Source organism: Manis pentadactyla, chromosome 9 (genome assembly GCF_030020395.1).
Source record: "Manis pentadactyla isolate mManPen7 chromosome 9, mManPen7.hap1, whole genome shotgun sequence".
NCBI lineage: Eukaryota > Metazoa > Chordata > Mammalia > Pholidota > Manidae > Manis > Manis pentadactyla.
The window spans coordinates 54,815,423-55,103,780 of NC_080027.1; the positions used below are offsets into that span (position 1 = coordinate 54,815,423).

General features: G+C 42.0%; 2 protein-coding genes across 2 annotated transcripts; both read left to right on the forward strand.

Moving 5' to 3' along the window:
• The first annotated feature begins 69,416 nt into the window (after positions 1-69,416).
• CALCB (calcitonin related polypeptide beta) lies at positions 69,417-74,398 on the forward strand. The gene is made up of 5 exons (XM_036877051.2): positions 69,417-69,693; positions 70,740-70,834; positions 71,073-71,216; positions 73,193-73,373; positions 73,954-74,398. The coding sequence occupies exons 2-4, from the start codon at positions 70,749-70,751 to the stop codon at positions 73,350-73,352; spliced, it is 390 nt and encodes a 129-aa protein (XP_036732946.1). The 5' UTR covers positions 69,417-69,693; positions 70,740-70,748; the 3' UTR covers positions 73,353-73,373; positions 73,954-74,398.
• A 27,290-nt stretch (positions 74,399-101,688) lies between these two features.
• On the forward strand, positions 101,689-238,119 carry INSC (INSC spindle orientation adaptor protein). The gene is made up of 12 exons (XM_036877055.2): positions 101,689-101,767; positions 129,566-129,666; positions 176,670-177,015; positions 177,954-178,006; positions 179,160-179,283; positions 196,138-196,263; positions 212,941-213,112; positions 217,111-217,289; positions 227,545-227,611; positions 231,291-231,446; positions 232,878-232,954; positions 237,510-238,119. The coding sequence occupies exons 2-12, from the start codon at positions 129,611-129,613 to the stop codon at positions 237,636-237,638; spliced, it is 1,485 nt and encodes a 494-aa protein (XP_036732950.2). The 5' UTR covers positions 101,689-101,767; positions 129,566-129,610; the 3' UTR covers positions 237,639-238,119.
• The last annotated feature ends 50,239 nt before the right edge of the window (positions 238,120-288,358 follow it).

A 288,358-nucleotide genomic window follows, 5' to 3' on the forward strand; every position in this document is an offset into this window, starting at 1 on the left:
AAGGCTGTGTTCTGAGACTTCTAGTGATTCCTGAGAAATCACTATTTCTGCCCGCCTCCCCAAGGGCTTGTAGGGTTGGGGGAAAAGGCATCTCATCAGTGGTCTTAGTCAGACTGGTTAAGTCATAGGTTGAACTCTCCTTTGCTAATATAGCTAGGGGAAAAATGCCAAATAAGGAGTGTGCTTTAATTTAAGTGAACTGGGGGATATTTACAGAATGGAAATCAATCTTTTTTGGAATTAAAAAAAAATGATCTGACCAAGGATCCTCTCCTAATCTATGACTGTGGCTGGACTGGAGTCTACTGATAGGGATTTCAGTCAAGGATGACTTCGGGATTATCCTTTTCATGTCAGTGTCTTCTGCTGCCTCCTTTTCCACCTAAGGTCCAATCTGAATTACGGTCTCATGGAAACTGTCTAATGGCTTTATTCCAGACTATTATTTGGCATTTTAACAAAGCTTTACCAAAGGCTGTATCTTGGAATATCGGGCAGCTTGACAGACAGTGGAGAAATCCTCATTTAGCACCGTTATACAGCCCTCTGTCATAATATGCCCCTGTAGTTAATTGTTGCCAAAACAACTTTAAGATATAGACTATATTAATCAATGACTATAAACAACATGAGCTCAATGAGCATGGTGAGTGTTTACAAGTCTGGCTGTATATGTTGAATCTCATTGAAACCATGGTCTGAAAACCCAAGGAAAGTTGACATCTCCTAGCGGTCAAAAGATAACAAGGCAAAAGTTGCATATGTCTTAGTCCATTTAGGCTGCTATGACAGAATACCATATAAACAACAGAAGGTTTTTTTTTTCACATTCTGGAGACTAGGAAATCCAAGATCTGGTGAGAGCCCTCTTGCTGGTTCATAGATCGCCATCTTCTCACATGGCAGTAGGGGTGGAGGAGCTCTCCAGGGTTTCTTCTGTAAGGGCACTAGTCCCATTCATGAGAGCTCAAACTTCATGACCTAGTCACCTCCCAAATGATCCACCTCCAGGTACTGACACATTGGGGATGAGTTTTCAACATATGAATTTTGGCGTTGCAGGGGGACACAAACATTCAGTCTACAGTGGCATAGAGCTACTGGAAGTTAAGGAACCAAACCAGCTGGGTGACCTTGGCTTATGCTTAATACCACCCCTTTCATTCACAGGGTACCAGTATGGATGTCTTATTCTGTTTGGGCTGCTACAACAAAATTACACAGGCTGGGTAGCTTATAATGAAGAAATTTATTTTTCACATTCTATAGTCTGGAAGTCCAAGATCAAGGTGTCAGCATGGTTGAGTGGGGGCTTGCTTCCTGGTTAATAGATTGCTGTCTTCTCACTGTGTCCTCACACGATGGAAGGGGCTAGGGACCTCTATGGAGCCTCCTTTTTAAGGCACTAATTCTATCATGAAGGCTTCACTCTCATGATCTATGTATCTTCCAAAAGTCCCACCTACTAACATCATCTCTTTGGGCATTAGGATCGCAGCATATGAATTTGGGGGATACACAAATATTTCAGACCACAGCTGGCAATGAATTCTATGGTTGCCTAATACATACATCATCAGTCTGGGGCATATGGTCAGTCAGCAGAAACTCTGTGAAGTTACCATCTTTAGATGAGAGCTAGTGCTGTAGAAGACAGGAAAGACAGACTGCCCTAGAGGTGGCAGGAGGAAGGCAGGCCCAGAAGAAGATAAAGCTGCTGATAGGTGAGCCCTTTCTTTAGTTTCTATGCAACAGAATCTAATACACCTTTGACATCTGAAATAAATATGTCACGTATGAGAAGTATGAGAAATGTTTGAATGAGAGTGTGTAATTTTGTTAGGATACATACATATTTAACATTATTGAACCTTTATTAAGTATAATTTCTTAGCTCCTAGGAATAGAGAAATGAACAAGGAATTCCCTAAGGGAACACTAGATCTTCTTCAGTGTATATTAACAAGCCCTTCTCAGTCTTGGAGTAATGTTCACAAGCCTAAATCACAAGAAAACCTGATTCCCCAAATCATTTCCCTTAAGGGATTCTACCACATATTTATAAAAGGTCTTGAACCCCTGATGTATTTAGAAAAGCAAAAGAACATCAAGATGAAATTGAAAAGCTTCAGGCAATCATTTAGAACTTTCTGTCCAGTAGAACTTTGAATTTTCTGTATTGGTGTAAATCTGTAATAGTGTTGTCCTATGCTATTGCCACTAGCTGTATGTAGTTATTGAACACTTGACATTGGCTGGGACAATGGAAGAACTGATTTTTTTAATGTTGTTAAGCTTAAATATTAATTGCCATGTGGCTAGTGGGTATTGTTTTGAACAGTACAGATCCTAGACCTTTTTTGCTACTCAACTAAAATAGTCAAGGTTTTTGGTTGATATTTTTTATTCTTGCTTGGACGTTTTGGCACCTTGGGGATATACCATATGTCCTGAATGAAAGTGAGTAAATAACTGGAATGACAATTCGACAGTGTCCATATTCAATGAGAGAAATGTATTTATTCACTCAATTGAAAGAGATTTATTGAATGTTACTGTGTGCTGGTCCTAGTGATGGGAAATGATGTATGAGGACTTGCCCCCAAGGGTCATAAGGCCTTAAGATAAATAATTCATCAGTGCTGTTAATGGGTATCATTTGGTGCCCCCATGTTGGAGTAAGTTTTTCTACTCCTTACCTTTTCCAGACGCCAAATCTGGCATGTCAGAAGTTCCTGGCTACTTAAGCTTCAAAGTAAACAGAGGTCAGGCAATATCTCTGTATTGTAGAAAGGGGACTCCCATGTTCTGATGTGACTGAGATTATAGAGTGTTTAATTTCCTGTTTAGGAAAGAAAAATATTGAGAATCCCACGCAGGAGAGGTGAAGAGGCACTTTCAAGCAGATTAATTCACCAGTAAGGTAGTATTTACAGAAATAGGGAAAAAAAATTTAAGGAAGTGACAGGGATTTCATCTTTTTCTTGCTTAGTATCTGTATTTTGCAAGGAGATATAATGATATTCCTGGCACAGCAAGTTTTCTGGAGACCGCTAACGATGTAGATGTGATTAGGCAGGATTACTTAAATATATCTTTACCTACTTGGTCAGTCATAATTTCAGGTTGTTCTTTTAAATGAAGGAATTTTGCTTTCGTTGTTGTTGTTTCAATGTGACACAAGTGTTTCAAAGTTCTTCAGCCCTTTGGGGTCATTCTTTTGTTTAATATTCAAGAAAAAATGATTTAAGTTCCCATTTTACACAACAGCAAGTTCTAGTTTTAACACACCTTTCCTTCTTAGTTTACCTGTTATTTCATATTTTTGTGCATGTTTGATCCATGCACATGCTCCTTAAAAAGATTGGAAAAGGAGGAAGAGTCAATTACATCAAATATGATCTGCCCAAATTGAGGATTTTGTTAATTTTTAAAAATGGGCTTATTCTGTATATACTTCTTTGAATCTTGGTCTTCTCACTTAACAGTACTCAGTAAAAATTATTCCAGGTCATCCGGAAAACCATCTATATGATGATTTTTAATGGTTGGATAATATTATATGGCAAAAGTTCTCAGAGTTTCTCCATTCATGCTCTCATTACTTGCTCAGTAATTTTTTTCATAGCATCCATAGGCCATAAGAAATACCTAACATTTCCACTTATTAAATAGTTAGGTCCACACAACTTAGAGTAATTATGTCCTAACAACTTTGTAGCTGTTTGAAGTAACAACACATGTAAATTGGAAGAAAACACAACATTTTAATTAGATTTAACAACCACAATTTTTTTTACTAATAGTATGTATGTGCCTGTTGGGTATTGTACAACTTCTCAAACTTTGGAATCAGATCAGACACCACCTTCATTGCCTGTATACACTGATTTTCTGTGTGATACTTGCTTTATATCACAGAAGCTACAAGCTTCTTAAGATATGACACTAGCAAAAGGAAAGGAGCGTGATCTAATATTGAACTAGTAACTACCTCAAGCTAGTAGTTCATGTGATGCCTGTTAGATGTCAAGCAGTATGTTTCCCTAGCAGTTTTGCATATCCCATGGTGCCCCTGTGAGTTTGCTACAGTGTCCCTGGGCCACTCAGTAGACAGTTTGGGAAACAGGTCTGTGGTATGGATGTTTAAAAAAATTTTTTCTTTAATTAAGGTATCATTGATATACACTCTTATGAAGGTTTCACATGAGCAACACTGTGGGTATTACATTCACCCATATTGTCAACTCACCCCCTCCACCCCATTGCAGACAATGTCCATCAGCATAGTAAGGTGCTATAGAGTCCGTACTTGTCTTCCCGGTGCTACACTGTCTTCCCTGTAACCCCCCACATACCATGTGTGTCAATCATAATGCTGCTCAATCCTCTTCTCCCTCCCTCTCCCACTCCCCTTCCTTTTGGTAACTGTTAGTCCCTTCTTGGAGTCTGTGAGCCTACTGCTGTTTTGTTCCTTCAGTCTTGCTTTGTTGTTATACTCCACAAATGAGGGAAATCATTTGGTACTTGTCTTTCTCTGCCTGGCTTACTTCACTGAGCATAATACCCTCTAGCTCCCTCCATGTTGTTGCAAATGGTAGGATTTCTTTCTTTTCTATGGCTGAATAGTATTCCATTGTGTGTATGTACCACATCATGTTTATCCATTCATCTACTGATGGACACTTAGATTACTTCCATATCTTGGCTATTGTAAATAGTGCTGCAATAAATATAGGGCTGCATATGTCTTTTTGAATCTGTGATCTTGTTTTCTTTGGGTACATTCCTAGGAGTGGAATTCCTGGGTTAAATGGTGTTTCTATTTTTAGTTTTTTGAGGAACCTCCATATTGCTTTCCACAATGGTTGGACTAATTTACATTTCCACCAGCAGTGTAGGAGGGTTCCCGTTTCTCTGCATCCGCACCAGCATATTTAAATTATTTTTTAACTTTTAAAAAGGATAATTAAATGTTCAAAGCAAAAGTAATAACACTATGTGTGGGGTTTCTAACATAAATAGAAAGAAAACATGATGACAAGAGCTCCAAGGAGAGCTGGAAGGAAATGGAAGTATATTGTTGTGAAGATTTTACAGCATATGAGAAAAGACATATTATTTGAAGAGAGACTGTGATTTAAGTTAAACAAACATGTTGCAAATCTTAGAGGAACCAATAAAATATGACTAATAGTAGAGATAAATGGAATAATAAAAAGACTCAGTTAATCTAAAAGAAAATAGGAAAAAAAAGAAGAAAGTTCAGATAGTACAAATAACAAGATAGTGCGTTAAAAATACAACAATATCAATAATAACACAAAATACGAGTCATCTAAGAACTCCAGTTAAAAGACAGATTGTCGGACTGCATGTAAAGTTACAAACAGTATAGAAGTGAAAGACTGAATAAAAATACACTATGCACATTCTAATTAAGGGTAGAAGTCAGATAAAGATTTCAGAATAAATAATATTAGCAGAGATGAAAAGAAGCATTTCTTTAATGATACTAAAATCAATCAGTCAAAGAAACATAGCTATCCCCTCTGTTTATTCCCAATAACAGAGCTTGAGAAAAACATGAAACAACACATAACAGTACTGGAAGGAAAAACGGACAAATCTACACTCATAGTTCAAGATTTCAATACTCCTTTCCCAGTAATTGATGGAAGAATTAGACAGAAAATAAGAAGGGCTAAAAAAGACTTGAATGACACTAACAGCCAACTGGACCTAATTCACATTTATGGAACATTTTACCACCAACAACAGAATACACATTGTTTACAAACGTGCACATAACATTAAACAGGAGAGATAGTAGGCTGGGCTATCAAACAATTCCCAATAAATTAAAAAATCATACAGTGTTATACTATTTTGTGTCTCAATACTTTTGGAATGATGGAAACAATAAAGAATAAGTTTTTCTGGTTACAATGGAATTAAATTAGAAATACATAAGGGACATATTCCTGGTAAATTGCCAAATATTAGAAGTTATAATTCACTTCTAACTAACTCATGGGTCAACGACAGAATCACAGAGAAATTAGAAAATCTTTTGAATTGTGTGAAAATGAAAAAATATATCACAATTTGAAAAATATAGCTAAAGAACTGCTTTATGGGAAATTAATAGATGCAGATGTTTGTGTAAGGAAAGAAAACAGTTCTAAAATCAGTGAACTAAACTTTCATCTTAAGAAGCTAGAAAAAGAGCAAATTAAACTCAAAATAAAAGGGAGGAAATAATAAAGATAAGAGCAGATATCAATATAATAGAAAGCAAACAAATGATAAAGTCAATGAACTACAGCTGGTTCCTTTTAAAGATATTAAAGATATTAAAGATATTATCTTTAAAAAGATTGATAAGCCTCTAGTGAACCTGATCAATAAGAAAAGTAACAAATTACCAATATCAGGAATGCTTGAGAGTCTTTACTATAGTAAAAGAATAATAAAGGAATATTATCATGACCAAATTCATGTCAGTAAATTAAAAATCTAAATTAAATGTACACATTCCTTGAAAGATACAAGTTACCAAACTGGCAAAACTAATAATCCTTTATCAATGAAGACAATTGAATACATAACTATAATTTTCCCCATAAGAGAACTGTAGATTCACATGGCTTTTCTGGTGAATTCCACTAAACATTTGAGGAAAAAATAATACCAATCTTGTACAAACTCATTTTATGTATCCAAGTCATTTTTCAGGGCAGAATTATCTTGATACTAAGATCAAAGTCATCACAGGACAAGGAACCTATAGATCAAGAATACACTTAAATGGGTGCATTTAATTGTACATAATTGAAAATTACATACAATTTACAATGTGTGTGATTATACTCAATTTCTGGCAAACATGGTTAGCATTTGGTAAGAATAATTTCAAACATACCTTTTGCACATAATCAGACAAACTATGCATATGGATATGTAGGTGGTAGGTAAGTAGGTAAATAGAAATAGTTTTATAAAATAATACTATACTATAGGTGCCTTTTAAATGTATTACATTTAGCATACTTGAATTTACTGGAAGAAATAAGCTGAAAGAATTGCTGAATTGCAGATATTTACTCAATGACACCATCATAAAATTGGTATGATAAAAGCTATACTTTTCCCCCATTCATTTATTTTATTGAGGTATAATTCAAGTAAAGGAAAATTTACTCTTTTTAGATGAAGAGTTCTATTAATTTTTAAAAAGATTTTTATTTTTAGAGCACTTTTAAGTTTATAAAAAACAGTCAAATGTATGGGAGTTTCTCATAGGCTTCCTGCCCCCACAGATACATAGCCTCCCACATTATCAAATCACTTACTAGAATGGCACCTTTTTTACTTAGGTTTATCCTACCTCAACACATCACAATCACCCAAAGTCCACAGTTTACCTTAGCACTTACTGTTATTGTACAGTCTGTACGTTTGGACAAAAGTATAGTGACACGTATCTGTCCTTAGAATATAATATGGAATATTTTCACTGTCCTAAACATTTGATGCTATATCTTCATTTTTTTCAATTATATGTTTCCTTTTAGGCAGTATGAATTTTCTCCCTGCTATAAAATACTTTCCTCATACCTTTTCACTTTTGTTGCATTATTTTTATTTTGTCAGAACACATGGTCTTTTTTTTTTCAAGGAGGAAAACAGGATTTAATTAGCAAAAAGTTTGACATACACATATTTAAAATGTGTATATTAAAGTCTTGCATAAAATGTGCCAGATGATTTTAGGAGGAATGATATTGAGAATAAGATGTTATGTTTCTCTCTGCTAATTTTTTTCCAGTTTTATTGAGGTCTCACAGTGAAATGCACTTACTTTAAATATATAGTTTGATGATTTCCTCATATGTTTTCTTCTCTAAGTTTTAGTTTTAGTTTTTATGTTTCAGTCTATGATCCACTTTAAGTTAACATTCGGGTATGGTATGAGATCAGTGATTCTGTTTTTACCATATGGATGTCCAGGTGTTTCAGCACCACTTGTTGAAAGATTATCCCTTTCCCACTGATTGCCTTGAAACTTTAATCAAAAAGCAAAAAATATATAAATATATAGTTTATATGTACTTGATATATTTGATATATCAACTCTTCAATAAATGTAATCATACAGTATATACTTCTTTATCTGGCTTCTTTTGGGGGCTTGTCCATATTGTATGTACAGTAGTTTTTTTCCTTTTTATTGCTTAGTAGTAGTTGATTGTATGAATAGCCACGTTGTGTTTATCCATTCCCCTGTTGCTAGATGTTTTAGCTGTTTTCAGTTTTTTGTCTATCATAAAAAAACTCCTGTAAACATTTTTGTACATATTTTTTTTGTAGAAATATGTTTTAATTTTTCTTGGGTAAATATCTAGAGTGCAGTTGCTAGGTCATATAGTAAGCATATGTTTAAGTTTGTTAGAAACTGCTAAACAATTTTCCATAATGACGTTGTAATATATATTCCCACCAACTATGCATGAGAGTTTTATGTGCTCCTTATTCTCACAACACTTGGCATTGCCAGCTTTTAAAAATTGTAGCCATTGTGCTGGTTGTGTATTTGTATCTGATTGTGGTTTGAATTTACCTTTTCCTTATGACTAATGATATTAGCATCTTAGGATATGCTTACAGCCATTTGTATATCTTCTTTTGTGTAGTGTTTGTTCAAATCTTTAGCCCATTTTTAAATTGAGTTGTTCGTCTTCTAACATTCAGTTGTAAGAGTGTGTGTGTGTTTGTGTGTGTGTATATGTGTGTGTATATTTGTATCTACAGTATATCTTTATCATCTATCTATATATTTAACATGTTGGATACTAGTCCTTTGTTATATATATATATATATAATATGAATTTTTCTCCAAGCCTATGGCTTTTGTTAATGGTGCCATTAAAAAAGCAGGAGGTTTCGATTTTTATAAAGTCTAATGTTTCATGTTTTTTGAACCTAATCTAAAGAAATCTAAAGATTTTCTTCTCCAAATTTTAGTTTTAGTTTTTATGTTTCAGTCTATGATCCATTTGGGATCATAGTTGATAATTAACGTTAAGTTAACATTTGCGTATGGCATGATATCAATGTTTCTGTTTTTACGATATGGACGTCCAGTTGTTTCAGCACCATTTGTTGAAAAGATTACCCTTTTCCCATTGAATTGCCTTGGAAGTTTTATCAAAAAAGCAGCTAATTACATACATGTGTGTCCATTTCTGGTCTATCTACTTGGCTGTATTGATCTGTTTGTTTATCCTCATTCCATCAACACTGCTGATTACTTTAGCTTTATATTAAGTCTTGAAATTGGTTAGTGTAAATTTTCCTAATTTAGTCTTCTTCAAAATGGTTTTGGCTATTCTAGGTCTTTTACAGTTCCATTTAAATTAGAGAATAAACTTGCCAGTTTTGAAAAAAATCCTGCTGGTAGTTTGATTGGCACGGTGTTGAATTTATAGATGAACTTGGAGATAATTGAAATCTTAATGATATTGCCTATTCCAGCCCATGAACTTGATATTTCTCTCCTTTTCTTTGGGTCTTCTTTAGTCCTCTCAGGAGTGTTTTGTAGTTTTCACTGTAAATCTGTTCCTGTTTTACATTTGTTGATCTTATCTATTAATTACTTGAATATTGAAAGAAATTATTTTGTATATTGGTCTTGAATCTTGTGACCTTGCTTAAGTCATTTACTAGTTCTCACAGGTTTTTTTGTAGATTCCTCAGGATTTTCTACATACACTGTCCTGCCAATTGTATGTAAAAGCAGTTTTACTGTCTGCATTAGGAAAAAACTCAGTTTCCTCCTGAGAACTTTTTTCATTACTTTCACACTACTACCATACTCACTACATGTCTGACCTAAGTGTTAGTTACCTAGGTCTTCAATGTGTCGGGTTTTCCCACACCATGCAATTCTCTGTGACACCAGTGGGGTGTCCCACAGTTTAACTCAATTCTGGCACCATTTACCTTACCTGGAGAGAGCATCAGATCTCACAGGTTAAGGGCTCAGTCTCATGAGATTGACACCCCTCTGCCCCCACCCCACTCGCACCCATTCAGATGCCAATTGCAAGTAATAGGTCCCCAGGTCATCACACAGTTGTACAGCTCGGTTGTAAATCGCAGGTTCCCACGACCTCAGCATGGTTGAGGAGTAAGTTCCAGGGCATTTACTGCCTCCTGGTTGTGGGCCCAAACCACAGCTGTGCTTTTGGCTGTCTTCTGAAGCAATTTTTTCCTAGTTGTTTAGTCTAAAGTGTATATTTATATGATGCCCACCATTTATCATTTCACATCTTTGGGTTCTTAATTTTGAATCAGCTTTTGGTTAGCTGATTTTATCAATATGAAATGCTTTTTGCTGATGGACTCATTGGTGCTATGTGTCCAGAGAGCTTCATGTTTGGAAACATCTCTTAACCTTTTTACTTCAATGACAACTTATATGTGCTTAGTATTTGTATTGCAGTAATTTCCACCTTGTAATTTATAGATATTTCTCCACTGACTTCCGGCCATGAATGTTACTATGAGAAGCCAATCTGATTTCCAGCTTCACTCTTAGGTGATTTCATTTTTATTTTTGCTCACATGTTTGAAGTTTTGGTTCTTCTGTTTTCATCCTTAAAATTCAATAATAATCAGGATCTGTCATTAATTCCCTGTATAATTTTTTTTTTGGTATGTGGCATACCTTTTTAACTGCAGATTTTGACTTATGGATTTATTTCATATTTCAGGGAATTTTGTTTTTGTATTCGACCTTAAAAAATAATATATATATATTTTGTTCTCTTTGTTGGCTTTACCATTCTGGGGATATCTAAATATTCTAATATCCTAATGTGAGATCTGTCCTTCTCTATGTCTTCTATGTCTATATTTTACACCATTTATTTTAGTCACTATTTTTCTATTCATTTGTCATTATCATATTTGGATCTTCTTCTGCCTTCAGTTGAGTTTTGACTGCCCTGTCAACGCAATTTCTAATTCATAGGTAATGTTGTTTGGATTTCTTTTTATTTCTTTAGTTCTCAAATTTCCATTTCCTGCTACTTTATTTTCCATTTAGTCATTAACCTCTTGGTTTATTGAATTCACATTTACTAAGTAGTTCTATAAAGCTCAGCATTTGCAGGTATTTTGTTTTTGTATCTTACCTTAAGTTATTTTTCAGGCCTGATTCTTTGGCGGTTCTTGCTTACCTTTTGGATCATTCGTTTTCTTTGAGTGAAGTCTCCTTGGTATCTCTCTGCTTATCTGAGCACCATTCTCCTGTTGAAGGTTTGCATATTTCTTTCCATCATTCTTCTGGAGCTTATTTATCTCCTGGGTTTTAACCTAAGTGTTAGTGACCTAGAGCGGCCTTTTCTCATGCCCCAGTCTAAATCAGGACTCACTGCTGCTCTTTCTCCCAGAACTCTGGTTGTTCCCCTTAGAGCACTTAACAGGATGTGTGATTTTGACCACAATTTGAAAAATAAAGCTCCTTACAACTTTGAAGTAATTTCTCCCATCCTCTAAAAGGCCTATTAAGTGCTGTCAAGGTGTTTTGTTTATTTGTTTGTTTGTTTTGAGGCATTAGGAGTTTCAACTTTGTAACTAGCTTGTGACCTGGTGAAGGAAAATTAATCACAGTGAAATTTTCGAATAATCTTAAAGAAAAGTAACTGCTTTATAAACCACATAGATGACATAGCTTGTTGGGACATGATTATTAAATGTCTTAAATGCATTGGAAGCTTATTGATTTTCCCAGCTACTTTGTTTGATCCTTTTTATCAAAGCTCTTACCAAGTGCTAAATGATCACCTCAATATCACAGCTGAAGAGTGTTCTCAGAGCATCACAAAAAAAAGATAAAAGGATGGAGATGGACGGAAAAAACAAAAATCTAAAGCTCTTTTGTGGTCCTTTCTGAAAATAGGTTCTTATTTTACTCTATCCTTCAAGTCTATTTCATGCAAATTCTACAAATTGCTGACTTCATCTTTTTCACACACACACACACACACACACACACACACACACACACACACTCTGTATGTAGCTGTATAACCACTTTTTATTAAGAGTTGTGGCCAGATAAAGCATGAGAGGAATTTACATGCTTGAGAAAAAGACACTAGTATATCTTTACAGATATATCTATAGAGCTAGCTGAATAGAATTTGGAAAATAAATGCAAGCTTCAATCAAAAAAGAAATTAGTTAACTCCAAACTGGATAAAGTGGTTCAAAATACCATCCACCCAAACTGACTAACTGTAAAAGCAACTCCCCCATCCCACACAGCATACCTGAGGAAAAATAGAATCATTTTAGGATTCAAACAATATCCTTTGTTTATTATGGTTCATTCCCCTCAGGGTGTAAAAATTTCTGGGATGCCCAAAGGGTTATTTGGAATTTTTGGTATTGGTATTGAGAAGGTAAATTTCTGAAGATTGTGTTAAAGATCTTTGGTAAGTCAGATGGTTTCCAATTATTTTTTTTCAACAAAACTGAAGAACTACCTAATCAAAATGCTGTATCTTACAGATCATTACATAATACTTTTGATGCTAGATCACCAGATGCTTCTCGGCATTTAATTCAAAAGTAGTTCAAAGAATTGTGATTTTCTATGACAAAATTCTTCCATTCCCATTTATGTGAATGAGGTGTCTTAGGTCTTACATCTATTAAAACAACAACTACAAAAGTAGAAATATAATTGCTGCTGAGCATTTTTTCATTTTAGTAATAAGTAAGAATGTCCATAGATACTGGAACAATTTAAAAAATGTCCTATCCATCTTGTTAAAAGATGTATTTTCAGTAAAAATTTATGTTGTATACTTCATAATTATTTTAAAATATGTAACACATTTATAATTTAATCAAATCTATTTATGAATAATATTCATAATGGTAATTCATTTCAGAAGAAAATTTTATAGAGTATTATAGATACAAGAAAAAAATACATTCATCTTTTTTTTCCAGAGAAGAATATATTGGGACAAATAAAATACTTTCAGTCATAAAATATAACACATTGTGATAAAATTCAAGGGAAGAACAACGTAAAATTTCTGACAGTTAAAGAAGAGCCTGTTGTTTTCTTTTTAAAGTGAATGATGTCATTATACATGTCTATGGTATTTAAATTCCAATGGACATATTCAAAAGAGCAGTGTAATAACTTAAAATGTTAATATTTACAATATACTGTAAAGTACATGTTTTACTACTATTTAAACTTATGACAAACTTTTTAGATATATCTGAAAGAGGGCAGTGAGCAAAACTGCTTGATAATCATTGTACTAAGCTATGGGTAATAATCTCACTTCATTTAAATCTTCTAATCTGAAATAGATGGCGTAATTACACAAAATTGACGGAGTACTTCTGTTAAACGAAATAATAAATGCAAAGGTCCTGGCATGAAACAAGCTCTCAATGTATGTTAGTTCTGGTTCTTCTCACTCTTCAGGTGAAGAAATCAAGTTGAATTGACCTGCCTAGGAAAGAGGGTGTGAGGCCAACTCCAGCTCTAGTGGGAGGGGTTATGGAGGTCCAGCCCTGGGTCAGCAGGTGGGATACAGACAAAGAATCTCAGAGACAAAGGGACTTCTTGGGTGCCATAGTCGCAGGACCATAACAGGAAAACAAGCATTTCTTCCTTCCTCCATGTACTTTCTCTGTGTCTGAGATACTTTCTAAGTGTTTGGTGCTGTGTGTTTGTGGGTAAAATTGCAATATTTCCAGAATCTCTCACCTGGCCTTAGTGCATCTCCATATCAATAGGTGTTTCCAAGGGGTGGAGAGAAGTAGTTCATCTCCATATCAATAGTTGGTTGCAAGGGTGGGGAGATGAGGGCATATCTGGACAAGAGAGGTCTGATGGGGTCCGCTTTTTGCAGCAGGATTGCAAGAGACACAGGTGAGCAGAAGTGGATGACTGCTTGTAAGCAATAAACTGGTTTCTCCCACTTTATTTCTCCCTTTGATTGATTTCGGCTTCAAAGGTTATTTGCCCTGGGCTGGGAACGTATTTTCCCTCCAGAGTTACAGTGTTAAACTCATTTCAGTCATTATATAATTTAATCTTATGAACTTTAATTATAATTTAATCTTATGAGAGTTTTAAAAAATATTTGTCTCCAAACTACAGATGGGACAATGAAGGATGAGAAGCCCCCTACAGGCTAAGGGAACACTGAGACATGGGGAAAGGTGATGAAAAAGGTGGGGAGAGGTCAGTGGTCTTCAGGGAAAATAAAGCAGGGGTTAGATGGTGAAAGGCCTTAATGCTATGGTCAGGAGTCTGGACTTTACCCAGTGCAGTATAGAGCAATGAAGTGTTTTAGGTCACAGTGAACACCTCCCATTATGTGTGAGCAGATATTGGAAAGGGATTAGAAAGGGGTGGAATGTTGGGACTAATTTAGAGATTTTGGGTAGAAGTCGGGCAAAAATGGTAAGGATTCCATTTAAGTTGTGACAATGGGATTAGAAAGGAGAAGATGACAGAGTTTAAGTGTTATCCTGTTTCAAAATAAGCTGGAAGTATATCCAAAAAAAAAAAATGTGGATTTCTAGACCAATCAGAGGAGAACTCTTTGATGGATAGGGTCCAGGAACCTACATTTTCTTCAAGCAACCTTTGTGATTCTTGAAGGTGTTGAAGTTGGAGAGTCACAGGATTAGAAAAATGTTAAGAAGTAGCTTGGACTGTATTTGATTATAGTGGTAGGGTGGAGGTGCAGATGGGGGACAAACAAATCAAGGTTCACTGCCAGAATCTGGGTGTAGGCAACCACCTATCTACTAATTGGATAAAAGGGGGCCTTAGACAAGGGTCCTCATAAGCAGAGGCTGAGATGGGGATTCCTCTAACCTAATTTATTGAGAAACTGCTCTCAAGAGAGTTCTTTAAAAAAATGGAAGCAAGCAAGTTAGGACAGGGGAGGAAGCCAAACAAAGATGTGGATTTAGCTAAAGTCTAGTCTAAACCTGATCTTTGAGGTGCTCTGCTGTGTGAATGACTCCACAAGTTTTCCTACCTTGAGGTAAGTGGCTGGGTTTTTGTGCTCTTTAACAGTGAGTTGTTGGCTAACGGCCCTGCTGGGGGGAGCAATCTGACAGCACAACCAAAGCAAAAATAAACAAGTGGGACCACCAAAGCAAAAAGTTTCTGCACAGCAAAGGAAATGATCAACAACATGAAAAAGCCAACTATCGAATGGGACAAAATATTTGTAAGCCATACATCTGAGAAGGGATTATGTCCAAATAAGTAAGGAAATCTTATAACTCAATAGCAGAACAAACAAAACCCAACCAAAAAACAGTAACAACAAATATCCTGATTATAAAATGGGCAAAATACCTTAATAAACATTTTTCTAAAAAAAAACGTTACACAAATGGCCAACAGTTGTGTGAAAAGATGCTCAATATCAGAGATCACCAAGGAAGAGCAAAATCAAAACCACAATGAGAAATCACCTCACACCTTTTAGGGTGTCTATTATAAAAAAGACAAGGTAGAAATTGTGGCAAGGATGTGGAGAAAAGTAAACTCTTAGACACTGTTGGTGGGGATGTAAATTGGTGCAGCCTTTATGGAAAACAGTACGGAGTTTTCTTAGAAATATTGAAAAGAGAACTACGAGACGATACAGCAATCATATGCATCCTTCATATGCATCCAAAGAAAATTAAATCACTATCTCAAAGGGACATCTGCACTCCCATGTTCACTGTGGCATCATTCATAATAACCTAGACATGGAAACAACTTAAGTGTCTATCAGTGGATGAATGGATAAAGAAAATGTGATACACACACACACACACACACACACACACACACAGGGTGAGATATTAAGAAGGAACTCCTGTAATTTGTGACAGCGAGGATGAAACTGGAAGTCATTTTGCTATGTGAAATAAGCCAGAAATAGAAACACAAATACTGCATGACTTCACTTACATGTGGGATCTAAAAGAGCTAAACTCATAAACAGAATAGATTTGTGGGCTGAGGGCTGAGGGCTGGAAGAAATGGGGAGATGTTGGACAAGGGTACAAATTTTCACTTATAAGATGAGTTAATTCTGGGGATCTAATGTAAGCATAGTGACAGTAGTTAGTAATACTGTATATACTTGAAATTTGATAAAAGAGTAGATTTTAACTATTCTTATACATGAAAAAAGTAACTATGTAAAGTGATAGTAGTAATCATTTTCCAGCATACATGTACATCAAATCATCAGGTTGTATACATTTTAAATAATCAGGTGGTACACCAATCCATAAGGAAGCTAAAACATCTCTAGACAATTGGAAATAATGGTTCCTGTTCGTTCTGTTTTCTAATACCAGATGAAAAGTGGTGAAATGAACATTGTTCCCACTTCTGCTGAAGTAGATAGTGCCCTCTAGTGGAATTAAAACAGAAATACCCTCCTTGCTGGTGTCAACTTACTAATAGTGTTCTCCACTAGCCACTGTGGTTATTTAATTTTAATTTTCTGTGAATTGAATAAAATTAAAAATTCTGTTTCTCACTTTCACCAGCCACGTTTGAAGTGCTCAATAGCCACATGTGGCTGGTGGCTGCTGTACTGGATGGCAGAGATATAGAACATTTCTGTAATTGGACATCATGTGTTATAAGCTTTGCCACTAACTCTGATGCAACCTGCAGACATGCCCTAAGTCTGTGGTCATAGTCAACTGAAAGTTCCTAACCACCTAAAACACATGGCATTGTGTGCTTTTTATCAGGAGTAAATGATTTACTTTGTTATCTTAGTTTTTCTTGTCTTTACCTCTTAAGAAGTCAGTTTCAGAAAATCACAATTCCAAACATTTTAAGTAAGCAAAAATGTTACAAGTGTAGTTTTCAGCATAAATAGCTATACTCTTTTTTGGCATACTATTTTAGCATAAATAAAAATTCTACCCCCACAAAAATACTATAGAACAATTTTTAAAGGCATTTTGGCTTGAAGTAGTAGCATATTTTTAGCTTTGTGTATTCTCCATTGGACCCTTTTCTGCGTGGGCTGTGTCTTTCTCAATGACAGTAAAGAGTAGGGTGAGTTGCTGAGATTTCAGGCTTTTATTATTTCTGGAAATGCAAGTTATTCACTAAAGCCATTTGGAAAGCAGGCTTTGTCATATACAATCCATGATATTTCCCCTGCCTAAAAGCTGAGTAATAACACAAGAGAACAAATGAGGATTCACAAATATTAGTCTTACTCGTGCTGGTCATGACCATAACAATAGAAGAAACAATAGGTAGATACTATTCCTCCGACATTTCTCATCAGTTAAAATCCTTTCATCTGTTGTTGAAACCATTAAAAAAAAAATCCCAGTCACTGTCCTTTGCACACACTTCTTTCAAAATCCACCTCAAATCTGCCCTCTCTCTTTTAATAAACAATATTAAAATTATAGTTTCATTTTCTCATACTTTTGTCTTCAGGTGTCTTGCTAACCAAGATGTACTTTTCATGCTCATTAGGTTAAATTATTTCTTTCTATGAGTCAATTAATTATATTTTTACCATAAAGCACAGCATGCAAAATATTCCCAACAATGTATAACCACATAATCATATATTTTACATACTTTTACAAAATACTTTTTCTTTGTATATTCAGTAGCCTAATGATTTCCCCCTATTTTAATGTAATATATTTCCTTTTGACCAGCACTTTGAGAACTGGCATTTCTTGATCAGGCTTTAGGAAAAATGAATATCAAAGAGATGTGAAAGATATGTTACCTCTAATAAATCAAATGTAAGACAAATAAATGCAATGCTTTGTAATTTGGTCTCCAAAAGCCACCTGTACACATGTACAGAAAGGTTGGGAGTGACATGGCTCTGTGATGATGCATTTGCAAAATTTATTTTCATTTTTTATTTTTTAAACGCCAATTATTTCATAGTTTTATTTACATTTGATTTTAAGATATTTTGGTAATGTTGCAGTGTAGTAGGTATTAGTTAGGGTTACTATCTGACTATCCCCTCTTCTCTCTGAGAACAACAATAGTACATAGAGTTACACTTATGTTGGTCATGTCTGAAATAAATTACCTGCAGCCAACTGGCCCCAGTTGGGGCACCTGGTAAAGACTAGCCAGCCAAAGTCTGTTTCTAGGATTTGTTGCTTGAAACTATGGAAATGGACTTAGTGGTTTCTGTTATTGAGGTGTTAGATATGATACCTGTCATTCACTATTTTTCTTGGCACAGGTGTCCTGGAAGGAACTAGCCTTTGTACTAGCTCAGAGTTTTTGCCCTTTCTGTACCATTAAATATGTTATTGTTCTCTGTACAAACTTCATTCAAAATCCTGTCCTGTACCCTTTGTCCTTTAAAGTCCTTTATCTTTCCAATAAATTTCTTTTTGCTTAAGTTTACTTCATTTGGCTTTCTATCACTTATAACCAAAGTTGAGATTAAATGTCATTGTCAAAGGAACTAATGCAATCTTAGTCTACAGTATTGTAAGTATTTAGGACAAAATAAATGGTATCATGTTTATTCTTAACTGTAGCATTATATTAATTCTGGATGGTGAGGAGATTCAAAGTCACATCATATAAAGGAGGTTGAAGAAATCGGAAACTTAATTTAGAGAAGGGGAGATTACTTTGGAACAATGATAGCCTGATATAAGGCTATTAGATTTGCTTTATACTATTTAAAGGCTCTTAAAAATTATCTATGTTTCAATGCCTAATCTCCTCTATAGAATACTTGCCTAGTAGATATCTGACATATTTGTGACATATCCAGGGATTCAACAATTATTCAACAATTAGCCATTCCATATCCACTGTGTGCTAACCACTGTACTAGAAACTTGTGTTTCAGCAATGCAGAGAGATGGCTCTGCCTTCATGACAGCTAGGGTCTCATTGAGAATTAAACTATCACTTGAAATATTCTATCTTCAGACAATTATAACATTCTTTCTGGGGCCAATGGGAAGAAATTTGGGGACTATGTGATGAGTTATTTGAAAATGGCCAGATCTGAATGAGAGTAGATATTTAGATGCATTTAGATAACTTTTCAGTATGGAGACTATCTGAGAATAAGGACACTCTTGACACCAGTGTTTTCTGATCTTTGGGCTATGGACCCAAAAGGATCCAAGAAATTATTTCACAGAGTTCAAGAATCCATATGTCCTTTGATGACTGTTTTAAATTGAATAAGTAATACTGTCAGTACAATTGTGAAGAAGCCACTGAAATTTCATTCATTCATGTATTCATCCATTGAATATATATTGATGACCTGCCAGGTCTCAGGGACTGTTCTAAAAGCTGGGGAGAGAAACAGAACAAAAAATATTTGGAAAGATTGGGAATCACAGCTTTGGGCTACTTGCAGTATGTAGCTTTATTCGCTGTATGCTTTCATCAGAAGAACAGATGGCAAATCCATGAATCTGTTAGCTTTTTTTTTTGCTAGGTGGGGAGCCTTAGCTTTCACATGCAAAGCTAATATACAGATTATTAGGATATAAATGGAATTCTACAAGCTATGTGATGCAGGGCAATTTAAAAATTCTAAGAATTTTATTTTGACCTATGGCCATGAGTAAAATTTAATTTCACTGAAAGCCACAGTATTTTTGCTCTACTCACATGAAAAGGAATTTCTTCTTTTTTATGGCAGTTAATTTAAAGTGAAACAGGTGCATTAAAAAGTAATGGAGTATCCGTTTCCATGGTAGTAGTCCAAGAACAGCTCACAAAAAGGAAGATTTTAAAAGCTCCGGTAATCTGTCCTCAAAATTCTGTGGTTGCTAATATTCTCAGAAGACCCTAGAATGCTAGGACATGCAGTGTCAGCATGAAAAAAGAACAGATTGAGCTCCATTCTTTGCCCCTTTCTTTACTCAGCGCTAACACATAAGGGCAAGACTTTGGAGAACCATTAGCCCAAATGTTTCCTGAAAATGAGGTAATTAAAACTAGTGAATGGAGCTTAGTATGCTACAGTGGACATAACAGCAGGGCTTTCTCCCAGCATTTCCAGTTATACTGGTAATATCAGCATCTAATCCATTGATATCTGTGCAAATCATTTTAAAAGACAGAATGTCTTCTAGGCTGTAAACACATATGGAAGGACTTGATGTTATTAATATACTTAAAGGAATGCGTCCAAAAAATGGAGAGGTCGGCATGAAATATGGTAAACATGGGGTCAAAGAGAAAGATTTGGGCAGTATTTATCCAGTGCTATCTAGGAAATGAGATTGAATCTGAGGGAGAAACACTGAATCTGGAGAATACCACATGGTCATCACTTCTGTCTCTATCGTTGGGAGATATATTTTTTATTAGGTTTTGTCATGAATGAGATCTCCCTTTGGCTTATACAGTTTCTGTACTTTCCAGATCATCCTGAATTTCTAAATTTGCCTCTTAATTAAGCAGTTGCCAGGAAACAGATGCAACTATACTATTCATGATGCAGGAATATCCTCCACTGTAAATTAATGTATTTTCAAGGAGTTAGAAGGTCTGATCAGTGCTCTATAGCCATGGTTTTTTCTCTAAATGAGTACATTTGACCTCTGGCTTATGTATCATTTATTGAGATTTTGAGGTCCACCAGCTTGGATTTATGGATAAAATCACACCAGGAAAGGAGACCATAAACTTGGACGATGATGCTTCCTAGAAAAAGTCTGCCTAAACAACTAAACAGTTTTTAACTCCAGATGAATTCTCTTCTACCCACTTATTTTTTTAAATTGAACTACAGTTGATGTACAATACAACATAGTGACTTGACATTTATACATATTATGAAATGATCCCCACGATAAGGTAGTAAACATATGTTACCATATAAAGTTATTACATTATTATTGACTGTATTCCCTATACTGTACTTTTCATCCCTGTAACATATATTTTGTAATAGAAGTTTATACCTCTTATCCCCTCCACCTTTCTCATCCATGCCCACTACCTTCCCCTCTAGCACCCAGTTAGTTCTCTGTATTTATGAGCCTGTTTCTATTTTTGTTTGTTCATCTGTTTTGTGTTTTAGATTCCACAGATATGTGAAAACAGTATGGAGGGTCCTAAAAAACTTAAAAACAGAAATACTATCCAATCCAGTAATTCCACTTCTGAGTATTTACCCAAAGAAAATAAAAACACTAAATTGAAAAGATAAAAGCAGCTTTATGTTTATTGCAGCATTATTTACAATGGCCAAGATAATGGAAGCAACAGAAGTGTTCTTTGATAGATAAATGGATAAAGAAGATGTGATATATATATATATATATATATATGAATATTACTCAGTTATAAAAAGAATGAAATCTTGCTACTTGTGACAACATGGATGGACCTAGAGGGTATTATGCTACATGAAATAAGTCTTCCACCCACACTTTCAAAGTGGTCCTTTGGGCTAGAGAGAAGTCAAATCATTGGAAAAGTGAAGAGTAGTCTCTCTTGATAGTTGCTTGCCAAAAACAGAATAAAAACTAAGAAATGATTCTTCTGTCCACATATATGGTTTTAATCCACTCCACCTGTGAAAATCCACTTCCCAAAATGGTATCTATGTATGCAGAGACGATTCAATATAGTATGCATCTCACTGAGGAGAATTGAATTTCTGCCTTATACATGCCAATAAAAATCCCCAAACTTCAAACATTTATCTTTAATGAACTTTAGGAACTTTTTTTGTGGTTAACAGTCTTAGTGGTTTGATTAGAGGAATTAGGAACAATGAGTAAAAATGTTTTTGGAGATCTTTCTTAGGCTTAATTCCGTTGCAAATCTGGCTTATAAATTATATTGATCATAACAGATTATCTACAAACTAAACTCTGGCTGTGACAAAATATATTAGATTAAATGGTGTATCTGTAAATAACTTTTAATTTTAAAGAGTTAATAAACAGGATGAGGAGCCCCATACAGAGTGAGTTGCATAGATTAGGAAGCTTCGAGGTATTATTTTTATTGAATGCTTGGCATATGATGTGAAGAAAGATTAAAGGCAGAAGAAAACCCATGTCAGTAAGAATCTATCCCACTGTATCTAGGTGGGCTAAAAATGATAATAACCCACTGATTGCACATTCAGAAGAAAACCAGATTGTTCATTAGAAAAATCCATTTCCTGGAATTACTGTGAAATATCTTTTTAAAATGGATTTTATTTTCAAAAATGAAAAAGGCTGTTTGTTTGTTTCTGATTATAAAAGTAATGTGATTAATGGGAAAGAGGGTGGTATAAGTGCACATTTTTCCATGCCTAATATTTACTGAAAGGAAGCAAAACAACCAACCAAGAAAAAGAAAACTTCATTAATGTTGGAACCAGAGCCAGCTTCCTCTTTGCAAATAATGTCTGGAGCAAGGATGCCAAGGGCAGGCATATCATTCTGCTCATGAACACAGATGGGCTAGGCTCTGGGAAGTGGATGGAGGTGGGGGAGACCCCAGTGGTACTTCTCAACTAGGGGAGCAGATACCTGTGGTAGGAGTGGGCTGAAGGAAGGACTGCAAACATCTTTTTTTGGAGTGGATGGGATGCTGGAAGAGAAACTGTGTGGATAAATAGTACCATGCTGTTTCTCTGACCTGACTCCCAAAGCAACAGAGATCTACAGATGAATCTTTATTGGAGCTGTGGGCCAGAAATAATAGTATTGACCCACAAAATTAAGTGTGCACTCACCCTTTAAAGAGAAATCTCAATATTGAAAATAGATTCTATATCAGAAGTAGTAAAGTAAGTACAAATTTAAGGAGCTCCCCCCATGGAATTGGTCATAGTACATGATCTTTTCAGTAAATTCAGAAAAAAGATCAGAGTTAAAATATCCAGATTATAGTTATACACAGATTCAGTTTTCAACCCACCCACTTATCCATCCACCACAGACAACTACACTAAGTAAGGAAGAAAGGATATTTACTTTAAAGTCCATCCCTTTTTCTCTAGTGCTAACAGAAAGGTGAAGATAATGCTTGAATAAATAGGAAGGAACATCGAGGAGATTCTATCCATACTGATATAAGACAAATATAAGGCCTACCTTCTGAGTTAAATATGTGAGAAAATAACAGCATGCAAATAAATGTTTTATACCAAAAAGCAATAAAAGGACATTTTATGCAAAAGATGGATGAAAATAACATTTTGGGACATTTACTCTAGGAAACAGAAAATTTCAGCTCTCAGCATTTTATGCTTTCAAGGAAATTAAAATGGAATTCAAGTAGATTTTAAAATACAGTGAATTGAAAAAACTATTAGAAAAACTAAGCAAAGAAAAAAGATCACCTTCTAGCTGTAAATAATATTATACCAATATTAATGTCCTGTTTTGGATGTACTATGTTTATATAAAATGCTACCATGTGTATCACTGTATGTAAACAGTGGGTCTAGAACACTGGGATACAGTAGGTGCTCAATAAATACTTGTTGAATGAATGAATGAATTTTTCCCATAGTGGTGTGGTATAGTGGTAAAGAATCATCATTAGAATTATGCAGGGAACTATTTAAAAATAGAGAAATCAAGGTTTCACCTTACATCTATTCAATTAGAATGTCTGATAACATAATAGCAGTGAAAGACTTCCACATACCTTAGCCCTTGACAGATTATGTAAATAAGAAAAGCCCATAGAAGAAATCAATCATATGACTAACAAGTTTAATCCACAGGAGTGATTTTTAAACATTCTTAGAGCTGTTGAACTTTTCTTAAAAATTGATCTTATGTAGACTCTCAAGGATTAGGAGCTGCAGTTCTGATCCTTGATATGGTGATCGTGATTCAGCAAATGCATTCTTTTCAATACCCATAAGTAAGCAGCATCAGAAGCAGTTTTCATTCATTTGGGATAAACAGAATTCACATTTATGAACTTGTTCTCTCATTTATGATCTGTGCCTGCCCTCTGTCACACTATAGTAGTTTGAAGGGACTTTGATACCTGGACATTCTGAAGAATATCATGTTAGTTTAATATATTGATGATATCCTGTTATTTGGCCCTAATGAGCAGGAAATAGTAAATACTCCAAATGCCCATGTAAGGCATGTATACTCCAGAAGTGGGAGATAAAACTCTATAAAAATTCAGGGGCTTGCCACATTGGTAAAATTTTTAAGGTCTAATGATCTGATATAGACTTTGGTACAGACAGAATTGACTTGAGTTCATGTTCCATTACTTACTAGCTGTGCATCTTTGAAAAAGTTCCTTGAACTTTTAAGTACAATAAGGTTTAAATGATGCAATTTATGAAGATCTTAGAATGGTGTCTGGCATATAGTAAATGTTTAATGTACAACATATTCTTATTATTACTCATTTTAGGGATTAGAATCTTGACTGCAATTGTTATAGGGTCCAGCCAGATGAGAAAACTATTTATAATAACGTCTGGGAACATTTTGAAACTCAGGATTACAGAATAATAAAAAAGACATAACAGAGGATAACTGTGTCACATTATGGAATGGGAAACTGGTATGACTTAAATTATATGAAAGACTTCAAATTACTTATTTTTATTTTAAATTTAATTTATTATTATCCAGGCATCAGGGATGAGCCTGGACCTCTCTCTCACTTCCTTTTCACTTACTCCTCCCCATAGCAGGAGGAGTGATTATTTTATGGATGTAATTTAGGAGAATATAATAACAGTTAGACTGCTTTAATAGGGGCAAGATCATTGCATTAAAAACTAGGTTTGTCTCTCTTCCTCTCTTGGGCTCCTTGCTAATAAGGAGTCAGCATGGAGAGAGGATGCTGAGCCCTGCCTGAGGATTTCAGCTCTCTGGATTTTGGCTTCTTATCTGTCCCTGGACCTTGGACCCAGGTTAATCCTTCACCTCCAATTTAGGAGGAAAGGCCACTGTGGCCTCTGGTCTAATCCACTTTCTTCAGTCTTTTATAAGAGCTGATTGATATTTTGATTTAACTCTTTGTTAATCTATAACAATGGTTACTATAAAATGAAATTCTGATGTTCATTTCCATTTCTTTGCCACTGATTGATCATGCATTAATTCATTCACCCTCTCATTCATTCTGGATATTTATTACACAATGTCTATTGAGTAGCTATTATGTACCAGCAATTCTGTAGCTACAAGGTGCACACACAAAAAAGACTAAAATTCCACCTTCATGAAACTTATAGTAGGGAATTCAGACTATAAATGATATACATAAATAAAATAAAACATAGAAGTGTATAAAGTATAAGATCTAGGTGGTGATAAATACTACTGAGAAAAAATAAAGCAGAAAAAACTAGGAAGTATTGTTGAGTGGGAGGGGATTGAATTTTAGATGGGATGGCCTGGGAAGGCGTCACTTAAATGGTAGAGGACTGAAGGAAAAGAAAGGGCAGGGCCTGAGGCTCACCATTAACTAAGGTGGGGAAGACTATGGGCAGAGCAGGTTCTGGGAAACTTTGGGAACTCACTTCGAACCTCTTTAGTTTGCAAGGCATATTAGATGTCCGTGTAGAGACGTCGAGGGGACAGTGTGGAGTGAAGATGGGAAAGTTGGCATGGATTTTTCCTTTTCAGGTCATGATTATCTTGAGCTGTACTTTCTTACTGGAAGGTAGTGAAGATCATTGGGTCTATTGTTTGATTACCTGGGCTCAAGTCTGGCTCCAAGATGCTCTTGGGCAATTATTTAGCCTCTGTATGACTCAGTTTTGTCATCAGTAAAATGGGAAATAATTGTGTAACTTTTAGGATGGTTGTGAGCATGAAATGAGTTCATCCTTTTCACTCTTTTTGCAGTGTGCCTGACAAATAAGTATCCAGAACAAAAATGTGGGAAGTCATGAGAGCAGTAGCTGACACCTATGTAGCCCTCATTTTATGCCAGGAACTCTTCTGAGAACTTTATATATATTAACTCATTTTATCACTCACAAAACCCTAGCATATATATACTGCTACCACATAAGGCCTGAAGATGACATGGGAGGTTCATTTGCAGAACTAGCATGAGGCAGAGTTCTATTCCAGGCAGTCTGGCTCCAGAGTATACTGGACTCTCAAAACTCTCAAAACATGTTAGTTATGGACATTATTTCCCTGGGTTGTTCCTGCCTTGTATTAGGGCTTCCATTGTTAATCTGCTTGTGAACCTGCTCAAAGTTCACTTGAGTCCTGTATTTATCAATTATACTTCTAAGGAGTCTTGTTACCACCAATATACTTTGCAAAGTATAATTTCTAATTGCCCTAGGAATGACCTAGTTTTCTACTTGCCAGGTTGTGTTGCTTCCTGTCCTCTAATTGGAGCCCTCTGCCTTCTGTCTCTGGAATCAGCATTCAGACCTTACAGTAGAATGCAGGGATTCAGTCCTGCCTGCTTCAGTGGGAAGTGTCAACTCCTGGTTGAGATTCCATCTCCCATGACTTCTGCCACTTGGGGGCATTCTTGTTTTACCATTTCATGGCCATCCTTATATGGACAATAATTGCATAGTTAAATCGTACCTCAAATACTTGAGTTTATTCTTGTCATAATCATACACATCATGTATACTACATATTATTTCTAACAGATATTTATAAGATCCCTATCCAGGATCTCACTAGATTAAAATATGATATTTAAATAGTTAACAGATTATTATTTTTTTTGTAATTGGTAATATTTTATCTTTACTTATTCCTTCTTTGATACTCCTTTTTTCTTTTTGCGGAGTCAAGTTGCTGACATATTATTTTCCTCTTCTCTAAAGAAATTCTTTTAACATTACTTGTAAGACAGGTCTACTGGCAACAAATTCCTTCACTTTCTATTTGTCTGAGAAAGTCATTATTTCTCCTTCACTTTTGAAGGATAATTTCACAGGGTACAGAATTTCTAGATGGCTGGACTTTTTTTTTTATCTCACAGTACTTTAGACATTTCATTCCACTCTCTTCTTGCTTGCATAGTGTCTGAGAAGAAGTCATGTGTATTCCAACATCCCTGCATGTCCACTTCTAATGCTTGCTCTGTCTATTCATATTGTGTTCCCTGCCTGAAGCACAAGGAAATTCCCCCCCAATATTTATGGTGAAAACCTGGTCAAACTTTTGGAGGTAAATCTCACAAAACTGTGGGCCCTCCCCACCGTGTCTGGGTCACCCTAGAGTTTTTAATTCTTGGAGTTGTCCACATGGTGCTTCCAGCAATTTGTCAGTTCCAGCTGAGGTTTTCCTCCCCAGCAGTGGTTCCCAAGCTGGTTTCCTAGTTTCCCCTTCTGAGTCTCTGTAAGCTGTGACTCCCTGTATCTGTCTGTCTCTCTGGTTTTGGAGGCAGCAGTTTACCCTGTGTCCTCACTTGTCTTACAGATCCTAAAAAAGTGGTTATTTTATGGTCTGTTCAGCTTTTTACTTGTTGGGATGGAGTGGCAACTTCCAAGCTCCTTACATCCTAAACTAGCAACTGGAAGTAGCAGTCAGTAACTTTTAATCATGTAAAGATTCTATTTAGGCATAATCATAGTATGTGTACAATAACAATTTAAAGCAATGGCTTTAATATATGTTTCTAGAAACAATAGAGCTATATTTTTATAAAGAAAACTCTGTATCACATAGTTGATTAAGAGTGAAAATCTTCTATTTGCACTCTTTGAAAAGAAAACGATAGAAACTAGAGGCTGACAAACTATGGTCCGTGGGCCAAATCCACCTTCTGTCTGTTTCTTTAAGGACTATGAGCTAAGAATTCTTTTTCCTTTCTAATCAGTTGAAAAAAAATCAGAAGATGAATATTTGGTGAGACATGAACATTATGGGTAGTGGAAATTCAAGTGTCTACAACTAAAGTTTTATTGGAAAACAGCCACACTGTTTAGATGCTGTGATTGTCTGCTGTCACACTACAATGACAGAGTTGAGTAGTTGGACAGAGATTTTATAGCCTGAAAAGCCTAAAATATTTATTACCTGTCCTTTGCAGAAAAAAATCTGCTGACCACTTAAATAAGCTAATAAGGAAATATTGCCATAGGCATCCTCCGTATGGTCAGGCTCTTGTATCAACTGGTCACGATCTGTTTGCTCCTCTGCACACAACATGCAGAGCTTTCATTTGACTGTGGATGTTGACTGCAATTAGAGGAGACAGTCAGAGAAAAACATTCAGCCTAATCCCATATAACACTCCATTCTTATCTTAATTTGCTTTTCCTTTGAAAGGAAGATGGTTCTTGTAAATTGTTGACTTGTTTTCCAGAAACAAGACTATCATTGAATGTGGAATTGCATTTTGAAAGCCTAGGTAAAAGAGGAGATTTTTATCTGGAATGGAAAATTATTTTTTCTCATTGTAAAAATATGCATTTAGTGTAAAAAGTTATAAAAACACAGACAAACATAATATGAAAGGAAAAATCACCTGAAATTCCACCTCTCAGAGATAACTGTAATTCAACCCCAATTTATCCTGTGCCTTAAGAGAAAGAGCTGATGTTTAATAGTCAGACTGCCAAAGCCACCTGGTGTTGGTCTGGATGCAGCCGAGGAGACCCTTCCAAGGCTGGGATGGCAGGCAGCCTACTTTCCTACCCCAAAGTGTAGCTCATTGTCTCTTTGCTGGTAGTCAAGGTCAGGTGCACTCTGTGAGGCTTTTGCCACTGAGGCTCAGGCAGGAAGTCATTAGGTCTGGCTGCTGTCTAGACCTCAGGTAGCTTAGTTTATATCAGGGATGAAAGCAAGAAAATGCTCTACAGAAAGCATTGCATATACATTCATTCATTCAATCAGTCAGTTGAATAGTAAGCTTATTACTTTCCTATTGCTGCTATATCAAATGACCACAAATTTAATGGCTTAAAACAACACAAATTTATTCTTTTATAGTTGGTTGGAAGTCTAAAATCTGGGTGTTGGAGGGGCTGTGTTTCTTATGGAAGCTTCAGGAAAGAATCAGTTTCCTTGCTGTGGGTAAAATTGTAATATTTCCAGAATCTCTCGCCTGGCTTTAGTTCATCTGCATATCAATAGTGTTTTCAAGGGTTGGAGAGTGGTAGTCTACATTGATTTGTAGATGACATATCAATAGATAATTACAAGGGCCTGCCAGGGTTTATCTGGACTGGAGAGGTTGGGTGGAGTCCGCTTTGCAGCCTGGTCAAGAGATGGGACAACTGCTTGTAAGAAATAAAAGGGTTTCTTAACTTTATTTTTCCCTTTGACTGATTTTGGTTTTAGGGGTATTTTGCCCTGGGATTTCCCCCCGGAAGTTACACTTGCTTTTTCTAGCTTCTAGAGGTCAGCTGTGCTCCTTGGCTTGTGGCCTCTTTCCCCATCTTCAAAGCGCATCACTCCAACATCTGGTTCCATGGTCACATCTCCTTTTTTCTCATTTTTTTTCAACATCTTGCCTCCCTCTTATAAAGACCCTTGTGATTACTTTGGGCCCACCGAGATAAGCCAGGATAACCTCCCCATGTCAAGATCCTTAATTTAATAACATCTTAAAAATCCCTTTTGCATGTAAGGTAACATATTCACAGGTTCTGGGGATTAGGTTGTGGACATCTTTGAGAGGCCATTTTTCTGTCTACAAATTAACACATCTACAAATTAACACAGTATGTGAGCACCTGCTTGTTTCTGACATTGAACTGGGCTCTAGGAAATCAGAGATGAATGAGATGAAGGAGCATAGCCCCTCCCCCTTGAATAGCTGAATTCTGGGCCAGAGGAAAGAGCCTGGGCAAAGGCACAGAAGAGTGGAGTGAATGGTGTGTCTGAGAAATGGTGCTCAATTCAGCACTTGGCAAATCCTGCATATTAGTTAGTACTCTTTGGCTGAAGCATTATATAGCAACTTGATCAGGCTTAAACAAAAATAATTTTCTTAAAAGGATGTAGGGTGACAAATGTAGCCTAAGGGTAAGAGTGCATCCAGTCCCCAGGAATCTCTGGACCAGGAGCTGGAAAGCAGACAGAAACCTAGGCAGCTTCTCTCCATGCGTCTGTTCCTGGTGTCCAGTCTGTGTGGCTAAAATGACCACACCATACTGCTTAGCTTAGCTTTTTGTTTTTTCTTTTTCTAATACAGTTCCCTCTTTGCACGATTTCAGGAAAGAGTCCATTTTACTTTTAACTTCTGGTCCAATTCACTCCAACCTTGGTGAGAGCACATAGTGATGTCACAGGGGACTCTTGGAGAAAGTTTTCACCTTCGGGGTTTGAATGTCATATTGTAGTGCTAAATAATGATTTTTTGTTTCTCAAGGGCAGGTAGGTCATTAATTTATTGCCATTATTCTTAGATTGTGGAGGGCCTAAAGCCTTTGGACAAATGTCACTGCATACTTTATAAGATCTCTGATTGCTCTGAGAGAAAATAAATAGCATATTCTGATTCTATTCCTTTCTTTAGGAATTTTGCTAGGTTACCTTACTGAAAGCATGTCTCTCTCAGCCAGTGGTTCCCAACCTAGGCTGCAGAGTCACACGGGGAAATTTTTCTAAAATACTCATGCTCAGACTCCATCACAATCTGAGGTGGTATCAGAGACATGTGTGTTTTTAGAAAACTTCCTGGGTGAAAGGAGTACACATAACAAGTGGTGAAATTGAATAAGGTCTGTAGTTTAGCTAACAGTACTGTACTGATGTCGTTTCCTGATTTGGTCCTGGGGGAAGTTGGTGAGGCATACAGGGGACACTCTGTGTCATTTTTGTAACATAAGTCTACAATTATTTAAGGATAAGAAAGTAAAACAAACAAATCACAAAAGAATCCTCCCTCTCCTCAAATAGTTATGACTTTGGTAAATTTATTTTTGAAGGTATTTAAAACAACAAGATGCCCCAGGTGATTCTGAGGAGGATTGAGAAAGGTTGCCTGAATGCATGTTAAGAGAAGTGAGTACCTTTGTATAAGATCAAATTGGATTCCCTTAACAGGACTGTAACCAAACAAAGTTCCGATGGTATTAAATTTAGGAGAGATTCTGGGTAGAATTTGTCTTCTGCTTTTCAGTCTTAGGGAGTATACTAAAAGGTGAGAGCACCTCTTTTACCATGGTGTACAAATGACTCAGAGATTTCCTACAGAGGCTCAGTTGCATCCACCCAATGCTATTTGTCCCCAACATGAATGAGCAATGTAGCTTGGGGTTTAGGCTGTCTGGCTAATTGATTATTTCCAGCCTCCAGGCAGTGCACTGAATGCTAAGAAGGTGATATAAGGGATTATTTGGCGTTGTATTGAATATGGAATAAAACTGCACATGAAACCCTTCACCCTGTTATTTTCTCCTAGTGTCCTGAGATTTCTATCTCAAAGCAATTTAACAAATCAAAGGGTAATCAGGCCTGGAAAGGAGGCATCTTCTTCATCTGAGGCGGATTCTTAAATAGAGGGAAACTTGTTGGGTGAAAGAGATGTTTAAGGAAGTGATTTTGATCTTGAAAATTAATTTCATTTTTAATAGAGCTGTAGATATTAGGAATGTGCATGTTTTGTATTAGATTTCAGGCATTACAAGCCAAAAGTAGGTAAAATTATTGAAGTGCAGTAGTCAGGAGTATTTTTGTGTATAAAATGATAGTAGTTTTAAGGAAAAGAAGAGATTTAATGACTAAGAGATTGGGAAGTTGAAGGCCCCCCTGCCTTCAGATATGGCTGGATCCAGGACTGAAGCAATGTCTTTGGACTGACTCTGTTTGTCTACTTCACTCTGCTTTCCTCTACGTTATCTCCTTCCTCAGTAGGCTTTTCCCAGCATGGTGGCAAAGATGTATGCCAGGAGCCCGACGCATACATTTTTCTTTCAGCTAATGATCCCCAAAGAAAAAGAGCACTATTTACCCAGTGGCTCCATGCAAACCCCCAGGTGTGGCTCTCATTGTGCTGGTTTAAGTCGTAAACCTATCTCTGAGGCAATCACTGTTTTAAGAGGGATGGGAGTTCCTATTGGTCAGGCTTGAGTTACATGTCTACTCTATAACCAAGATGTGAGGTCAGTTCTCCAAACCACATGTGGACTGGAAATGGAGCAGAGGTGGTTCTCCACAAAGAGCTGTTGGTTAGATAAGGAAGTGATGGTTCCCACCGAACAAGGCTCGACTATTGGCTGCAGCAGTAGACATCATCAAATAAATGGGCGCCAAAAGGGAAGTGGTGCTGGATGTCCTGTGGTGACCAATATGTCTCACTTGTGAACGTTCATGAGAAACTCCCAACCCCAGGGTTCCAGCAATACCATGTTCAGGGCAGACATGGTTAGAAGCAAAGAAGGCTGTCCACTAAGATAAAGAGTCTGTGAAGCATGAGTTACATGCATGAAATCATAAATGATAAAGCGGGAATTCAATACGATTTAGACATTGTAGAGCAGGGCTTACTAAGAAATTGATTTGTATCAAAAAGCTTCATTTTTAATATTTGCCTATCTTGTGAAGTGTCTTTTATACTCTACACACTGCTGTTTGGGAAGGTGGAAGCTGATTTCTCATTGTGGAGAGGGGCAAGTTAGTGGGGAAAGAGGAGGAGGGCAGGTACAAGAGAGCCGGGGGGAAGAGGAGCAGAGAAATGGTGTGTCCTTAGATTTAATTTAAATGTCACATTTGTGTATTTTTATGAATGAATGTCACAGAGCAGTGGAAAGTTTAAAAATGTTTTGTTTATTAGCTCATCCTTAATAGTTCCCCATGAATTGTCCACAGGCCAAAATGTTTCCACACATTTGAAAAAGCCCCAAACCAGCATCACGTCTTGCTGCTTAAAGATGGAATGAAGGTATGGTTGAGAGTTGAACCTTTGAGGGGCATGCAGAAAACCAGCAGCCACAGTCTGGTCTTGAAAAGAAAAAGATGTCAATAGCATGTTATAGCACATGCTAGACCACACTGCTACCCTCAGGATAACTTAGACACTAGGAATTTTAAAAAATGGAGAGTAGTTTTCTGAGATAAATGTGGAGACCTATTGCAATCTCTTTGTAGGATCAAGAACAGATTCACGGTTTTAGAGATGGATCAAGCAATCCTCTATTTGCTGGGTTTCCTTGGGCACTGAAATAAGCCCAGTTCCCCATCAAAAATGTCCTCTGACCCTTTTTTTAAATTTTTTTTATTGAAGGGTAGTTGACACACAGTATTACATTACATTAGTTTCAGGTGCACAACACAGTGATTCAACATTTATATACATGATAATTCTAGGTACCAGCTATCATCATACCAAGTTGTTACAATATTTTACTATATTCCTTATGCTATACATTACATCCCGGTTACTTATTTATTTTACAATTGGAAGTGTGTACTTTTTTTTTTTTTTTTTTGTGAGGGCATCTCTCATATTTATTGATCAAATGGTTGTTAACGACAATAAAATTCTGTATAGGGGAGTCAATGCTCAATGCACAATCATTACTCCACCCCAAGCCTAATTTTCGTCAGTCTCCAATCTTCTGAGGCATAACAAACAAGTTCTTACATGGAGAACAAATTCTTACATAATGAATAAGTTACATGGTGAACAGTACAAGGGCAGTCATCACAGAAACTTTCGGTTTTGCTCATGCATCATGAACTATAAACAGTCAGTTCAAATATGAATACTCATTTGATTTTTATACTTGATTTATATGTGGATACCACATTTCTCCCTTTATTATTATTATTATTTTTAATAAAATGCTGAAGTTGTAGGTAGATACAAGATAAAGGTAGAAAACATAGTTTAGTGTTGTAAGAGAGCAAATGTAGATGATAGGTGTGTGCCTGTAGACTATGTGTTAATCCAAGCTAGACAAGGGCAATAAAACATCCACGTATGCAGAAGATTTCTCTCAGAACAGGGGGGGTGAGGTTCTAAGCCTCACCTCTGTTGATCCCCAATTTCTCACCTGATGACCCTCCTGCGACTGTGCCTGTCTTAGGTTGTTCCTCCCTTGAGGAATCTTACCCGTCTCTGGCTAACCAGTCATCTTCCGGGGCCATACAGGGAAATGTGAAGTTGGTAAGTGAGAGAGAAGCCTTATTGTTTGAAATGGTTAGCTTTTTACTTCTTTGCATATTTATGCCCTGTAGCTTCTATGCCCAGCATTTGTCTTGAGGTATCTTTACCACTTGGAAAAATTATGATACTCGGTAAATTTGATATGAGGCACGAATTCTATTTAAGGGTTGTAATTAGGAAGGAAGAAGAAAAGCTATAGAAGTAGCAGGTGGAAGAAAACATGGGAAGATTGATTATTTCTTTGACATACCTTCTTGTAGAGTAACTTCAGCATGTATAGGTTTTAAGCTACTACTTAAATTGCACACACATTAACATAATAGGAGTATAGTTACATAACCAAAGCATACCTGTAATTACCAGCCATCTCCAGTGAAACCAAGAAAACCAGTTAGGCACCTTAGGCATTTGTGAAAACTTATCTATGATATGGTGGATATTGCCCAACTGAACTTGAACAGTCTGAGAGAAATCAGACAAATTAAAACAACCCCTTCCTGGGGACTGTTCACATCCCATATGTTCTTTTAACAGTAAAAAGTCTGCAGTTGTAAGATTTTGGAGCGCTACAATTTGCACTTCTCCTAATTCTCGGTTGAGTTCCAACAGTATAGATCCAGTCAAATTTGTTGTTTTACTGTATGCACAGGCCAGCTTAGATATCTACTTCTTCATTCCCATGGCAAGTCCAGGAACTGGTGGGATGAGTGCATCTACAGCTGTAGCAGTGCGTGGATCTTTGTTGGGGTTTTTTGATGATCATCTTCTGCCATGAGTCTTCCAGAGAGTGCGATGTTGGAAGTTCTTTTTCATATCGTATCTTAGTTCATTTTTGGGGTAGCCAAATTAGGCTTTGATCCTCTGTATAAACACAAACAGACCCTTTGCCTACACTTTTATATTCCCTTTATACCCTTGTGTAGAACTCATTGGAGGTTTCCACACAGGAACTGCCTTTTTTTTTCTTCTTTTTTTGGATCATTAATCTACACTTACATGACGAATATTATGTTTACTAGGCTCTCCCCTATACCAGGTCCCCCCTATCAACCCCTTTACAGTCACTGTCCATCAGCATAGCAAAATGTTGTAGAATCACTACTTGCCTTCTCTGTGTTGTACAGCCCTCCCCTTTCTCCCACACCCTCATGCATGCTAATCTTAAACCCCCCTACTTCTCCCCCACCTTATCCCTCCCTACCCACCCATCCTCCCCAGTCCCTTTCCCTTTGGTACCTGTTAGTCCATTCTTGAGTTCTGTGATTCTGCTGCTGTTTTGTTCCTTCAGTTTTTCCTTTGTTCTTATATTCCACAGATGAGTGAAATCATTTGGTATTTCTCTTTCTCCGCTTGGCTTGTTTCACTGAGCATAATACCCTCCAGCTCCATCCATGTTGTTGCAAATGGTAGGATTTGCCCTTTTCTTATGGCTGAGTAGTATTCCATTGTGTATATGTACCACATCTTCTTTATCCATTCATCTATTGATGGACATTTAGGTTGCTTCCAATTCTTGGCTATTGTAAATAGTGCTGTGATAAACATAGGGGTGCACTGATCTTTCTCATACTTGATTGCTGCATTCTTAGGGTAAATTCCTAGGAGTGCAATTCCTGGGTCAAATGGTAAGTCTGTTTTGAGCATTTTGATGTACCTCCATACTGCTTTCCACAATGGTTGAACTAACTTACATTCCCACCAGCAGTGTAGGAGGGTTCCCCTTTCTCCACAGCCTCGCCAACATTTGTTGTTGTTTGTCTTTTGGATGGCAGCCATCCTTACGGGGTTGAGGTGATACCTCACTGTAGTTTTAATTTGCATTTCTCTGATAATTAGCGATGTGGAGCATCTTTTCATGTGTCTGTTGGTCATCTGTATTTCTTTTTTGGAGAACTGTCTGTTCAGTTCCTCTGCCCATTTTTTAATTGGGTTATTTGTTTTTTGTTTGTTGAGGCGTGTGAGCTCTTTATATATTCTGGACGTCAAGCCTTTATCGGATGTGTCATTTTCAAAGATATTCTCCCATACTGTAGGGTTCCTTTTTGTTCTATTGATGGTGTCTTTTGCTGTACAGAAGCTTTTCAGCTTAATATAGTCCCACTTACTCATTTTTGCTGTTGTTTTCCTTGCCCGGGGAGATATGTTCAAGAAGAGGTCACTCATTTTGCCTATGTTTTCTTCCAAGAGTTTAATGGTTTCATGATTTACATTCAGGTCTTTGATCCATTTTGAGTTTACTTTTGTATATGGGGTTAGACAATGGTCCAGTTTCATTCTCCTACATGTAGCTGTCCAGTTTTGCCAGCACCATCTGTTGAAGAGACTGTCATTTCGCCATTGTATGTCCATGGCTCTTTTGTCAAATATTAATTGACCATATATGTCTGGGTTAATGTCTGGATTCTCTAGTCTGTTCCATTGGTCTGTGGCTCTGTTCTTGTGCCAGTACCAAATTGTCTTAATTACTATGGCTTTATAGTAGAGCTTGAAGTTGGGGAGCAAGATCCCCCCAACTTTATTCTTCCTTCTCAGGATTGCTTTGGCTATTCGGGGTCTTTGGTGTTTCCACATGAATTTTTGAATTATTTGTTCCAGTTCATTGAAGAATGTTGCTGGTAGTTTCATAGGGATTGCATCAAATCTGTATATTGCTTTGGGCAGGATGGCCATTTTAACGATATTAATTCTTCCTAGCCATGAGCATGGGATGAGTTTCCATCTGTTAGTGTCCCCTTTAATTTCTCTTAAGAGTGACTTGTAGTTTTCAGAGTATAAGTCTTTCACTTCTTTGGTTAGGTTTATTCCTAGGTATTTTATTTTTTTTGATGCAATTGTGAATGGAGTTGTTTTCCTGATTTCTCTTTCTGTTGGTTCATTGTTAGTGTATAGGAAAGCCACAGATTTCTGTGTATTGATTTTGTATCCTGCAACTTTGCTGTATTCCGATGTCAGTTCTAGTAGTTTTGGGGTGGAGTCTTTAGGGTTTTTTATGTACAGTATCATGTCATCTGCAAATAGTGACAGTTTAACTTCTTCTTTACCAATCTGGATTCCTTGTATTTCTTTGTTTTGTCTGATTGCCGTGGCTAGGACCTCCAGTACTATGTTGAATAACAGTGGGGAGAGTGGGCATCCCTGTCTAGTTCCCAATCTCAGAGGAAATGCTTTCAGCTTTTCGCTGTTCAATATAATGTTGGCTGTGGGTTTATCATAGATGGCCTTTATTATGTTGAGGTACTTGCCCTCTATTCCCATTTTGCTGAGAGTTTTTATCATGAATGGATGTTGAACTTTGTCAAATGCTTTTTCAGCATCTATGGAGATGATCATGTGGTTTTTGTCCTTCTTTTTGTTTATGTGGTGGATGATGTTGATGGACTTTCGAATGTTGTACCATCCTTGCATCCCTGGGATGAATCCCACTTGGTCATGGTGTATGATCCTTTTGATGTATTTTTGAATTCGGTTTGCTAATATTTTGTTGAGTATTTTTGCATCTACGTTCATCAGGGATATTGGTCTGTAGTTTTCTTTTTTGGTGGGGTCTTTGCCTGGTTTTGGTATTAGGGTGATCTTAGCTTCATAGAATGAGTTTGGGAGTATCCCCTCCTCCTCTATTTTTTGGAAAACTTTAAGGAGAATGGGTATTATGTCTTCCCTGTATGTCTGATAAAATTCCGAGGTAAATCCATCTGGCCCGGGGTTTTGTTCTTTGGTAGTTTTTTAATTACTGCTTCAATTTCGTTGCTGGTAATTGGTCTGTTTAGATTTTCTGTTTCTTTCTGGGTCAGTCTTGGAAGGTTGTGTTTTTCTAGGAAGTTGTCCATTTCTCCTAGTTTTCCCGGCTTGTTAGCATATAGGTTTTCATAGTATTCTCTAATAATTCTTTGTATTTCTGTGGGGTCCGTCGTGATTTTTCCTTTCTCGTTTCTGATACTGTTGATTTGTGTTGACTCTCTTTTCCTCTTAATAAGTCTGGCTAGCAGCTTGTCTATTTTGTTTATTTTCTCGAAGAACCAGCTCTTGGTTTCATTGATTTTTTCTATTGTTTTATTCTTCTCAATTTTATTTATTTCTTCTCTGATCTTTATTATGTCCCTCCTTCTGCTGACCTTGGGCCTCATTTGTTCTTCTTTTTCCAATTTTGATAATTGTGATATTAGACCATTCGTTTGGGATTGTTCTTCCTTTTTTAAATATGCTTGGATTGCTATATACTTTCCTCTTAAGACTGCTTTTGCTGTGTCCCACAGATGTTGGGGCTTAGTGTTGTTGTTGTCATTTGTTTCCATATATTGCTGGATCTCCATTTTGATTTGGTCATTGATCCATTGATTATTTATGAGCGTGTTGTTAAGCCTCCATGTGTTTGTGAGCCTCTTTGCTTTCTTTGTACAGTTTATTTCTAGTTTTATGCATTTGTGGTCTGAAAAGTTGGTTTATAGGATTTCAATCTTTTTGAATTTTCTGAGGCTCTTTTTGTGGCCTAGTATGTGGTCTATTCTGGAGAATGTTCCATGTGCACTTGAGAAGAATGTACATCCTGTTGCTTTTGGATGTAGAGTTCTATAGATGTCTATTAGGTCCGTCTGCTCTACTGTGTTGTTCAGTGCTTCCGTGTCCTTACTTATTTTCTGCCCGGTGGATCTATCCTTTGGGGTCAGTGGTGTGTTGAAGTCTCCTAGAATGAATGCATTGCAGTCTATTTCCCCCTTTAGTTCTGTTAGTATTTGTTTCACATATGCTGGTGCTCCTGTGTTGGATGCATATATATTTAGAATGGTTATATCCTCTTGTTGGACTGCGCCCTTTATCATTATGTAGTGTCCTTCTTTATCTCTTGTTACTTTCTTTGTTTTGAAGTCTATTTTGTCTGATATTAGTACTGCAACCCCTGTTTTCTTCTTGCTGTTGTTTGCTTGAAATATGTTTTTCCATCCCTTGACTTTTAGTCTGTACATTTCTTTGGGTTTGAGGTGAGTTTCTTGTAAGCAGCATATAGATGGGTCTTGCTTTTTTATCCATTCTATTACTCTGTGTCTTTTGATTGGTGCATTCAGCCCATTAACATTTAGGGTGACTATTGAAAGATATGTACTTATTGCCATTGCAGGCTTTAAATTCGTGGTTACCAAAGGTTCAAGGTTAGCCTCTTTAGTATCTTACTACCTAACTTAGTTCGCTTTTTGAGCTGTTATATACACTGTCTGGAGATTCTTTTCTTCTCTCCCTTCTTATTCCTCCTTCTCCATTCTTCATATGTTGGGTGTTTTGTGCTGTGCTCTTTCTAGGAGTGCTCCCATCTAGAGCAGTCCCTGTAAGATGTTCTGTAGAGGTGGTTTGTGGGAAGCAAATTCCGTCACCTTTTGTTTGTCTTGTAATTGTTTAATCCCACCATCATATTTGAATGATAGTCGTGCTGGATACAGTATCCTTGGTTCAAGGCCCTTCTGTTTCATTGCATTAAATGTATCATGCCATTCTCTTCTGGCCTGTAGGGTTTCTGTCGAGAAGTCTGATGTTAGCCTGATGGGTTTTCCTTTATAGGTGACCTTTTTCTCTCTAGCTGTCTTTAAAACTCTTTCCTTGTCCTTGATCTTTGCCATTTTAATTATTATGTGTCTTGGTGTTGTCCTCCTTGGATCCTTTCTGTTGGGCGTTCTGTGTATTTCCGTGGTCTGTTCGATTATTTCCTCCCCCAGTTTGGGGAAGTTTTCAGCAATTATTTCTTCCAAGATACTTTCCATCCATTTTCCTCTCTCTTCTTCTTCTGGTACCCCTATAATACGGATATTGTTCCTTTTGGATTGGTCACACAGTTCTCTTAATAATGTTTCATTCCTGGAGGTCCTTTTGTCTCTCTCTATGTCAGCTTCTATGTGTTCCTGTTCTCTGGTTTCAATTCCATCAATGGCCTCTTGCATCCTATCCATTCTGCTTATAAACCCTTCCAGAGTTTGTTTTATTTCTGTAATCTCCTTTCTGGCATCTGTGATCTCCCTCCGGACTTCATCCATATCTCTTGCGTATTTCTCCGCATCTCTGTCAGCATGTTTATGATTCTTATTTTGAATTCTTTGTCAGGAAGACTGGTTAGGTCTGTCTCCTTCTCTGCTGTTGTCTCTGTGATCTTTGTCTGCCTGTAGTTTTGCCTTTTCATGGTGATAGGAATAGTTTGCAGAGCTGGGACGAGTGACGGCTGGAAGAACTTCCCTTCTTGTTGGTTAGTGGCCCTCCTCTCCTGGGAGAACAGCGACCTCTAGTGGCTTGTGCTGGGCGGCTGCATGCAGATAGGGTTTCTGCTTCCTGCCCCGCTGCTATGGAGTTTATCTCCGCTGTTGCTGTGGGTGTGGCTTGGTTCAGGCAGCTACTCCAAAGTGGTGGAGTCGCATTGGAGGGGGAGCAGCTGGGAGGCTCTTTATCTCCGTAAGGGGCCTCCCTGCTCCCTGCAGCCCCCGGGTTAGGGTGCCCAGATATCCCCGGATTCCCTACCTGTGGATTGTGTCCCGCCCTGCCCCTTTAAGACTTCCAAAAAGCACCCGCCAAAACAAAACAACGACCACAAAAGAAAAAAAAAATTTTTTTTAATTAAAAAAAAAAAAAAAGTGGCTGCTCGTTTTTCTTTATTCCCCGGCACCAGCCTCAGTCATCTGCTGACCAGTCTTGCTGCCGTGTTTCCCTAGTATTGGGGTTCCTATCTCTTTAAGACTTCCAAAAAGCGCTCGCCAAAACAAGACAGCAAAAAAAAAAACCAAAATCACAAAAACAAAAAAAATGGTCGCACGCTTTTCTGGTGTCCTCAGGCACCAGGCGTCCGGTGCCCACTCACTGTTCTTGCTGTCCTGTTTCCCTAGTATTGGGGTCCCTATCCCTTTTAGACTTCCAAAAAGCGCTTGCCAGAACAAAACAGAAAAAAAATAATAAATGGTCGCACGCTTTTCTCTTGTCCTCCGGCGCCCGGCCTCTGGTGCCCGCTCACTGTTCTTGCTGCCCTGTTTCCCTAGTATCCAGGGCCCCCCGCGCATGCACTGTGTCTGCTCTCTGGCCCGGATGGCGGGGGGCTGGGTGTTCGGCAGTCCTGGGCTCCGTCTCCCTCCCGCTCTGCCTATTCTTCTCCCGCCGGGAGCTGGGGGGAGGGGCGCTCGGCTACCGCGGGGCCGGGGCTTGTATCTTACCCCCTTCGCGAGGCGCTGGGTTCTCTCAGGTGCGGATGTGGTCTGGATATTGTCCTGTGTCCTCTGGTCTTTATTCCAGGAAGGGTTGTCTTTGTTATATTTTCATAGATATATGTGGTTTTGGGAGGAGATTTCCGCTGCTCTACTCACGCCGCCATATTGGCTCCCCTCCTTGACCCTTTTATAGGAGTCATTTCAAGCAGTTCCAGGTGAGAAGGGGGAGAAAGAAGCTTATTTTCTGGGAAGATCTTCTGTTACTCAGTAGTGCTGGGGTAACTCTTGGGTTCAATGGACCTAAAATGTTTGACGTTTTGGTTGATTTAAGAAGCAGCTGGAGTTGGTAAATGGAGAATGGAAATGGAAGGGAAGGATAAGAGCTCCGTTCTTGGCTTTACCATATACTAGATGTCTATGTTTGGAAAGCTGATGAATGTCTTTCAGCCTGGATATTCCATGTGGTAGAGTAGATATGGGAATACCTACTGCAGAGGCTTGCTTTGAGCATTAAAGTATGGAAAGAATCCTGCAAAATGCCTGGCACATTTTAGGAAACAAATATGGACAAAACCTGTAATGGGATCATAGAAGGAATAATCTCACATCCAGCTGTGGCACAGATTCCCACAGATCTACCCGTGGCGTGCTCTTTTTTGATGATTTCCCGAGAGCCTGTGATTTACTACTTGAAGCCCCTGAGAGTGGTGAGCTCAGAGAGGCTTTCAGGAAATACATCCACCACAGGAATTTTAGTAGCCTGTGCACTGTCCCAGACCTATTTCATCAGGGTTAAAGATGCTGGACCATCAATCTGAATATAAATACATACTTCTTTTTAAAAAACCCTGGAGACAAATTACAAATTATGACCTATAAATGAACCCAGGGCATTTATGCTTCTTCTTGGAGGATTTCCAAGATGCCATTAAAGAGACTTGCAGTTCTTAACTGGTGAATTTAAGCACTACCCTCCCCCGACTCACCATGCCAAGGTATAGTGGTTAAGAATTGATCCGTGTGTTTCAGATGGGCCAGCAAAAAATACTTTAAAAAAAAGTCATCAGGGAAGGTAGATATAACAATGTGTGCTCTGATGGCAGGCAACATTTGTTTTAGTCTGCTCAGACTGCCATAACAAAATGCCATAGATTGGGTGGCTTAAACAGTAGAAATTTATTTTTCATTGTCCTGAAGGCTGGTAAGTCCAGGTTCAAGGTGTTGGCAGAATGGGTTTCATTCTGATGCCTCTTCTCTTGGCTTGTGGGCAAGACAGCTACCTTCTTATGCTTGCATGACCTCCTAGTGTGCAGAGGGAGAGAGCACTATTCTCTCTTCTTAGAAGGACACTACTCCCATCATGGGGGCCAACCCTCATGACCTCATCTAAACCTAATTATTACTCTAAGGACCCTCACCGAGTACCATCAGCTTTGGGTGTTAGGGTTTCAACATATGGATGTGAGGGGGATACATTCAGTCTTAACAGTATTTGTGAGTGTCAAGAGGTATGGGAAACTATGGCCACAAATCCAAAAGACACATAGTCTGCTGAATCTGACTGTTCATCCCTCCACTGCAAAACTAACTGGTTATCTCATTGTTACCTTTCCCTTCTCCTAATCCACCTAAGCAATTCCAAAACCTGTTCTATCTTGCACGCAGACAATTATTTTAGAATTTACTCTATCATTCAACCACCACTTACTTACTCATCACCAAATATTGTGATTTTGACTGACAATATTAATTTGCTCTTTTGGAAGGGGAACATAATATTTACAATAAATAAGATAAAAATGTATTTGCATAAGTAAACATAAATGGTGCAATCTGTTTGAAGTGTTTTGTTGGATTATCTCACATAAAGTCTATGAAAAGGAAAATTGGAAGATAAGAATTTGTTGGTATTGGTTCAGTGTTATCTAAGGGGCACAAAGACCATGTCTGGCAGAGGATTCTGATGAAAGAAGTAACCTGTATTGTGGAATAGGATCTTACCAGGCTTTGCCAGGATGAAATCAAATATCACTGTTGGCCATCAATTTTTTTCACTTTGTTTTTTTCTGCTTACTAAGAAAGATCCCGGTAACTGATTTGTTTTCTAGGTATCTCATTGAGGAAGAGCTATCACCAGAAAGTGACATAAAATTTTGGTCCTTGGAAAGTGGAAGGAGTATCTTTCATTGGAACTGAATTATGTACATTAGCCTTTGGTGAGTTCAATTCATGGGGGTCGGTTCCCTCAGCCCAGTCAACTTTGGGTGTGCTGAAAAAATTGAGTTTCTAGACTTCAAAACTTAGAAATAGAGCCTGGGTATGGGGACCACACCCAGACCCCGACCACGGTGAGACCTTGGCTGCATTGCCAGCCAGTGTATCCATGTCTCTTATAACTTCTCACTTGACAATCTGAATGGGCATGTCAGCTGCCACCTGAAAGCTGCTGTGATCATCTTCACATACACAGTGAGTTATCTCCCGCTACCAAACCCATGGAACAGCTCTGCCCCACAGATAAAATATTTGGTAGCATACGAGGTAACTATGCCAGAATGCTGCAGGACATAAAATAGACTTGTTTTTTTCAGGATCTCAGAATTTCTTCATATGCAACATCTACCTCCCCAAAGAGACTGGATGACAGCCTAATTTTAAGGGGACACATTTTATACCAAGAATCAGTGGAGGTTTTTAGAAGCTCTAAGAAAGTTTCGAAACAGTTTGTATTCCTCCTTTGAGTGGGAGGTTATATACAATACAGTTACAACACTGAGCCCAACAGGGCCTGCCTCTCTAAGCACAGTTAGCAGCTGAAGTTAGAAACTATTCTGTGAAGGACTCTGGTTGAATATTCTGAGGCCAGTTAACTAGAAGATATTTTATTTATTTGTATTGCAGATTAGACATGCTGGTAGTTTTCTGGCCACTGACCCAGTTAATACAGATATTCTTGATTCACTCCTTTTGCTTGGTCTTTTGGATTTCCCCCTATTCTGTTAATAGAATCTTGCTGTAGGTATAGTATCTGTAATTTTTCAGGGTACGAGTTCCACTGAACTGCATGCGTTGTTATAATCCTTTAACTTTAAAGAGACCTTTGTCCTTCAAACAGCTGTCTCTATGAATATTTCATTGGTGAATGTTAACTAATGACACTTTTCAAATTCTCCTTTTATTTTGAACAACTTCATGGGTTCTCCTTTGTCACTAGGTTCATATCTTTTTTTCTCTTTAAAACTCTTGCCAGAGACCATCTTTCAGATATCCTAGGGATTAATAAGTGTAAGTTATAAAGCAAAATTTATAAGTGTACTTAAATTTTCTTTACGTAGGTATCAATGATGTCTTACATATGATTGACATAAAATAATCCTACGGAAATAATACGTCCTCAAATAATGGACTAGTGAAGTGTTTAAAACACAAAAAGAGAATTCAAGAATACATCTTCCAGATAGTAAAGAATTGAGGTTCCCAAAATATCCTTAGATATAAATGTATTGATAAAGCCAGAGATGTCAGTGTGCTCACTATACTCGCCCCAAACATCAAGCTAAAGTTCATGCTGGTACTAACACCATCTGTTATGTGGTGACAAATGTCCATCCCTTTGAGGACTAGAGAGTCCTCTGAATTTCAATTATTTCTGTTGAACAAGTCCTCCAGTACATATATGAAAATCATTGATCCAAATGCTCATGTAGCCTTAGAAATGTCACTGCAAATTTCTCTCTAGCTTGATATCAACCAATATCCTTTAGTTTTTTTTTTTCATTTAACCAGTTGTCCTTCAGACTGTTCAGGTATCTACTTTTTGTTCACAAAGATTTCATGAGATCCTAAGGTTGCAGAGACAGGAAACACAAATTCTATCAGTAGGTCATTGGGAGTAATAGAGGACACAGCACAATGTATAAACTGTTGGCTTAGTACATATGTTGCATCTTGTAGGACAGCACCCAATTAACAGAATGTCCATGAAATTGTGCCTTACCTGAGCCTTTCAGAGGCCATTCCATCATTCCATAAACTGGCTACTTCTGGGGAGGGGTCTATGGGAAGCCAGTTGCTGCACTTTCCTTCAGGTAACATGGATATCTTTGTCCCAGGCAATGTTGTGTAGGACATAGTATCACTAGATCAACTATATTCTAAACAGAAGTAGTGCTGAGTGGGGAAGGCAAACTTATAACCACTGTATGGATCACTTGCAGTGAAGACAAAGAGCTATCCCATGGAGGGAGTGTTCTCTGGACTGTAAAACAGGTTAATCCCATAAGGTTGTACCAATCAACTGAAGCCACGTGATAATCTTAATACCAAGTTTCTTGCTGTTCTGTGTCCCAGTTGACCAGAGGTGGAAGAAAGCCTCAGTTACTGTGATGGCCTGCATGTGAGGGGTCACCATCACCCTGTTTACAGCCTCCATGGAGTCCCTGTTTCCCTTAGATCAGTGAGTAGTCCAGTCCCAAATCCCATTCTGAGGTCTGCTTTCCCAGGGCTGCTGCTGCGATTGTCTTAGCATGGGTTTCCTAGAAAACGGGATCTGAGGCAAAAACTGATATCCTAGATTTCTAGAGGAGAGTTAATCCCAGGGAAGTGAGGCAAGGGTAGGAGGGAGAGCAAATGCACGGCAGGTGACCCTGAGCTGGCCATCTCCCAGTGGATAGCAAACTCAGCTGATCGCCTGGCCTCTTGGGATGTCTTCAGAGGGGACAAGTAAGCTCTTGTTGCACCTTGAAACAGTCTATTATAGTGTGGGGACTGGTGGGGGCTGGGAGAGGAAGGAGGAAAGGGGGACACACTTACTGGCTCCCTCCCATTTTTTCTCACTGGTTACCCCCATCCCAGGAGGCATCACTGCTCTTGCACTTTGGGGTTGCATTGTCTCATCCCTACAGGCAGTGGCTGGAGGGGCAGAGATTTTGTGCTTCCTTTTTTAAAATCCCAATGTCTAGGGGCACTTGATCTGTGTGTGTGTGTGTAGTGGAGGAGAGGGGCGGCTTTAGTGACCTGCTCTGTGACCATGGGAATGGGTTTAAGCCTGCTTGGTTGGGGGTGGGGGTGGGGCTGTGTACAAGCAGTGAGCAGGACGTGTGCCCATAAGAATCTGGGGTGGTGCAGAAACTGAGTCTGGTACAGATTGTTCAGAAAATAGTGATTTGGTCCAGACCTATACCCCACTAGACTCTTCTCAGCCTGGAAAATTCCATGGGAATGATCAAGAATACATTTTCAGCATGAATCCTGATGAAACATTTATGCTTCCTGCTTCCCTAGGGTACCTAGCAAAGTGCCTGCTGCATAAAAGGCTTTGGGCAATTTAGCATTAGAAGCCTTATAGTTCTTTTGAAGCCATTTCCAGTGTCTGATGGACCCAGTGAACAAATTACTGCACTAGTCTATGGAATTAGCTTCTCACAAAGTGTACATATTTGGCAAGAAAATGAAAAAAAAACCCCACTGTTTCTGACATTTAATTTAATTACCTGATTCATTTCTGTAACTTAAATCTCAACCTACTGAAAATGATTTCTGTCCTTTCTTAAACAACTTTACTATTTTTTTCCTTGAACATATGGGAATTTAAACCATTTTTCCTAGTTAGGACAAGACATTTGAATTCTTAAGCCCTTTTATAATTTAGAGCTGCTTAAGTGTGGATATAAAGCAAGCAGGAATACCCACTAGCTCAGGTTATATGTTTGGTAGCTGCATTTAATATTTAGTTTTGGGGAAGAATGGGGACTGGGGGTGATAGAAGATAAAAGGGAATCCTAGAAGGACTAGAGATACATTGATTGGGATTTGGAAATGGGGGAAGGTTTTTTATTTGTTCATTCTTTTTTTCTTTTTCAAAACCAGGGAATCCTAATATTACAACCAATTAAGATATTAAGAGTTCTTACCAGTAGTGATAAATTAGCTTTCTCAATCAGTTTTTCAGGTGTAAATCAGAGAATCCTAATATTACAACCAATAAGATATTGAGAGTTCTTACCAGTACTGATAAACTAGCTTTCTCAATCAATATTTCAGGTGTTTGTACTATCATTTTGTGAAATTTACTCCACACCTAGTAACTTATATCCTTTGAGAATTCATATATCACTATAACAATAAAACAATCAGTAATTGGTATGGTTTAGTTAAATGGTACCATTTATCCACCATAATTTGTATTACATCAAGACCTTCACTATTTTTTCAGTGGTGAGGACATGTATGGATGTGGGATGCATCCAAAGGAATGCCCGCCTAGTCTCTTCAGTCAGACCACTAGCACAGGAACTAAGACCTCAGTTCTACCTCAGTCAGGTATTGCTCCTTATCAACAATTTGAAAGGTTTAAAAAAATATGTTTTTCTTACTAAATGACAACAAAGTTTTATATGACAAAGACGACCTATATGAAAATGCGAGCTATTTAGAATTTGCTCACATGTTTACTACAGATAACATATACTACATGTAGTTTATATCATAAATAACTTATATTGTGTATATTTCTAATATTGCCTTATGTTACAAATTCTATTTAGGCACTCCTATCATGTGTATTGGGGCTAACTACAATACTGTCTCATTAGGGCATTAGTGAAGCCCTCAACTGGAATGATAAGAATTGTGGATCCTAGTTTCTAATCCTTCTGGTTTTACTAACGAGGTTAGGAATTTCTACCCCATATGCTGTGACCTAGACTAGTCCCCCTACATAGCATAGTTCTTGGTTACTATTGATAACCAGCTTTTTACTGAGGATCCTCAGCCTGTCGGTCTGCTGTTGTCTGAAGTTCCCTCCTGGAGGCAGAGTTTATCAGCAACAAACATGTGCAGTAAAGGAGATGAAGCTTTGGATCACTCCCCTTCAAATGCCTGACAAATACCCTTTGCTTTATGCCACCACTGTGAGAATTATTTCCACAATTCATTCATTCAACATTTATTTTTTATATTTTTCAACTTTATCAAGGTGTAATTGATAAATCAGATTGTCAGATATTTTAAAGTGTAGAATCTGTTGATTTGCAATACATTGTGCCAGGGGTTGTGATAAGTGCTGGGAATACACAGAAGAGTGAGGTGTGCCTGGGTCCTGCCAGACCCTACACTCAAACAGGTGTTATGGACAATAATGAGCAGCTGCTGTAGTGACTGCTGGGTTTGGGGAGCTGCAGGGGGTTTTGGGGTTAAATAATGGGAGGGGGCATCATAGCAGGCTTCTTTGTTGGAGGATCTATGATATGTGAGGGAAGAACATGTTGGGGTTAGCTAGATGTGGAGAATTTTATAGTTCTCAGAGGAGTAAGTGATTAAACAAAGTTGGGTTAAGTGTTGCCTGAAAGATTCCCCCTGCATTTATGATTGTCCCTGTCCCTCAGTAAAATGCAGATTAGGTGCTGGGCTCCAAGTCAGACAAGACCTGGGTTTGAATCCAGCTCTCACTGTGGTTATGCTGGGTTTTTAGTTGTAGATAACAAAACTCACTCCCAAAACATTTAAGCTGAAAAGTGTTTGTTCCTGGAGATGGAGATTACGTAGGTTAAGAAAACTTTGGGAAGGCCAAGGGACCAAGCCTGGCTACTGCACAGGCTAAGAACACAACAGCTTGGGAAACTCAGGCATATCACAGGGCTGTTCTAGGGTAGCCCCACTGCCTCTACTGCTGTTGTACCTTTGACCTTAGGGACCAGAAACTGAACTTTCTGCACAGCTGCTCGAAGAAACACATGAAGAAACCACATACAGTCCATACAGGGAGGCTCCTCCTCATCCCTTCTGCCTCCAGGTTTTGCTGTGTTTGGAACTCAGTTTCAAGGGGGCCTGGATAGTGAAGTTTATAATTTTCCTGTTCTCTATGATGCTGGTTGTTATACAGAAATGAGATGGACTGAATGTTGAATGAGCCAGATTTCCTTGTATGCCCCATCCCGTTACTAGCCATGTGACCTTGGGAAAATTGCCTAACCTTTCTGAGCCTGTTTTCTCATCTGTAAAGTGGGACTGGTACTGAGAATCTCATAGGGTTGTTGTGGAGATAATGCAACAGATAGCAAATGATAGCACTTCACCTAGGTGTGAAGCACGATTGTGAAGAAGATAAAATTGTGAAGTAGATGTGTTTCCTATAGTTATTGTTATTAGTGTTGCTATTATAAGGGGCCTTACTTCAAAGACACTGCCTGCCCTTGAATAAACAAGTGAGGTCTCTTTGGGCTTTGCTGTTGAACTACCTGTTTGGTACTGGACACAGATGGTACCTTGCCAAGCCCAGGGACAAAGGTGCATCATTGGTAGATGGAGTAGTTGAGATTGGTCATGGAACAGGGAAAGGTAGAGAGACTTGAAACCTTACAAAAAACCCTGACTGGAGGGAGGAGCCAAGATGGCTGCGTGAGTAGAGCAGCGGAAATCTCCTCCCCAAACCATATATATTTTTGAAAATACAACAAATATAACTATTCCTGAAAGAGAGACCAGGAGACACAGGACAACAGCTAGACTACATCTACACCTGCAACAACCCAGTCCCTCGTGAAGGGAGTAAGATACAAGCTGCAGTCTGGTGGGACCCAAGCACCCCTTACCTCAGCTTCTGGTGGGAGGAGAGGAGTCAGAGTGGGGAGGGAGAGGGAGCCCAGGACTGCCAAATACTCAGCTGTAGCCATCTGCACGGGAGCACAGACACACAGTGCATGGGGTGCTGGGTACTAGGGAAACGGAACAGTAAAACCTGCAAGTGGGTCCCCGCAGCTGTGCCCCTGGGACAAAAGAAAAGCGAGTGCTTTTTGAAAGTCTTAAAGGGACAGGGACCCCACAGCTGGATGGAAGTGCCCCAGCACACTCAGCACAGCAGCTGGGAATCCTAGGGAACTCCGGGTGCCCTAACCCCCTGGGTGGCAGTGCAGCTCGGAGGCCCCTCACGGTGATAAACAGCCTCCCGCCCGTTCCCCCTCTGGCGCGGCCCTGCCATAATGGAGCAGCAGCCTGAGAGCAGCCATGCCCACAGCAACCGCCGGAGCTTACTCCACAGTGGCCGGGCAAGAATCAGAGACCCCGTCTGCACACAGTTTCCCAGCACAAGCCGCTAGGGGTCGCTGTTCTCCCAGGAGGGGAAGGCCACAAACTAGCGAGAAGGGACATTCTCCCAGCCGACACATGTGCTAGCTCCCCACAACTACCTCTATCTCCATGAAAAGGCAGAAGAATTTGATCCAGACCAAAATCACAGAGACAACCTCTGAGAAGGAGCTTGGAGAGATAGTCCTAACCAATCTCACTGAAAAAGAATTGAAAATAAAGGTCATAACCATGCTGGTGGAGCTGCAGAGAAAAATACAAGAGCTAATGGATGAATTAGGGGGGAAGACTACAGAAATAAAACAATCTCCGGAAGGATTTAAGAGCAGAATGGATGAGATGCAGGAGGTCATTGATGGAATAGAAACCAGAGAGCAGGAACACATAGAAGGTGATGCAGAGAGAGATAAAAGGATCTCCAGGAATGAAACAATCTTAAAAGAACTGTGTGAACAATCCAAAAGGAACAATATCTGCATTATAGGGGTACCAGAAGAAGAAGAGAGAGGAAAAGGGATAGAAAGTGTCTTTGAAGAAATAATTGCTGAAAGCTTCCCCAAACTGGGGGAGGAAATAATTTCTCAGACCACAGAGGTACATAGAACTTCCAACAGAAGGGGCCCAAGGAGATAACACCAAGACACATAATAATTAAAATGACAAAGATCAAGGACAAGGACAGAGTTTTAAGGCAGCTAGAGGGAGGAAAAAGGTCACCTACAAAGGAAAACCCATCAGGCTATCATCAGAGTTCTCAACAGAAACATTACAAGCCAGAAGAGAATAGCATGATATATTTAAAGCAATGAAACAGAAGGACCTTGAACCAAGAATACTGTATCCAGCATGGTTATCATTTAAATATGAAGGAGGGATTAAACAATTCCCAGACAAGCAAAAGTTGAGGGAATTTGCCTCCCACAAACCACCTCTACAGGGTATTATAGAGGGACTGCTCTAGATGGGAGCACTCTTAAGGCTAAACAGATGTCACCAGAGAAAATAAAATCACAGCAAAGAAAGCAGACCAACCAAATACTAACTAAAGGCAAAAAATAAAATCAACCACCCACAAAAGCAGTTCAAGGAAACACAAAAGAGCACAGAATAAAACACCCAACATATAAAGAATGGAGGAGGAGGAATAAGAAGGGAGAGAAATAAAGAATCACCAGACAGTGTTTATAATAGCTCAATAAGCGAGTTACGTTATATAGTAAGATACTAAAGAAGCTAACCTCGAACCTTTGGTAACCATGAATCTAAATCCTGCAATGGCAATAAGTACATATCTTTCAATAGTCACCCTAAATGTAAATGGACTGAATGCACCAATCAAAAGACACAGAGTAATAGAATGGATAAAAAAGCAAGACCCATCTATATGCTGCTTACAAGAAACTCAACTCAAACCCAAAAACATGCACAGACTAAAAGTCAAAGGGTAGAAAAAGATATTCCATGCAAACAACAGTGAGAAGAAAGCAGGGGTTGCAGTACTAATATCAGACAAAATAGACTTCAAAACAAAGAAAGTAACAAGAGATAAAGAAGGACACTACATAATGATAAAGGGCTCAGTCAAACAAGAGGATATAACCATTCTAAATATATATGCACCCAACACAGGAGCACCAGCATATGTGAAACAAATACTAACAGAACTAAAGGGGGATATAGACTGCAATGCATTCATTCTAGGAGACTTCAACACACCACTCACCCCAAAGGATAGATCCACTGGGCAGAAAATAAGTAAGGACACGGAAGCACTGAACAACACAGTAGAGCAGATGGACCTAATAGACATCTATAGAACTCTACATCCAAAAGCAACAGGATATACATTCTTCTCAAGTGCACATGGAACATTCTCCAGAATAGACCACATACTAGGCCACAAAAAGAGCCTCAGAAAATTCAAAAAGATTGAAATTCTACCAACCAACTTTTCAGACCACAAAGGTATAAAACAAGAACAAAATTGTATAAAGAAAGCAAAAAGGCCCACAAACACATGGAGGCTTAACAACATGCTCCTATATAATCAGTGGATCGATGACCAAATTAAAATAGAGATCAAGCAATATATGGAAACAAATGACAACAACATAAAGCCCCAACTTCTGTGGGACACAGCAAAAACAGTCTTAAGAGGAAAGTATATAGCAATCCTGGCATATTTAAAGAAGGATGAACAATCCCAAATGAAAAGTCTATCACAATTTTTGAAATTGGAAAAAGAAGAACAAATGAGGCCTAAGGTCAGCAGAAGGAGGGACATAATAAAGATCAGAGAATAAATAAATAAAATTGAGAAGAATAAAACAATAGCAAAAATCAATGAAACCAAGAGCTGGTTCTTCGAGAAAATAAACAAAATAGACAAGCCGCTAGCCAGACTTATTAAGAGAAAAAGAGAATCAACACACATCAACAGAATCAGAAACGAGAAAGGAAAAATCACGACGGACCCCACAGAAATACAAAGAATTATTAGAGAATACTATGAAAACCTATATGCTAACAAGCTGGAAAACCTAGAAGAAATGGACAACTTCCTAGAAAAATACAACCTTCCAAGACTGACCAAGGAAGAAACACAAAATCTAAACAAACCAATTACCAGCAAAGAAATTGAAGTGGTAATCAAAAAACTACCCAGGAACAAAACCCCAGGGACAGATGGATTTACCTTGGAATTTTATCAGACATACAGAGAAGACATAATACCCATTCTCCTTAAAGTTTCCCAAAAATTAGAAGAGGGAATACTCCCAAACTCATTCTATGAAGCTAACATCACCCTAATACCAAAACCAGGCAAAGACCCCACCAAAAAAGAAAACTACAGACCAATATCCCTGATGAACGTAGATGCAAAAATACTCAACAAAATATTGGCAAACCGAATTCAAAAATACATGAAAAGGATCATACACCATGATCAAGTGGGATTCATCCCAGGGATGCAAGGATGGTACAACATTCGAAAATCCATCGACATCATCTACCACATCAACACAAAGAAGGACAAAAACCACATGATCATCTCCATAGATGCTGAAAAAGCATTAGACAAAATTCAACATCCATTCATGATAAAAACTCTCAACAAAATGGGTATAGAGGCCAAGTACCTCAACATAATAAAGGCCATATATGATAAACCCACAGCCAACATCATACTGAACAGTGAGAAGCTGAAAGCTTTTCGTATGAGATCGGGAACAAGACAGGGATGCCCACTCTCCCCACTGTTATTCAACATAGTACTGGAGGTCCTAGCCACGGCAATTAGACAAAACAAAGAAATACAAGGAATCCAAATTAGTAAAGAAGAAGTTAAACTGTCACTATTTGCAGATGACATGATATTGTACATAAAAAACTGTAAAGACTCCACTCCAAAACTACTAGAACTGATATTGGAATACAGCAAAGTTGCAGGATACAAAATTAACACACAGAAATCTGTGGCTTTCCTATACACGAACAATGAACCAATAGAAAGAGAAATCAGGAAAACAATTCCATTCACAACTGCATCAAAAAGAATAAAATACCTAGGAATAAACCTAACCAAGGAAATGAAAGACTTATACCCTGAAAACTGTAAGACACTCTTAAGATAAATTAAAGAGGTCACTAACAAATCGAAACTCATCCCATGCTCTTGGCTGGGAAGAATTAATATAGTCAAAATGGCCATCCTGCCCAAAGCAATATACAGATTTGATGCAATCCCTATCAAATCACCAACAACTTTCTTCAACGAACTGAAACAAATAGTTCAAAAATTCATATAGAAACACCAAAGACCCCGAATAGCCAAAGCAATCCTGAGAAGGAAGAATAAAGTTGGGGGGATCTTGCTCCCCAACTTCAAGCTCTACTACAAAGCCACAGTAATCAAGACAATTTGGTACTGGCACAAGAACAGAGCCACAAACCAATGGAACAGAATAGAGACTCCAGACATTAACCCAAACATATGTGGTCAATTAATATATGATAAAGGAGCCATGGACATACAATGGGGAAATGACAGTCTCTTCAACAGATGGTGCTGGCAAAACTGGACAGCTACATGTAAGAGAATGAAACTGGATCACTGTCTAACTCCATACACAAAAGTAAATTAAAAATGGATCAAAGACCTGAATGTAAGTCATGAAACCATAAAACTCTTAGAAAAAACATAGGCCAAAATCTCTTGGACATAACATGAGTGACTTCTTCATGAACATATCTCCTTGGGCAAGGGAAACAGAAGCAAAAATGAACAAGTGGGACTATATGAAGCTGAAAAGCTTCTGTACAGCAAAAGACACCATCAATAGAACAAAAAGGTACCCTACAGTATGGGAGAATATATTCATAAATGACAGATCCGATAAAGTGTTGACATCCAAAATGTATAAAGAGCTCATGCACCTCAACAAACAAAAAGCAAATAATCCAATTAAAAAAATGGGCACAGGAGCTGAAAAGACAGTTCTCCAAAGAAGAAATTCAGATGCCAACAGACACATGAAAAGATGCTCCACATCGCTAATCATCAGGGAAATGCAAATTAAAACCACAATGAGATATCACCTCACACCAGTAAGGATCACCACCATCCAAAAGACAAACAACAACAAATATTGGTGAGGTTGTGGAGAAAGGGAACCCTCCTGCACTGCTGGTAGGAATGTAAATTAGTTCCACCATTGTGGAAAGTATTATGGAGGTTCCTCAAAAAGCTCAAAATAGAAATACCATTTGACCCAGGAATTCCACTTCTAGGAATTTACCCTAAGAATGCAGCAGCCCAGTTTGAAAAAGACAGATGCACCTGTATGTTTATCACAGCACTATTTACAATAGCCAAGAAATGGAAGCAACCTAAGTGTCCATCAGTAGATGAATGGACAAAGAAGATGTGGTACATATACACAATGAAATATTATTCAGCCATAAGAAGAAAACAAATCCTACCATTTGCAACAACATGGATGGAGCTAGAGGGTATTATGCTCAGTGAAATAAGCCAGGTGGAGAAAGACAAGTACCAAATGATTTCATTCATATGTGGAGTATAAGAACAAAGAAAAACTGAAGGAACAAAACAGCAGCAGAATCACAGAACCCAAGAATGGACTAACGGTTACCAAAGAGAAAGGGACTGGGGAGGATGGGTGAGAAGGGAGGTATAATGGCAGGGAAAAAGAAAAGGGGCATTACGATTAGCATGTATAATGTGTGTGGGGGGCATGTGGAGGGCTGTGCAACACAGAGAAGACAAGTAGTGATTCTACAACATCTTACTATGCTGATGAGCAGTGTCTGTAATGGGGTGTGTGTGGGGGACTTGGTGAAGTGGGGAGCCTAGTAAACATAATGTTCTTCATGTAATTGTAGATTAATGATAAAATAAAACAAACAAACAAACAAAAACAAACAAACAAACAAAAAACAAAAAACCCTGACTGCCTGTTTAGCTATCTAAAATTTGAACTTGAGCTCTTTAGGCTTTTGGGCCTCTGGGGTTTTGTTGTTGAGTTCTTTAAGGATGATAGGAAAACCACTGTCAGTGTCTGCCTTGTACTCCCTATTTTATTAGGAATCCTCCCTGGCAGAGTAGTCTCACTGTGGCAGAATATATCTTGATAGTGTCTGTCCTGCCATCCTAGAGGGCCTGGAATTGTCCTGCTCCTCAGACCACTTGCTACTGCTCAGCTCCCATCCAGGCTCTTTTAGATTCTTTCCCTGCACACCTCTGATTTTTTTCTCTCTACTATTTATAACTAGACCAGGATCCTCATCTAGTACCAAATTAGTAATCTCCTAACTTCTCTTGTAACCCCACATAGTACTGAACTCTGATGTGGGTCCCCACTGATTAGCTGCCTAGGTCTCTGCTCCATCATCAGGGTACAACTCTGTTACACTGATTTTCAGCACAGTGGAGGGGAGGAAGTTGGGTCCAGTACCCCCAATTTTCTGGTTGGGTGTTGGGGTAAGACCCATAATCTATGACTTGAAATATTTCAGACTCTTGAGTGGTCCCTTCCCTTATGGATTCCTGATAACTGTTTCACCAATGAAATCTGACACTTTATGCTGATTGTTTCTGGCATTAAGAATCTGGAGCCATGTCCTCTCAGACACCATGAGGCTAGACAATCTAGCGCTCCTCTGCCTGTCTCTGTATTTAGGTCTTATTTCCCCAGACCCTGTGTAGAAGTCCACTGTCCCTGGGTCTACCAGCATCATGACCAAAGTACAATCTTTTTGAGCACCCTAGGGCAAGTTGTGTGAGAATGAGATCGAAACAGGGTGGATACCTTTGGAGGAAACAGCCAGCAAACATATCTGAGAAGATCTTGGTTTGCGTCTTTGGGCTGAATGGCCAGCCTTGGTGACATCATTGTTTAGAATTTGATGTACAGGGCAGTTTGTATATACAGCATCCCTCCATCTTTCATTTTCAAAAAGGATTTATTTTTATCCCCCAGATATCCTTCAATTTATTTATCCTAAGGAGCCCTGCTTCTTTGGCAGATTTCCTCTGGCTGCATTAGCTGGAAATCTCTCTGAGCACCTCTCCTTCACTGCTGATCCCTGTCTGACTGACAACGTTTAAGAATGACCTCTCTCCGGGAATAAGCAGACGGATTTCTCAGGAATAACTAAAAGTCTTTTAGAAAACAAAGCCTTCTTCCAACCACTTATGATTTTCCTCTGAGCGCTCAGCAAAGAGAAATAGCCCATGGACATCTCCCTTGTTACAATTTGCCCTTTAAGAGCCAGCAAACCATTTTCTGTCCATTATACAGGGATGTCTGGGCAGAATAGTAACTCAGATATGTCACCTTTTCATGGAAAGGTCCTGTCTTTAATATGCAGAGCAGATGGAAGCCTGTGGAAATGTGAGTACAGTGCAAAAGATTTTACACTGCAATGTGTATGATGACATTTTTAATTGTGAAGAGCATTGCTGTGCATGAGCCAAAAGACTCTTGCTCCGGCTGTTGGGTACTGTTTCTTCCAGGACTCATCCCACTAGCCCATCAGGTGAGTGTTTTTGGGTAACAAGCCAGTTCTTGGATGGCTGAAACATTTGCCTGGACTCTAACTCACTCACCCCACAGTGCTCTCTGAGCACAGTCACTCAGAATGACTCACATAGAAAGCTGTTACCTCATTTTGTTGACTTCCAATGTGTGTGGGCTGAAGGTTGAGTTTAGCTTGAAGGATGGAAAATAAGGACCAGAAATGAGGTGACTAATTGATAGTCTCAATTACCAAATGACACATGAGAGAAACTCTTAATAAGGAAGAGCTTTGCCCTCTTCTGGATTTCTTTTGCTATAAAGTACTTGTGAGTCACAGATGAGCTAGGGGCAGGCACAATGTGTTCAGGGGGTTGATGCAATGGCATGCAGATTTTTCAGTGAACAACTCCCAGTAGGATTCACAGAGTGGAAGGGTAGGGGATGACCCCCATTTCTACTGAATGGAAGGAGGTAATAACCTTGAGATATCTCTTTTATTGAGTGGCTGTCCTGAAGCTGGTGTAGCCCAGAAGTGAGCTAAGCTCTACCAACCCCTGCCAAGGCACAGTGAACTGAAACCCTTCCTTCATGCCTTACTGTCTCCAGGCTCCTGTCTGGGTGTGCCATCTTTGATTCTGCCTCATGTGGACTCTGAGATAAAACTCAATCCCTTCCTCAATTTCTCCAAAAATATCCAGCCCAACAAAAAAGAATAAATTAAAATCAATCTTATTAAAGATATGGGGGAAAAGGGAGAAGTCACATCATGGATTGCCAGGTAAAGAAGCTTAATACTCATGAGAGGCATATTCTTTTCAATGTTCTTGATGTTTTTGTCCCTCACCACCTCCCCAAACTACCAAGAAATGTTTCTCACTTGCTCTTCACCCTTCTCCTCTTTCTCCTTTCACCTATCTCTATGTGACTTCCCTAAGGGAACTTCATTTTTTCCCCTCTATTATACAGAACAAGGCAGTTTTCCCTAACCCCAGATCATAAGCTTGGATATTCAAACATATTAACAATACAACAAGGCAGAGGTAATGGTGAGTAAATAAATAAACAAACAAACAAGCAGAAAAAAAATTGTTATACCCTTGTTATTCATTTAACAAATATATGCTGAGTGACTTCTTTGTGCCAGTCACTGTCCTATGCACTGCCCATGTCTAGATAGAAATTTTCATAGCATCTTTACCTTCTCAGGATTGGCACCTGGCTTAATTGGAGTATCACATTTGTTGCTCATGGGCCAAGACTTTTGGTTAATTCTGACTCTTGCTCCTGACAGTTCATCCATTCATCCAGTTCTGGAAGACTAATATCATCTCTGGCTCATGCAGTCAACCCCCTATGGAGAAGCAGTCAGCAAAGGAGTGACTGGGCTCTGGTTTGGGACTGTAAACTCTGTCTTTGAAAAGTTCTAGGATGCTGCATGGTCTTCAGATATACTGAAGAGATGAAAAGAGATGATCAGAGGAGTGTGATGGTCTATAAAGGAATGAATTTGGTCTCCCAAGAGCCTTTTAGAATGATAATGACTGGGAGATGGTTGGGGCTGCCTGGGGTTTGCTTTACTCTCCATACCTGTTTGACATGATTGAGCTCAGGAGACAATTTACCAAGGGCTTCTTGCTTCTCCTTAAATATCTACAATTGCTGTGAGAGAGGCAGATAAACAAAAATAAAAAGTGGGCTATGGAGTCAGACTATTTATGCTTAGATCCTGCTCTTGAACTTAGTAGATGTGACATTGGCCTGGTATTTAACTTTTCCATCTTTGGTTTTCTCTACTGGGATAACAGTATCTGCTTCATGGAATTGTTGTAAGGTGTGACGGTTGGTTTTATGTGCCAACTTGGCTGGGCTACCAGGTGCCCAGATATTTGTTATACATGATTCCTGGGTGTATCTGGGCAGGGGGGTGTTGTCTCTGGATGAGATTAGCATTTGAATCAGCAGACCAATAAATGTGGGTGAGCCTTATCCAATCTATTGAAATCTGAATATAATGAAAAGCTGGGTAAGAAAGAATTCTTTCTCTCTGACAAACTGTCTTTGAGCTGGGACACCAGTCTTCTCCTGCCTTTGAGCTCAGGTTTGGATTGGAACTACACCAGCTGCTCTCCTGGGTCTCCGGTTTGCTGACTGCAGAGCCTGGGCTCTTGGGCTTCTCAAACTCTGTAATTCTGTGAGCCAATTCCTTGTAGGAAATATATCTCTCTATTGATTCTGTTTCTCTGGAGAACTCAGATTAATGCATAAGAATTATGTAAAATGACCTAAGTAGAGCCCTTAGTATATTGCTAAGTGTTGCAGAGTCAGCATTCATACATGTCCATGATTCTTAAAGGTTTATTAGGCCCAACCTTTGTGCTAGGCACTGGAGGTATAGTGGTAAATGAAGTATTCTAGGAGGCTGCTCTCAAGGAACTTATGTTCTAGTTAAAGAAAACAAATAATATACTGTAACTCTGGGGGGAGACTCCAGGGTGAAATACCTCTAAAACTGAAATCAGTCAAAGGGAAAAATAAAGTTAAGAAATCCATTTATTTCTTACAAGCAGTTGTCCCACCTCTCTCTTGACAAGGCTGAAGCAGAAGAGGACTCCATCCAACCTCTCTGGTCCCGGTAAACCCTGGTAGGCCCTTGTAATTATCTACTGATGTGTCATTTACATATCAATGTAGACTACCACTCTCCACCCCTTGGAAACACCTATTGATATGCAGATGTACTAAAGCCAGGTGAGAGATTTGGAAATATTACAGTTTTGCCCACATATACAAATAAAGAGATTTCAGAGATAATTTTAGGGAGAGTTAAGTTCTGTAAATTAAGTAAAGCAAATTAATATCATAGAGATTGAAGGGACTTCCTTAGATAGAGGTGTTCAAGGAAGGTCTTTTTAAGTAGATAACATTTGGTTTTTAAGTTGAAAACTGAAGAGTGACAAGGAACCATCCATCAAAAGAGTGGTGTGGTGTGTGTGTATGTTTGTGTAAGATAGGGGTCTTATCATAGAAGTGAAGAATTGGCAGATAAAAAAGCCTTTTCTAGGCAGAAGAACTGGCAAATGCAACAGGCAAATGGGAAAGGTGTTGGTGTGTTGGTTCTAAGACTTTTCAAAGAGCCAGTGTGGGTACTTGGGTATATGGGACTGGAGAGAAGACTGACATCAGAGGATACCATGCAGACAGAGAGGAGGTAGACCAGTCTGTCTTAAAATCTCTGTAGAAGTATTAAAAATTTTATCCTAACTATACTGGGGAGTTGTAAGGAAAGTGACTCAACATAATCAGTGCCTTTAAAAGATCACTGTGAGAGTTATGTGGAGAAGGGATTACAGAAGCAACAGTCAAATCCAAGAGACTAGTTAGGAGACTAGTTAGGAGACTCTTGGAATTTTACAGGCAAGAGCTGATGGTGGCTTAGACCAGATCCCTTGTTGCTATGGTCTGAATGTTTGTGTCCACCCCCCCATTCCCCCACCCCCCCATTCATATATTGAAGCTCTAATAACTTGGATGATGGTATTAGGAAATGGAGGCTTTGGGAGATGATTAGGTCATGAGGGCAGAACTTTTTAAAATGAGATTAAGGCCCAGGATAAGAGACCTCAGAGAGCTCCCTTGCCCACTGTCGCCAGGTGAGGATATAATGAGAAGTCTGCAGCCCAGAAAAGGGCTCTCCCCTGACCACACTGGCACCTTGATCTTGGACTTCTAGCCTCCAGAACTGTGAGAAACAAATTCCTGTTGTTTATAAGCTACCTAACCTGTATTATTTTGTAATAGCAGCCCAAATGGTCTAAGACATTAGTGAAAATAAAGAGAAATGGATAGATTTGGGCTGTGTTTTGGATGCAGGGAGTAGAGTTAATAGGACTGACTGACAGATTGGATGTAGATGAAGGAGTGATTAGGATGATGCTTAAACTTTGAGCTGAATACACTGAGTTATTTGTGCTTCCATTTACTATTATTGATAAAAGTGGGGAAAGAATAAATGTGGATAGAAAAATCCCACATTTGCTTTTCAGACATGGAATTAGAGAGCCTTATTAGGCATCGAAGTGAAGCTGAATGTGGCTTATTCCATGCCCTTCCCAAACTCCTTATGCAAGCTTTCCTTTAAAGGTTTGCAAATTAAAAAAAAAAATCTTCTTAGGATCTCTTGCAGCTAGAGTTCAACAAAATTTAGATTCTGGGAATCAGAGGCATTCGTGAACACTTGGAATACAAAAGTGAGCATTTTAAGATGTTGGCTGTTTGAGAGGAGACTGGATATTCCAGAGCACCCATGGAATAGTCACCTGGAGTCAAAACTGCTACAGGTAGGCACCAATGAACTTCCTATTAGAACATTTACAGGTGTGGTTGGTTTCTTCTGACTGTATGGTATCCAGACCTTATTCCTTGGCCTTTTAAAAAAAATTCTGTAAGCTACTCAATACCTTGTAACAAATACTGTCCAGTTTAAATTAGTTTAGCAGATTTTGTTATATGCAGCTAAGTACCCTGATGAATACAATGTCAAATGTTAACAATTAGCATTATTGCTTAGAGTCATTCTGCCATCTCCTACAGCCCTTCCTCCTTTCAGGATTGAGTATGAAAGTTTAATTTTAATCAATCAAGGTAGGGAGCTGAGAACATCCATATACAAAAATAAGCTTGATATAATTATCTTCTACAACAACAACAACAACCTCCCCCCCAAAAAAAAAAATTCCCCAGTAATTTTCTGGCCAGGGAAATGTCTATGATGCTGGATTTGAGTAAGGAGGGTCTGTTGAACAAGAAATAACAAAAAGATTCATGAAAACTAAAATCAGATTTTAAGACCCCCTTCTTACCCCCAACAAACATCCATCATTTAATGAGTCTTCAGCAGCATGTTTTGTATATTTTCCTTTGAACAGAGGGCTTCTGTGTAGGTTTGATTTGTTGTCAGGAGAGAACAGAGAGCACTGATCTTTCTGTGTGTTTGCCTACTGATGAAAGGGGCCCCAAAGATAGCTAGCTCTAAGACTCAGGGGCTGCCAGAGGGCTTTCTAGGTACTTTGAGAACAGACTTTAAGAATCAGATGGGTGGGGGTAGCCCATGAGGTGTCATCAGCATGTCTCAGCCTTTAAAAAATTTTTCATAACATATTATGGATGGAAAACCTATTCCTGCCTAGTTCTAGATAGGGTCATTAAGCAGTGGCAGACTCTTTGTAATAACAATATGGACTACAGCAGGCTGTCTTAGTGCTCCACCAGTGTTAACCACTCCCGTTTTCATCTATTGCTTTCTATGTAAGCACCTATGACTCTCTATGTGGAAATTTCCTCTGGCCACAAAAATTTGGCCATGTAGGAATGGCTAGATATACTGGGAAGCCAGCATCCCTGGGAGCACCCATAAACTGGTGAGGGACTGGAGTGGGCAGATAAATAACCTATCGCTTGTTGGGTAGGACAATTCTGAGGCTCTCTTTAGTGTCCCAGAGGGTTTCAAGCAGGTTAAAGCCCCAGTTGCCTGCAGCAATAACCTGCTTATTCTCATACTCTGTAATGACTATCTTCCCTTCCCTATCTCACTTCTCTGTTCCCTCACTAGCACAACTCCTAATGAAATTCTTTGTACCCAATTCTTTTCACTGGTTCTGCTTTTGGAGAAACCCAGTGTAAGACAATGGCTAACATTTGTATAGCACTTACTAGTGGCAATATAGTGTTCTAAGTACTTTATATTTATTCCCTATTTAATCTTCACAACAGCCCTATGAAATAAGTAGTATTAGTATCTGCATTTTGCAAAGAAGGATCCTGAGGTGCAGAAAGTTCACACAATTTGTCTATGATCAGACAACTACTAAAGCCAGAATTTGAACAACAGGCAGTACCATTTAGCTATTACTCTATACTGTAGAGTTTGATGTCCAATACAGTAGCAACTAGCTAAATGTGGATATTTATATTTAATTAAACTAAATAAAATAAAAATTCAGTTCTTTGGATGAACCAGCTGTATTTCATGTGCTTTAAAGCAATGCATGGCTAGTGGCTATTATATTGGACAGTGCAGATACAGGATATTTTCATTATTGTGGGAAGTTCTGTTGGACAGCATTATTATATAAGACCCTCTTTCAAGCCTAGGTCCTATCTCAAACTTCATGAACACCACAGAAATACTCACTTATCCAGAAACATCCTCTATATAGGATATAGCTGAGGGTCAGAAAAGATAAGAAAATGCATTAGAGCTGTTTAGCATTCCTCATAAGAGAAACACTCAGATCCTTCCCTCAACCCTCCTTACTTCTGATTTGCCCCAGCTAGCTCTATTGAACTTGCTTCTGTTGTTTTCCTGATGACACTGAATTAGCAGGTGAAAATTAAAGTAGGCTGGGCCTGGGGCTAGAGACAGATATATTAACAGTGACCAGAAGAAACCACCAGAAACTAAAAATGTAATCCTGAGATCCCAACTATGAGAATCTTGTAGTCAACTAAATATGAATGACTAATATGCTAATATAAATATACACTAACTGGAAATAATGGACCAAGAACTCAAAAGCATAACAGCTGGGATCAGCAGGTGTGGAGGTAAACAGCCCACCTAACTCAGGCCCTTACGCAGGATACAGCACTGTGACTGATATTCTTTTTTGTAGATAATTATTTTTTATTGAAGGGTAGTTGACACACAGTATTACATTAGTTTCAGGTGTACAACACAGTGATTCAACATTTATATACATGATAATTCTTGATATTCTTTTAATGATGATTCTGAGTCATCCAGAGAAGGTTAAGCGGAGAATGCAATGCATTTAAAAAGGGTTTCCATCCAAAATAGCTTTTAAAAAGGTGTTTTAAAGTACCTTTTCAATGTATGTTTCAGTTACCTGGGAATTTACCTCAGCAAAAACCCTCATTCTTCTGAGAGTGTATTCAGCAGGAGATTTTACTATAAAAGCTGTACATGAAAGTTTTAAGGACCTGTATATCTACTTCCTTTGCAGTGCAAAACAATGCTCTCAGACAGGGAGGAGAGAGTCAATTTGGGTCCTGTAGTCTGAGCCAAGAGAGAATTTTAATCATCTCAGAGGAACCCAACCTGAGTAATTCCTTGACGTCATTCACTGAGTCTGCCCATCTCTCAGAGTGACCAGCTTGGGTCTGGGCCACCACACTTTGCTCATTTTCTGGCAGGCACAGACAACTCTAAAAATACTCTCTAGAAGGGACTTCTGTGGGTTAAATGTTGGCATCTCTACTTCTCTGGGTTTTGGAGGAAGAAGCCTCCAGGAAGGTCATCTGTGATGGAGAGTGGTAATCAGCTGAGGTCAAGTGCCCAGTAGATTGAGTTTAATTTGAGAGGCCTGCAAAGATTGTCTGCATCTTCCACCTTCAGTCAGCCCTCTTACTGGCTGAGCAAGAGAAAGCAGTGTAAAGACATACATTTCTGGTGTAACCTCTAGTTGGACAGGGAAAGTCATTGAGAAGGAAAGACCCCAAACTCAGGACTTTGAGTAATTGGTTGCCTCTGTTGATGGAGTTATAGCTTGGGCTAAAAATTGGAGTGTTGCAAGCCATTAAAAGAAGTAGATTCAAGATTTATTTCTATATACTATGCAGTTAGATGATTATCCCTTCTGCGTCCCAGAAAAGACTCAGGGATTACCAAAACAAGCAGTAAACTCTCAGTCTCCTTCCTTACTTGTGGGCTTATACTTTATCCCAAATGCATCCCAATGACCCATGCAGGGGAGTGGAGGAGTCCTCTAGGGCAACAAAGAACCAAGGGAATAGATTTATGGCTATTCGTAGGATAGGGTCTCCCCAATGAAATGGCAAGGTTGCTTCCCATCTAATCACTCTATTTTCAGGCCCATTGATGGACAACTCAGTCATCCCCATCTTCTGATTAGCACTATCCTCACTCTTAAATATAGATCAGCACCTGAGGGGAACTAGAAATGTGAAGATATCCTCTTATATGAAAAAAAAAAATACCAAATAACCTATATTTAACAGCTTCAGGGAGTGAGGAGACAATGTTGCACCCATTAAATAAAAAGGAGGACATCAAAAGTAACACAGATGTTTTAAAAAAAGCTCTTGGAAATATGATCAATAGAATTAAAAAAAGATTTTAATTTTGGAAAAAGCACACAGAAAAATGAACCAGAAAAAAAAGAGAGGAAATTATCAAAGAAATAAAGCAAGAAAATTTCCTTGAAGTGAAAGACATGAATTTTTAGACTGGAATTGTTCTCTCAGTACTCAGAACAATAAATAAAAATAGTCCACACCAAGGCACATCATTATATTTTAGAACACGGGTGAGAAAATTCTGAAAGAGAGAGAGAGAAAAAGAGGGAGAGAGAGAGAGAGAAAGAGAGATTGATAGCCTATATTAAAAAATAATTGATAATGTATTTCTTAACAGTCACTGGAAATAGAAGACAACAGAGAGTACTTTAAAAATTCTGAATGAAAACAATTTCCAACCTAGAATTCTATTTCCAGAATATCTATAATAAATATAATGGCGAATGTGCTCCCTAAAGGGACAAATAAACCAAGAATGAGGAACAAAGAGGATCTAGGAAAAGGAATAAATGATTGATGGCAGAAAAAATAAAACAAATGAAAACAGGGAATTACTAACTAAAAATTAAAACAAAGATATAAGAAAATCTATTGAAAATATACTATGTGACTCCACTGGGAATAATAATTACATGGTCTTAATAATAAAAACCCTGAATATTTGACAGATATATAATATTACTATATTGAGAGGACATGAGTAGGATAGGAGCATATTTTATTTAGGTGATATACAAGAACCCTTGTTAAATACATTATTGTAATATAAGCATCAGGAGGGCAGGTCTTTTTGCTTTGTGCATTGTGAATTGCTAGTGCCTAGAACAGTGCCCGGCACATAGTAGGTCCTCAATAAATATTTGTTGCACAAATGAAACTTTCCCCTGAGGAATATTTCTCCTAGGAACTTTGTAAAGAGAACAGACAGTAAGTTAAATAAAAATCAACTTCTAAAGCTATAGTACATGGAATCTGTTTCTAAAATTTTTAGACTTTCAAAATTTAACAGGAATCTCATTAAGTAGTTAAACTGAGCACAAAATATTTGAGATGACTAAAGAGCAAAAGATATTATTGAGAAGCTATTCTCTGTAAATCCTTATGCTAGTTAGTTTGATTGGGGATGCCTTGAAGCTCAGAACAGTTCCAGGGAAGTCAAAATGTAATTTTCTTGACTTAGAAAGAAAATTATTTTATTGATTTTTTTTCTTCCCTTCACTCAATAATATAATAGGAGGATGGGTTTAGGAAAACTGCCTGTTTTGCTTTTTAAGTTGGCTGCGAGTTTACTGCTGACTCTGCACTGAACCCATGGACCTGTTCATTCTTTCATCCTCTCCCTCTCTCCCCTTCACCAAACATTTACTGTGTACCTACTATGTGCCAGACACTGTGCAAAGACACTAGTGCAATAAGAAGATTAGGTCAAATAATTTTGGATGTTCAGAGCTAAAATAGTCGGCCCCATCCGAGAACCAAGAATACACGAAAGCGTGAAACCAGGTATATTGTGTTAAGTTCAGACTCCGGGGCTTGGGCGCACTCTTTCTTGTCAGAGTGCCGGGATGCAAGTCTCAGTGGCCTTTATAGAAAGGGTCGTCCTCTTTACCCGAGGCAGGATCTCTGCGCCGGATTGTGGGCCACCCAGCCGGGTCTTGGCTCCGAGCGCGCTGCGTGTTGTGTCCTACTCGGTGGCAGGCAGGGCTGTCGGTCCCAACACATCAGGAAAGTCCTAGTGACGCAGGCAGCGTCTCTGGAGTGGCTGCCGGACTTTAAGCTCTCAGCCCCAAGGGTTCAAAGTTCCCCCTAAATTCATACTGGTCTTTGGGGAGGTCCCCCAGCCCCGACTCCTGCGCTCCCCGCCGACTTCCCCGGCTGAACGCGCGTCTCTGAAGACTTGGTTAACGCTAGGGCGCCTGGGGTTCTAGGGTCTGGGGCCTTCCAGGCAGTCTCTCCGACCCAGCCTCCCCTCGCCCCCGACGCTGGCCCGTAGCTCTGTGCCCCTAGAGCTCTGTAGAAAGCGGGGCAGCCTGGGGCTGCTGGGGCTGGCGACATGCTTTGCCAAAACCCAGAGACCGTGGCAGTGGTCCGGGAAGAGGAGGTGTAGAGAGCAGAGGCGTCAGTCAGTGCCTCTCAGCTGCGCCTTTCCCCCCAGTCCCCGGCAGAATCGGGGAGAGGGCCGGGCAAGTGTCCCCTCGCATTTGTAGGGCTTTTGGAGCAAGGGTCCGCTATTAAAGGACGCCCCGGTGTCGCTGCTTACATCCCAATGCGAGCCCAACAACTTGGGAGCTCAGCGACCTTCCCACTGTTACAGAGGCATCCCTTACAGAGGAGCGTTCCTGCTGTGGGATTGCAAAGGTCTTGGGAGTCCTCCTGCCCTGCTTCCCGCCGCCGCAGCCTGGAGCTAAGTTCCTGGTGCCTCGCCGGGTTCGTAGGGTCAACTCCAGGACCTGCGGCCATGGCGCACCCTGCCTGCAGGGGCAACGGGCCCGGCAAGAGACCCCCGACTGGGCCGTCAGGATTCTTTGGGGGTGTTACTTGAAGTTTTGACTGCCCCGCAACTCGTCCTCGCACCGCAAGCAGGGTCTTGCCACAGAAAGTAAGACCCGGGGGCCTAGACTAACAAACCGCCTCCCTGCCCCCCAACTCTTTTCTAACCTGCAGAAACAATAAGTTTCAGTCGCCGGGATCCCTCGAGCCTCTGTTTCATCTCCTGCCCCGCACCCCTGGGAAAGGTTTTCTGCATATAGGAGGGGCGGGTGGGCGCAGCCACCACACAGCGCGGGGCTAGCCTGAGGTCCGAGGGTGGGTGGCGCTCCCTCACTTTCTTCCCGCTACCCCGCAGCCCACTCTGCGCCCCTTCTGCGGGAGATGGGATCTCCCCGCACCCAAGTGCAGCTAGCGCCCGCAGCGCGGACTCTCAGAACTTGGCTTTCTTTCAAGAAAAAGGGAGAGGCTGAGTTCTTGAGAGAGGATATGCGAGTGTCTCTGTGCGTGCTTGGGGGACAATGTGTACCCCTGTGTATATAAAACCTGCTTGTTTCCGAAAGCAGAAACTCGCTGGGTTGCCTTTGGGTCTGGGTGAAGTTGATTTGGGTTGGTGCATGCGCTCCTTGCAAGCAGCTGGTGAGGGCGGGTGTGTTGCAGCGAGTACTGGCTGTCTACAGGCGTGTCCGTTTGTGAAAGCGAAAAACAGAGCGTGTGGCTGGGGTGCAGGTATGTGAGTGGACTCAGCAATCAAGTGCTTCAGGGAAGAGGGACGGGGGTGTAGGGAGAGAAATCTAGAGAACCCTCATAAGCTGTCCCAGCCCAGCAGCTTGGCAAACAGAAGCCAGAGGCGCCAGGCAGCTGTGTAAACCAACCGCCGCGCTGCAGTGGAGGGTCCCGGGTTAGGATGGGGGGCGTTGAAGCCTCAGTCGAGGGTTCGGGGTAAGAGGGGGTTTCCTAGCCCTCTGTGCAGGTAGTGCCTGCTTAGCCCCCTCCCCAGTTCTCTCTTCCACTCCTACACGTCCCCGGGAAGAGAGGTGAAGGAGGCTTGGCTGCCAGACTGGAAGCACAACAACTTTTTTTAGGTGGCCAAGGAAGTCAGGTGGAGGGGGAGGGGAGGGAGCGGAGGATATTCCAGGAGTACTCCAGGTGGTCCAAAGAGATAAATCTTTCAAGGTCCCTCTCCCCAACCATCCACCTCCCCCACAGTGTGCTGCTTCAGCTGAGGTCCCTTTAGAACTCAGGACTGCTGTTTAACCTCCTGGGGGTTCAGGTGGCCAAGCTGGGTCTGCGCTGAAGGGGCAAGAGGGGATGCGAGGCCAGAGTTCAAGCACCAAGAAACTGAGAGACGTTCTGGTCCTCTGTTGGTGATGCCTAAATCTCTGAATTGCCCCCACTTTCCAGACGTCGAAGGCTTTCCATCTTCTCCCTCTCCAAGCAATGATCTCATTGCAAATGACAGTCTGAGCGGATGGTTCCGTCCCTAGAGGACCGATGCAGGAGCAAGAGCAATGACGCAATCGGAGCTGGTAGGTCCTGGCCACTTTGGATTGGCCGCGCGGACTCGTGGGGAGCCCCCCCTTCCACTATCACTGGCATAAGAGTCCAGAGCTCCTCTGGGAAGACGCCCACAGCAGGCGTTGTGTCCATCGGGGGGACCGGCTGCTCACGCTCTCCTGAAACTCGAGTCACTAGGTGAGGAACCTCCTACTCCTGCTAGGATTACTTATTCAGTTTGCTCCATCTGCTTGCCTATCTTTCTTTTGCTTCTCACGGCCATCTCGGCCCACCTACAGCCAGGTGCAGCTAGCTATCCGTCCTGCTCTGGGGAAGGAGGGAGGATGGGACGGTCACTGCATTTTCTTCTAATTAGCACGAATCTAACCTCAATATTCCCAGGGCTTCTCCTGGATGCTGGACTTTCTGCAAACTCGGGTAGGCAGGTCTACCGCCTCTGCGTGTGTGGATCCTGCCAGAGTTCGGTCTGGGAGTAGCCTGCAGAGGTGTGCATCCTCAGGGATCACACTTGGTCCCCAGAATGGTGGAGCCCTGAGCTTTCCACCAAGGTGCCTCCAGCCTGCAAGTGTCCCTGGGCCATTGGGTGCAGTCAGCCAACCTGGACAGCGGGCTCACCTCGGGGTGCTGGCTCCCAGCACCTGCTGCTAAACTGAGCTCCAGCAGAAGCAGACTGGTGGCAGAGTTCAGAGACACCAGTAATTGGCACGTTAAAAAATTCCCCAAATCTAAACCCATAGATTGACAGATTAGCCCTCCCTTCCAATTTACCCTTCCTGCTCTCCTCCCCTCCCAGTTAGCAGTGGGAAGTTTAGCCAAGGGGAAGGTGGTCCTAGATTTCTCAGTCCCCGAGAAGACAGACGCAATGGGAGAGCAAATATACACCTGAGTTTGGTCTGGGACTTTTCCGTGGTTTCCGCATAGGGCAAAAGTTGTGGGGTTGTGTGCTTGTTCACAGGTGACTTCTCCCTGACTTTTCACACAACAGAACCAGAATTCCCCACCTTCTCCCAGGACACTTGTTTCTGCTCTGCCAAGCCATTCACTACAATGTATCTTTTGAGATTTACAGCAGCCCAGCTGGCAGAATGAAAGGAACAGCAGCATGGAGACGTGCTGTGAGGTTACAAGGCTATTGTGGCTGAGGGGGTACTGGAAAATAGGTCTGTGGGCTCCCCACCGTGCTCCATCTTTGTGCAGTGGCTAACGGTCATTCTCTCTTGCAGAGAGGCGTCATGGGCTTTGGGAAGTCCTCCCCCTTCCTGGCTCTCAGCATCTGGGTCCTGTGCCAGGTGTGCAGCTTCCAGGCAACACCACTCAGGTGAGAGAGTGGAGCCACCAGAGCCCTCTCCTTCCACTGCCCCTGGGACCAGGCTGTTTTGTGCCTCTGAAGTCCCAGCAGAGAGGTTCCCCATAAATTTACACCCTCAGGTGGCCACTGGCCTCCAGCGCACATCACAGGGGCAGTCACAGAGGCCGGGAGTCAGGCTGCTTGTCCTGGGAAGGAGGCAGGCAGGAGCTCAGAGCCTATATTGGGTTTGCTTCCCCTCCGGTCCCAGGTGGGCTTTGGACAGCCTCCCAGACCCGGCTGCCCTCAGTGAGAAGGAAGGACGTCTCCTGCTGGCTGCCCTGCTGAAGGCCTATGTGCAGAGGAAGACCAATGAGCTGGAACAAGAGCAGGAGCAGGAGACAGAAGGCTCCAGGTAATACTCTCCACCCAATGCTGGCATTTTCCAGGAGGACATATCCCAGAGAGGTAGGAAAAACGAGATCTGGCCCAGCAGGTTGTAACAATGGCCCTAGAACCCAGTCATTCTCCAGTTCTATGGAAGACAGAGATCCAGTTGAGTGTGGTTAAAAACATTAAAAACGCTGATTCCTGAAAGCTGTGAGGAGGTGTGGACTGACTTACTCTGGGAATTGTTCTGGCTGTACTGAGAACGCCTAGCATTTAATGAATTATGACTGGTAAGTGTGAAGCCAGGGCTCAGGATGTTTTAGAAATTTAACCTGGTGTGTGTTGTTCTTTCACACCTGTAAGCAGCCTTCATTGTACATTTTCGAGATGAAACCGAAGGCCTTACAGAGGGTGGGGGCAGGTAGAGCAGTATCTGAGGTAGGTTTGGGGTCTTTAGATATGTAGGGTCTGTGGAGATTGCATGTTGTCATGGAGCCAGACACCCTTCCCCAGCATCACCTCCCTGTGCACCCTGAGCTTGGAGGACACACCAGCCCCTGACTTGGCTGCAGCACTGCCTGGGCAGAAGCACATGTTGTACCTGTATTGACTCTGAGAACCTCTCAGCAGAGCATGAAGGATGGAACAGCATGTAGAATGCCTAAAAAGGTCACCTCTTCCCCACCTAAACCCATCCCCATGCTTCTCTAGCTCAGGGAATCTGAGTTCTCCTAATGGAGGCTGTGTGAACTGCCCTCCTGCTTGCCCCTCCTACCTCTGCTCCAAGTGCCCCTCCCTGATCTAACCTTCTGCATGACTGCACACGGGGCTGACCCAGTGCATGGTGCTGTCTGGCATGTCTTTTCTCTGCAGCCTGGATGGCTCCAGAACTAAGCGGTGCAGTAATCTGAGTACCTGTGTGCTGGGCACATACTCGAAGGACCTGAACAACTTTCATACATTCTCTGGCATCGGCTTCGGGGCTGACACGCCTGGCAAGAAAAGGGACATGGGCAGCGGCTTGGAGGGGGACCACTACCCCCACTTTAGGGTGCCCCAGGATGCCAACTGAACTCCTCCCCTTCCTTCCTGATTTTTTTTCTTGCTCCCACTGATGAACTTAATGCATGCAGATTTTACTCTGATTGCTCTTCAAGCTGGTATTGGAAGCTTTATTGATGACAGAGAATGTCAGGGACCTCAGGATGGAAGGAAAGAGAGCAGGACTCAAAGATCAGGTTAGAGATAAGAGAGAATGAGGGAAACTTGTTGAGATCTCAGAGAATTTCATGGTAGAGCCCTCTGATTCCTGCTTCATCTTTCATGCCTCATCATTGCTAAATAAACCTATTCCCTAAAAAGGATTTGTGCTGTGGTGGTCATTACACTGGTCCCTGCCCAAGGCTTGAGAGGGCCAAGGGCCTGTGCTTAAAAGCAGTATTAGCCTGTGGGAAGCTGGATACAGGGCTTGGTGAGCAGTCCTGGTGAATCAGCTCCAGCATCAAGAACAGGTGTGCTGAGCAGGTAAGCACTTCTGGGGGAGGATGCTGCAAACCTTGTTCTCTGAGTCCTTTCCAGGTAAGACTTTGGGTGATTTTTGTTTTCTCAAAGAAAGTGATTTTTAGGGTGTTTGTGGCTGGGATATGGCCGCAGCATGCTCCTTGTCTGTTTTGGACTGGGCTGGGCCTTTGCTGGCCACTCCTTCATAGTCCCAAAGGGACTGTATATATGGGGCAATAAGGGAGGGGTTTCAACACGTGCCCCTTGGCTTTGAACTGGATTTTTTCATGAAGGTCTTTGGGCAGGGCTCCTAGCAAATGCTGCCAGGCCATTTCCCTTAACAGCTTTGATAATTGCATTTAGGAGAAACACTGATTCTTAAGCGGTGTGTCAAAGAGCTGCAGTTCTCTTTATGAAGGTCCCATGGGGCAGGCTCCTGCTTCCCCCTCGACAAGCCTCTCACTGACAGGCCTTCTCTTTTTTCTCCACCCTGTAAATCAGCATCACCACCCAGAAGAGATCCTGCAACACTGCCACCTGCGTGACCCATCGGCTGGCAGGCTTGCTGAGCAGATCCGGGGGCGTGGTGAAGAACGACTTCGTGCCCACCGATGTGGGTTCGGAAGCCTTTGGCCGTCGCCGCAGGGACCTTCAGGCCTGAGCAGCTAACTGACTCCAGGAAGTAGGTGACTGGCCTTGTACGATTGGATGGGAGGGGAAGGGATTTGGAGGTTACAATCCACACTTTGAAACCCACTAGTCCTGGTTGATCTGCAGGTCCCTTCCCTCCAGTTACATTCTTCATCCAGAGGTAGTGAATCCCTTCTACAACTGAGCTTAAAATCAGAGCACTAGGACAGGCTGCAGGTATCCGGTGCTATTTTTCTGAGAAGATATATGAAAAAAAAATGCTTTCTGGATTCAGAAAGGGTGGGCCCTACAGCATAGCCAGGGCCACTCATCATTAATGAACACAGGTTCAGAAGGCAATGGACCCTTGACTGGTTCATAGATTCAGACCAGAGGGCTGTAATCATCATACTACCGCTAACATTAATAGTGACCATTGAATTGTTTTTATCATTTGCCTTATAAACCTGCTTACCTCTCACCCATAATCTGTCAATGCTGTTTAAAGAAGTAATTCTGTAAGTTTGTGTTCTTTTCAGTAATAATTGTGATTATTCCCTTCTTGTCCTTATTATACTGTTTCTATTTCTTCTTCTCCTTCTCCTCCTTTGAAATTTTATTTTCCACCCCAGGGTACCATGAAGCTGAACTCACCACTTCTATTCATTTCTGTTGACAACTCTGGTGAGAAGGCCGCATGGAAGATATATATGTTTGCATCCTAATAGATACTGAAAAAAAAGCACCTTTGTCACTCAACAAGAATGAAACTGAATGCAAAATAAGCTAATTCCATATTTGTTGTGCATCCTTTTTATATTTGATTCTATATGCAGTAAATGTGATGGCAACTCTCACTGGCTTATGTGGTAGCAAACTGACTCTGAGAGCTGTCCTGTTGGTCAAGGCAGATCTGCCAGAGCTTAGGAGGGGCGTTGAATTCCTGCCTCTGTGGCCTCTGGGGACACATGGTAATGGAGATGCTATGCTTTATTGTTTAAGAACATGATTGTATGATTTGTGTAAGGAATGTGAATATTGTGCCATTTGTGAACTTCATCAAGATTAAAAACTTATTTTGGATACATGTGTTTCAAGACCCTGGTGGTTCACTTCAACTTGTTTTCCTATGTAATAATAATAACAATAAGAGTTGACATTTTTTGAGTCTTACTATAGGCCACATGATGTTCTAAGACAGTACTTTATACCTGTTAATTCATTTAATCTTCATGAAGACTCCATGGAGTCTATACCGTTATTATTTCCACTTCACATCTGAGGAAACAGAGGCGTGGAGAAGTGAGTCCAAGGTCACACAGACAGTGGCGAACTCAGGTGTTGGTTTCCAGAGCTTACGGTTGGACCACTGCACTGTATGTTCTCAACAATGGCTCTTGATGTTTTCTGGAGATGTGGGAGCCATTTTCTGATCTAGCTGCCTCACATGGTAAATCCTCAGATTTTGAAGACAAATGGAACATTTTATACAAACAACCTGGTCCTTATATAATAAAATGAATCCCTTCTTTCTATTACCTAGTGCTATAGATATGAAGGCTTGTGTGTTCCCCCCAGTTTTTACGTTGAAAACTAACACCCAAATTGATGGTGTTAGGAGGTGGGAACTTTGGGAGGTGATTAGGTCATAAGGGTGGTCCCCTCATGAATGAGATTAGAACCCTTACAAATGGGGCAGGAGAGAATTCCCTCGCCCCTTCCTCTGGGTCAGGCTACACTGAGAAGACTGCTGTAAATGAGGATGTAGGCTCCCCACCAGATGCTGAATCTGCTGGTGTCTTGATCTTGGACTTCCAGCCTCCAGAACTGTACACCATTTATGCACCATCTAGTCATCTCCCACATATATTATTACATAAATATATCCATAAATATTTTCCCATAAATGGGAAGGACTCTTTAAACATAATCACAATCTCATTTAACAGTTGAAGTAAATTAACAGTTATTTCTTAATTCTTTAATATCTCACATTCAGCCATAGTTCAGATTCCTCAAATTATTTTATATATATTTTTGCATGTACATACATATATATATACATACACGCACATACACATAGGGCTCAAATTAGGTCTTCACATTAGTTTGATATGTTTTAAGGCCCTTCTAATCTAGAGGTTCCCTCTCCATTGTTTTTGTCCTCTTGCAATTTATTTTAAGTTAGAGAAACTAGGTTATTAGTCCAATAGAATAGTCCATTCTGAATTTTGATGACCACATCCCTGTGGTGAAGTTTGAAATGTCCCTTGACCTTTCTGTACTTCTTGTGAATCAGAGTGAGTGGGGGGAGGAGAAGTAAAGGGGAGGACAGGTCATGTAGAACTGCAGCACATAGGAAAGACTCTGGCTCTCTATTAGTCGATTTCCAGTCAGTAAAACACAAACCACATCAGTAATTTTAACAGAAAGAGTAATAGAAGAAATTGACTAAGCACGTAGTAAGGTCCTGAAGAGACAAGAGTTAGTGCAGAGATAGAAAGTAAAGGAAGCAGCTATCATCCCCAAGGCTACAGGAACAGAAAGTGGGGTAATTAGGATCTAGAAATTTGGAGGATTCTCAGACCATTGAGAAGGGAGGTCAGCTGATGCTGGCATCTTTGAGAGGGTGCCACAAGGCTGTTCTAGGAGTGTGGAAAAACCAAACAAAATTGGAAACTTCAACCAAGTTCCCTGCCAGAGTGAACTGTGTGGATGACCCTGACAGAGGCAGCAATCAAAACAGGCAGAAGCAAGTTTCCTCCTCTTCATGCTTTCTTGTCTCCTTTTAGGGCCCCCAGTTGGCAGAACCTAATGGAGACCCACCTGACAAAGGAAAACGTGGTTTGAAGAGTCCCAGCTCCGGTATCACTTTTTAAACATTTTAAATTTGCATAGAGAAAAGTCAATTCTTTTGGGGTATAGTTCTATGAATTTTTTGACAAATTTGACATTAAGTCATATAATCACCACTACAACTACAATTAAGGTACAAAACAGTTTTGTCCCTCCTCAAAAGCCCCCCTCACTTCTCCTTTGCAGTCAATGGCTCCCCCAACCCTCAATCCCAGGTAACAACTGTTATGCCCTGTGTTCTCACAGTTTTTAAAAATAGTTATCTCTTAAAATTAAGGTATAATGGGCATCTAACACTGTATTAGTTTCAGGTGGATGACATAATGATTTGATGTATGTATATACTGCAAAATGTTCTCCCCCCTGTAAGTTTGATTACCATCCTTTGCCACCTAGAATTTTTTTCTTGTGATGAGAAGTTTTAAGATATACTCTCTTAAAAACTTAAAATATATAATACAGTGTTGTTAGCTAGTCACATGCTGTACATTATAACCCAAGGACTTATTTATAACCTATAACTGGGAGTTTGTACCTACTGACCTCCTTCACCTATTTTGCCCACCCCACCCCCCTGACTCTTGCAACCATCAATCTGTTCTCCGTTTTTATGAATTAGTTTTTTTTTAGATTCCACATGTAAGTGATATCATATGATATTTGTGTTTCTCTGTGTGACTTATTTCACTTAGCATAATACCCTCAAGGTCCATCCATATTGTCAGAAATGGCAAGATTTCCTTCTTTTTCATGGTGAGTAATATTCTATATTATATCATCTATCTCTCTCTCTCTCTCTCTCTCTCTCTCTCATCTATCATGTATCTATTTATATCTTTATATCTATCTATCTATCTATCTATCTATCTATCTATCTATCTATCTATCTACCTATCTATCTGTCTATCTATCTATATCTATCTCTCTATCATCTATCCATCTCTATCATATTTTCTTTATCTATTCATCCATAGACACTTAGGTTGTTGCCATGTTTTGGCTATTGTAAATAATGCTGCACTGAGTGTGGGGGTGCAGTATATCTTTTTGAGATAGTCAAAGATCAGTTGATCATATTTTGGAGGTCTATTTATGACTCTTTATTTTGCTCTATTGCTAGCTGTCTATTCTTTTAATAATACCACACAAACTTTATTACAGTAACTTCATAGTAAGTCTTGAAATTGACTAGTCAGTCCTCTAACTTTGTTTTTCTCTTTCAAGGTTGTGTTGGTTATTTTGGGTTTTTTGCCTCTCCATATAAACTTTAGGATCAGTATATTGATAGCTATGAAATATCTTAATAGAATTTTGATTGGGATTGCATTAAATTAATAAATTTGGGGAGAAACAACATCTTGACAATATTGAGTCATGAACATGAAATATCTCTCCATTTATTTAGTTCTTATTTGATTTCTGCCATCAGAGTTTTGTAGTTTTCCTCATATAGATCATGTACGTATTTTGTTACACTTACATCTAAGTATTTCATTTTGGGGGATACTAATGTAAATAATATTGTGTTTTTAATTTCAAATTCCACTTATTTATTGTTGGTATACAGAAAGGCCATTGTATATTAACCTTGTGTCCTGCAACCTTGCTATAATCGTTTATCACTTTGAGGAATTTTTCGATGATTCAGACTTTCTACAAAGATAGTCATGTCATCTGTGTACAAAGACAGTTCATGTCTTCTTTCTGATCTATATACCTTTTACTTACTTTTCTTACTTTATTGTACTAGCAGGGATTTCCAGCACAGTGTTGAAAAGAGATTGTGAGAGGAGACATCCTTGCTTTGTACTTGGTCTTAGTGGAACAGCTTCAAGTTTTTTCATGGGAAAGTTTCAAGTATGCTGTTAGCTCTAGGACTTTTTAGATAGTTTATCAAATGGAGAATGTTACCTTCTATTTCTCTAGTTTACTGACAGTTTTTATCATGAATGGGTGTTGAATTTCATCAAATGCTTTTTCTGCATCTAATGAAATGATCATGTAGTTTTTCTTTCTTACTTTTTTGATGTGGTGGATTATATTAATTGATTTTCAAATGTTGAATAATTGTTGCATAGCTGGAATAAATTCCACTTGGTGTATAATTTTCTTTTCTTGTAACATCTTTGTTTAGTTTTAGTATTAGAGTAATGTTGGCCTCATAGAATGAGTTGGGTGTTCCATCTCCTATCCTCTGTGGGGATTGTAGAGATTTGGTATAATTTCTTCCTTAATGATTGGTCAAATTTGCCAGTGAACTCACCTGGGTCTGGTATTTCTGTTCTGGAAGGTTGTTAGTGATTCAATTTCTTTAACAGATATGGTCCATTCAGATTCTCTATTTCTTGTGTGAGTTTTGGCAAGTTGTGTCTTTCAAGAAATTGGTCCATTTCTTATTTTCTATTGATTTCCTGTTTTCAAGTTATTGATTTATGGTCTAATTCATACTATTTCTATTCTTCTACTTATTTTGGATTTAATTTGTTTATCTTTCTCTGGTTTCCTAAGGAAGCAACTTAGGTTATTGATTTTAGAACTTTCTTCTTTATTAATATTTGTATTCAATGTTATAAATTTCCCTCTAAGTACTGCCTTCACTGCAGGCCACAGATTTTGATAAGTTTTCATTTTAATTTAGTTCACAATATTTAAAAATTCTTTTGCAATTTTTTCTTTGACCCATTGGTTATTTAGAAGTATGCTGTTTAATCTCCACATAGTTTGGATTTTTCAGTTGTCTTTCTGCTGTTGATTCTTAGTTTAATTCCATTGTGGTGTAAGAGCAGACATTGTATGATTTCTATTCTTTTAAATTCATTAACCTGTGTCGTGTGGCCCAAAATATGGTCTGTTTTGATGAATGTTTCATGTGAACTTGGGAGTAATGTGAATCTCTTGTTAGATGAAGTTGTCTATAGATGTCAGTAATATCCAGTTGAATTAAATGAGTTCAACTATGTCTTTACTGCTTTTCTGTTTGTTGGATCTGTCCATTTCTAATGGAGTGGCATGGAACTCTCCAGTTATGATAGTGGGTCCATCTATTTTTTTACCTTTGAAGTCCACTCTGTTTGAAATTAATAAAGCTACTTGTGCTTTATTTTTATTTTATTTTTTTAATTTTGTTGTCATTAATCTACACATACATGAAGAACATTATGTTTACTAGGGTCCCCCATTCACCAAGTCCCCCCCACCAAACCCCATTACAGTCACTGTCCATCAGTGTAGTAAGATGTGGTAGACTCACTACTTGTCTTCTCTGTGTTGCACAGCCCTTCCCATGCACCCCTACATTATACATGCTAATCATAAGGCCCCCTTTCTTTTTCCCCACCCTTACCCCTCCCTTCCCTCCCATTCTTCCCAATCTCTTTCCCTTTGGTAACTGTTAGTCCATTCTTGGGTTCTGTGATTCTGCTGCTGTTTTGTTCCTTCAGTCTTTCTTTGTTCCTATACTCCACATATGAGTGAAATCATTTGGTGTTTGTCTTTCTCTGCCTAGCTTATTTATACCCTCTAGCTCCATCCATGTTGTTGCAAATGGTAGGATTTGTTTTCTTCTTATGGCTGAATAATATTCCATTGTGTATATGTACCATATCTTCTTTATCCATTCATCTACTGATGGACACTTAGGTTGCTTCCATTTCTTGGCTATTGTAAATAGTGGCTTTTGGATGTAGTGTTCTATAGATGTCTGTTAGGTCCATCTGTTCTAGTGTGTTGTTCAGTGCCTCTGTGTCCTTACTTATTTTCTGTCTGGTGGATCTGTCCTTTGGAGTGAATGGTGTGTTGAAGTCTCCTAAAATGGATGCATTGCATTCTCTTTCCTCCTTTAGTTCTGTTAGTATTTGTTTCCCATATATTGGTGCTCCTGTGTTGGGTACATATATATTTATAATGGTTATATCCTCTTGTTGGACTGAGCCCTTTATCATTATGTAATGTCCTTCTTTATCTTTTGTTACTTTCTTTGTTTTGAGGTCTATTTTGTCTGATACTACTGCAACACCTGCTTTTTTCTCCCTGTTGTTTGCAAGAAATATCTTTTTCCATCCCTTGGCTTTAAGTCTATTCATGTCTTTGGGTTTGAGGTGAGTCTCTTGTAAGCAACATAAAGATGGGTCTTGCTTTTTTATCCATTCTATTACTCTGTGTCTTTTGATTGGTGCATTCAGTCCATTTACATTTAGGGTGACTATTGAAAGATACGTACTTATTGCCATTGCAGGATTTAGATTCGTGGTTACCAAAGGTTCAAGGTTATCTTCTTTAGTATCTTACTGTCTAACTTAAGTCACTTATTGAGCTATTTTAAACACTGTCTGGTGATTCTTTGTTTTTCTCTCTTCTCATTCCTCCTCCTCCATTCTTTATATGTTGGTTGTTTTATTCTGTGCTCTTTTGTGTTTCTTTTAACTGCTTTTGTGAGTAGTTGATTTTATTTTTTGCCTTTAGTTAGTATTTAGTTGGTCTGCTTTCTTTGCTGTGATTTTATTTTCTCTGGTGAGATCTATTTAGTCTTAGGAGTGCTCCCATCTAGAGCAGTCCCTCTAAAATACCCTGTAGAGGGGGTTTGTGGGAGGCAAATTCCCTCAACTTTTGCTTGTCTGGGAATTGTTTAATCCCTCCTTCATATTTAACTGATAATCATGCTGGATACAGTATTCTTGGTTCAAGGCCCTTCTCTTTCATTACATTAACTATATCATGCCATTCTCTTCTGGCCTGTAATGTTTCTGTTGAGAAGTCTGATGATAGCCTGATGGGTTTTCCTTTGTAGGTGACCTTTTTTCTCTCTCTAGCTGCCTTTAATACTCTGTCCTTGCCCTTGATCTTTGTCATTTTAATTATTATGTGTCTTGGTGTTGTCCTCCTTGGGTCCCTTCTGTTGGGGGTTCTGTGCACTTCCGTGGTCTGATCAATTATTTCCTTCCCCAGTTTGGGGAAGTTTTCAGCCATTATTTCTTCAAAGACACTTTCTATCCCTTTTTCTCTCTCTTCTTCTTCTGGTACCCCTATAATACGGATATTGTTCCTTTTGGATTGTTCACACAGTTCTCTTAATATTGTTTCATTCCTGGAGGTCCTTTTATCTCTCTTTGTGTCAGCTTCTATGCATTCCCGTTCTCTGGTTTCTATTCCATCAATGGCCTCTTGCATCTTAGCCATTCTGCTTATAAATCCTTCCAGAGATTATTTATTTCTGTAATCTCCTTCCAGACATCATCCCTTAGCTCTTGCATATTTCTCTGCAGCTCCATCAGCATGGTTATGAGCTTTATTTTTAATTCTTTTTCAGGAAGACTGGTTAGGTCTATCTCCTTCTCAGGGTTTGCCTCTGTGATCTTGGTCTGGATCAAATTCTTCTGCCTTTTCATGGCAATAGAGGTATTTGTGGGGAGCTGGCACATGTGTTGACTAAGAGAAAGTCCCTTCGTGCTGGTTTGTGGCCTTACTCTCCTGGGAGAACAGTGACCTCTAGCTGCTTGTGCTGGGCAGCTGCACGCAGACGGGGCCTCTAATTCTTGCCTGGCTGCTGTGGAGCTCCGTGGTTGCTGTGGGCGTGGCCAGCCTCAGGCTGCTTCTCCAATATGGCAGAGCCGCATCAGAGGGGGAACAGGCAGGGGGCTGTTTATTGCCATGAGGGGCCTCCAAGCTGTGCTGCCACCTAGGGGGTTAGGGCACCTGGAGTTCCCTGGGATTCCCAGCTGCTGGGCTAAGTGTCCCGGGATGCTTCCATCCAGCGATGGGGGTCCCTGTCCCTTTAAGACTTTAAAAAAGCACTCGCTTTTCTTTGTCCCAGGTGTGCTGGATGCACGGACCCACTCGCAGGTTTTACTGTCCTGTGTCCTTAGTATCCAGCACCTCATACACTGTGTGTCTGTACTCTGGTGTGGATGGCTAGGGCTGGCTATTTAGCAGTCCTGGGCTCCCTCTCCCTCTCCGCTCTGACTCCTTTCCTCCTGCTGGGAGCTGGGGTGAGGGGTCCTGCCGGGCCGGGGCTTGTATCTTACCCCCTTCGTGAGGCGCTAGGGTCTCACAGGTGTAGATGTGGTCTGGCTGTTTTCCTGTGTCTTCTGGTCTCTCTTTTAGGAATAGCGTTTGTTGTATTTTCAAAAATATATATGGTTTTGGGAGGAGATTTCCACTGCTCTACTCATGCCGCCATCTTGGTTCTCCTCTTGCTTTCTTTTGAGTAGTGTTAGCTTGGTATATTTTCCTTCACTTATTTACTTTTTTTATTGAGGTATAGTTGTCATACAACATTTATTAGTTTCAGGTGTGCAACATAATGATTCAGTATTTTTGAATATATTGCAAAATGACCAGCACAATAAGTCTAGTTTAACATCTGCCACCATACAGTTACACAATTTTTTTTTCTTGAGATGAGAACTTTTAAGATCTACTCTCTTAGCAACTTTAGATATGCAATACAGTATTATTAATTATAGTTGCCATGTTATACACCAAATCCATTCATTTACTTTTAATCTGTGTGTCTTTTCATTTAAAGTGGGTTTCTTATAGACAATGTATAGCTGTGTCTTGTTTTTTGATCCAATATGACAATCCATATCTTTTAATTGGTGGGTTCAGACTTGACATTCGAAGTGATTATTAATATAGTTGGATTAATATCTACCATATTCGTTTCAGCCAGTGTGTGTGTGTGTGTGTGTGTGTGTGTGTGTGTGTGTATTTATTTATTTATTTTGGTATCATTAATCTACAATTACATTAGCAACATTATGGTTACTAGACTCCCCTCATCAAGTCCCCACCACATACCCCATTCATCAAGTCCCTACCACATACCCCATTACAGTCACTGTCCATCAGTGTAGTAAGATGCTATAGAATCACTACTTGTCTTCTCTGTGTTGTACAGCCCTCCCCACTCCCCCCACTCTACATTATGTGTGTTAATTGTAATGCCCCTTTTCCTCCCTTATCCCTCCCTTCCCACCCACCCTCCCCAGTCTCTTTCCCTTTGGTAACTGTTAGTCCATTATTGGGTTCTGTGAGTCTGCTGCTGTTTTGTTCCTTCAGTTTTTTTCTTTGTTCTTATGCTCCACAGATGAGTGAAATCATTTGGTACTTGTCTTTCTCCACCTGGCTTATTTCACTGAACATAATACCCTCTAGCTCCATCCATGTTGTTGCAAATTGTAGGATTTGTTTTCTTCTTATGGCTGAATAATATTCCATTGTGTATATGTATATTTAATATTATAAGAAACTGCCAAACTGTTTTCTGAAGTGGCTGTACCATTTTGCATTTCCATCAGACATATATGAGAGTTCTCATAGTTCTACTATTGTGTGTATAGTTGTATGTCACATGGTTTTAATTTAAATCTCCCTAATGACTAATGACATTGAACATCTTTCCTGTGCTTGGTTGCCATCTGTTTATATGTCTGTTTGTTGAAGTGTCTGTTCAAATCTTTTGCTCATTTTGTAGTGGTTTATTATTTATTTTAATTATATTTATTATTGTTGAATTTTGAGAAATTTCTTTGCATATTGTGGGTGAAAGATTATTATTAGATACATAATATCTAATAGTGCTTTTCCAATTGATGGATTGCCTTTTCATTTTCTTATCTATTTTTCACAGAGCAAACATTTTTAATTTTGTTGAAGTCCAATTAATTATTTTTAAAGATAGATTGTGCTTTGGTGTCATATCTGAGAGTTCTGGCTAACCCATGCTTCTAAGGTCACAGTTACTTTATTCTGTATGTTCTCCTAACAGATTTTTGGTTTTATGGTTATGATCCATTTTGGGCTAATTTTTGTATAAGGTGAAAGGTGTAGGTCAAGGTTAGTTTCTTTGCATATAGATGGCCAATTGTTCTAACATCATTTGTTAAAAAGACTGTTATTTAGCTACTTAACTGTGTTTGTACCTTAGTCAGAAATCAATGTATCATATTTGTGCATGTGTGTTTCTGGACTCCCAGTTCTCTTATTGATCAGTGTGGCTGCATCTTTGCCAACACCACAGTGTTTGGATATACTTAAACATATCATAGTGTTGAAGTAAATCTGGAAATCAGGTAGTGTGGGTCCTCCCTCCAATATTGTTAATTATTTTTCAAAATGATTTTGGCCATTCTAGATCCTTCATTTTTCCCTAGACTATCTATTTATTTATTGGATGAAGTTGAGCAGGGCAATACATTTTTCCTCATCCTTTTTTGTTTTCAGCCTGGATAATCACAACTGGCAAATCTTTAAGTGTGATAATTCTTCTCACTACTGAAAGCCCCTCTGGTGAAATTTTCATTTCTTTTATTATATATTTCAAGTCCAGAATTTCTTTGGTTCTTTTACAGTAATTTCTATCTTATTATTGGTATCATATTTTTGGTGGGACAACATTCTTACATTTTCTTTTATTTTTTAGATATGGTTTCCTTTACTTATTTGAATATGTTAAAAAATAATTGATTTAAGATTTTTGTCTAATAAGTCTAATGTTACCCCTGGGCAAAGTATCAAGAGACAAGAGACCCGGAAAAAAAAGAAATTCCTCACACACCCTTTGGCACTCAGAGTTTTCCTTTTGCAGGGTCTTTTGTCAATGACACAGGTTTCCATTGCCTGAACTGGTCCATCCCTGTGGCAGTGCAGCTCTGGGACTGAAGCAGGCCTTGAAACAGGGCCAGGAGAAAAAAAAAGAAGAAAAAACAATGAAGATTCTAAATTTTTCTTTTCTTGTTCCTTTGGCTAGAAAGAGGGCCGATTCTCTCAGGATTTTGTTGTCTGCGCCCACTGCACAATTCTATGACTGGGACAATTGTTGGGCTAAATTTAGAAGATAAAAGAAAAAAAAAAAAACAAGCCCCAGGAAACTTAAATGGCATTTTTGTCACTCTTTTCCCCTCCCTAATGCACCTGTTCTTTCTTACTTTCAAGAGTCCTCAGGTAGATTTTTTTGTATTCTGTCTGGAGTTTTTAGTCATAATCAGCATGAAGACAGGTTGTAGGGGATTTACTCCATTGTGGTTAGCACATTTAATTGATCATGATGCAATTAAGATAATAAAAATAATGATTTTAATACTTGGAAATCATATAAGATTTTAAGACAAGTCAGGTTTCAAAGAAGAAATCATAGTGGAAGTATTAAATTTAAATATCTACACAGTTAAAATTTAAAATATCTAGAACTGAATGATAATGAAAATATCAGACATCAGAATTTGGGGATGCAGTGAAAGTGGTAACTTCAGAAAATTTTATAGCCCTATACAATAATGTTAGAAAAGAAAACAGGTTAAATTTAATGAGATACCTTTTAAATTGAACACATAAACTGATGTGTTCAATTTGAAAAGTTAGAAAAGGAAAATGGAGGTAACCCAAAGAAAGTGAAAAGGAGATAGTAAAGGTAAAAACAGAAATTAATGAAGTACAAGATGAAGATTTAACAAAGCTAAAAGTATCTTCTTTGAAAAGACTAATGAAATTGACAGACCTCTAGTGAAGTTGAGCAGTAAGAAAAGAAAGCAGATACAAATAACCGAGACTAGAAAAGAGAACATACCTGTAGATATGGTGGAGATTAAATGATGGTAAAAGACTATCATAGCTATATTTATGCTAATAAGGTTTACAATGTAAATGAAATGGGAAAATGCCTAGAAAATATGAAACTATTAAAACTCACTCAAGTAAGAAAGGAAATCCTGAATAATTATATAACTATGATATGTTGAATTGGTTTTGTCAAATCTTATCACAATAAACTCTTGGATTTACAGATGAATTCAAATATTCAAGGAATGAATTCCACTTATATTCTGCTTCTATACAAATTTTTCCCAATAATAGAAAAAGAAGAAATACTGCCCAACTCATTTTAGGAGGTCAGTGTGACAAAGATAAGTTTAGGAGAAAGGAAAATTATAGTTCAATCTCATGAATATAGGTAATATCCTAAGCAAAGTAATAGGAAACAAAATATAGATAAAACACAAACTATACATAAAATATTATATATTGTTCATGACCAATATTTGCTTGCCTCAAAACATGAGTGATTTCTTGCTTGAAAATCCATTAATCCATAAAATTAATAATTTAATAATATTATGGTTAGCTCAGTATATGACATAATCTGAGAAAAACTCAAGAGTTATCAGGCAATAGAAAGGAAAATTTTTAACCTGGTTATAGGTATCTCTCCAAAACCTACAACAAATACCAATCTTAGTGAAGAAACATTAGAAACATTCCCTTTAATATCAGCTAAAAATAAAGAAGCCTTTGCTTCTATTCAGCAGTTTACAAGAGGTTCTAGCCAATTCACTAAGAAACAGTGAGAAAAAGAAGGTTGAAAGGTCAGGAAAAAAGTTTTTATAATTATACACATAGAATCCCCCAAACAATATGCAAATAAAATTATTAGAATTAATAAAAGTGTTTAGAAAATGACAGGCCATGTGATCAATATGCCTCAAATTGAGTGATTTATAGTAAATGTATTTGACAATATAGTAAATAAGTAATATCAATGACAATAGCAGCAAAAATATGAAGAACATAGGAATAAATTAAAGAAGAATGTATTGAGCAAATCATCAGATTTTACTGAGAGATACTGAAAAAACAGCTAAATAGTAAGAGACATGCCATGTACATGGCTTTCAAAGCTCAGTATCTTGAAAGTGTTAAATATCTTGTAATTAAATTCAATGCAAATTCAATACATATCTAAATAGGACTGTCCTTAGAATTTGGCAAATAATTTGGCTTTAATGCTAGATGCCTCTCTTGCTCCTCAAAAAAACCAAAACCACACAATAAGACAATAGCCCGTAGAGTCATATAAATTGAGGGCTTCTAAGTGGTCAGTGTGATCTGTGGCTCTGAGAGATCTAAGTTGAATAATTAGAGATGGCAGTCATTGGACATTGAATAGGAGGTAATGAAAACGCAGCAAATGTCTTTCAGAATTTGCTTTGGAAAAGAACAACCCTTTCTAAATAAGAGCATCCACATAATGATTCTTGAGCTGCCATCAGATCCAAATCTCTAGAAAGGTAGAAGTCACTATACCTTGATCCATTGCAGACAATGGACAACATTTCCATTGTTCGGTATGTCTTGTGTTAGGGAATGATGTACTGCTTGCATAACTTTTAATTCTTATGAAATGAGTATTGTGGATTGAGCTTGCTTATAGGGATATGAGAGTAAAGGATGAAGCCAGAGCTCCTCTGTAGGGGGTAAAGTCTCTCCTATAGGGTAAGCTTACTCCTTGTCCCAGTTATCTGGGGGAACAGGTCTATTTCATATCAGAAACTAGAACTGGAGAGAAGAGGCCCAGGTAAGCAGAAGGGACTTGATCTCTTCTATGGTCTTGATATCAGAGAAGGGCTGTTAGGATAGCTAGGAGGAGACTCAGCAGTGATGAGTGTTAAGATGGCCCTGACAGGTGGAGGCAGGCTGGGAGCTGAGCTGGCAGGGAGCCAGGAAAGGGGGCCAACCCTTTGAAGCTAGTTAATGGCAGTCTGTCTAGATTGGAAGTAAAGTGCTATAGGTCTTTGGGCCCTGGGAATGAGCTCGTTGTTGTAAACCCAGACTTAGACAGTAAAGTCAGTCTCCCTATTCCTTCAGTTTTTATGTACTCATTGCTTTCCATTTGGGTTCAGTAAAATTTTGAAAGTTCTGGGCAGTCTCAGCTGAGCTCAGTGGGTGCCTGGGGAAGGGCCTGTGTTCTGCATGAATTGCAGAAGCCTTATATAGAAAAGGCTTTATATATAAAGGAGAAGCCATAGTTTACTTGTTCTTGACCACTAAGGTATTGGAAGTGCAGAATGAAGGAGTTTAGTGGGGAGCATGGACATGGACCTTGCCTTTTCAAGTACCACTGAAGCCACGTCTAGAGAATTACCCCATCCCTGTTGGCCTTCCCCAAGTCAGACCATGGTCACCGTGCTTCTGTCGCCTCCTTGGGACTCAAAAATGAACTGTCTCCACTGGGGCAAGAGTCTGGACTTTTTATCACTCAACTACCAGGACAATGAGCTAAAGATCTAAACATTTTTCAATGACCTATGAAAACATGCGTGTTTCCGAAGTATGTGACTGGCTTCAAAATATGAAAATGGTAAAATGGTTAAAAAGTTACTTTTAAATATCTGCATGTTCATTGGTCTACTCCAATTCAACTCTTGTGCAGTTGTATATATTTTATGTGAGATACAGGTGCATTTTAATATGACGTGAATTGAGGATTTCAAAAATAAAAAGTGTAATGGATCTGGTAGCATCTTAAATTCTCTCCCCAAGCCCCTCCCTCTGGGTGCCAAGCAGCCTCTAGTCCACCAGAGGGCGCACCAAGCAGGTGCTAAATTTGCTTTGCCAGGATCCCCTCCTCCTAGAAGGTTCCCGCTGGTCTCCCAGGTTCACCTCTCCTTCTTCCCTCTCTCTGAGCCTTGGTTTTCTGGCCTGTAAATTTGGGGTAATGACACCTCCCTCAACGTCCTACAGAAGGCACTCACGATTCTGGGGTAATGGTAGTCCTTAGGGAGGAGGGAACTGGAAGTTTCCTTTTGTCTGAGACGCCTTGGCTGAGATGCCGAGGGACTGAGGAATGGGCACCCATAGTGAGATCCATTTGTTGCCTTCTTATTTCTCCCAAAGGACAAAGCTGGCGCAGAGATGGAGGAGTGGGGGGAGTAGGGGCATTAAGGGCATGCACTGGCATTGCACATTTTGACTGAGGACTGCTGTTTTTCCTTGCTAACATTTATTATTTCAAAATGCTATCTGAGCTCAGACGAGGCTTAGAGATCTGGCTGGAGTGGCAGGGTGGGTGGAGACAAAATTAGGGAGGTTTTATGGGGGACTTAGTGTTGAACTCAATGTGGAAGGCCTGTTCGGTTTTGTTTTTTAATTAAACAACTTACTAAGAGGAGCCTGAGACATGAAAACCAGATGTAATGTATCTTGAATGGGATCCTAGAACAGAAAAGGACATTAGGTAAAATCTAAGGAGACCTGAATAAATGATGGACTTAAGTTAATAACAATGTATCAGCATTGGTTCATTAAGTGTAACAAATGTGCCATACCAACATAAACCGTTAAAGATAAGGAACCAGGGTACAGGGTATATGGGAAGTCTCTGTACTATACTTGATTTTTTTTCTGCAAATCTAAAACTGTTCTAAATTTAAAGCTTTATTTAAAAAAATCAAACACATTACTTTTCGAATTATAAAATAAAAATGGTACAGAAAGTTTACAAAATATGGGAAAGAAACCAAAAAAAAAAAAAAAAAGGAAAGTGGATTATGTTTCTCAGTTCTCATTCAGAGAAATCTACCATTAATAGTTTGATGTATAGTCTTTCTTTTAAATCTTATGTATTTATAAAATTATATCTCACTGAACTTACTTCTTTGAAACCTTCCTTTTTCAGTGTACTTCTTTCTATGCCATTCCATTTTCTTCTCTTGCATCATTTTTCATGTCCATTTTACATTCCATTGAGTAAATGTGCCAGAGTTTATTTAATCAATGTCTTTATGTGTATATAAATTGTTTCCAGATTTTTACTATTGTAAAAATTCTGTAATAATCATATTTGGAGCTAAATTTTGCAAAATAGTCATATTTATTTCCTCAGGGGGAATGTGCATAGGCACAATCTGGGGTCATTTTAATCCAATTTTAATCTAATATGATCCCATTTTTATCCCTTCTAGATGTGGGATTATAGAGTCAAAGAATAAATGCATATGTAATTTTTTTGCTGTATGTAGGCAATATACCATCCTGCATTCCCACAAGCCATGTATAAGTGTTCTTGTTTCTCCCAGTCTCACTAACTGGGTATGTTGTGAAGTTTTTGGATGACCAGACCCAGGGAGAGATAGAGCAAGATAAACAATAGACAATAGAAACAGACCCAGAGGATAAATAGAGGTGGGCCAAATAAGAAGAGAAATGCCAGCATAATACAGGGAAACACTTTCTGACAGTCAGTGCTGTCTAATGACAGCATGACCTTCTCAGGAATTGATAGGCCTTCTGCCGCTGGAGATGTTCAAGGAGAGATGATCATCCAACAGTATGGGGTAGAGAAGTTTTCAGCAACTTGGTATCTGGACCAGGGACTTTTAATGCCTGGAGAAAAACACACCACCATATTGATTGGTTGCCTCATTTTAAATCCATGAACCCATGATTAAGGGACTTAATTAGACCTTTATAGCTACCAGGAAATCATATGACCTTAGTGCATTCACTTAAGACCACTTCTAGACCATTTACTTCTTGACCACTCTTTCACATCTTCTCAAAGACCCCAACACCTCCTCCATCATCCCTATTCTCAGCTCCTGCCCTTGCTTCCTGCCTCATTGAGAAAATGACATCAATCAGAAAAGAGTCTCCACTGACTTCCCTAAAACTCGTATACACTGCTGGTATCTGTTCCTAGGTACTCGTCTCCCATTAGTTGCCATAGATGAACTTTCTGTGCTCCTAGGCAGAGCGATTTGTTCCATTTGTGCACTGAATCCCATCCTCTTTCCACTACTGGAAGGCATTGCTCCAGCTTTTTTCTATCTTTCTCTGCCCTCATTTCCTCATAACTCCTCTCCCTCCCACCCTCATTCACTTTGCTCCATCTCACTGGCTCTTGCTCAGACAAAAGACACTCTTGCCTTGGAGCCTTTGCCTTGACTATTTCCTTTCCTTGGAAAGCTCTTGTCACAGATAACCATCTGCATAACACTTACCTATTTGCATTGAGGAGATTGAAAAAAACAGTCTAATTGTAGGCTCTTTACAAGAGGTGTTTAAAATAAGAACACAGGAAGGGCAGAAGTAAAAGAATGAACAAGCAAACTGTAAACAAAATTATGATAGCGTAGTTGTACTAATTTTGAGTAAAGCTGGCTTTGAGGCAAAAAGCATCAGGTCCACCTTATCATAACAAAATTACATTCTGACAGGATGTAAGAATTATATATGTATATGCACCTAATAACACAACTTCAAAACATCAGAAATCCACCATTATGGTGAGACATTCTGACACACCTATCTTACTAATTACCTCCTAGCATGGGAATGGTCTGTTTATGTCTCTTTCTGCACTATAGACCATGAGCAACCAGAGGTCAGAGACTGCCTTGATCATTTGTATCCCAAGTGATGCACATAGTGCTAGGCATAGGCCTGGTCTTCATTCATTGTTTGCTGGGCTGAAGTTCCTCCAGCTCTAGTGAGGCCACTGTGTTCTGAAGTAGCACATTCTTTTTTGGGAATGCTGTTACTCTTAGAAAGTTCTTAGTCTTCTGGATTGAAAACTGTCCTCCCTCCTCTCCTTAGCTTTTCTAATGGGTTGTAGGCATAGATGGATTCTAGAGAATTTCCCTCTAGGAAAAATGGGTGTGTCTAAGGCCAGACCTTTTAAACTGTAGGTGGGTATTAATTGCAGGGTATTTAAAGTAGATCAATTTTTTCTTTCGTACAAAGTCCTAGGCTGGGTATGGTTTCTATTAGAAGGATCCTTTCTCACTAATTATCCATCCATCCTCAATAATATATCTGAGGGTTGGCATTAAGGCTTTTCAATTATTCAAATTGTCAGTTTTCATCGACTGGTGAAATTTTTCTGGAAGCTCTTGTGACAGCTGTCGTGTGTACTTGATAGCATAGCTAAAGCTCTTTCCTCTGTCTTCAGTAGGCCCTGAGCCAGAGGCTATACATCTGGGCCTATCAAGAGCATTATGGCAATTTAGTGCTTTTCTGGAGAATTCAGTGCTTCTTTAGAGAGATTTAAATGAGAGGAAGGTGGTGGGGATTTAGAGAGTTTATGCGTCTCGATTTTTCTCTGGGTTCTAGTTGTTTTGCATTTGCAGTGTGCACCCTCCCCCATTGTTTCTCTATTCTCTGTGTCCTGAGGAGCTGGTTCTCAGATCACACCACCTGGGCTCACTGGTTGGAGTCTTCCAGTGGAGATACCAGCTGGAGATAAGAGGGAGGAGTGGAGAGAGGTTAGGGAACTGCTTCCCTGCTTTGGTGCTGTGGTTTGGAGATTACCTCTTCCATGGTTCCACTGTGAAGTCATTTTCCCCTTGCCCATCTAGGCTTAGAAGTGGTAACACCTTCCCACAGTTTTCAGTTCCTGGGTGCCTCAAACTAGTTGTTTTTCTTTTAACCCTCACTATAAATAGCCCTTCATTAAATTGTCTTCTAAATCCCATCTAATTGGACATTTTTTTCCTGCTGAGACCTGCCTGGGATATGTAAATGTATAGAATATGCATTCTGCCTGAAAGATGAACCCTTTCCTTACTTGGTGTGTTCAAAGTTGTGGGGAAAATGGAAGTTCCTATGACCACAATTCTCACCTGACCCTAAACTACTTGATGATGTAATTGGCCTTCTGCTAGGCTAATGCGTCCACACCCATTAGCAATGAGAAAGTATTGACTGGGTCACTATATGAAGAGCTCTGCCCGGTGCTGTCAGGTCTATCTGGGAGGATGCTTACACTAGCTCTCGGGGGTTAAAGACTCTGCAACTCAGAGGGGGAAAGATGCTTACTTAGGATCACAGAGGTAAGAGATAAGCTTTGATCCTTTTTCCCTGTGTTGTGTTATTCCCAGTAACTGCTGGACCTTCTCTTGGTGCTGTCTTCAGCAAGGAGACATGGGAAAGGTACAGATTAGGACTTTTAGACTTGTAAGCAAAAGGAAAAAAAACAAATTCAAGTCAGCTTGAGGGAAATAAGAAAAATGTTGTCAGAAGCTAGAGGTGTCTCGTGGAACTTCCAGGACAGGAAGCTGTTGTGTCTCATGAGCCAGGAATAAAAATGCTCTTCTCAGGGACAATTCTTGGACTCCCAAGTCCTCGTCCTTGCAGGGGCTGGGTTTTCTGTTTGGCCCCTTTTATCGTTCTAGCATCTGGTTCCTGGATGGTTTCTGCTACTTTTCTGCTCTGTCCCATGGGGGAGCTACTTGCTCTACCATGCTGGAATCATTCCACGGAGTTTGCTGGATATCCAGTATGTGCCAGGCACTGCACTAGAGACAGGGCCTCTGTTCTTGTGGAGTGGAGCGTGGGGGAGAGACAGCCAATAATCAAACAAATAAGGACATTTGAGAGAGTGACAAGTAGTAATAATGGGGGAAGGACAGGGGCATCTTTTAGTTTGGGTTGTAGGGAAGACCTCTCAGAGGAAGATGATGTAACCTGAGACCTGAATGGAGAGAAGAATTATATAGAGTTTTGTGAGTCAGAGTAAAGGGTCTAGAGCTTTTATTCTACATACAATAAGTATTGCAGAGTTTCACGTTGGAGGCGTATGTGATTTCATTTACTGTTGAAGAATGACTGACTTCTTTGTGGTTAATGGAGTTCAGATGGTTAGGGATTCAGTATGGAGGTAGAGCAGACAGGACAGACTAACTAGTTGGCTGTCAGGGGATGGTGAGATAAGAGGAATAAAAAGATAACTCAGGTTTTTGATCACTTGGGTAGAGGTGGTACTGTTTAGTGACTTGTCTCAATTTCAGTTCACCAGTTCTATAATGTGGATAAAATGAGAGTTCCTGTGGCCAGGATTCTCACTTGGCCTTGGTTCACTAGCTCACTGTACACCTGTGGGCAATACATGGCTGTTGACTCTATAAAAAGAGTTGCAGTGCTCTGCATCTGACATGGTGGCAGGGCTGCAAGGCTGCAGGAGAGCAGAGCAGAGGCTGGAGTGGTGGCAGTGCTGAGGACAGAGGCCCATAGGACAGCTGTGCGGGATGACTGTGCAGAGAGGCCCAGAGGATGGCTGTGCGGACAGAGGGGCCCAGAGGCAGAGACCGGCTTGCTGCGTGCAGACTCACTCTGAGTGAATGGGATTCTAGTGACTGACCTGCCCCTTGGAAATAAAGTTGGGTATAATGCTTTCACCCCAAGAAAATTTTGCTGTCAATTTCTTTGGTCACATTGAATCCATAGTGAACTTGCCCGGGGCTGAAACCCATTGGCAAGACATACAGCCTCCCACTCTCCTGGTGGGGAAAGTTCATAACAGGCTCCAAAGTTTCCTCAGTGACTCCCAGTGCCTACCCTGACCTCCTCCATTGACAGGTCCTGTTCTTTCTGGGAATCTGGGTCATGTTCTACCAGGGCTGAAAGCAGACTCTCAGAGCAGCACCACACAGTTCCCACTTAAAGTGTTCCCCAGCCACAGTGAGGTAGAGTCCCAGCTGTTTTCATTTTTCCAATGATGGTAAACTCCCTGCAATCTCCATCTGAGACTCCTCTCAGACATGGGATCAGCCCTTGTCCTCAAACTTATCTGAAGTCACTGAGTTCTGCCTTGTGTAATTGCTCTCACTGGCTTCATTTCAGTATGTTTTTCAACCCTAGCGTGACCATGACTGCCATACCTAAAGACTGCCATTCTAACAGCAGAGCTGGGCTGTTCTTCCTTGACTCCTCAAGATCCTATCCCTATGTCTGCCCCTTTATTTGCCACAAATCCCAGGGTCTCCCCGTTTAGGAAAGGATGCTTTCACCTGTCCTTCCCCACCCTCTCTGAGCTTGCACTGGGCCTTCCCTCTCAGCAGCAGGTGTATTTCCTCCTGTCCTAGTGAACCTCTGCACCTGCACTCTTGTGTTGTACACTGTGAAACCTGTGGGGCCTAGAGTCAGAACCTGGTTTAAATCTTTGATCTACTAATGGGCTGAGTGATCTTAACCTCTCTCAGCCCCTGTCCCCTTCCTTCTGAAGTGACAACAGTAATTATACATCATTAGATTGTGGGGAGACATAGCTGGGGTAAGCTGTGGAAAATGCTTCGTACAGACAGGGCTCACATTCAAGAAGTGAATACCTGTTAACGTAGTAGTATCTATTTTTATTATTATTTTGATCCTGTCTCGAAGACCTCACTTCTTCAATTACCCTCAAACCTCATCTTTCTCCCTGATCCTAGGAGAACAAGAAAGTGGAAAAAGTAGACTCATTTTAGAGGTCAAAGTGGCTTCTAGAGCCAGGTCCTTGGCAGGTCTCCTTCCACAGGGACTCCTGAAGCTGTCCCACAGCCAGCTGGAGCATGCTCCTGAGAATCCAAGGGCCAGGGAATGGCCACTGAGTCACCCACTCAATGAGGCATCAAGACAGTGACAGATGTAGCATTTTCCCACTGCGTCTCTGCTGAGCTTGTCCCACTGTTTTTGGAAAGGTGCTGCCCTTTAGACTTTGGAAAGAGGGTTTATATCTTAGCGTATGATGTATGGCCATGGTTCAGATGCCTGTCTTGCCAATGGGTTTCAGCCCAGGCAAGTTCACTGTGGATTCAATGTGACCAAAGAAATGACAGTAGAATGTTCTTGGGGTGAAAGGGTTATACCCAACTTTATTTCCACGGTGGCAGGTCAATCACTAAAATCCCATCCACTCAGAGCGAGTCTGCATGCGGCAAGCCAGTCTCTGCTCTGCTCTCCTGCAGCCTTACAGCCCTGCCACTGTGTTGCCCAGAGTATTGGGCAGGGCTCTTTATATAGAGTCAATAGCAACGTATTGCCCACATGTGTGAAGTGAGCTAGCCAACCAGGGCCAGGTGAGAATCCTGGCCACAGGAACCTTCACTTTATCCACAATGCCTGAGATTCCCCAGGAGTGTAGGGTTAAGGAGGCTGGCCAGGAAGGAGTGTGACTGGCCACACTGCTTATGCTGGCCTGGCACCCTGATGGCATTTATTCCTGAGATGAACAGCCTTTGATTCATTGTTCAGGAAGCAGGAGCTATAGCCTCTCCCACTAGAGTGGTGGTCCTCAAAGTTTGGTGGATATCAGAATCACCTGGAAGTCATTATACCAACTTGCTGGACCTGCTGAATCAGTAGTTCTGAGGCGAGGCCTGACAATTTTTATTTGCTATGTGATCCCAGGGCCTGCTGATAGGGCTGGTCTAGGACCCATCTTGGAAAACCTCCACCCTGGGGAATTGCACATTTGTACACTCACTACTACTGTTGCAGCTGGATGGAGGGGCAAGACAAAGGGGCAGGGGTCTTGGGTTTTTATTTCGACTTGCTTGTTCTGTGGCTATATTTCTGAAGGTGGTTTTTATTGTGAGTAAAGGAAGACAGCGTGTTACTTTAAGTAAGCAGGAAATTTGTTGGGAGGAGGCTCAGGAACTCTGAATTCAGTGAAGAGTTGAACAATTAAGGCTTGGGAAGGGCAGGGCAGCCCTGGGGCCCTCAGCACCTGGAATTGATGTTCTTGCTGTCCAGAAAACTCCAGTTAGGTGATCTGGCCACTAATAACCTCTAGTCCAGCCTGTTCAAATTCCAAATGCTCATGAAAGGTAATCTGATTGGTCCTCAAGGGGCAGGACCTTCCTGCCCTCACTCACTTAGGCAATGAGCCACAGCGGGTGTGTGGTGGAGAGGATGCAGAAGACTGTCAAGAAGATAGTCAGGGTTCCCCCCGCTCCCCGACAATGCCCCAACCTGAATAGCTGTGATCCCACTAGAGGGGCCTACTACAGTGACCATGACCAAGATTTTCCCTTCACTGGCCCCAGTTTCCCTATCTGAAAAATGAGGTTTTGGGGTTCGAACCTTATCACTGGACCAGTGTTTCTTTTTCAAAATGGATCTGCATCATAAACGCTTGGGATGCTTAAAAATAGAGACACACGTGTTCCATGGTGTGCTGCTAAATGGTCCACAGCAGGCTTTGGAAAACAAAGCCAGGTAAAACAAAACAAAACACCCTGGTTTGTAGTGTTTGCCCAGTTTCTGTGGTGGAAATAAATACTCCCACCATGGCCCATTTCAAGCTAGTAGAGTGAAGCCCCTGGACACAGAGTCGGGAAGAGAGGTGCAGCCAGGCTGCAGCCTCCACCTGCTTGCTGAATCAGGACCACTGAGGGAGGGAGACCTGGGAATCTGCATTTAATCCCCCAGGCAATTCTGGTGGATAGTAACATTTCAGATCCCCTGCGACCCCTTTCCAGCCCTGTTCTAATTATATTATAGGTTCTCACAGTGGCTCTCAAAGTTTTTCTCTTTTGAGAGCATTGCAGAGGAAGGCCTGGAGGGATGGGCGGGCCATTGCCCAGATGAGTTAATGGCATGTCTGCACCAGACCGTCTGGAACTCTGGGGCAGATTCACCTCTCTCTGGCTTCCCCGGGTGCCCTGTCCCGCCATCACTCGTGGAGGCAGGGCAGCATCTAGTTGTGCACATCTCAGGGACACTGGAGGGAACTGTGGGACATTAGGTGGCAGCTGTGGCTGCTGGGATTCTTGCCCATCTCTCATCTCTGTGGGTGGGCTGTCCTTTCAGCTGCTATCATCATGAACTTCTGATCTGATATCTCCATCCCTGGGCCTGAAGCCTGCCTGGTCATTAGCTATTTTTGTTCAGGTCCCTCATCTTGATAACCTTCCCTGAGCAGGTAGAGGACAGAGTAAAGGACATCGTCTCTTAGTTGAGATGGGCTGTGGCAGAGAAGCCATCACAGAGACCCCCGGAGACCCCCTGACTGACCAGTGCAGAGGCTGGAAGAGAGCATTGCAGAGGAAGGCCTGGAAGGATGGATGGGCCATTGTCTCAATGAATTAATGGCGTGTCTGCAGTGGGGCCAGTGCAGAAGCTGGGAAGATGGAAACTGAGGATGAGAAAGCACAGACTGTAGGAGCATAAATTCATCCTTTAGGGACCCTGCAGAAGAAACCTTTCAAACTCTGAAGTTAGGTGGCACATTTTGTTTTGAGCTGGAATGACCTCTGACTTTCTCCTGTTCTATAAAGTGTTTTTAGAGTGAGACTACAAGACCAGTAGTGTGCATATCACCTGAGAACTTTTTAGAAATTCAAATTCTCAGACTCAGAGGGTCTGTCTCTCTTAAAGCCATCACCTGACAACACAATTCTAGGCTCATTTATGCTCTTGGCTCTCGAGAAACCCCTTTCTGATCCAGAAGCCCCATAGGGATGCCATGCTGAGCTGTCCTCAGACTACAGGGTGGGCTGGCTTGTATCAGCAGAGACAACAGGGGAATTCTGGGTTGGGGATGAGGGTGGGAAACTATGAGAGATGATCATTCTGGATATGGCAGGCCTTCCTGAGGGCTCTCTAGTGGGGCTGCATGGGAGGACAGCCCAGGGCCAGCACAGCCTCTGCTTGGAGGTGTCCAGGTTGGTGTGGAAACTTCCTGGGCTGCTGAACTCTTCTCCTCTCTTCTTCTGCAGGCCTGTTCTCTTAACTCCCTGTGGTCTGGACTTTGCTACTTTTCTTACATCATGGCCCTGCCCATCTTCTCCCCCGCCCCTCTTCCACCAAATTCTTGTCATCTGTCTGCAGTATGGCTCCCGCTCCCTTGGGCAGCACGTGCTCTATTCTACATGAGCCTTGGGCTCTTATGCTGTACCTTGTCTTATGGGTCTTACCCGGCCTTGCCTGGGCCTGGAGGCTGGGAGCAATCCTCAGCCAGTCCCTAGACAGTGCCCAGAATCTCTGAGGTGCACCCTATACAATCCCTTCTGCCTTCTTCCCTTGACCGTGTAAGGTTTGCTGGGCAAACTGGACTGGGGGTTGACTATTGGTCTGGCTGGCTGAACTGTTAACTTGAAATCTTCTGTCCATTGAAGCCTGAACTTTACGTCTTGAAGTTACTTATGAAGTTGGTAGAGCTGGGATAGGCCTTTGGGGAGGGAAGAACATAGGCAGCCTAGTGAGGACCTTTGCCTGATGCAGCTCTGGACCATTCCTGAGGCTTCCACTTTGGCAGAAGAAACTATCTGTGGCTGCACCTCTGAGTGTACATGTGCATGTGTCTGTGTGTCTCTGTATTCATCTGAGGGTTCTCATGCATATATGTGTAGAATTCCCTCTATCACACAAGCTGTAAGGCCACAGGCAGGTGATGTAAATCATTTAACCTCCATTTTCCTGACCCGTATTATAGGAGTAATAATAACTTCTGCAGAAACTTGTTATGGTGTGAAATGAAACTGCATATGAGCCCTTGAGCCCAGTTCCTGGTGCTCATGTGTTAGGCTGTTATTACTAGATGCCTTGTACAAGTTACTTAGCCCCCCAATGCCTCAGTTTCCTCATGTGTGAACTGGGGATGATACCAGAATGAATACTGCTGTGAGGGTTAGGGAAGTTGATATCTGTAAAGTACCTAGTACCATGCAGTAAAAAATATTAGTAATTATAATGCCTGTTATCTTTCTGGGTATGGATGCATCTGGGTGTGAAACTCTGAGTTTGTGAATGTCTCTGAGCAAGTCTCTGTGTGTTTGTATGTATTTGCATATGTGTGTATCTGTGTTTATATGGTGAGGCAGACTTCCTGTCTGGGTGGAGTCGGCTGTTGGCCGAAGCCTGGACTCCCTGAGCCAGCCAGCGCCAGTGCTGGGGATGGAATTTCCATTAAGAATTAAGCAGGACAGAGCTGGGAAGCCAGGCAGGCAGAGGGGTGGGGGCCGAGGAGGATGAGGCTCCAACTCTGAGCTCCTTCAGCTGCCTCAGTTCTGAACTGCTGTGGAGAAGGCCTCTCTCTGCACCTTTGCTCCAAGTCACAGGTCTCGCTGGGGCCATGGCCCAGGAGGATGGGCAAGGAGAGAGGAGTTACTCACCAAGTCCTCTTTAGGGAGACTTGGAGTTGCTACAGCCAAGACGGGAGCCATGAGGCGGCCTCCTGGGAATGGAGAGGTAGCCAGCGAGGATATAGGCTGCTGGGGCCTGTGGGGCTGACAGGAGCCCAGGAAGCTGTGCTGTGCTGTATGTATCTGGGCAAGTGTGTGTGTGTTGGAAATTGCAGGGTGGGGGACATTGATACCAAGTGCTCTGAGGGAACATTTAGCAAATGAGGCTTTTTGCTAATATTTATCATATTTATGCTCTAACCTCATTTCATTTCTAGACTACTACAAAGTATTTTCACTTTCCAGGTACTTTTACATTCCTGATCTGATTTCATATTTTCAATAACCTGTGAGCTAGGCAGAGATTATTATGATCCCTATTGTAAATATGGGAAAACTGATCCTCAGAGAGTTTAGGTGACTAGTCCAAGGACACACAGTCAGGATGCAGTCAGGACTCTTCAGAGACAAAGTCCAGACTATTTTTATTACACTACCTGACCTCCTAGAAAAAGACTCAGAGAAATAATACTGCAAACTTTGGCCATTTGAGGAAGGCTGTGGCTCCAGTGTTAATGTGGGTGGCTGGGGCCCAAGCCCTGTCCCAAGGCCCTAAGACACCTTTGGTTGAGATAGGAAATGAAGCTCCTCTTGAGGGACCGGGGAGTAGAATCAGGCTTCTGGGATGGATAGAGGCTGGAGTCGAAGCTGGCTGTCTCAGGGGAGTGGCTTGGGCACCCACAGGGCCTGAGGTTCCCCAAAGAGCTGAGACAGTTAATGTCAGGAGTTGCAGTGTGTTCAGGGCCAGGGAGAAATCATCATTTTTAGCTGGGGCCTGAAAAAGGGAACAGGGATATCAGCACCAAGGAAGAAAGGCTGAGATGGGACCTGGAGTGGTCCTTGTGTCGTGGAGATGGAGCTGGCCTACCTCACCCTGAACACATAGTGGGAGCATATTGATAGTTTGTACATGAGGATTTAGGTTAGATGTCAAGGGGAACGTCCTAACAATGAGAGGATTCAAGTTTGGGAACAGGGCCCAAGGGAGGCCAATGGCTGCCTTTCTTTGGTGCTCCCTGAGAGTGGGTAGGGGCTCTCTATGCCCCCTGGGATTCACAGGAGGGCAGAGGAAATTGGGTGGCATGACTCTGCAGCTTCCTGCCAGTTCAAGAAGGCAACACTTCCGAGAGGGAGCCTTCTCTAGGTTTAGCCTACTGACACAAGGACGTCCAGAGGGGAAGTTTGATGTGCCCCAAGTGAGGAGTCTCAACAACCGCCTTCGTCATCGTTGGCACGTTGGTACGTTGGTGATCCGGAGGCGGCTGATCTGAAGGGCGATTTAGGTTCCGACCAGAGCCACCTGTGGTGAATGAACCAAGTCGCATTCCAAGCGCCTGGGGACAGCTCAAAGTTTGTCGGCTCCCTACGCAGAGGATATGAACTGCACCCAAACCCCTCCTTGTTTCGTTTCAACTCCAAGGGAAGCAATCGCTGCGCATTCCCTTCCCCTCTACAGATGTTGTCATGCGGGGCAGATGTGGGCATCCCACGCCAGACGGCTCTGAGGCTCCGGGGTGCTCACCCGCCGTGACCCCCGCCGGGTCCGGGGTGAGCCAGGTCTCTAATTAGACCTGACCGCGTCCCCATTCCAATGTTCCCCACAGACGGGGGTGCGGATTTCCACCGCCGGGCGCCTCCAAAATAGCTTCGTGGCCCGGCTGAGACTTCAGGCAGCGGTGGCCGGAGGCTTGGCAGGCAGCGCGCTGTTGCTGAAGGTCCTGTAACCGCCTGGCGGCGGGTGGGCGGGGGCGCGGGGCGGCGGCGGGGCAGCGGCGGCCCCTGGGCAGCGGCGGCCCCTGGGCTGCAGGCCTGGCGGACACTCGCGCCCTGCCTCCGCCGCTGCCTGTCTGCGCCGCGCTCACCGCGCGCTCTCCGAGTAAGTGGACTCCCTCCAATCCCGCGGCTGCCTTCGCACCCCGGGGCTGGACCTACCGGCCCAGTGGGGACAGAGCGTGTTCGTGACTGTTTGGACAGTAGGTGTAAGAGCGTCAGTGTGAGTGCTGGTGAATGGGAACGGGTGCCATGGCAGGGAGTGTGTCTGGGACGAGATTTTAGCATGTGGAACTTTCTAGCATGTGTTCCAGGGTGTGAGTGTGAGCCGGAGAGTTGGTCAGTATGTGCAGGGCCTTGGGTGTGGATGGTCTGGTGTGCCTGCAGGTGGCATGTGTGTCTGTGTGGCCCATATAGCCCTGTGTGGACCCCGCTGCTCCTGGGAAGTGCATTCCTGTGTATGGTAGGAAGGCTCCCGTGGGCTGAGCCAGTGCATCGGGTGGATGCATGTGTGTGAGCGACCCTTGAAGGCAGAGGCTGTCATCTGAGACACTCTAGGGTGACTGGACTTGTCCCCAGCTGGGGTGTCTTCTCTGTGGGTCATATGGCTTTGGTTTCTCAGGACTGTAGGCAGGTTTCTCAGAGCCCCTCTCACCTCAGTGTTGGGCAGAGGCTCTGAGCTACACCAACTGGCTGAAGAGGGTGGGGAGACAGCTTGTGGGGACCCCACTGTTGCTCCAGGCAGGAGGACAATGAAAGAGACCACATAGTCATGCTCATCCATAAACACTCACAGGGTGTACACACACATTTCTGCCATGCACACCAGTATTGCATGTACTTCTCAGGACATTTATGCAAACACTTAGACACTTTCTATACATACACCTGCAGACAATGTTGTGTGTGCAACAGGCATCTACATGTGTAAAATATGCAAGTACACAAACCTGCGCCCTTGGCTTGACCCACTCTCAGCTTCCAGGCCCCCTTTTAATGTCCCTTTAGCTTACACGGGGCATCTTGGGCAATAAGCCCAAGAAACTGAATTTGGTAGAGAATATCTTAAGTCAGGGGGGCTTTGGCTGGGGGTTGAGGGCAGATGGTGAGAGAGTGCCTTTGGGTTTCCCATTTGATCTGGAACTGAGGCTGCCCATGGAACCTCGGGGCCTCAGGATCTGGGATTAGGAAGCAGCTTTTCCTTTTCAAGTGAAAAGGCCAGTCTTGCAAGGCTGAGGCAGAACTCAGCACCTGTTACAGAATATCAGTGAGCTTTCTGTGGGTTGGGGTCTGGACAGTCATTGACAGGGAGGAACAGTGGGTTGGACTGATTCCTTCTCTTCTTTGGTTTTGATCCACCCTATTTTGAGTCTTCCTTTTGCAGGCCAGGCTGTAAGTGCCCACCTTGCTTTACTCTTCTCCTGTTTCCTAGTGGTTGGGGCTTTTCTTGATAGAATCTTGTTCTCCCTGACCTCCTTCCCCTGGGGACTCCTGGGGATGAACTAAACAGTGCTTGGAAGAATAGGTGCCCCAAATATCAGCTGGTCATTGTTCTTATTGTTGCTGGTATTATGGTTTCCAGACCCCTCCTCTCTTGGTCATTCTCCTCTAGACAGGCTTCAGTGAGGTGCCTGGACTCTTCTAATGTGCTCCTTCAGCTGGAAAGGGAGAAAGATAACATTGACTTTTTCTTCCAGAGTGTTTATGGTTTGGTCCAAGGAGGGCCTGAGGTCTCATCCCACCAAGTCCCCTAATATTTAGGAAAACAGATGGGCTTTAGTCATTTCTTGAGGGGCTGCTAAGATCTACCTTCCTCTGGCCTGGTCCTCTGCCTAACCCTTGGGGATGTTGAAAAGAGGGTAGGCTGTGGTCAGCCTTGCAGCCTTCTTGCAGAGTGAATGTGGCAGGGGAAGTAAGTCTCCATGCCTTCCCTAGCCTTCTCCTTTGTGGGGGCTCCCAGCCTTCTTAGGACTCAGGAAAAGACTCTGGAAAACTGAAGGAGTCATAACGACTCAGTCTCAGGCTGTTCCCCCCTTGTTTTTTCTTTTTTGTATAAATACCTACCTATAAGAATTTAAGAGCAACACTGAGGAATCACAGAACATCAGGGCAACCCCACTAAGTTAACATAGTTCTAGTTTAAATAAGAGAAATAAGACAACAGAATAATAACAATAACAAGTACCATTTATTGAATCTTTAATGTATACTTTATTTCATTTATTTTTTCACAACTTTGTTAGGTAATAATCCCTTTTTATTTATTTTCTGAAGGAAATTGAAGCTTAGAGTACTCAAGGGATTTTTACAGGTCTGTGTAACTCCTGAGCTTATAATATAATCTTCTTACTTACTTGTTTCTCTTCTTACTTGGGCTGCTAGAAAGCTCATAGTCCCTTATATCACTTCATCCTAGTAATTGTGTTAGTTGGAACTCTGGCTTTGCCTTTTAATTTCTTCTTTAGTAATTCATAGTATACAGATCTTTAACTGTAAACTCCCACATTCCTTGTAGAAAGAGATCAGAATAAGTAAATGAACAGCCAGCAATTAAGCACTCTGTTGGTCTGTTGAGAATGGGAACTATGTTGCATGGATTTTTTTGGGTACTTCTCCAGTCTGAAATATTTCATCTGGTTTTTAAACATTATATCTCAGTTTTGGCTTCTGTATCTTTGGGCTCTGATTCATGACCTTGTCTTGGGGCTTTTCTTCCTAGTAGCCCTAGATAATGCCCATATCTGTGCTGGCTTAGACAGTGGGGATTGTTGAGAATGAATTGGGCCATTGATAATTGTCCCATGCTCTAAATACTTAAGCTGCCAGCTCCCTCCTGTCTCAAAAGCGTGTGTGTCTGGTTGCCTGAAGGAGTTTGACCCCTGCCCTAAGCCTGACCTTGACCCTATGGTCACCCCTTCTTTACATGACCCTGCCTAAGCCAGGGGCTCTGCTGGGAGACCTGTGTCTCTTGGATGTGAGCTCTGCCTCCCCCAGTGTGGACCACACAGTCTCTGGTCAGAGATGGCTTTTCTGGAGCCAGAACTCAGGACAAGGATTATGGGCATTGAAATGTGGAGGAACACATGCTGGGATGCTTTTCTACCCCCTTCCCTTCACCTATGAGGCCATAGGCTAGTGCTCACTTCTTTCTCTTTCCTAATGAGGGGGGTCTCAGGTCTGCCAGGTAGTTAGGGAATCATTTGTTACCTCTTAGTCTGTAAGAGAGATGGGTTGCCAGGGGCATCTGAATGCCAGGCAGGGCTCTAGCCACATCACAAAGTTCTAGCTAGTTTATTCCGAGAACTTTACCCTGCCCAAGGCTGTTAATGTTTGGAAAGGGAAGCAGTGAGGGGCAATGCTTAACACTAAAGAATGATTCGAAGTGCTTCCATGGTGGGTTTTCAGGCATTGTGTTGGGATCCGCTTCTCAGTATGCATTGACTCAGTATACTGTTGCCCACTTTTAAGAGTAATCCTCCCAGAAGCATTTGGTTACAAAGTGGGAAGGAGGACCCACTGGCCCGAGGCCCTGGGAAAGGCCTGACACTGGATGATGTGCTGGTGGGTCGATGCAATGATGCAAGCGAGGGGTTTGTTCCCCCCCAGGGAAATGTCATCTCAAAAAGGTAAGACTAAGACATGATTGAATGTCTGCTGAGCATTCTGGCTGTTTCCTGGGCTTTAGGCTCAACCAAGTGAAAAAATCCAGGAAGAGCACTTTAGGTGAACAGTCAGAACTCCTGTGGGGGATGACTGACTCACGGTTATGCACATTTATTTAGTACCTACTAAAGGCCAACTGGTTTGTTAGGTACTTTGCATCTTTTGTTTCATGAAACCTCTGGGACAACCCTGTGAGACAGATAGTATTATTTTATAGATAAGGAAACTTAGGCACAGTGATGTTAAATGTTTGGCCCTAATCAGAGTCAACAGTAATTCTATCCCAGGTCTGTCTGATGCCAGAGCCTGTAGTGAATGCTCACTTGTCACTCTCCCAGTTCCAAACCCTTGAAAGCAGGAAAATGCACCCCTTTGGACCAACTGGTAAAGAGTTAAGGGCCTCACTTCTCTGGCTGCAGGGCCTGAAGGTCATCACCCTCATTGGCCTTCGCAGCCTCAGACTCAGACTGCTTTCTGTGGGAAGCAGGGGTTTTGTGGGGAAGAGCTCCTGGGCAGGGCAGGGAATCACCTCCAGCTTCCCCCACCCATCACCAGCTGGGGCGGGCAGCACTGGACTTCTGTGGCTTCATTTCTCCCCCAGAACAATCTCTGTTCTGGGAATGGAGCCTCCACCCAGACCCTGTGATCCAGCCAGCCTGGCCTCCCCTCCCCCAGCTCCAGAGTCCCCCCTTAGTGCCAAGCTCTGGGGGCTGCCTGATCCTCTGAGGACGTCTCTGGGCAGACCAGACCCCGTTGGCATGATGCAGCGTCTGTAGGCGTCAGCAATTTGGCTGGGTAATTGTGTATAGTGTTTACTTTCTGCTGGAGAAATGGAGGTTTTGTCTTACAACACAAATATCCTGGGTTTGGAAACCATGTGAAATATAGCCTGCGGTCTGGGAGTGTGGGCTGCGCTGTGGGCCTGTTTAAAAGACAGGGTTGAGAGACAAAATGACTGACTCAGGCCATCTTACTGCCACTGATGGAGGATCAGAGGAGAGCTGTACTGTACGTACTGGCAATGTGCAGAGAAAAGAGCATGGGTGTTGCAGCCAGACAGTTGACCTGGAGCCTCAGTTTCCTCACCTGTAAAATGGCGTACAATTTGTACTCATTGTGCAATGGTGAGACTAGAACTAGAAAGTTTATTGAAGCACAGTGTCTGGTATAGAATAGGACAAGAACCATAAATGGCATATCCTTCCTTCTCATCCTACCCACCTTCTGGGAAAGAATACTGGACTGACTGGCAAGAGATCTGGATTCCAGCTCTAGCTCAGCTCTGGGTATGTTGTGCTCTCTTACTCTCTTTGGGCCTCACTTTCCTTGTGTGTAAATAATGGAAAAACTATTTCCCTCACTCGTCTGTGTTTTTTGAGGATAATGAAAGAGACTAAAGTCACGGGGATCTCTTGGAAAGAGCAGAAAGTTCAGTCACTATTATTCATTTATTCATGCTGCACGTACTAATTGAGATCCTGTGATGTGCCAAGACCTAAGCAAGGCACTGGGCACACAGGTGAGTAGGGAATATCCTGGTCTGCAAGCAGCACTCAGACCATGTGTCAAGACAGGTTTGTAAACAGAGTTACAGCCCTATCTGTGGGACATGATCGTGGCAGATATGGAGGTATTGATGTATCAGAAGAGGAAGTCTCATCCCTAACCGGGGTGATCAGAGAGGCCTTCCCAGAGGTGAAAATTCTTTGTCTGGATTTTGAAAGATAATGGGAAGTTTCCAGGAGGAGAAGAGGTGGACACCATCTTACTCTTTTCTGCTATACAGACCTTTGCTTAGTCCCTTGGGCTTGTTGTGCTCCTCCTGCCTTTGGCCTTTGCATTTGCTGTTCCTCTGCTTAGAACACTTTTCCTTCATGTCTTCACCTATTGAATTTTTACTTATCCCTCAGTTCTCAGCTTAACTGCCACTTACATGACCTCCATGATCAGGTTAATTCCCATTTTATAAGGCTTTAAAACACCATGTGCCCCCCTTCAAGGCTTTATCATAGTTGCAATTTTTGCATTTCTTTACAATGATTGATAATTAATGCTTGTTTTTCCTATCTGATAATGAACTATGTAAAGGCTGGGACCATGTCTGGTTTTGCTCCTCACTTTATCTTAGTAGTTAGCACGTTGCTGACATGTCACGAATATTTGTTGGATGACTGACTGAATGAATGAATGAATGAATTACATTTGTCAGTTCAGCAACCAGGGGTTCAGTAGAATAAAAATTCTAAGGGAGAAGTAGATTTGGGGAGGAAGATAATAATTTATTTTAGGACATGTTGCATTTGAAGTGCCTGGCAGACACAATCTGCCCCACAAAATCTTAATATTCTCTGGGCAAACTCTCAGGCTGTCATGGAGGAGCTCCTGGAGTACTGGTGATAGGATATCTAATTCCTGGACAACTCTAAGGAAATCCTTCAAGGAGGCAGCTAAGTCACATGGCATCCTTAGGCTGTGGCTTCTGCATCTACCCCTCTCTCTGGTTTGTAGATGATACAGGAGAGTTGAGGGTCCTCCAGGTGATGCTGACTTGGCTCATGGTTGCTTGTATGAAAGATCTTTACAAACTTTTGTGAAGGATCTTTGCATCCTGAGAGTTACTTGCATGATACGTTACATCCCATGATAAGTGACTTGTAGGATACATCACACCCAGGAGCTTCCAGTCTCTCCCTGAGCCCTCTAGACTGCATTAGGTCTGCAAGAGAATTCGGAGAGCATCTTACCAAGTCCAGCAAGCCATTCTTGTAACAATATCATAGCACTAGATGACCCATTCAGTCACTTTGGCTCGCTTGCTCTTTTTTTTTTTTTTAACTGAGGTATAGTTGATATACAATATTATGTTGGTTTCAGGTGTATCACACTGTGATTTAACAATTACATACATTACTAAATGCCCACCATGATAAGTGTAGTTGCCATCTACCATCATATAAAGATATGACAGCATTACTGGCTATACTGATTATATTCCTGGCAAGCCCAGAATGAATGGTGTCAGCCTATCAGTATTGTAGGTGCCCTGTGGTCTAGCATGGGCAGTGATCAGAGTAAGCTTCTAGGAGGAGGCCACATTTATGTTGACTCTTGATAGGTGGGGATGGCAAGTCAGTCCTGAAGAATAGCAGGACACTTGCCTTGAAGCTTGAACAGAAGGGAATACAGGATGGTAATGCCAAAAGACGTGGCTGGGCTGGAAATGGGGCCTGCAGATTCATGAGAGTTCAGACCTGAGCTGAGAGATACTGGAGAGATAACAGGTTTTCAAGGAGATGTTATAAGAGCTGTATTTTAAGAGGCTAAAACTAACATTGAAATGAGGTGGGTAGACTGGGGCTGGGAGGCCAGCAAGAAGACAAGTGCCTTGTGTAAACTGTCTTAGCCTTATGGCCAGCAGGGCCCCTGAGGTTGGGGGAACTATTGGGGCAGTGCCCAAATGCACAGTGGGCAGCGATGCAATGATGTGGGGGCTCTAATGGCTACCATAAGGAGCACGTGATGTGAGTGGCTGTCACTGGGACAAACCCCAGATGTTCTCCTGTAATGTATAGCTGCCTTCCGGTGAACAACCCAAAGCCATCCTGAGTTCTGGGCAGGGCAAGCTGGAGAAGAGAGTTCAGGTATGGCTTCTGGCCGTGAATAACTCTTTTAGAAGCTTCTGAGGAGGAGGGCTGTTGAATTGTAGGAGCAGTAGATTCAGATTAGGAGCTCATTTAATCTACTACTCGCCTTTCATACATAGGAAATTGAAAGCCCAGAAAAGGAGCATAAATTGTCCAAGGCCATGTAGAGTACATGTGCAGAGAAAGGTCAAGCATCTTATTTGAACTCATGTTGGAGGAATTATCATGTTTTATTTAATTATGCATATGTATTTCTTTCAATAGGAGAAGAACATTCAAGAAGAAAATAGTTTAATTCATTTACTTCTCTATTGTTTAGCTGGGACCTGATAAGAGCAGATGGTTTGCCTGACCCAGGACAATACTGTCTCCTCTCTTGACCCAGACCAAGGAAGATGTTAGACCGGTCTCAGAGGGGGCCAGATGTGGGATCAGAAAGAGCTGCCTGTGGGCAGGGGTGGAACCTGGCTCTGGATCCCTTGTGTATCCGCATGGCTTGATCTGTGACCATTTCTACCTCCATTATACTCACAGCTGTTGGCAAAGGCTCCCTAGGGGCCATGGATATGAGTGAGTAGAGGCAGCTGCTGCCACAAAGGTACCTGCAGAGGGGAAGAGGAGACTGGTGGGTGGGGGCTTGGGGTGTCCTATGCCTGAGGCCACTGCAAGAGACAAAGTCCCTGCCCAGCTCCAGACCAAGAGCAGCCCACAGGGGGTTTCATGGCCTCCAGATGGGCACCCAAAGTCCAGTGTTTGGTCTGGCCTGAGGCTGGACCTCCAGGAACTTCACCAGACTCACTTATTTGCTCCCCTACTATTCCAAGCAACTGAAGGCTACTTCATCAAGAAAACATTCTGTTCTTTCCCCACAGCATGCCCAAGACCATGACTTAACAGCAGGATTTCAGTCGAAATTGTCCTTTGACACACCTCCATCCCCACCTCCAGGATCCTAGCAGGGAGGGCCGAGCTGGAGACAATTTCCTGAAGAGTCAGAAGGATTTAGGCCATAGCTCCTGTCAGCCGGTTCCCTGGGGTCAGCATCAGTGCTGCACTGGCCACTGGTTCTTAAGTTCTTGGTCAACATGTTCTGTTTGTTTTGTGCTGTGGAGTTGGCAGAAGAATTTCCACATGGAGGAGAGTGAGTTATACTCATGAGCAAACTGAACGTGTAGAGACAGGAAAGTAAGTGTCCCCAAATTCAGCAGCCCTCAGTGAATGTCCTGGGGGATGGCAGTGGTGTTTTCTTCAGGTGTGGAGTCATGTTATGCTCTGTAAGGTAGAATCATGGACCAGGCCAGGGTTTGGACAGAACATGAGAGGGAGAGAAGAAAGAAGTCGGGTTCTAGTCCAGGTTCAGCTTCAACTTTGCTTTGTGATTTGGGCAAGCCATTTGCCCTCTCTGAGCCTTTGTCTCCCTTTGTACAAACTAGGGGTTTGGAAAAGACAAGTTCCGAGGACCTGTTCTCCTGTAACATTCCCTGTTTCTTGCTTACATTATGCTAGTAGTAATTTTGGTTAGGATCCAAATTTCTAGATTTCTAATTGCATCAGGACTCATTTTTTATTTTGCCTGAAATTCTACATTTATAGATTAATTCCTTTGGATCTTTTAAGAGACTTATTTCCAAAAACTGTATTGTCTAACAAAATGCCTCTTATTTTTATGACACTGGATACAAACCAGTGTCATCTCCATTATTATATTTCAGTCTTTGCAACAACTGTGCCAGTTAATCAAAAATATATATTATCTCCTGTTTGCATATGAGAAAAGAGGCCCAGAGGAATTTAAGTAATTTGATAAAGTTCACAAATTTAGTTACTGGCAGAGCTGAGAAGAGCCTGCTGGTTTCTTGGTTGCTGTTCTGTGCTCTCTTGTGCCTCTCTTTGGGTTTGGGAAGGGGAGTCCTGAGGACTATGTGGTATGGAGGCTGCAGTGTTCATCAGGTGGGAGAAATGTCAGGATGAGGAAGTTTGTCTCCACATACCTGTACCATGTAAAGTTGAAGTGTTCTCAGCTTGGGGCAGCTCCTCCCTCCCAACCTGGGCACAGTGCAAGGGGCTATGCTGGCCCCTGTGCTTGGATATGCAAAGGTAGGTCAGGGCAGAAAGAAGGCCCTCTGCAAAGAGCTTTTAAATTGATCCTGCTCTGCTGTCTGTTGTAAACTATTTTAGCAGGGTGGTGGGTGTCTGGCCAAGCCCAATTCTTCCTTTTCCCCCCAGCTCTACTGAAATATAATTGACATATAACACTGTGTAAGTTTAAGGAGTGCAATGTGATGATTTGATATACATATTTATTCTGAAATGACTACCACAGTAATGTGAGTTAACACATCATTCACCTACGTAGTTACCTTTCGGGTGTGTGTTGAGAATATTGCAGATCTGCTCTCTTAGCAACTCTCAAATATACAATGCAGTATTGTTAATTATAGTCAACATGCTGTATATTACATCCTCAGAACTTACTCTTCTTGTAACTGAAAATTTCACCCTTTGATCTCTCTCCATTTGCCCCAACCCCTATTCCCTGGGAAATCACTATTCTACTCTCTGTTTCGATGAATTCAGCTCTTTTAGATTCCACATGTAAGCGAGGTCATACAGTATTTGTCTTTCTTTGTCTGAGTTACTTCACTTAGCATAACGCTCTCAAGGTTTGTCCATGTTGTTGCACATGGCAGGATTTCCTCCTTTTTTATGGCTGAATAGTATTTCATTGTATATGTACCCCACATTTTCTTTATCCATTCATCCATTGAAGGACACTTAAGTTGTTTCCATGCCTTGACTATTGTGAATAATGCTGCAAGGAATATGGAAGTGCAGGTATTTCTTTGAGAGAGCAATTTCATTTCCTTCAGATATATACCTAAAAGTGAGATCGCTAGATCATATAATAATTCTCTTTTCAATTTTTTGAAGAACCTCCACACTATTTTCCATAGTGGCTACACCAGTTCACACTGTCACCAACAGTGCCCAAGGATTCCCTTTACTCCACATTCTAGCCAGCACTTCTATCTCTTGTCTTTTTGATGATGACCATTCTAACACTGTGAAGTGACATCTCGCTGGCTTTGACTTGCATTTCCTTGATGATTAGTGATGTTGAGCACCTTTCATGTACTTGGTTATTTATATGTCCTCTTTGCAAAAATGTCTATTCTAGCCGTATGCTCATTCTTAGATTTATTTGTGGGTTTTGTTTTGTTTCATTGTTATTGATTTGTATGATCTCCTTATATATTTTGAATATTAATCTCTTATCAGATATATGGCTTGTGAATATTTTTTTCCCATTCCATCAGTTGCCTCTTCATTTTGTTGTGTTTCTTTTGCTATGGAGAAGCATGTTCATTTGATATATAGTCCCACTTGTTTATTTTACCTCTATTATTTGTGCTTTAGGAATCATATCCAAAAGGTCATTGCCAAGACCAATGCTAAGAAGCTTTTCCCCATGTTTTCTTCAAGGCATTCTACAGTTTCAGGTCTGACATTTAAGTCTGTAATCCATTTTAAGTTAATTTTTGTGAGTGGTAGAAGATAGGGGTACCTATCTTTTGCATGTGTACATCCATTCTTTTGCATGTGTATATCCATTTTCCCCAGCACCACTGAACAGATGCTCATTCCTCTACTGAGTATTCTTGGTTCCTTTGTCAAATATTAGTTAACCATATATACAAGAGTTTATTTCTGGACTCTTGATTCTTTTTCATTTGTCTATGTGTTGGTTTTTAAGCTAGTCCCCTATAGTCCTAATTACTATAGCTTTGTAATGTATGATATCAGAAAGTGTGATGCCTCTAGCTGTTTTCTTCTTTCTCAAGATTTCTTTGGCTATTTGGAGTTTCTTCTGTATTGCCCTAAAAATTTTAGGATTGCCTGTTTATTTTTGTGAAAAATGCCATTGAAATTTTAATAGACATTGCATTAAGTCTGTAGATAACTTTCTGTAGTATGGACATTTTAACAATATTAATTCTTCTCATCTATGAACATGGGCTATCTTTCCTTTTATTTATGTCTTCTTCAATTTCTTTCATCAATGTCTTATAGAAGTCAGTGTACATATTTTTCACCTCCTTGTTTACATTTATTCCTAAGTATTTTATTTTATTTTTTGATACTATTGAAATGAGATTGTGCTCTTTATTTCTCTTTCATATTGTTTTAGTTTATAGAAACCACACCTGATTTTTGTATGTTCATTTTGTACTTTACAACTTTATTGAATTTGTTAATTCTAACACTTTTTGGTGGATTTTTTTAGGGTTTTCTATATATAAGATCATGTCATCTGCAGAGATATTTTTACTTCTTTCTTTGTGATTTGATGTCTTTCATTTCTTTTTCTTGACTAATTGCTCTAGCCATGACCTCTAGTACTAAATTGAATAGAAGTGATAAGAATGGGCACCTTTGTCTTGGTCCTGGCCTGAGAGAAAAAGCTTTCAATCTTTCATCATTGAATATAATGTTAACTGTGGGTTTGTCATATCTGGCCTTAATTATGTTGAGTTATGTTCCTTCTATACTCATGAGCTTTTTTCATGAAGGGTGTTGAAATGCTTTTCATAAAAATGAAGGATGATTTTTATCTTTCATTCTATTAGTGTGGTATATGATGTTTATTTGATTTGTGTATGTTGAACCATTCTTGCATCCCAGGGATAAATCCTACTTGATCATTCAAACTGAACTCAATAGCACATTAAAAAGATCATATGCCAGGTCTTCTTAATCAACCTTCCCTTTCTCCTTTTCAGAAGTTTTTTCATTTGTTTGTCCTGGAGAGGGGAACTTGTCTTTCTGTCTTTTTCATCTTGTTTTTTCATCTGCTTGTCTTTCTGTCTGCAGAAGGATGCTCTTAAGGCAAGCCTCTTGCCTCAAACTGGCCAGATCTTTGCTCTGGGACTAGAGGGAACCTCGGAGGTTTTGGGCATGAAGAGCTCTACTTTCACATACCAGGCAGGAGCAAGAGTGAGAATAACCCACTCCCCCCACCTACAAGTCACTTACTGCTTGTGGTTTGAGATATGAATGTATGCTCTGACTCTTATCTTCCTCTGTTTCTCCCTCCACTGTCATTAATCAACTTTCCACATTTCCTTTGGTCTATTTTGGGGCTTGCTATTCAACTCTTTAAGTTTATTCCAAGTCAATATCACATTATATTTACTGTTTGAAAATAAGTCTTATTATCTGGCAGGGAAATTCACCCCATTTATTTTTCTATTTCAGGAATAATCTTCGTTATACACATAAGATTTAACTCATGAAGTTCTAGGAAAAAATCCTGTGGGAATTAGATTGAGATTGCATTAAATCTATAGATCTGTTTGTGATGAATTGCCACTTTCTTGTTTTTTACATAAATACCTCTTCATGTATTTTGGCCTTAATATCTTTTAGTAATATTTTATAATTTTCTCAGTAAGGGACTTGCACATTATAAGATTCATTTTTATATGCCTTATATATTTTTGTTGCTCTTGTTAATGTCCTCTCTTCTAAATTTCACTTTATGTTTGTGCTGGCATCTAGGATTATAAGTTGACTTTTGTATATTCATTTCTAGCCACATTTCTAAGCATTATTATGAATTAAAATTATTCATTTATAGATGCTTTCTGTTTTTATATACTGACAATGGAGGTGACTTGCTAGTTCATGCTACCTTTTTATAAGAATTAAGAAAATATACTAAGTCTGAGAAGACACCGATCCATGGATACTTGGCTTGCCAAGTGGACCCAACCCTATGTACAGTATGTAGCCTTTTGTTGGCAAAGGGGTGGGCACAGTAGAGCATGATTTCAGCTTCTACTCAACCCCTTGGTTGTGTGTTGTGCACAGGCAGATGTGGCAGCCCTGTGGGAAATTGTATCTGCTGCAAATAATGGCAGCCTTGTTTCTTCCCATTCTTACATATTTTCTTTCTTTTACACTAGCTAAGATCTGTAATACAATAATGAATAGAAGTTGGTAGGAGCTGGACATTTTAATTTTGCTTCACAGGAAATGCTTTCAACATGTCATCATTAAGTATGCTGTTCCTCTTTTATTTTTTTCTTGGTAGATGTCCTTTAGGGAAGGTCTCTTGTATTCCTAGTTCATAAAAGGTTTTATTATGAATTGCTGTTGGATTTATAAAATTATTTTTCTTCATCTATTGACATGATCATAAGGTTTTTAGCCTATTAATGTCATGAGTTTCATTAATCTATTTTCTAATGTTAAAATAGCCACATATTTTTAGGCTAAAGCCAACTTGGCCAGGATGTATTCCCCTTTTTGTTTAAAGCTAGATTTGGTCTACTAACATTTTCTTTAGTGTATTTTCATCTATCCATACAGGAAATTGGCCTATAAATTTCTTTCTTATGTTCTTGTTTGGGTTCAGTATCAAAATTATGTCTGTCTCATAAAATGAATTGAAGTGTGTCTTTTCTTATTCTCTGGAAGAGTTTCTTTCCTTTGAATAATAGAAACTCATCGGTGAACTTACGTGTGTCTGGAGTTTTCCTTATGGGGAGATTTTTAACTACTGACTAACTTTTCAGTAGTTATAGATCGGGTTATACTTGAGTCAATTTTGGTGAATTGTATTTTTCTAGGAATTTGTCTAGTTTATGATTTCAGTGATATTGCAGAATATTCTTGTCCATGTAATATTATCTACAATACTTTTATCTCTGCTGCATCTGTAGTAATAAACTCCCTTTTATTGCTATTATAGATTATTTGTGTTTCCTTTCTTTTTTCTGATCTTCCCAGAGGTTTGTCTTTTATTTGTGTCTTCAAAAATGAACTCCATTGACCTATCATTTGTGTTTACATTTTGCTTTGTGTTTTTGTTGTGTTTTGCTTAATGTTTGTTCCTATCTTAACTATTTTTCTTCTGCTACTTTCTTTGGAATTATTCTTCTTAAAATTTCTTATGTTATAAGAAGCTAGAAATTCTTCTAATTTTCACATTTCCTAATTTAAGTCCACAATTTTTGCTCCTAATTCTGAATGTGTATAAACTATATGGGATATATGTGTATTTTCATAATCATTCAGGTTAATTTTCTGATTTCTGTTATAATTTCTTCTTTAACTTATGATTTGTATGTTTCAAGTATCCAGATATATGGAGGTGTTTATATTGGATATAAATTGCAGTCTGTAGGATACCAATCATTTCAACTTTGCTGAGGCTTGCTTTAGGATCTAGTAACTAGTCATTAAAAAAAAAGAATTCATAAAAAAAGTCATTAAAATTAAAAGAATGTGTATTCCTGATAAGTTGAATGCAGTGTTCTATTCATAAACATTAAATCTAATTTAATTGTGCCATTCAAATCTCCTGTAGCCTTACTGATAATTTTTCTGCTTGTGCTATCAATTAAAGACAGAATTATGTTTGAATCCCCATCTGACCTGTTCAATTTTTCTTGATGTTTTATCAGTTTTTACTTTGTATTTCTTAAGACCGTATTATTGTTACTAGGCACATCCTCATTATTATATCTTCTTGCTGGGCTGGACTTTTTATTTTTATGTAATGAATCTCTTCATCTTTATTATACTTACTCTCTTAAAGTTTGTTTTATATTTATATATTATATCATTTGTTTTAATTATAATGTATAATTATAATACATTAGCACCAGAATTCTTGGTAAATATTTCTATGGTATATCTTTTATAGCCTTTAATTTTAAGCTGTTTTGGATCTTTTTGTTTTCGGGATAGTTCTTATAGCTAGCAAATAGCACACACTTTCTTTCTCCCCTTCTCTTTCTTTATCTTTGTGTGTTTGCCTAATGTATGCTTTTTACTCTTTGCTGGTGAGAAGCTAGTTTAGTTCATCTCGCCTTACTGTGACTATTAGTCACTGATACATCCCACTCCACACTTCTTTCTTTCCTCTTTCCAATTTTTTTCTCTTTACTACTCATTCATCTGTTTCCCCTCTACAAATTTGAAGGATTCTGTGTATTAATATCTCTATATTATTTCAGTTGGTTACCCTAGATATTGTAGCACTAGTAATAATATAATAAGGCTGACATTAATTTATGTATGTTTTCCTTTTCCCAACATAAAAGAAACTTAGAACACTTTAATTTGTGTCATCACCTACCAAATTTGTATACAGTATTTTAGATTTATCTTTTTTTCTTTATCCCACAAATGAGATACTGTAATTATTTCTTAGAGTCAAGGTTTGTTTGGATTTATTCACATGGTTACAAATAAGTGTGCTCATCATTATTTCTTGTATCTGAAACCTTCCATCTGGCTTTACATTCTTTCCGCCTGAAATAAATCATTTAGAATTTCCTTTAGTGTGGGATTTTTACTTTTTTGAAAATGCCTTTATTTCATCCTTATTCTTGAAAGAGAGATCTCAGAGTATAGAATTTTCAGACACGTATTTTCCGTAATCAGCATTTTCCCATTGTCTGCTTACTTTCATCACTGCCAGTAAGTGGTTATCTGTTGACTTCATTTCTCTTTCTTTTTTTCTCCTTTGGATGCTTTTAAATCTCTTTTGTCTTTGGTGGTGTTTAGTTGTCTAGGGTATGTACATATTTTATATTTTTCCTGCTGTGGATTCATTGGTATTCTTGGATTTGAAAGTTATTTTGTTTCATTGACACTCCTGGATTTGAAAGTTGAAAAACTCAGGAAATTCTTCAGCCAAAATTTCTTTGAGTATCACTTTTTGCCCTATAATCTCTTATCTCCCTTTGGAAACCTGATTAAGTGTTTGTTAGTCTATTTTACCCTCTATTCTCTAATTTTAGTCCCTCACATTTTCCTTTCTCTTTGTCTCTCTGGGCTGCATTTTGGATAATTTCTTTTGTTCTGTTTTTAATACACCAATCCATTCTTTAGCTGTGGTAAATCTGTCCAATGCGTTTTTCATTTTAATTATATTTTTACTTATAGAAGTTCTGTTTTGTTCTTTCTCAAATCTGCTTGGTCATATTTTGCTTCATTGTTACACTCCACAAATGAGGGAAATCATTTGGTACTTGTCTTTCTCCGCCTGGCTTATTTCACTGAGCATAATACCCTCTGGCTCCATCCATGTTGTTGCAAATGGTAGGATTTGTTTTTTTCTTATGGCTGAATAGTATTCCTGCTTGGTCATATTTTATAGCCTTTGTTCTTTGAAATTGTTTCCAAGACTCTTTTATTTCTTGAAACTAAATTCTCTAATTGAGTATTTTCCCCCATCACAGCTAATGTGAATCCAGGCCACAAACCTATCTTATTGTGATCATTAATTTTCAGAGGAGATTTTACTTCCCTTTACCACGCACCAAAGCTGGGACAGACAACTTGTATTCTATCTTCTGTATAGAAGGTATTTCTCATTTACCCTTACATTGAGTTTTGGCCTTCTGGACTCCTATTTAATTCTTTCCCTGGCCCCTAGTCTTCCCTGCCTCATATACATATGAAACAGAAGCTTAGGAAATGCAACATTCAGCAGATGTTCTCAGGGCTAAAACTTCCTTCAACTCTTCCTTATTACCCTTGGTTCCTGCTTTGTTTTCCTTTTGACTGCTCCAGATCTCTTACATTTTAGCTAAGTCAGTGATGCATTTTAAAAGCATTAATAACATCTTGATCAATCCTTTAAAATTCTTCTTATGGAGAAGTATTTTACAATGTGTGGTCTGCTATATTGCTAGACATAAAATTCCTGTGTGTTTTCTCTATAAGAAGACTCAATTATCAACTAACAAATCAGGTGCCAAAAAGTAGTGGCATGGTTTGGAGTTCCTTAAAGAGATAGTATGGTCTTTATCCTCACTCAATTTACTAGCTGTGTGCCTTAGCAAATTATTGAATCTCTCTGGGCCTTCATTTCCACATCTTTAAAATGGGGGCAATGGTAGTAATGATTATTTTGAATTTTTTTTGAGAATTAAATGAACTTATTTTTGTGAAACACTTAGAAGAATGCTTGACACATAGTTAAGCCCAATGCCATATTTCATTGAATTTAAGATGTCATAGACTGTAAAATGCCATTACTCCATACAAAAGAAAATACACTTCCAATTAAATTATGACACAATGCCAAGATACCACTGACTGAGGTGTAGTCCCAAATTTTAGATATTGAGACACAAAAAAATTCATCTTAGACCACCTAACTAATAGTAAATGTTATCTGAATGGATGCAGACCAACAGAGAAGGCGGTGTGGAGAAACAATCTTAGTCCCAGAATTCACAGAACTTTACATATTTGTAGGCGTTTATTCCATCCCACCATCACTCATCAACTTATGGACTCTGGCTGTATTATGCATGAACTAAAGTCTGTTCAGAGGGCTAATTGTCAGTAGAAAAAGACAATATTCTACCATATCCTTCAAGACTGAGGAAGATGGGAAAAAGGACTTGTATTTATTAAGAGACTTATGTGTCTAGCACACATATGGATGCCTCAAATATAGCATTTAATTTAATTGTCATAATTATATGAAGATAAAGTTGCTGTAACAAATGACCCCTAAAATATTCTGGCTTAGCACATGTTTATTTCTTGCTTACACCATGGACTGCTCTGGGTTGTGTGGTTCTGCTCCACATTGTAATTCAGGACTCATCTTCCATCTGTAGCCTTGCCATGTTGTGTCTTTCCACTTGCTCTGGTATCACTCAGTTGGAAGAAAGGGGAAGAGAGAGGGACCATGGAAAAAGCATATCTTCTATTATAATATGATTTAAAATTGTTCAAGACCTCACATTTTTATTTATTTCTTGATAACTTTCTGGAAGGGAAATTACTATGATAGGATGGCTGGCAAAGGCCTCCCAGATGAGGTAGAATTAGAGCTGAGTCCTGAAACATTGGTATTATTTGGAGATAGGAAAAGAGAATTGAGTAGGTTTTAGTCTGGGGGCACTGAGGTGCCATGACCAATGCTTAGAATTATGAATGAGTAAGCTGTTTTTGGAGAACCATGGAACGCTCTGCCAGGGGAATAACTTACTGAGCTCCTACTCTGTGCTAGACACTATGCAATGCACTGTTCGGATATTACTGTGACATGTGGAATCCTAGACAAAAATGAGCCTTAGTAAATCAGCATTCTATGAATGGGCTGTTTTCATGCTGGACCCATTCTGTGCCTAAGTTAATTAACTCAAATAGTCATCTGTGGATCATGTGGTCCATGTGCCTGACACCATGCCCTGACATGAAGGATTCTTTATCTGAGGATGTTATGACAATGACAATAGAACTTGTTGAGAATGATTGTGTTGTGTTCACACTCTGAGTTATTCTATTTATGCAGAGTGACCCTAGAATGGATTATGGTTCTGATTCAGGCTGGATTCTTCTTTGAATGCACCATACAGTCAGGTAGCACTGAGCACGAGCTGGGATGTTACTTCTTCAAGGCCAAAGTTACTAATCACAGAAAAAGTTCTTAGAGCTGTTATTTGTGCTAATTCAAAGCATGGTCCCTATGTACTAGGTTTTTATCAAATCTCTTCTTTGGAAGGCTTTTCTTCCCAATAAATTTAATATATTCTGCTTTGTATTTCTCTTTAGTGGGAAGCAGCTCTTTGGGCCTGACCTCTGGGTTGGAAATGGATCTTTCATTGGGCATAAAAATGGATATCATGAAACTTTCTGTGTAGCACCAGTAACCAGGCCCCTGAGTTAAAGCAGCTTATTATTATTACTTCACTTGCTCTTATAAATATAATGCAAGATACATAATCTGATGTGATTCTAACAACAATCCTGAGAAGAGGTTCTGTTCCTATTTTATAGATGAAGAGGCTAAAGGTCAGAGAGGACCAGTAAGAGGCTGAACTGGGATTGGAATCTCAATCCTGAACTTTTGAATTTCTGTGACCTCATCATGCTGCTTTTCAAATGTTATTGTGAAAACTCCAGTTTAGAAGATTTGAGAAAGAAATTAAATCAGAGAAGAAGGTTGGATTGTCATGGTTGTTAATGTAACACTCTCATCCGCTCCTGGCTTTAGAAGTAAGAGAAAATTATATTTATGGAACTGCAAGAGACTATACTGTTCTCTGTCCTGTGTCCCCTTTCCCAAGGGTATATAGACCCCTTTAACCTGGGTCCTCATCACTCAGAGAGGGAAACATCTTGCCCAGTGTGACCTCTGATCATGATTCATGAAACAGTATGTGTCCAAATTTTCACCATGTTGGAGCTATTCAATTTTCTCTAATGGCCTTTATCTGAGAGTTATATCTATTCATGGCAGCCACAACCAGTAAGTCATTAGCTTAAAGTATACTGACTGTTTAATTTTAACATCCTGGGACCTGGGCCCAGGGAGAGAGGGCTCTCACTTTTGCAAATCAAAGCTAAGGAACATTCAAGCAGTTGGCTAACATTCAGATCAGGAAAAGTTAGAAAGTAAGAAGGGATAATTGCAAAGTTAGAGTAGAAAGCAGTTGACTAGCTGGAGTAGTTCAGGAGGTGGCAGAAAGGCCTCCATCTGGCTGCCTCCCAACAGCTGGGAACTGTGCTCACCAGAAGAGAAATGGAACTCATCTTTATATGAAGCACCCCTGTGTGCCAGGTACTTCACATATATGATCTCACTGGTCTGCACAGGAGTGCCATGGAAGGAACCATTATTTCCATTTTATCCTCACTGTATATCCCACATTACAGATAAGGAATCCTAGTGCCCAAGGTCACACAGCTAGTAACTAGTGCAGTTTGGATTTGAATCTGGGCAGTCTGACTTTGAATCTGCATTCTTAACCCACCAAACTCTGGCTGTGGAGTGGCCCAGGGGCCCAGGCAAACCTCCCTTGGAGGCTGCACTCTGCCTAAGGTCTTGGATATCTGGAGCACCATTTCTCACTTTTGACCCTTAGAAAATCTCCAGCTCTGGGCCAGTTCCCAGGTGCCTGTACCTGCAGTTTCCTTGTGCAGCTCAGGGCTGGGAGCTGCTCTGACGGGCAGCTGGAGTGCTGGAGTACCGGAGCCATGAAGGGCCCATCCTGAGACACAGGATCAGGGCAACCATGGCTTTCTTGATTCCAAGAGCCTGGGCTTTCCTCCGAAACTGCCACACATGCTCCTGCAGGGGAGTCTGAGCATTGGCTTTGACAAGTGGGGACCATTTAGAGGATGGGTGCTCATACTGACCAGGGACTGGGGCACATGGGCCTTAGCAGGATTTTGGAGTCCTTAGGACTCCAGGATCCTTTCTTTCCAACCTCCATGGACTCATGGGCACCTGAGTCAACCTGCCTGTCCCTTTCCAAGGCTGAACTGAATCAGACCAGGAATCCCTGGAGTTGACTTGTCTACTGCCTATTCCTTTGTGCTTGGTAACCACAGCAATGGAGAAAGAGCAGGCGCAGTGATCCCTGTTGTACTGAGAGAAGCACAACACCATTGATTTCCTAGGGTTAATCACTCTGAGCCCAGGTGGGTCTCTCTGGGCTCTTCCCAGGCAAGGCTCTCCTTGTATTTCCCATGAGAGGAATTTATGGGAATGATGAAGCCTGGGTTCAGGTCCCCTGTGTAACTCAGCTTGCTGTGAGTGACCTTGGGCAAATCTCTTGCCCTCTCTGAACACATCTCTCCATCTGTCCATGCCTCTCTGTGCTTCAATTTCCCCATCTGCAAAGTAGGGATAATAATAGTAAGCTACTTCATTGGGTTATTTGAGGATTAAATGTAAAGCATTTAGAACAGTGACTGATATATAGATAGTACCCAGTAAGTTTCTCCATCTCTTCCTCCTCATTATTATATTTTTATTACTGCTATTATTACAAGGAGCTAATCTCTAAGGCTGTCTACTAGTTCTAATACACTGACAATATGATGTCAGCTCCTCCAAGGAGGCTGCCTGGGTTTTGACTGGGGGCCACCGTCCTCTCTGTCAAGTTTATGGCTATATCTGTGCACCAAGATTTCTGCTACCCTCTAGGTAAGGCCTAGAAGAAGGTAACTGTATTCAGTTAATGAGGTAGAGGCTTGAGACTTTATCTGTGCTTGGCTGAAACTATTCTGGCTGCAGAATTGAGAAGCAGGGCTGAGGTCTGGATGGTCCCTCTATAACTATGCACAGTCCTTATGAGCTGTCCAACCAGGGTTTTCAGGGCCTGAGGGGACAAGGCCTTGCTCTGTGAGCCCTGAGGTATGTTCTGCCTACTTGCCAGGCTCTGTCGCCTGACAGCTGGGAGGGGCCGCCCGGCTTCCTCCAGGGAGGTGGAGTTCTCTATATTTCATGAGACTTGGTGTGTCCAGCAGCTTGCCTGGTTTCTTGCGTGTCCCCTGGGAGTAAGTGTTCCTGAAGTATCTGATTGCTGCAGGGTGTTGGCTGTCCCAGTTAGCAACACTGAAAAAGCTCCGATGACTGTTGCTACCCTACCCAGGCCAAACAGAGGCCTAGAGATGACATAAGGTGGGCAGCTCATTGCCATTATTTTCCAAAGCTCATTGCAGCCCTCCTTTCCACCCCCAGGTCCCCACCTCTCTGGCCCCAGGGTTTCGAGGTACCCCTGTGAGCTTGCACCTGTCTCTTGAATGAATCTCTGCTGCTGCCTGTTTCCTGCAGTCCATCCACTCCACTGGTCACTGTGGGGACTGAAATTCCACTGTGATTGGTTTCCTTTCTTGCTCAAACATCCTTAGTGGCTCCCTACCCCCCACAGGAAGGAGTCCAAAGAAACAGTTCCTTTCATGTGCAGGGCCATAGATTCACCTTCCCTCTAGTCCCTTGGGAGAAATCTGGGTCCCTGAATACCTGCTACATTTTCTGGTCTACTTGCTATGGTTCATGCCATTCCCTTGGCACTGACTGTCCTTGTCCAATCTTCACCTGACAGACTTCCACCCTGTATTTAAGCCCCAGTTCATGTGTCACCTCCTCTAAGAAGCCTGGCCTAGTCCCCAGCTGACAGTGCCCCTTTTTCAGCATTCGGACACCATTGAGAGAATTTCCTCTAGACTCCTCCACCAGCCCACAGCGCTCCAGCCTTCTAGGAACACTCACGGTTGCCTACATCTTACCATGTTCACGATTCTGTGACTTTTACGTGCCCTTCCTGCTGCCTCTTCCTCCCAGCTCCAAATCTTTCCTGTGGTTCCACATTCTTCGTTCAAGTTTCAGCTTTAAGGTCATACCCTGAGAAACTTTTCCTGCCCTCTTCCATTCTCCCCACCTTCAGTTCCCACCCTAGTACTGCTTGGAAGCTCTCTGGACCTCCCTTAGCACCATCTGGGTAACCTGTTACTGCAGTTTTCCTGCAGTGTTGGGATTGTCTGTTGCCCCATCTGTCTGTCTGGAGACCCTGATTAGCACAGAGCTGGTGGTGGGGATGGAGGCTGCCCAGATGGGAATGACCAGACAGGACTATGAGAATTCAGGAGGGACCAGTGGCTTTGCCTCCATGGATGTTAGGATGCAGAGCCCTTTTCATGCAGTCTGTGGTTGCAAACCTAAGGCCTATGGTCGCAAAAGGCCCTCCACAGTTGTCTCACTGAGTACTCACAGAAACATAGTGAAAGAGGTACCTTCACTTCTCATTTGCCAGGGAGGAGGCTGAGGTTCCTTCAGTGAGAACCCACCGGTGAGTCCACCAAGTGTTAACTGATCTGATCATTATGCACCAGGCACTGTATCAGGAAGTGGGGATGGGGATACAGCGGTGAGCAAGACAGACCTCTAGTCCCTACTCCTGGGATCCTAAAGGGAGAAAGACATTAAGCTATCAATTTCTTGGCTAATTGTTTAATTACAATTGTCATGAGCTCTACAGATGAGAAATAATGAGGGGGTTGAACGATGAGTGGATCATATCATGAGGGATTTGACTGAATCCCTGGGTCCCGTTCCATTCCTGCCTCCAGTCTCCCAGCTACCTCCTCCCTGTACCTAGCCCTGGGGCTGGAACTTAACTGCTTTCCACAATATTTACTGTCCTCCCTGTTGACAGCCCTGATGGATTCTGAAGATTAAAGAGTCCCAGTCCTGCCTTGAGCTGTACTTGGATTGGCCTATTGGACAACAGCAGAAGCTGTACTTGCTCCTGGTTCTAATTGAATAATTTACTGTGAATAGCCTCCATTTCCTCCAGAGCTCAGGCTGGCTTATTAGCCAAACAGAGGTGAGCAAGGGCTGCCTCTAATGGGATGCAGCAGAAATGAGCTGTCCAAATGAGCAGTTGTTGCAGCAGACATTGAATTAAATCAGCGACACTTAAAGCTTCAAGTCTTGTAAACTAGCCACTCCTGGTTGGGAAGGCACAGCCAAGAGCCCTGCAGAGCTGAGGCTGCAGGCTCCCGGGTGGTATTGCCCACGGATTAAGAAGGCTCTTGGGTGGTGGTGGTGGTGGAGAGGGGTAGGTAGAGTTTCCTCTCTCCTGCTCCCTCCTATGTGTGTCCTTTGTGCCTCTCTTATGTGCTAGGTAGCATCGCTTCTTGAGAGGTATTTCTCAACTCCTCCTTCCAAGAGGAAGGACACTCCCTCTTTGAGCTACCATGTACCAAACACATGATTTATATTCATCTATCAGGGACTTTTGTCAGTGATCTCATTTAGTCCTCAGGAAGCTCCTGGGAGGCAGGTATAACTGAAGAAACCACGTTCATGGGGGGTTGATGGTTTCCATAAGGTCATGTGCTAATCAGGCAGAGTTAGGACTTGACTCCAGATGTGTCAGACTCCAAAGTTCAAGTTCTTTGTGCAACACCAGTGAGGACAAATGGCATGGGGCAAAGGGGTTACCTTGAATCCACTTTGGGGTTCCTGATAATACTGTGTGGCTTTGGAGGGGTTTGGGTCAGAATCTCTCTGCTCAGTAGGATGACTCTGGCTTAGAGTAGTGGGAGGGGGTGGCTGCAAGGGCAGCAGGCTGTGGGGGCTTTCCTGAGCTCTGCATTGAGAAACAGGCCTCTCTCTAGAGCTAGTGACACCTTAGGTGTTAGCTGGGACTGTGGTTTCCCTTTGCCCATGACTCTGTAGGGCTGTCACAAAGGGAACCACAAAATGTGGAGCAGAAGGGATGCCCCCACTGCCTGCGCCCCTCTTTCTTTCAGCCGAGTGCGGTGTTTGTGATGTGCTTCATTCTTCCGAGGACTGCTCTGTCTCCTGGCTGTGTCACTGAGGGCCAGCACTAGGTGAAGCTGGAGGACTCGCAGTCTGGGAGATGGGAGCTGTGGGAGGCGCTGGTGTGGGAAGAAGGCCAGCTTCCTGGGACGGCTGGGGCGGCTGGGGGCTGTGTGTGGCCGCCAGGGAGTGGAGGCAGGCACCCTGTCAGCAGGTGCTAGACACTTGTCACTTTTGGTTGCTCTTATCATCTCCACCTGCTCCAGCACCTCCCCTCCAATCCTAAAACCTGGGTACTAGTCCTCAGTCACTTCTAACTGTGCGACCTTGGGTGATGCACATTCTCCTACTGAGCTGCAGGAGTCTCCGCTGTAACAGGGGAATGATGATGGTGTTAAATGAGTTAATATTATATAAAGCATTTAGAACAGTACCTGGCACATGGTACACATTCAATAAATATTAGCTATCATCATCATCATTATTATTAGAAGCACTTTATAAACATCATCTGGGGTAACTTGATATTCTGGATATATTCTTGATATTCTCACCTTCCAGCTATCCTCTTTAACCTGTTCTCCATCTCCAGTGAATACGATCTGTGGCTCCTTCAAGAACTAATCTGATTCACAACCCCATGAATGGTCACAAACTAACCATGTAGCTCAATGTGTAGAGTTTTGTGCCGAGTTCCACAGTGAGCAAGGTGTGATTTCAGACATCATGGAGTCTTGTCCCATTGGGACATTAATACAGGCATAAATAATAGAGTCTGTGTATATGACAGTGATATATATGCAGCCCAGGAGTTCCCAAGAGGCCTCCCCAGCCTCTGGGAACCCATGACCCAAGGTTTTGTTAGCTGACAGGTTCCACCAGTATGGCTGCTGGGAAGCTGCAAATGGAAAGGATGAACAAGGACATATTGCCAGGGTGCTTTAACAAAATCAGGATGTATCAGGGTTATTGCAGCCCCCTCAGCTAAGAGCCCAGTGGTCCCAGAAGAAAAGGAAATAGATTTTTTCTGCTTGACTTGTTTCTACCATGCTCTAGCTGGCTTCTGTGCAAAGGGCTCACAGATCAGTGATTAGGAATCTGGTCCAGGACTTTGTGGTCACCAAGCCGTGTTTCTGGAATCTATCTTTTAGAAATACAGAACACTGACTTGAGTCAAAGCTTCTGCTCAGTTCTTTCTCTCTTTTTCTGGGTCCTGCAGATGTGCCTTGATCAGATCGAGAAGGCCCTCCAGTATTCCAGGGCTTGCTTCATCTCGTCACAGGACCTCAACTGGTTCACACTTTAAGGGGCTTTGGAGCTTCCTTACTTTCTCTGTGTCCTCACTTGCCTTAAGCTTCAATTCCCTCTCCAACATTTTTCTATTCTCTCTCCTTTTCTTCTCCATGATGAAGATGAAAGTCAAATAAGATCATGCTTACAGCTGCCTGATTATATGACAGCATTCACACTGAGAAGTTGATATTTCCCTTTCTGGTTCTTTAATCAAACTTATCAAAAAGGGAACAGATACCTCATTTTGTTTCTAACTTTTTCTTTTATGCCATCTTTCAGGCTGATGACTCACAGGGTCCTGAAACTATGCTTTTTTAATAATGATAATAATGCTAGAAATAACAATGGTGATACTACTGATGATGGACACTCGTCGAGCGCTATCATTATGCCAGCTGTCTTATCTGCTTTATCTCATTTTCTGCATCTCCCTTGTCATAGCTGACCACAGGCTTGAACGCACAGAAGACACTCAGGGTGTAATAATAGCAGCTACCATTCATTTAGCTCTTACCCTGGCCTGACATTTCCATATTACTCATCTCATGTCATCACTGTAATAGCCCTGTGAAATAGATATTATTATTCTCAGTTACAGATGAAGAATCAGGGCTCAACATAAAGGTATTAAAAATTCATTCCTCTCATTCTTTCAACAGACATATAGAGTGATTGCTAAGTGTCACAAGTGTTCCCCGCCTTAGAGGGGCTCACAGTGTAGTGGGGCCCACAGACAAGGGACAGGAAATATCAGTGAGTCTTTGGAATTATCTAATGCTCTAGTTTATTCTGAGCTCCTGCCTCCCCATACTTTTCAGATCCACTCTTTTATCTCTATTCCAAGCATTATAAGGGGCACTTTACATCATCCAGCCACAGTACTATTAATGTCCTCCTCCACTCTTTTCTCATAAGGGTCATTTTGTAATCATGAACTGAGAGTTTAATTTCTCTGGACTTCTCTCTCACTCCTCAGTTGTATCTTTCCATAAGTTCATACTTGTGTTTTCTCTGAATATCTTGAAATCTGTCCTCAAGCTCCGGGGATGCCAGGTGACAGCCAACTCTCTCTTTTGTTGCTTTACCCAGGCAAAGGTGACAGAATCCCCATTTTCCTCAGGGAGGGCTTCCTCGTGGGCTTGGAAAAGGAGGTGGCAGAAAGGGAGAAAAGGGGAAGGGAAGGGGCAGCTGATTTTCTGGAGTAGAAGGACACTGTTGTCTTGGTCTAACTCACGAAACACAGGCTGGCCAAGTGGGGCCTCTGTGCTGGGGTTAGAGGCCCTGGAACCAGTTAACCCTCATCAGCTAGGCTGCTTTTGTCTGTACAGAACCCAAATCTTCACTTAACCAAGACTTTCATTATCTTACATAATAGAAAACCTAGAGGTGGGTAAGACTCCAGGGTTCATTGATCTGGTGGCTCAGTGATGAAAGACCCAGACTGATTTTGTCTACGTGCCAGCATCCTTCTCCGGCTAGGTGCTCTCTTGGTTGCAAGATGGTCTCCAGAAGCAGTGAGGTGACATGCTTCCTTGTTCAGATCTAATGGGAGAGATATAGTCTCACCTTGTGGCTCACAGTTAGGAGAAAGAAAACTTACCCCAGAAGCAATCCTGTCATGGCTCATTGGTCTGAATTGAGTCCCATGCTTAGTCCTGAACCAATTACCAGCAGTATGGGTGAAATCACATCATCTGAAATGAAATGGATTTGGGGAAGCAACCACCATGTGCAGTGTGGAGCCACATTTCCCAGACATAATCAGTGAATAACCCAGTGCTATGATGGTATATAGTTAGGGAATTAGCATGTAGAGTTGCCAGGTTTAGCAAATAACACAGGATGCTCAGTTAAATGTGAATTTCAGATAAACCACAGATACTGAAGTGTAAGTATGTCCCAGGCAGTATTTGCTGGTCTGTGTCCCAATATTTAACACAAAGTTAAATGGATCAGGCAAAGGTTTGACAATGGGAGATCAAAGATTGTAGGGTCTCAATCTTTTAATGGGCTAGGGACTTAAAACCAAAATAAATCTGAGTCCTGCATTACTTGTTTGAAGACAGTAGAATGTAATCTGGTTCAAAAAGGAAAGGGGAAATGGGGTCTTCCCTCCACACCTGCCTTGGCTCTTTGTGGCCAGGATCTGGGAAAGTGATTGCACCTCTAGTCTCAGGTCCCTCATTGAACCCATGCTGACCTCTCTTTCCAGGGCCCCAATTGCTGTGGGCAAGCTTTGTTGCAGATTGGGATCCACATGATGGCCTTGCCTGGGGGCCGGCACCTGGACTCCATCCCCCTGCCGGGTCAGCGGTAAGTCCCATAGCTATCTCTTAGGGCCAGGCCTGCCCCATCTGCACTCTGGCTGAGGCCCAGCCCCAGGGTCCTGAGGCTGCAGATGGCCCCATCTCTCTATACACTGTCCTGGGAAGGAAGCTTAGGACAAGGTAATGGATCCACAGTCACTCAGCAAATATGGATGGAACGGGGCCCTGGGATATGGAGGAATCAGGCAGGTCCTGTCCCCAAAGGAACTGGAGCCTAAGACCCAGGCAGACAATGAAACAAAGGCATGAGTGGGGTAGGCTGCTAAGATAGGGACCCCAGAAGGGGCTCCTGATTCCTCCAGAGGCTGAAACCACTGGTGCCCTCAGATAAGTTATGTCCCTCTCTGAGCTTCTTGAAAGGGTCTGTCTACCCTGAGGGGTTAATGTCAGTGAGGTCATCAGTGTGCTCCCCAAAAGCCACCATTATAAAGAGATTCAAGGGTGTGAAATACAGCAGCTCCTGCATGTGAGTGAGGGCTGGTTGTTTGGAATTTCCTGTGCAGCCTGACGCTGAGAGTAAGGAAACATATGGGGCTCAAATATTTTTCCGTGCAGCATGTCTGAGGTGGAGCTCAGAGGTTGTGAGGCACAAATCTGCCAGGATACATTCTCAGAGATGGGAACTTGTCTTGGAAAGCTGGTGGCTGTTCGTGAGATGAGTTTCAAACATGTGACTACCTCATTTCAAGGCCAGGTTTACCTCTTCCTAGCTGTGTGGCCTTTGGCAAGTTTCTGAACCCCATCAGCTCCTTGGTTCCCTCATGTTTAAACAGAGGTGACGACAGTATTTACATCATAGGGTTGATGTGTGGATTAAATGAGTTTGTATGTACAAAGCGTCTGTTGGGCAGCGAGAGCTGCGCGGGGAGCTGTTGTTTATTGAGTGCCTGCTGTGTGTCAGAGGTCCTCTGTGCTTCTCCATATAGGTGATCTTAGGGGGTTCTTCCAAAAATCCCTCCTTTAACCCTCAGGCAGTGACCTCAAGTGGCCTCACTGAGAAAATAAGAAATCACTCCCAGCAGCCTAATATTTTAAACCAAGTGTAGCCATTCTAGATGAAGTGGAATCTCAGGGTTCCCTGCTCTGTCCCGACCAGGAGCAGGTGGTTTGTATGTAGCCCAACGGGCGGCAGTAGCTCTGGCAATAAATAGGCTGTGGGACAACTTCACAGAACCCCATGGTCCCGGGCTGCTCAGAGCAGAGCCTGTGCTGTGGACTGCGGAGCCGTCATCACAGGCAGTTTGAGACAGTGGTTAAAGGTCAGGACTGCCTCAACTTAATGATTAGTTCTGCTACTTAGTAGCTGTAACCTTGGGCTTTAGTTTCTTCATCTATGAAATGGGGATATTTATACTACATCACTGGATTGTTATGAGAATTTAAGGTAATATGTCTAAAACATCTGCCTGCACATAGGACCTGCTCAATTAATGTGAACTTCTTGCTCAGATGAAGAACAGGTGCCCAGAGTAGAAAATGTGGGGCTCAGAGAGATCATATCCTGGCACTTTCAGCCTCTGGGACCGCTGATCTCTCCTTTTCTTCTACTTCCAACCTCCTCAGAAGTTTTAAGAGGTAATTAAATGACATGAAAACGATTCAGTAATTAGATTATTATTCTTTTGGGGGCAGGATAGGGTTTCTAACAGATATCAGACAGCAAACACCTTGGAAGGAAATCCTGGATAAATGTGAGGTCAGGACTTCTGGCTGGCCGAAGACATCACAACCCAAGCAAATACTTGCTTCGAATGTCGTCAGCCTTACCATTCTGACAGGGCAGGGTAGGCTGCAGAGAGGAGGTGGGGTTTCCTTGAATAGATTCACAGCCTGGCACTTCCAGGCTACCCAGAACACTGGAAGAATACCATTCCAGGGCATACAGCCTATTCATTGTGTGTGTTCTGGGGGCATGTGCATGGGCTGTGTTTACAGAGAGGGCTCATGTGTATTTACAGAGTGGTAGAGGGGTTAGTTTATCCAATCTGATGCTGTTTCATGGGCAGACAATAGCAGCCACTTCTTCTTTCCTCTTGTTCCAAGCTGTGGAGGCCTCTTTCATGGGAAATAACACCATGGTTATTGTTCCCAGATACATAATTAATGCTAGATAATTGACTTCTTTCTGTTGTGTTCACTGAAACTGAATTTCACTCTGTAGTGCATTGTTCATCTCAATATGCAAAATAAATAAATACTGTCAAGTTGTGTGGGATCATCTTGGGTGAATCATACATGTTAGACCTTTGGTATTTAAGACCCTTACAAATAAATAGCATCACAAAGGGCTTTTCAAGGTACAGGCTTCTCAAAGGAAGTAGAGAGTGGGGAGCAACAGTGTCTTGGTCAGGGGCTGGAACCCCATGCTGAATGGGTGTGGGTGGTGGGGATGGGGATAGGGATGTGGGTGAGAGGGTTCTCAACTCTGACTATATCTGGATATCCTGGGAAGGTTTCAAATTTAAAAATAATACAATAAATAAGCCAAATAACAAAACCCTATTCTTGGGCACTTTAATGTGGGTCTAAGTGGTTGAAAGCATAAAGTCCCTGGAATTGCACTGGGGCTCAAGTTCCAGCTCCACCTCCTACCAACAGGATGACTTTGGCTGCCACTTAACCTATCTAAGCCCCAATTTATCCCCTGTAACTGGCAGCAGTGACTGTTTCTTAGCGAGTGTTGGAGTACAAGAAGGAAGGTCTCTCTAGGGCTCAGGGTGCTTTGCAGTGCACAACCCCCGGGCCATCCTGTAACAGTAACAAACCATCCCTCCAGTGCTCCATTGTAGAAACACTTGCAAGCTCAGGTCCAAATATCTCCCCAGAGGCTTAAAGACTTATTGGTGGCAGTGAAGGGGGCAGGAGACTAGCTTTCTGGGGAACAGGAGACAGTGGCTGCTAGGTCCCTAGCCGATCTTCATTTCTTCTTGGTCTCTGGCCCCCCATCTTTGCATCTGGGGCACTGATCCCCCATCGGCTCTGGGCCTGGTGGTAGTGCTCCTGGGACCTAGCCATGGTGGTCAGCATGTTGGCAGCTACCTGTACACTGCCAGGCTCATGCCCTTGGCCATCATGCATAGCCCTCATTTTCAGGAGGGATCCTGTTGTCCCAGTGCTTTCATATAACTGTCTCTATGGACGGGCTTTTATGGGCTGGGCTGGAGGCTAGTCTGAGGGACACACACAGGTGTTCCAGAAGTTCCCCTCCCACCTGCATCCTCTCTTGCATCTTTCCTCCCACTACTTCTCTTTACCACAGACCAAGCTGGGACACCTTGACATATTCTTTCTGGGTTCCTGCCTGTGAGCGTGGGGATACTATTCAAGGATAGCTTCTGCTAAGCCCCACAACAAAGTTGGTTTGCTCTTACCCAGCACTTGCTACGAGCTGGGTGCATTACACACAGCAACTCCTTTAGTCCTCATGGCATGTGTGCGTATTATTATCTCTATCTTGCAAGAGGGGTCACAGGTTTGGTTCTCTGGGAAGCAGCTTTTGAGATGGAGTTCAGAGTTCAGGGTGGTTACTGGGGACTGAACTTGGGATCAACAGCTGTGCAAGGGAAAGGAAGGAGGCGGAAGCCGGCAGAGGGATGAGGTGAGCTTCAGTGCAGGCTGGATGATGACCTCGGCTGACATCACAGGGAGCTTTGGAATCAGAATTGATGTTCATTGGCTAAAGTGGCCAGGGCCTTCATATCCCACTATGATCTGCCATTGGACTGGGCAGCTCTAGGCAGGGTGTGACCTTAGGTGAGGTTGGTCTGAGATAATATCTGGGGGGCCTGATGGCTACAGGCTGTTGGCTAATGATACTCTCAGTAGCCAGAGGCAATAAGTCCTTCCTTAAAGAGGAATCTGAAGGGCACACACAATATCCATAGGAAACTGAGCCTTGAGGAGGTTAAGTTACTTGCCCAAGGACAGAGCTGATAAGGAGTTCTCAGAAGGTGCTTGATCCTGAGTACTGGCCAATACTCTATCCAGTCTATCTTTTCTATAGTATTCTTGAGGACATTACACAAATAAACCATTCACTTGCTTATTCAGGTAATTGTTTTTTTATTCATTAACCTTCACAGAATTTTTATACAAATATGCATCGAGTGTAGATCATGCCTTGTTTGGTGCCTGTGTGCTTAAGACTATGTTTGTGACCAAATCAGGCATGGTCCTCCCTTCATGGAACTCACTAATTTACCTCTTGACTTGATCAGGTCTAGATTTATAACAAGTACACAACTCAGGTCTTTCATTTGGGACCTTTCACTGTGAGTGAATCAATTTCTCACATGGTTTCTGATCAACCTGGAGTCTGAGATGAGCCCGGGCTGGAGCAGCTGCAGCTAGTGGGCAGGAGGCCTCAGGGTTGCCTCTGGTCTGCTGGTGAGGAGCCGTCCAGCTTTCCTGAGCCAGTGGGGCTGTTGCAGGCCAGCCTGTCTCCAAGTAGAGAATGGTTTGCATGTGTACACCCCTGGTCTGTGGCTGGTTTTCTGCTCCTCGGGTGTTTTCTATGCCTGTGGTGAAATATGCAGACTGTAATTGTCAATGGGAAAATTGGATATTTGTCTGTTGTTTCTACCAAAAGGAAGGCCAGTCAAAGTTAGAATCAAATTCCCTCCCTTCTCTCTTCTCCCAAGAGAAGTCCCATAGAAACACAGTGACCTCGTGAAGACAGTGGGACAATGATTCAATAGTTATTTTTAAAAAGAGAGGTTGGATTTAAATTCTCATACAGAGCTAGGAACCAGGATCCTGGAAGCCCATAATGTTATTGCTGGAGGCTTCCTCAGAGCTCATCTGTGTCATCCCTTCATGATAAATGGAGGACTTGAGGCCCAGATAAGGGAACAGAGCTCTTAAAATGCTTTTCTGCCCATTGTGCAGGTCTGTGTTTCTTAAACTCATTCTCCTACCCAACCTCTAATAAATCCTAGAAGCTCTGTGTCTAGTCCCAGTGGGATTGTCATGTAGTATTGTTCTGTAATAGATATGAATTTCATTCATTCACTCACTCATTCGAATGAGATTTACTTTGGACTAAACTTACTTTGGGCCAAGCCCTGGGTCATATGGTAATAATTTTTGTAGATGTCATCTTTCTTTCTCAATGTTAAATGTCCTCAGGGCCAAATTTATTTCTTGTTCTCATTTGTGCTTTGCTGATTGGAATGCACATGGTAAGAGCTCAGTAAGTGGTTGTTGAATGAGTAAATGTTTAATAAATGTTTGATGAATTAATGACAAATGACTGAGGAGCTCTACGTGACTGTGAGACATTAAATTAAGCAGCTTGGATTTTGTTCCTTTATCCAAGACACTCCTCCATCTCCCCAAAACTAGTCTCATTCTTTTTGGTAGAAAACTGCTGCTCAGAGGGGAAGGGTAAGCTGGAGTTTTATCTCAATTTAAATACTCTTTCTGAGTGAAAGCCAAAATTTAATTGGTTGATGGAGTCAGAGAGCTGGAGAGACTTTTCTTTTTCTTCTAAAGAAGAGTAATTCAGAAGTATTTTTAGTCTTGGTTTTAAGTTTACTGGAAGAAAACGTCTCTGCAATCTCAGCATTAAATCTTTTGCGGAAGAACACAGCGCAGAGGGGAACGTGGACTAGGAGCCAGGGGCCTGCCACCCTCCCTCTACCCACCTTCTCTCCCTTCCTTCCTCCCTTCCTTCCTTCATGCCCTTTCTTCCTTCCTTCCTTTCTTTTCTTTCATTTTCTTTTCCTTTCCTTTCCTGTCTTCTCTTTCACTCCTTCCAGCCCTGGCTCTATACTAACCTGCCAGACAATCCTTTTCCCTCTCTGAGCTTTAGTTTCTTCATCCTTCATCTGAGTTTCCCCAGGTACCCTTCCCATTCTAATATTCTAGGAATCTGTGAATGATTTTTAAATAGTCTGTTTCCTTTTCTGAACAAAAATATCCCACTTTAGCACCTCAGGATGGGAAAGCAATCCAGTTGACCAAAACAAGGTCTTCTCATTCCTTCCTACAGAATGTGCAAAGAGGTCTAGTGCTTTCCTCGTAGCTGGGATGGAAGTACCAAGACATACTAGCTTGGGATCCCTTTCCGGTATCTGAGGTGTACCCTGTTCAGATTTTATAGAGGTCCGTTGGTATTTCCAGAAGTGTTCTATGGAGGGGATAGGGTGCCCTCCTTTGATGGGATATAATACAGATAAATCCATGAGTCCCAGCACTCCAATATGCTTCAGAGTTTAATGTCTTTATTTTCAATGTCATCTCCACTCCTCTGGCTACACTTAGCAACCTGCCATTTTCCCAACATGAGGTTCCATGCCTCCACTCCTTTGCACATGCTGTTTCTTCTGTCTGAAACTCTATTGTCTTCCAACTCCTTGTCTTCTCCTGGAGAACTTGAAGGCATCCTTTCAGTGTTGGCCTAGGAGGTTTTCTCAGATACTCTAGCTTGGGCTAAGTATCCCTTCTTTGTGCTCCCACAATTCTTTCTGATTACCTAAGAATGCCATATGTGAGCTGTAATTACTTATCGGCAATAATTCACTTACACATTCAGTAAATGTTTATTGGGTGTCTAAGATGGAGGGAATAAATCACTGTGCAATAGAAAGTCCTACTCTCTTGGAGATCATATTTTCACCATTTCCCCTCTATAATCCAGTACCTAGCTCAGTACCTAACACATTGGGGTGTTCAGTAAAGTTTGGAGGTCATTACCAAGTGTTTTTGGCATAATAAAGTGGTCCTTTATAGAGAACTCTCCACTTTAAACAGCAGGTGGAATAGAGTAGGACAGAGAAATCTAAATTCCACCCTTTGAAGGAATAAAGTTCCATTAAGTGAAAAGACATTTAAATGAGTCAACAAGAGTGTAGGCACAAATTTCCACAAACTATTTCCCCCCTGCAATGTTGTGGGGAACACTGGAAGCCAGGCCAGCAGGATTAGCTAGGCATGAAGGACTGGTGCCAGCAGCTGGGGGTGCCAGGCACGGGTTGGCTGAGCTGGGAAAAATTGTTCCTTTTGGCATCTGAATGGTAGGCACAGTTACCTTGCCTCAGTGATGGGCTTTGATTAACAAAGGAGGCAACCTAAGAGGCAAAAGCAGACAAAGAGCAACGCCAGAGAGGAGGTGGGGTCCTGAGAGGGTCACTCCCTCCACCTGCGCAATTTCCCTGGCTTCTTTGCTTTGGCAATACTTCTGGTGCATACTCATCAGAGATCTATGATGAGGGGGCCAGTGGGCTAACAGTTCTATCCTGAATTTAAATACCATCCATCCAGTTCTATCCCAGGAAGAAATGAGGCAAGGGTTTGAAAAATGACTAGACATACTACAGTGTTTAAATGATCACAAGCGTTAAAAAGGCATCGATGTATCACATAAGGGCAATCTAGCATAGCAGAAAGCTGGACTGGAGGGTTGGAGTATCAGCAAATATCAGAAGACATCAAAGGGTATAGCATAATAGTTAAGAGCAAGGGTCTGGTCTCAGATTGCCTGGATTCTTAACCACTTATCCACTGTGTGAATTTGGCCAAGCCATTTAACTTACCAAATCTCAGTTATGTGAAACTCATGGATTGTTATGAAAGTTAAGTGAGCAGTTAAGATTGAATCAAGCCTGTAGCACAGTTCCCAGAATGTAATAAACACTCAGTTTTAGCTTTATTGTCAGTATTAGCAGTGAGGTCTTAGACAAGTTATGTAATACCTCTAAGCCTCAGTTTCTTTTTTAAAATTGATTTATAATGATATACTTTATTACATTAGTTTCAGGTGTACAAGATAGTGATTTGATATTTTTGTACATTATGAAATGATCAGCGTAAGTTGTTTACCACCTGTCACCATACAAAGTTAATACAGCATTATCAACTATATTCCCTATACTGTATATTACATCCCTGTTACTTCTTTATTTCATAACTGGAAGTTTGTACCTCTTAATCCCCTTCACATATTTCACCTGTTGCCCTGCCTCCCTTCTCTTCTGGCAACCAACACCTTGTTCTCTGCATTAATGTGTCTTTTTTGTTTGCTTGCTTTTTTTTTAGATTCCACCTATAAGTGAAACGTTAGGGTATTTGTCTTTTCTCTGTCTGACTTATTTCACTGAGCATAATACCCTCTAGATCCCTCCATGTTGTTACAAATGGCAAGATTTCTTTTTTCTTTTTTTTTGTGGCTGAGTAATATCTCATTGTGTGTTTGTACCAGATCTTCTTTTATCCATTCATCTATTGATGGACACTTCGGTTGCTTCCATATCTTGGCTATTGCAAGTAATGTGGCCATAAACTTAGGGGTGCATGTATCTTTTTGTATTGATGTTCTCCTTTTCATCAGATAAATACCGAAAAGTGGAATTGCTGGATCATATGGTAATCTTATTTTTAATTTTTTAAGGAAGTGAATATTGTTTTCCATAGTGGCTGTACTAGTTTACATTCCTACCAACAGTGCACAAGTGTTCCCTTTTCTCCACACCTTCGCCAACACTTGTTACTTCTTGTCTTTTATTTTTAATTTGAGATAAAAAAATTTATTGAATTGTAGTTGATATGCAATATTATGTTGATTTCAAGTATATAACATAGGGATTTGGCAGTTATTTACATTATTAAGTACTCACCCAACTAGTGTTGTTACTATCTGTCAACATAGAAAGATGTTATAGAATTATTGATTATATTCTCTATGCTCTACTTTCATCCCCGTGACTAATTTATATCTATATCTATATCTATATATATGTATATATATATATATAGATTTTTTTTTGACATTTTCCAGTTATTCTATTATTTTTTAAGGTCACTATTTAGCTATTGTTGTACCATTTAACTGGTATTTCAGTACTCGACTCAAGAGCCCTTACGGAGTAACAGGGGCTGTATCCGAGAAACGATTGCTGCGCTGAGCGACTGTTTTCTCCACATAACATGACTAGCTTTGCATTTCGACACTTGCAGGACCTTACTGGGATTCTTCCGTGGAAGTTTTCTCATTGGCAGCACAGAGACTTTCTTCATTTTCTTCCTGCATTCCCTCACTTTCTGATTCTTCTAAATCAAGTCTGGCTAATTTCATGGCCAGTCCTTCGTCGCAGTGTCGTTTCCTTTTTAATGTGAACTGCCGCTGTCTTTCCTCTCTGTCGAGGAAGACTTCGCTCCAGTGCAGCCCTTCACTCGCCAGCTCCCTCGGCAGACACTTGGTTTCCAAGCTACGAGGGGCAGCTAATTCCTCAGCTAAGATGTCTGAGGTTACGGCTTCTTGCGCATCAAAATCAGTCACTGTATCTTCCCCGTCGTCTTGCGAATTGAGCTGGGGACTGCTGAACTTGTTCATCTCCATGAAATCATAGTCTCTGTGCGTTCGGTGGCACATCGCCGGGATGCCGGATTCATCCCACCTCTGGGACTTCTTTTTTGGCACCTGCTGAATCGCTCCTCCAGACTGCTGGGTGGAGGCAGCCTCCGAGGAGGCTGCGGAGCTTTTGTTTTTCAGGATTCCCTTGACGGGCTTGTGTGAGGTGGTGGAAGTTTCCATGCCTGGAGGTGAAGGGCCGTTGCCGGCTCGAGGCTCTGGCTGTCGCAGCCGCCCATAGCACTGCCTGCGCGGACAACGGCGCCAACGCCCAGAAGCCTCAGCCCCGCACTGCATCACAAAGGACGCCTCGGGCCATGTCACAGTGGCCGCGGGCACCGCCTGCGCCTGCGTGTCACTGCCTTGCGGCCCATTCTGACGTCTGCCTTTCGTTTTTTCCCCATGTGGTATGATAGGAAATAGCCCAGCGTTGCACATCAAATGCAGAAGTACTGCTTTGTACGTTTCTACAACCCCCATGTACCGAGTGAGACTCTTTACAAACTGTACTCCTTACTGTAGGTCACCGTCAAGAACTGGAAAGCCACTGGTTTGGAAAGATTGGAGGCATAGGAGCTAGGAAGCATTTCACTTCTGCTCCTGCCTCCTATTGCCATCCACAGCTCCCTCTCCCATTGCGTATACACACACACACACACACACACACACCACTCCTGGTCCTCCTCCCCTCCCTGCCTCTGCTACTGGCCCCAATCCCCAATGGCCAGGCCCTTCCACCAGCTGGGAATCTGGGCATCAGCCTCTGCACCTACATACTGCTCCCTCTCCAAGCCAGACCTCAGGTACTGGTCTAAATATTTCAAGAAATTCTCCAATTCTAGCTCTTTTGCCACCAGCATGTTTCAAGGCACTCCTGTCTCCTGCTGGACCTACAGCCATGGCCTTTAAACTGAGCCCCTGTAACTCCCCCACTTCCTTCCCACTTCTGATCCACCTTCTAGCCAGAGTAGTCTTTTTAAAACACCCATCAAATCTTGTCGCATCTCTCTTTCAAACACTCTAACAGCCTCCTATTTCCTTTAACACAGAGACCAAATCAAGAAGAGGCCCTAAGCAGCCCTATGATCTGCTCAGACATACATCTGAGGCCTTCTCCCAGCAAATTGTCCCCATACTACCTCCAGCTTTCCCCTTGGGCCTTTCAGTTCCAGAAGCATATGCCTTCCTTCTTGTGCCAGCCTCTTTTTCTAGGTTCCTCCCATAGCCTGGATTTCAGCTCGTCATTACTGCCTTAGGGGGTCCTGACTCCTGACCCCCAAAGCAGACAGGCCTGCCTGTGCCTTCCTGCCTCCCCTTCTCTCCTTGGCAGCACTCAGGGTTATTGCAGTGACATTATCTGTGCACACTAGATGGCAAAGTTCTAGAGCTAAAGGAAGGTGTCTGTTTGGCTTGCCACATTCTCCAGCTTTGCATCTTTTTTTAAATTCATTTTATTATCATTTATCTACAACTACATGAAGAACTTTATGGTTACTAGATTCCCCCCTTCACCAAGTCACCCCCACAAACCCCATTACAGTCACTGTCCATCAGCATAGTAAGATACTGTAGACTCACTACTTGTCTTCTCTGTGTTGCACATCCCTCCCTATGCAGCCCCCACATTATACATGCTCATCGTAGGGCCCCCTTTCTTTATCCCCGCCCTTATCCCTCCCTTCCCACCCCTCCTGCCCAGTTCCTTTCCCTTTGGTAACTGTTAGTCCATTCTTGGGTTCTGTGATTGTGCTGCTATTTTGTTCTTTCAGTTTTTCTTTGTTCTTACACTCCACATATGAGTGAAATCATTTGGTACTTGTCATTCTCCGCCTGGCTTATTTCACTGAGCATAATACCCTCTAGCTCCATCCATGTTGTTGCAAATGGTAGGATCTGTTTTTTTCTTATGGCTGAGTAATATTCCATTGTGTATATGTACCACATCTTCTTTGTCCATTCATCTACTGATGGACACTTAGGTTGCTTCCATTTCTTGTCTATTGTAAATAGTGCTGAGATAAACATAGAGGTGAACCTGTCTTTTTCAAACTGGAATGCTGCATTCTTAGGGTAAATTCCTAGAAGTGGAATTCCTGGATCAAATGGTATTTCTATTTTGAGCATTTTGAGGAACCTCCATACTGTTTTCCACAATGGTTGAACTAATTTGCATTCCCACCAGCAGTGTAGGAAGGTTCCCCTTTCTCCACAACCTCGCCAACATTTGTTGTTGTTTGTCTTTTGGATGGTGGCGATCCTTACTGGTGTGAGGTGATTTCTCATTGTGGTTTTAATTTGCATTTCTCTGATGACAAGTGATGTGGAGCATCTTTTCATGTGTCTGTTGGCCATCTGAATTTCTTCTTTAGAGAACTGTCTTTTCAGCTCTTCTGCCCATTTTTTAATTGGGTTATTTGCTTTTTGTTTGTTGAGGCATGTGAGCTCTTTATATATTTTGGATGTCAACACTTTATCAGATCTGTCATTTATGAATATATTCTCCCATACTGTAGGGTACCTTTTTGTTCTATTGATGGTGTCCTTTGCTGTAAAGAAGCTCTTCAGCTTGATATAGTCCCACTTGTTCATTTTTGCTTTTGTTTCCCTTGCCCGGGGAGATATGTTCATGAAGCAGTAGCTCATGTTTATGTCCAAGAGATTTTTGCCTATATTTTTTTCTAAGAGTTTTATGGTTTCATGACTTACATTCAGGTCTTTGATCCATTTTGAATTTACTTTTGTGTATTGGGTTAGAGAGTGATCTAGTTTCATTCTCTTACATGTAGCTCTTCAGTTTCACCAGCACCATCTGTTGAAGAGACTGTCATTTCCCCATTGTATGTCCATGGCTCCTTTATCATATATTAATTGACCATAAATGTTTGGGTTAATATCTGGGGTCTCTATTCTGTTCCACTGGTCTGTGGCTCTGTTCTTGTGCCAGTACCAAATTGTCTTGATTACTGTGGCTGTGTAGTAGAGCTTGAAGTTAGGGAGTGAGATCCCCCCCACTTTATTCTCCCTTCAGGATTACTTTGGCTATTCTGGGTCTCTGGTATTTCCATGTGAATTTTTGAACTATTTGTTCCAGTTCATTGAAGAAAGTTGTTGGTAATTTGATAGGGATTACATCAAATCTGGATATTGCTTTGGGCAGGATGGCCATTTTGATGATATTAATTCTTCCTAGTCAAGAGCATGGGATGAGTTCCCATTTGTTAGTGTCCTCTTTAATTTATCTTAAGAGTGTCTTATAGTTTTCAGGGTATAGGTCTTTCACTTCCTTGGTTAGGTTTATTCCTAGGTATTTTATTCTTTTGATGCAATTGTGAATGGAATTGTTTTCCTGATTTCTCTATTAGTTCATTGTTAGTGTATAGGAAAGCCACAGATTTCTGTGTGTTAATTTTGTATCCTGCAACTTTGCTGAATTCAAATATTAGTTCTAGTAGTTTTGGAGTGGGGTCTTTAGGGTTTTTTATGTACAATATCATGTCATCTGCAAATAGTGACAGTTTAACTTCTTCTTTACCAATCTGGATTCCTTGTATTTCTTTGTTTTGTCTGATTGCCATGGCTAGGACCTCCAGTACCACGTTGAATAACAGTGGGGATAGTGGGCATCCCTGTCTTGTTCTTGATCACAGAGGAAAAGATTTCAGCCTCTTGCTGTTCAGTATGATGTAAGCTGTGGGTTTATCATATAAGGCCTTTATTATGTTGAGGTACTTGCCCTCTATGCCCATTTTTGTTGAGAGTTTTTATCATGAATGGATGTTGAATTTTGTCGAATGCTTTTTTAGCATCTATGGAGATGATCATGTGGTTTTTGTCCTTCTTTCTATTTATGTGGTGGATGATGTTGATGGATTTTTGAATGTTGTACCATCCTTGCATCCCTGGGATGAATCCCACTTGGTCATGGTGTATGATCCTTTTGATGTATTTTTGAATTCGGTTTGCTAATATTTTGCTGAGTATTTTTGCGTCTATGTTCATCAGGGATATTGTTCTGTAATTTTCTTTTCTGGTGGGGTTTATGCCTGGTTTTGGTATTAGGGTGATGTTGGCTTCATAGAATGAGTTTGGGAGTATTCCCTCCTCTTCTATCTTTTGGAAAACTTTAAGGAGAATGGAAATTATATCTTCTCTGTATGTCTGATAAAATTCCGAGGTAAATCCATCTGGCCCGGGTGTTTTGTTCTTGGGTAATTTTTTGATTACCACTTCAATTTCTTTGCTGGTAATTGGTTTGTTTAGATTTTCTGTTTCTTCCTTGGTCAGTCTTGGAAGGTGTTATTTTTCTAGGAAATTGTCCATTTCTTCTAGGTTTTCCAGCTTCTTAGCATATAGGTTTTCATAGCAGTCTCTAATAATTCTTTGTATTTCTGTTGGGTCTGTCGTGATGTTTCCTTTCTCGTTTCTGATTCTGTTGATGTGTGTTGATTCTCTTTTTATCTTAATAAGTCTGGCTAGAGGCTTATCTATTTTGTTTATTTTCTCAAAGAACCAGCTCTTGGCTTCATTGATTTTTTCTATTGTTTTATTCTTCTCAATTTTATTTATTTCTTCTCTGATCTTTATTATGTCCCTCCTTCTGCTGACTTTAGGCTTCATTTGTTCTTCTTTTTCCAATTTTGATAATTGTGATGTTAGACTATTCATTTGGGATTGTTCTTCCTTCTGTCTGGATTGCTATATACTTTCCTCTTAAGACTTTTTTCGCTGCATCCCACAGAAGTTGGGGCTTTGTGTTGCTGTTGTCATTTATTTCCATATATTGCTGGATCTCCATTTTAATTTGGTCGTTGACCCATTGACTAATTAGGAGCATGTTGTTAAGCCTCCATGTGTTTGTGAGCCTTTTGCTTTCTTTGTACAGTTTAGTTCTAGTTTTATACCTTTATGGTCTGAAAAGTTGGTTGGTAAAATTTCAATGTTTTTGAATTTATTGAGGCTGTTTTTGTGGCCTAGTGTGTGGTCTATTCTGGAGAATGTTCCATGTGCACTTGAGAAGAATGCGTATCCTGTTGCTTTTGGGTGTAGAGTTCTATAGATGTCTACTAGGTCCATCTGTTCTATTGTGTTGTTCAGTGCCTCTGTGTCCTTACTTATTTTCTGTCCTTTGGAGTGAGTGGTGTGTTGAAGTCTCCTAAAATGAATGCATTGCATTCTATTTCCTCCTTTAGTTCTGTTAGTATTTGTTTCACATATGCTGGTACTCCTGTGTTGGGTGCATATATATTTATAATGGTTATATCCTCTTGTTGGACTGAGCCCATTATCATTATGTAATGTCCTTCTTTATCTCTTGTTATTTTCTTTGTTTTGAAGTCTATTTTGTCTGATACTAGTACTGCAATCCCTGCTTTTTTCTCCCTGTTGTTTGCATGAAATATCTTTTTCAATCCCTTGACTTTTAGTCTGTGCATGTCTTTGGGTTTGAGGTGAGTCTCTTGTAAGCAGCATATAGATGGGTCTTGTTTTTTTATCCATTCAGTGACTCTATGTCTTTTGATTGGTGCATTCGGGCCATTTACATTTAGTGTGATTATCGATAGGTTTGTACTTACTGCCATTTCAGCCTTTAGATTTGTGGTTACCAAAGGTTCCAGTTTACTTTCCTTACTCTCTAAGAGTCTAACTTAACTCACTTAGTATGCTGTTACAAACACAATCTAAAGCTTCTTTTTATTTCTCCTCCTTTTTCTTCCTCCTTCATTCTTTATATATTAGTTATCAAATTATGTACTTTTTGTCTATCCCTCGATTGACTTTGAGGATAGTTAATTTAATTTTGCATTTGCTTCATAATTAGCTGTTCTACTTTCTTTACTGTGGTTTTATTACCTCCGTTGACAGCTATTCAACCTTAGGAACACTTTCATCTATAGCAGTCCCTCCAAAATAGACTGTAGAGATGGTTTGTGGGAGATAAATTCTCTCAGCTTTTGCTTATCTGGAAATTGTTTAATCCCTCCTTCAAATTTAAATGATAATCTTGCTGAATAAAGTAATCTTGTTTCCAGGCCCTTCTGGTTCATGGCATTAAATACATCATGCCACTCCCTTCTGGCCTGTAAGGTTTCTGCTGAGAAGTCTGATGTTAGCCTGATGGGCTTTCCTTTGTATGTGATCTTATTTCTCTCTCTGGCTGCTTTTAACAGTCTGTCCTTATCCTTGATCTTTCCCATTTAAATTACAATGTGTCTTGGTGTTGTCTTCCTTGTGTCCCTTGTGTTGGGAGATCTGTGGATCTCCATGGCCTGAGAGACTATGTCCTTCCCCAGACTGGGGAAGTTTTCAGCAACTACCTCCTCAAAGACACTTCCTATCTCTTTCTCTCTCTCTTCTTTTTCTGGTATCCCTATAACGCAAATATTGTTCTGCTTGGCTTGGTCACACAGTTCTCTCAATATTCTTTCATTCTTAGAGATCCTTTTTTCTCTCTGTGCCTCAGCTTCTTTGTATTCCTCTTCTCTAGTTTCTATTTCATTTATCGTCTCCTCCACCGTATCCAACCTGCTTTTAATACCCTCCATTGTGGTCCTCAATGATTCGATCTCTGACCTGATTTCATTCCCGAGTTCTTGGATGTCTGTCCGTACCTCCATAAGAATGTTGATGATTTTTATTTTGAACTTCCTTTCAGGAAGAGTCACAAGATCCATATCATTTAAATCTTTTTTGGGAGTTGTATTAATAATTTTACTCTGGACCAGGTTCCTTTGGCATTTCATGTTTGTATATGGTGCCTTCTTGTGTCCAGAAGCTGTAGTCTCTGGAGCTGCTCAGCCCCTGAAGCAATGTTGGGGGTTACAGGGAAGTGGTATTGGTGCCTGGGGGGAGGAAAGAGCTGTTCCCCACTTCCCAGCTGCTGTGCCTGTCTCCACTGCCTGAACCAGTGGGCGGAGCACACAGGTATAAGTTTTTGTCCCAGAGCAGCCATATATGGATCCCTGCTTTCCACAAGCAGCCGGAATCCCAGTCTCCCCAGGAACTCTGCCTGTATTAACTTTCCAACCTGATAGTCATGTGAGTCTCATGAAAGCACCATGAAATGTTTGTTTGTGCTCCCAGCGCAGATCTTCAGAGCTAGGTATTCAGCAGTCCCAGGCCTTCCATTCCCACCCTGCTCCGTTTCTTTCCTCCCGCCAGTGAGCTGGGGTGGGGGAAGGACTCGGGTCCCACGGAGTCACAGCTCTGGTACGTTACCCCATTCGATGAGGTCTGCTCTTTCTCCAGGTGTGTATAGTCTGATGCCATCCTCTTTCCTGTTGCTCTCTCAGGATTAGTTGCGCCAACTATATTTTCTAATTGTATCCAGTTTTAGGAGGAAGCCTCTGTCTCTCCTCTCATGCCGCCATCTTTAATCCAATCCCTAATTTATATTATGACTAAAATTTTGTGCCTCTTTATGTCCTTCACCTATTTTACCTACCCACTCCAACCCCTCCCTCATGATAACCACCAGTCAGTCAGTCAGTACACTGTGTCTATGAGTCTATTTCTGTTTTATTCATTTGTTTTGTTTTTCTTTTTTTTGGTTCCACATATAAGTGAAATCACTTGGTATTTGTCTTTCACTGCCTGGCTTATTTCACCTAGAATAATACCCTCTAGGTCTATCCATGTTTCCACAAATGGCAAGATTTCTTTCTTTTTTTTAAGGCTGAATAATATTCCATTGTATATATATACCACCTCTTTATCCATACATCTATTGATGGACACTAAGTTTGCTTCCATACATTGGTATTGTAAATAATGCTGCAAAGAACAAAGGGGTACATATATCTTTTAGTATTAGTGTTTTCTTTTTTGTTGATAAAGATACAGAAGTGGAATTGCTGGATCATATAGTAGTCCTATTTTTAATTTTTTAAGGAAATTGAGTACTGTTTTTCCATAGTGTCTGTACCAATTTACATTCCTACCACCAGTGTAGGAAGGTTTCCTTTCTCTATATCCTTGCCAATAATTGTTATTGTCTTTTGCATAGTAGCCATTCTGACTTGCTTGGTTTTAATTTTAATTTTAATTTCCCTAATGATTAGTGATGTTGAACATCTTTTCATGTGTCTGTTGGCCATCTTGGGAAGTCTTCTTTGGAAGAATGTTTATTAAGCCTCAGTTTCTATATCTATAAAATGAGTGTGCTAATCTCCAACCATCAAAAACCTCTGTAAGGGCTTAGGGAGACATTGCTTGGTCCTCAGAAGGTGCTCTGTTGTTGATAATCTTTCCTGCTTGTGGTGTGGGTAGTTAATTCTCCCTGACTTTAGGAATATTTTAGGAAGCCCATTGTTTCATACTGTAATTTCTTGGTATGAGACTATGCTACTCCCTCCCCCCATCCTAACTCCACCCTGGATAATTCCAGCTTTAAAAAAAAATCATCCCCTCAAGTAGCTTGGTATGTGGAGATGATTGTGGTTGTATCTGGCTTTGTGTTTGGAATCTGTCAGACTCCAGAATGCCCAGATTTGGGGATGCCAGTCACCTCCTTCCAGATGTCCAGGAAAGCTGCCATTGGAAAGCAAGGGGGGTTACTCAGGGAGAAGACATCTACTTCTCTCAGGGGCTCTGCTGAGAACTGGACTGGGCTCCTGGGAGCCCCCCTCACTGTTTGAGATGCCTTCCTGGGGGCAACCTTTACAGCAGCAGGCTCAGATTCTAGTGCACTGTAGAGAACAAGGACTGGACCCCTGGCCCCTCTGGCTGCTTGGGAAAAGACCCTACCAGCTTCTGAAGTGGTTTTCCATCATGAAGGGAATATGACTCACTGCCAGTCCATCTGCTTTGACCTCAATTTTCAATTCCCTTCCTCTGTGTGAATAATCAGAACAGTCATCTGTACTTGCAAAGGAAAGATTTCATGCATAGTGAGAATGCAGCTTGAAGTTCCTGGCTGAGGGTGGTTGAACTGCTGGGCATGGCACGATACAGGAACAGCAGGCAGCCCACTGCACAGCAGGAGCCGCCCTGTTTACTGGACTATTTCTGTTGGGGTCCATCAGCAAATCCAATAGGAGAGGTGGAGTCAGAGATCCAGAGAGCTAATGACAGAGAATCAGATGAGCTCTGCAATTATGGGATGCTCAATGCTAACATAGTCCAAACCTTAATGAGCCACAGTCCTTGGACTCCAGAATTGAGAAGAGCAGCTCATTATGTGGCGACACCATGACCATGCTGGGAGTGGACTGGCTTGTGGTGGGGCCATGCTGGGTTCAGAAGGCCTGTTCTCTTTCCTGAGAAGGCTTTGGTCCTCTTTGATAGACCTCTATTCAGAGGTTGGCCCCACTTCTGCTGTGGTCTTATGTACCCCACTTGTCATCATGTTGTACCCTAAAACCAAGCAAAATGAAAACTCACTCCTCCCTGGATAGATTTTCTATCTCAGCCAGGGCAGCACTGCTCACCAAGCCCAACACCCAGGAGTCAGCCTTGCTCCTTTCCCCTCCTCTGCCCTCTTATTCTCTCCCATGTCACTGCCTTAATTGAGGCTTCCATCCTCCCTCTGCTTTATACTCATCATCTCCAACAGTTCACCCTCCTGCTAGCATTTAATTCTGCTCTGGTCATTTTTACTAAGTCTCTGCATTATGTCACAGCCCTGCTTTAAAATGTTTTCAGTGTCTTTAAATTGCCTTGAGGATTAAATCCAAATTCCTAATGTCAAAGTCTTTGATCAAATGGTCCCTGTCTTACTTCTTAGGCCTTTCTTGGCCACTCCTTCATAGGCCCCTGATGTTTGAGTCCAGTGAAACTTCCTGCCATATTACTACTTTTGTACCTCTAGGCCTTTTCACATTTGTGTGGAAGTTCTTTGGCCACTTCGCTCCTCTAAGACCCAGGGAAAATGTCATTTCCTTTGTGTACATATTCCCAGGCGAAGTCAGGCCGTCTGTCTCCTAGGATCCTGGACCATCCTGCCCATAGCTTCTTGATGGCAGTGTGGTGTTCAGTTGATAAGAACAGAGACTCTGGACTCTAGAGCCTGGGTTTGAGTCACAGCTCCACTACTTATTCACCATGTGACCTCTCCCAACAGAAGTCTCCTCGCCTGTAAATAGGGCTAATAATAGCTTTCTTTGCCAGGCTTGTAGGGAGGATTAAAGAAGATAATATAGAGAGGGCTTAGAACATGGCCTGGCTCATTGCTGGAATTCGACATACTGGCTGCTCTCATAATTATTACTAGATTAGATTCCTGGGCTTTCTTGCCTGTTTCAGGTCCTAGCTGAATTCTGTGAATTCTGAGATTGTCCTGGTCGTCTTTGTTCTCAATGAGCTCCTAGAACAGGCTGGTGAACAAATACTCAGGTTTCCAGGCCTGGCTGTAGTGCATACTAGCTATGGGACTTGGTGGGATAGGGAACTTCTGGCATCTTCTTCTGGGGGCCCTTTCGGAGGGCATCCAGGCCATGGCAGCCCAAGATAAAGGATCTTCTGTCCCTAGAATCTACCCACAACCAGGCATAGACATCCCTTGGTCAGAGCCTGAGGCCTGGGGGTGGAATGAAGGTGTGATGGAGGGAAGGAGTCCAGTGGTGGCAGCTGGAGGCTGATTCAAGTCTGTGGAGCCCTACAGATGGTGAAGACCAGCCCTTGGAAACCCTTTAGTGTTAACTTCTATACTACCCCCTGCATTTCCCAGAACCATCCAGAGGTACCAGGATGGCAACTGACATATTACATCTGTGATTTCTCCTAAATGTTCCACTTTAGTAAATGAAAATACTCTCCTTTAAAGTAAGAAGGCGAGAACAAAGTTATGAGTTTTATGCTCCCTGACTTCAAGCTCTACTACAAAGCCACTGTAATCAAGACAATTTGGTACTGCCACAAGAACAGAGCCATAGACCAATGGAACAGACTAGAGAGCCCAGATATATACCCATTCATATATGGTCAATTAATATATGATAAAGGAGCCATGGACATACAATGGGGAAATGACACCCTCTTCAACAACTAGTGTTGGGAAAACTGGACAGCTACATGCAAGAGAATGAAACTGGATCAATGTCTAACTCCATACACGAAAGTAGACTCAAAATAGCTTAAAGACCTAAATGTAAGCATGAAACTGTAAAACTTTTAGAAGGAAATAAGTAAAAATCTCTTGAAAACAAACATGAACAATTTTTTCCTGGCCACATCTCCTCAGGCAAGGGAAATGAAATCAGAAATGAACAAATGGGACTACATCAAACTAAAAAGCTTCTGTACAGCAAAGGACACCATCAGGAGAACAAAAAGTCAACCCACAGTAGGGCAGAATATATTCATAAATGACTTATTCCATAAGGGGTTAACATCTAAAATATATAAAGGATTCATACATCTCAACACCAAAAAAAACAAATAACCTGATTAAAAAACGGGTGGAAGAACTGAACATCTTTCCAAAGAAAAAATACAGATAATCAACAGACACATGAAAAGATGCTCCACATTGTTAATCATCAGGGAAATGTAAATGAAATCACAGTGAGATACCATGTCATACCAGTCAGAATAGCCACTATCCAAATGACAAGAAATAACAAGTGTTGGTGAGGATTTGGAGAAATTGAACCCTCCTACACTGTTGGTGGTAGTATCATTGATGCAGCCCCTGTGGAAAGCAGGATGGAGGTTCCTTAAAAATCTAAAAGTAGAAATACCATATGATCTAGTAATTCTGGTCCTCCAGGATTTTACCTGAAGAAAACAAAATTCTTGATTTAAACAGATATATGCACCCCTATGTTTATTGGTAGATTATTTACAATAGCCAAGATATAGAAGCAACCAAAGTGTCCATCAGTAGATGAATGGATAAAGAAGATGTGATACACAATGGAATATTATTCGGTCATAAAAAATGAAAACCTTCCATTTGCAACAGCATGGATGGTCCTATAGAGTATTATGCAAAGTGGAATAAGGCAGGCAGAGAAAGACAAATACCACATGATTTCACTTACTTGTGGAAGATAAAAATAAAACTAAAATGAACAAAATATCAGTAGATTCATAGACTGAGAAGTGACTGGTGGTTACCATGGAGGGAGAGGTTGGATGGGTTGGTGGGGAGAATGAGGGGGATAAAGGGTAAAAAATTCTCAATCATAATGTAAATTGGTCACAGGGATTAGGTAGTACATCATGGAGAATATAGCCAATGATTCTGTAACATCTTCCTATGTTGACAGATAGTAATTGCACTAGTGGGGGTGAGGATTTATTAATATGGGTAACTGTTGAACCACTGTGTTGTATACCTGAAACTAATATAAGATTGTATATCAACTTTAACAAAAAAAAGGAGGAGAACAGGATGGGAAAGACAAAGCCAAGCCCTTTTTGGTCTACACATCAGGTCTTATGTTACAGCCATAAAACTTGAGGGCAAGCTAAAGCTGGGTTTGTGCATATGAGAATGCATTTATAATTGCCATCTGAGAGTGCTGAACATGCCATTTAGACAGGACATGGCCTTTCATAAAGCAATTTAGAGTAGCATTTAAGAACATGGGGTGTGAAGTCCAATGGCTGGGTTCAGAGCCAGTTACAAGCTGGATGATGTCAGATAGTTCACTTAACCTCTCCAAGTTCAGTTTCCTCTTCTGTAAAAATAAAATAATAAGAATGCCCTCCTCATGGGGTCATTGTGAGAACTAAATGAGATAATATGTCTATGCACACGACAGTTGGCATAGGGCCCAGACTCAGTAAATGTTAGAAATGGTGATTATGGATTTTATCTCCCTTGACCCTCATAACAACTCATTGAGGCAGACAGCACAATAGTACAGGTTATTGTTATTCCCATCTAACAGTTTTTAAACTTAATTCATTTCTGTAAATGTACCCAGCATCTTCAGTATATCAGGTCCGGTGCTAGGCACAGCATGTAGGGAAGACATACAGGGAGCACACAAGCCCTTCCCTGCTTATATAGTTTAGTGGAGAAAGCAGATACTAATCAAGGAGTTAAACGATTGAGACCATTGTCACAGTGGGGGAAGGACAGGGTGCTACAGACACATGGGACATGCAGGACATAAGCTCCTCAGGAGTCAGAGAAACCTACTTCAAAAGAGACATTTAGGCCAAGATTTCAAGGTGCCTATGTCAGCCAGGTGAAGAGGAGATGGGGGAGAGAGAGATCAGTATATGCAAAGGCCGGGAGGCTGGAAGTCACAGCAGAGGGACTGAAAAAACTCAGTGTGGCTGGGAACATGGCTGGAAATGAGGGCCAGAGCAGGTGAGGGAGGCTCCAGGAGGGCAAGTATCATGTGCAAGGGTGCACAGATATTAACAGGTGGAAGGGGGCGAGGACATGAGTGAGGGTTCCTCATTAGGTGTTCTTGCTGTTGCCATCACGCCAGCTCTCCTGTGTATACTGGCAACACATATGCACACATGTATTCTTTCTGGAAGTTAAAAAAGGAGTTAATGAAAGGCTAGGGAATGTTAATGTGCTCTCTCTCTCTGAGAGGACACCTAGAATGCCAGTTTGACAGAGTTGACAAGATCGGCTCTGACTCACCAGAGAGGAGCGGCTGTCAAAGGTGCACATTGGCTTATTGGATGGGAAACAGTTACCTGGAGGTATATTCTCATGGTCCATGGCTTTCTGAAACAGAAACAACAATGTGTTCCATTAGGGTGCTGGACAGACTGGTGAGGTAGCGAGGGCATGGGCTTTCGAGTCAGGCAGAGCTGGATTGAAGTCTAGGCTCTACCATTGACTAGTTTTAGGAATGTCTCTGATCCTCAGTTTTCCCTCCACTGTAAAATGGGGATAATAAATGTGAATACAAGGTAGATATTGTATGTGCAAGCACTTGATATATGCTTGGCTCACAGAACGTACTGAATGAAGCTTTCTTTGTAGCATGCTTGGAGCTATGCTAGATTTTTTTTTTTAAACTGATATTTTAGAGTGGTCAGCTCTCTCCCTTCAAATACTCCTCTAGATGGACAGAATGTCACATTCTGGAGAGACAGATGGGGCAGTATGACTGTGTACAGTATTCCTGCCCCTAAACAAATTACTCCCAGTTATTAGCTTTGAGGTGTGTTGGTGGGCCCCATTTCCCCTTTCCCAGGATTCCTGGGAATGTATGAAATGTAGGATCAATGCTCTTACCATGTTATACTGAACAGTTTAATTAAAAGAAAAATGTTATGAACCACATATATCAAAGTGGGTAGGAAGAGTAACAAAAATGAGGATTTCTGGGTAACAGTCTAAAAGCTCTTCCCAGTCTTACAGCTTGGAGTAGAGGATCAGTGCAGGGGTGGCAGAGAACAGAGATCACAGAGGGATCGAGGCCAAACCCAGCAGAATAGATGGATGCATGAGGCAAGAGAGAAAGCCTCCTTCCTGGTGCTGGCATTGCACAGACAGGTCAGCTGATTAGGAAGAAGACTTCTGTGATCTACTCATCACCACACACCACGAAGGCTCCACACTTAAAAATGTGAACTTGGACCGGTCAGAGAGGGAGGGATGGAGAGTTGTCTGTCCCTGACACAAAAGCCACAACTCACAGAAAAGCCTGTGCCAATGCAGCTAGGCATGGAATTCAGAAGTAGATCAGAAGCAGGGCAATGAAAATGTTGGGAGATTTGCCCAAAATCAGAGAAGCAACATTTTCTTCAGTCACAATTAGCTAGGGATTCTTCACCGGTGCCTTAGTGAGGAGGGATTGGAAGTTAATGTACCTTAAATGTAGAGTAAATTATTTAGAGCTTATCGCATAAATAATTGTGCTTAAATTAGCTGTTTTTAGTAAACAGTTTATCATTCACTGCATAGCAGAGGTGAAATCATCCTAAATGTTGTTTTTATAAAGTCCCTCGTGAGAAAGCCTTCCAGGTGGGGCTGTAGCGAGGCATAGGGACTAAGTGTATCTGGCTGACATCTGGTGAGAAGATTCCTTAGATGACTTGGGAAAAATTCTTGTGTTTATTCAGAGTGAAACCCAGAGTGCTCACGATCGCTTCGGAGGCCCTCCGTGATCCACCCCGGGTCCCTCCTCTGAACTCCTCTCCTACTACGCTTTCCCTTGCTCACTCTACTCTAGCCCCACTTATCTCTGTACTGTTTCTTGAACAAACCGGGCATCCTCCCTCCGAAGGCCCTTGTACTCTCTGTTCCCTCTCCTGGGATTGCTCAGTACCCGTATTTCAGCAAGGTTGATTTTTTCACCTCCTTGAAGTGTTTGCTCATGCCTTATCTTAATGAGCCTTCCCCTGACCACTTATTTCAAATGGCGGTTACCTCCCTGCCTCCCACATGAACCATCTCGTCTCTACTTATTCCAACTCTACTTTTTGATAGAAATGACCTGCTTTTAACACACTATATATACTTTTAAATGTATTATGTGTATTATTACAGTCTGTCTTTCCCTGCTACAATGTATCCTCCACAGGGGCAGGGATGTGTGTTTTGTTCACTGATATATCCCCAGCTCAGAGCAGGCACTGAGGTAATACTTACTGAATGAATATGCAGGGGAGATCTGTGACGGCATGTGGGCCACACGCTGTACCTGGATGATGGGAGTGCCTGGAAGGTTTTGGAATGAGGTTCTGTGGGAGGGCAGACCTCTGAAGGGGACTGGATTCCAAAGAAGAGATAGCAGCTCCTTATATTCAACATGCATCAAACTGAGCCCAGCTTCCCAGCTTCGGAGCTCATTTCTCCTGTCCATTCAGCTGCTCAGGTGAAAAATCTGGGTCTCATCTTTGTGTCCTCTCATGCCATCCACGTGAATCCGTATCCAACTCCTTTGATTTTGTCTTCTTATTTTAGGATGGTTGTTCTCCAACATCACAGCTGCCCTGGGTGCCATGAGTCCTTCTCACCTCACATTTGAAAGTCATTTTGGCTTTTGAGACTCCCTTTTCTTTCTAGTATAACATATTGCTCTCAAAAAAAAAAATCTCATCTCACAATAGCGTAATTTTCTGTCCCATGTTATAAGTAACATGCACTTATTTCTAGATATACAAAGATTTTCTTTTAATTTAAAAATCCAATTATCTTACTGGAATATGTCTTGTTTATATGTTTCATATATGTAGTCTGCTCTTTTAATATGTAGTTTAAACAATTTTTTTTCCCTAGAAAGTTTCCCAGCTTACAGTTTTTCATATGTATTTTGTTTCTTTGTTTTGGGTTCCTTCCTCAGAAACTGTTGTTGCATGTAAATCAGATCTTCTTTGCCTATCTTTAACATGTACCACTTTTTCACAAACTTTTTTTTATTTCTTCACTTTTTTTATTTTCAAATTTTTCTTCTTTTGCATTTGATAAGGCATTATCTTATGTTTCTTTTTGTTTGGTCTTTGACATTTCCTTTTTATTTCTCATTTTTTCCTTAGAACATCTTCTGAGGTTTTATGCTTCATTTTCTAAAAAATTTAAGCTCATTTGGATATACTTAAGAGTTTTCTCTTGTTTTCTGAGTACATTTTCCTGGCATTTTCTAATTGTATGTGTATTATTCTGCTTCTTTATTGTCTTTTTAAAAGAGCATGCATGGGGTGAGACTTCAATGATTTTTGGTTGCTCATTTTTATGTGCAGTTAGTTTTTATGAACTTTTAGAGGGAGGCAGGGTTGAGAGCTGTTCTAAGTTCATGGAGCTCCATTGCTTTTGGTTTTGTGTAGGGTTCAAAAATATGGTTCTCTGCTTTCTGAGACTTCATAGCTCTGCTTCTGCTCCCATATTGATCTAAATGGACATCTCTTTCCTTTGTACTGTTGTCTCTGTTGTCCTTATCCTGTTCAATCCTAAATTTACTCCCAGAAGTTTCTTCTTAATTGGACATTTTGTTGTAGAAGATATTCCCATGGGGTCAGTTCTGAAAGTTTGTAGAAGTTCCACTCACCTGATACTGGAGAAGCAAATCCCCTTCCAGTTTTAGCTACTCATCTCAAGTTGTCATATTGTGTGCTTTTCCAATAAATACTCTGTGGCTCTTTGGGGTTCTCCTTTCTCATATTCCTCAGCTGCTATCTTATTGCTTCTTTCTTCCTGTCATACCGGTGATATCAGTAAGTCTTGTACCTGTTGGTGCTTTGTCCACACCTGCTTGTATTTGGTGGTTTATAGGACTTTGTTATCTGGTTTTGCTGTAAGTACCAACCATACTATCCATAGGATTTTGGTTTTGTTATTTAATTGCTCGGTCAGTTTTTATGTGGGTATTTGAGAAGATTGAAAAACTTCTGCCACCATTGCCATCTTCCCATAATTTTCCTTATTTCTTTTACTTTTAAGTAACTAAGTTCTGATGTTATAGCTGCTTTTGTTAAAACTGCTCTGATAACAACTAGCACGTGTAATACTCCCTGTCAGACATGATTCTAAGGAAATATATGTATATATATTTGTATGTATACATATGTATATGTATATATATATGTGTATGTGTAAATGTATATGTATATGTGTATATTCACTTCACTTAATAATTACAAAAAGCCTAGGAGTTTGATAGTAGCATCATTTCCTTTTGCCAAGGAGGAAACTGAAGCACAGAGAGATGATGTAACCTGCCCAGTTATACAGTTAGCAAGTGGCAGATCTGGGATTTAATCCAGACAATCCAGTTACCAAGTTCATGCCCTAATGGCAGCAGTGGTTCCCAACAGAACCCATATGATGCCCAGAAGACTCAGTGGCATGGTGGTAATGATGGCATCTAGAGGACGCAGCAGTAAGAGAAGTGGTGGTGTCTATGACAACCTGAGATGTCTAGTAGAGTCAGCTAGCCTGCCATTACCCAGAAGGAAAGGTAGCCATGCTGAGTGGACCTGGCAGGAGCTAACAGTTATACCTGGGGTAAGGGTGCCAAAGGAAGAAAGAAGGGCAGATGCCACCAATCCAACTTGTAATGAACTGAACTAGCCTTTTGCGGGGAACATAGAGATGAACTCTGGGAACTCCTGGAAATACTTGAGAGTTATGCTACATCATGTTGGGATGAGAATGAGGTCGGGTTATATTTATTTATGTCTGCCCCTTCTCTTAGACCGTGTGAGCTTCTTAAGGTGGGGCTCACCAGTGCAAGGCCTGGCGCTTGATCAGCATCAATAGTGTTTCATTGAATCAGGTTGGCTAGGGACTTCCTGAGAGAGACACTGCTTAAGTCTGAAACCTTATCAAACTGGTTGAGGATATTTTATGATTGTTGCTGGCATCACATGGGGCAGGCAGTTTCCCTAGGAGCTCTCCATTCCGCTGCTTCCCCAGGGCTGAGTATACATTCCCGCGTCTCATGGGGAACCAAGCTCTACCCTAGCAGAGTATTCCTTAGTTGACTATTAGAGTGTTTGCAAAATGACTTGTCTGGTTGTATTGATCCCTGTTTCAAGTATTCCATGTAAAACAAAAACTTCTTTATCATGTCTTTTGTGGGACCTAGCTACTTGCCCAACTCTCAAACTTCTGCTACAGTGGAGAGAACTCATCTATACTCTGTCTGACATCCCAGCCAAAGACAGAATCCACATCCCCTGAAATATAGCCCAGAACAGAGGATGGGGTGAGTTCAGGGGGTTCCTGTGTACCAGGCCAGAACACTCATGCTCATCTTTATAGCGCCCTGAAAATTCAGAAAATATTTTTAGCTAGTGTGGCCAGGTTTACAATATCTATGTTTCCTGGGCAGTCTCTGATTTGCTTGAATTAATTAAATATTTATTGCTCCCTACGATGTGTCAGGCCTTGTGCCAAGTGCTGGTGATGCTGAAATACATCAGATGGCACTTTCTTTTGAAGATCTCTCAAAGTCTGCTGGAGGAGAAAGATAGGTGGAGAAAGGCATAGTGTGGCCAGTAGGTACACAGTGTTTGGAATCAAGGGGTTCTGGCTCTGTTAAGTCATGTAAGTCTTTTGCACCTCTGTATTTTCATCTGCAAAGTGGAGACAGTAACAGTGTGCACTTAATCAGGTTATTGTGAGAATAAAATAATGCATGATAATTGCACAAGCCTTTCCACTATAAGGATGAAATAAATATTAGTATTAATACTGGTGGCTTTTGCCTACTTCCCCTGTCCCTGTGGCTTCAGAACTGCTTTTCATCCCATTCTCTTCTCTATTTTTTTTTTAAAGCTAAACACAATTATTTTATTATCCCAATGGTGTAGTTGTAATGGCAGTATGGGTACAAAGCATGCTGAGCAAAGTCAGGCAGGATGGGAGATATAAACATGCCTTGAGCAGCCAGCCCCATTTGTCCCCCACTTGCTGGTGGGCCAGAACCTCTGATGTTCTCCCTGCCCTGGTCAGAGTTGTCCCTGGACCTAATTTGGATGCGCCTACCTGGCAAGGCCTGTGGAATAGCTACTGAATGGGGTTAAGAGGAGGCAAGAATCCAAAGGCTCACTAATCTTCTCGATTTTATTCTTCTTTGTGTGTTTGGTTGCTGCCTAGAGAGAAAGAGGAGGTATCTGTTTAAATAATCTTCAGAACAGAAGTTATTTTAAGCTCATTCTTAGAGAAAACCAGATTCTCTTACCCCATAGGTGCCCCTATCTGTCCTCATTTCTGAGGCTGTCACCCTGGCAGGCAGCTTTTGCAGCTGGATAGCCAGGAGTGGGTCTGGCCTGAAAGTAGCAGTTACATCTCTGATGCCTGGGACCTTGGTCCCCCCTCTACCCCAGAGCTTTAGGCTGAGCCAGTGGCCCATGGCTTCTCTTTATCTTCCTGTTGCTCATAAGCAGCCCCTGCAGTTCTTGCTTGGAAAAATGCCTCTTCCTGTCCTTCATTGTTATAGCTGCCTTGTCTTGTCCTATGCTCCTTTACTTTTTTTTGAGGGGTGGGCAGAGTGGGAAGCAGTAAAACAAAGACCGGAATCAGAGAGACCAGGGTTTCAATCTCAGAGCTCCTATGGCTTACCTGGGTGATTTTCCTTTTCTACAGCACAGTTTCCTCATCTGTGAAATGGGGATGATAACAGTACCTAACTCAAGCAGTTGTCACAAGAAGTAAATCAAATAATTCATGTGATGCACTAAGCCCAGTGTTCAACACATGGAATGTGCTCAGTAAATGCTAGCATTATTATAGTTACTATAACTGCTAATGTATTACAGATGAGGAAGGGCAGCAAAGAGAACTAACACTACTGAGCATCTTCATTTTGCCATGAACAGTCTGAAGTTCTTCACATTCACCATTAATTTAATTCTACCATCCACCTGGTATGAAAGGGTCTATTGTCTTTGTTTTACAGACGAAGATACAAAGGCTCACAGAGGTTAAGAAACTCACTCAAAAGACTGATGTATGTTGTTGTTACAGTCATAACACTGGTTATCCCAGTTGGGGAGTGACCAGGAGGGGGCCCAGGGGAGACTTGTGGGACGTTGGCAATATTGTGTCTCCTTATCTGGTTCCCGGGTATAAGATGTACCTTATGAAAATTCACAGAGCTGCAGTTTGATATTATGATTTATTCACCTTTATGTACTTAAGTTATATGAATAAAAATTTCAGAAAAGGGGAGAAGAAAGCAGCCACAGCAGCCTGCCTTGTCTCACACACATCATGAGCAGTGGAGCCAGCTCCTCTACCCCCACGCGCCCACCTTGCTGGCCTGGGCGTGTGGAACACCTCTTACGCTCAAGGCCCTTACCCAGTGGGCCGCTCCATCCTGCGGAAGCTCCGGCTCAAGGCCTGTTCAGGCAAATAAGGAGGGAGAAGGACAACCAGAAGCCGCGTGAAGCCCTGACACTGACGAGGGAGCCTCCCTGAGGCAGCTGAGCGCAGTAGGCACAGGCCCAAGGGCCCGGCTGGGATTCAGACATGGCAGGCTCCACGGCAGATAACAGGACACACTGGAAGACAGAGCCAGCTGGGCCCGCCGTGTTCCTGTTCCCTGAGAGAACAACTTCCATATGCTACCCCAACTGGGGATCCCCTTCCCTTCCACTTCTGTGTTCTTTGAGGAAACTTCCTGCCTTCTTAGCTAGGTCCTACCATGCCACTGACTGGAGCTTGGATTCTTTGTCTTCCTTCGGTGAGGTTCATGATGCAAAGCCAGAGAAACAGCCAGTCTGAGCCCTCGTTTCTAGGGGGGAGAAGCAATGCAAGTGAAATTCTTCCTGAGGCCTTGGGTAAGGAACCCTCAGGCCCGTCAGCTGCATTCCACCTCCCTCACCAAAACCTATTTTTAAAATAATCTTAAAAATTTTTTAAATGTTTTAGATATACAGAAAGTGGCAAAGATAGTAAAAGAGTGTTCCCACATTCTCCCTATTAATGTCTCAAGGGAACATGGTACGTTTGTCAACTAAAGAGCCATTTTGACCTGTTACTGGCCACTGAATTCCACACTTTACTTGGACATCATTAATATTTCCACGAATGTCCTTTTCATTTCAGGATGCCATCGAGGATATCCTCTTCCATTTATTCCATGTCTCCTTAGTCTCCTCTGGTCTGGGACAGTTTTTCAGTTTTCACTTGTTTTTGATGAGCCTGACAGTTCTGAGGACTACCGGTCAACTCTTCTGCAGGATGGCCCTCAGTCTGGGTCCCTGCTGCCTTTTCCAGGCTGAGGCTGAGGGGATGTGCTTTGAGGAAGAAGGCTTCAGAGGTGAATTGCCCTTCTCACCCCAGCATTACCAGTGGGACAGGCTGTCAAGGCGGCTTATCAGTGGCGAGGTTAACTTCATGTGATCAAGGTGTTGTTTTCCAGGCCTCTCCACTGTAGAGTTACCTTTTTTCCTCCCCTTTCTATACTCTTGTCTTTGGAAGTGAGTCATTGAATGCAGTCCACACTCAAAGCCCACCCTATCTATTTTTAATCATCAAGTTTATCTACAAACACAATCATCTGAGTGCTTGTGCAGATAGAGACGCATGAACTCACATCCAGACACCCAGACACAGGCAGACAGATAATACAGACAGACACTCAGATGAGTTCATATCACAGAGACACTCATAGGCACAAACACTGAGGTACCAGAGAAATCAATACTTTCATCATTCCATTTCTCTTACCAGCTGAGTAATAAATCAGCTAGAATTTTAATTAACACAGCTTCTGAAATCCTACTTTCTAATTCTTTGAAGATCTTAAAGAGCAAAAACAGAGTATGCCTCCGTGTGAGTTGGGGTTTAGGGGCTCATGAAAATGTGAGTTTGGGATCTAATCAGGCCTCCTGGGATGGCCCAGGCTGGAGGCATTTGGTGGCTCTGACTCCCTTTTCCTCCCTTGCTGGCTCTTCCACAGCCCTTTGCCATGCAGGCTAGAAGTACGGGAGTGTGACTATCTCCCGCTTGAGGCTACTAGAGCTCTTCCATGGGCACATGCGCTGGGAACCTACCCCCACACCACAGGATTCCTTTGTATCCTGTGCTGTGGTTTAGCATCTTTCAACCCTACTAGTCTCCACCCCTGTTGCCCTGTCCTGCCCTGCCCCCACCCCCCACAATGGCTTCTCAGTCTTTCAGCATAAATGCCCAACCCCTACTCTGGCATTCAAAGCTTCTTAAAATCAGGACCCTGGTCTACCTTTCTCTCTCACTGCTTCCTTTTCTCCAGAAAGTACAACTCTGGCCCAACTGACCTACTCATTGTCCTGTTGTCTGCCCCACCTTGGAATATGCTTCCACTTTCTTTGCATGTCCAAACCCTACCTTGCTCTAAAGCTACTTTCTCCAAGTACCTTCCCCTGAAATCCACCTGGAAGGGACTACTCACTTCTCTGAATTACCAGAATACCTTTTCTCTAAGGCAGGACGCTGACTCAACTCTGTTCAGTTATTTGTGTACTTGTATTTTTGAAAAGGTTCCTTTGGTTACAAACAGTCAAAATTAACTCTTGGACTTACTTCCTAGTTTTAGAGTTCCTTGTAGAACAATTGGGATTGCTGTCTGAATGGGCTGTAAATCCAGGGAAAGGAAATCCCAGGACAAAATAACTCTAAAAACCGAAATCAGTCAAAGGGAGAAATAAAGTTTAAAATCTGTTTATTGCTTACAAACTGCAGTCTGGGCCCTTCTCTCTTTCCTGCTCCAGCAGAAGCAAAATGGGCCCTCCCTCTCCCCTCTCAGGTACAGATAAGCCTTCCTTGCCCAGGTTATTACCCATTGATATGAGATGAAATTCTCTCCACCCCTGAGGAATGATGCAAATGCACTAAAGCCATACTTCTTTCCACCTCTGAATGCCTATTGATACGTAGATGTTCTAAATCCAGACAAGATATTCTGAAAATATTACAATTTTACCCACAGGGACCCACGTCTAAGAACGTGTCTCTTGGTTCTAAGTTTCACTGTTTGAGGAGAGGGAATTGGATCAGTGCCGCTTGGTTCAGGGGCCCACCTGTGGGTCAACCACCAGTGACGGCCAGGAGCATTTTCTCAGAGTACAGACGTGGCCTCTGGGGGACCAGCCGCATGTCTGGGAGGAGGGGCCTTTCCCAGAGAGGAGAGAAAAGCTGAAGTCTAGGCTGATGCACAAGGAGGCAGCAAATGTAACTTGTCTTTGCTACTGACAGAAGGAGGAGGACAGATGCTGGGGAGATAGAACAGCAGCTGCCCATGGAGCACATCTGTGGAGTGGGGTCAGTGAGTGAGCAACGAGGTAATCTGCCTCCTAAAAGCCCCTAGGTCAGTTTCCTCCCAGTTCTGTGTATTGAGGACATGATGATCTTATGTTTTCCCATCCTCTATATCCCCTTTCCAATCTTGTTAGACTTGGGGCACTCTCTGGGTAGCCTGTGTGGGGGAGGCACAGTGAGTCGTCTGCCAAGGTCTAGTAAGAAAGGTCTGTCACTCTGCCATGCCTCTACTGGCACACATTTACTGAGTGCCTGGTATATGTCAGGCACTGGCAAAAAGCCAGCTATGTGGGACTGTCCCTCACAGGACTTGGAGGATTCAGCCAGTCACACTGTGGGTAAAATTGCAGTATTTCCAGAATCTCTCACCTGGCTTTAGCACATCTCCATATCAATGGGTGTTTCCAAGGGGTGGAGAGAAGTAATATATCTCCATATCAATAGGTAACTGTAAGATAAATTCTAACTGAAATAAGCAGACAAAGAGAGGCAATTATTTGAATGCAATTCCCGGGCCAGGTTTCTCAGTCTACAGAAATGGAGGCTGGGAAAGTCACGCCCAGCAGGGCAGGCAGCAAGTTTTTAAAGAAGGTAGGGGGAGGGAGAGCTTAGATTTACAGCGGGGCAAGGATTGGCTAGCCTAAAGCACATTTTTCAGGTTGGGAGGGGGCAGCAGCTGGGGACTTTGGCAAGTCATCAGTGTCTGACGTGCTCATTCCTCCCCCTTAGTGCCTTCAACCTTACATTCCAGCCTTTTGGTCATAATGGGCGACAACTTGATCTGGCTACTTCTGGCTGACAAGGGGCGTCGTGGCGGGGGGTGGTTTCATAGCATGTAGTTACATTGCTCTGACTGCAAATATTTTGCCTTGCTTTCTCCAGGGGCTCTCACTTTATTCTGTCTAAGCTTATGGTCCCTGTCTCATTCTTTCCTCTACAGATAGAGACTCTAGCTGCTGCTAGGGAAAAGGGGTGATGACCACTCCGGCTGTTTCATGCTGAGAGGGGGCGCAGTAAAGGGTGCAGCTAAGGGCCTTGGAAGGTTGGTGCTTCTATTCTGGGTTTCATTTCTATTACTATTTGCAGTTTTGTGGCTTCTAGGCAAGATAGAACAAATTGTTATTAGGTTAAGTAGCAACATCTGGAGTTGTATTTTCCATTCTGGAAGGACAATCTTGATGAGATTAAGAATGCATGGCTGAATATGAGAACTAGAAATATGAAGAGGTTAATTGAGAATCATAGCCAGGTATCATGGGGAAACTAGAATTCTGGATTGAGTTTACATCTCAATGACTAGTATTAGGATTTAGTATAGATAAGACTGCATTATTGAAACAATAGTTTTCTCTAAAATCACCCTCATTTTTATTAGAAGTAACTAGGTTAAGAAAATAAGTAACACTTGGCTTGATTATTTGCATAAGTGCAGCAAGAAGAGCAATTGATTACATAGGCTCTTTTAAATATGCTTTGCTGGAACTTTTTGTAAGGAATTTCAGATTGAACTTTAAAGGGCTTCTTGAGGCCAGAAAGCCAAGCCAGACTTGCCATTAGGTTGTGCCTGCAGTACCTGTAGATTTGGGTGAATTTCTCTCTTCTTGAGGTTCCCAAGACATTCCTAAGGTTCCTGAACCTGCCAGGAAGTGACCTTCCTTACTCACCTAGTAAGGCTGCTGGGAACTCTGTAAGCAAGGTACCAGGCCAGTTCTTCCAAGGGGCTTTGTTGGCTTTATAAAGTCAGTCTTAGTTCCTTAAAGCTGTTCATATCTGAGCTTTATGCATGTGTCTCTCAGGTATGACATTCCAGTCAAAGCCTTGGTAGTATAATCTGTGTTTTCAATTGGTCCTCTTACAAGGAAAGCAGGTTCTTATTGAACTTATGCAAATAAAAATACTGCCATGAAATATAAAAATAGTCACTGAGAGTTTTTCTTTTTTTAATTCTGGAGGGCTCAGGTAGAGAGAAAGATAAAGTCTCAATTCTGCTTATAAAGGCAGTCATTTACTAAACTGTTGTCAGCTCAAGAGAAAAAGCTTAAAACACTATCAGCAACATTTGAAACAAAAAGCTACAAAATCATCTTCTTTAGTTTACTTAATCTTATGTCACTAATACTTGTTCTGCTGAAATCTAGTTCTTTACTAGCTTAAGAGTAATAAAACAGTGACTATAAATAATAAAAGACTTACAAGTGACAATGGTTAAAGATCTGATGAGAGCTTATGGTAAGATAGTTGACATAAGGAAATTCAGATATTTCTGTAACACAAAACATTCAGTAACAAAGTTTAGCATTATTCTTTTTGACAGTGCTTTCTAGGTAATTAAGCAGGTAATTATATATCAGATAAATAAGCTAAATTAGCCAAATACTTTCTCCAATGAGAAAAAGTTCCTCTGACATGTTCCAGGGGCCCTCTGGAAAATATCAGAGTGAACTAGAGGTAAAAGTACCTTTCTGAATTTGATTTTGGGAAGCTGTTAAAAGTTTTAAGGCACTTGCTTAAATAGGATTATAGGTTGCTATGAAGCAATACTTATCTATTTAACCAGAATGACAACAAAATACCTCAAAGGCAAATTAAGACGGTTACACAGTTGTTAGCAAACTTTTGCTTTAAGTCCTTTTAATATTAAGATCTCATTTTCTCAAATACTCTGACAACTCATTGAGACTTTAAGCATGAGAAACTGCTTTGATAAAACAATTAGAGAACTTTTTGCAATTTTTCAATATTAAGAGGAGACTAACAGTTAAGAAAACTTTGTCTTTTTAACTGAAAACAAAATTCTAATTTTGCTATGTACTTGATACTGATATTCATTTGCTTTAATTTTATATAGCATGACCATATTAAATTCTTCTACAAACTTTCTACAACTTTCCTTTTATATTTAGAGTTCTCTCTCTAAATAAACAGCTGTACTTTAGAACAAAGTTACTTTCTTTTATCCAGACACATTCTTTTTTTTTAAATTTTATTTTCGTATCATTAATCTACAGTTACATGAAGGACATTATGTTTACTAGGCCCCCCCCTTCACCAAGTCCCCCCCACATCCCCATTCACAGTCACTGTCCATCAACAATTAGATGCTGTAAAATCACTGCTTGTCTTCTCTATGTTGCACAGCCCTCCCTGTGCCCCCCACACACTATACATGCTAATCGTAATATCCCCTTTCTTTTTTCCTGCCCTTATCCCTCCCTTCCCACCTGTCCTCCCCAGTCCCTTTCCCTTTGGTAACTGTTAGTCCATTCTTGGATTCTGTGCTTCTGCTGCTGTTTTGTTCCTTCAGTTTTCTTTTGTTCTTATACTCCACATATGAGTGAAATCATTTGGTACTTGTCTTTCTCCACCTGGCTTATTTCACTGAGCATAATACCCTCTAGCTCCATCCATGTTGTTGTGAATGGTAGGATTTGTTTTCTTCTTATGACTGAGTAATATTCCATTGTGTATATGTACCACATCTTCTTTATCCATTCATCTACTGATGGACATTTAGGTTGCTTCCATATCTTGGCTATTATACATAGTGCAGCGATAAACATAGGGGTGCATCCGTCTTTTTCAAACTGGAGTGCTGAATTCTTAGGGTAAATTCCTAGAAGTGGAATTCCCGGGTCAAATGGTATTTCTATTTTGAGCATTTTGAGGAACCTCCATACTACTTTCCACAATGGTTGAACTAATTTACATTCCCACCAGCAATGTAGGAGGGTTCCCCTTTCTCCACAACCTCGCCAACATTTGTCATTGTTTGTCTTTTGGATGGTAGCCATCCTTACTGGTGTGAGATGATATCTCATTGTGTTTTTAATTTGCATTTCTCTGATGACAAGCGATGTGGAGCATCTTTTCATGTGTCTGTTGGCCATCTGAATTTCTTCTTTAGAGAACTGTCTATTCAGCAATTCTGCCCATTTTTTATTGGATTATTTGCTTTTTGTTTGTTGAGGTGTGTGAGCTTTTTATATATTTTGGATGTCAACCCTTTATTGGATCTGTCATTTACGAATATATACTCCCATACTGTAGGATACCTTTTTGTTCTATTGATGGTGTCCTTTGCTGGACAGAAGCTTTTCAGCTTGATATAGTCCCATTTGTTCATTTTTGCATTTGTTTCCCTTGCCCAGGGAGATAAGTTCAAGAAAAGGTCACTCATGTTTATGTCTAAGAAATTTTTGCCTATGTTTTTTTCTAAGAGTTTTATGGTTTCATGACTTACATTCAAATCTTTGATCCATTTCGAACTTACTTTTGTGTATGGGGTTAGACAGTGATCCAGTTTCATTCTCTTACATGTAGCTGTCCAGTTTTGCCAGCACCATCTGTTGAAGAGACTGTCATTTCCCCATTGTATGTCCATGGCCCCTTTATCGAATATTAGTTGACCATATATGTTTGGGTTAATGTTTGGAGTCTCTATTCTGTTCCATTGGTCTGTGGCTCTGTTCTTGTGCCAGTACCAAATTGTCTTGATTACTGTGGCTTTGTAGTAGAGCTTGAAGTTGGGGAGTGAGATCCCCCCCACTTGATTCTTTCTTCTCAGGATTGCTTTAGCTATTCGGGGTCTTTGGTGTTTCCATATGAATTTTTGAATTATTTGTTCCAGTTCATTGAAGAATGCTGTTGGTAATTTGATAGGGATTGCATCGAATCTGTATATTGCTTTGGGCAGGATGGCCATTTTGACTATATTAATTCTTCCTAGCCAGGAGCATGGGATGAGTTTCCATTTGTTAGTGACCTCTTTAATTTCTCTTAAGAGTGTCTTATAGTTTTCAGGGTATAGGTCTTTCACTTCTTGGTTAGGTTTATTCCTAGGTATTTTATTCTTTTTGATGCTATTGTGAATGGAATTGTCTTCCTGGTTTCTCTTTCTATTAGTTTATTGTTAGTGTATAGGAAAGCCACAGATTTCTCTGTGTTAATTTTGTATCCTGCAACTTTGCTGTATTCCGATATCAGTTCTAGTAGTTTTGGGGTGGAGTCTTTAGGGTTTTTTATGTACAGTATCATGTCATCTGCAAATAGTGACAGTTTAACTTCTTCTTTACCAATCTGGATTCCTTGTATTTCTTTGTTTTGTCTGATTGCCGTGGCTAGGACCTCCAGTACCATGTTGAATAACAGTGGGGATAGTGGGCATCCCTGTCTTGTTCCTGATCACAGAGGAAAAGATTTCAGCCTCTCGCTGTTCAGTCTGATGTAAGCTGTGGGTTTATCATATAAGGCCTTTATTATGTTGAGGTACTTGCCCTCTATACCCATTTTGTTGAGAGTTTTTATCATGAATGGATGTTGAATTTTATCGAATGCTTTTTCAGCATCTATGGAGATGACCATGTGGTTTTTGTCTTTCTTTTTGTTGATGTGGTGGATGATGTTGATGGATTTTCGAATGTTGTACCATCCTTGCATCCCAGGGATGAAACCCACTTGGTCATGGTGTACTGTCCTTTTGATGTATTTTTGAATTCGGTTTGCTAATATTTTGTTGATTATTTTTGCATCTATGTTCATCAGGGATATTGGTCTGTAGTTTTCTTTTCTGGTGGGGTCTTTGCCTGGTTTTGGTATTAGGGTGATGTTGGCTTCATAGAATGAGTTTGGGAGTATTCCCTCCTCTTCTATTTTTTGGGAAACTTTAAGGAGAATGGTATTATGTCTTCTCTGTATGTCTGATAAAATTCTGAGGTAAATCCTTCTGGCCCGGGGTTTTTTGTCTTTGGTAGTTTTTTGATTACTGCTTCAATTTCATTGCTGGTAATTGGTCTGTTTAGATTTTCTGTTTCTTTCTGGGTCAGTCTTGGAAGGTTGTATTTTTCTAGGAAGTTATTCATTTCTCCTAGGTTTCCCAGCTTGTTAGCATATAGGTTTTCATAGTACTCTCTAATAATTCTTTGTATTTCTGTGGGGTTCATCATGATTTTTCCTTTCTCGTTTCTGATTCTGTTGATGTGTGTTGACTCTCTTTTCCTCTTAATAAGTCTGGCTAGAGGCTTATCTATTTTGTTTATTTTCTCGAAGAACCAGCTCTTGGTTTCATTGATTTTTGCTGTTGTTTTATTCTTCTCAATTTTATTTGTTTCTACTCTAATTTTTATTATGTCCCTCCTTCTACTGACCTTAGGCCTCATCTGTTCTTCTTTTTCCAATTTTGATAATTGTGACATTAGACTATTCATTGGGATTGTTCTTCCTTCTTTAAATATGCCTGGATTGCTATATACTTTCCTCTTAAGTCTGCTTTTGCTGTATCCTCCAGTAGTTGGGGCTTTGTGTTGTTGTTGTCGTTTGTTTCCATATATTGCTGGATCTCCATTTTGATTTGGTCATTGATCCATTGATTATTTAGGAGCGGGTTGTTAAGCCTCCATGTGTTTGTGAGTCTTTTTGCTTTGTACAATTTATTTCTAGTTTTATGCCTTTGTGGTCTAAAAAGTTGGTTGGTAAGATTTCAATCTTTTGGAATTTACAGAGGCTCTTTTTGTGTCCTAGTATGTGGTCTATTCTGGGGAATGTTCCATGTGCACTTGAGAAGAATGTGTATCCTGTTGCTTTTGCATGTAGAGTTCTATAGATGTCTATTAGGTCCATCTGTTCTATTGTGTTGTTCAGTGCTACTGTGTCCTTACTTATTTTCTGTCTGGTGGATCTGTCCTTTGGAGTGAGTGGTGTGTTGAAGTCTCCCAGAATGAATGCATTGCATTCTATTTCCTCCTTTAATTCTGTTAGTATTTGTTTCACATATGTTGGTGCTCCTGTATTGGGTGTATATATATTTATAATGGTTATATCCTCTTGTTGGACTGAGCCCTTTATCATTATGTAATGTCCTTCTTTATCTTTTGTTACTTTCTTTATTTTGAAGTCTATTTTGTCTGATACTAGTATTGCAACACCTGCTTTTTTCTCTCTGTTGTTTGCATGAAATATCTTTTTCCATCCCTTGACTTTAAGTCTGTGCATGTCTTTGGGTTTGAGGTGAGTCTCTTGTAAGCAGCATATGGATGGGTCTTGCTTTTTTATCCATTCTATTACTCTGTGTCTTTTGATTGGTGCATTGAGTCCATTTACATTTAGGGTGATTATTGAAAGGTATGTACTTATTGCCATTGCAGGCTTTAAGTTTGTGGTTACCAAAGGTTCAAGGTTAGCTTCTTTACTATCTTACTGTCTAACTTAACTCGCTTATTGATCTATTATAAACACGGTCTGATGATTCTTTCTTTCTCTCCCTTCTTATTCCTTCTCCTCCCTTCTTCATATGTTGGGTGTTTTGTTCTGTGCTCTTTTTAGGAGTGCTTCCATCTAGAGCAGTCCCTGTAAGATGCCCTGTAGAGGTGGTTTGTGGGAGGCAAATTCCCTCAACTTTTGCTTGTCTGGGAATTGTTTACTCCATCCTTCATGTTTAAATGATAATCGTGCTGGATACAGTATTCTTGGTTCGAGGCCCTTCTGTTTCATTGCATTAAGTATATCATGCCATTCTCTTCTGGCCTGTAGGGTTTCTGTTGAGAAGTCTCATGATAGCCTGATGGGTTTTCCTTTGTAGGTGACCTTTTTATTCTCTCTGGCTGCCTTTAATACTTTGTCCTTGTGTTTGATCTTTACCATTTTAATTATTATGTGTCTTGGTCTTGCCCTCCTTGGATCCTTTGTCACCGGAGTTCTGTGTACCTCTGTGGTCTGAGAGGCCATTTCCTCCCCTAGTTTGGGGAAGTTTTCAGCAATTATTTCTTCAAAGACACTTTCTATCCCTTTTTCTCTCTCTTTTTCTTCTGGTACCCCTATAATGCAGATATTGTTCCCTTTCGATTGGTCACACAGTTCTCTTAAAATTCTTTCATTCCTGAAGATCCTTTTATGTCTCTCTGCATCAGCTTCTCTGCGTTCCTGTTCTCTGTTTTGTAGTCCATTAATGGTCTCTTGCATCTCATCCATTCTGTTTTGAAGTCCTTCCAGAGCTTGTTTTATTTCTGTATTCTCCCTCCTTAGTTCTTGCATATTTCTCTGCAAGTCTGTCAGGATGGTTATGACTTTTGTTTTGAATTATTTTTCAGGAAGACTGGTTAAATCTATCTCCCCAGGTTCCTTCTCAGGGGAAGATGTAGAAGATGTCGAAGCTGTCTGGGTTAGTCTTGTCTGGATCAAATTTTTTTGCCTTTTCATGTTGATAGGTGCAGTGGAATGCTATTGAGGCATCTGTCAGCTGGGAGAGTCAAGCCTCTTTCCACTTGCCTCCTGGCCTTTCTTTACTGGGACAACTGCGACCCCTAGTGGCTTGTGTTGGGCAATTGCACGTAGACTGGGTCTATATCTTGCCCGGCCGGTATGGAGGAAGCTCCCTTGCTGTGGGCATGGCCAGCCTCAGGCTGCTGTTCTCCTATGGCGGGGCCCCGGAGGGGTAATGGATGGGGGGCTGTTTGGCTGTTTACCTCTGTGAGGGGTCTCAGAGCTGTTGCCAGGGGGTTAGTGTGCCCGGAGTTCCCTGGAATTTCCAGCTGCTGGACTGTGTGACCCAGGATGCTTCCATCCAGCTGTGGGGTCCCTGTCCTTTTAAGGCTTTCAAAAAGCACTCGCTTTTCTTTGTCACAGGGGCACCAGCTTTGGGACCGCTCAAAGGTCTTACTGTCCTGTTTCCCTAGTATCCAGCATCCCATGCATGCGCTGTGTGTCTGTGCTCTGGTATGGACGGCTGGGGCTGGGTGTTTAGCAGTTCTGGGCTCCGTCTCCCTCCCCGCTCCAACTCCTCTCCTCCCGCTGGGAGCTGGGGAGAGGGGCGCTTGGGTCCTGCTGGGCTGCGGCTTATATCTTACCCCCTTTCACCAGGTGCTGGGTTCTCGCAGGTGTGGATGTAGTCTGGCTGTTGTCCTGTGTCTTCCGGTCTCTTTTAGGATTAGTTGTATTTGTTGTATTTTCAAAAATATATATGTTTTTTGGAGGAGATTCCCACTGTCCTACTCACGCCACCATCTTGGCTCCGCCTCAAGACACATTCTTTAGTATGCAGAAATATTTTCTTTATTACTTTAAGTAGTTTTAATTAGAACTTAAAGCCATTAGGTACTTTAATTTTTAGTGAACACTGAGAGGCAGGCTATTGTAAACTGTTACACTAGCATTGTTCGGATTGACAAATTTATGAACATTTTATAATTTTTGTTAACTATGAGCTTTACAACACAATCGCTCACTAAGCACAAAGTATATCCTTTTAACTTAGCAAAATTTTAAGGTTTTAGGTTACCACAAAGACTAAGGCTGTAGATAGGTATACACACTGTAACACACAATTAAAAAGGTATTCACTTGCCACACTTATTTAGTTCACTCATTCGTAACAACTATGCTAGATTACTTACAAGACCTTTACTGAATATTAGACAAAGCCAAGCCTTTAAACATTTTATTCTTAAAAGATTTAGCAGATAACATCGACTTAAATGACCTTAAGTAAAGGTAGGCAGCTGATAACCACAAGGACATGCCCACACCAGCCAAACCCAAATTAGCATTAATGCTTAACATTTTTTATCAGATTTTCTGGAAGTTTTAGAATGTCCAGTTTTCACAAATGCTTGTTTTGTTTTTAAATCAATTTTTATTAATACCATCCGGAGGTAGGAAAATATTTTTCATTTACACACCTAGACACACAAACATACAAACTGAGACACAACAACTACAGTCAGCAACACCCCTCACACAAAAACATACACAGACAGACAAACCGATATAAAGACTTGAGTCACTGATATCCAATTGCCTTCCCTCTCCTCAGCTTCCTGTCTGTGGCTTCTGGAACCAGAGGGCAGGAGGAGCGTGTTCTGGTGGGGGAAGAGGGCAGTGAGGGTGGAAGGAGAGGGGGAGGGGGTGGTGCAGCCACCAGAAGAGGAGAGCAGGACAACGGCATGGTTGAGAATGTAGGACTTTAAGATGGCAGTGACAGGTGTGAAGACAAAGGACTTAAAAAGATGGTGGTGGAGAGAGGGGGAGGGGATCACGAGCTGAGGGAGGGAGGCTGGTGACTGAGGTCTTCTGGTGGATCTGAAAAGGAAGAAGGACTGGGCAGAGTAAGAGGCTGACAATCTTTAACTGGAGATCAGGCCAGGAGAACCTGAGTCATTGAACACAACATAAAGGTCTGAGCAGGAGCACAAAGTCCAAAGCCTGCACATATGGGATTTCACTCTACTCTCTGCTCTAGTGGCAATAATTAATCAAGTCAGTGAGGAGGCCAAAATTGAAAGTTCCCTCAGGGGGCCAGCAAGATTGATTGTCCAAGGGATACTGAGGCCCAGCCTCAGAGCAAAGAAAGACCAGCTTCTGTTTGCAAACTTCCCAGGACAAATATAGAGTAGTCAAATTAGAAACGAGACACCGCAAGGGGGTCTGAGCTTCTGCTTTTGAGAGCTGGTTCCCCATGTCTGCGCCACTTCCCAACTAATCCCGCTGAGAGGAGCGCCCAGCATCCCAAGTGCGCCAAGTCAGGGGAGACGGCCTGCGAGCCTGGGTGAGGGACGTCTCCCCCACCACAGGGCCAGGGGCGGGCCGGATGCCCGCAGAGGGTGGGCTGGCTGCCCAAGGGGCCGGATGCCCCACCTGGATGTAGCTATGATTTCTAATGGACCAGGTGAAACAGAGTTAGGAAGGGAAACAGACCGGGGGAAACTGAGGGACTCACCAGAAAATAGTCCATGCAGCGGAGAGCAGGCTGAGGTCCCGGGTCAGGGAGGGAGGGGGCGGGGCCGCTGGTGGCCAGTCAGGGCCCTGTGCTCATGCTCCTTCCCGGGATTTCGGCACCAAATGTAAGATAAATTCTAACCGAAATAAGCAGGCGAAGAGAGCAACAAAGGGCCAGGTAATTTATTTGAATGCAATTCCTGGGCGAGGTTTCTCCATACAGAAATGGAGGCTGGGAAAGTCATGCCCAGCAGGGCAGGCAGCAAGCTTTTAAAGAAGGTAGGGGGAGGGAGAGCTTAGATTTACAGCGGGGCAAGGATTGGCTAGCCTAAGGCACATTTTTCAGGTTGGGAGGGGGCAGCAGTCAGGGACTTTGGCATGTCACTAGTGTCTGACATGCTCACTCCTCCCCCTCAGTGCCTTCAACCTTACAGTAGCTACAAGGGAGAATGGTATATCCACAACATGGGATAATTTTCAGATGTTGAAAAGAATGTTTTGGGACTTCACTGAATGACTTGGTGGAATATCCATGTTGAGTAAGAAAATCAGAACACAACAACATGTGTCTATATTGTGGTAAGCTTTACAAAGTAGGTGACAGGCCAGAAAACCCTACAAATGTATATGCAATTAGATATAAGTCAGTATAGGAATGTATGAGTGTGGAGAAAAATATAGAATGACACTAAGCAACTTGAGTTAGCTGGGGTGGTGGGAGAGGAAAGGACTTGGCAGTAATTATAAGATTTGTAAAGAGTAGAATTGTCTACAGTCAAAGAGTGCATGGGGTGGGTTCCTGAGACAGGGACCATAGGCTTAGACAGAGTAGGGTGAGGGCCTCCAGAAAAAGCAAGGCAGGATGTTTACAGTCAGAGCAATGTAACACATGCAAGGAAACCCCCTACCAAAACTCTGTGTTAAACATTAAGCTCCAGAGTCATTCTTCAGTGCAGATCAGTTGATACTCCCTAGATAAAGGAAAGTAGCCCATGTTTTTATTATGCTAATTGTTTGTAATCATGTGTAAGGTTCACTTTAGCATGCTAAAAGGGATTTAATATCTCATCAAGGACAAACATCCTAAGGCCACTTTTAACAAGTCCACACCCTAAGCCCTTTATCAGTTCCCCAAAATCCTCAACTGCCTATAAATCGCCTAGACAAGGCACCACCCTGGGCTCTCTTGTCCCCTCCTGGCACGATCCAGGAGCTCTGTCCTCTCACTGAATCTCTCAATAAAAGCCTCTCCCTGGCTCTCCTACCTTGACTGTTTGCTACGTTCATTCTTCAACTCTGCAAACAAGAACCCTGGCATCATTCCCACTTATATAAAGTTGAATATGAGTTTGTAAAGACACAATGGGCAGCAGGGTGCTGTGATTTCAGGCAACACAACCCTCTCTCTCTCATATATATATAAATTTTTTCAATTTTTTTTACAAAATATAATAACAATTTTCGTGGAAGAAGAGGGAGAAAAAGACCATTGGTGAGTTTTGGCTTTTTAACAATTTAAAAAACAATTTCCTATAAGAAACCACTTGTATAATTTTCATGGTTAAACATAGTAAGGCTTGTGATTAAAAGTTACATTTGAAAGCCTTATAGTCAAATAGTTGCATCGTTCAGAGAATCTTGCTGCTCATTAAATAATAGTCAGTATGAAGACATGACCGTAACCATGATAACTGGAGCATGCCTTTATAATTTCAATCCTACCTTTGATCACCCCACCCCCCAGCTGGCCTCATAGGTGCCCGTTGTGTGCTGCACTGACTCAGGACAAAAGCCAAGGCCTCACCTTGTCCTACACAGCCCTCCAGAGTCTTTCCACACCCCTCCCTGCCACCTCCTCTCACCTCATCTCCTCCATCCCAACTCCCGCTCGGGCCTCCTTGCTGTTCCTCACACAGCTCTAGGACACTGTGCCCCAGAGCCTTTGCACTTACTGTTCTCTCTCCCTGAAGCAGTTTGTCCCTGGGTACCCACATGGTTCACTCCCTCACGTCCTCTTAACTCTTGGCTCTAATGTCCTTTCCTCAGTGAGCCTACTCAGATCTACTTATTTTAAAATGCAATGTCTATTTCCCACCCCCACTTCCATCCCCAGCCCTCTCTACTCTTCTTTCCTGTTCACTTTTTCTCACTAGCACCTTCTTAGTCTACCACTTCTGCACAGCTTATTTATCTTAAAAATTACTTAGAAAATTGTCCTCTCACCTAATTGTAACCTTCACAAAGAAGTGATTTTTATTTCCTTGTTTGCTGTTGGAGTCTAGGGCTTAGAACAGTGCTTGACACTTAGTAGGCCCTGAATGTGTATCTGTAGAGCCACTGAATGAATTGGTGGCAGGTGGGAAATGGCTTAAAGCAGCTGAGATGAGCCACAGACAGAAGCTAAAGACAAGGGACCCAAGCCCAGCCTTAAGGATGAACTGTGCATGCATTCTGTCATAATCTGCAGATGGTGTTGAAATTTATTACTGTTTTTAAACTTCTCATTACTTCATTTGATTCTTTAGGCAGTTCAAAAGCTCCATGAGCCTGGAGGCCTGACACATTTATCTCCACTTTTTCCACAGTGCCTGGAACGTCTGTGATTCAGTAGCACTCACCAGATGTTCAATGCTTCATTAATGATCTTATAGTGAACTTTATTTGACTAAGTAAATTTTAGAATAAATTTTGTTTAAGATATTAGGGCCAAATCTGTGTTCTCATGCTGTTGTACTAAATCGATTTAATTTTGTCCCATTGCAAAAGCAATATACATGTTCATGACAGAAAATTTGGAAATCAGAGAAAAGTTGAAAAAAATGAAAAAGTCTTTAGTTTTACCACCTATAGAGAACTGTTAACATTTTAATGTCTTTCAATATTTTTTCTAGATAGTTTAAACATAATTATAATAATTGTGTGTTTACATTTTTGCATATTTCTCCACTTTATTAATGCACACCGTTTTTTTGCCATAAACTTTTTGAAAGGCTTCTCTTTAAATAAGTGCCCAATATATAACCATGTCACTATGCCATAGCTCACTTAACAACATAACCGATATTTGATGTTTAGGCTATTTGCATTTTCCTTATATTGAAAAGATCATCTATTACTCTGCTAGACTGCATTGTCTGTTGTGTGTATGGCCATCAGTTCTATGCTTCAGTCTTATTATCTAAAAGATGGAGATAATGAGAAATAAGAGGGTTAAGGTAAGTGAACACAAGAAATGGTGATGAGCATATAGTAGGTGTTCAGTAAAGAGCAGTGGTCTGGAATTGAAAACTCTGGGAAGTGTTGATTGCCGCCAATGGCTGTTCCCTGACTGCAGGCTGCACCTGATGCAGGTGGACTCAGTCCAGCGCTGGATGGAGGACCTGAAGCTCATGACCGAGTGTGAGTGCATGTGCGTCCTGCAGGCAAAGCCCATCAGCCTGGAGGAAGATGCTCATGGTGACTTCATCCTGGCCGGTGGCGCTGGCCCTGGAGACCCTCTGCAGCTGCTGCTCAAGCGGGGCTGGGTCATCAGCACTGAGCTGCGCAGGATTGGGCAGAAGCTGGCCCAGGACCGCTGGGCGCGCGTCCATAGCATGAGTGTGCGTCTGACTTGCCATGCCCGCTCCATGGTCAGCGAGTACAGTGCTGTCAGCAGGAGCTCCTCACAGGAGATGGGCCAGGTGAACTGCCTGGAAATGGGTGTGTGGGGGGGCTTGGAAAGGGGATACCTTCTAGAAGAGTGGGTCTGAATTGTGTGGACTTTGAACTTTTCCAGCTCCAGGGCCTCCCTCCTCTTCCAATTAAGCAGGGAAGACAGTTAGGACCTTTATTGAGTATCTACTATGTGCTAGGCATCGTGCTGGGTATTTTCACACATATCTCATTTAACCTGCACAAATTGTGAGGCAGGCATAACCACTGTGAAGAGTGGTACAGTGGTTTAGTATGGCCACTTTAATGCCAGACTGCTGGGGTTCAAATGTCAGCTCTGCTATGAGACCTGGGCAAGTTATTTACCTTCTCTGTGCCCCTTTTCCATTACCCTAATGAATATAATAATAGTATTTATTTCATAGATCTTTTGTGAGGACACATGCATTATTACATATAAACATTAAAAACAGTTGAATAAAATATTAGCTAGTATTATTGTCCTGACTTTATATACGAGGAAACATACTCAGGGAGCCTAAGTGACTTGCCCAAAGTTATGCATTAACTGAAATAAGTGGGATTCAACCTAAACCTTTCAGAATCTGAAGCCCATGATGACTTTATCCCCCTTATCATTACTTCTATTTCCTCTGGCATTCACTTTTACACCTTAGTACTTTACCCTTTTCCTTGCTCCACTTTGCAAACAGTAAACTTCTATTCATTCTTTGAAGCCCAGCTCAAATGCCCATTCCTCTCTGAAGCTTCCCAGATTCCCTAGCATAAGTAATTGCTCTGTTTTCTTTTTTTGAGCTCCCAAGGCAGCTGATGTTGATCCCTTTTGCCATTCATATCACATCATTTATAGTTTATATTCATCTTTATGCCCCAGAGGGCCCAGCACAGTAGTTGGTCCTCAGCCAGTGCTTATTGAATTGAATAAAATTGGTCTATTTTTCTACAGATTGAGAAACTACTAATGGAGAAATGCTCGGAGCTCTCAGCAGTCACAGAGAGGTAAATCTGGACAGGGTCTGCAGGCCTGTTCTCAGGCAGGGGAAGAGGCTGGCGTATTCTCCAGAGAGAGAGTGGGAGGAGAGAACTGGGGCGGGGGGTCTAGGGGTCCTTTTGCTGACTTTTAGCAACAACCTTAAAAGACTTCCTTAGGATTTTCTACCCCATTTTCAAGCCCAGAGAGAATAGAAAAGGCAGAGGAGGGGCCCAGGCATAGGAAGAAATGATTTTTGAGGGTTGGAAACAAGGAAGGGGTTTTCCACAGCTTTGGAAACCCCTGACCCTCAGGCAAGGCAAGGTGAAGCCAGAGGCTCACACCCAGATGAGGATTTTACAGGCACTCACTTGCCCACACACAGATACATAAACTACATAAACACATACTCACACAATCACAGAAATACACTCACAGCCTCTTCTCCATCTCTCACACACACACATACATACATACACACATTTACACTCAGACACATGCACACCTCAACCTCACGTGTCTACACACCCAGGTCTATGCTGACCCTCTCCCTCACCCTTTCCAGCCTCCATGTCCTGGAAGGAAACCCTGGAACTTGGCATCCCCTAGGGCCCCATGGGGCTTTGGCCTTGTAGTGTGGAACATTCTCAGGGCACAGGGGTAAATTAGAGACTGGTACCCCCGTTCTTCCTGTCTGGGGAGAAAATTCTCAAGGCACCCTTCTGCACATTGCAGGCAACCATTCCTTAAAGGGTCATAGGCATTACCACATACCTTTCAAGTGAGCATCAGTGCATCTGGCACACCAGTGCCTCCCCTGCCGCAGCCCCCACCTCCCTTGCCCACCAGCACCTCTCTCCCCAGCTCTCTGGCTACGGCGATGGCAGACCATCCCAGGGAGAAGCCCAGAGGTGTAGATGTGGCTGCTTTCCAGGTGGCCTCTCTCCCTGGTGATATGGACTGTTAGTTTCTATTTTAGGCCAGCACTCCTCTGAATACTACGAGGCCAGGGGATAGCCAGCTAAGGAATATTCCATCTCTGACTCCCCCGGGACCTGATGTCTTCTCTCTAGGCAACTTGCACTATCACCAGGCCTGCAGCAGGCCTAGATCTGGCCCCTCAGTGGTCTGAGATGACCACCTTCCCCTTCCAGTGGCCCACCCTGTGGTTTCTTTTCCCAGGTGCCTCCAGATAGAGAATGAGCATGTCCTGAAGCCGATGAAGGCCTGTGTGAGCGAGACCCTGAGCACGCTGGGTCAGCACTTTGGCCAGCTGCTGGAGCTGGCCCTGACCCGGGAGGTGCAGGTCAGTGCAGGCTGGGCTGGGGATTGGGGTGCCTGTGGAGACTCCTCGGTTGGGAGTGGGTGGGCAGAGGGACTTGGCCTTGCTGGGGGAAGCTCTGATGTGGCCTTTCTTGGAGGACATCTTCCTCAGAGCACCAAAGTGAATTGAGCATCTGAGATATAGGACTGTCAGAGCTGAGCAGAGGCTTCCTGAGTAGTTAACATTAGTTTGCATTTTTCCAGATGTGAAAGCTGGAGCCCAGAGAGGGAAGAGACTTACCTAAAGTCACACAGTGAGGCAATGACAGAGCCTGGCATCTCCCAATTGCACTTTTAGTATTGTTCCTACTGCTTTAAATCATATGTATTGAGTTATTGTTTATAGTACACACAGTGGATCCTTACCATCCTGAAAGAAAGACTGAGGGCACCTGCAGGGAACAAGCCAATTCTGGAAATCCTGGCAATAGAGAAGAATCTAGAAACATCATATAATCTAGCCCCTGACTCTAGGCAGGCTCCTATGTGATTCCAGAAAGAGTCAGAGCTTTGGAGCCTGACAGATCTACTTTCAAACTGCTATTTACTGTGAGAACTTGGTCAGGTTCCTTAACCTTTTAGCCCCTTTTTTCTAACCTAGAAAGGGAAAACCTACCCCAGAGGAAAAGTGAGCACTGAGTGAAGAACATATGGAAAGTACTCAGCACATAGTACGGCTCACATACATGTTATTTCCCTTTCTTGCTTTTGCCTATTTCAAAAGGCTCCCAGAAAAGCAGATTCCATAAGGTTTTCATTATGAAAGGTATTTACATGTTATTTATAGTTACAGAAAAACTGTGTTACATATTTGCCATTCTTTTCCCACCACCAAATAAAAGCTTTCCACAAATAACAAATCCCTTCCCATGTCGGCTTCTCTCCAAAGTCAGCCTCTCGATTGAGACCAAAGTTTCCTTTTTCTGTTTCCTGTGTGTCTGGCTCATTTTGCACAAGGCACACAGGCACTTCTGACCTGGCTCACCTGCTGCTCAGTGCAGCTGGCTGCATGCATTCTCATCCTCCCAACTCAGAGGGGTCTGTGAAGGCCACCCTCCCTGTCCCAAGGGCCTGGGACCATGGGAAGGGTGGGCTAAGGGCTGGGTGCTGGGTCCTGCAATTACAGCCAATTAGCACATGCAGACAGTCACATGTAGGGGCAGGTGGCACCCAACGAACCATCCTGTCCCAGAGGAGCCAGTGGGACTTGGAGAAAGACATGGGTGAAGAAACTGAGGGAGTGATGAGTGAGCATACTGAAGTTAGGGGTGGGAAGGAGGGGAGCCTGGAGGGAATTTCAAGTAAGGGCATAGGTGCCTGCAGGTATCTTTTATGCTATTTTTGTGCCCTCTTGCCTGGAAGCACTGGGTTCAATTAAAAGGGCTGAAATGGGAGCTGGTTTGTAAATGGAAGCCAGCTGGGTTAGAAGTAGTCATCAGCTCTTTCCACTGGGGGCAAAGGGTTAGGGTGCCTTTGATGCTCTAGGTCATAGAATCCTGGGAAAACTCTCTGGGCTGCTCAGAGTGCACTTGGGCCTTGGGGACTGTGTATCTGATTTCCTGGGACTCTGGGTCTGTTCTGTTTTTTTCTTATCCTGATCCTATTTAGGGTAGAATTCCTAATGCCATGCTTTCACTTTCCCGGCTAAATCCTGCTCTGTCCCCAGGTCTGACCACCTGGGTCACTGACGCTTGACCTGGGAGCTGAGCTGGATGAGCTGTTCCTCTCCTAGAATTTGGTCCCCTATTAGCCTCCCTCCCCTCACGGGGCAGGCAGTGTCTGTCTTCCATTCCTCTGCTTGTTAGCTTCCTGATAACCCCCTTTTCTTCCCAGCATGCCCCTGGTGTCCTCGAGGCCCTCCTATGGGTTGAGTTTGCTGTGCTCATATTTTTTGGCTGATTTTTAGCTTCCTTTTTTTTACATTGGAACATTTCCATACAGAATAGTGGTGACATAAGGAGATACATTGGCTAAAAGCAAGGTAATTTGAGTTTAGTGTTTTAAGCATGTGTTTCCTAAACTGGTTATCTAAATATTGTTCCCTAGGACATTAGTAATTATACCACGATACTGTATTTGAGTATTTTGACATGCAGGAAATTAAGTTTCTTTCTTTGCATCAGACTTTCTCCTATAAGGTGCTATTCTGCAAGTCTTCTAAAAAGTCCTCACACATTCATAGTAGTTTTTGTCTGACCCGTAGCTTCCATAGACAGGGATTTTGGTTTGATTTCTCCTTGGATATATATCTAGTGATTAGAACACTACCTGGCATACAGTAGGCATTCAATAAATATTTATTAATGAATTAATATTAAGAAGTGTATTCTAAATTTATATAGTCACAGATCTTTTTTATTCTTAAAGCACTTGTTCCCTTATTCTGGGATGCTGGTGTTTCAGGAGATGCAATTTGGCAAACCCTTGTTTTGCACTAGAGAACCGTGTAGGCTCTTGAGCAGAGGACTGGTGCTCTTCCAGTTCTCCAGTCCTCACCCCCACGCCAAAAATAATGCCTGGTGGAATGGTCTCATAATTAGGGCAGTGATAATATAGCACTACTCTGCACTGGTCTGCTTCACCCTGGAATGCTATGTCCAGTCCCAGAACCCCAGTGTGTCATTGGCAATGGTTGTGCTCAGAGGACGTTCCTAGGAGAATAGGGAAAGGCTGAAGATCAAGGAATGTGGGGAACAGTTGGAGTAGCAGGGAATGCTTAATCTAAGGATGGACACTCTTCTACTTCCCAAAGTTCTGTACTTTGTGGCCCCAAAGGAAATAAGGACCTTAGGCCAGGGGAGCGAATCTACAGGATATTCCATCAAAAAGGAGTTTGTGAAGCAATACGGCTGCCCCACACTGGAAGGCCCACCTTAGGAACTCCCATTACTGAGATGGGCAGGTTTTGCTGGGGAGGACACATCGTTGGTATGTGGAGGTCGGACCGAGTGAATTGTAAGATTTCTTCCAACTTTAATAGTATACACTTCTATGAATGTGGGCATGGTACGTGGAGTGGACTGAGCATGGAGTTTGGAGGCATCTCAGGGTTCAAATCCTGATCATGCTATTTATGGGATATGCAGACTTAGGCAAGTTACTTAACTTCCTGTTTCCTTACCTCAACTGTGTTGTTAGGATTAAATGAGATAACACATGAGTAATTAATTGGTGATACTTTTCTGACTGTGTCAACTGCTTTATTTACTAGAGATAGCTCTGGCTCAAGAGAAGCTAACAAGCTATGCTCAAAGAGCCTCCTAATTAACCAATTAATTATTTAATAAGATAATTATTTAATAAATTAATTATTTAATAAGATAAAGGCATGGGAATATTTTAGGCTTAAATGTTAAGAGCCCCCAGTGGGAACTAATGAGCACGAGTCTCTCTGGGAATAAAGGATTGGTCATGTGAGAGGTAAGACAAGAAGACTTGACTTACAAAAATGGATCTACTTGATGTGGCTCCGAGGGGACTCTGTTGAATAAATTCACTCCCACCTGTATCATTGAGTCCTTGACTGAGCTTTGAATAGATGTTACATTCATTCATCCTTTCATTCTGTCAATCAATTTTTATTTTAGTTTAAAATGGCACCTTAATTCTAATGAAACTGATTAAGGAATGTATCTTTGAGTTTGAGGCTAAAGGAACTTGTTAGAACTTTCTCTTTTAGCTACGTGTCCCCTCCCTGTCCCAGGCAGAGCTGAACAACCTCAGGCGTCACCTGAGGGACAAGCACCTATCCTGTGATGGGGTCAGACCAGGAGGACACTCCCTAAGAGGAGAGAGGCAGGTGCGTTACACTGAGCATACTGAGCTCCTTCTTCCAAACTCACTAACTCATCCCTGCCCTCTCAGTGAGGTGACATGGAGCCACAGGGCATGAAGCCAGCATTGCTGAAATCCCTATCTAGAGGAACAGTTTGGGAACCAAGTATTGACCCTTAGTAGTTCATAGTTTTTGTTCTGTGTCTAACTGGCCTTGTCTGTTGGTCTGTGCTCACAGAAGTATGGTTGGGCTCCCTGGGGGAGGAGGTCAGCTGCCAGTGGGGAATTCTTTTCCCACCTTCATGAAGCCATTCTTCCAAATCACAGCCTCTCTTGCTCTGTGGATTCTTCTGGAGTCACAGTGAGCAATTTAGACTTTGTTCCGAGAAGATTCAGATATGACTCATTATATGACATTCATCAAATTAACTCTCAGGAGGTTTTGTAACTAAAGCTCAAAATTTCCTTTCTTGTTCTACTCCCTTCTCTCAGATTTTGCTCAGCTATGTTGTCCAATGTAGGTAATCAGAGGCTACAGTGTGGTTAAATGGCAACTTAAAAGTAATCCAAACATACTCACCAGATGAGAAATGATGTCCAAAGTTTTAATATTTTGAAGTTCTATGGGAGAAAATAAAGTAAAAGTAAAAAAAAAAACGAAAAAAAACCCAAAACTGAACCTGTTTACTTTTAGGAATAATTCAAAGTCTCAAATTCTTAGGTTAATACAATTCTCTTCAATTTTCTTACTCTGTTCACCTTAGCCAGGAGAGTCTCATCCCAGTGTGTGTGGGAAGTCATGTTTCCTTGAGCAGCTACAGTCCAGGCTGCCTCTCCAGCAGTGGGAGGGCTTCCTTCCGGACTTCTCAGTTTGTATGTGTCTCTCCAAACCACACTTGAAAGGGCCCGAAGAGTTAGTATCTTGGATACACAGTATTTTCACAGCACTACCCCTGTGCTCACAGAAAATTCGAACAGATTAATTGCAGGCAATATTTCATCCCAGGACTCTGTCCTCAGAGTTGCTGAAGGTTTTAACAGATACTCCCCTGTGGTTGAAAGAGGGTGGGGGACAGGTGCTGTCTTGGTTGGATCTGCAGCAGGATGTTAAGTGACTAGATTTCAGTTGTCTGCAGTCCACAGGGATTTGTGAACATACATTCACTGGGGGAAAGCATGCACCACAGGTTAACTGTAGCACAGTGTTTGCCCTATGTGGGGGGAAAATGTCTCCCTTCTCAGAGAGGGGTCTTGGAGACATTTTCTTCTTCCAGCGAAGTCAGGCATTTGTCATTCCTTCCCAAGGACTGGCTTGATTTGCATTCTTTCCCTTCTAGCATTTTCCACACTTCTTAGTTTCTAGCTCCCCTCTACAAACACTATATTTCTGCCACCCCAGGCTACATTGATTTGGGCTGCTTGAAGTGGACCTAGGCCAGTGGTCTTCGAACCACTTCAAATGCATTGCATTCTCCAGGTTCCCAAAGGTTTCCTAGGAGAAATGCAAGCATATATACTTTTAAGGAAATCAATTTCCAGATCTTCAATTTTTGTTTGTTTTCTTTCTAAAAACGATTCTCCTGATAATGCACAGTTTTTAATAGCCCTTCTATTACTTTCAAAAAGAGAGGTATACTCCTCACCCATCCCAAATCTGATAGCGCATTGCTCTGCTGTGCAAAATTAGAGTGGGAGTGAGGAGATCAAATAGGAAGACACCTTCATTCATGAATCATAAACCCTTAGGCCTCCATGAACTATTCTTTGTCTTTTATGTATTTTTGTTGAGAGGGCATTAGAATTGTGTATTTTGCCCAGTGTGGGGATTTTCTGAATCCAGATATATGGTAGAATGGTAGAGTGAGTGCATGCATATGTCTATATGTGGGAGGGGTGGTTAGGAAAGTTTCCAGCTTATTATATCCCTTCCATCTCCACTTATTCTCAAATTGTGCATGGCTCTTGAGGAACATTCTCCTTAGCCAAAATGAAGGCAGCACTGGTAAAGAACATCAAACACTAAAATGTTTTTTAAGCGGCACATATTAAGATGCAAGCAATTCTTTCAGCTGTATTTCATGCTCAACTCCAGAATATGTCATTAACTGGAAAGAAAGTATCTTTGAAGAACCAAAGAGTCTAAAGGTTAATGATACTGATTCTTGAAAATGCTATTGAAATACTTATGAGAATGATCCTATTTTTCAAGTTATATGGGGTGAAATCCACAGATACAAGTTTTACATTTTTTCCCCAGATTTGGTGCACATTACTTAAGGAAGCAGTTCCAGCCTCTTTTGTAAAAACATTTTATGAAATATTTATACTAATACCTATTTCCTGTTAACAAAAGGAATTGCCAGCTGCTAGACTAATTATAGTAAATACATTTTTCCTTCTTTAAATACATTGAAGTTTGATTATGGAGCTACTAAAAATATTTGAATGAGTTCTATTTTTGTTCTCAGATCTTATTTAATCATTCCCTACATGATTAAATGAACACCAAAGTTCAATACATATATGCACACCTATTTACTGAAGAGTACAATGCCTTTTATCATATTTTTAGATTTATAATTAATTTACAGTCTTAGCTACATATTACTTTGCATTATTAAAAGCTTAGTAAAGTATTTTATCTTGGCTTTATAACATATACAAATAAATAAAATTTTATTTTAGGTCTACATTATTTTAATATTGACAATTTTCAGCATTTTCCCTTAGAGAATGATCTGATCTCCATAATTATTTGTCAGTGTTTTTTTTTTTTTTTTTTAGCATTTCTTGAAGCACATATCAAAACATTTTTAAATTAAACATGAAGTCAGGTCTATATTGATAAGAAGTTAGGTTGATTTGGCCTGTTGGTCTGACTGAAAGAACTCTCTTTGCCAATGAGGTTATAGGGTGAGTATTTCCCATTAATTAAATAAGAAAAGCTGTAGCTTCAAGGTTTTGATAAAACATATTTGAAACACAAAAAATACTTAATTAAAAAATTATATTGACAATGAAATTAATAATATTTTGATTTTCCTAATCCTTCCTGAATAATTTGGATAACCCAAGATGCTCTGACTGAAAGAGGAAAGGTGTAATTAATGATTATTTGTCAAGTCTTGGTAAAGTACTTTCAGAATTCTCACTGGAAATTGAGATAGTAAATGAACACCTCTAATGATTGGGTAACAAATTCTTTTGTAAGTCAATTGGTTTCCAGTTCTTTGCTTCTACCTATTTAGAAGGGACCAGTTTAGAGGAGTTATCAACTGGCAGATCATTAAAAATAGTAATTAATGATAGATCACTATATGATTATATAATTCCAAATGTGCTCAAATGGTGGGGCAGCTTGGCTTTATAAACTCCTCCCATTCCTCTCTATGAATTTATGGAAACAAGATTTTTCAGGGTTTACATATGAAATTATAGCATTAAGTCAATATTCAATCACAGATATATGAATGAATTAGGCTACAAAGGATATGAAGACTCATTAAGAGATATTTACAATAAAATGTAAATTTTTATGGCCTATAATTATTTATCAAAATTTATAATATATGTTGTTTTGACAAATTGTATTGATAATAATTGTAACAGTAACTCAACCAAAAAGAGATTAAGTCTAACCAAGACTTAGAGTCACAGAAAATAAAATTTCAAATTTCAGTTACACATGAGATCAATAAAACCTTTTGAAACTAATGTATTACCTTAAGATAAAATTCTGAGGAGGAATTGGAATGGGAATATAAATTTAGGGGTGAAAAGAAAAGATGCAAATTTTCAAATGTTAAAGATTATTCATGTATTTTTAAATGGATGATGATATCAAGTTGTTTTGTTATTTATATTCTATTGAATACATCTAAAAGAGTGATGTAATGGTTTTATTTTATATCAATATTTACAATCTGCTGGAAATTACATCCTTTCCAACTTTGTTCTTTGAATTTGAAATGATGAAAAATTTCACCTGTCAAATTAAAATTGTGCAAAAGATTATATATTTAAGAAAATTCTTTTAGGGCTAAATGAGAAAAAAAAGTCACATCGGACACACAGGCACTCTAGTTCTATAATCATGATGGCTATTGACCCTGACTCTCGCTAGAGAATTGCTTAGGCCTTAAGACCCCTCTCGTCTAGGGAGGGTTTCCTTACGATGTTCCTAAAGTCTGGCCCCTTATGGGCTCAGTGAGGACCAGTCCCTCTGCCACATGCTTCTTGGAACCATCTTTCCAAACCTTTTGAATATTTTAGCCTTGAGTAGCATTTCTTTCTGCAACATCCTTTTTTAATGCACTATGCCTCCAGGGCTCTCTTTCCTTCTGTTAATCCCCTACTTCTTTCAGGAAGACTCAGCTGAATTTCTAAAAGTTTACCCTGCTTTTCATGTGCGTCTCTTGTTTTACCTAACTCAGAGAATAAGCCCTATTTTGCTGGGTCTGAGCAGCTTTCCCATGTTAACTTCTTTTTCCTTTCTGGCACATTTACTTGCCTTTCAAAAAAACTCTTAAATTTTGGGATTTCCCTTGTTGAGAGAAGTGAAATTAAGATCTGCATCTGCCCAAAACCTCCAGTTCTTAGAGATCTTATCCACAGTTGCCCCTCTAAATTGATATTGCAACTCAGGAGATATTTTCCCATCAGATCAATAGCTAATCCAAGCCTGGATTGAGTTATTATTTTGTCTATCTGCTCTTTAGTATGTGCAGTCTTTCTGTGCCTTTCCTCAGAGTCCTAACTCTGCATTTCCCCTATATGTTGTCTTAGGACACAGGCGATACTATATCCTCAAAATAAGATATTTTCAAAACCTTACATCTGAAGATTTATCTAGTAATCCTTTGAATATTTCATGCTGATCTCTGTAGTATTTTCCTGTGTTTCAGAACTCTACTACCATATGACAACAACCCTAGCAATAATCTCATAATTTTAAGGGTCAACAGTTTGGGCAGGGCTTGGCTGAGTGATTCTTCTCTTCCACAAGGCATCAAAGGAGTCACGTGGTGGTATTCGGCTGGCAGATGGTTTGGAAAGTCTTAGAAAGCTTTACCACGTGTACCGTGCACTGCGGGGGATGACTGGAGAGCAGAGCTCAGCTGAGAGTATTGATCAGGGATCCTATACACCATTTCTCCCAGCAGGACAGAGCAGTTAGAATGCGGGTACCTCCTTAACTCTTTTTATCCCTTTCTCCTGGTCTTCAAGATGTAATTTTTTTGTTTCATTTCTGCCTTAAAAAAATTCTGTCATTCAGCCTCATCTGTCTATCTTCCTTTGTTTCCATTCCTTCACCTTCTTTTCATGAGATAGAAGAAAGCATGCTTTTGACAATTCTCCAATGCCTACTTGGTTTCCTAAAAAAAAAAAAATCTCGATTTTAGAGACTGTGTTCGTTTGAAGCTGACACCAGGTTAGGACTGGATAAGAAATGCCTGTGAAGGACAAAGGGGAGGAAGCAGGAACACGCCTGGAAAACTGTGTTGCAGGTCTGACAGCTGAAAGAAAAGGGGGAAGGAAGAAACTGGGAATTTTCAAGCTGAAGTCCCATTAGAGGAGTCCCATGTGCTGCGGTCTGGGCCTGCAGAAGTGTCCCTGTGCGCTCAGTCACAGCTGAGAGTAGCTCGGGGAAGGACGGCCCCTGCAAGAACACAGTGGTGGATCAGAGAGGCAACAGCTGAGACTCTCAGCCAACTCTGCCCCTGCAGCAAGAGCTCTGGCTACCGCAGGGCAGAGCATTGCAGGTACTAACGCTCCTCAGTTTGGTGAGAGCTGCTAACGAGAATGGATATTCTCCTTGATTAATTAGTCCAGGTGTGGTCCCTCCAGTGCTGAAGGAGACAGAGTCACTGACCTTGGACAAGAGGAAGTCAGATTCACAAGGGTTAAGGTCCAGCTCCACCATGCACTGCATCTGTGACCTTGGTCAGATGTCTGTGTCTCAGTCTTCTTAACTGTGAAGTGGGGGCTGGACAAGACTGCTGAGGACCCTTCCAGAAACTCTGATTTATTCTGATACTTAGGGCCTTGACAAATTCAATGGAGCCCTTGATATCATGTCTTTCCAAATTTATCCTTGTGAAAAGGATGCTTACAACTTTTCATTGTCAGAGAGCTGATTCACTGAGACATATCTGAGGCATAATTATGGTACATGCGTATATAGACATTAGCAAGAAATTATTCTCAGACGTAAATGGTCTAATATTAGCAGATGATTGTCAAAGACATTGGGTTTGAATTGTTTAATGTCATGCTAATTTGCTTCAAGTGCAAACACTAATCAGGAACATTAGGTAATTATCATTTAGGTATAGGACCCCAATATAGGAAATCTGCATTTTCATGTGAGCATTAATATCACTTATGTAAGTGCTTACAGTAATGATGGGGAAGGATTCTAAGAAGCACATTCATTACAGAGATTTGTAGTGACAAATCTTGGTTATTATTAATTTTACCTTTTGTTGAATATCTTACAAGAGGCACCTATCAAGTCTTAGGGAATAATTTTATATTTAATTTAGTTTGATTAAATACGCACTTAAGCTTAGACTGCTATATGTAGAGGATTAGCATATTGCATATGTGAAGACTGAGTTTGAATAAAGAAGAAAAAAGGGTAACCCATTTTATTTGAGTCTAGAACCCTCTTAATTTTAATCATTTTACAAATGGGGAAACTGAGGTCTAGGAGGTTTATCTCAATTGCCCAAGACCACAAAATAAGAACAACTAAAAATTTTATTTTGCTTCCATACACCAGATATCTTTAGAAGTCCTTTATAGAGATTGGCTACCTCAAGAGATGGGTGCCACCACTGCAAGAGATAGACATTGTTATTTCTACCATTGTACAGATGAGAAAACTGAGGCAGAGAAGGACTCAGTTATCTGCTCTAGGCCGTGGACAGAAGTGACAGAGCAGGATTGCAACAGAGGCAGTTTGGCTCTGGGGTCCATGCTTTTAACCATAGACACACTTTCTCATCAACATATAGTGTTAAAAAAGGCAAGCTGGCCCTGGAACTCAGAGCTCATTTCCTTTTCAGTGTCTTTTCCATAACTCCAGGGTTAATTAAAACCAAATCCATTTTAATATTTAAAAATAACATGGCAACTGGAACTGCACAAGTGGCTGCTCAGCACACCCAGCTCTGGAGGTCTCTTTTGCATGAGACCCCCAAAGACAACTCTCCCCACCCTGTCTACACACCTTCCAGGAGAAACTCACACAACTAGCATTAATTAGCAGGTAGGAATCATTTACAATCAATGAATCACATGCTTCAAAGCAAACGGTTGATTATGAAGTGGTTTTAAGAGACGTAAGAAGCTTTTTCCCAGAAATAAGCTAAACTCTTCTAGGAATAATCTTCATATATTATTTGTGGATAAATTTTCCATTTGCTTTCTTCCTGGGCCTCCCTGGGTCCTATGTTCAGTTGTTCGCAGCCCTCTCGCCACTCGCCTTAGACCCCTCAGCCTTGATCACGGTTGCGTTCCTCGCTAGTTGCCCGCTCTTGGACGGGACTCCTAGCTGTTTTGGTCTAGCTATCCATTCAGTGCAAATGTCCTGTGGCAGTAAGCTTCTGTGGAGTGCTTCTCTCAATTCAGCCCTGAACCCATCACCCGGCCAGTGTTTGCCATTGGCTACCAGCTGCATCCAAGAAAGGCAGATTCCTTGGTCATTGCTCTGGCAACTCAGTGGTCTTCAACTTGATGGTTTGTTTATTTACCTGATGGTTTCTGTTCTCATTAAGAGCCAGCAGAACAACAAAATGGTACTTGTTGAGACCCTCAATGTTGAGAGCTGGCTTTCTGATCAACTAGAGCAGGGCACATCTGTTGTCCATGCCTCAGGGGTTTGGAATTATCCCATATTTGCAAAATATAGTTCAGACCTCATGTTGATTCATGTCTTTCCCAAAACTAGAGCCTCATTCCCCTGATAGCAGGGCAGTGGGGCAGTGGATGGGACAGGATTATGGTTTCTGGGGGCTCTTAAGAGCCTGAACCACTGGTATTCTGTTAAGGAAGATGATCAGAGGGTGGATGGGGTGAGTAACCATCAGACTTTCCTTTCTTTTCTTAGGCACTGGTAAGAAAAATTGATGCCTCAGACAATATTTATACTACAGAATCCACTACAGGGAACCTGTTCAGCCTGACTCAGGAGGGGGCTCCGTTGTGCCGCATCATAGCCAAGGTGAGCTTCATGGTTACAGGCCACACCGACAGGCCCTGGGACAGCATGAGGAGGTAGCCTGGGGGGAACAGCTGGCTCGTAAAGCCTGTCCTGGCTCTAGCATTTGCTTGTTGTGTGACCTTGGAGGAGTCACCGCGACTCTTTGGGTCTTGGTGTCTCCATCTTACAGGTGGCCAGCCCCTCTGATGTCATTTCCCACTTGATAAAAAGAAAGCCAGTGTCCCTAGAGCCTCTGTCATATTTCTTCATGTGGTGTCTGTTACAAATACCAACTTCCTTCCTTATCTCCACATATTCCACAAAATCCAAACCAAATACATCTCCCAACTCAGGTTCTTAGCTGGATCCCAGAAATGTCTGCAGCCATTACGAGAGCGCAGGAAGAGAAGACAAAGGAGAGAAGGACAGTGGTTTGCAATTACAGTGGGAAACTGATTGCAGTTGCTTCTGGGCCAGTTTTCCCCTGCACTGTGGCCGAACTCTTAGGGCAAATATAGGCAATTGATAGCCCTAAGATCTCAGCAGGGTCTTCTGTTTCATTTTTACTTTTTCTTTTAATTCAAGAAATGTCATTTCTATTCTACTGGGGATAGAACCAGTAATCTAATTGGAAGCAAAGTTAGGTCCTTTGATAGACTTAAGGTGCCAGTCACAGGAAGATATGCTCCAGCTTGGTGGCTGCCAGGCCTGGCTGCACCACCATCCCTCAGGGAGTTTTTGGAAAACACAGATGTTTTTGCCTCAAGATTTACTGAGGTCCTACAGTAAGACCTGGAAATCTACATTTTAACAAGCTCAGCAGGTGATTCTGAGACCTGACCCCTCTCACTGAACTAAGCTCTTAAATCTAGAAGATCAGGTTTAATGCTTTTCAACTCTGGTCTGGAGAGAAGTAAACTATGTCTAACAGCAAAAGCTAACGTTTGAGTATTGCTGTCCAGTATGCTTAATGCCTTGCAGACATCATTTCTTTCAAATTACAAAACCATCCTAAGAAGAAGGTACCAGGTTTGTTTCCATGCATTGTTGAGGAGATGGCTTAAGGGGCTTACTCAAGGCCACACAACTGATAGAGTCAGAATCAGAATCAAAGTTCCTTTGATTTAGAGCTCATGAGTTTAAAACCCACAGTGGGATTTTCTGGTTCAGTCCTTGGCCCTTTGGGTTCTTGGGCCAAAGTGTGTCTCAGAAGTTCTCAACTCTGTATGTGTATTAGAATCACGAGGGAGCTTTAAAAATCACACAGCTAGTAAGTAGCTGAGCTGGAAGGTGAACCCACCTGTTTGGCAGCCAAGGCTATGCTTTTGTTTCCTATTCTGAACTGCCTCTGAGCAGCCCCTCTTCCTCCACTTCCTCCACTTCCTCCTGCCTTTCCCCTCCTTCCCACAACCTTCATTATTTACTGTGTCCTTTCTATATGTCAGGTACTGTGCTAAGTTTTCCATTCATCACCTCATCTGGTCCTCTCAATAATCTTAAGATATGTTGCAGTTATAATTCCCATTGTATAGATAAGGGAACAGAGAGAAGGTATATAATTTGTTCGAGGTCATATACATTAAGTGCAGAGCTGGGATTTTAACCAAATCTGTTGACTCCAGAATCTTAATCTCAACCTTCTTATGTCTTCAGCCCTTGGGAAAGAGTGGATAAACCCAGTTCTCCCTATGATGGTGGTAGCAAACCCCATCCCTGAGTGCAGAGCACAGAAAACTCCCCTGTGCTTGGTCAAAATCACCCCCATCCCAGCAACTCTATTACTCCCCTGCCTGCTAGTCTACATCCCACAAGTGGCCTCCTCCAGCTTTATGACAGCTTATCCCAAGGCTGTCTGAATAACGCATACCATTATACAGCTGGGCTCCGAGCCCAGAGCTTTCTATAAAATTAAACAAGCTCCAGCCAACAGTGTGAATCTGCTAGTTCAGGCGATTCCTGGCTCTCCCCTAAGATGAGTGCCACTCTTGGGTCCTCAGTGGGGGCTTCAGGGTGGTCCATGAAATGCATTCCCCTCCCTTCCTCTGTGGTCTTCTTCCTTCTCTCCCTTCCACCTATTCCAGCCCTTGGGACACCTCCATGAGGATATGAGACTTTCTTCTAACCAAGAAGCCTTCATGGCCTGACCCTTGCTGGGCTGTCCAGAACTGGATACTAGGGCTTTTCATTAACTCAACTGCTCTCCCAATAGCTTGATCTTGTAGCTGTCATGACCTACAAAAAGTTAATAAGTTAACTTTACCAAAGTTAACCAGCAGCACAGTCAGGGTTTAAGCCAGAATCCCCTTAGTCTGGGTTCAGGATTTCCCCACTTCCAACCCTAATAGCTAAAAATGCTAAGAAGACTATTTTCCAGACTTGGGAAAGAATGCGGTGAGAATCCAATGCAAATAGAGGCTTAAATATAGTTATGCTGGGCTCAGTGTCTCCTGAGCCAAAGGAAGGCTGCACATTGACCTGGGCTCTCAGCCTTGCATTCTTTTTTTCAATTTTTCAATTTTCAATTTTAATTTTTTTTGGTATCATTAATATACATTTACATGAACAACATTGTGATTACTAGATTCCCCCCATTATCAAGTCCCCACCACATACCCCATTACAGTCACTGTCCATCAGTGTAGTAAGATGCTATAGAATCACTACTTGTCTTCTCTGTGTTGTACTGTCTTCCCTGTGCAACCCCCTACATTATGTGTGCTAATCGTAATGCCCGTTTTTCCCCCTTATCCCTCCCTTCCCACCCATCCTCCCCAGTCCCTTTCCCTTTGGTAACTGTTAGTCCATTCTTGGGTTCTGTGAGTCTGCTGCTGTTTTGTTCCTTCAGTTTTTGCTTTGTTCTTATACTCCACAGATGAGTGAAATCATCTGATACTTGTCTTTCTCTGCCTGGCTTATTTCACTGAGTATAATACCCTCTAGCTCCATCCAAGTTGTTGCAAATGGTAGGATTTGTTTTCTTCCTATGGCTGAATAATATTCCATTGTGTATATGTACCACCTCTTCTTTATCCATTCACCTATTGATGGACACTTAGGTTGCTTCCACATCTTGGCTATTGTAAATAGTGCTGCAGTAAACATAGTGGTGCATATGTCTTTTTGAATATGAGATCTTGTATCCTTTGGGTAAATTCCAAGGAGTGGAATTCCTGGGTCAAATGGTATTTCTATTTTTAATTTTTTGAGGAACCTCCATATTGCTTTCCACAATGGTTGAATTAATTTACATTCCCACCAGTAGTGTAGGAGAGTTCCCCTTTCTCCTCATCCTCACCAGCATTTGTTGTTCCTTATCTTTTAGATGTTGGCCATCCTAACTGGTGTGAGGTGATATCTCATTGTGGTTTTAATTTGCATTTCCCTGATGATTTGAGGCATCTTTTCATGTGCCTGTTGGCCATGTGAATTTCTTCTTTGGAGAAGTATCTGTTCAGATCTTCTGCCCATTTTTTAACTGAGTTATTTGCTTTTTGTTTGTTGAGGTGCATGAGTTCTTTATATATTTTGGATGTCAACCCCTTATCAGATATGTCATTTATGAATATATTCTCCCATACTGTAGGATGCCTTTTTGTTCTACTGATGGTGTTCTTTGCTTTACAGAAGCTTTTTGGTTTGATATAGTCCCACTTGTTCATTTTTGCTTTTGTTTCCCTTGCCCGTGGAGATATGTTCATGAAGAAGTTGCTCATGTTTATATTCAAGAGAGTTTTGCCTATATTTTCTTCTAAGAGTTTTATGGTTTCAGCATTGCATTCTTTGGCACCATTTCTTTGTTGTTTGCTCTGGATGTAAATATCTATCTATCATCTATCTATCTATGTATCTATCTATCTATCTATCATTCATCTATCATCTCTATCATCTGTCATGGTACATATAAATAATATTTATACTGTATGTGATTAAATATAAAACATACAAATACATACACATACACAGATGAAGACATATATATGTATACATATATATAAATATTTACATCATTAATAACCAGAAGGGAAACTGTTAGATACCTGTTTCTTTTCTTCTCAGCCCCAGAAGCACTTGGGGAATCCTACCTCCAGTCTGAACTATCAAGAGTAACATTACTTCTGGAGCTAGCATTTCACTGCAGCATGTGTGTGAGCATGGGAGTGTGTGTATGTATCTGTTTGTATAGGAACTGTAGGAGAGGAAAAATTCTTTTTTTTTCCCTAGTACCTTACTAGGTATTGTCTGCTGCCCTATAAAATAGGCTGACAAAAAAATGATTAACAAGAGAAAAAGAAACAGATTTATTAGCATGTGTGCTGCGTTGAATGATTAGTAACTCAAAAGGTTGGTTAGAGCTTGGGCTTATACATATTAGCAAAGGAACAATATGTTTTTCGAGAAATAACAAGACAGAGGAAAAGGATCCTGAATCTCTAGGGGAAGCAGATTGTGAGAAGGCATATACATGGCAAACCAATAGTGAATAAAGGCTGGCTGGTAAGGTTTGTTATGTAAATTCCTCTGGTGCCATTGCCAGGCTGACAAGGATCTGAAGTGGTCTCTGGTGATTAACTTCTGTCCTTTCTGGTAGAGAGGGGAGGAGGGACATCTCTAGAAATTAATGTCCTGCTTTTAGTCAAATAGGGGAGGGCAGAGATCTTTTCTTATAACTGCTTCTTCTCAATTGCTTTCAGCTCAAAATAATCCTAATGACAAAGGGGCATATTTTGGAGTGGCATATTCTGCCACCATACAGACCTAAAAGCATATCTGCTGAATGAAGTATTGTCAGCTATTCTCGAGTCAGCCCCAGGAAGGGTCACACAGTGAAGGCGTGTGACATTTTCTTTTTTTTGGCAGGAGGGTGGAGTTGTAGCACTTTTCAAGGTCTGCCGGCAGGACAGTTTTCGGTGCTTATACCCCCAGGCACTCCGCACGCTGGCCTCCATCTGCTGCGTGGAAGAGGGTGTCCACCAGCTGGAAAAGGTAAGAATGCAGCTGGCTGGCTGGGCGTGGCCTAAGGTCCCTGAGCCAGGTGGGTGGTGAGCGGGACAGACATGCTGGTGGCCATCTGGGCCTCTTCATGGAGCAGGTCCCGAGTCTCCCCTTTCCCCGGCATCATTCGGATAGGGGTGCTGGGTCTTGACTGTGGGAGTTGATGAAGACATAAAGGGGACAGCCACTGAGAAGCTTGGCCAGGGTGGCACTCAGCACTTCCTGGGTGCAGTGGCCAACAGAGGCCAGTGGATGGAACACACATAGGCAAGCCTGGTGGGGAGTGGGTTGAGGTTCAGAGTGGTTGGTCCTTTTCATGGCAGGATCAGCAGAAGGAAGAGGAGCCAGCTCTGTAGGACAGATTGGGCAAGAGCAGGGTGGGCCCTGAGTGTCTGGGCAAGCAGGTGGGCTTCACTGAGCCTAGAGGGCTTGGGTACAGGCAACCGAGGCCTAAGGACAAGTGAATGCTGGGTCAACAATGGCATGGGGTTGGGAGGGGTGAGAGGGAAGGTGGGGATCATATGGGCTCAGGTGACTCAGCTCCAGGCCGACGTTCAGCAATGTGACCAGTTATAGCTACCACCTCCCTCTCCCCAGGTTGTAGGGTGAGGCTGTTCCTCCACTGGACTGGAGTGGGTCTGGGCCTGCAGATGGGCCCTGAGGGACATTAGCCAGGACAGCTGGGGAGGCTGGGGCTGACATCTGGGAGGTTCTCAGCCAAGTTTTAAGATGCTGAAGATTTGCATGGAAGAGAGGTAGATAGTCTTCGTATGTCCTGGTGACAACTGTGCTTCTTGCCTTGAGTCTGTTCCTGTGCCTGGCCAAAAGGGGGGTGGGGCCAGCAAGCTGCTCCCCTTCTTTGGCATCTGTGCCCCATAGGCTGGTCCCACAAGGGTGTACAACTTGAGTTGTACACCCAGGAAGAGCCTGGGTCTCCCCACTCCTGACCCCCAGCTTCTTCACTTTGGCCTGGACTCCTAGCAGGTGGTCACCTTACTTTCTACCCTGCCTCTTTCCAAAGCTATTCAGGTGATGGAACATGGGCACAGGATCATACATCAGACATGCTCTTAGCTGAGGATGGAGGGTGAACAGGGAAACTGCTCATTTTACAGATGAGAAGGTTGTGGGTCAGAATGGGGAAGTAATTTGTCTGAGGTCACACAGCAGGTTGGTGAAGGAGTTAGTGCCAGCCCTCTGGACAGAGTGCCCACTTCCCGTGGAGTCAGAAACCTTTGTATGTGTGTGCTCACTTAGATGGCAAAATGGAGGAGGGGGCGGTAGGGCAATAGACAGACAGACTCTATGAAGCACATGCATAGAGCATCTCCACCCTCATGTGCTGAATAATCCTCTCTTCTCCCATAAAATTTTTCCACCTTGGACAGTGGAAAAATGGCCAGTGCTGGGTTTGTTTCTTGCCTTCTTTCATGTTGGTTGGCAGGAAGAATGGGGGGAGAAAATAGAAGGGACTGGAATTACTAGTGCTCCAAAAGCAGTGGATTTCTTGGCTGTAGAGAGCCTGCAGAGCAGCAGGAAAATGTCAGTCCAGGAAAAAAAAAAACCAGCAGGGCTTTTTGTTTAGAGCTGGAAGCCAGTACAGCTGGGTAGTACATAGGCAATTTTTTCTTCCACGTTCCTGATGCTGCTCCAGAACCAGAAGGCACGAGTGCATTTTCCCAGGCCCGATGGGCCACCCCAGCTTGGGAGTCCGACCCTGCCCCACCGAGCAAGAGGACCAAGGGAACACTTACATTAGAGGGCTTTACTAAGCACCCGGGGCTGAGCTAGCCCCTTACACACATCCTTTCATGAACTCACCAGAACCTTGTGAGGTGAGCCTATTCAGATCTCCACCTTAAAGTCAAGGAAACTGAGTCTCAGCCAGTATAAGTGATTTTTCTAAAACCATAGAGCAAATTTTGGAGCCAGAATTCAGACCCTGTCTGCCTGAGTCTAACACCCCATTTACCTCACTTCCTCGATGGCTTAATATATACACTCAGAGAGCCAAAACAGTCCCTACAGACCACCTTGCTGCTCCTGGCCAATGTCTTAATCCCCTGCAACCGGCACAGAAAAGGGTAGCTCCAACTGGACATTCCCCTCCTACAGGTCAGATTTCTTTCAACACAATCCTGAAACATCTCTGTGCCCAGGCACTGGGCGAGACTGGCCTGGAGAGCCCCCTGGTGGTCAGAAACAGCAACTACGTGGTGCAGCAGCTACAGAGCTTACCAAGTGGCTCCACATACATTTCATTAGATGCTCACCTCAAATGTGTAAGCATCCCCATTGTACAGATGAAACAAACAAGACCCAAAAAGGTGAAATGACTTATTGTGCAGAATCACACAGCTTGTAATTCATTCATTCAGCAAGTGTTTATTGACAATCTGCTGTTTGCCAGGAACTATTTTAGGTCCTCGGAGTATAGCAGTGAACAGAACAGACAATCCCTTTGTCCTCATGGAGCTTACATTCTAGTGCAGGGGGTGGCCAGTTATGGACCATGGGCTGCGTTCAGCCTGCTGCCTTTTTTGGCATAGACCATGAGCTAAGAATTTTTTTTAAAATTTCTAAATGGTTAAAAAAATCAGAATACATTTTGTCACATGAAAATTATGTGAAATTTAAATTTTCAACTCATAGAGTTTTTTTTTTTTTCATAGGGTTTTAATGGTACACTGCCATGATCATTTGCTTAGGTGTTGTCTCTGTCTGCTTATGCACTACAATGGCAGAATTAACTGCAGGAGACCAGACAGACCACAAAGTCAAAAATACTCACTATCTGGCCCTCTACAGAAATGTTTACTGACTCCTAACAGGTACTAAGGACATCATGACAATGATGAAAAGGACACTAACATATATTGAATACTTCTTTGGGCAAGCATTTTGCTAAGCCCCTCCTTTCATCGTGTCATTTAATTGCTAACCACTGGGGCTGTGATTATTCTCATTGTTTAGAGAAGGAAGGGAGACTCAGAGAAGTGAAGCAACTTGCTCAAGGGCACACAGCTAATAAATGGCCTACAGTAATTTAGTTCCAGCTTTGCTGAGCCAGGCCTGGTCTGTGAACCATTATGTGGACCTAGAACTCAAGTCTGATATTGTGAGGTGACAATCTATACTCTTTTCCTCTATATCACACCACTTCTAAAGTTGTGAGAAGTTGTACACCCAGGAAGAGCTTGGGTCTCCCCACTCTCCACCATGCCCCCTCCTGTAGGTCCTGCCCACACCTGCTGCTGTCTGTGGTTCAGGCTGCTGAGCACTGGCCTCTAAGGCCCCAGTGATGTCAGCTGTTGGGTGGAGGGTGGAGAAGCCCAGAGACAGGCTGAATTGCAGAAACCACAGCATGGCAGGTGAGGTAAAGACAGGATGGGGAAGTGCAGTACCCAGGGGCTCTTGCTAGCTGCCCACTCACCCACAGTTTGTGACCCAATTAGATAATGTCAAAGTCCCAGCTTTCCTTCGATTTACTGGCCTGGCCTCTTTGCTGGGACCTGCTTAATTAATTGCCAATGAGAAATGTGCTGGATTTGGTGAAATTTGTCTCTGTCATGTGGCTCCCCCCAGTTCCCTCTGACCTTGAAAAGGTTCATTAAAGCACACACCCCAGAGGTGGAGGTGTGGGTCTAGTCAGGTCTCCAGATGCCCCATCCATCCCCAGCCATGCTGCATGATGCCAGAGCTTTCAGGTTTGGGGTGTTCACATGGTCATAGATTCAGTTATGGACTCACTCGCTCACTCATGAAAGTACTCGATTGTCTGCTTTTTTGCTCCTCTATCATCTAGCCATTCACTTGCTCACTCATTCACTCAGTCCATCACCCTCTAATCATGCTGCTAATTCATTCTTTTATTACACATGTGCTGCAAAGCAGCCCAGCTCAGTGAGAAAATCATGGCCTTTGAGAGTCTGGCTCTTCTGGGCTGGAACCCAGGCTTCTCTGCCTGTGAGTGTGGATGCCTTTCCCTGGGGAGTTTGCTTAACACTCCAGGCAGGCGGTTGCTGCAGCAGTCAAAGGGGCGTGATGAAATCCACCTCCAGGACTTTCAGGGAAGAAGAGCTGTGCAGTGGCGTGCTGCTTGCTACACACTAGGCACCAAATGAATAGCCGCTACTACGATTGTAGCAGGTGTGACACTGCTCACTGGGGTTTGAAAATTAGTGGCTTCAGGCGGATACTGTCTGGTGGCGAAAGGAGCGCTGACATGCGGGAGGGGGTCCGGCATGGTCAAAGACACTGCCAAACGCACAGTGTGGAGAGGCTGGGTGAGGCGGCAGCATGAGTCCTCACAAACTTTCCATTTTACAGGTTAGTTTCAGGAAGTCTGTCCTACCTTCCTGTGGCCTTGGCAGTTGCCCCTCAAGCCCCAGTCTCTATGCTAGGCTGTGGGGAGGGGGAACCAGCAGCTGTGTTCCCTGCCACCCACCCAGGAAGGCTGAGTAGGGACAAGCCCTGCAGTTCAGACAGTGGGGAGGGCTCTCCGTGGCCATCAGAGGCCGCAGGCTGCTGGCACTCCCTCTGCTGGGGGGGGCTGGTGAAGGCAGCAGCAGGGACAGTGGCGCTGGGCCCGGAGGACCATGGAGACGTTTACTGGCTCCACAGCTGGCCAGTTGGCAGTGGGGCTATACATCTTCTGTGAGCTGTGTGTTCAGTGAACTGGGGGAGCCCAGAAGAGGCAGTGTTCTCTGGACTCCTCCCTTGGAGAAGACTGGATAAAGAAAACAAGGGCCCAGGAGGGAGTGAGGGCCCCAAGGCCACATAGCCCAATGAGAGTACATGGGCCCAATTCGGGTGCCCCACCTGCCCAGACTGGGCAGGGCAGACTTCCTGGAGGACTAAATGGGGAAGGTCGGCTGGCATTACCAAGGGGAAGGGCCGCAGGATTTAGAGAGGCTGAAAGCAGGGCAGGGAGAAGGTCACTTCTCTCTGAAGGGCAGGGAGAAGGTCACTTCTCTCTGAAGCTTGGTTTCCTCTTTATAAATGGGCATGATGCCTCTTTCATGGCCCTGCTGTGATGGTGCAATACACCAGTGTGGGTGGGGCCCGCAGGTGGTGCCTGCATGCAGGAGGCACTGGCTTGTGCCTGCTCCCCCACTCTCTGCCCATTTGTCTCCACCTGCTCAGGTTGGTCTGAGGGAACCCTACATACCCCCAGAGGGGCTGAGTCCTGGGGATCTGTGACTCCCTGGCAGAGTGCTGGGTGTTCTAAGTGGCTGAAGGGACAGGATACTGTTGGTGCAGAAGCCGTGGTTGGACAGCACCAGGAGGCAGGCTGCGGTTGGAGGTGACTGGGAGCTGTGGTCCAAGTAGGGGCTAGAGATCTGGGGGGCAGGAACCTACAGGTTTAGGGCCATAAGGAGTAGGGGAACGTGCCAATCCCAATGCCTAGACAGCCTCCGAGACGATTCTAGTAATTGCCACTTCCAGCCCTGAGACTAGAGACAATCTTGCTTTCAAAAGAGCTTCCTTTTACTCCCACCCCCTCCCTCTTGCTTCATTTTTTCTAATAAGGAGGAGTTCACCCTGAGCTGGAGCCAAGGGGAGAATTTAATGAAAATCGATGGAGAAATTAAAGATGAGCAGGGGGGGAGGGGAAGCAGTCGCAATTTCAAGTCCAAGAGGAAAATCATCATTTGCAAGGATGGGAAAGCTGCTGCCCAGCTCCATGCAGCTCCCTGACTCCCACTCCCAATTCCTGGAGCAGCTTCTTGGGATTGAGATGGCCTGACGTCTGAAGGGTCCGGCCAGAGACAGGGAGTTCTGAACTCAGCTATTGAAAACCCAGAGACCGTGGGCAGGAGGGAGTGGGGTACAAGGAGGGTAATGGGGGGGGCTCCACTGTTCTAGCTGCTGTTTCACAGGGCTTTCTCTTTACTGCCTGTTCCCTGTAGAGTTGCAGATAGTCAGAAATACGTGATATTTGCAAAACAAACTCAAAAAACTAGTTTCTCTTATTCTTCTGCTTATTTGATCCTCAGTCATTTTGCAAGGATGGCATGGAGAGGTGGTCATGCCCATTTTACAGAAGGGGTACTTGAGTTTGGAAGGCATAGAGACACTGGAAGAAGCAGAGCTTGGGCTGAGAACCCTATTCTTTTGATCCCAGACATAGGTTCAGTTTGCTACAACCTTCCCTCTACCCTCCACCCTCCCATTAGTTATGCAGATCCCAGGGCAAGGCAGCTACTCTAGCTCCGAGGAGCCAGTTCTAATACGTAAATGAGGCTGGGTGGGGAGAGGGCAGCTATGGATGCCTGGCAAAAAAATCATTACTTAATTGAAGTACCTTTTTTACCTAGGAGTAGCTGCTAGAGAGGAGAGAGATAATGCCCCGAATGGAGATCCCAGATGCCTCTCCACCCCTCATGCCCCCAGGTGCAGCCTTTCAACTACCTGAGGATGCGACTGGGCGCCTGAGAGCCCCAGGTCAGCTGTCTGCTGAGACTGGCTGACAGGAGCACAGGAGGGAGACTTCCACTGTCACTTCCTCGGCCCTGAATGGGGCTTCCCAGAAGGAGTGTGGCTCATTTGTTTCCCTGCTTTCCAAGTCTCCCTTCCTCGCCTTGAGATTAGGGGTGGGGGACGTGAAGGAGCCCAGGATGTGAGGAGGCAGGAACTAAACTAGGTACACTGTCCCGCTCCCGCTGGCCTTTCCCACTGAGGGTTAACGCTGAGAATTACAGGCCAGTATTGTCCAGGATGAAGAAGGCCCTGCTGGCTCTGGGGGTCGGGGAGGATGTACCTCATGCATGAGGAGCACCCTGAGTTTGGAGAAGGCATGGGGCTGCCCAGGAGCCTGGCCTTCAGTGTGACTGCCTAGCCCTGAGGGCGGCAGCTCCGCTTGGCCACGTTCCCATGCGCTGTGCAACAGCGGCCTCTGGCGGACAAGAGCGGCAGCAGCGGCCAGGAGAGGCGGCCTGGGCTCTTCTCCAGGAGCTGGTGAGGCAGGTGGGCACTCAGCCCCAGAACCAGTGGTCGGGACCAGGGTGTGTTGGGTGTGTCGTGTGTGTGTGCAAATTCAAGTCAATAGGGGCTTAAGAAGTCTTTTTTGTAGATAAATGTGATAGGAAAAAGAAAAGGAGTTGGTTGGGCTGCGAATTCCGGTGCCTCTTCTCGAGTTGGCTGTGTGTCTAGAGGGTGGTGCACCTCAAAGAGTAGTCAAAAAAGAGCTGGACACCTCTCCCTCCTTGTGAGTTTGTAGAGGGGGCTGTGGTGTGTGTGGGGGATGGGATGAGGAGCAGCGAGCTCAGCAAGTAAGTGTTGGTCAAAGAGCTTTTCCTGGCTGCACCCACAGCAAACTGGTGGGAGCAGATAGAAGCCAGGAGCCAGATGTGCACATGACGTGACGCTGGGGAGAAGGGAAGCTGTGCCGCAGGGAAGCGACGTTACTCAGGGGCCGGCCCAGGTGCAGAGGGGCCTGCCCCGTCAGTGTGCCTCTCCCACTGGCTTCTGGGGTGGTGCAAGTGCTAGTCTGGAGGTGAGCAGGGGGGAGGAATCTGCTGTGGCAGGGAGGAGAGGCAGTGAGGAGACAGGATGTAGAAGGGGGCAGGTCTGGGGCAGACTTTGAGTAGGGAGGACTCACTTCCTGGCAACAGCCGGGCACTGACAGCATAGCGTTGACAGTAGGCCAGCTCCAGAGCAGAGCTGGAACAGTGTCCCCTGGTCCCTGACAGCAAGTGCTGGGTCCTCTGGTCCCACGCAGAAACAAGAAGAGACGGACAGAGGGACAGATGATGAGGAGAGGAAGAGACTGTCAGAAGGACGAGTGGGAGGGAGATGGGAAGACACACACAAAGATAATGAACACAGTGTCTAAAGGAGGTTTCCTTTTCGTCCAGCTGCTTCAATAGTACAAAGAAGCAGTTCACAGCTTTGTGATATAGGTGGACATGCCGCTCCCTGATTGTGACCTGCTCAGGCCTAGAGTGATCTCTCGTGATGGTTTCCATTTTCATTTTCCTGATGAGTAATGCTTTTGAGCATTTTCCCACATCTTTATTAAACATTTGGTTATCTTTCTTTGTGAAATGTCTGTCTGAGACTTTTGCCCATTTTGAAAAGTTGACCTGTCTTTTTATTATGGAATTATAAACCTTAGAAAATGTAATCTACATATAAATTCTTTGTCAGAAAAATGTATTGAGAAAAATATTCCCAGCCTGCGGCTTGCTTTTTCATTCTCTTAATGGCATCTTCTGATGAATGGAAATTCTTAATTTTGATAAAGTCCAATTTATTGATCTTTTTTTTTCTAATTGTGCTTCTTATGTCCATTTAAGAAATGTTTGTTTCCCCAAAATCATGAAGATTGTCTCCTGTATTTTCTTCTAGGAGCTTTACTGTTTCACATTTCACATTTAGGTCTATAATCTATTTCATATTGATTTTTTAAATGGTGTTCAAGGTTCAGTGTTTTCCATGTGATATGCAATTGAGCCAGCACCATTAATCAAAAAGACCAGCTTTTCACTGAATTAAAGTGGCACCTTTGTTGTAAGTAAAGTGATGACCTATGTTTGAATCTGTTTCTGGGTTTTTTTTTCCTATTTCATTAGTCTTTTCGTCCATCCTCATGCTGATATGGGTCCCTGTAGTCTATAATAAATTTTGATATTTGGTAGTATAAATCCCCCAATTTTGTTCTTCTTTAAGATGATCTTGGTAATTCTAAGTTCTTTACATTTCTATGTGCTTTTAGAATCAACTTTATTTGTACTATAACCCCTGCTGAGATTTTGATTGGGATTTCCTTAAGTTTATAAATAAATATTTAGGATAATTGACATCTTAAACAGACTAGAGTGTTCCAATCAATAAATGTAGTATATCTCTACTTACAGACTGTCTTTAATTTCTCTCAGCAGTGTTTTCAGTGTTTAATGTTGACATCTTGCACATCTTTTTAGACTTATTTCTATGTATGTTTTTATGCTGATTTGTTATTTAAAATTTTTTATTTTTGATTTGTTGATAATACATAGAGAATACAACTTTGAATATTGTATCTGTTGACCTTGCTAAATTCACCTATTAATTTTAATAGTATATAGATTCTTTTGGCTTTTACACAGACTTGGATTGTGTACAGATGTGCAATCCATAAATTAGGATGGTTTTGCTTCCCCTTTTTCAGTAATTATACCTTTTTTATTTTTCTTATCTTATTGGATTGGCTATGGCCACCACAAAATATTAAATAGGAGTGATAATAATGGATATCTCTGTCTTGTTACTGATTTCAGGGTAAATGCTTTCAACAGTTCATTCACTATTTCATTAGTAAGTGTGTTATCATTATCATTTTAAGGATTAGCAAACTGAGGCTCATAGAAGGCGATTAACTTGCTCATTTCACCATGAGCAAGGTCAGCAAGTAGCACAGGAGAGTTGAAGGCCAAGGCTTTTCTCACTCCTAAGATTGTGCAGTATCCCCTATCCCTCATGTACCTCTAGAACAGTGGTGCTCAACCCAGGATCTCCATGAGAATTACCTGAGGAGTTGAAAAATACTGATACCAAAACTCCACCCCGGACCAATTAAATCAGAATTTCTGGTGATAAAGCCTGGGCATTAGTATTTTAAAACTTTCCCAGATGATTCTAACCATTGAAAACCAGGCTAAGAGCCATGGATCTAAAGCATTTTTGGTTAAATTCAGATCCTAGCTGTGCCCATTAGTGCTTTGTGGAAGACTTGGTATTTTCACATCAGCACATGCCTAGTAACACTAACCCAAAGGGAAATGAACTTTTTCTTAGTGACCCTTTGATGCCTTCTCATAAGCTCCACTCCTCCTATCCCCAAATGCCTTCAGAACATCTGTTTGACAATTTGCTTTAAGAACAATCATCTACTCAAATTATTTTCTATTTATATCCTTAAGTGATTCAATCCTTGATTTCTCTCCACCTCAGTAACTCACCTCTCTCTACCTCACTGATTTGCCTGCCAGACTGGTTATATAATCCCTTTCATCCATTGTTTCATTTCCTTTTATGTATTAATATTTGTATTCATCCATTTTGACACTTAGTTTTTAATCAAAGATTCTTGTTTGAAATAGCAAAAGAGAATGAGTGGGGTCTAGGGTATATTAATTTGGGAGGTGGATAATATTATCCTCCTGAAGGCCTGTTTTACTTTCTGTAGCTTTCTGTTGGGCTGTCAGCTCTACCGCATCTTCTTCAAACAAGTACCTTATTTTAACCCCTTATGTCCCTCACAGACTTTGTCCTGAACCTCACCCTGATCTGGTTTATATCGTACATTCAGACTGTGCCTGTGGCCCATGGGTTCATTTTTATCACTTGCTGCTTTGCCCTGTCCCTTGACCCACACTTGCCTTTGCTTCCTTGCGCATGCCCCTTGCCTCCCTATCTGACTAGGATTGAATTTTCCCTCTGGCTATACCCTGGGCAAACAAATCTATCCTGTCTGCATCCCTGAGCTGGATTCCAGCTGCTTTGTGGTTGCCACTGGCCTTTTCCTCTCTCCCTCTCTCCCTCCCTCCCTCCCTCCCTTTCTTCCTTCTGCAGATTTTAGGTGTCAGAGTGGAAAGAAAGGCGAAGGAGGAAGTTTGGAGACCAGCACCATTGATATGTGCTGGGCTTTTTATACTAGCCTGTGACCCTTAGGTCTTTGTATAAAAGTCATCACTGATGCTTTTCCAATAATCATCAGGAGAACCTTGCTCATAAATCTGATGTGATGTTGACTGTATGTTTGGGGGTCCTCAACTGTGTGGGTCCCATGCTCCTTCTGCTGCTCCCTGGGAGAAATCTCAGCTCACCGGCTCTCTCCATGTCCATAGTCCAGGTACATGGGCCCCACTGCCTGGGCAATGACCAGGCCAGCCCAGCCTTCCATGCCCTCCCGTGAGGAAACCTTGGCCTTGAGACTAGCCCCATCCCATTCTTTGTAAAAGCTAATTACCTGTAAACATTTCCAGCAGCAGTCTCTGGAGGGATGCAGAAGTGATTAGATTATTCTTTTAGCATCACTGAGTTTATGACTAGGGATGGTGGGTGGTTTAGGGATGGGACTTTCCAAAAATGGGCAGTGTTTGCAGAAGCTCCCTCAGGTGGGGCTACTCCTAGGCCCCCCTGTAGGCTGAGCTGAGCAGCCCCCACTCTCCCAGGCCTCTCACCAGCTTCTCCTTTCACTGGCTTTCCAAAGGTGCCATGGAGGAGGGCACCAGGCAAGGGGTGGGGAGACCAGGATGGGAGTCCAGCCCTGGCGTTAACTGGCTTCATGGCTGCAGCCATCTCTTCCCCTCCCTGGGCCTCTGTTTCCTCATTATTCAGCCCACACTTCATAAAGCAACCACTTTATGCCAAACCTCAAAGAAGATTCAGAGCAGGAGTGCCTGGAGCAGCTTGAATCTAGTGTGGGGATGGCATGTAAACTGATGAGGATGATCCGACACAACGAGCGCTCTGGTGGCAGTAGGACCGAGGGGTGTGGCAGCTGGGACCACAGAGCCCCTCTGTCGGAGGGGGGCAGCAGGTGCATGTTCACAGAGGGACCGTCTTCTCACCTGGGTCAGGGGGGAGTGAGGAGAGCAGACAGGGAAGATGACCACTTCAGCTTTACAGACTGAGATGCCTGTGGTATAGCCAGACAAATTAGTTTTGGAATTAAACAGAAAGAGTGACAGTGGCAGTTTTGAAATGCAGATGTGGCGCTCAGGACAGCAGGTCAGGGCTGCAGGGGTGGGTGTGGGGGTCATCACAGTGAGTCAGTGAGGCCACTTGGGCCTGGGAGCTATTGACTGAGACGGTACCAAGTGGGCTGATGGTTCCAGGCCTGGGGTAAGCCGCTTCAGATGATGCAAAGGGGGATAGGCTAGAAGAGAGCATAATAAGCAGCAGTTAGCTAGAGAGGACATGAGCCCCAAAAGTGGGGTATCACGGAGTTCCAGGAAGGAGAAAGGGCCAAGACGAAGTGAGTTCTCAGCAGGGACAGGGTTACAGGGGCCGAGTAAGGGAAGGACTGAGAGCCTGGACTCTGCACCCAGGTTCCCAAATCCTTGGCAAGCATGTGACCGCTCCCTCTCGCTCTCTCGTCTCCCTCTCAGGTTTTGTTTATGTGTCTGTGTTTGTTCTTTCTTCCGGATTCATCATCTTTCAGTGCCCAGTTCAGTGGGCACACCAGGTGGGTGCTCAGTTAATGTTGGTCGAACCGTAAAGAGAAGGAAGGATCCTAGTACTTTTCTCTCTGTTCCCTTCTGACAGATTATGATTAGTCATTTTATTGGTCCTGGTTAGGAATTGAAACATGAGTCACTCCCTTTTTAAAAGCTCTACTTCTGGGTTGTATGATCTGAAGATGTCCAAACAAATGGGTAAACTTGTGGGCCCCAACCCAAAGGGCTCAGGCTCTCGGGGGGATTTCAGTCCCAGAGGATACTCACTGTGGTCCTCTAGCAGGAAGGTGTGCTAGAGCTCAGCATCCCGAGTCTAGAGATGACCGCAACCCCTGGATGGAGATGAGGGGGAGTGATGGCGCCACCATCTGGCAGGCATTGTACATGCATTATCTTAGTTCTATTATCTGAGGTTGGTATTTTATAGAAAAAGGCTCAAAGTAGATACAAGAATAGCCTAGCTAGTAAAATACAGAGGCAGGGTTCAGACCCAGAGAGGTGTGACTCCAGAGCCTGTGCATGTTCTGATGCTACAAGAATTGGTTCAGGTGCTGGGAAGCCTGGAGCCCAGTTCTGTGGGGTCTTTCAGGGCCTCCCACTGTGATCAGCTGGCTGGGTTGGAGCTGTTGAGATGGTCATGGAAATGGAGATAAGCTGGGGTTGGTGGCAGCTTGCTGGCAGCAGGCTAAGTGGCAGGTCAGCAGCATCAGAGGCAAAGGCCCAGGAAGTTGGCCCCAATAACAACCCACCAACTAAAAAAATGATCAAAACATGTGAACAGGTAATTCATAGAAGAAGAGATCCAAATGGTAACAAAAAAGCAAATGAAACCAAACCAAAGCATATGAAAAAACTCTTAGCTTCATTATGGTAAGTGGAGACATGCACATTAAAATGGAAATTTTACACACCCACCAAACTGCCAAAAACTAAAAATCTGACAGTACTAAATGTTGACATGAATATGGAATTAAGTGAGCTTATACATTGCTGGTGGAAATATAAATGCTACAGCTGTGCTGCAGAACAATTGGGGAACACCAGTAAAATTAAAGATGTGCAGAATATATGTGCTAGTAATGCCACTCCTACATTGAGAACCCTAGAGAAACCAGCATGTGTGCACCAGAAGACATTTAGAAGAATATCTATAGAAGCACTTTATGTTATAGCAAAAACTGGGGAATGACTCAAGTGACCACTGACAGAGGAGGATACATAAGTGAATTGCAATTAATTTATATGATGAAATACCACACAGCAGTTAAAATAAATGGCCCTTAGCCACATGTAATGGCAGGAAGGAGTTTCACAAACATAATGCTTACTGGGGAACCAAGCATATTACTATATACAGTATGATACCATTTATGTCAAGTTCAAAACCTTGTAAAACTAAACAATATACCCTAACTAAGCAAAAAACTAAGCAATAACCCTGTAAAGAAAACAAGGGAATAATAAGCAAAAAATTCAGGGTAGTGGCTTATCCAACTGGAAAAAAAGCAGACATATGAGATCAAGAATGGTGTACAGGGGATTTTCTGTTTTTATTTTTTCCCTTATTTTGGAAAGTCTAGATATTGGGCATATACATATACACATATATGTATGTGGTCATTTGATTATATCTTCTACCTCATAAATTTGCAGTACACATATTCTTTTTTGAAGGGATGATGTATTTCATAATTAATAAGTTACCAAAAAAGATCTGAAACATATAAAACAAATTAGAAGGAAAGTAGGACAGTGGACCATAGCACAGACAGGATACCACAGATACTCTTTTCTGGGAAATTTAAGGGCAGAAAAGGAATCAAGCTAGGGTCAGTGTCACTTTCCTGGGGTCAGGAATCTGTGGAATCCATGTTCCTGAGCTGGCTACTCTCCAAAGCTGCCCTTCCCTCTACTGGCCATTGCTCACCATTGCCCCTCCACCTGCAATGCTGTTCCTCCACCTTTACCTGTCTAAATTGTGTTCTTAAATCTTAGGCCAAGTTTTAATCACTTACACCTATTCCCTATTTACTGAAAGCCTACTATGTGTGAGGCCCAGAGCACTGCAAGTGAACAAGCTGTGGTCCCCAGGCTTGCAGAGTATCCAGAACAGGAGAGACGATAGACAAGGGAGCAGAGAATTGTATCACAGGGGTGCTCCTGCACATTGCTGGTGCCTAAAGTCAACTATAGACCTTGTTCCAAAAGGCAGATCCCAGGCTTCCCCAGAGAGTCCTATGGACTTGGTCTGGGTGGGGGGCCCAGGAATGTGCTTTTAAGAAACCCTGTGGATTTGGTGCATCTGGTCCACAGAGCTCACTTGGAGAAGCCATGTGATCAGTGCTATGATGATAGCAGACGTGCTTGGGTGGGAGCTCTGAGGAGGCCTGCCTCCCCCAGCTGGGATGTTGCCTTTCAGGAGGCCCCCATAGAGCATCCGCATTGGGAATCACATCGTAAAATGGTTATTTGTGGATAAGTCACCTGCCCTGTTGCAGGGGACACCCTGCCCTGGTTCACCTCTGCGGCACATAGTATGTGCTCAGGGAACACGTGCTCAACAGGTCTGCACAGCAGCATCCTGGACTAGAGAGCCTGGCATCCAGGCCTTAGGTGGCACCAGGCTCTCAGGGGCCGTCAACTTCTCTGCCTCTCTGGTGTGTTCAGGTTGGCCCCTCTCCAAGCATGTGATGGGGACTAGGTTTGGGTCTGGTTTTGGTCTGATTAGGGTTCTCACCTCGGTCAGCAATGCAGCCCCATCTGCATTCACGATGAGATTAGGGAGACTGGATGACCGAGACATTCCTCTGGTGGGACCCTGAGCACAGCCGTGGATGGTGCTGGAAGGAGGAAAGGGACAGAGGCCAGACAGGCCTAAGAGGTTCCTCATGTTGGCAATAGGGCTGCTTCCTGTTTCTAGCCCAGAGCAGCCCCCCTGCCTTCCGTGGGCTCAAGGGAACCCCCCTCTCTGAGGCCTCACTCTCTGAGGGCCTGTCAAACAGCTGGCATGAATCCCGGCCTGCCAGGGGCTGCCGGGCTGATGTTTGTTCTCTTTTATTAAGTACTTACAGGTGAGTTTTATTTCAGACAGTTCCCCAGGCTCCTGTTTCCACATTTGTCTCTTTTGAGTCTGAGATTGCCAAAGGCTTTCATAGCTAATGGACCTTACATCTCCCAAGAGCCATTTAAGGGCGGCCCAGCACCTGGTGGTGGTAATTAGTCAAACAAAGCGCAGACTTCTGGAGAGCCACTGGAGCTGAGTGGCAGGAAGTCAGGGTGTAGGGACAGGAGCCCCAGGCCTATGGAGCCCAGGCTTCTCCTTACCTCACCTCACCTCTCTCTGGCTCTTCCCCTACCCCCCACTCCTAGCAGGAGAAGGACTCCTTGGTGCTTGGCAGCAGGGTTGCCAAGCAGGCTGGTGACCTGGGCATCGGAGGGGCTGCAGTAGCACTTCCGAGCTAACTTCGATAAGTTACTGCCCGCCCTGTCCTCCAAAGAGTCTCATCTGTGGACCCCTGATGGAGGCAGAGGTCTGAGCTCAGCTGTCACTTCTGAGGAGGCAGTATAATATTCTGTTCAAAACCATAGGCTCTGAAGCTAGACAATTTGGGTTCAAATCCCAAACCAACTATTTTTAAAGCCTGTGATCTTGAGCAAATCAATAAACCTTCCTGTGTCGGTTTCTTCATCTGTAAAATGGGAATAGTAATAATACTGACCTCAGGGTTATTAGGATGAAATGGTTTAATAACATATGTGCTGCACTTGGAGCAGTAGCTGGCATGTAGTAAGTCCTCAATAAGCAGAAGCTATTATTATGGCAAGAGCAGGTCTGGCCAGAGCGGAACTGGGAAGCTGAACTCACTGGGCATTCATGTCCCACCATGCCCACCATGTTCCTTTCTGGTCGGGCAAAGAGCAAAGTCTCCAGAGAGGCTCTTTCTGTGGGAAAGGATGGTAGGTGAGAAGTTGGGAAAACATTGAGCTCAGCCTACTGCTAACCCAAGGATGGGAGAAGGGAGCCAGTGTTTCTTGAGCATCCCTTTTGGATGTAGCATCACGTGCTTCAAATCTTTACTCCCCCAAAACCCTGTTGGTGGATGAAGATACAGAGTCTCAGAGAGGCTAACTGACTAATACCAAGCCATACAATGCAAGTAAAAGGGAGCCAGGGCTGGAGCTCGGAGGTGCGAGAGTTCTAAGTGACTGTTCTTTCTACTACAATTTGTGGTGGTGAATGACCAGGGTTTGGCCCCTGCATATGTGGCTTGCTGTCTGCTGTCTAAGAAGCCCATGGGAGGTCACTGATTCCTGCTGGAGTCAAAGGAGAGGACTCCAGGTGCCAGACTTTGGGTCATTTTGGGGCTCCACACTGTGCCCTGGACTGTTCTGAGAATCCAAGGCTGGACCCTATAAGGGGGCTTGAGTCTCTGTCTCTTTTTATCATGAGCAGTGGTACTCTCCCAGAATAAACAGGGACCTGCCCTCTCTCCATCTGCAGGTGGATGGTGTGCTGTGCTTGGCTGAGATCCTGACGGATGACAGCCACTCGGAGGCCACGCGGGCTGAGGCTGCAGCTGTGGTGGCCCAGGTCACCTCCCCACACCTGCCCTTTACCCAGCACCTCAGCAGCTTCCTGGAGAGCATGGAGGAGATCGTGACAGCTCTTGTCAGTGAGTCATCTGGGCAGGAGGGGACCACGGGTTGAGGGGGCCTTGTCCCAGTTGTCTTCAGGAAGGGCCAGGAAGGCCTTCCTGCCCCCAACTCACTGAACCCCACATATCTCCTGCATAGATGACCACACTAGCTGAAATCCCACCATTAGTGTCACAGTCAGGCTCACAAAGAGCTCTGTTGTAAAGCCTTCTATTAAAATGCACACAGCTCTCCGAGAAGCTCTTTGAATTGCGGCCAGGTTGGAATGAACTGGCCTTTCGGGATGGAGGCCAGGACAAGCCCCATGGAGGAGAGGGGCCTCAAATGTTGAGGCTCAGGTCCTTGGCCAGAGAGATTCTGATGGGCTTTGTTTCTGAAGTTCTCAGACTGTTGTACCCAACAGATGTGGCAGCAATGATGGGCAAATGACTTCTCAGGAAGCACCAGTCCAACCCAGCTGCTGCCTGCAGCCCCACCGCTGGTCTCACATCCTGCAGTCTTGAAAGCGTTGACTCTTCCAGGTTCCCTGATTCAGACATAGGTACTCTTGGCAGGAGAATCATAGTCTGATATCTAGAATATGCTCTTCCCCCAGCTTTCCCTTGTAAAACTGCAGAAACAGACTGGTCTGGATAAAATCTTCAGGAAATTTTGTTTGCAATCCATGTCCTTTCTTTTATAAGTGCTGGTGGTGATCTGTGTTTCTGCTTCTATCCTTATCTCTGTCACTGTCTCTATGTTCATATCTTACTGCAACTGAATGAAAATTAATTTCTTCAGAGAATTTGGGGTTAGCTCTTAGAGTCATCAAGTCAGGGCTAAGAATATCTAGAATGGCACAAATTTATGGGCAGCATAGAACACTGGACTAGGAGTCAAGGCACTCAGGTTTACATTTTTATCTTTTCATTCATCCAGTCAACAAAGACTTATTGACCTGCAACCCTGGACAAGTACTGGCTGAGATGCTGCCCTTCACTTGCCATGTCACATTGGAAAGCTTACTTTACAATTTTTCTAGCATATAAAATGGACAGTTGCAATCTTCTCCCAAGGATTCTTCCAGCTGTAGAGTTTTAAGATCTGCAAGTAATTTGCACATAAGAAACATCAGTTAAGTTGACTTTCTGGCTGATTCTAGTCACTGGGACACTGGCACCCATAGTCCAGGCTGGGATAAATCAATTTGCCAACATCCACATTTATTCAAAGTTTAGAAAACATAGAAGCTGAAGTTAAAAGTCTTGGCTGGAGGGAACTCAAGAGACTGTAAAGTTCAATTCCCACTCAAAAGGAGAAGCTCAGGCCAAGAGAGGTTGAGGAACTTTCTCAAGGCAATATAACAGTGTTAGGATTCACTCAGGCCAGGAGTCTCATACTCAATCATCCACAGAAGCCAGGCAGGAAACAAATGAATTGAAGAGGGCCAGATGAAGAAGAAAATCAGGAGGTGTGAATTCTGTATGGAATTGAAAATCATGTGCACTGGCTGAGGAAGGACAGTCATGGATAAGCTCCAGCTGATCATCGCCATTCAGGAAAGCCCAGTTTTTAAAGATAAGACAAATATCCTAAGTTTCATAGAAAACCTCCTAATTTACAAATGGTAGCAAATAATACAATAAATAAACATATCCAAATATATATAGTCCAAACAACCTTTCATGATTGCCATACATCCATTCCACTTCTTTGCCTGGGCGGGATTTCCCCCTGGAAATGAGGAGCCTGCCTCTTTCTTTCCCCTGATGAAGGTGCACTGTGGAGATGCTCTGAGAGTCAGCAGTTGGTGTATCTTCTGGGCAGCGTGCCAGGGCTCTGTTCTTTGGTGGGAAATAGTCCTCCAATTTCTTGCTATTCCCTGGAAACATTTATAAATGAGTCATTGGAATTCTCAATTTAATCTTCCTAACACATTCCAGGTGATGCAGACTGTCATTCAAATAAGTGTGCACCAAAATTAAAAGGCACTTAGATGGTTGTGTTAATAATCGCTGCCTCAGAGGCAATGGCGACTGCATAAGAATGAGGGTGGGTGTTTGGACCTGGTAGAAATCTTATAGCAAAGTGGGCTGTTGAGTCCTTGGATGTGAGGAAGTTTGTCTGGAAAGGGTTGGCTGTCCACAGTGGTTCCCCCAAAATCAGAGGATAGGGCAGTCATTGGAAAAGGGAAATCATAACATTCTTAATTCTTTGTTCTAATCCATTGTCCCAGCCCTGGATGATTAGATCAAGATCCTGAGTTGTTTAGTTTGTCATAGCTAGGCTGGGGTGAGCAGTGCTGCCCAGAGGCAGACATCACCCCCCTGATAGAACTGAAACCTAACTGCAGGAGCAGCACCAGGAATGAGCCAGAGGCTGAGGGACGAGAAGCAGCCTGGAGTACAGACAGACCTGGGTTTGATTCTAGGCCCTAACGATTTCCAATAGTCCTCAGTTCCATAAATTTGGGAAAATCAGTTAATATTTGAATCCTCAGTTCCTTCAACTGTGAAATTGTGATAAAAATATTTGGTTGTTGTGAGCATGGAATGATTTAATGAGACTTAAAAAAGTACAGCAATGCCTTATACAGAGCAAACAATTAAATGGGAGCTGCTGATACAACTGGCTTCTCTGAGTCTCGGCTTCTATATCTGTAAATGCAGGCAACTATTTTCTACTTTAAGGGCACTCAGAATTTAATGGCAGAGAGCACTGCAGATGGTTCAACTAATATTATTTTCTGTCCCTTTACAGTTAAGGACCAGAAATTGCATTCACTGGAAGGTGCCAAGAGGGGCCAATTTCAGTATCAGATTCTGGAAGTATAGGTTGTTTGTAGGGAAGCAAAAGCAAGATTCAGGATTGAACAGAGCTCAGCTCTTCCTCCTGGACTCCCTCCCTTGGGGCTAATTTTCCTGGAGTCTGGCTTCTCTTCCTGTGTTCTCATAGAGGTGTTACCAGTGAGAAAGGGCCTGGACCCAGGAAGCACCTTGACTGATGCTCAAGGTGGATCTGGCGGTGAGAAGTCAGGTCCATGGGGATGGGTAGGCAGAACCATGCACAGAGTGCTTTGGTGCCTCTTCCTGAGGCAGGTTCCATTCTGGATCAAGTGGAGCCCATGGGGAATTGTTAGGTGGTGAAGTGATACAGGGCTTGGGAATGGTCCTCTTATCCTTAAAGACCCAACAAACCCAATTACAGATAGTCAGTGGGGGAATCTGGTTAGGTCTGGGTTATGGACACTAGAAACAGAGAGAAAAAGCCTGACATTCAGGGGCTTGGTATTAGACTTTATGTAACCAGGTGACCCTTATCCTGGGACCAAAAGGCAATATTGAAGCTCTGCTGATGGCAGCTGGAGAGGTAGATTGTTTGTTTTAATTTGACCTCTTTCTCAAGGCAAATTCAGCAGCAATCTAGTGCATATTACTAGAGACACAAATGGACCAGGAGTTCTTTCCTACCTCAGGGCCTTTGTATATGCTGTTCCTTTGAACTGGACCATGCTCTTCCCTCAAATATTGTCATGATTGCCCCACTTTCCCTTTAAGGTCTCACCTTTCACATTCTTAAGGAGACCTTCCTTATGCACCCCATGGAGCCTCTAGTTATTCTCTGTCTTAGCATTTTCTTCTTTGCATTTATTAGAATTCCTAGTTATTTATATTGATTTTTTAAAAGCTCATTTTCTCTTGCCACTACTAGGGTGTAAGCTTAATAGGGGCAGAGACCTGATCTGTTTTGTTCACCACACCATCCCAAGATACCAGTGGTGCCTGAACACAGTGTTCCTCACTAAACACTTGTTGGATGAAGGAGTGAATAAAGTCACATACCAGAATTCAAATCCCAGCTCTGCCACTTGTGTAGACAGATAAAATTTCCTCTTTAGTAACTACTTTACTTATTTGCAAATGATTATCCTAACACCTGCCCAGATTTTCTCCCAGAGCTATTGTGGGAACCAAAGGAGGTAAATGATATGAAAGCACTTGGCAGTGAAGCCGTTTTCTCCCTCTTCACCACCCAGAACTGTGCCAAGAGGCCTCATCTGGGGAAGTCTTCCTGCTGGCCTCTGCAGCCCTTGCCAACATCACCTTCTTTGACACAATGGCTTGCGAGATGCTCCTGCAGCTGAATGCCATCCGCGTCCTCCTGGAAGCCTGCAGCGACAAGCAGAGGGTGGACACGCCTTACACCCGGGACCAGGTGAGAGGCTCAAGAGGTACCAGGAACAGGGCCTGTAGCTATGAAGACACAGGCCATGAGGCCAGGGCTTAGGTGCCAGGGGAGATGGAGATGATGTGACTTGGTGGCACAGCCAGTCCTGTTGGGCCCAGGCACCTGCAGCAAGGGAAAGGGCACTGTGTTCAGCAGGCCTCATTGCACTTGGAGTCTCTACTCTTCCTCCTTTCCCCTCCCAACCACTATAGGGCCTTTCTTTATCTCTGTTCATACCTGTCTGTCCTAGAAGGCACAGACACCATGGGAAGGTCCCCAAACCTCCTCTGAGGGTCTGTGTCCATCTTGTTGGTGCCTGTCTGACATTGAACATCCAGTTGAGTTTCTTCCCTTCTCTGCCTCTGTAGACAGAGGCCTGGAGCAGAGCCTCTCTTTGGAGCTTCAACCTGTCTACCAGTCTCAATGGTTTTGTATATTTGAACTCCGTACAAAGTTGTGTTTTGGGAAAAAGGATTTCACTGCTCCAAGTGTTTGGAAACATTGGATGAGAGGGTTTTGAAGGGCCTTTGAGATCTAAGGTTATGAAATTCTATTCTGTGCCCCCACTGCCATATCCAGCCTCCCATTTTACCCACCAAAGCAGGGGTGGTTGGTTGCCCAGGTGGGTTTTAGGTCTCTAAATTCCACCAGGTGTCTAAGCTCTAAATTAGGTGACCCCCCCCACCAACTCCAACTGAGCCCATTCCTGTCTGCCTGTTGGCCCCCAATCTCTACCCGTTTCTTCCTGCTTCCTCACCTGGTTGAAGCTGCCTCAGCTTCCCATTCTAGCTCCCACCCCAGAAACTCCTGGAAAGGCTTCTCTGATAGCTCCAGATCTCTGGAATCACCTCCTTTTCTTGGAGGCCATACCTTGCAGTGCTCTGTTGGATTTTCTAATGAACTTTATTTCTTCCTAGTAATTACATGTCAGTTTTACCCCTTGAGGGCATGGCCAGTGTTCTATAGTTCCCCAGGATTTCTTAAGGCCTCTAGTCAGGAGCTGGCATTGATGCCGATGTTCTCTAAGTGCTTGTTAGGGTCTGAAAGGAAAGAAACAGGATGCTGTTGCATTAGTTCTTCCTTATTTTTAGAATCCCTAACCATAGCAGTTCCCATTTGGAGAGAATTATCTAGTATATGAGCATTTGCTTATGAGGGTTCTAGTAACACAATGAGGCTGGTAATATCTGCCCCATTTTATAGATGAGATTATTGAGTATCAAGAGGGTATCCTCCAAATTATATGGCTGGCAAGTGGCTAGCCAGCTTAAATCCTGGCCTGACTGAGAGCTTGGACTTCATCTCTCATCTGCTGCCATCTCTGAAAGTGAAGTGGAGGTAGTGGAGCTGTGGGTCAGCGAGGCTGCGTGTTGATCCTGTCCGGGATTGACACTCACCAACTGGGTGACTTTGGAAGTCTTGGTTGTTGGTTTTCTCATCTACTAACTGGGTTGCTCTTGCAAGGTCATTGCAAGGGTGAGTGAGAGAATACATGTAAAGGAGCTGACACAACACTTTGTCCTTATTAAGTCCTTAATAAGTGATGAATATCATTATTTTTCAAATGTGGTATTCCAAGGAAGGGCACAGATAGTGAATTTTCCAAAATCCTCAACCTGGCCTTTCAAGCTGTGCATGATATGCTTCCAGAGCTCTCCTCCCATCTCAACTCCCTCTTAGAGTTGGACAAGCCCCTGTGGAGACAGGGTGTGGCAGTACAGATAGAGTGGTTGCTCACTGGGCTGGCCATTGGCCCCCTTGGCCTGAGGGGCCATGCCCAGGGCATTGCAGTCATAGCCCCTGGACATGGGAATGGGCTGGGGGCCTTCCTGCATGATCTGCCCTGCTTCTCCTCTTCTTCAGCAGACACCCTCAGTTGCTTTTAGGTCCTTTCACCTTCAAGTGCCTCTCCTGTAGCCAACTCTGGTCATTTCATACAAGATCCACTAGTGAGGCAGTAAGAACAGAGATTTTGGGGTCAGATGACCTGTGTTCAAAGCTTCTCTGCTGTTAATAATCATGTAACTTGGGTATGTCACTCAGGGCCTCACTTTTCTCATCTGTGAATGGGGTTGAATAATAGATATTTCAAAGTTGAAATAATAACATAAACTAATGAATGCAAATTCTTGGTATAGTCCCTGGCACATAGAAACTATTAAATAAGTGGAAGCCACCACCACCAATGTTATTATTATTATTGTCCTTGGAAAGTGGGGCACACAGGCCTGAATAGGGAATGTCCAGAGTAGAATTTTCTTGTCTGTAAAATGAGCATGAGCTCTTCCAGCTCAGGTATCCTGTGGCTCTGTGTGCAGAGACCCTTCTTTCACCATGAGGAGTGACTGGCACCCTTCTTGAAACCTCACTGATTCCTAGGGAGGAAGGGGCTCGGGGTGGGGAGAGAATGTGGTCAAGCTCATTCTATGCAGATGGAAGTTTCTTCTGAATCTGGAGTCAGGAGTTTTCCTGCCACGCCCACCCCCTTGCCTCTTCCTTCTCTAATCCCCATCCGCCTGCCCCCTACCCGGATCCCTCCCACCCATCCAGTCTGAGCAGGCGCTCCTCTCCCACTAACCCCATGTCGGCTTCACCTTCTGCCCTGACTCCTGAGCAACCACTTAGCTAGTGAGAGCACAGCCATTAAAGGAACAAGGGGCTCTTTCCTGTATCCAGGGGAGGATTAAGGTGATCAGAGGGCTTTCTGTGATGAAGACAAAGAAGATGAATTAGACTCTGAAGTGCTCACCGCCCCCTGAAACACTTAGGAGATTAAATGCCCGTGAGGTTTCCGGTAATGCATGTACCAATGACGTCAGTGCTGTGTGAGCCTCCTGGTCTTGGATCTATACTTCGTCCAACTCTGCGCATCTCGGTGAAAACCTCTCCATCACCCAGCAAGCTGGGTCTACTTAACTTGTCTGGCAGGAGCATCGATGGCCAGGCCTATCCTGTAGCCACCCTCGGCCTGTAGACAGGGGTGAGGGCCATCTTGGCTTGGGGTCTTCAGTCTCCCTCTGCTAACTAGGGAAACTGGGGTGGCCAGGCAACCAGATGAACTCCGGGCCTTACACGCTATCTGTGTGGCCTGTGTTTTCATCCCCAGGAGTGATTTTCTAGGGGTCATGCTGCCCAGGAAATCAGCTACAGGCATGACATAGGCTGGTGGGAAAGGGGCTACCTCCCTTCCACCCTGCTCTTCCAGCAGTGACCACCTAGGCTTGAAAGGACCTGGTTATCTTGTTTAGCCCATAAGAGAAACTTTCACTGAGCATGGCTTTTTGTGGCTTTCAGAAATTGTTTTCCCAGAAGCCCATGGAGAGTGCTGGCATATGCTTCCCATGACAGCACATCGTCTGCTGGCATTTTAGAATGTCCAGGTCGTGTAGCATTTCTGAGACCTCACTGTGAATACCATTTTTAGGAGTTCCTTTATCAAAAATGCCAGTTACTGGGATTAAAATTTTGACTCACATCAACGTCACAAAAGCCCCTATAGTTTAGAAAGTCTGGATATACATGTATACCATGCATGACATAGTGGAAGCAGTACAGGCTTTGGATTCAGAGAGACCTGAGTTCAAATTCTAACTCTGCCATTTCCTAGCTCTGTGACCCTAGACAAATCACTTAACTTCTCTGAGTCTTAATTTTCTCATTTGTGGAAGGGGGCTAATACTATTTCCTCCCTCCCCTTGTCATTATGATGATTGTAATGCTCATATGTTAGTTAGAACCAAAGTGGGTACTCCATAATGAATGGGGCAGGAGTCTCTGACAGAGCCAGGGATTAAGATGAGTTCAGACAGGGAATGTTAGCTTAGGGGCAGAAAGGAAATATAGTTAATGTGGTGGTGATTGTAGTGTGGTGTGAGTCAATGAGTGTATTGTTTCAGTCTCTTATGTAGGTATATGCAAGTTGTGTGCATGTGTACATGTGTGTGCCAGGGTTGATAAGGACTGTAAGCCACTCAAAGGAGTAAACATGCTAATTTGCATATGAATACATATGCATGTCTTCCTGTCTGGAGAGGCTTGGAGGAACCAGAATCACAATACCCAGTCCAGATCTGCTCCCAAGCCCTCTCCTTACAGAGTCCAGGGAAAACTAAGCAGGAGACTGGTCAGGCGTTTCCATGCTCCCTAACACTGGAGACCTCACATCTCAACCTCCATGTGATTCCCAGGGACAGTCTGTGGCCTAGTGCACCAACAGGGTGGGACCTACATTCAAGGCAGTTTTACAGCTCTTGTGGCTCTCTCTGCTAGGCCCAAGTCCCAGGCTTCCAGTCTCACCTCTTCAGTAGTGAGGAGAAAAGCAGGCCTCAAATGAGAAGACTGGAGTGAGGTCAGACAGGGAAACGGGACAAGGGTCATGCCACTGTAAAATCTACTTAGCCTGCGAAAAAGACCCATTTTGCTCTTTAACTTAATCTATAGACTTTTCTTCCTCTTTTTCCCTCCCCTTAATCATTTAAGTAACTTTGTAACCAGGACAGGAGATAAACCTCCAAAGTGTAAATAAACCTATGTGGATAAAGAATGCCACAATCTGGACCAACACAATCACCTAAATAACCTTATTCCTAAAACAAAATTTCAAGGAAATTATTACTCACCTGTATACATCATGCCTTATGCTGACCCCTACCCAAAAGACCCCAAAGGGCCTTAAAGGCCAAACCCCAGACCTTTAAGTGTGCCTTCTCTCTGAGGTTGCCTGCACTCCCTTTTCTTCGAGGGTATACTTTTTAAGTAAAGCCTTCTCACTGCTCAACTTCGTGTTTTGTCTCTGTGCTTTTGCAGTGGTAAGTATCTTTGTCACTTTACTATTTCATTCTATTTTCCAGACTTAAGCACAAGTGTTCACTCTGCCTCTCTTCTACTCCAGATAAGCAGGAAGGGGCTACTGAGAGCTCTGATTTGGGCTTGCAAGTTCCCATGGCCTGGGTGATCCAGACAGGACTGTGGCTGTACAATCATGCTCTTTAGTAGCCTGCCTGAAAATTTCCTTTCTTTGCCTTTGGGCAGTTCTCATAATATAGTCTCACTCCATCCAGTGCTCTGCAGCTCCCCCAAATCCTGAGGTGGTAGGCTTAGTTCCTGTGCTGTGCAGATCTAAGTGGACACTGGATGCCAGGTGACCCTGGTTTTAGGAGTTGGCAAGAGATCTTCCCTGTGCCAAGCAGGAGTTCAGTGAACTTCCCTCCCTCTGCTCTTCCCTACTCTCTGCTGCTTGCAAGGCAGCTGCCATTCTCTGCTTCTTTTGCTTTAATGAATTCCTTCCTTACCCACACTCTTCTACCTGCTCAAGAATTCTTTCTTGTCCAGAATCAAGAGCCCTCCCCTGTCCAGTTTGAGGTTTCACTTGGGGTGCAGGGAGAGACCTCCCCAGATGCAGCTACCTGGCAACACAAGCACCAGAACAGGAGCGGTGTGTTGTCTCATAGCCCAGGCAGGTGCCCTCCTAGTCTCTGTGCCTGCTCAGCTCTCAGCTCCTGGGCCCCTGACCATGCAGATCAGAAAGAGAGAGAGGCTCAGTGAAAAGAAAAAGAGAAGGAGAGGGCTGGACCTCCTGGAGCTCCCTGCATTGAGGCCTTGGGGAAGAAAATGCATTCAAAGAAAACATACCCTTTCTCCCTCTGACCCCTTCATTCTTCAGACCAATGTCCTCATCTTGATTTTTTCCTGCTTTAGTAGAAGAAGTGGTATGAAGGAAAGACAGAAGGATAGAGAAGCACTGGGCTTCCCCTAGAAGGGATTTTCTTGGCTGGCTTCAGGGCTGTGGGTGACAATGTTGTTATAGCTTTTGGAGAGTTACTGTGGTGATAATAGAAATCTAAGTATTCCGTCTAGCAATTAAAGTATAATTCTAATTATAATCATATGAATTGTTGGCCTTTTTGTCTTAATGACTGCACAGCATAAAAGCAATCATAACTTTTTATTATTACCTGTCACATTTTCTGTGTTGTAAGTTCTATCAGATCAGAGCACCTGCCTCTGTTTGGGTGGCCTGGGTAACCCTCATTTGTCCTTTATGTAACGTGGTCTTCAGTGTTAGTTTACAGAAGAGCCAATGAAAGGGACACAGGCAAAATAAGAGTGAGAACACAGGTAGACATTGCTGAGGATGTTGGACAGGCCTGGGTCACACCATGGGATCAAGGGTTGTGGTCTAGGATTCCCCGATCAGATCACCTGCCCTGGGCCAGTGCAGAGCAAACCTTCTCCTCTGCATGTGTGCTGACATCAAAAGGCTTTGATAGCCTCCTTCTCTGTGCACAAAGGCATCTCTCCTTAAATCAGCGACACGGGAAGACCCCTGCTGTTCTGGTTCAATTTGCTACACACCTCACTTTCCTTAAGGTGGTCAGTCAACCCTTGGGAGGCCAAAGGAAAAATGATTTCAGAATGGCACAGAAAGTAGTAAGCACAAAGTTTGTTGGGTTCTCTGCTGGGAAGGGCTCCTCCTGCTGGGATCTTGCCTCCCTTGGGGAATGATCTCACATTAGCTACATCTTTGGCAACACTGGGTATGACATCAACTTCTACTCCTTGACATAATCTTTCAAGGTCTATGTATTTTCAAGCTGTTTCCCAGAGGTAAGCAATACTCATTATATTTAACGAATGTTCTGAGGTGCTTGATAAAACATTAACTCACTTAATGCTCATAAGTATTATGCATTATCTTAAATTTATCTCCTATTTTAGGCCAAATAATGCCTCCCACAGAAATGCCCACATTCTAATCCCCAAAACCTGTGAATATGCTACAGCACATGGCCAAAGGGATTTTGCAGGTGTGATTAAATTAAGGATCTGGATATAGGAGTATTATCCTGGATTATCTATGTGACTCCAATGTAACCACAAGGGTTCTTATGAGAAGGAGGCAGAAGGGTCAAAGTCAGAAAATGAGATCTAATTGGGATAACAGAGGTCAGAGTGCTGTGGTGCCAAGAGCCAAGCAGTGCAAACAGCCTCTGGAAACCAGAAAAGGTAAGGCCGGGAATTCTCCCCTAGAGCCTCCAGAAGCCGTGCAGCTCTGTCAACACCTTGATTTTAGCTCCGTGAGACCCTCGTCTGGCTCTGACCACCAGAACTCCAAGATAAAATTACAGTGTTTTAAGCCACTAAGTTTATGGTAATTTATTATGGCAGTAATAGAAAACTTCCACACCTTCATTAACTAAGGCATTGAAAGGTTAAGTAACATGACCAAGATTAAATGGAAAATAAATAGAGCCAAGATTTGAAATTAAACTGATTCATGCTCTTAGCTACTACACTATACTGCCTTTCACCTAGGACCTCTCTTGAGGCCCATGTCCTGTTTTCACCAAATAACCTGCAGAGGGAATAACGCCCTTTCAGGAGGATTAGGACTTAATTGAAAATCATCAGACAGGACTGAATTAGCCTGGACAGGGGAAAACTGCCTGGATCCTACAGTGTTGTTATCGTGCATTCAATGAGGTAAACCAGTTGTCCCTAAACTCCCAGCTTGTCCCTAAAATCCTGAGCTTAACTGTGAGGAGAAACTTTGATCCCCTTGCTCTCTACATCACACGCATACAAGGATGTTTCAAAAGGGGGCTCGAAACAGGGCATAATTGGCATTTATTCAAATTGTGCTTAATTGAATACTTCATCTGAACCTCAGAAAACCACATGGGGTACAGGTTCTGCAAAGAGGAAGTAATTTTCATTAACAGGATCTAAATTAGTCTGACACAAAGACCTACCTGTGCCTCAGATAGCTAATAATTGCCATGTAATGAACCTGATGCTGCAGACAAAGGTTTCCTTCTCCTTTTTTTATTTTGCCCTCCCTCCCTCCCTCCCTTTTGGATGTGTCAAGCAAGTGTCTTTATTCAGAGGCTGGGATAGTGATGGTTGGGGTTTAGTGGCCCCTGTGTCCTAGGAGCAGAGTCCATACTCCCTGCTACTGTAACAGTCCAGAGACAGCCAGATGAACTGTGATCTGACACAGATTTGGCCCTGTGTCTCCTTCCTTACAAGACTTTGCACACTTTATGCTTCTTGGGGGAACCTTCCATTTAACTGCATCTTCAGCCCATATTTTCCCTCTAATTCCTTCCATTCTACCCACAAATACTCACAATCTTAAAAGAGGGAAAAAGAGCTTTCTAAGGACTAAACCTCCTTTAATCCCATTGTCTTTTTAAAATGCAAATAGGAGCAGGTCACCCCCTTCATAAAACCTCTGCTGGGGCACAGCTGCTCTCAGAATAAAGCTTCTGGCATACCCTTCTGTCCTTCCTAGGCAACCCACCTCAGTCACGCTTACTCGGCCAGGCCCCAAGGTCGGAGCCGGCAGGGGCTGACGCACGTGGATGCCGCAGCAGCCTGAGAAAGCACATGCCAACACGTGTTTGATGAGAAAGGTGGGGGAGATAGATATACTATTAATATGGCAAACTTTTTCTTTCTGATTAAAAGACTTGTTATATGTATTTATCATCCAGAGTGATATTCCAATATCGAACCAATTAAAATCTAGATAGTACTCTTTCTTGGTAAACACATTACTACGCATTATTCCAGTTTCACCATTCAAGCTGCCTGAACTGTCCACAGGCGACTGCCAGCTGCTGCCTCAGAGGTGGGAGCACGGCGTCCGGTGAGAACTGGGCCACGGGCTTTGAAGGAGCCCTTTAAGGGAGAGAGGCCTGCACCAATGAGAAGTGCTTATTACTTTTATTAATTATTTTAATTACAAAGTGTGTTGTGTTCTCTGCTGGAGAGGGCTCCTCCTGCCCTGGGATCTTGCCTCCTGTTGGGAATGATCTCACATTAGCCACATCTTTGGCAATTCCATTGGTTAGTACTTAAAAATTTTATTTAAAAAATCAATTTATTATTTATTTAAGTTTAATTTATAATTTTATTAAATAATAAATTTTATTTATTTTAATTGCTGCTATAACAAATTACCATAAACTTAGTGGCTTAAAGCATCACAACTTTATCTTGGAGTTCTGGTGGTCAGAGCCCTAAGAGGGTCTCACGGAGCTAAAATCAAGGTGTTGACAGAGCTGCGTGGCTTCTGGAAGCTCTAGGGGAGAATCCCCGGCCTTGCCTTTTCTGGTTTCCAGAGGCTGTTTGCACTGCTTGGCTCTTGGCATCACATCACTCTGACCTCTGTTTCCCCGATTAGATCTCATTTTCTGACTTTGACCCTTCTGCCTCCTTCTCATAAGAACCCTTGTGGTTACTTTGGACCCACAATATCCAGGATTATCTCATAGATAATATCCAGATCCTTAACTTAATCACACTGCAAAAGCCCTTTGAGATTTTTTTGAGAGTGCTGTCTACTTTCATGGAAGTAGGTGGATTTTCATTTTGCTATTCATATCAGGAGCAATGTGCAGATGGTATCTGAGTTAATAGGTACCAAGTTTCCCAAACTTTCCAGTGCTGTTTCAGCACCCTGTAGCATTCGGAGTCTGTATTGGCTCCCCTGATGGTCCGGTCCGTTCCCTAACCTTGTTTTGTGCTGAGTTCTCTCTGCAACCTTGACTATGCCAGGGGATGGGAATGGGGTGGGTTGTTTATGCCTGGCTTGTAAACCAAGGCTCACTGTCCACCTGGTGTCAACACCCCTTCATTCCCTTCATTACAGGGAGAACTAGGGTTTGCAGGCCACAGACTTGTGAAGTGCAGCTGAGCATGAACTTTCCACCAGATGCCATGTGATACCTGATGCTCGGGGTGTAATGCTGCCTTTTTATCCTACACATGCTCTCTAACTTGACCTCAGTCTCCATTAATTTCAGGTTGAAAGTTGGACGGTGGGGTTCAGTGTCAGGGTAAGAATAAGGATTGGAGGAAATCAATGCAGGGCAGGAGCTAGCCAAGATCCTGCAAGTTCTGTCTGCATTTGAAGGCCTGGGGTCAGAGGGAACCCTGCAGAAAGATAATGGGGCCTCCATCTTCACTCATGCCACTGTTCTCTCCAGTGGGGTCCTGGGGTCCCTGGGGACCATCCCAGGGCCACATGCTTATAACTAGGTGCCAGTCACTAGGGAAATACATCTGAGTGGCAGGAGCCCATGAAGATGGAAGAAAATACCATGGGAAGATGGGCCAGGTGGATGGTAAAGAATCACAGGCTAAAGGAAAGCTCTGTAGCCCCTGGCTGAATGGTCTGTAGAAAGCACCTTTGGCCCACGTGTGTCCCTTTTCTTAGCTTTCCAATTCTCTTTTCCAGATTGTGACCATCTTGGCAAACATGTCTGTCCTGGAGCAGTGTGCCTCTGACATCATTCAGGAGAATGGTATGTCTTCTCAGCAATGTGCATGGCATGTGGGTTATATAGCAATATAGGACCATGTGTCTTTGTGTTTGTGTGAAGGACTTTGTACAGGGATGTAAATATGTACAGGTGTAGCTCCACAATTGCATGAGCAGTATGTGTGCTTATGTGTACAACTTGGCCAATATGTGTATGTTTGTTTGCCTTCATGGGGCTTTAATTTTAGTAGGAGACAATGAACAAGAAGATAGTCCTATGGTGATAGTGCCATGCAGTAAATAAAGCAGGAAGGGTGGAAGGTAGGCCCAAGGTTTGGAGGGGGTGCATAGCCTATTGCTATTTTAACTAGGGTGGTGAAGAGAAGACAAATATTTCATTATGTTCCTAAAAGTAAGAATCTGTTCCTGCAAAAGGATGCATTCTAACTTTGAGTCATTCCTTTGTGTGATTTGGCCTCAGTAGGAAACTGAAGTGCCTGAGAAAGGGTGAGGGTGGGGGAGCAGGTCAGGGCAAGCTGGATCCCTTGACCCCTCTCCTGAGAGCATGTCTTTCCCACTTGCTTCCCTGCCCCACCTTGTGCTGAGGGGGTCCCCAAGGTCCAGGTAAGCTGGGCCAGGTTTCAGTGTCCAGGAAGGTGATCCAAGCAGTCTGCTGGAGGACAGGGTGGCGCCTTGCAGCTGGGAACAGAGAGTGGTGAGGGCTTCCTGTGACTGGGAAATAAGGGAGCAATTAGCACCCAGTTGGAAACCAGAGACGCTAATGAGGACAAGTGATCTGGGAGCCTGGGCCAGCTGCCTCTGCTCTTGTTAAACCCCCTTCTCTCAGGTTGCCCGCTGTTCTAACAAACATACACATCCCCCATCCTCCACGGCTCTATTACTAATTGCAAGACATCATTTTGTGTTAATTTTATGTGATTGGGCTAATAATGAACAACTTCACCGAGCCAGCTGAGGCTGAGAGACTGGGGGGCATCATTTGTAGCCTGTTCCCTCAGCACTCAAGTTCAAGTGGACAGCGGGAGTGGGTCTCCAGAGGCGTCTGGATTTGGGATTGGAATGCCTGGCATCTATAGAGGGTTTATGGTTTACGAAGTACTATTGTCTCACTCATTCAGCAAACAGTTATTGAGACCTAATTTGTGTGTGGCATTGTGCTAAACAAATGACCCCAGAGATAAATACATCCTTGCCTTTGTCCTAGATGATTTCACTTGTCTAGAAGGGGAGCCTAACCTGACAGAAGTGATGATATAACAAGAATGAAATAATGTGGCAGAGGGGGGATGGCATGATAGCATAGTCATTGAGACTAGTGAAAACTGGAAACAGACTGTCTGGGCTTGAGTCCTGTCTCTGCCATTTACTAGTTGTATTGACCTCTGCTTTTCCATCTGCAAAATGGAGCAATAGTAATACCTACCTCATAGAGATAACATGGCAACCTTCTTACCGGGATGCATGAGACTCTGACGTGCCTTGCTTTGCAGCCCAGTGCTTTCATGTCTGTCCTGCCTAAATTGTGTGTGAGTGTTGGTTGCCCACAACCCTCAGGCTTCTTTTCTGGCATTGAGCCTGATCAGAATTTAGGAAATTCATTTTAGATTGTCCTAGGCAGTCCCAATTTCAGAGCACCTTACCTTTTTCCAGATAAGACTTATAAAGTATAAATCTGAAAAACTTTGTTTTTATACCTTTGTAAAGACTTTTCAGATGAATACAGTCAGATTCATGCATTGATATTCCTTCAACAAATATTTGAGCTAAACACTATTTTGGATACTTTAGATATATCCAAGCAGGAAAGGGACAAAAATCTTTGGCTTATGGAGCTTACTTGCTAATAGATGAGAAGCTATTCTTTGTCAGGTTCCAAGTGCAATGCTGGGGTTGGGAAAATGGCTTCTTTGGTGGACTCTTAACCAGGAGGACTAAGTAAAGTGTTGTAAGCTTGTGGCACTTCCCAAAGTTGTCAGTTTGGTGGCCCCTGGTCATGTCCCCACAGGCCATAACATGATGCCTCAGGACATTAACAACCATAACCTTGTCTTAGGGACATTGTGGGCATAGGAAGCCTGAAGACCATGTTCCATTCAGTGGCCAGGGAGAAGGTTTGGAAGAGAAACACCTTGTCCCGAGGTTGAGAGTGTTGGTGGCAAAGTTAATAGGGGCTAAGGCGGGGACTGCAGAGTCCCTTGAGCCTGCATAGGAAGCTCGCCAGAGAGAGAAATGGCCCCTCTCCATAACTGAATAATCTCAGGGTCCATAACTAAATAACTCACAGCCCTGGTGCACTGGGATCTAGGAGAGTTAGAAATTGCATCTGGTTTTAAGTAAGGTTCAGAGAGGCACATGGCTGAGGCACTGGATTGGGACTGACTCCTGTGTAAACTTGGGCAATCACTTCCTCTCTTCAGACCCCAGGTGCTCTTCTGTGAAATGGAGGAGAGGGAAGGGTTGATCTAAAAGAACTTGAAGGATCCTTTCAGCTCCATTGTCTAAGTCAGAGGTTGCAAACTTAGATGCCTCCAGGACGCAGGCGAGTAATACAAATGGATAATGTGGTCTCAGCAGGGACTGGGACTAACTCATTTAAAAGAATAAGCTTAAAAAGCTTCTGCAAATTGTTGTTATGTAGAAAGGTGGGCCCAGTGTTGTCAGATCAGGAAATAACTTTTTAGAAGCTGGAAATACGAACTTTATAGAAATCTCTCAATTTGCATATTAGCAATTAAAAAAAAAGACACTGTGTGCTGCAAAAAATAAAAGGCAAAATACATCTATAGGCCATGTCTAGTTTAAGTGTTAAGCTGGCAAGTGCTTCTGGGTACAGGAAAGGGGGTGTGGGCTGGGTTAGTTAGGGAATACCTACCACTGGAGATGGAGTTTTCCTATAGCTATGGGATGGGAATGATTGAGATGGAGAATGAGAGGGAAAAGGGCATCCCCTGCAGGAAGAATTAGGTGGACAAAGTCACAGAGGTGGGAGTGGATGTGTGTGTGGATTTGTAGGACAATCAGAAGGCAGATCTGGTTTCAGAGGAGAGTGGGAAGGCTTCTCAGACAACCAAATTCAGGCCTAAATCTCTGAATCCAACAAATCCACCCTCCTCCAGTGTTTGATCCCCTCTGCAGCCTTTGGTCTCTTGCTTATCCAGCCTAGGATCTGGTCGCCATCTGTCAGGAGGCCCCATCCCCTGTGGACCTGTCTCAGGTGCAGAGGACCTCAGAAGTGAAGGGGTAAAAGACAGTATCCAGATTATCTGGGCTCATGATACCAGCTCCCCACTGCTACCTGTGGGACCTTGGAAAGGACATTTTACTTCTCTCTGGGCCTCAAAGGGAATTATAGGAGTACCCAGTTCATAAGGCTACTGGGAGGTGTTAGGGGATGGTGCATTTACTGTGCATTGAGCACAGTGCCAGGCATGTAGCAAAAACTCAATAATAGCCTTACAAAAATAAAAAGGGGTGTCCTCCAGATGTCCCTTCCAAGTGTAGTGACTTGGTACATGGAATCATAGAAACCCCAGGGCTTAAGGGGTGGAAGAGGTGGCCTCATCCAGCTTCCTCCCTGTGGTCGACACACCCTCAGTCAGCTGACAGCCTTCGCTTGAGTTCTGCAGCCATCCTTCCTTCCGGCCCCTGTGAGAAGGCTCCTTGCTGGGACAGGTGCCAACTCTTCATTGCCTCTTGCCCAGGGGTCCAGCTTATCATGGGCATGCTGTCTGAGAAGCCAAGGTCTGGGACCCCTGCTGAGGTAGCAGCTTGCGAGCGAGTCCAGCAGAAGGCCGCAGTGACCCTGGCCCGTCTCAGCCGAGACCCAGACGTGGCACGGGAGGCCGTGCGTCTGAGCTGTAAGTGGGCTGGCTGTGCAGGAGTGGAGGGAGGGCTTGGAGATGTGAGCAGGCCTGCTTTCACAATGGCAACATAGGACTCGGAACAGGAGTTGGCTGGGTGAGCCCCAGTCTCTGGATGCTGGGAAGAGCTGGGGTGGATGTCCTTGGTGTATCCTCTGGTGTCTCTTAAAACCTGGGGCCAGAGAAAGAGAGAGGAAGGGTTTAACGAGGCTGAAGTTGGCCAGAACAGTGGCTCACCTGTAGAATTCCTGTTGATTAGGACCCCATCCTTTCATTCATTCATTCACTTATTTAGTTAATAGCCTACTCATCTGTTTACTTATCCACTCACTGGTTCATTCACTCATTAATTTGTCCTTTTGTTCATCCATTCATTCATTGACTCATTCATCACTTTATTATTCGCTCTTAGCTCATTTATTAATTCTCTCATCATATCATATCATTTGTTCAGTTAGTAACCTGTTTGATGAACAGATATTTTCAGAGCATCCACTCTACGCTAATCTCTGTTCTGAGCTCTGGGCATATGACATTAACTACACCATTGTCCTGACCTCAGGGTTACAGCCTGAGGGGGTGACAGATATGGAAAGAAAAATTTGCTCTTGAATATCACAGAGTGATGCTCAAAACATGTCCATAGCATGTCTGGCCTACAGGAGAAATAGCCCACATTCATCAGGGCGGGTTGAGATAAAGAATGTTTTAATAATGATAAAGAATGTTTTAACAAGGCAGTTTGAGGAGTTACTCTCATGTGAAGGTTGAGAAAAGGCACTGCCAATAGAGGCTTGAGAATGCACATAGCACTGTCGCCTTTCACCCAGGTACCCGAGGCCTGCAAGAGGTGGTCCTGGGGCAGCAGAGGGTTCTGGATCCATAAAGGCTTTATGGAGAAAAAACAGAATATGGCTTTATACCTTTTATTACTACCTTATGAGTTGTTTCTTTGTTTTTGTTTTTGTTTTTCAGAGTTTTACAAAAGTGAATTTGCACTGAAATGCAAAATCATTTAACTTTCCTCTGTAAAGGCCTAGGAAACATTAACCCACTCAATCTGTATTTCTCTGTAATTTTAGTTATAATGTATTTTCTGATTAAAATAGGCTATTGGAAAAAAAAGGCATTTGGAATTACAAATACGTACACAGGAAAGTTCTTTCTCAGAGAGATCTCCAAACCTGCTGCTGTAGTTTTCCCTAAGTGCCGTCCTGGCCATGACCAAGGTCTGTTCACCCCTGAGGCAGCAGAACAGGCTTGTCCAGGTGGGTTCAGTCCCCTTCCCTGGCCAGCAGGGCTGACAGGGGCCCTGAAGCTGACCCACAGGGCCCCACTCAGACAGCTGTGAGAGAGGGGTGGTGGTGCCTCTGGGCCAGGCTGGCCAGGCCCGTCCCCACCCCAGACATGATGTTCTCTGTCAAACAGGTATGTCCCGCCTCATCGAGCTCTGCAGGTCACCCTCTGAGAGGAACAGCAGCGACGCTGTGCTCGTGGCCTGCTTGGTGAGTCCTCAGCCTTCCTCCAGCGTTCTCCCTGGGCCGTGGGACTGCAGGCCAGGGGCCAGTTCTCCTGCCACTGTTGGTTCACAGAAGCCATGAATCTCTGGGCTCAAGTTTCCTTTTTACAATAGTCATAAGAGTAGTTCTTGTTTCACTTAATTCATAAAATTGTGCAGAAAAATCGTATGAGGTTATATATGTGAAAATAGGGGTCTCTCTTTGTAATTGTGACCCTTTGAGGTTCTGAAGAATCTTAATAGCCGAGGGAGACCGGAGTGGCCAACTGCAGAATTCTAGGTGGTGTCAGTGATGCCATGGTGCTCGCAGCACCTGGGTGGTAGGCTGTGGATGCCTCCTGCCTGTTGCAGAGCAGACACTGTGAGAAAAGCCTCCTTTCTCTGGGACAGAGCCCTTTACTGGCACTTTTCCAGCTTTGTAGCTCCTCTCCTTTGTGGAGGGCAGTAGGGCAGGATGGAGAGTGTCATTCAGCCATCCACCAGAATCTTCACCCTGACCCATGCACGTGCATCTTGAGAGGCCCCATCCACCCTCTCCTTGAGGCTGGGCCCACCTGAAAGGGTGATGGTCCCAGATGAGGAATACATGCTTTGTCTTTACATTTCTCCCTTCTGGGGCTGTAACAACAAATTGCAAAGCAGAGCAGCTTCAGGGAAGCCACCGTGTAAACAGCTCATTTAACTTCCGGAAAAGAGTGCCATATCCTTGATTGATCCTCAGAGAAGTTGAGGGAGAGGTGATGGATCTAGGGGTCCTTCAAGCTGTTCCACCATAAAGCCCCCTTCTCCCCCTGTCATTTGTCTTAACTGAGCTCATTCATTTCTGGAGTAGGTACTGTGTGGCCGTAGAAACAGCAGGGCCTCACAGTCAGGAACACCTGTCTTGGTTTTGCCATTAATGAGCTGTGTGACGCTGAGTAGGTCACTATGTGCTATAAATTTTATTCAATAAATATTTACTGAGTGAGTCTATGTACCATGCACTCTTCTAGGCTATGGGGAAGAAAAAGAAAAGAGAGAAAAAGACAACAATCTCCGCTCTCATGGGATTTCTATTCTTGTATATGCAGAACAAAGTTAACCTTTCTTGTGCCTTTGGCTATCTGGTGAAGCTTATGGACCCCTTCTCAGAATCATGTTTTAAGTTCATAAGATAGAATATATAGAATTAAAAAGGAAACCAATTATATTAAAATAATGATTAGGGTATAATTTATTTTATTTTATTTTTAAAACCTTATTTATTTATTTATTTTTGGTATCATTAATAAACACTTACATGAACAACACTGTGGTTCTAGATTCCCCCCATTGTCAAGTCCCCCCTCCACATACCCTGTTACAGTCAATATCCATCAGTGTAGTAAGATGCTATAGAGTCACTACTTGTCTTCTCTGTGCTGTACTGCCTTCCCCATGCACCCCTCTACATTACATCTCTTTGTATATTTTGGATGTCAACCCCTTATTGGGTATGTCATTTATGAGTATGTTCTCCCATACTGTAGGATGCCTTTTTGTTCTATTGGTGGTGTCCTTTGCTGTACAGAAGCTTTTCAGCTTGATATAGTCCCACTTGTTCATTTTTGCTTTTGTTTCCCTTGCCTGGGGAGATATGTTCATGAAGAAGTTGCTCATGTTTATATTCAAGAGAGTTTTACCTATATTTTCTTCTCAGAGTTTTATGGTTTCATGACTTACATTCAGGTCTTTGATCCATTTCGTGTTTACTCTTGTGTATGGAGTTAGACAGTAATCCAGTTTCATTCTCTTACATGTAGCTGTCCAGTTTTGCCAACACCAGCTGTTGAAGAGGCTGTCATTTCCTCACTGTATATCCATGGCTCTTTATCATATATTAATTGACCATATATGCTTGGGTTAATATCTGGACTCTGTATCCTGTTCCACTGGTCTGTGGGTCTGTTCTTGTACCAGTACCAAATTGTCTTGATTACTGTGGCTTTGTAGTAGAGCTTGAAGTTGGGAAGCGAGATCCCCCAGCTTTATTCTTCCTTCTCAGGATTGCTTTGGCTATTCGGGGTCTTTTGTGGTTCCATATGAATTTTAGAACTATTTGCTCTAGTTCATTGAAAAATGCTGTAGGTATTTTGATAGGGATTGCATTGAATCTGTAGATTGCTTTAGGCAGGATGGCCATTTTGACAATATGAATTCTTCCTAGCCAAGAGCATGGGATGAATTTCCATTTATTAGTGTCCTCTTTAATTTCTTTTAAGAGTGTCCCATAGTTTTCAGGGTATAGGTCTTTCACTTCCTTGATTAGGTTTATTCCTAAGTATTTTATTCTTTATGATGCGATTTTGAATGGAATTGTTTTCCTGATTTCTCTTTCTGCTAGTTCATCGTTAGTGTACAGGAATGCAACAGATTTCTGTGTATTAATTTTGTATCCTGCAACTTTGCTGAATTCAGATATTAGTTCTAGTAGTTTGGGAGTGGATTCTTTAGGGTTTTTTATGTACAATATCATGTCATCTGTAAACAGTGACAGTTTGACTTCTTCCTTACCAATCTGGATGCCTTTTATGTCTTTGTGTTGTCTGATTGCTGTGGTGAGGACCTCCAGTACTATGTTGCATAAAGCAGGGAGAGTGGGCATCCTTGTCTTGTTCCTGATCTTTGATTAGGGCATTTAAACACATGATATACTATACGTACTTCTAAATTAATTAATTAAATAAGACTTAGTAGTGGGCCTAATAAGCATTGTAACTTGACTAGCAATGAGTGGAAATGATACCTGAAGGGACCTCTGACAACAGGAATGGAATATGAAAATCCCTGTGATTTCTATTGGTGAACAAATCAGGGATGGCTAAGATGTCATGGTTTCTTGGTACATGCACAACTCAAGTGAAGGCTAAATTTCAATTAGAGGCTGATGAATGTGAAGATATAACATTTTTCATCCAGCATCACAGAACCTAATTCTGTCTGGTCTAGTGAGTAAAATGGGGAGAGTTAATAACCAGCGAACACATAATCATCATTGGCCCCAGCTCTATCTGATAGTCCAACAACTATCTTAAGCCCTCCTCTCTTTTTACCAACTTGGCGATTTCCCCTGTTTAGGTAATGAACTCCATGCCTGCTTTGTACTCAATATAACCTAGTGTCCTGGGCTTGCAGCATCCTGTCCTGCCTGTGTGTTTATGTATGAGGGCCCTGGAGTTGGACTGCTCTGTGCTCTTGGAAAAGCCACTTTCCTTCTCTGAGCCTTAGTCTTAATATTTCCAAATTGGAGATCATGAAATTTACCTTGCAGTATCTTGTAAGGATGAAATGCAATACTATGTGTAGACAGGAAGTGTTGGCATTCCCCCTTCTTTGCTTCTTCTGCCATTCTGGATATTCCCCACCTCTCCTTGTTTCCCAGGGGCAGCCTGCTGTGTACAGGCTGGAGGAGAGGGAAGGGGTTAACAGTCACTGAGCACTTAGTGTGCATTGCCTCAGCTAACTGGTAAAGAGGGCCAGGTAGGTGTATAACTCACATCTAAATTTCAAGTTCCTCTAGCAGGAGAACTCAATTTTAAAGCACTTGATTTGTTCCTTTTTTTAAACAAATATAGAGCCTGTTTCAACTCTTGTTCTACCTGCTGTAGGCACAGAGAAGAGTAAAACAGAATCTCTACCCTTGAGGAGCTCAGATTCTAGTGTGGGAGTTAAATACCTAAAACCAGTAGCAATCAAGTATGAGAAAGCTGAGATCAGCTTAGGGTTGTGGGTGCACAGGGGGGGCAGGAACTGTCTCTGCTTGAAGGAATCAGAAAAGACTTCACAGAAACGATGGCAGCAGGCCAGGCCTTGTAGGGTAAATGCAACTGCTGGCTAGAAAAGGGTGGGAAGGACTTCATGTCATGGGGCATTGCTGAGCAAGGGAACATGGACATAAAACAGGATAGCACCCTCAGGGAAGAGTAAAAGTTCTGTGGATGAGGACCTGGGTAGTGGTTTCATTCTGCTTGCACCTTTCTTCCCTGGTCATTCCCCTCTTGCTGGCAGAATGTCCATCTCCTTTAGCTATATGACCTCCCTTCCTCTCTCTTTCTTTTGTCCTTCCTGTCCCATAATGCTTTGCTCAGTACTTTGTTGAATTTATGGATAAATAAACCGTCCTTGCTGTTTAAAGGTTACTCTAGGGACCTAGATATAAGAATATTATTCCGTCACTGTTTCTGGCAATTCTGGTCTTTAGGATTATCAAGTCTTGAACTTAAGTTGACCAGATCCTTAAAATAACCAGATTGCTAAAATGACTAAAAAGCCATGAAGACTTTTGGATGACATCCACCACAGTGACCAAGGTACAAATGAAACCAGGTGGCCAAGAGATAAGGTGTTTATGGCGATCAGGTGACCAAAAGGAACAGATCATTAAGAAGTCGAGGTGATGATCAGCTCCAGCTGGCAGGTAGATGAGCCACTTCCTGAAATGCGTGTCTCAGGGCAGCTGAAGGAAGTACATGCAGCTGATTAAGATCCAGTCTAACCTGTGTTCTCTCTTCTGTTTTCCCCAGGCTGCTCTGCGTAGATTGGCTGGGGTCTGCCCTGAAGGCCTCCAGGACTCCGACTTCCAGCAGCTGGTCCAGCCCCGGCTTGTAGACTCCTTCTTACTCTGCAGCAACATGGAGGAGAGTTTTGTGTAGTGAGTGTGGGAGAGGAAAGGCATTCGGCCCCATTCTCATGCCCCCTCTGAGTGTACATCTGTGACCACACCTGAGTACACAGCAGCCCCCTTGCCACCTTATTTATACTTAATTTATTTTTAACATGAAATGGACAGAGCTAAGGATTCTAGCAGCAGCATCAGGCAGTCGAAGGTCTTTGGGCATCTTTTTTGTTTTTGTCTTTGACTTCTGTGACTTTAGTTGCAGATGGTGAAATGCATAATGGCTGATAAGAAATATTGTCATGGGTGATCTCACTTCGTCTTGCTTTCTCTACTCTCACTATATAACTTTGTCCCCTTTTTTTAAAACTTGGGAACCAGAGATTTTAACTACCCAGCAGCTTTTTTTTTTAGTAGTTGGACTGGCTCTTTTTAAATGAATTTAAATGAATTTCATAGTTTGATAGAATATCCTAGGAGGAAAGTTTTATTCTTTAATAAATGGTATCATACAAAATGTGTCTTGGATTTTTTGATTAAATGATATCTAAGCCTAACTTCTTGCTTCTCAAGGTTTCATGCCACAAAAACTTTGCAACTGTCATAACTGCATAGAGAGTTACATTGTTTTCATAGGTGCATAAATGGGTCAAGTTCTAAGTGATGTAGTGAGAAATCAGAAATATGTCCAAACTTCCCAGAAACTCAGTTTCCCTTGGCTTCTCTGTTCTTGTGTAAGCTCCTGGTAAATAATATCTTCAGATGAGGTTTGGGGGAATAATCTCTGTTCAAAAGTATACTTGAAAAGTAGTAGTGTGCTGGAACTGGTCTTAAACCAGCTCATGGGGGACAATCATGAGAATTTCTTCTCAACTCCACATACAGTGACTTCATGCTCGTAGCTTGAAATTAGCAGTAGTGGGAGTATTTATACCACAGAAAATGGCAAATGTTATAAATTAGAGTTTTGTTTTGTTTTGTTTTCCAAGAGTTGGTTTACTAATATCTTTGCTTGCAAGCATCACAAACATCTGTAAATCCTTCTGAAAGGTTTAATACCACCCTCTTGTGATATGATTTTATGAAATTCAAGAAAAACTTCTTAAATTCCATGAAGAACTGAATTCCAAGAAACATTTGTTAAATTCCATCAAGAGGCTAAAAAATAATAAAATAAATCTTAATCACACGATCACATCAATAGATACAGGAAAAACATTTGACAAAATACAACACCGAATTATAATAAAAACTCCCAGTAAACTAGGAATAAAGGGAAATTTTCTCAATTTGATAAAGAATATCTACAAAAAACCTACAGCTAACATCATACTAGATGCTTTCCCACTAAGAAACTCAAAGCTTTTCTAGAATATCAAGTACAAGATAAAAGACTCAAAATAGTCAACACAACATTGAAGAAGAACAAAGTTGGAAGACTGACACTACCTGAATTCAAGACTTACTAGAAAGCCACAGTAATCAAGACAGTGTTGTATTTATAAAAGAACAGAAAAATAGATAACTAGAACAGAATAAGGAGCCCAGAAATAGACCCCCATAGCTATAGCCTACTGTTCTTTGGCAAAGGAGAAAAGGCAATGTAATGGGGCAAAGAGAGTCTCTTCAACAAATAGTGCTGGAACAACTGGGCATCCAAATGCAAAAAAATGAATCTAGACACAGAACTTACACTCTTCACATAAATTAACTCAAAATAGATCACAGACCTAAATGTAAAATGCAAAACTGTTACACTCCTAGAAGATGACATAGGAGAAAACCTAGATTACCATAGGTATGGCAATGGCTTTTTAGATATAACATCAAAAGCATGATCCATGGAAGAAACGATTGAAAAGCTGGGCTCTATTAAAATTAAGAACTTCTGATCTGCAAAAGACAATGTCAAGAGAATGAGAAGACAAGCCACAGTCTGGGAGAAAATGTTTGCAAAAGACATCTGGTAAAGGCCTGTTTTCTAAAATATATAAAGAACTTAAGAAAACAAACAACCCTATTAAAAAGTGGGCCAGCAATCTTAATAGACATGTCGCCAAAGAAGATATATAACTGGCAAATAAGTATATAAAAAGATGTTCCATATCATATGTCATCAGGGAAATGCAAATTAAAACAGCAATGAGATACTGCCACACATCTTTGAGAATGCCCCAAATTCAGAACACTGACAGCACCAGAAGCTGGTGAGAATGTGTAACAATAGGAACTCTCCTTCATTGCTGGTGGGAATGCAAATGGTACCAGCTACTTTGGAAGACAGTTTGGTATTTTCTTACAAAATGAAATGTATTCTTACTGTATAATCCAGCAATTGTGCTTCCTAGTATTTACCCAAAGGAGTTGAAGACTTATGCCCAAATAAAAACCTGTGTATGGATATAGTATATAGCAGTTTTACTGAAAATTTCCAAAACTTGGAAGCAGTCAAGGTGTCCCTCAGTAGGTAAGTGGATAAACTGTGGTACATCCAGACAATGGAATATTCAGCACTAAAAAAAAATGAGCTATCAACACATGAAAAACACGTGGAGGAAACTTAAATGCATATACAAAGTGAGAGAAGCCCATCTGAAAAGGCTACACTGTTTATGATTCAAATTATATGACATCCTGGAAAAGGTAAAATTATGGAGGCATGTAAAGATCAGTAGCGGTCAGGAGTTGGGGTGAGGAGCACAGAGGAATTTTAGGGCAGTGAAATACTCTGTGATCCCATCATGATAGACATATCATTACACATGTGTCTGCACCCAGAGAATGTACAACACCAAGAGTGAACCATGATGTACACTGTGGACTCTGGGTGATCGTGATGTGTCATTGTAAGTTCATCAATTGGGTAACAAATGTGCCATTCTCATGGTACATGGGGGGCAGGGGGTATATGGGAAATCTCTGTACCTTCTCCTCAATTTTGCTGTGACCCTTAAACTATGCTAAAAAAATATAGCCTTTGGAAAAAAAAAGAATAGGAAGAGAAGATCTAAGACTGAGAGAACCAAGGTGGGAGTTGGTGGACTTTAACTATAGCCACATTTATTGAGCCCTTGTCATTAGACATTATTCTAAGCCTTTCCCATATATTAATGTTTGGAACAACTCTATGATTAAGGCACTATCTTGAAGGTGATGGAGCAAAAATGACACAAGGGAAGCTTCCATTTTAAGATCCTCTCTGAGTATCTGCTCTTGGGGGACCTGCAGCTCCATCATATCTTTTCTCTGACTATATTAAACTTCAGAATAATCACTGTGCTTTTAACAATATCTTTTTCTAACACCCACAAATTCATAGCATGAAGAGATGATGTTACACAGAAAGGAAACTTAATGAGCAAAAGAGGAGGAGGAAGAAAAGGTAGATGGGCACAGAATGGAAAACAGGCAAAGACTTGAAGGGTCTGTTCTTTTTTTCCTTTTTAATAATCTCATTCAGAAAGGTAGGACTTTTGAGAAAGAACATTTACAAGAGGAATAAAAGGATGGCATTAAGCCATGGATGCATTTACTGCTAAAACCCATCGGCAGTGGGAGAACGTCCTGCCCTCCTTTCTAGGCTGTAAGGATGATGTGACTCAGCCTCAGCTGATCATATCCTCAAAGTCTGTTACTTCTACAGCAGCCTGGAGTGTGACTGTGTGCTTGGCCATATCTGTGAACAGCTTCTCGGCTTCCAGAGCAGCCCAGACAGGAGGCATAACAGGGGCTCTGGGGCAGAGAATCCCGCTGTGGGACTCAGAACAAGGGGACAGTGAAGAAGCCTTTCTTTAGCTCTGGGGCTCCATTCAAAGTTTACTCCAAGATGGGAACTAACACTGATCCTACCTGCATGCAATACATCCTGCATGAAGTCATTTTGGCATCTATTACCTCTCTTCTCACATTTGTGAGTTAAGTGTTATTATTAATATTCCCACTTATACCCTTCATTACAGATGGGGAAACTGAGACCTGGAGAGGTTAAGCAATGTTGCCAAAATCAAATAGTTAGTATGGGTGTGGGGAATGACCCACGTCTGTCTGACTTCAGGGGTTAATTAGAAAGAATGCAAGAACTCAACATCAGACACTTACTGATAGGAAATAGATACAGCTCTGGACCTTTGTGGAACCAACATTCTCTAGTAAACATATTATGAGAGTATACTCTGGAAGAAAAGCAAAAATGAATAAGTGCTGGGATTACCTGTGATTTTAGTTATCAGTAAGCCAATCCCCTTAGAAAAGTCATAAATAAGGCATAATGGTTAAAACAAATTGAGCTCTGCAGTCTACCTTGGTTTGCATTCTGGCCCTACCACTTACTGGGTGACTTTGGGCAAATTACATAACCTCTCTGTGCCTCAGTTTCTTCACCTGTAAAACAGGATAAAAATAGTGCCTTAATCATAGAGTTGTTATGAGAATTAATACATGGACAAGGCTTAGAATAATGTCTAATAATGAGTACTCAATAAATGTGGCTGCAGTTAAAGTCCACCAAATTCCACCTTTGCATCCATTCAGGCTGCCTGTTCTTCTTGACAGTGCCTCAAATGTAGACCCGTAGTGTGTCAGAAACAGGAACTTTAATCCTACAAAGGATATAGGAAGCATACATTCCCATCTCTACATTCTACATTTAGAAGTAAAGAGACTTGACTACATTACACAGCAAATTGATGGAAGAGCTGGGACTTGGACCCGAGAAATAACATCTACTATCACTGTAGCTGGAATTTTTTTGAGCACCTGCTTCACTAAATTTCTAAAATGACCATGCTAAGTAGTCGTTATTATTCCCTTTCTTACAGTAAGGACACTGAGGTTCAGAGAGACTGTACATCTTACCCAACATTCATAACTGGTAGTGGAAGACATAATTTGAGCAAGAACTCTAATACTAAGGCCCATGATCATTCCACTTTGGTACACATTCATTTTACTGTATTCATGTATAAGCCCAAACACCATGCTTTATCTTAAAAATAAGAGTACAGTACTTTGGCAAATTCTGAACTTCCTCTTTATTTGAAAAAAAACAAGTTTCCTTTTTAAATAATTTTTAAGCAGTGAAAACACAACCTTTAGTTTTTCATTTTTTAAAAATTTTCAGTAATAGGTATGAACATTATTTTAGGGAGAAAAAGAATAGGAATGAGACAATAAAATACAACTGAAACAATCAAAATAGAAATCCCGTGCAGTTCCTAATCAATACCAGGAAATTCTCTAAAATAGCTACTCTTTATCTAGTTTCAGAATAAAACATCAAAGACAAATCAAAGTAGGCACTATATGTTATCAGTTCCATTTTTAAAGCAACGACAGCCTTTGAAAACAATTGTTTAAAAATTCCTTTTTGTTAGAGATTTCTGATGATCCCTTTGTAGAGATTCTGTTTATATGCACAATCTCATAGTTTCCTTCTTTGTGTTTTTTATATAGCGTTTGAGGCTACATATGACTGTTAAAGGCAGAAATTAGAGGACATGTATGTGTGTACATGTGTGCAAGTGAATTTGACTTTCCTCAAAGGAAACCATGGAGTGCAAATAGAAATCCACAGAAAAATCCATACAGGGCTTTTTGAATATTTTCAAAGTTTGGCATCTATTGTATATTGGATGTATTGCCTGTGGTTGCTGATTCTAAAGCTGTAATAAACCTAGAGCCTTGCCCCACTGTTGGGGATAAAGGGAGAGTCTGCTGGGTAAGCTGAGAATTCATTCAATAGGCTGTGCTGAGGAAACCCCATAGCTGGCGAAGACTAGGTTTATTTTTAGAAGCAGCTACCTTATTCAGTGTTCATCCTTTGAAGGTTCTTTATAATTGAGACTGCATCATTCATCCTGCTTTGTGGTTGAGATGTAAGCTCAAAATTTTACCAATTACAGGAATAGATCTTTATGGAAAATACTGTCTCTCAAGCAAAAGCTCATACAATACCCTGTCTAGAGATAGCTCTCCAGGGCAGTGGTAATGTAATTTGTTGTGTTAATACTCGATCTGGAGAGACTCAGGAATTCATACTGACATCTGCTGGGCCCTTTGAGTACTTCCTGGTCTAAATTAGAACCTCAGATTCTATTGCAGAACTCCCAACGGGCCACTTTGGGAGCTCTCTGCTCTGGGGCGGGTCTGGCAGCATGCTAAGATATGCAACTTAAAATCAAATTTAAGATCTTTTGCTCACTGATACATTTAGCATAATATATCCATGGCAGAGTAAGGAAGGACATCTAGGGTATAATTAACAATCACTATTCTGTGACACTCTTAGGAACACAAATGCCAATTTGCTTGTCAAGTTCCAAAGACAGAGGAAGGGGCTATGTGGAAACCATATAGAACAAAGTCCTTTTTTGTTTTGAGAGCCCAGCTCAGCAATTGCTCTGTCCTTGTGTGGCAGGAAAGGAAATCTTTTCAGATTCTGGTCCACTGGGCTTTGGGTGTGTGATGACTGCTCAGACATCTCTCCAGAATAAAATTCCAGTCCACCTGGGTTCTAGGATCCTTGGGAGAGTCAATAAAGATATAAATGGAGGTCAATGAACCAAGAAGAGGCAGTTCAGGGAACTAAGACAAGTTCCTTTGTTTGGGGCATGCTTGATACATGCTGATTGAAAGGTCTACAGGTCCTTAGTTTGTGTTGTTGCTTAATAAAGATAAGAAAGTGAAATATTACATAACCAATGCAGTTTGACAGGGGATTTTTGTCTAAAAGTGTAATTATCTTTAAAAGTTCATGAAAAGGAATAACTGCTTGGGGGATTCAAGATGGCAGCATGAGAGGTGAGATGGAGAATTCCTCCCAAAACTGCAAATAGTATGAAAATATAGTTAAGTGCTACAACTAGCCCTAAAACAGCAACAAGAAAGAAGGCTGAACCAGACTGCATGCAGACCACACAAACAGAGTAGACCTCACGAACACAGGGTAACGTACAAAAGCCTTCATCAGGCGGGACCCAAGCCCTTCCCCCACCCCAGCTCACCAGTGGGAGGAAGAGAAATGGAGTGGGGGAGAGGGTGGAAGCCTAGAACTGCTGAACACTAAGCCCTGGAGGTCTGCTTTGGGAGTAGAAACCTACACTGTGTGGTGCTCTGGATGTTGGGGAGCTCAGACAGGTGGAGCGCTTGAGAGACAGATTGTGACCATTTGTGGGGGAGGGGGATCCACACCAGGCTGCTCTGTGACAGAGGAAAGACAGGTGGTTTGAGAGGCTTCCTAGCAGCCAGAGGGCTGCTGAAGCAGTGGGGTTTGCATGGAGTTGCTGTGCTGGGGAGGGGAGAGCTGGATAGGGTTGTCTGGGCACACTGTGCCCAGCTGGTTGGGAACTTTGAGGAGCTTCAGGTGCCCCATCCCCTTGGCTGCCTACTAAGCTCCGAGGCTCCCCACTGTGACATGCATCCAGCTGCGCCTTCCTCCTGGCCTGTCGGCACCAGTTCTCAAACCGGCAATCACTGCGCTGGCATCAGGCCAGCCAGATGGAGGCTCAACCTACAACAGCTATAGACACAAAGCACAGAGGCTTACACCTGTGTGCTTGGCCCACTGGCTCTGACACTTGAGACAGGCACCGCAGACGGGAATTAGGAAGCAGATCTCTCCTGCCCCCAGGCACAGCTCTGCTCCCCTATGACCCCCAGCTTCACTCTAGGGGCTGAGAAGCTCCAGAGACTGGAGCTTCTGGGCACTAGTGGGCACCACACAGAAATATGAAATGTCAAAAGAACATGGTTCAGACCAAAATCTCACAAACCCCAGAAAAAGGGCCTAATGAAACTGAACTCACCAATCTCCCTGAAAGAGAGTTCAAAATAAAAATCATAAACATGCTTATGGAGGTACAGAAAAATATTCAAGAACTCAGGAATGAATTTAAATCAGAGATTCAATCATTAAGAAATTCCTTATCTGAAATGAAACATACAATGGATTTAAAAAGCAGATTAGATGTGGTAAAAGGGAAGGTAAATGGAATAGAAATGAAAGAAGAAGAATACAAAGAAACTGAGGCACAAAGAGAAAAAAGAATCTCTAAGAATAAAAGAATATTGAGAAAACTGTGTGACCAATACAAATAGAACAATATTCATATTATAGGGGTACCAGAAGAAGAAGAAGAGAGAAAAGGGGATAGAAAGTGTCATTGAGGAGGTAAATACTGAAAACTTCCTCAATCTGGGGAAGGAGATAGTCTCTCAGGCCATGGAGGTGCACAGATCTCCCAACACAAGGGACCCAAGGAAGACAACACCAAGACATATAGTAATTAAAATGGCAAAGATCAAACATAAAGAGACTTTTAAAAGCAACTAGAGAGAGAAAAAAGATCACATACAAAGGAAAACCCATCAGGCTATCATCAGATTTCTCAACAGAAACCTTACAGGCCAGCAGGGAGTAACATGATATATTTAATGCAATGAAGCAGAAGGGCCTTGAACCAAGAATATTCTACCCGGTAAGGTTATTTAAATTTGAAGGAGAGATTAAACAATTTTCAGATAAGCAAAAGCTGAGAGAGTTTACCTCTCACAAACCACCTGTACAGTGCATTTTGGAGGGACTCCTATAGATGGACATATTCCTAAGGCTAAATAGATGTCACCCAAGGGATAGACAAAGAGTACAAAATATGATTTATAACATACAAAGAATGGAAGAGGAAGAAAAAGGAGGGGAAAAAAATCCTTAGGTTGTGTTTATAATAGCATACAAAGTGAGTTAAATAGGCTGTTAGATAGCAAGGGAATTCCACTTGAACCTTTGGTAACCATGAATCTAAAGCCTGCAATGGCAATAAGCACATACCTATCAATAATCACCCTAAATGTAAATGGTCTGAATGCACCAATCAAAAGACACAGAGTAATAGAATGGATAAAAAAAGCAAGACCAATCTGTATGCTGCTTAGAAGAGACTCACCTCAATCTCAAAGACATACACAGACTGAAAAGTAAAGGGATGGAAAAAGATATTTCATGCAACTAATAAGGAGAAAAAGCAGGTGTTGCAGTACTAGTATCAGACAAAATAGACTTCAAAACAGAGAAAGTAACAAGAGACATAGAAGGACATTACATAATGATAAAGGGGTCACTCCAACAAGAGGATATAACCATTATAAATATCTATGCATCCAACACAGAATCACCTACATATGTGAAACAAATACTAACAGAATTAAAGGGGGAAATAGAATGCAATGCATTCATTTTAGGAGACTTCAATACACCACTCACTCTAAAGGACAGATCAACCAGACAGAAAATAAGTAAAGAGACAGAGGCACTGAACAACAAATTAGAACAGATGGACCTAATGGACATCTATAGAACATTCCATCCAAAAGCAACAGGATACACATTCTTCTTAAGTGCACATGAAACATTTTCAAAAATAGATCATATACTAGGCCACAAAAAGAGCCTCAGTAAATTAAAAAAGATTGAAATTGTACCAACCAGCTTCTCAGATCACAAGGGGTAGAAATAAATTACACAAAGAAAATGAAAAAGTCCACAAACACATGGAGGCTTAATAACGTGCTCCTAAATAATCAATGGAACAATGACCAAATAAAAACAGAGATCAAGCAATATATGGAGACAAATGACAGCAATAATTCAACAAAACAAAAATCTGTGGGACACAGCGAAGGCCGTGCTAAGAGGGAAATATATTGCAAAACAGGTATACCTCAGGAAAGAAGAACAATCCCAAATGAGCAGTCTAAACTCACGATTAATGAAACTAGAAAAGGAAGAATAAATGAGGCCCAAAGTCAGTAGAGGAAGGGACATAAGAAAGATTAAAGAAGAAATAAAATTGAGAAGAATAAAACAATAGAAAGAATCAATGAAAGCAGGAGCTGGTTCTTCGAGAAAATAAACAAAATAGATAAACCCCCTAGCCAGACTAATCAATAAAAAAGAGAGTCTGCACACATAAACAGAATCAGAAATGAGAAAGGAAAAATCCATGGACACCACAGAAATACAAAGAATTATGAGAGAATACTATGAAAAATTATATGGTAACAAACTGGATAACCTAGAGGAAATGGACAACTTTTTAGAAAAATACAAGCTTCCAAAGCTGGCCCAGGAAGAAACAGAAAATCTGAGTAGACCAATTACCAGCAAATAAATTGAATTGGTAATCAAAAAACTACTACCTAAGAACAAAACTCCTAAACCAGATGGTTTCACTGCTGAATTTTATTAAACTTTGAGTGAAGACCTAATACCCATTCTCCTTAAAGTTTTCCAAAATGTAGAAGAGGAGGGAATACTCCCAAACTCATTCTAGGAGGCCAACATTACTCTAATACAAAAACCAGGCAAAGACACCACAAAAAAAGAAAATTACAGACCAATATCCCTGATGAACATAGGTGCAAAAATACTCATGAAAATATTAGCAAACCGAATTCAAAAATACATCAAGAGGATCATACAACATGACCAAGTGAGATTCATTCCAGGGATGCAAGGATGGTACAATATTTGAAAATCCATTAACACCATCCACTACATCAACAAAAAGAAGAACAAAAACCACATGATCATCTCCATAGATGCTGAAAAAGCATTTGACAAAATTCAACACCCATTCGTGATAAAAACTCTCAACAAAATGGGTATAGAGGGGAAGTACCTCAACATAATAAAGGTCATATATGGCAGACCCACAGCCAACATTATAATTAACAGCAAGAAGCTGAAAGCTTTTCTTTTAATATCGGGAGCAAGACAAGGATGCCCACTCTCCCCACTTTTACTCAACATAGTCCTGGAGGTCCTAGCCACGGCAATCAGACAACACAAAGAAATAAAACGCATCCAGATTGGCAAGGAAGAAGTCAAACTGTCCCTGTTTGCAGATGACATGATATTGTACATAAAAAACTCTTAAGAATTGCTCCAAAACTGCTACATCTAGTAGCTGAATTCATCAAAGTTGCAGGATACAAAATTAATACACAGAAATCTGTTGCATTCCTATACACTAACAATAAACTAGCAGAAAGAGAAATCAGGAAAACAATTCCATTCACAATTACATCAAAAAGAATAAAATACCTAGGAATAAACCTAACCAAGGAAGTGAAAGACCTATACCTTGAAAACAACAGGACAGTCTTAAAAGAAATTAAAGAGGACACTAGTAAATGGAAATTCATCCCATGCTCTTGGCTAGGAAGAATTCATATTGTCAAAATGGCCATCCTGCCTAAAGCAATCTACAGATTCAGTGCAATCCCTATCAAAATACCTACAGCACTTTTCAATGAACTAGAGCAAATAGTTCTAAAATTCATATGTAACCACAAAAGACCCCGAATAGCTAAAGCAATCCTGAGAAGGAAGAATAAAGCTGGGGGCATTATACTCCTTGACTTCCAGCTCTACTACAAAGCCACAGTAATCAAGACAATTTGGTATTGGAACAAGAACATACCCATAGACCAGTGGAACAGACTGGAGAGTCCAGATATAAACCCAAGAATATATGGTCAATTAATATATGATAAAGGAGCCATGGATATACAATGGGGAAATGACAGCCTTTTCAAAAGCTGGTGTTGGCAAAACTGGACAGCTACATGTAAGAGAATGAAAATGGATTATTGTCTAACTCCATACACAAAAGTAAACTCAAAATGGATCAAAGACCTGAATATAAGTCATGAAACCATAAAACTCTTGGAAAAAAATATAGGCAAAAATCTTTTGGACATAAACATGAGCAACTTCATGAACATATCTCCCTGGGCAAGAGAAACAAAAGCAAAAATGAACAAGTGGGACTATATCAAACTAAAAAGCTTCTGTACAGCAAAGGATACCACCAGTAGAACAAAAAGACATCCTATAGTATGGGAGAATATATTCAGAAATGACAGATCTGATAAAGGGTTAACATCCAAAATATATAAAGAGCTCATGCACCTCAACAAACAAAAAGCCAATAATCCAATTAAAAAATGGGCACAGATCTGAACAGACACTTCTCCAAAGAAGAAATTCAGATGGCCAACAGACACATGAAAAGATGCTCCACATCACTAATCATCAGGGAAATGCAAATTAAAACCACAATGAGATATCACCTCACACCAGTTAGGATGGCCAACGTTCAAAAGACAAACAACAACAAATGTTGGCAAGGTTGTGGAGAAAGGGGAACCCTCCTACATTGCTGGTGGGAATGTAAACTAGTTCAACCATTGTGGAAAGCAGTATGGAGGTTCCTCAAAAAACTAAAAATAGAAATACCATTTGACCCAGGAATTCCACTCCTAGGAATTTGCCCTAAGACTGCAGGAGCCCAGTTTGAAAAAGACATATGCACCTCTATGTTTATAGCAGCACTATTTACAATAGCCAAGAAATAGAAGCAACCTAAAGTGTCTATCAGTAGATGAATGGATAAAGAAGATGTGGTACATATACACAATGGAATATTATTCAGCCATAAGAAGAAAACAAATCCTACAATTTGCAACAACATGGATGGAGCTAGAGGGTATTATGCTCAGTGAAATAAGCCAGGCAGAGAAAGACAAAGACAAATATCAAATGATTTCACTCATTTGTGGAGTATAAGAACAAAGCAAAAACTGAAGGAACAAAACAGCAGCAGACTCACAGAACCCAAGAATGGACTAACAGTTACCAGAGGGAAAGGGACTGGGGAGGATGGGTGGGACAGGAGGGAGAAGGGGGAAAATGGGGCATTATGATTAACACACATAATGTAGGTGGTTGGGAACATGGAGAAGGCAGTACATACAGAGAAGACAAGTAATGATTCAATAGCATCTTACTACCCTGATGGACAGTGACTGTAATGGGGTATGTGGGGGGGACTTGATAATAGGGGAAGTCTAGTAACCATAATGTTGTTCAAGTAATTGTACATTAATGATATAAAAAAAAAAGTTCATGAAAAGATTCCACTGTAATATAAATGTTGAAAGCTACTTCTGTGGATAATAATAAAATTACTTTGTTTTCTCTTGGAAAGGGAACTACTGATCAAGATAATAACTATAAATGCTTATCATTTCTACTCCATACTCTCCCAATATAAGAAAGAGTTGTGTGATTTGAGTTGAAATTGGATTTTTAAGCAAATTTCACTCATATTTGTTTATCGTGAGATGAAAGTCAGTTCTCAGAATCTTTCTGTTTAGGAGACAGGATGAGGGCAGGAAAAAGCATGTTAAAGTGCTCAATACTTTGCATGCATCCTTGGATCTCATTCTTAACAGATATTATGCCCATTTTACAGGTGAAAATCTTTGTCCCAAAGAAATTAAATATTTTGCCCCAAATTTTATGACTAGTAAGGCAGCCAATCCAGGATACAAAGCTAGGTTTGTCTGAGGCAAAAAGCCTATGCTCTTTCTCTTCTATAATATTGTCTACACTTGATTAAATCACTGGGTGCAAAAAGTACCAGATTCAATTTAGACTTTTTTTGTGTACCTAAGCAATTGACAATACATATGATCTCAGTGCTCAAATTTGAATCTCTGTGCTCCAATGTGGGAGATAATCAGGTGGTAAACATGGCAGAATGACGAATGGCTAAGAAGTGAAAGTGACATGGGTGGAGCTGTGGTTTTGTAGCCAAGGTAGAGATGGATGGGTCCGCTGGGCACGGGGCAGTGGAGGGGACCCTTCCCCACCCAGCCTGACTCAGGGGTGCCTGACCCAGAGTCCTGAGGCCCTGAGTCCTGCTCAGCCTCTATGTTGTCAGATGCCAGAGGCAAATTTCGAACCAGGTCTGACCTTCCAAGGCAGTTCAAAAAGACAGTAATAGAATGCAGTAGAGAAACACACTCCTAATGAAATGTGTGATCTAATCTACCCATTTCATAAATGTTTACTTGGTATCTTTTTTTTGACATCATAGGACAGAATGCAGGTATGGGGGCCACTTTATCTGGATATAAATCCCAGCTCAGCCACTTAGTATTTAATTACAAGACTATTATTTAATATCTCTACCCTTTCTTGATAAAATGAGAATATTACCAGCTTAAAGGGTGGTCGTAGGAATTAGAAATAACTTCTGAAATATGTCTAGCCCAGGGCCTAGCACTTTGAAGGCACAAAACAAAGTGCTAATTCTTAGTGAATTTAAAATTTTATATTTGAAATGATTATTGTGTTATATCGATGTGATAGAGCCTATGAGAGACCCTGGGACAGAAAAATGGAAGAATAGGGAGCTTTGTCTCTGTGCTTTTGAGAAGCGCACATCTAGTATTGGAGCCAGACAAACAACCAAGTATGGATGACGGGATGAGGTAGGTCTCATGACTGAAGTAAGGACAAAGTGCTCTGGGAGCAGTGCTTAGAGTTTATTAATAGTTATCTTAAGTACAGTTTTGTATAGAAAGCTACAAACAATATAGGGTCAAAAGAGACTAGAATGCCTGGAGCCCCATCACTGCATCTTATTTACTAAGGTAAAGCCTTAAGCCAGGAGTCTTTGGGCCAAAGATGGTTATTAGGTTTGATTTAATGTGTCGAGTCTGATGCAGGATAGTGGCTTCCTGCGTGGCCATCTGGTGGAATTCTGGCAAGGGCAGCGCAGTATGCTCTTCTCGCAGACGCCGTGTCTCAGGGCTTGGCTTCTCCAGCCACGTTGCTCTTGGACAAATATTCTTAGCTTCTTTGTGCTCTAGTGTCTCCATCTGTAAAAAGCTAACAATAAATAACATTCTTTAGATAACAATACCTTCATCATGAAGTTGTTGTTAGGATTAGATGAGTTAATTCACTAAAGAGCTTAGAACAGTAACAAATTTAGCTATTATTATTTTCATCTTCATTAATTAATAATACTTGCCAGTGGCGAGGAAGGGAGGAAGTAGTCATGTAAGAAATGTCAGGTGTTTACTACTTGCTCCTAACTTCTGTTTGCTAGTCCTCATCTGAGCTCTCTTCTGCCATATTTGGAGGTTTGGTTTGGTTTTAGTTATTTGGCTTTAGATCCTTTCTACACCCCCACTAATCCACATTCTATTTTGGCCTCTGCTGGTTGACACTTTCCCTATGTCAGTGCGGATATCTAACCACAGGCTTCTCATTCTTTCTGCATTTGCTCGGAGTCTAGCCCTCAGAGTACAGAGTAACACAGTCTCAAGCACAGAACCCCATAACCTTTGTAGTCTTTCAGCCTTTTGTTACCTAATTAAATACCTGTTTTGCATTAGGTACTTTACACACATCAGCTCTCCTACTTCCAATAACCTGACAGAGATATATTTGCAAATGAGGAAATGGAAGGCTTAGAGAATTTAAGTGGTAATTCATGTCTAGGTGGAAGATCTGGAATGTGAATTTTGATATTTTTGGTTCCAAAACTTATTCTTCCTTTTTAATTGTGTGCTGCATCCTGAACCTACTGTTGTCAGCACTTGGTTCTAGCACAGATTAGGATACAGCTCTCTGCAGTGTGTGTCCCACGGAATACTGGGAGAGATGGGGAAGTCAGCAATAAAATGGGGTAGAGGTCCCACAAAGGAAATGGGCAGTTAAAGATCAAGTGAAGTCAGGTACTATGGTCTAACCTATGTCTGTGCCACGTAAAGGGATCAGGCTGGTCTGGTTTGGGTTAGCAGAACAGGCCAGGGTGTGGAGGTGAGGAAGATTCAGAACTGCAGAGCGGGCATGGCAGGAGGGCCAGGTGCAGTGGGAGCTGTGGGATGGGCCTCGGTGGAGGAGACGGGTGCGACCAGCAGCACGAAGCAGGCAAGGTAGCCTATTCTAACACTGGAACATAGCATGGGGGTGGGCCCATCTTTCTAGGTCATAGTGCCTCAGGAGGTACCAGAGAGGGGGGAAAAAGGCAGGTGATAGCTTGCCCTCCCCTTGGAGAATTTACCTTGCAGAAGGGCAAGATTGCCTGGGACTTCCATTTCTAGCAGAGTGCCAGATACGGGGTACCCTAATTGGCCCTCACTGACAACAACTGAAAATGGTGATAAATTATAGGCAGTGTCTTATTAGAGGCTCTAATGAGCTGGCAAGAGAGTAAGAAGCTCTGAACCAAGTGAAAGTAGAACCCCAAGACGTGGGCTTTTACCAGGAGGGCATTTGTTAAACCAGACGAGAAAGGAACTTTGGTTTCCAGAGTGTTGCCTGGCACTGCTGAATTAGAACTAAGTCCAGGCCTGCCTCAAGTGGAGAGTCTAAAGCGAAGCCTGCTAGCAAAATGCTGGGGCTCTAAGTATTTTCATCCTAGGCATGAGGGTGAGCTAGACCTAGTCCAAACCCCTGACCCAGGAGGCTGGAAGGCAACTGCCTGTCTTGATTCTTGGCACCTAAGTACAGAGAAATTTATGCCATAAGATGGCACTTACATGAATTTGCAGCCTGAATTCACATTACTGGGTGATTAAAAAAAAATCTTTGGCCAAGGGTTTTTATTAAAATGGTCCTAATCAGATGAAAATCCAGTTCTTTCCAGAAGAAACAATTTTAAAGGCCTCAGAGCATTTCCACAGATAAAGTTCGAAGGTGAATGAATTCAGTCAAAAGAACCCAAGTGTAACAAAAGTAAATAAAGTAAGAAAGGCTCAGAATAAAAAAAATAGACCATGTTGAATATAGATACTTGAGTTATCAAATACAGATTAGTGTAAGTAAGAATACTGTTTCTTTTTATGCTAAATAAATATTCTAAATATTATTTATTGCTTATTTATTCTCAAAAGAAATAAAAAGAGGATTCACAATATTTGAGAAGAGCAAGAATGTTATAAATGGCCAAATGGATTTAAAATAAAAACAAACTTCTAAAAATAATTTTAAAATAATCAAAATGGTAAATCAGTAGATGGTTGTAAAAGTAGGTTAGAAGCAGTAAATAGTAACCTGATGAACTAGAAGATAGAATGTCTGAAAAAGTGTACATCTGACTATCTTTGATAGACAAGGTAGAAGAGAGGTTAAGAAAAATTGAGTACAGAGTCTATAGGTTCAACATACATTAAACTGGAATTCCAGGAGAGGAAGGGAGAGAGAATGGGGCAGTGATCATATTTGAAAATGTCAGAGCTCAAAATTTTCCAGCATCACTGAAGGACATCATTCCCTCATTCAATAACTCTAATGATTTCCCAGCAAGACAAATACAAAGCAATCCATGTGTAGACACATAAAAATGAAACCACAGAATATCAAAGACAAAATTTTAAGGTAGGCAGAGAAAAAAAATTACTTTAAAAGAAATGATCGTTAGAAGAATAGCTGGTTTCTTAACAGAAAAAAAAATGAAAGCCTTAAGTGGAATGCTATTATCAATGGTACTGTGTATTAATTTTTGATTGCTGTTACAACAAATTACCACAAATTCAGTAACATAAAACAACACAAATGTATTATTTCACAGTTTTGTGGGGCAGAAGTCTGGGCTGACTCAGCTGATCTCTCTGCTCTGAGTTTTTTCATGGCTGAAACCAAACTATCAGCCAGGTGGCCTCCTGTTGGGAGGCCATGGAAAGAAGCCACTTCTAGGGGCAATGTGGTTGTTAGTATAATCTAGTTCCTTGTAGATGGGGAGCAAGATTCCTGTTTCTTTGCTGGCTGTCAGCTGGGGGTGGCTCTCAGATCCTAGGGGCTTTCTCTGGTCCTTGCATTTGGGTCCCTAGATCCCAGACCCAGAAATGGAGCCTCAAATTCTTCTCATGCATGAAATCTGTCTTCCCCTTTGCCACATCTCTCTTCGTCCTTGTCTGCTGAGCATCTCTGACTTTTGTCAGAGTAGGTTCTCTGCTTCCAAAGTCTCATGTAGTTCAACAGGACTCACCTTGATACCTGGATACTCTCCCTTTTGTAAGATCAATAACCTTAATTTGCAAACTCCCTTTTGCCATGTAATGTAGACTGTCTAGGCATTGGAGAGGGCATTATTCTGTCTACCATATATTTATTTGGAAATCCTTTTCAAGAATAAAGGGAGAATGACACTCCTAGACAAACAATAACTAAAAGAATTTGTCAAACAGCCATTACTAAGGGAATTCTAAAGAATGTGTTTTGAGCAGAGGAAATGTGATCCTAGAAGGAAGGTCTGGGGATGAAAGAGTGAAAGGTAAAGAAGGTAAATATGTGGGTAACTCACAGTGAACATTGTATAAAATAGTATTAAGACTATTTTGTGGATTAAGAAAACTAAGGTTAAATTAAAATATCTGACCACATTAATGTGTAAATTGAGTGGAATAAATGTATCCTAAAATCTTTATATGTGTTCTTTGAATGCAAATAGACTTACTATAGAAGATGTACTTCAGAAGAAGACTTCTATAATGTCTCTTTGTCATCAATCCAATTTCTTTCTTCTTTTATCCATGTTAGGTCTTGAAATCAAGGTTATGCTATCTTCTTAATGAAAGTTACATAAGTTTTTAGAATAATTTTTAAGATAATATTTTGAATAATCAGTTAAACTAATCAATAAGATCATTAAGAATTCTTTGTGGGAAGAGTTTTTAAAATATCAATTCAATTTAAGGGTTATTGGACTTTTTTGTTTGTTTTTGTTTTGTTTTTTTTCTAGAGTCAATTTTGGAAAATTATATTTTTGGAGGATTTTTTGATTCATGTTCCAATTATTAGCATACAGATTTCAGAATATCTCCTTTTAATTTCTACTGAATCTGAATTATGTCTTATTCTTCATATCTAGTATTTTTGAACTTGTATTTTTTGTATTGATCAAGTTTGTCAGAAATTTGTAAATTTTATTACTTTCTTCAAAGAACTAGTTCTTGATTTTGTGTATTCTTTCAATTTTATGTGTATATTTTAATTTTCAAAATTCTTATTACTCCTTTTGTATGGTAGATATTTTTCAGGTATGTTTTTTCTTTTTCTTTCTTTTTTCCCCTCTAACTTAATTTTTCTGTATCCTTATATTTTAGAATAGTCTTTATTTCAGTCATTTAGTAAAATTGATGTAAAACTTTGAAGTGTATGATATCCTTTGTCTAAATGAAATTTTTGAAGATGACTGTGATTCTCTCAGGCTAGAAGTTTTGCAGGTACTCAGGAACAAAGTCCACCAGCTTGAGGCCACAGACGCATAAACTTGGTATTTGCTCAAGTGCTGACATGAATTCCCAGAAGAGGGGGCTGTTCACCAGAATATAGGAATGATGCCTCAAATGCTTCTTAGAGGTGGAGAAAAAGAATCTACCCAAGAGTTATTTTTCTCCTTAGAGGGAGATGATTTGTATCTTTGGAGAAGGGAATAAAATAGGTTAAAATAACGATCTTCTAGAATGAGACCAAGAGCAGAGCATTTGTTGTATGGGCTCTAAAGTTACTAGTAGTTACTCATCTATGAAAAGGTGGAGCCCAACCATTGTTTCATGGCAAATAAAAGGAATGCTTCCCGGAGTCACAGGAAAAGAGAAACATCAACATCTATACGATATTTATGACAGAAGGAGATATATCAGAAACAGGGATAAAAGGGATATTAAGACCACTGTTCTTCAGTGAAACATCATCTGACATTTTTTAAGGCCCAGTTGGGCATGTTTAAGTCTGTAAACAGCATTGCCTGGCACACTTCTACTATTCAGAGTAGGAGAGAAAAACATGACAGTTTTACCAGGTATCACACCAAACCAAGGCCGGAAGCAACAGCTTACCAAGTGTTGATCAGAGGTGTCATTAGGGCTCACATCAAAGTAAGACATTTTATGACAGAGTTTGCACATCTCCATAGGACCAGGAGAAGAGCCATATAATGTATGTAGGCCATTTCTTGGATTTTTTTCCAATTAAGATTAGGAGAGTGAGACTTTACAGTTTTTAAATGAATGATACAAAATTCTGGAATATCTTAGGGTAAGGATGATAAAAAAGGAATATTAATCATTCCTCATTAATGATAAGACACATAGGACCTAGGTAAAAGTCATATCTTCTTAAAGGTCCCATTGGAATAAAACGAAGCCCTTGCCCAGCCTCTGTTTGGGGCATATACACTTTAGAAGAAAAGTTCAGAGTTGGGTCCAGCTTCAACGAGACGCCACAGTCATTCACAAGAATGTGCCGAAGAAGGAATGTGTGTAATAGTCATCAAGGAAGCATTGAACAAGACAAAGGTGGCTACGGGTTCATTTGTTACAGATGCTCCTCAGGAAGTGTGGAGGATTCCTGCATTCTCCAGATCAGTTCTCACCTGGGATGGGATTCAAACAACGGATGACATGATATGATTTCCAAGAGTCACTTTGCACATTATTCAAGATTTGAATGTCAGGGACACACTTCAGAATGAAAGCTTTTACAGCTGCCTTAGGAACTATACTGGCCTCTGTAGGGCTTTGTTAGAAATATTAAGATCACTTATTGTCACATATATTAAACTGAGATTTCCTGATTATGTCCATCATCTGTGAGGAATGGATCATTAATTTTACAGGTACTAAGCTAAGAAAGGCAAGAAGAATTTTTCTTAAATGGGTGGAACCCAGACCAGAAGAAAAGCCAATAGTTTCCCCATATACCTTGCTGCTATTGCAGACTGTATAAAATCCCATGTTCAATGATAAGTTATCTCAATGTGCACATCCTATTGGTATAAGAGCACACAATGATAATTGCCCAGATGAGTGCGCAGTGGGATGCTCCAGTACACACAGCAAATGGGCAGTTTGAACACTGTTCATCACGAGTTGGAAAAGGCCTGACAAAAGGTATATTTTTCCACATACATTCCAGAAGTCCCAGTTACATCCAATTCACTCTCCCAGCCATTTCATATAACTTTTAAAGTAAGTTTAGAAAAGAATGATTTCATGATTGCGTCCAAGAGTTGAGGAAGGGATGACATTCAGAGATAATGGGCTTTATGTTACCTCAGAGTCTCTGTTAATTAAAGTTAGAAAATTAATGCCATTTCCTGTGATTCTACTTTTTGGTATTAATTCAGATTTCTATCTAGTATCATTTTTTTTCTGCCTGAAGAACTTTGCTTAAGATTTCTTGTAGCAAAAATATGCTGATACTGAATTCTTTCTGCTTTTGTATATCTAAAAAAGTATTTCTTACAAGACATACTAATTCTTAATTGACAGGTTTTCTTTGTTATTTTTTCCCTATTTTTGCTCCACTGTCTTCCAGCTTGTATTGTTTTTTTATGTCTGTGTCATTATTACCTTTGCTCCTCTGGTACAATGTGTCTTTTATCTCTAGATGTTTTTAAGATTTTCTTTTATTATTTGTCTTAAGCAATTAGATTATGATATACCTGGATACAGTTTTTTTCATAATTATTATGACGAGTTCTTTTCGCTTCTTGGATCTGTTCATTGTTTTCATCAGATTTGGAAAACATATACTGGCCATTATTTCTTCAAGTACTTTTCTGTTCAACTCCTGTATTTCTCCTTCAAGTACTCCAGTTACATGCATATTGGGCTGCTTACAATTTTTCCCACAGCTCAATCATGGTCTGTTTATTTTCTCTAGTTTAAAGAAAAAAATCTATACTTCATTTTGGATAGTTCTTATTGTTATGTCTTCAAGGTCACTAACATTTTCGGCTGCAATGCCTAATCTATTAATTTTATCCAATATATTTCTTATATCAGACTAATAGGTTTTATCTCTAGATATTCAGTTTGGGTCTTTTTTTGTATCTTCTTAACAAAAAAGGTCTTAACATGTTGTATCTTTCCTCTACCTTCTTGACATGCTTCTTGAATGTATAGAATATATTTATAACAGCCACTTTAGTATGCTTCTGTACTGATTCTATCACCTGTGCCATTGCTGAATCTTTTTCTATTGATTGATTTTTCTTATTATGGGCCATAGTTTCATTCTTCTTTGCATGCCTGGTTATTATTGATTGGATGTAAGTCATTGTGAATTTTACTTTTTGGGTACTAAATATTTTTGTGTTCCACCAAATATTCTTGAACTTTGTGCTAGGATGCAGTTAAGTCATTTGGAAACAGTTTGGTCTTTCAAGGCTTGTTTATAATCTTTGTTAGGAAGAAAGAGTAGACTTTAGTCTGGGTATAAATTTTTCCCACTACTGAGGTGATACATTCTGAGTACTCTATACTCAGATATAGCTATTTGATATCTTGTGAAATCATAAGATCTGTTTTTCATTCTAGATGGTGGGAACACAGAACATTCCTGGCTCTGTATGAGCAGGGGTTTACTCTAATTCTTTTGAGTGATTCTTCCTCTTGCCCTTGGTAGTTTTCTTGCACGTCCACATTGGTCACTATGCAAATAAAATTTTGAGGGAAACCTGCTTCTGTGTGTGTGTGTGTGTGTGTGTATGTGTGTGTGTGTGTGTGTGTGTGTGTGTGTGTGTGTGTATGTGTGTTGAGAGTGAGAGCTCCCTCCTCTTTGGCAATCTGCCCTTGAACTCTAGCTGCCTTGGACTCCAACTCCATCTTCTCTGTTTTGGGAGACTACTGGGCTCTGCTTGTATACTACCTCCCTGCAGTTCGATGTACTGGAAGCTCACATCAGGTCACAAGATGGAATAGTCTAAAGTCATACTTTTTTTGGTTTCTCCTCTCTCAGAGAACTTACTGCCTTGCATTGATTGATATCCAATATCTGAAAACATTTGGTTTATAGATTTTGTTCAAAGTTTTAATTGCTTCAGGTGGCCATCAAGTCCAGTCCCTGTTACTATATCTTGACCAAAGCAAGTGTTTCCTCTTCATTTAAAACAGAATTCAGATATTCATTGACTATATAGTAATTGATGTGTTGAGGAAACCCCATTCTTGCTGTTATGTCATCTTTAAATACATGATGAAAATGTAATTGACATTCAGACTGTTTGCTTTAAGTAGATATGATCCCTGATTAGTGAAGGGTTATTCTTCCCATGTAGAAAAAATTGAATTTAAGCATCTGAAAAATGAAGATGGCAGAAGCAGTAGCCTCTAAAATATCAGACAATATTTTGAACAAATGATTTAAGATAGCAGCCACAACTTGGCCTGTAAGGACTTTGTTTTCAGCCATCTAGAAGAAACATGCTTCAGAGAAAGGAGTTGCTATGACATCAAATAACTATGTACTTTAAGCCCCAAACTGTTTGTTGTTAATGAAGACTGACCAAGTTACCTGATTACTGAGGCTTTATGTGATATTTAAGTCACTTTGTTACAGCATTTTTAGAACAATCTTGTAATCTCAACCTACCCCTTCTGAACAGTGGTTGTGGAAGCTGAAATTTTACATGATTATATGGATAGCCTGTACACTGTCACAGTTTTTCTTATAGCTGTTAGTCTCTTGAAAAAAAATCTGGTTGAAAGTAAAAATTACCCTAAATACCTACATTACTAACTTCAAATTGGTACAGAAAAATGTAACATCTGTTATTCATAGAGAAATACAGGGTAATCTGCAATTTTTACATTTTTGCATTCATTTGAATCTGAATTCCTTGTGATAACATATTCCAATTAACTAGCAGCCACTGCTTGTGAAACAATGATACTCAACTCAGTATGTCAACAATTTTGTCTTCAAAGGTATAGATATTTCATTAGCAGTTATTATTATATCAATACAGTAATACTTTTTCCCTTCCAGGTGTTCAAACATTCAGAATACTCAGCTATCCTTTGGAATGGGTTCTTTGATTAAATCTTTGCCTATTATATATTAAAGTAGGCTATTAAATATTCAATTAGACACAGTTATGAGACTTCATGGCTTTTTCTGCATATTCCTAACCTCCATTGGAGGTGCTAATGTGTCTTTTTCTAATCCATAAGTGAACGGCCAAGGTCTCCCAACCATCTTTAGGCACTTACAGTGCAATGATTCGAGCTTCTCCATTCTCCAGAGGCCTTTTTCCCCTTCTCAGCTCTCATATGGTGTCTCTTTTCTCCATCTGCAGCTGGTTAACATTCCTGGTGTCTTTGGCTCTTGTTTCTTTTCCTTCAAAGACTCGCATGGGAATTTCTTCAGTAGCGGTGGTAAGGAAGTCCCTGCTGTGAAGAGAAGATTGTTCTGCAACAGATAAAATAAATAATCTTTTGAACAGCCATTCCACTTGGCATCTTCTTCTCTGACTCTTTTGTTCAAGTTTTCCTTGTTCAGCTTCATGGGAGTCAAAGTTTTGCCCATACAGCTAAGATTTTTAGTTTTCTAGAAATAAAAAAGTGACTTGTCCACACTATTGATCAGATTGGCTCTTTAAGACAATCCCAGACTTGATTCCATGGCATGTTCTGCTACTGGACAGTTCACTTTGCACCAAAGAAGCTTTTCTTAAGGTACCTCCTGCACAAGTTCTCTCTTTTCTCTCTCTCCACAACTCTTCCAAATAGAATTGAATTGGTCAAGTCAGGCCCACTGTATTGCACAATTCCCAGGGGCATTCTCACATTGTAGTGCAGTTAAATGGTACCCCTGGGGTTATCTAAAACTTCACTTTTGGACCAGGTTATCTTCAAACTTCCCAATACCACATTGTTGATTATCTGTGTGCATGGAATTCTGCAGATCGTGGTGGTTCTTTTGTATAATTAATCAACTTTGCAGTCTTCTTGGATTTTTCAAGTGATGGCTTTATCATTATTCTGAAATTCTTTGCCAAAGACTTGTATATACACACTTTTCGTAAGATGAAAGTCTTTAAAGCAGATGGCCGGATGCATCCATATCCAGGAGGGTTTTGTCCTGTGCTCCTGCAGTTGTCTTCATCTCAAGTGGTGACAAATCACCCTTCCAGGTGCTCAGGCCGAAAGGCTTTGACTGATACCTGATCATTCCTTATTCTCACGCCCACAGTGAGTTTAACAACACATCTGCCTGTCTCCAACTTTCATTTAAACATCTTAGTTCTTTCAGGCATGGTTTTTCCTCTACTGCATCTGTTAGTGGGGTTGAGTTTGTCCTCCTAGGTTCTTGTTCCCACAGCAACAAAGAATTGAAGGGTAGAGATGCAGTTGTGAAGCAGAATGAAAGTTTTATTCAAATATACTTCAGTGAAGGAGAGGGTCAAGATAGACAGAGTCAAGTTAGGCAAAGGCAGATTTACTTGAATAAAGCAGAGAGGAGGAAAAACAGAGGGAGGAAAGGGAAGCTTATTGACCTGCTGCTCGGCAGAGGTCAGATCCCCTGCCAACTCCTAAAGCCAGTATCACCTGGCACCCAGTGTCTGCTTGGATCCTCACAGTGTGGGAGCTAAGTCCTTACTACCCCAGGATTTGGGGGAGCCCCAGAGCACTGGAAGGAGTGAGATTATGTTCTGAGAACTTCCCAAAGGCAAAGAAAAGATATTTTCAGGCAGGCTACTAAGAAGCATGATCGCAGAGGTGCATTTCTGTCCAGGTCACCCAGGCGACGGGAACTTGCAGCCCAAATCAGACCTCTCAGCAGCCCCTCCCTACTTATCTGAATTAGGACTTAGAGAGTGACACACTCAAGGAAAGGTAAGTGTGGGTAACCTCAGAGAGGAGGTACACTTAAGGGTGTAGGTTCTGGGGTTTTATAAACCTTTACTGGGTAAGGGTCAGCATAAGGCGTGCATGATGTATACAGGTGATTCATAATTCCATTTGAGTTTTGTCTTAAGAATAGGGTTATTTAGGTGACTATGTTGGTTTGGGACTTCAACATTCTTTGTCCACATAGATTTATTTACAGTTCCCAGGTCTGTCTCCTTACCTGTTTAAAAAGTTACTTGATTAAGGAGCAGGAAGAAGAGGAAAAAACAGCATATAGGTTAAATTAAAGAATAAAATGGGCCTTTTAGGAGGCTAAAGTAAATTTTGCAATGACATGATCTAATTGATACAATGAAGACACAGGCTGTGCTGGGATACTTTTCTTTATCTGTGGAATATCCAGGCATTCTAAATTATGCCTGGCCTTTGGTGCTTCAACTGATTAATTCATTAACACTGTGAATCCTTTCTGGCTCCCTAGTTTTATTGGGTTAACTCTTTGAGTCTCTTTTAGTGGGCTTTACTGGCCTATTCTCCCTCTACCCATTCACATCAATCTTTCTGCCTAACACATCCATGAGAAAACTTTATTCAAAACAGGTGGTCTGAGAGCTGAGCTGGAGCTAATATTTAAGGAAAAAGTAAGACCAATGATGCTGAAACTATTCTAGTCCAGAGACAAACATGGCAAGTTCACAATTTATTTCAAGAAATTAGTATAGCATTAAGACAAACTCTGTCCTCAGAGCCTTAAACCCACAGCCTGAGGGTTAGATATCCCAGGTGGGGTCACACCCCAGCTTCAGAGAGACTTATGTGGGGACCTTGTGCTACTGTTGAAGGCACCTTCAGGTCAGGGATGGTCATTTGATTTTTTTTTGAACAGTCTGACAATATTTGTCTTTAAATAGACCCAGTCTGTTTACATTTGTTGTGACTCTTCATTTCTACCACCTTATTTTGGATTTTCTATGTGTCTTACCTTTTCTTTCTTCTTCTCTTTCTTCCTGCCTTTTTTTGAATTGAGGATTTTTTCCCACATTGTAGTTTTCATCTTTATTTATTTCTTCTCTTTAGTGGTTAAGCTGGAAATGTATCGTGTATAGTTAACATGTTAAGGTCAAAAATTGAACAATTTACTGCCCTCCCAAGCATTATGAAGACTTTAGAATATTTTAACTTCAAATCAGTCCCTGCCAATTGTTATTGTTTGGTTACATTTATCCTTGTTTGTTTTTTTAACCCATAAGACATTACATATTGTTTTACATAAACTTTGTTTAGAGCACATAACTACCAATTTCTATGTTCAGCATTTCAACTTTCATGCCAGACATTCCTTCTTAGATAACCTTCTGTAGAGAAATTTGTGTCCACGTCCACCAGGAGACATGCACAAGAGTATCTGTAGCAGTGACTTCCACAGCTGGAGACAACCTAAGTGTCCATTCAACAGATAATAGATAAATAATTTGTTATATTCCTTCAGTGGAAATCTATAAAATGGTGAATAATGAATAATCTCCAGCCGTGCAGAAAAAATGAAGAAATCTTAGTAAACTAATGTTGAGCAAAAGAAGTAAAGATAGAAAACAATGCATTCATTTATATGAAGTTTGAAAAAGTGCATAACTGAATGCCGTATTGTTTAAGGCTACAATAATATGTGGTAAACTATAAAGAAAAACAAAGAAGTAATGATTTCAAAGTTCAAGAAGACAGTCACCTCTGAGGGGGAAGGAAAGGGGCTGGCATCTGGGAAGGCCACATGTGGTAATAATGTTCTTTCTCTTAGATTCATTGATTCGTTTCTTAGATTCATTAGACAGAGGCGTTTACTCTCTGTGTTGTAGGGGAGACGTTCCATCTGTTCCCCTGCAGAGCCAATCTTCTTGAAGTTTAGGCAAGGCCATGTGACTGGTTCACGTCAGTAAGCTGTAGGCAGAACTGGTGTGTGTTTGGTGATTCAGGACTAAAACATGAAAAAGTCAGTGTGTGACCTCCAGCTGACTCTTTGCCTTTCATGACTTCACGTTGAGATACAGGAGCCACAAGATCAAAGCAGCTTGGATAGCTGAGTTTCATTCTCCTGAGCAGTGGCCCTGGAGAGGTATCTGGTTCACCAGTGGACTTTGCACTGGTCAGAAATCCAGCTGTGTTAAGCCACTGGCACTTTAGGACTGTTTGTCACTGCAGTATAACCTAGCCTATGTGTACCAGTATACACACTTTTACAAATATTCTTTCATGTTTACTCAATATTTAATAAAGTTAATTTAGAAGGCCCACTCTCAAATTTCAAACAATGTATACAAACAGAGTGAAAGTGTCACTGAAGACTTGAATGTAAATCAGTTGTCATCACTTCCAAATTCTTCAGGTTTGAGTGGTAATGGAACTACTGTGCTGAACTGCTGACCTCCTGTGAGGTCCAGAGAAGAGTGGGGCAGAGATAAGAGGGCATTCATTAGAGTCGGCTGGATGTGGGTTGACCAGGGATGGCCCTGCTGCCTCTGGCACACACGAGTAGGTCTGGGCTCCCCGGTGGAGCTGAACTTTCCTCAAGGCAGGGACAGTGGTGCCTCTTGACCTCCCTGACCTCCTCGCCCTGGTCCAAGGCCTGTGAGTGCTCCGGAAGTACCTGTTGCATTTTGCTCAGGAAGCCTACCTTGACATATCAGCTGATCTTCCTGACAGCTGCCACATCCTCCCTGCCTTATTCCCCCTTGCCATGCACCTCTGGCCTGTGGGCCGGCCAAACAAGACCCAGGGGACACAGTTTTCTAAGGAAAGCTGACTTCTCCAGCAGGGGGGATTTGCCAGCCGGTGGATGTCATGCGAGACAGATTGCGGATGCCTCGCCTCCATGGCCATCAGAATCAGAAATGCTTGCCTGCCAATCAGCATTATGGTGAAGAGCTGTGACATGACAGTTGCCTGACTTGTGTTAATACATTCTAATCTTGCAAACTAATTTTGTTCCCCCATTTGGCCGTCCCCGCATTGTGTTTGGCCTGCCAGGGCTGGCACCACCCATCAATCTTAGTTAGGGACCTGCTTCTCCCACCCTACTGCTGAGAGTGTCTCCGGCCCCACTGAGACACCATAAACCTCTCAACAAAGCTTCCTTTGCAATCAGCTCTGTAAGAATTTGGTTCGTTTGGTTTGGGACGAGGATGCATGTCCTAGTCTGTGAGGGCTGACACATGGCCATTATCTGCAAGTGTTTTTCAGGATGGCTTTTCTGGAGGAAAAAGTTCCTCGTGGCATAACGAGAGCATTGTGGGCCCAGTTGTCATTTATGAGCTAGTGAAACATGTTCAATTTTTTGGAGTCAAACTCACTGACCATCCTTTGAACTTAGTTTCCCACCTGGATGTAGAGGTGTGGGCTACCTGATCTCTGACATCTTTCTTGACTCTGAAACTTGACTACTCCTGTCATTCTGCAGCTAAGGACTGTCCTGTATCTGGTAATAGGGATTCTCTCTGCTGCCTTTACGTTACTATTAACATTTTTGAGGTACATGGGATGTTACAAATCCCTGGAGAATATAATGAAATACATCAGCTTCCTCCCTAGAAATATGCAGTCATACCTTGATACTTAAAAGTTTCCTGAGGTTTGTAACCCCTAAAGCCTAGTTTTGGCATTGAAGTTGAGAGAGTATTTTGATTTGTGTCTTGATTTTATTCCCTACTTGGCCATTTATTTTTAAACTTGCAAACCATTTTGAATACTCTTTTTTTTGCATTTTTCCCAACTTTGTGTTTTGAAAAAATTTAAAACTACAGAAAAAATGGAAAGAAAGATACAATGGCTAACCTGCAACTAGATTCACCCACTATGTCGCTATCTTTTCCTTCTTTTCCCCTCTTCCCTCCCCCTATTTCCTCCTCCTTCTCTTCTCCTTTGTCTTCATCTCCTAATCCTCTTCCTCCTTCTGCTCTTCCTACACTTCCTCCCTCCCTCCCTCCTTCCCTTCCTTCCTGCTCCTGGGAAAGTAAGTCTCAGAGATCATTTCAATACCTTCCAAATGCAGGTGGGCTAGCCCCTGGAAGTGGAGGCACAGAAGGCAGCACTGCCTTTGTCTGGGAAATCCTCATGGGAAGGATGGAACGTTCTTTGGTACTTCTGTACCCTCAGACCCAGGCTCGCCTGGCCCCTCTATCAGGGAACAGAGACATTAATTGCCCGTGGGTAGGGTCACACATCCAAATGCATTGTCCAAGAACATCCATCACGTCTCCTAAGCACCCCTTATGCAGCAGGCCTTGTGCTGGAGGCTGGGTCTTCAGAGGTTAAGGAAACCTGTCCTCTTCCCTTTCCCCTTCACTGTCTTGTGGGCTGATAAGACAAGGATGTATACAATTGCAATAGAAACAGACCTGACTCGTGCCACATTAGACTCCCAGATAAGGTGCTATGCATTGGGAGGGAGGAGAGAAAACCCTTCCACTAGAGGTAGAGGCCTGGGGAAGGGGTAGTAAAAAATATGAAAGGTGAGGCATTTATGCTAGTTCTTGAAGGATGGGTACTTGGTGTAGGCTGCAGTGTTTGCAAAGGCAGAAGATGGATTGGAACAGGATGCATAGGAGCAATGTCTCTGGACTTGCTTGTATCATTTTTCTCTCCTACTGGCCTGTCTCCAAGTGAGTTAACATCTCCCTACCAAAGCCTTTTGGGGACAATCCCCAAGGAGAATTGGCACCCATTCCTGGAGCTCTTCTTCTTTAATGATTTGGTTGAGGAGGAGGTTCTTTCTGCTCACACGACACTTGGATAAGATGCAGATGATGTGTGTGGCTACTACGCAGCCTGGCCTCCCCTCCCTGGGTTTGACCCAGCTGCCTTGCCTGGAACTACCCGCCTTGAGAAAGTACCTGTGATTTTCTGATGAGCCACAAGAGGGGGAAGTGTGAACACAAATGAGAAAAAGGCAAGCACCGGAAAAAAAAAAAAAAAAAAACAGCTGGGAAACGAACAGCTTTTCCAAGGCCCTCATTCCTGATGCCAGACTAGCAGTTTCAATCTGTTCTGTTTCTCTGTCTCTGTCTCTCTCTCACTGTTCTTTCTCTGCCCCCTCTCACTTTGTCTCTCACTTTCCCTCTAGAATTTCTTAGGCAAATATGCAAATTCATTTTGCTGCCTCTAGGTTCAAACAATCAAGCGTGCAATTTCAATATGGGGAAAGTCCACGTTCGGAGGGGGTTTGGCTTTAATTTTCATAGCAGTCAATGTAGAGTTTTAGTACCTAAACTCTTTTCTTCTCGAAAAAAAACCCAGAAAAACCTAAATGAAAACCAGTGCAGTTTTGGTCATGATAAAATAGTTGCTAATATTTGCATCACTCTCCGTGTGTGTCAGTTCTAGATGCTTTACGTGGACGAACTCCAGTATTCCTCTTAGCTACCCACTGAGGTAAGTGCTATCATCATTTGAGGCACAGAGATGTCAGAGAGCTTGGTTGATGTCACCGTTTCATCTGAACCGGGCAGTCTGAGTCCTGACTCTCTGCTGTTAACCTCTCCATTGTAGCTGGATCTTAAGATTAATAGTGTGTAGTGTTCCAAACAAGGAAAGTCATGGCCTAAGGCTGCCTGCCACAGTCAAGACAGATGTGGAGGCATATTTAGAGAGAGATGATTGATACTGGGAGCTGCGACAGCCAAAGGTAACCAGAATGATGGAAATAAGGCCATATGAGATGAATCACGTGAAGAAGTTTGAGTCTGGCAAAAATGAAAATAAAACAAAACAAGCTGAGAGTGGAGGCTAGGAAAATTGTTCTCAGATATTTGCAGCGACTCCGAGACTTCTCCCCATTTCAGGGGGCTGAGTGCTTTTCATCCTGAGGCCGTCGAGCTTTCCTGTGCAGTGGGACCATCTTCAGCTTCCTTGGCTCAGGCTTTCTGATTTCACTCTGTCCCCAGACAGGCAGGCACCCCACGACCTGAGAAAGAGATTGACCCCCATTCAATTGACCCCAAAGTCAATCTTTGCCTCCCATTCAGCTGTCCAATAAGGGCTTCCTGCCTGGGATGTGGGACTGTGTCTGTGGATATCAGCGATGAAATGCAGTTTGAGATTTCTTCATGTGTCGTTGCAGATATATAGGGACTGTCTTTTTCTTAAAAATAATGCTGTTTTATTATTATAAACACAATACAGTTTCAATATAGAAAACTTAGAAATTTCAGAAAGTATGAAGAGAGTATCACATGCTGTCCTACTACCCTGAGAAGGGTTAACACTTTATTATATTACCTTCTGGTCCTTTTTTTTTGGTGTGTATATCCTTGTCCACACTCTTTTTAATGGTCTTGAAAGGGGTTCTTCCTGGAAGAGCCATAAAGAAAACTCAGAGAAATGTCATAGTCCATTATGAAGCATGAGCCAGAGCTTCCTCCAGCCTCAAAAGAATGTCTCTGGTGGAAATATTTCAAAATCATTCTGAAAGAGAACAGTGATGAGATTTCTCCTAGAGCTTCCTGGAGAGTGGGGATTTCTTAGGCACAGAATGGAGTGCAGATTATTCAGACTTCAAAATGTCAGAAGGCAAGGGGAAGAGATCACATTGACTAGGGGTTGTTATGAGCCAGGCATGGGCATTTTTATTCACTCATTTATTTAAGAAATACCTGAGTGCCTATGGTGATGGGCACAGAGGATGTATTGGCGAGCACCCTGGACTTAAATGGATCCTGCTCTGAGGGAGAAAACAGTCTCAAGAGAGAGGTGGACAGTAACCCTGGAAGGAACAGCCAGAGAATATAACAGAGACCTGGTCTAGCCTAAGACAAGGGTGAAGGTGGTCAGAAAAGCCTGCCCCTAGAAAGGGGAACAGGACCTGAATTTTAAAGATTTTCTTTAATTCTCCCACCGTGCTCTACAGCAAAGATACAACATCAGCCTTGGGGGCAACTTCTCAGGGGTTTCTTAACTCCTAAGAGTCTAATACAGACTTTGAAGTTCCCAGAGTAGTAAAAGAAATAAAAAAACAATCAGGATGAAAGAAGCTACATGCTGAGATTGAAACATACAAAACTATGGGGGTCCAGAAGAGGGAACAACTATGTTTTGAGGGGTAAGGAAAACTTCACAAAGGAGGTGATGTTTGATATGGGTTTTAAAGGTTGAATAGGAGTTTGACAGTCAAACAGTGTGGAGAAAAGTAATTCAGCAGTACAGAGAAAAACCATGTGAAAAGGTACAGAGATAGGAGACAGCAGGACTTGCTAGGAGAATGGAGAGTGGTGGGCTGGAGGGGCGTTAACAGAAGGGCACCTTGAAAGGTAGCCTAGCTCAAGGGACCTTTGGAGGTCATGCTAAGACATTTGAATTTATATCTGGAGGAGGGGGAATGAGCTGAATTTTTCTTTTTAAACTTTAATTTATTTATTATATAAGCAAATACATTTTTGAAGAATTAGATAATATAGATAAATGAATTAAAAAATCACTTATAATACTACCAAAGATAGCCACTGGTAACAATTTCATCTATATCTTTCCAGAATTCTGTTTATCTATGTCTCAACCTATCCATCTTTCCTCCATCTATTCTTAAATAAGAAAACATACTATATATACTATTACTTAGTCATTTTTTAAGAATTTAATAGAGGGAAGATATTTTTTCATTGTCAACAAAGCATATTCCCTGGTCTCATCCTTCTAGTGGCTGTATGGTATGTCCTTGCATGGCTTCACATCTAGATTTTATTTAAGCAGTCTTATATTATTCGGGATTTGGGTGGTTTTCAATTTTCTCTACTGTGAACAAAATTCTGTAACAACAATCTTTGCAAGTATATACTTGTGTAATTTTCTGACTCTTTACTTTGGATAAATCCATAGGAGTACCATTTATAGCTTCTTAGAATTTTGGAGGTTCAGATACCCAGGGAAGGTTTTAAACAGAGAAGCAGCTATAAGAGTATTATGTTGAAAGTTCACTCTGTCTGCTGGATGTTGGGAGAAGTCAGAGAAAAAGCTGCTGCAAGAATCTAAGGGAGGGATGATGAGAACTTGAGGAAGAGAAATGAGAGAGAACTTTAAGAGATAAAAACATTAGAAATATTTGCAATTTGATATGAGTGACAGATTCAGGGACTGGAAATACAAATCTTTAAGAGGAAATATCTTAAGGCGGTGATGTTCTCTCCTTTAGAAAATGAAAGAAGGAAAGATTAGTGTCATGAGCTTAATTGTGTCCCCTGCCAAATTCATACGTTGAAGTCCTAACCCCTAGTAGGTTAGAATGGGACTGTGCTTGGAGTGGGATCTTGAAAGAGGTAATTAAGTTTAAATGAGGTCGCCAGGGTGAGCCCTAATCCAATATGACTGGTGTCCTTAGAAGAAGAGGAAATTTGGACACAAGCAGATACAGAGAGAAGACCATGTGAAAACATCTACAAGCCAAGGAGAGAGGCTTCGGAAGAAACCAACCCTAACAACACTTTGATTTCTGACTTTCTGGCCTCCATAATTGTGAGCAAATGAATTTCTGTTGTTGAAGCCACTGGGTCTGGTGTACTATCTTATGGCAGCCCTTGCAAATGAGTATCACTAGAAGACAAGGAGAAGAGAAGAATGGGTTGTAATTTTTTAAATGTATTTTGAATCTGTCTATATGTTTCTTCTTAACTACTAAAGGATTTGTAATATTTCTGCAGAAAAGTTGCTCAGTGGTGTAATCAAACTCTGTTTACTAAAGATACAAAAATAGTACAACTAATCAAATCAAAATGGTGTTATCAAAGAAATTCCCATCAAGTTTTCTAACCATTTACTGGATAACTCATTTGATTGTTTTTTTCCTTTATTTTATGAGCAATTGATCTTTGAAAATTTTCTGTGTGTTCCCAAGGTTAAGTGTTTTAGCGTATAATTATCCTGCATTGTGTTTGTGAACCTCCAACAAGCTGCCCTCCATTCTTTGTAGACAATTTCAGCCTTTAGTTTGTTTACCTATGATTATTAACATATTTAAATGCAACTGCAGAATTCTGATGCTTAATTTCTAGTTGATACGTGGAAATGTTTCAAGAGGAAATTAATGTAGCCAATAAAATAATTTCTATAATTTTCAGGCACTTAAATAGCATATATAAGTATACAGCAAGAGTGTTATAGAATAGAATTTTGTTCAGAAGATTATTAGAAACTTGTTTACATTTGGCATGAGCATTTCTGCTAAAACATTCTCTAAAATGTCAGCAATCAGGAAAGTGACACATGGCATTTTCCTTGTGAATGGCCACTTTGGGAGAGCCATGAGTTAGTTTGGTCTTTTGGATTTTGAAAGAGGATCCATAGGCCCTCACCATTTGAGAAGAATCTCTTGAAAAGAGATTCAGTCCTCTCTCAAGAGCAACCTTTATCTGAAGCTGAAGGGACAAACTATCCAAGTTTCTTCTGGAAAATGACTCTGTTCTAAACTGTGTTCAGTTGGAATGTGGAAACTGGCGAAGCATCCACATCAAACTTCTCTCTACCTTCTCAGTGCTACGTGAAGTCTGTGGAGGCCTGAGGCTATGATATATGTCTGTGGCTTAAGCTCAGTACTTCAGCTTATTTGCTTCCATTAGGTTCCATTCCACTGATATTTTCTAAGCCCTCGGGTCAGGTTCTGTCCCAGCACTGGCAATAACAAAAGAGATGAGTCACTCTTTCCTCAAAGATCTCACTATATTACCAAAGCCTTTATCATTTCCTTAATTGTGCTCTGCAGACAGTGAGAACTGGGTGATATTCTATAGAAAGTTTCCTGTTTCCTGATCAATACATGTAAGATATTTAAGAAATGCCGTATGCTCTATCCCTTTCTAAGAGTCATGCTACATAAGGACACTAAAGGTTCTACTGTAAAGACACCTACTTAACAATTTCTAGGTAAAGTGTCTAAAAACATCCCAAAGAAACCACTTCAGAAAATGGTGCTTCTGGCACCTTCCAGTTCTGGAATTTCTGTTGCCTTTGGTCCTCTTGGCAACTTTGCCCAAGTTTCATCTCACCTAACCTTTTGTCCAGTGTTCTTGGGTACTCAATTACACAGCAAGTGTTTATATAGGCCAAACCTTTTTACAAAGACCCCAAGGGCTTCTTTGAATTCTTTTCCTGTTACAGGAGGTTTTATTGTTTCAAATATTGCTTACAGTCAGTGCGTCACTGGCTGAGAATCTTTGGTTAAACTGAAATTTCACAGTAATAGGAACTGACTTAGTCTCTGGGGTTCGTTGTGCACATTGTTGGTTGGGTTTTCGCTCAGGTTTACAAGGACAGTTACGATCCTACTGGTTCTAACTTCTCATTAGATGATGGACTCCCTGAAGGCAGGGACTGAGGTTTCTTTTTTATCTGTGTGTTTGCCTGCTTCTCACTAAATTCTCTCCTTCTGTCTATGACACACAGAAAACTTTCCATATATGATGTCAAGACAATGATTTCTTTCAAGGCTGTGAGTTTGTAGTGCCTGCTTGTATAAATGTGATATTAGGTGTTCACCAAGGTCACAGCATCCTTTCTCCTTCTACTTGGACCTTCAAGCTTAGATGTCCTTCTTTTCTTGACTGAAGGCCAGGCAGAAGAAAGTTCTAGAAAACCTCTGACTTGGCCATCTTTCCATTTTATCAGCCTCCTTATGACTTGGGACTGTTATTTCCTGTTACGTTTCCTGGGTCTCCAGCCCTGTTCCTGCCTCATCCATACCCATTTCCCTCAAACCTCATGAGCATGATTTGGTGCCTCCAAGCACTACACCAAGGTTAACAGAAGATGGGGAAGAAGGAGAAATAAGAGTCTGAGACACTGAGAACTAATAATAATGAAAGCCTGTGTGTGTTCCTTCTCCCTTATCAACTTACATGGTTTTTGAAGCTCTTTCAATCTGAAAGGCTCTTTCTTGGGAAGTCCAGACAAGATTCAGGCAAGGCTGAGGTTTCTCCTGGAAATGCCGTGGCAACCCTGACCCCGTGAACTGGGTCTGCCCCTTCCCAGATTGGGCAGCATTGTTCAGCTTAACTAGGTTTGTGCTTGAGTCTCTTTGTGGCTTAAGGCACGATCCCTTCCTGGTTCATTCATTATTCATAATTTATTTGCTATGACTTATGGGAGAAAAAAAATGAAAAGAATGTGGCTCCTTCCCTTGAAGGGCTCACTGTCCAGTGGTGGAAGCAGACACCCCAGAAGATCATGGCTGTGCTGTGATAAGTTGCAAAAAGGGAACGATAGAGGGTGGGGTGAGCATGGAGGCAGAAAGGATGGTGCCTAGTGCAGCCTGGGGACGGGGTAGTGGGTAGAGTGAGCATCTTATTTAACTGAATTAAAGTAGGGGTCAACACAATTGTTCTATAGGGACTGTACAGTCTCTCGGTCCTAACTGCTCAATTCTGCCATCGTGGCAGGAAAAAAGTCAGAGACAACATATCAACAAATGGGTGTGGCAGTGGCTGTGCTCTAGTAAAACCCCGTTTCTGAAAACAGGGAGCTGAATTTGGCCTGCAGGGCTTTGCTGGCTGACTTTTATCTTCAGGGGTAATAGTAACAACAAATATCTGGGTAAAGTTTATCCTGAGCCGAACACAAGGCACCAATGTACTCATTTAGTCCTCACATTAACGGTATGATGTGGGTATCAAAATCTCCATTTTACCGTTGAGGAGCCCAGGTACTAACAGTTTAAACTTGCCTAAAGTGAAACAGATGGGGAGGTGGGATTCAATCCCTAGGTCGGCCCACGGGTTCATGCCCTTAATGATTGTCTACACGAGGCATGAAGAGTAGGGAGAGGGCACTGAGCAGCCTCAGCAGAGGCCCAAAGGCAAGAGACTATATGAAGAGGGCATGTAGTGGTACGGGGGAAGCAGAGAGTGGCAAGAAATGAGGTAAGAAGGGGCAGACTGTCGGGGGTTTTGAATGCCAGGCTGAAAAGTGAGAGCTGTGAAATATACAAGGCAGCAGGAGACCCCCGGGGGAGAGGTCGCTAATCTGAGATTTGACCTGCCTGCTGCATTCCTGGGATCAATGCTTTGACTGGAGGGAGGCAGCAATGAGTGCCAGGTTCCTGCAGAGGCAGGGAAGGGAGCAGGAAGGGGAGGCTTTTAGCAGATACGGTTTTCCTAAGGGCCAGTGCTCTTTGGGGAGAGCCCGCCCCCAGGAGCTGTGGAAGGCTGGGGGCGGGCTCGGCACCATTTCACAGGCCTCCCTCCAGCTGCCAGCCTGTTTGGCTTGGCAGAGGTGGAGAGCACAGTGAGCCCGTAAGGCCCAAATTCCTCTGCCAGACGCAAGGTTTAATAGTCATTAGAGCCCCATAGCTAGGGAGAGTTTATAAATTCCCATACTTACTACACACAAGGCACGAGACTGTTTACTGAGGATTTTTTAATTTTTTAAATTAAAGCTCCAGCTCAAGCCCCACCTACACCATTACCTTACCGAGTGAGTTATTTCTCTCTCCACCTTTTTAATGGGCCACAGTCACCCTGGCCTTTGCCTCAGGCGCAGGGAGGGCTCTGCTGGAAATAAAAGTGTCCAGCTTGGAAGGGAAGCAGCCAGCTGCAGGCCAGGCTGGGTCAGTAATTGGCCGAGATGATCCTGGAGGCTCGGCTAACAGGCCCAAATTGGCCCCTAATCAAGTCTAACCTGGGAGCTGCTCGCTACCCAGGGCTGCCAATTTTCTTCTCGGAAAGAGAGAGCTGTTGGGCAGGATTCCGGGCTGCCTGTACAAATGGTTAAGGGCAGGACCACAAACCCTCTTCAGAATCCATTAGAACGTGTCACATGCTCTGTCCTGGAAGAGATTCGGCTTTACTCATCCCTTGGTTTCCTGGCGCCAAGGCTTCAGTGTAGCTTCGGGAACTCTGGAGAGGCTGGAAGCCTATTTGATGCCAGGACTGCAGGCATTTCTAATAACCACCATGTCTCCCCTTACACTTGATGTATGTCAGAGGATTCTTCACACACGTGGACGCCATGACAGCTCTGTGTTGGCCTTGTAAGCATTATAATCCCCTATTTTGCAAATGAAAGAGAATCCATATTGTACAGATTAAAGGAAAATCTCCTTTCCGCTGATGAAGAAACAAACACTCAGAGAAATCAAGCAACCTGCCCAAAGTCCCACAGCCGCTATCCTGTGTGGATCTCAGGTTCCAAGGCTCCTGTTGGTGGGTTCGGGTTCTTTGTTGTAGGTGCCCATCTTCCATGAGAACGGGCAGACTTGTGGATTTCTGGGCTGCTGTACTCTGGTTAAATGGGCCCTGGGCTTGGCTTAGCCAGGAGCTGGAGGTGGTGGCAGGAGAGAGAGGTGATGCTGCGTCAGGAGGTAGCCTGTGGGGAGGGAATGTAACCAGAGGAGAGGGCATATGGGCATGTACAGGTGTAGAGAGGTGGGCCTTGTTGCCAGGCAACTAATCCCATGCTGCCCCAGTTACCTAGGTGATGGTGGAATGAAGAATGTCTGGATGATACCAAGACTGGGAATGAATTCCAGTCCTTCACTGCACCCACGGCTTGGGGGAGCATTCCTCTGCTTTCTGCTGGTTATCTTGCTCTAGTTACCTGGCCCTCACTGCAGCACCAGGATCTGCTTCCTTCCAGTTATCACCATTTCCTCTGCCCCGGGAGTAACTCAGCTTCGTAGGTTTTTCCTCCCCAACTTGCCTCACATCTGTGTCAGATTCTGAGCCTTGGAGGACAGGCCCAAGCAAAATTAAGTCAATGTACATTTACTGATTTCCTCGTAAATGGATACTTGTCCTGCGTCTTCATATTGATTAACTCACCTAACCTGAGAGGTGGGCTGGTGCTGGCTCAGGTTGGTTTATAAGAGCCAAGTGAGCACAACGTCCCAACGCAGCATCCAGCAAGACTATGTTGGTAACTTGAAGTCAGCTGCGGTGAGAGACTATTTATACCACGGAAACCAGAAAATGCTAAAATTCAGGGCTTTTTTTAAGTTCAGAATCAGTTCAGAAAGCTGATTGTTAAACATTTAGCAGCACACCATTGAAGTCCTCTCCAGAGCTCAATAGGAAAGGTATTGCTATTTTCATGTTATAGATGAGAAATTGAGACTCGGTGAGCATAATTCATGTGTTCATGGGCATTCAACTAGAAAGTGGTAGATTCGATATCTGAACCAGCACCAATCTGATCCCAAAGTCTTTGCTCTTTTCATGCTCCTCCACCGATGGTCCTTGTAACAGTTAAATAACATGTGTCAAAGTTGGGATTCTGTTGTGCCAAGTCACAAGCACAAGTCACATACAATTTTTACAGGACTTTTAAATGTTCCAGATACTTTCGTACTCATATATTACTTAACCTTCAGGGCCATCTTAGTTCCGCCTGAAGCTGAGGACATTGATACTCAGGTTAAATAAACATCTCTGTGTAATGGGCTGCGAATTTGAGGCTGGAACCCTGGTTAACTAATTTTTGGTTTAGAGTTCTTTCCATCATACAACATGACCTCTAACCTTGACAAAACAGATCATAGCAAATTAAAACTTCACAGAAATAGAATTTTTATTTTCCCTTTGCCTTATTTTTTTTGAATACAGGGTACAACACAAAAAGCATAGTGGACTTATGGATTTTTAATAGGAAAGGAAAGATACATGTTAGGATTAGCCCATATCTAAGTCAGCCAAGTCCCTGTCTTTCTGGGTCCTAATCACTAATATGGTGGGTTGGGGCAAAAGGAAGTGGTGGCTGGAAGATAAGGGCCTCATAGGAGAACTTGCTCATTCAGGGATTCTGGTATTCCCACTACTCACAGTCCTGGACAGTGAGAACTATGTTCAAAGTGATTATTTGTGTAAGTGGTTCCTTCCTAGAAAGATTCTGAATGGGCCAGCACAGAAAAGAGACCCAGACATGGTTCCAAAGTTATCGACTACTGATGTTTAAATGGAAGGGTTTGCCCTTCACTTTAGGTAAAATGGGGAAGAACATCGAAGAAAATTTCCAGGTACTGGGAATTCTGATTAACTGAGGTTTTGTGGGTCTTTATCGAACCATGGCCAGAAATGCAGAACAAGCAAACGAGGTATCTGTGGGGTCCTGAGAAGAGCTCTAGGAGCAGAGTCAAAATACACAACTGCTGCTCTGCTGCTGGCTGACTCTCTGACCCTGGGCGCATCAGCTTCAGCCCCTATGAGCAAGGGTGAATAAAAGGGACTACATGTATTTGTTTTGAGAATTAAAGGAAATGGGATAACTGATGCAAATGTACACAGTGGGTGTTCAATAAATTTTTTCCAACTGAATAAGCTATTTGGATTTATCTCTTGACTGTTGTCAAAAATTCACTTGACATGGCTTAAGAAGGGTTAAGTTTGAGTCAGCAGTCCAACGATTGTCCTCTTTTTTTGCAAGGCTGTTTAGGGAATGAGGCCATTCTGCTGCCACCTCCCTGGTGGCATGGTGCCCAGCTGCTTTCTGTAGGCAGTGGTATGAAAAAGATTTTAATAGTCAGTCATGCCCTAGAGTGGGCAGAGCTTATAATTTTCCATGACTTACTATGCTCAGCCCCAATTACTCTTGATTGAATATATATATTTTTAAGTCACCTCATTAATAGTGGTGCTTGTGATTTTGCCTTCTATTTCTAATAGAAATCTACCATTTTTCATGTGATGGTTTCCTAACCAAGTTGGGAAAAGGCAGCCAGGATAAAAATTGATCCACTGAAAATAGTTTATGGAGAATATGGGCAGAAAAATGTTTTCAAAACTAATGTCAGCGTCACAAAGGAGTTACCCTCAAGCCATTATCTTTATTCTTACTGTCTTGCTATCATATCTATCTGTTTTAGTCCATGAATTGCTTTATTGGTGCAAAGTAGTAAGCCCAAGAGCTGGAGGGGAAAGAAATTAAGAGACTTCTTGATGGATATGAAGTGCTTACAACTGTTCCCGACATGCAGAAATAATTTCATCAGTGCTCAGACTCTGGGATCTCCACCTTGAACATGAGCAGCGGGCCTTCTGTAAATTGAGATGTTAGTACAGTTTTCTGGACTTTCAACCTGTCATCTTTACATCTCCACATTCTCGACCTTAGCCAGGTTCTGCATATGCTTAGCCCCAACTCAGACAGTTTCCTTATATGCTTCCCACATCCTTCCCATAAAATCCTGCTCTCAAATGCCCACATGGATTTATTCACCATAAGATGTTGAGGAAGGATATTGTTCTGTATGATCCCTAAGTGGGGATGAGGTTGGAACCAGAGGGTTTCCTTTGGATGGCAAATCCCACTGGAGTTTCAAGCCCAGCTACGGGGATTCAGTTCTGAGAAAGGCAGCCATGGTTTGTCGAATGGAACGGGAGCTCACCCACATGACTTCATTTGTCACTGCACTTGGCCCTTGGGCTGGGGAGGTCTCACTGGAGCAACAGGGAAGGAAGCATCAAGAAACAAGGTCAGTGGCCTCAGCTCCTGGTGAAACCATATGTTCTTCCTCTAGGCCTCAACCAAGTCAGATGACTTACTAACATCAATTGGATACTAATCTCCCCCTTTTCCCAATAGAATCATAAACCTGTTACAGGAAGTGCTCAACCAGGCTGCATCTCCTGGGCTTTCTGGATTCTGCTCAGCCTTGATGAAACACTTTTAGTGGGGATTTGTCATATAGCAATCTCTATGTTATCAATTCTCCAAATAAACTCAATCCCAAGAAACCAGCGGAATGACTCCCTTCCCAGCACCGCTCGGGTGTATATTTTGCAGGCTCAATGTCCTTTTTCCCTGTACCAATTTCTGCATTAATGGGTTCAAAGCCTCCAGTAAGTGTGTGTGAGGGGGTGTAGTTGCCTGCTTCCACAGGTTCAGTCTTACCACGTATGCCCACCGGGGAGCTCTTGATGGGAAATTGGAAGTGAATGGAGACCAGACTAGGGGAGAGGAGACCTGGCTATGATGTGTGAAAGGTTCAGGTGGGAGGAGTGTGACACAGGGGCAACAACACAGGCACTGGAGGCTCAGAACTGAGTTCAAATCCCCCTAGCCCCTGGGACTTGTAATCGCTGTAGACCTCAGTTTTACTTCTCTGTGACCTGGGAATAGTTATCTCTGCTCTGAGGACACCCAAGTGTTGCTTTTGAGCATCAGATGAGAAGGATCTGATGAGAAGGATCTCATCTAGCTTGATGCTACAAGCAGGAGCTGCCCCTTGGCCCTGGGCTTTAGTTTTGCAAAGGGGTTGCAGATAATCAGTTGACACTGCCTGAAGAGGGAAGGGATGAACATGAGTGGCTGCTCTTCTCTCCACTGTGGAGTTGGGCAGAAAAACATCCAGAGTAAGTAGGCCCTGGCCCCAAGTGAGATGTGCAAGATGAGACTCTGCGGCTAAGTATAAGACCAGATTGTGGAGGGGAAGTTGATAGAAATTATAATTGACAGGTCACAGATTTAAACATTTATTGACTCCAGCGAAGTATGCATACTTATCCCAGCACTACATCCACTTCCTTTGATCGCACACACACGCACTCTCTCAAGATGTCACAAACGCTTGGATGTTACACACACTCAGCCTGTTACACAAATACACCCATGCAGATGTTACACCTAATTTCTCAGATGTCACCTACACTCACGCAGATGTCACAGGCAGCCGAGGAGCAGACACACGTGTTCTGTTCTGCTTCGTATTGTCTTAGGTATTAGCTGGTCATGTGAGACCAAGCCCATCATACCAGTTTAGGCAAAAAGAGGATTTATTGGAAAGATTGAAGCTGTGTCACAGAACTCAGTCAGGACTCCCAGGGAGTCAGGAGCTAGGGGGTGACTTATTTCCTCTCTTTTTCGTGGGAGAGGTGGCCGCATGTACTCTGCTCCCGACATCTCTCTGAGCATAGGGCTCATTCTGTTAGTCCTCTAGCCAGTTTTCTGTTCCATGCTTGCATTCAGGTCATCATAGCCATCCCTACATGTTAATTGCACTTTTGTTATCCATTTTTTAATATCATGATGAGTGCATTTGTCTGTGTTCTGAGACTAATCATGGGCCACCTGTTCATCTTCCTGTGTAATTTTTAATGTATGTAAACTTCATCATAAGGCAAAACTTTTCATTAGAGAAAATTGAAAAAATGGTAGAAAAATCAGCAAAAAGAAAATATTGTTATACTCAGTGATAGTTCTCATGAAAATTTTGCTTATTTTCTTCTCATCTTTGTTTCTGTGTGGTTATTTTTATAGCTGTGATCACATAAAGCAGCATAATTGATAAATGATAGTTTTATATCTTCTGCATAAATGTGGTTGAAGATATCTTCCTTTCAGCACATACTCTCATTGAGCCAATCAAGGCTCTGGGGCCTTGGGAGGGACCCTTGTCCACCTTGGTCTCAATGAAAGATGCAGGGGTGTCTCAGGTAAACTGGGCTGGGGTCACTACATCAGGCATCTTCCTGAACCCTCACTGGCACCCCTCCCTGCATGCCCATTGCAGGGATCCAATGGGCTTTCATTGCCCCAATATTTCTGATGTGAGCTATTCCTGTCTTCAAAACTAGGGGTCTAGGGCTGAGCTTCAGGTTCTCAGAGAACTCTCTGTGATTGTATGCCACATTTTGTAGATTTGTGGGGTTTTTTTTTGTTTTTTGAGGAGAGACTTCATAGCTTTCATCAGCTCCTCAAAGACATCCATGATCTGGAAATTCAAGAACCTTTCGTCTGCTATTAATGGCAGAGACCATTCCAGCCATCAGGGGCCCCTGGCCTTAGGGTTTCCAGCCAGCGCAGCCCATCCCTAGCCAGGGAGAGCAACCAGCAAAAGAAACCAGCTTATCCCTTCTTCCTGTCTTTTTTTTTTTTAATCTTTTGTTTTCATTTTTGAGGTCTGATGCACATTATTCTAAACTGTTAAAAGGGGTGAGAACCTTCCCACACAGAAGAAAATGGAATTGCTATGCAAAGTAGGCCCAGTCTTGAATAATTAATCCCAATTTGCATGTTCAGAGGAGCTGAGAGCTGCTCTGGCAGCCAGCGGGGTATTCATACCCAGGGAGGAGGAGCTTGGTGTGCCCAGCCGGGGAGATTCAGTTTCCCCAGGAACCTCTGCTGTCCTGCTCAAGCCAATTCTCTAACTTACTGGAGCTGTGGAAACTGCAGGTGGAACTGTCTTGCCCAAACTCACACAGCAAGTTAGTGGCAGGAAATATCAGAGTGTAGTATCAGGGGCTCAGGGACTCTTGGGCTACCAAGATTCTAAACCCATCGCTTACTGGTTATGTGGCCTTGGCAAGTTATTTAACCTCTCTAAGCCTCAGTTTCCTCATCTATAAAATGGGGATAAATACTAGCATCCACTTTACAGGGTTCTTGCAAACATTCAGTTCAGTGTGCCTGGTGCTTGTAAGCATGGTAGAAATGGCAACTGTTCTTCTTGTGGCCTTATCATCAAAAATTTCCTCGTCTTGCTCATCATCTTTAATGGTGGAATGATAATTAGAACCCAGATCTCCTTATCAGCATAATTTATGTTCATCAAAGACAGTGTTGGGTCTTTGATGAGCCTTAGTTCCCCCCAACTCCCAACTCTTCTAATTACTGTGGGATACTATTTCCAGGTAACTACAATAATAATAATAATACCATATACTCATTCTCAGATACCTTGCTAAGCTCTTAAGAGATCTTTAGGCCCTGGAAGTGATGATTTACGATGATATACCTGGACCTCAATGTTGAGGATGGAGAGGGGTTGCTGTCTGATGGGAGAGGACATTCTCAGAGGGTCAGACCAGCAGAGGCTGTAGAGGCTGAAGCCTCCCTGCAGCAGGGAGGGCCAGTCGGTTCATCCCAGGGCTCAGTGTCAGTCTGATTGGTTGAGGGGCCCACAAGGCTGAGACCCAGGGAAGCTCAGTGAGGAGAATGGAACCACCATCAGGACCTGAGGAGCTGCACCTGTCCGCACTGCTTCCACCCTCTGAAGGGAAAGGGAGTCCCGTGGGCAGAGGGCTCAGTGGTAGACAAGCTGGAGTGGAGACGCTGGAAAGACAGATTTTAACTCTAGTTTAATTCTGCAGACTTAAACATAGAATGGGCTTCATTGAGAGGAATTCACAGACATTGACAGTTATTCGATAAAGTCTCTGGGGTGCTGCAAAGAGGTTAGACAAGATGAAGCTTGAGGGCTGTAGGTCCCTGGGAATCTCCATTCTCGGTCTCCAGCATGGATGATGAGGCTCCCTTGCCTTCAGGAGGTGTGGAACTAAGTCTTTTCCCCATACTCTTTAAGACTCAGGAGACCCAGTCAGGGAGCTGGACTACCCAAATAGCCCTGAGAAGAGACAATCAACCCTTTTTTGTGTGTGTGCCATGAACCCCAAACTGGAAGGGTCTTCATAGACATGATGGGCTTAGCCCCTTTGGGTTTGGGACTTTTTCTCAGAGGCAGGTTATGTAACAGAAGGAACTGCGGATTTTGAGCCAGGCATCCTGCATCCAAATCCAGCACTGTCACACAGCTTTATAACTTTGGGCAACTTGCTAAACCTCTCTGCATGTCAGATTTCTTGGGGTCATGTTACCCACTTGCTGCATTGCAAAGAATAGAGATAATGCTTGCAGGGTGTCTCATACAGTGCAAGTGAGTTCTATAATGTGCATTTATACTTGTATACACATAATAGATACACATATTCACAAGAAGGTGGTGCAAACTAAGTGAGAGAACCCATGGAAAAACATAAATATCACTGTCCTTTCCCCAAGCCCTTTCAGCGTCTCAAGGAGGGTCTGCATCCTTTGATGTGTCACACCACGTAAACCTACCCTTCTCCAAGCTTTGCTTTCAGAAGTCTCTATTGCTGTTGACCCTGAGAGGGTTGCCAAGCTGGGACTATGATGCTGACAGAGGATTTACAAAGGGAAGAGAGCCTTTCACAGAGTGATAACATTGCCTGCTGGTTGATGTGTGGGTGGTTTTAAGCATCTGTTGTAAGATCTCCTGTCTCTAGAACCCTAGGGCAATTTGTTGTTCTGGAAGAAGTATCTAGAAGCAGAAAGAGTGGGAACCAAAAAGAGTATCCTTTCCCTTTACTACCCAACTATTCTTCTGCTTCTCTATCCTCATCTCTAAAATGGGGGTAATCAATTCTACTGCCCAGGATTTTGGCAAGGATTCTATGAGATGACTGATGGAAATATCTAGCCCAATGCCCAGTTGGCACTCTGGATACCTAAGGAATCTGAGTCTGGAGAGTTGAACTTTCTGTGTAGCCAAGGGTTAACCCTTAAACATACAAATCTTTTAAAGATTATTTTGCTGCAGATCTGTATCTATCTTCACCAGAGGAAACTGAGTATGATTTACCTTCTCTTGGGGATTCAGGGTCATCATTATGAACACAAGCCACTGCTCAGAGATGCCTTTGGGAAGATGGGTGGGACTGTTTGCCTCCATGTTAAATGGCCCCAGAATAAACTTCTGCCTTATCACTTCTATTGGTGCATCTGTGAATAGTAGCCTTTCCTACAAATTTAAGTGACTGCCTCTCTCTTCTGTAGGCTGGGAAAAGAATATCTGAGAATTTTGTGAGTAAAATGAGTTTCCAAATGCCTGAAGTGTTCCATGTGGGTAAAGTACATGGTTTATGACAGCAATTTTGGCTGGTTCCTATCTTGATGGCTCTTTTCTTTGTACCTGGATATGCTGTAGATACATATAGTGTAAGTTATGAGCTATCATCCAACTTGAAAATTAAATGTGGAAACTTACACTACTCTGATACAGCTTGTCCGAGAAGCATAGGGGCTGCTGAGGAGCAATGCTAACACCTTGACTCTTTTTTAACCATGCTCGTGTCAGGAGTTGTTCTTTTGTGTCCATACATGTGTGCACAATTGTGTATGGCTGAGATAAAGCTAGAAGTTGCTATAGTTTGGTTGACTTATCTATGGCCAACACTCTTGTTTCTAGGATAATGTTGTTTGGAAATCCCCAACTTGAAAATTCCTAAGCTACTGGACCTGTGCTCAAAATCAGAGGGTAAATCCATCTTCCAATAGCCTCTGGGAAGTTCTGTGCTTCTGTAAAGAACCACCTCAGGCCATAAAGGGTACCTGATAGCTTGCCTTGCAAACCTGGGTTAGAGTAGAAATGGGGGTAACAGATCTTTAAATCCAGAGTTGCCGCTCCGAGTCTTCCCAAGCCATGGCCTGTTGTTTTCCAGTTGCATTATTTACAATCCAAAGGAATGATGTCTGGTTTTGAGATATTTCCTGCCAGAGAGTGCTGTGATTCTCATACATTGGGGCCTGGGTATACAGAAGTACCTGCACTCATGTGTTGCTCAAAGCATACTCACAGGCATGCACACAAACCCTGGACAAAATCCACCTGCCATTCACATAGTATCGCTATGCACTCAAAGGCACCCAGATGCATCTTCTTCATCTGGCTCCCTTTCTTTCCCTGGCTAACCTCTCCATATCTTCAAGCCTGGCCTAGGTTCCACTTCTGATAAATTTTTCCTAATTTCTCTTAATTTATGTTCTATTATCTCTGCTGTGTACACCCCAAACACTCTTTGCTTTTCCCGTCTTAGCACTTAGCATACTTTACTGTGGTTGGATGTTAATTGATGTACAGAGTCCCTGTCAGATCACAGCTCCCCAAGTAGAGATGCTTTCAAAGATTTTATAACCACTGTAACTTCACATTGTCTAGTACTTAACAGGTGCTCAATCAATATTGCTAAATGGATACAAGGAATAGTCTTACAAACCCAAACAAACCCACAAAATCACTCCCATGTACACGTCCTCAGAGATATAAATGTGTACAGAGATATGACATATACGCAGAGAAATGAGTTTATGCACCGTTAGACCCACACTGGTGCAGGTCCATGTGCACACGGCAGACACACATTCCTCCAGGCACTGAGATACAAACACACGGAACAAGCCCACCAGGGTACTATTATACACAAAGCCACAGCAAAACACACACACACACATACACAAACACACATGCACCTTAAGGCAGATATTTTCTTTGCACTTGTACCCACAACCTGTGCATGCAAATTGCATTTCCAGAATATTCTAATCCTTTGTTGACATTCATTAAGGCAAAACAAAGGTGGTTAGACACAGCCTTTTGGCTGGGCAGATGAGTCTTTACTGCGATGTAATGTCAGAAACTGTTGATGCAGAATTAATGCTCACTTTTACAAGTTTATCTTATGTCATAGAGTTGAAAAAAACCTCGGTGTAAATATTCATCATACGACTTAATTGGTTTGATGTACCGTAGCAATAAGCACAGCGCCAGACGCTTGCTATGGAGGCCTCCACGTTGTTTCAAAGTCTTTATTATTATGACAGCAAAGTCTTGTTCATTAAAGTTTCACAATCCATTTTCATTAGGTTGAAGCTGAGTCTGTAAATGAACAGTTGCTCTGAAAAATCAAGCCCTCACAATTCTCACTGGGGAGGCAGCGCGTCTGTATTAATTATCAGGACGCTGGTGTCGATCGACGATGTTAATTGCACTGATGGCTCGTTATTTGGGGAATTGCCATGCATTTCATGCAGGGATAATAAAAATGAATTTTTAAACAAAGAGACTTAAAATAATATCAAATCTGCAGAGAATACCAACATCAAAGGCGTATCTCAAAGCTTTGAATTTTATCTTTGTGGTCCAAAATGTTAAAGAGGCGCCCGCAATGCAGTTGGTTCCAGTTTGCAGTGAAGGAAAACAAAACAAGAGTTAATTAACTGTTATTACAAACCTTTTCAACTTTAATTTGACTTTCAAATATTAGCATTTATCTATGAACTGTGCTTCTGGGTTTGACAAATTAGTTTTCACAGAACAAGTTTAATTAGGCGTCATTGTGCTTTTATGTCAGTTTTCAGAGCTCCAGACAATGAATGGATTAACTTATTAAAAGTCATCTGTTTAAAAGACTTTGTCGAATGGCAAATGGGTGGGCAAAGTTGCTTGGCTTTGCAAGGAGATGAGGAAAACGATATTGCTGGTTGGGTATCAGGAGGGTTGTAGATCAGATGAAAAGGAGATTGGCACCCGTTCCAACTGAAGCATGCTTTCTGGACCCCTCCGCCTTCAAGTCCCCTCCAGAAGCGAGGGATCTGTGATCATTACACCAACACAATGCCTAGGAAAGCTGAGTGGTGGAAGGCACTAGTCTATTGTAGAGGAAGGAGAGGACATGGAGAGAGTCTTTACCATGGTATTTAGGGTCTGTTCACATAGCAATCTGCACTTGACTGTGAGCTATATTCCACAATTCTCTAATTCAGAGGTCAGCAAACTTTTTGTGTAAAGGACCATACATTCTGTCTCACAACCACTCAACTCTGCCATTGCAGTGAGAAAGGAGTCATAGACAACAGGTAAGTGGGAGTTGCTGTGTTCCAATAAAACTTCATTTGCCAAGACAGGAGTTGGGGGCCATCCTTGGCCTCGGGTTGTGGTTTGCCAACCCCTGCCTTAGTTGAATGTCACATGTAGGTCTGTCCACAGCAACCAGAATGCATTTAGCCAAAGGGAATCTCTTCTTCGCTGATTTTTCTCCTAAGGACCCATGATTTCTTATTCATCAGTTATTTTTTTGATTTTCATCTAAAGCTCTAGGCATTGCTGTGCAAATGGTGATATACAGAGGGTTTTTTTTAGAAAAGGTGTCCTGACCTTGAGGAGTTCACATTCTAATGGTGAAGCTCTTTCTTTGGAACCTGCTACTATAATGTTAGGATTTATTTATTTTGGCTTGTTGAATTAAGTGACTAGTCTGTCACAGACTGGGTTTTTATAAAGTTGGGCCCAGGATTAACTTGTAAGTGTATCTTTGGAAGGAAGCCATTTTTTATTACTATCTTTGTAGACCTTTCTAATCACCCTGCGAAACAGACCATGGAAGAGGAAGATATATAATTTGCTTAGAAACCAGGGAGCACTCAAGAAGGTAAATTTGATCAGTGTTAGTAGGAATACCTATAAATAAGGTTCCATGTTAGACCAAGGCAGTCTCATGGTCTGTGGAGGAGACAGACCTGCTAAACAGCTATACCTGAAGATGTGCAAATTACTGGGAGGGCACAGAAGAGGAAGAAGCCCATCATACCAACCTATCAGAGAAGCCTACAGGTAAGAGATTTTAAGGTGGGTATTGAAGAATGAGTAGGAGTTTTCCAGGCAGAGTCGAGAGGGTAAAAGGCACATCAAGTAGATGAACTAGCATGTGCATCATTCTAGTCATGAAG

Excerpts from the sequence above, each read along its gene's own strand:
- CALCB (XM_036877051.2), top strand. The coding sequence starts at position 70,749 with ATGGGCTTTGGGAAGTCCTCCCCCTTCCTGGCTCTCAGCATCTGGGTC. Across the intron at positions 70,835-71,072 it reads TTCCAGGCAACACCACTCAG|GTGGGCTTTGGACAGCCTCC; the intron begins GTGAGAGAGTGG and ends CTCCGGTCCCAG. Across the intron at positions 71,217-73,192 it reads CAGGAGACAGAAGGCTCCAG|CATCACCACCCAGAAGAGAT; the intron begins GTAATACTCTCC and ends CCTGTAAATCAG.
- INSC (XM_036877055.2), top strand. The coding sequence starts at position 129,611 with ATGATGGCCTTGCCTGGGGGCCGGCACCTGGACTCCATCCCCCTGCCG. Across the intron at positions 196,264-212,940 it reads GTGTCCACCAGCTGGAAAAG|GTGGATGGTGTGCTGTGCTT; the intron begins GTAAGAATGCAG and ends CTCCATCTGCAG. Across the intron at positions 213,113-217,110 it reads GATCGTGACAGCTCTTGTCA|AACTGTGCCAAGAGGCCTCA; the intron begins GTGAGTCATCTG and ends TTCACCACCCAG.